The sequence below is a fragment of the Hippopotamus amphibius genome, chromosome 4 (genome assembly GCF_030028045.1).
Source record: "Hippopotamus amphibius kiboko isolate mHipAmp2 chromosome 4, mHipAmp2.hap2, whole genome shotgun sequence".
Taxonomy (NCBI): Eukaryota; Metazoa; Chordata; class Mammalia; order Artiodactyla; family Hippopotamidae; genus Hippopotamus; species Hippopotamus amphibius.
Window position 1 is genome coordinate 51,869,517 of NC_080189.1, and position 243,793 is coordinate 52,113,309.

Sequence of the window (243,793 nt, forward strand, 5' to 3'; positions counted from 1 at the left end):
CTGCCCAAATACACAAAGGCAGCAATTAAATGAATAAATATCTTCATTTGACCCTTTACCCATCTTTAGCCACTCCCCTATCTCCTTCCCATCTCAGAGTCTTTGGAGGCTTAAAGTCATTGGGCCAAACACTGAACCCCTTGTTTATCTCTATGCTGGCAAACTAACAACCCCCCCACTCCTCCCCAGATCACAGCTTCCTTCTATTTCATGATCTTGTTTGGTGGCTTCTCCGTCACCCAAGTCACCCACGCCAGATCCTATATATAATCGTAGACATCTTCTGACATCTAGGTGGTCACCAATTTCCATCAATTTTACCCCCTTGATATCTTTCAAATCTGTTCCTTTTCCCTGCCATCCCCCCACCGCCATCCCCACTGCCACTGTGGAGTCAGGCCTCCTCAGTCTTGCCTGGACCATTGAAATAGCCTCCACTCCGCTCTCACTCCACCGTCTATCTGTCCACACAGCTGTCCAGGTGCAGGTTTACCTCCCTACACCCTGCATTCAAAGATTTCAGTGTTTTCCTGATTGTGGTTTACACAGCTTTTCTTTTCCTTTTTTAAACTGAAGTATTACATATGCACAATGTTATATAAGTTACAGGTATACAACACAGTGATTCACAACCTTTAAAGGCTCCACTCCATTCACAGCCATCACAAAACACTGGCTATACTGCCTGTGCTGCACAGTACATCCCACAGCTTATTTTACATACAATAGTTTGTACCCCTTAATTCCCTACTGCCATACTACCCTGTGCCCCTTCCCTCTCCCCACTGGCAACCACTAGTCTGTTCTCTATATGCACAGCTTTTCTTGATCTGGTCCTTGCCAACCTTGAATTCTCATCATTTTCTACCTCCATAAGAAGTGATATTTATCAAAAGCTTCCCTCATGCTAGAAGATGTGGTACTTAGTGTTTTGTTAGTTATTTCATTTAATGTTCACAAAAATCCTTTGGTGGAGGTGTTATTTTTTTATCCACCCCTTCACAGGTAATAAAAGTGAAGCAAAGAGAGATTAAGAATTTTGTTCCACTTTACAGATTATAAGTGGCAGAGCTGGGACTTGAATCCAGGTGTCCTGGGGTCAGAGTCTGCTCTTGGCCGCAAGCCCTGATATCACGTCTCCCCCAGCCCCCAGCCTGGACATATACTCACCAGCAAACCTGAATGGCCAGTGTTTGCACACACACAGAATACTGTTTCATGATTTGCTTGTGTTGTTTTCTCTCTTGGAATACATTTCTTCCTCTTATTTGCCTGAACTTTATTTAGCCTTCAAAACCATACTTTATTATCAATTCCTTTATGAAGATTTGCTGTCTTCTTCCTCCATAGACCATTCTCCATTTTGTTATTATTTGGTTCCTTACACAGATATATATATATATATATATATATATATATATATATATATATATATATATATGACGTGATGCTGAAACTATTTACTTTCCTGTCTCACCATTTTGTTAGGACCTGTTAACAGTCTTATTTACTGTTATTCTTCAGCAACTGGCATAATTTATGTAGAAAATATGGAAATTGATTTCAAATGGTATTAGTGCTGAAAGTTTTACCTTTTTTTTTTTTTTTTTTTTAATTTTTATTTTTTGGCACACGGGCTTTAGTTGCTCCGTGGCATGTGGGATCTTCCTGGAGCTAGGATCGAACCCGTGACCTCTGCATTGGCAGGCGGATTCTTAACCACTGCGCCACCTAGGAAGCCCAGTTTTACCTTTTTTGATTAAAACAATGAAGGGCAAAAGGCCTGAAATATGATATGCTCAAGGGCTTCTTCATCACATAGATAAATCAGCTTTTGGTATTCTCTTATTTCGAAGGACACTTTAATAATTAGAAAAAAGGAGACACCAGTTATTTAAAACATGACTTGCGCAGTCATTCCCACAGAGAACCAGCTGAACACCAGCAGACGGCCTCGGACACCAGAAAGGGCTGCGGGGAGCCTGACATAGCCGACTGAATATTCGTCTACTCCAATACTTGGACATTAGCCTGAGGCTTGGACAGTCTTCTATAAACACCTCTATCACCAGGACAAGCAACCCCAAAAGCTTGGACAACCATGAGGAAACAAAGAAACACCATGCAGGCAAAGGAGCAGGAAAAAAACCCACAAGACCAAATAAATGAGGAGGAAATAGGAAAAATGCCTGAAAAAGAATTTAGAGTAATGATAGTAAAAATGATACAAAATCTCGATAACAAAATAGAGAAAGTACAAGAAACAGTTCATAAGAACTCAGAAAAACAAACAGCAATGGATAACAAAATAACTGAAATTAAAAATACTCTAGATGCTCTAACCAACAGAATAACTGAGGCAGAAGAACGAATAAGTGAGTTGGAAGATAGAATGGGAGAAATAAACGCCACAGAGCAGGAAAAAGATAAAAAAATAAAAAGAATAGAAGACAGCCTCAGAGACCTCAGTGATAACCTTAAACGTACCAACATTCGAATTATAGGCATCCCAGAAGAAGAAGAAAACAAGAAAGGGTCTGAGAAAATATTTGAAGAGGTTCTAGTGGAAAACTTCCCCAACATGGGAAAGGAAATAATTCACCAAGTCCAAGAAGCACAGAGAGTCCCATACAGAATAAACCCAAGGAGAAATACACCAAGACACATATTAATCAAACTAATGACAATTAAACACAAAGAAAAAATATTAAAAGCAGCAAGAGAAAAGCAACAAACAACATATAAGGGAAAACCCATCAGGATAACAGCTGACCTTTCTACAGAAACTCTGCAGGCCAGAAGGGAATGGCAGGATATACTGAAAGTCCTGAAAGAGAGAAACCTACAGCCAAGAATACTCTACCCAGCAAGAATCTCATTCAGATTTGAGGGAGAAATCAAAAGCTTTCCAGACAAGCAAAAGTTAAGAGAATTCAGCACCACCAAACCAGCCTTACAACAAGTGCTAAAGGAACTTCTCTAAGTAGGAAACACAAGAAAAGGAAAACACCTACAAATACAAACCCAAAACAATTAAGAAAATGGTAATTGGAACACACATGTCAATAATCACTTTAAATGTAAATGGACTAAATGCTCCAACCAAAAGACACAGACTGGCTGAATGGATACAAAAGCAAGACCCTTCTATATGCTGCCTACAAGAAACCCACTTCAGACCAAGGGATACATATAGACTGAAAGTGAAGGGATGGAAAAAGATATTCCATGCAAATGGAAGTCAAAAGAAAGCTGGAGTAGCAATACTCATATCAGACAAATTAGACTTGAAAGTAAAGACTATTAAAAGAGACAAGGAAGGGCACTACATAATGATCAAGGGATCCATCCAAGAAGAACATATCACAATGGTAAATATCTATGCCCCCAATATAGGAGCACCTCAATACATAAGGCAAATACTAACAGCTATAAAAGGGGACATCGACAGTAACACAATTATAGTGGGAGACTTGAACACCCCACTTACATCAATGGACAGATCATCCAAACAGAAAATAAATAAAGACACACAAGCTTTAAGTGACACATTAGACCATCTCGACTTAATTGATATTTATAGGACATTCCATCCAAAAACGACAGACTACACGTTCTTCTCAAGTGCACACGGAACATTTTCCAGGATAGATCACATCTTGGGTCACAAATCAAACCTCAGCAAATTCAAGAAAATTGAAATCATATCAAGCATCTTCTCAGACCACAACGCCATGAGACTAGATATCAATTACAGGAAAAAAACTGCAAAAAATACAAACACATGGAGGCTAAACAATTCACTCTTAAACAACCAAGGAATCACTACAGAAATCAAAGAGGAAATCAAAAAATATCTAGAAACAAATGACAACAAAAACACAACAACCCAAAACCTATGGGACGCAGCAAAAGCAGTTCGAAGAGGGAAGTTTATAGCAATACAGTCCTACCTTAAGAAACAAGAAAATGATCGAATAAACAACCTAACCTTACACCTAAAACAACTAGAGAAAGAAGAACAAAGAAACCCCAAAGGGAGCAGAAGGAAAGAAATCATAAAGATCAGAGCAGAAATAAATGAAAAAGAAAGGAAGGAAACCATAAGAAAAATAAATAAAACTAAAAGCTGGTTCTTTGAGAAGATTAACAAAATTGATAAACCATTAGCCAGACTCATCAAGAAAAAAAGGGAGAAGATGCAAATCAACAGAATTAGAAATGAAAAAGAAGTCACAACAGACACCTCAGAAATACAAAACATCATGAGAGACTACTACAAGCAACTATATGCCAATCAATTGGATAACCTGGAAGAAATGGATACATTCTTAGAAAAATACAATCTTCCAAGACTGAACCAGGAAGAAATAGAAACCATGAACAGAGCAATCACAAGTACAGAAATTGAGGCAGTGATTAAAAATCTCCCAACACACAAAAGCCCAGGACCAGATGGATTCACTGGCGAATTCTATCAAACATTTCGAGAAGAGTTAACACCTATCCTTCTCAAACTCTTCCAAAATATTGCAGAAGGCGGAGCACTCCCAAACTCATTCTACGAGGCTACCATCACCCTGATACCAAAACCAGGCAAAGATGTCACAAAAAAAGAAAACTACAGACCAATATCACTGATGAATATAGATGCAAAAATCCTCAACAAAATACTAGCTAACAGACTGCAACAGCACATTAAAAAAATCATACACCACGATCAAGTGGGGTTTATCCCTGGGATGCAAGGATTCTTCAATATACGCAAATCAATCAACGTGATACATCATATCAACAAATTGAAGGATAAAAACCATATGATCATTTCAATAGATGCAGAAAAAGCTTTTGACAAAGTTCAACATCCATTTATGATAAAAGCTCTCCAGAAAATGGGCATAGAAGGAAATTACCTCAACATCATAAAAGCCATATATGACAAACCAAAAGCCAACATCATTCTCAATGGAGAAAAACTGGAAGAATTCCCTCTAAGAACAGGAACAAGACAAGGGTGTCCACTCTCACCACTGTTATTCAACATAGTTTTGGAAGTGTTAGCCACAGCAATCAGAGAAGAAAAAGAAATAAAAGGAATCCAAATTGGAAAAGAAGAAGTAAAATTATCACTCTTTGCAGATGACATGATACTATATATAGAAAACCCTAAAGACTCTACCAGAAAACTGCTAGCACTCATTGATGAGTTTAGTAAAGTAGCAGGATACAAAATTAATGCACAGAAATCTCTTGCATTCCTATACACTAACAACGGAAGAGCAGAAAGAGAAATTAAGGAAACTCTCCCATTCACCATTGCAACCAAAAGAATAAAATACCTAGGAATAAACCTGCCTAAGGAGGCAAAAGATCTGTATGCAGAAAACTTTAAGACATTGATGAAAGAAATCAAAGATGACACAAACAGATGGAGGGACATACCATGTTCCTGGATTGGAAGAATCAACATTGTGAAAATGACTGTACTACCCAAAGCAATTTACAGATTCAATGCAATCCCGATCAAATTACCAATGGCATTTTTCACAGAACTAGAGCAAGAAATCTTACGATTTGTATGGAAACGCAAAAGACCCCGAATAGCCAAAGCAATCTTGAGAAGGAAAAATGGAGTAGGTGGAATCAGGCTTCCTGACTTGAAACTATACTACAAGGCCATAGTGATCAAGACAGTATGGTACTGGCACAAAAATAGAAAGGAAGATCAATGGAATAGAATAGAGAACTCAGAAGTAAGCCCAAACACATATGGGCACCTTATCTTTGACAAAGGAGGCACGAGTATACAATGGAAAAAAGACAGCCTCTTCAATAAGTGGTGCTGGGAAAATTGGACAGCAACATGTAAAAGAATGAAATTAGAACACTTCCTAACACCATACACAAAAATCAACTCCAAATGGATTAAAGACCTACATGTAAGGCCAGACACTATAAAACTCCTAGAGGAAAACATAGGCAGAACACTCTTTGACATACATCAAAGCAAGATCCTTTTTGACCCACCTCCTAGAATCATGGAAATAAAATCAAGAATAAATGAATGGGACCTCATGAAACTTAAAAGCTTTTGCACAGCAAAAGAAACCATAAACAAGACTAAAAGGCAACCCTCAGAATGGGAAAAAATAATTGCCTATGAAACAACGGACAAAGGATTAACCTCCAGAATATACAAGCAGCTCAGGCAGCTTCATACCAAAAAGCAAATAACCCAATCCACAAATGGGCAGAAGACCTAAATAGACATTTCTCCAAAGAAGACATACAGATGGCCAACAAACACATGAAAAGATGCTCAACATCACTCATCATCAGAGAAATGCAAGTCAAAGCCACAATGAGGTATCACCTCACACCAATCAGAATGGCCATCATCACAAAGTCTGGAAACAACAAATGTTGGAGAGGGTGTGGAGAAAAGGGAACTCTCCTGCACTGTTGGTGGGACTGTAAGTTGGTACAGCCACTATGGAAAACAATTTGGAGGTTCCTTAAAAAACTACAAATAGAACTACCATATGATCCAGTCATCCCACTCCTGGGCATATACCCAAAGAAAACCATAATCCCAAAAGAAACTTGTACCATAATGTTTATTGCAGCACTCTTTACAATAGCCAGGACATGGAAGCAACCTAAATGCCCATCAACAAATGAATGGATACAGAAGATGTGGCATATATATACAATGGAATATTACTCAGCTATAAAAAGGGATGAGATGGAGCTATATGTAATGAGGTGGGTAGAACTACAATCTGTCATACAGAGTGAAGTAAGTCAGAAAGAGAAGGACAAATATTGTATGCTAACTCACATATACGGAATCTAAAAATGGTACTGATGAACTCAGTGACAAGAACAAGGAAGCAGATGCAGAGAATGGACTGGAGAACTCGAGGTATGGGAGGGGGCGGGGGGTGAAGGGGAAACTGAGAAGAAGCGAGAGAGTAGCACAGACATATATATACTACCAACTGTAAAATAGTCAGTGGGAAGGTGTTGTATAACAAAGGGAGTCCAACTCGAGGATGGAAGATGCCTTAGAGGACTGGGGCAGGGAGGGTGGGGGGGACTCGAGGGGGGGGCTTCAAGGAAGGGAGGGAATATGGGGATATGTGTATAAAAACAGTTGATTGAACCTGGTGTACCCCCAAAAAAATAAAATAAAATAATAAAAAAAAAAAAAGAGAAAAAAAAAAACAAACAAACATGACTTGCAACAATGTCAACTCTTTTCTGAGATGTGCATATGCTAAGACCCATCTCCTCCTATCTTTCTAGTACTTCCTAACTCAGCCTGGCAACTCTTTCTAAGAAAGTAAAGTAATGGGATTTGAGTAAAAGTGAACATAGTGGGGGGAAAAATAAACAAAAGAGAGTGTCATTTCCTTCCACCATCACAAGTGATCACAGATGCTCTCCTTATGGAATTGTATCCCCTCACCCAGAGGACCTGGAACATTGCATCAGATCACAGGTCCACGCTTGCAGTCACTTCCAGACCCAGTCAGGAACCAGAAGCCAGAGATGCCCCACGCATGGCCATGCAAGACCTTCCAGGGAGAGTCTTCCAAGAAACGGTCAGCTGCTCGTTCTGAGGTTTAATGCAGAATGTGAGACTGGGTCAGACTGAGCAGACTGCTAGTGGAACCGGAGCGCACCAGACTCCCCAGCATTGTGCCCCTGCGTCTTCACTGTGTGCTGTAAATATGGCAGTGCAGCAAAAACGGTGCTTCTGATCAGAGGGCAGACTCCTGCCACAGACAAGTAGAATTTAAGCACGTCAGTTAACTTGAATCACCACTTCTGTTTCTTAGCAGCTTGGTTGTGGGAATAAATTTCTATCTGTTTTCTTATAGTTATCACCGAGTGCTTATTTTCATTTCACAGCAGCCTCTGGAGAGAGAGGGAGAGAGGAAGAGAGGAAGGGAGGCAGTGGAAAACCATGCTGAATCACTACGCAGAGCACCCATCCATTTGACATATTTTTTGATGGGCCACCCAAAGATGATGATGACACAGCCCTTATCTTTAAGGACCTTCTGGTCTAGTGGGGGATTAAGACGCACAAGTATTTGTGCAAATTATAACGAGATCATAGGGATGGTAGAGAGAGCAATGAGTCAATCTACCCTGCAGACCTGGGAAATGCTTCCCAGAAGAGGTCAGGCTAGGTAATGAACGGGTACTGGAACTATACCAGTGGGGAGAAGGGATGCTTCCAAGGAACAGCGATGGCATGTGCGAATGCTTGGGTGTATGGAGGACCTTGGTTGGCCCTGGGAGTGGGACGTAGTTCTCTGTGGCTGGAGCACAGTGTGTGTGGCCTTTATCATGGGAAGGACAGGCTTGGGCTCAGGGGTCCAGGGGCTCTGAGGCCATGCCGAGGAACAGTTAGGATGGAATCTGTAATGTGTCGTGTCTTCCCATCTTCTCCATGCCTGCTGTCGTCCTCACAGGCCAGCTCCTGCCTGGTTACTTCAGAAGCCTGCTAATGGCTCTCTCCTAGTCATTCCTGCTGCCTCCAATCTTTTCTGAGGGATCACAGCTGTTCTTAAATCTCTGTTTGAATTCCAGAGCAGGTGAAACTAATCCATGGTAAAAGAGAAAGCAGAGCAGTGGTTGCCAGGGGAGGGGGACTGGCTGCCAAGGAGCACGGGAGAACTTTCCGAGTGATGGAAACACACCGTATCTTGATGGTGGTGGTGGCTGCTCATTGAACTGAATGTTTAACACGGGGGCATTTTATTGTTTTTAAGTTATACCTCAATAAAGTCGATTTCTAAAAAGACAATCTTTATTTGCCCTGGGAGGAAGACCAGTACTCTGCCGTGGCCCACCAGACCCACCACCTGCTACTTTCTCTTGTTTCCTCGCCACCTTGGCTCGGCCCCACCAGCCTCACCACCTAACCCGCCTCTCCTGGTTGCAGGACTCGCCGCACCCGTCTCCTCACTGAGAACGGTGCCCACGCGGTCCTTTCTGACCAGGTGCTCGTCCTCTGCCTGCTGCCCGCTCACCCACTTAGCCCAGCTGGCTCCTGCGCATCTTTCAAGTTACGGCTGAAATCTCAGATCCTTTGGCGGGCAGTTCCTGGCCCCTCAGGCTCTGGTGACCCTGCCTGTACTTTTGTGAAGCATTGAACATCTCGTGCATATCTGTTCCATGTCTGTCATCCCCTCTAGACAGCGAGCTTCATGAGGATGGGGCTTGTTTACTGCTACCTCCCTGCTACCTAGCCCAGTGCCTGAAGGGGTAACAAATATTTGTTGAATTAACAAACTCATTTTAGGGTTTTAAGTAGGTTTGAGAGAGATGATCATATTTTTCCCCCCTTTGGCTGCACCGTGTGGCACGTGGGATCTTAATTCCCCGACCAGGAATTAAACCTGTGCCCCCTGCAGTGGAAATTCGGCGTCTTACCCACTGGACCACCAGGGAAATCCCTGTGTGTTTTTTCTAACAGAGGTTCTCAACTACGATGTTTGAACATGTCTAGGGTCTTCTGTTTCTCACAGTGGCTGAGGGGAGCTGCGGCTACCTAGTGGCCCAAGGCCAGGCCTGCCAGATGTCCCTCAGGATGCCTCCCTTGAGAAACACTGTTTAGAAAGATCACTTATCCTGTGCCTGGGAAACATTTGTGAGGTGTGGAGGAAGAGGAAGTAGAGGTTGAAATCAGAGTGACTCGCAGGGAGACTATGACAATCATCCAAAATCTGGGCTGGCTGGGTGGCAGGGAGGAAGCCGGAACCCAGCCAGAAGGACACAGATGAGAGAGAATTCAGGAGTAGAACCAACAAGCTCGGTGATCAGTAGGATGGGACGTCACCCTTCAAGGGAGGAGAAGGAGTGTGAACAGGAAGGTAGGCAGACAAATAATAAGTTATGTTAACTTGGGGAAGTTACTTAACCTCTCTAATTTCCTCATCTGTAAAATGGGGAGAAAATACCCTTGTTAAAGGGCTGTTGTCAGGATTACATGAAGTGAATTAATTTCTGTAACGCACTAGGAGCACTGTCTGACATAGGGTAAGCACGAGATGAGTATTTGACCTTATAGCTATAGATACGTGAATATATAGATATGTAGACATATTGACAGATAAGTGGTGGGAGGGGTGGATGAATGCACAGATGGATAGATGGTAAAGAGACAGATAAATGGATATTAGATGTGGAGGATGAAGGAGAGAGCTTGGCCTCTGGAATATTTTTCCAACAACAGTCACAGATTGGAGCAAATCTACCTACACTCTCTCTTCTTTCTTTATGTCCAGTGATCAGGGTACCAAGTGGTCTTTGGTTTATGGGACAGAGCCATGACTACTGACCCACATGGGGCCACTGGAAGCATGCAGTAGGCAAAGGGCTGGGGTGACAGGAGTGTGCCACACAGGCATCCCCCGAAGTGGGCTGTGAGGCACATGGGGCAGTGAAGTCAGATACAGCTCCTGCTGCTGGGGCTCGGGGTGCTCACAGAGGTACCCACCCTTCTTAACTCTCTTATCTTTCCTGACCTCTGCACATTTTGTCACTCACCTACTTTCTAAATTCTGTTGTTTGTAAGATTCACCATCACAGGGTAATTTAGGGGTCCATGTCTACTACCTGGAAGGTCACTGGCCTGGGAGTTAGGAGACCTGTGTTCCAGCGTGGGTGGTGAAGTTAGTGCTTGGTCTTGAGCCGGTCATTTCATTTCTCTGGCTTCAGTTTTTGGATGGGTAAAATAAATGGAGTACACTAGATCATTCCTGAAGCTTCTCACAGCTCTCACACACCTGCACCTGCACCCTGACCAGCCTCTGTTCTCATTGTTCTTGTCCCTAAACTCAACTCTCCACCCCTGCTGTCTCATCTTCTATACCTTTGCCAGTTCCTTGGTGTAGAATGCACCTCCTTGTCCTTCTGCTCACCTCCCATACATAGTTTTCAAGTTACGGTGCTACTTTCCTTATAAATCATTCCTTGGCACCCTCAAGTTTAGGCACCCACTCCAGATGCACCTGGTGTACTCTCTACGTAGCTGAATCATAGCATCATCCTCAGTGCCTTGTTTATATGCCTATATTCCCAAAAGGTTATAGTGCCTTTAATGCAGAAATTACATTTGTATCAGTCAGGACCCAGTTTCAGAAAACAGAATCCAATCTAACCAGTTAAAGCAGGAAATGATTTATTACAGATATTAAATGGTGTATTAAGTCATTGGGAGAGGAAAAGAAAGACTCAAGATTAGGCTTTCAGGAGCCACTCACAAAGCCACACTGCAGAACTGGGCCACCGAGAGAGCTGCTATCTCTTTTGGTAGCAGGAAGTCTCCAGCTCCACAATAGTACCACCCTCAGAACAATCAGGAACTAAATTCTCTCCATGTAGATATCACAGTCAAATTCTCAAAAAGAGCAAGAGTCTGTTGAGCCATCACCATCCCTGTTTGGACAATGTTTCTCTCACCAGGACACCCCCTAAACTTCTGACTAGTCTGGACACTGACTGCACTGGGGTCAGGTGCTATGGGTGGTCTAAAGAGCTGCTGCCAAAGGAAGTTAAGTTCACGTGGCACAAACATGGTGAAGGGGCTGCTATGGATGAGGGTGTGGCCAACATGTTTTCTCTTTCCTTTCGCTGAGGAGAGCAATTTTCCCCCTACTAATAGCATTCTTTACGGGTGATCAATGGCAAGTCAGTCTCCTGGCTGGATGTTAATTATATTTAAATCTGCTCTTAACCCTACCAATTTCTTCAGCTCATGCCTCCCACAAAATACAAACGGCTTTAACAAAATAGGGCAGGATCAGAAAATCTTGGGAACAGGAAGACATTCAGGGATCATAAAGTCCAGTGGTTACCAAATACCACTTTGCAGTAAAAGGAGAAAAATAGTACCGTGTAAATAGCTTTATTTTATCTAAGTGTATTCAAGTTAAAATCTTGGCCTAAGATTTTTTTTGTCCTCCTATTTCTTTAGTGATAGTTGGTATTTGTAGTTCATAGCTTTTTTCTGTTTAGGTTTTTCTTAACAAAATAACAATTAGGTTGTCCTTTGTTGTCCTCCTTTTGAGTTGCCTGTTTTTCACTCTATTCTGATCATGCCCCTAAAGGTCGATACCACAGTTTCACTATGACACTTTTGTTACTGTTTCATCCTTCATTTCCTATCGTCTATCAGGGTCGCAAGACACTGAACATGTGTTAGGACTTCAAGATAAGGAAGATACTTTTCTGTGTGTGTGGTGTTCATTTTACTTTATTTTAATTTTTTATTGAGTAATATTTTATTTACAATATTATGTTAGTTTCAGGTGTACAACGATTCAAAATTTTTATAGATTATACTCCATTTATAGTTATAAAATATTGGCCATATTCCCTGTACTGTACATTTCACCCTTGTATCTTATTTATTTTCTTCCTAGTATTAATAGTTTGTACCTCTTAATTCCCTAAGATAAATGGTATACTTTCTATGATTCTTTGTCCCTGCCCCCATCCCATAATCCCATGTCATAGTATAAGGAATTATTTTGACACTCTACTCTTACAAATAAGGCTCAGCTCATTTGTGAGAAAATAAGCTGTAATGTGTAGTTTGTCTTGGCATGCTTTCTCTACTTCAGCTAGGGTTATTTCCCTCTCTTTTATCATTTACATATGTGTGGTCTATTTTTATTTTTCCTAATGCTCGCTTTTATTCTATCTATATTTCAGTTACAGTTCCCAGGACTTCTCTTCCTGGAATGCTTCTGATGATCTCATTTCTCTTAAATCCAAACTTACTCTTTATAATTGGGTAGAAGCATCTATGACATCGTCTGCCATTTGCAAGCATTTGGTACCTATTATTTCACTCTAGGTTGCTTTCTTGGGCCTGCGTGTGAGCCCTCAGATGCACCTCCTGCCCTCCCTGGGTTCTGCTCTGCCACACGGGGTGGGCAGACCTGCAGGCTGAGCTTCTCAGGCTCCTGTGTCAGCGCATTTCCTGCTAGGTTTGTCCAGTGGGAGGTGGGACAGAGAGACTGGAGGCAGAAGGAGAGGGAAGTTCATGCCCCAGCAGCTGAGGTCCCACTGCTGCAACAGGTCCATCGAAGTCCTGCTTCTGTTAGGTGACCCTAGCCCACGGCCTGATAACACCACCTCTCACCTAGGTCCCTTCGACCTTAAGGGGCTGGAGAGGCTCCTTGATGATGCTGAGCTCTGGGGAGCCCCTGCCATAAATACTTCGAGGGGTTTCTCTTTTCCAGGTTAGACCCCAACTAATAGAGGGATAAATTCTCAGAAGTAGAATTACTGGGTCAAAATCTGTAGGATGTTTAAACTGAAGTTGAAAGACATTTCTTCCTGCTGTCCTCTCTTGTAAGCCCTTTCCTCCACCTGTAGTTCTCGGTAAAAAGGGCCTCTCTCCTTCTGCCACCCCATCTTTGGGCTAGCCCAGAGCCCAAAAGCCCCATGTCTCAGCTTTTGGGCACTGGGCTAGCCCTCTGGTCACGTTACACTCTTAAAAAATGATAAAACAAAGAGGTAAGGGGAAAGCCACTACTTTGTGGTGATAATTGATATGTAAGCGTTCAGAACATGCCCAGGCAAGTGAAAAGAATTAAGCAGTTATCTGGGTAGTTCAAGCAAACATTGACTCCCCTTTGTCCATTATGAGTGAGTGGTGGAAGGGAGAGAGAACTGGAATTAATTATTAACATCTTCAAAATTGCCGGAATGAGGCAGAGTTTACTGAACTCAACACTTCATTTTCTGTCAGGTGTCTGGTGCTTGGCCATATCAACTGTCAGATTTTTAATTTTGGTGGGAGTCAGTCCAGGAGCAAAGTGGCCTTTGTCATGTGTGGGATTGAACCACTTGGTGACCTTGACTGCACACGGCTGGTAGGGAGACTCCAGGCACTGCCTCCCTGGACAGGGGCCATGGCTTGTTGTATATCAGAGTCTCTGAGTCTTCTCATTGCCTCAGGCTCGGCTCTAATTAGAAACAAGGTGATCATCCAAATGGGTAAATGTCTGGCTTCCTGTTGTCACTTACCAAATTAAAACTATCTGTTTTTTACAGGCTGCTGATGTATCTCTAGCTTTCCCTGAATGTGTGGCCCTTAAAAGACTCTGCTTATTTAGCAACGTAACGTAGTCACGAAAAATAATTTTTATGGCAAGCCATTCTTTGAATATAAAGATAGAGGGGCAGTTGCAGTGGGGAGAACCCTCATGTTGGAGTCAAGAGTTCTGAGTTTGAGTACTGGCCTTGCCATTAATTAGCCAAATAATTCAATAAGCCATTTACCCATGGTGAGTTTCTTATTAAAATTAAGTGCTCTGCAAGTGAAGAAGTTAAGATGAAAGAGTAATATACAAGTGCATGCTAGTACTGTATTAGTATTCATTTTTTCAATTTTATTTTTCCCATACTGGTTGTGGATTGGTACTGCCTCTCCAGCTACCTGCATCCTTTCATTAGCACATTGTTAAAAGTGACAGATTAAACACACGTGTTAGGGTAACTAGTTAGGAGCCACATTGACATTGGTGCGTGTGTTGGGGTGGGGGCAGAATCTGAAAGCCATAAGCAAAGTGACCCTCTGTTTGATAACAGGGTTTCAAAACAATACACTGAAAGTGCCTAGAGAGGCGTGGATTAGAATACGTCCCATTTCCCCTGCCTCCTTCCTCACCTGGTCCTTCCTGATGGTTTTTGGACATCCCAAGTCAGTCTCCAGCAGCTTTCCTCCTGTACAGTTATAGGGACAGCGTACCCTCAGCAAGCCAGACCCTGTCTCAGCTGGGGAAAGGGAACATGATAAAAGCGAACAACCTTACAGAGCAGACCCAGAAAATAGCATTAACCCAAGAACAAAGTAGATGTCATTTGTGATTTAACATGTGGCACCACAGGAATAAAAGCATTTTTACTGTCACTGAAGCTTTGTTCTCCCAGGCCAGAAACACTAATTAAGAGAGAACAACTAGAAATGAATTTACCAGATTTCAGTTCCGTTCTTATAAATGCTGGGCTAGAGCCTGCTGCTTCAACGTCCTACCTCCCTTTAGTGCATTGAGCAAGCAGCAGACATCCCTCTTCCCGGCATGATAATCGGCCCAAGTTCCACAGATAGCCTTCAGACACGATTTTCATCCTTAATCCAGCAGGGTTTTTCTGAGCTTTTCTAGAATTGCTTCGTGCACTTGCAGACCATGAAAATAGCATGGAAGTCAGAAACAGGTCAGGGTTTAATGGATTGATTAATTAAATGAGTATTTGTTGAGTGCCTTCTATATGTCAAATACAGTTCTGCTCAGTGCACTGAAAATACAGCAGTGAACAAGAGAGTTGATCCCAACCCTTCAGGAGCTTATATTCTGGTGAAGGGGGGAGAGGGGGGTGGGAAGATAGAGAAACAAGTATACAAATAAATATGTAACATAAATTCAGGTAGTGATAAGTTATTAAAAATAATAATAGCTCTTTCTGACATGTGAGGATAGAGGCTGAGGACAGGGGCCAGGTTTTATCAATCCAAGAAAAAAAGATGAGAATGAAACAGGGAGCATTGGAGAGAGGAAGGGAGACAAAGCAAATGTGTCTAATTCATTTTAAATAAAATAATGTATTGTCAGTGTACAGAACCTACATCAAACTAAAAAACTTCCACGCAGTGAAGGAAATGATCAACAAAATGAAACGACAACATATGGAATGGAAAAAAACATTTTCAAATCATATGTCTGATAAAAGGTTGACATCCAAAATATGTAATGAGGTGGATAGACCTACAGTCTGTCATACAGAGTGAAGTAAGTCAGAAAGAGAAAGACAAGTATTGTATGCTAACTCACATATACGGAATCTAAAAATGGTACTGATGAACTCAGTGACAAGAACAAGGACGCAGGTGCAGAGAATGGACTGGAGAACTTGAGGTTTGGGAGGGGGCGGGGGGTGAAGGGGAAGCTGAGATGAAGCAAGAGAGTAGCACAGACATATATATACTACCAACTGTAAAGTAGATAGCCAGTGGGAAGTTGTTGTATAACAAAGGGAGTTCAACTCGAGGATGGAAGATGCCTTAGAGGACTGGGACGGGGAGTGTGGGGGGGACTCGCGGGAGGGTGGGGGGGGAGTCAAGGGAGGGAGGGAATACGGGGATATGTGTATAAAAACAGATGATTGAACTTGGTGTACCCCCCAAAAAAATAATAAATAAATAAATAAAATTAAAAAAAACAAAACAAAAAAACAAACAAAAAAATAATTCATATACCCCAATAGCAAAAATATATAGTAATAATAATGATAATCTAATTAAACACGGACAAAGAAACTGAATAGGCAGTTTTCCAAAGAAGATACATAAATGGTCAACAGCTACATGAAAAGGTGCTCAAGATCATTTATCATCAGGGAAATGCAAATTAAAACCACATTGAAGACTTCCCTGGTGGCACAGTGGTTAAGAATCCACCCACCAATGCAGGAGACACCAGTTCGATCCCTGGTCTGGGAAGATCCCACATGCCCTGGAGCAACTAAGCCCCTGCGCCACAACTACTGAGCCTGCGCTCTAGAGCCTGAGAGCCACGACTTCTGAAGCCCGCATGCTTAGAGCCCGTACTTCACAACAGGAGAAGCCACCACAATGAGAAGCCGGAGCACGGCAACAAAGCTAGGAGCAACTAGAAGAGGACCGCACGCAGGAACAAAGACCCAATGCAGCCATCAATCAATCAATCAATCAATCAATCAATCAATCTACACAATGAAATATCATCTCACGCCTGTTAGAATGGCTACTATCAAAGAGACAAGAGATAACAAATGCTGGTGAGGATGTGGAGAAAAGGCAACCCTTATACACTGTTGGTGAAAATGTAAATTGCTGTAGCCACTATGGAAAACATTATGGAGGTTCTTCAAAAAGTTAAAAATAAAACTACCATATGATCCAGCAATCCCACTTCTGAGTATATATCTGCAAGAAATGAAATCACTAACTTGAAGAGATACCTATATCCCATGTTCGCTGTAGCATCATTTACAATAGTGAAGACACGGAAACAAACTGTCTATTGACAGATGAATGGATAAAGAAAATGTGAGAGATATATAAATACTACGTATATACATATTATGCAGCCATAAAAAGAAGGAAATTCTGACATTTGCAACAACGTGGATAGACATGGAAGGCATTACTCTGAGTGAAACAAGTCAGACAGAGAAAGAGAAATACAGTATGATCTCACTCACATGTGGAATCTGAAAAAAACCGAACTCATAGAAACAGAGAATACATTGGTGGTTACCAGAGGCGAGGGTGGGTGAAGATAGTCAAAAGGTACAAACTCCCAGTTATAAGATAAATGAGTACTAGGGATGCAATGTACATCGTGGTGACTGTAGTTAACACTGCCATATGGTGTACTTAAAAGTTGCTAAGAGAGTAGATCCTAAAAGTTCTCATCACAAGGAAAACAAATTTTTCCTTTTTTTTTTTTTTTGGTATCTGTTTAGAGATGATGGCTGTTAACTAAATTTGTTGTGGTAATCATTTCACAATTTACATATATGTAAGTCAAGTCATTATGCTGTACACCTTAACCTTATACGGTGCTATATGTAAGTTATATTTCAACAAAACTGAAAAAAAAAATAAAGCAGAGAAAGGTTAGAGAGTGTTTATCTTAGATGAGGTTGTCAGGGTAGGTATCTCTGAGTGCCATTTGAATTGAGACCTGGATGAGATGAGGGAGTGGCCTTTGAGCCTGTTCTGCGCAGGGCAAACAGAGCCCACTAGGATGGGGGTGAGCTTGGTGTGTTTGTGGAATAGCAGTGTGGCCAGCGTGACTGAGCAGAGGGTGTGAGGAAAAGAGCACGAGAAGACAGGCTTGCACCCCAGCTCCTACCACTAAATAGCCACAGAAATGTTCTCAATTCATTTAATCTCCAGGAACCACAGATTCCTTGCACTTAATAAGGTTTTTGGTCACAAGTAATAGTACCCAACTTTGAGCTGGTCTAACTAAAAAAGAGAATTTATAATAAGTATACAAGAATGTCTCCCAGAAAGCAAGGTCAGGAAAGAAGCTGGGCTGCTGGAAAGAACTAGAACCAGGACCTGGGAATAACCACCACCAAAACAAGGCTCTTACTCTGTCTCTCACCTTTATTTCTCTCTTCATGCCAGCATACAGAGAGAACTCTGTATGACCCAACTTATCTGCTGGTTCTCCACATGGACCTCCCACAGCCTCTGCGAGCACTCACTTAGCCCAAGAACCAGCCGTCCTACATCCAGCACTGTTCCTGTCCCACACCAGTGCTGACACAGGGCTCAGCACCGCTCCAGAAACAGCCTGCCCCCTGAAAATGTGGGAGACTCACCCCATTTCACTGAGGAGGTCAAAGGAAGGCCAGAGCAGGGGGTTGCCCCGCACACTGCCCAGCATGGTTTCCAAATCCCTCCTCTGCTCCCAAAGCTTCCCCACAGTCCGCTAATCAAGGGTTCTGCTCTTCTGCCCCACCTCAAACCCATGATCCAGTTTGCTCCAGAGTTTTCCTTTCCCCACCCCACCCCAGCCCCAGCAGAATTCTCCCTCTCTCGGCCTTTTTCTATGCTGGGGCATTAACTTTCTCCCAGTTTCTGCAGCTGAATGTGAATTTTCATACCACCCATCCCAAAGATTCTCCAGACACTAGGATCCACTCTCAGAGAACAATAATTGTTTGCCCAGTTCCAGTTCCAGCCATCCCTCTCTCTGAGTCCCAATTCCAAACTTGTGTGAGAGAATATCTGATTGGCCTGCCTCATACCATATGCTCACACCTCTGCCGCAATCAGTGGTGGCCAGAGAAGGAGCTACCTTTGTAGATGGGGGAACTTGACGTGACAATTCCTAGAGAACGCAGCACTCCTTAGGAGATGGACAGATATACCAAAGGTGCCTTTTCCATGCCTCATGTGTAAAATGGAGACAATAATACAACCCTTTCAGGGTGGCTGTGCTGGCTAAACAACATAACATGTGAAAGGGGCATCTTGCGGTATCTTGTGCTCAATAAATGTGACTTTCCTCCTCTTCTCAAGAAACAAACCAACAAACTGCAAAAAACCCTCTCTCTTGATTTTCCAAAATAATCCCAGCTTCGCTATGCTTCCCAGTTCTAGATTGTTAGATATAAATTGTTCACCTGAAAAATATAGTCACTGTAGGTATATTTAATAAGTATAAAAATTTATTAAGCAAAAGTATTTGGATCTTGTCCCATCCCTCATGCCTTCCTCCCTCCTGCTAGGTTGTCTGATAGGTTTGTTCTCTTCCACTTCTGCCCCTACTCCAGGGTGTTGTCTGATAGGATTGTTCTCTTCCACTTCTGCCCCTACTCCAGGGTCCTGAACTATGGATTGAAGGTTATCCATTGGGAAGATCAAAGAATCAAGGTTGGGAATTGGCTTTGACAAGGGAGCGACTAGAGTGAGCTATAGGGAGAGAGGCTTTCATGCAGATTTCTGAGAAGAGCATTGGAGAAATGTTATCATAGGCTATGTGTCGGATCCTCTCTAATGATATCTGAGAGATGCCAGCAAGATTCTAATTACTCAGATTCTAATTACTCTCAATTGCTAGAATCAGTCTGCAACTCCCTGATGAGACAGAGCCAGGTGGGTGCCTGGGTTTTATTTTGTCTACATATAGATAAAAGAAACCTTTTCTCCAGGAAATTACCATATTTGAGGGATGCAAGGCTTAAATACTTAAACTAAGAAGACATGAAATGATTGGAACATAAGATGATGTACAGAAATGTATGGAACTGACTGTAATCAAAGATTTAAGCTCTATCTAGGATGACAGAGGCAATTATGAGTCACAAAATCTCCAACCTACTGCTGTTTCCCGGGCATGAAGGATATTTACAAAAATTAGGAAGAGTCATTGGCATTTAGACAAACAATCCATTCTGTGTGAAAAGCAGGTTACCTCAAGGGAGTGTCTAAATAATAATTTTGCTTTTTCACTGTGCAAATAGGAGTCTTTTTTGATGTAGCATTCAGTATAAGAATGCCTTCCAGATCAGCAAAGCACCCTTTCACAAACCATCTTTGATGAAAAATTAAACAGAGACTAAAGACTTCCTGCTTCATAGCTAATAAGCAGACAGGAACACATTTAGGAAATGTGAATCAAATTGGAAATGTGCATCTAAACGCCTTTAAAATAAAATAATATGCACTTTTCAAAATTTTGATTATAAAAGTGATGTGTATTATGGAACACTATGTAGAAAATAATTAGGTAGGTCTAGGCATGTTGTCATGCTAATATACTTATTATTTGGTGTTTTGATTCTTTTTAAAAGCACTTTACACAGCAATATATTAAAAGATCCAGGGTGACAAAGACAAAAATCTAGGGAGGCCACGCAGGTGTCAAAAATCTTAAGGGCCAGGCAGTGTATGACATAGGTACCAAGCTGTTTCTGTTGCAGAAAATCATAACTTGTGTAACTATGCAACATTTTAAATCATCGTGTGGGTCAAAAAAGACACTCAACTGGGAGCATCCAGCTCCCCGTCTGTTTGTAAGCAATCATTGAAAAAATCTCTCTATATGTGTTTTTCCTTACATATGTATGCCTGCTTGTAAATGCAGATTCAAAGACCTGGAAATTTACACACATAAACTTATACTAGTGCTTATCTTTGAGAAACCAAGCTTGGGGAAGGGGGATTGGTGACAGAATACGTTAAAGGATCATTTTTATGTTTTTCTCTGATTTCTCTATTGTTTGACATTTACAATGGGGATGTGGTCACGTATCAATGAGTAATTATGCTTTATAAAAATTAAAAAGTAATTCATAAAGTTTGCAAAAAAAATGGGGAAAGAATGAATAGATAACAAAAAGCACCCATAATCTCATAAACTCAGATATAACTATTGATTGTTGTCTCAGTCGGCTTCCACTGCTGTAGCAAAATAGCATAGACTTGTTACTGAATCAGGTTCATTTGCCGTATGCACAGCAAGCCAAATGCGGAGACACGGAGGTTTACAGCCCAGAAAGAGTTTATTCACAAGGCAGACAAGTGAGGAGACGGGAGAATAAGTCTCAGATCTGCCTCCCTGAAGGCAAATAGATTGGGATTTGTAGGAATAAGCAGGTGGTCTTAGGCTGGGGCAAGGGGACTGGAGGCAGGGAAAACGGTGCGGTAGCCCGCGTTCTGCGCAGGCGCATCGGGTCACATGCTTCTGCATATTCAAAATGGAGGCGCTTAGCGTGATCCGAGAGTGGAGTTGTCCAGCCCTCTGACGTCAAAAGGCCATTCACTGGACATCTGCACAGGCCCAAGTTTAGGGTCGGTGGTCCCAACTAGCCCCCAGTCAGCCTGCACTGAGCAGGAGCAGACTCCAAGTTCCTGTGAAACCACTGGGTTGTGTGAAGGTGGGAAGGTATGCAATTAAAGAGAGGAAAAGAAAGGGAGGGAGGGAGGAAGGAAAAAGAAAACTAAAGTGAACTTAATAAGGCAGTTTATAAGCAAAGGGGCTTTAAGAAGCTGTTCCCTTATCTGTTTGTGTAAGACAAGCTCAAGAATTTCTGTTAGTTATCAGCTACTGTTAACTCTATGGGGCATAGTTTCCGACTGGGTGGCTTTAGCAACACACATTTATTTTACATAGTCCTGGAGGCTAAGAAATCCAAGATCAGCGTGCCAGCGTGGTCCAGTTCTGGTGAGGTGTCCTTCGTGGCTTGTCAGTGGCCACCTTCTTACCGTATCCTCACATGGTAGAGAGAGAGAGAGAGAACTCGCATCTCTCTTCCCCTTCCTATAAGGGCACTGATCTCAGGATGAGAGTCGTCGCCCCCGCCCCCACTGTGAGCTCTTCTGAACCTAATGACCTCCCAAAGGCCATCTCCAAATACCATCAAACTGGGCTTTAGGACTTTGATAGGAATTGCAGTGGGGTGGGGGGAGAGGGTGAAAGGGGGTGGGCACAAACATTCGGCCCATAAGAGTCATATTTTGGCATATTGCCTTTCAGTCTTTTTATCTAAACATATTTAAAATAGCTGGGATTGTATTGTATGTACATAGCTTTAGACATAGTTTTGTATACTGCCATAAATGTTTTTCCTTCTCATTTTTTGGAGTGAATTATTACCTTAAGATAGATTCGTGTAGGTGGAATTAATGGATCGAAGAGCATGGACTATTAAGTATTTTTATGCATATTGCTAATTTGCTTTCCAGGAAGGTGAATCAATGTACAGTTCTGCCAACAGTATATGAAAGCATCTGTTTTACTGTACTCTTGCCAACACTGAGCATTATGCACTAGAAATCATTTAAAAAGGGCATCTGATTAATATTTTTAAGATTTTATTGATGCATAAAGATACACACAGGAAAGTGTCTGATTATTCCAGACCAAACACACCTGAGTCAGCACTCATAAGAAAGGGAACAAATTCGCCATCCACAGGGTCCCCTCACCCTCCTTGCAGTCATTATTGCCGCTACAATCACTGCCATTTGGACTTCTAAGAGCAATAGACTAGCCCTGTTTGATTTTCTCATTTTGGTATAGTGTTCCATTTTATTATATTTTTTCATTTTTATTTTTTTATAAATTTATTTTTATTTATTTATTGGCTGCATCGGGTCTTCACTGCTGCAGCACGGGCTTTCTCTAGTTGCGGAGAGTGGGGGCTACTCTTCGTCGCAGTGCACAGGCTTCTCACTGCGATGGCTTCTCTTGTGGAGCACAGGCTCTAGGTGGGCGGGCTTCAGTAGTTATGGCACGTGGGCTCATTAGTTGTGGCTTGTGGGCTCTGGAGCACAGGCTCAGTAGTTGTGGTGCATGGGCTTGGTTGCTCCGTGGCATGTGGGATAATCTCAGACCAGGGCTTGAACCCGTGTCCCCTGCATTGGCAGGCAGATTCTTAACCACTGCGCCACCAGGAAAGTCCCCATTTTATAAATACCGCATACCACAGTGTACTTGTTCATTGTGCTGTTAATGGACATTTGGATAGCTTTCATTTGTGGATTATAGGCATTTCTGTACGTTTCTTTTGGTGACAGTGTTTATGCATTTTTGATGGCATGCACCTTAGAAGTGGAATTGCTGGGCCATAGGCTATGCTTGCATTCAGCTTCAATACTGCCAGACAGTAATTTCCAGAATGGTTATATCAATTTAGACTCCTACCAGGAGTGTCTAAGAGGTTTAGTTTCTCCAAATTTCAGTTAACACTTGATAATGTCAGTCTTTCTTTTTTTTTTTAAATTCTATTTTATTGGCTGCGTTGGGGCTGCATTGGGTCTTCATTGCGGCGGTGCAGGCATTCTCTAATTGCAAAGAGCGGGGGCTAGTCTTCATTGCAGTGCACAGGTTTCTCGTTGTGGTGGCTTCTCTTCTTGCTGAGCATGGGCTCTGGGCGCACAGGCTTCAGTAGTTGTGGCACGTGGGCTCATTAGTTTTGGCTTGTGGGCTCTAGAGTGCAGGCACAGTAGTTGTGGTGCACAGGCTTAATTGCTCCGAGGCATGTGGGATCTTCCCAGACCAGGGATGGAACCCCTGTCCCCTGCATTAGCAGGCAGATTTTTAACCACTGTGCCACCAGGGAAGCCCCAATAATGTCAGTCTTTTTCATTTTAACGAGTTGGCTGGGCTTTGTATTGATATATCATTGTTGCCTGCATTTGCATTTCTTGGTGATTAACGAGGTTGAACAATTTTTCAAATGTTTACTGGCCATTTGGAGATACCCTATCTGTAATTAAACTGTTCGTGTATTTTGTCCATTTTCAAATTCAGTTGTCTGTCTCTTATTGAATTGTATAAGAATTTTTTATATTCTAGATCTGAATCTTTTGTCAGGTATCAAATATCATCTTCTACTCTTTGAGTTGCTTTCTAATTCTTTAGTGGTGTTTTGATGAACAAAAGATACAGACTCCACTTTATCCATTATTTCCCTTTATGGTTAATGCTTGTTGTGTCCTTTTAAAGAAAATTTGTCTACACCAAGGTCCTGAACATAATCTCCTCTTGTTAAATTTGCATTCTTTGATTCTCAGTGAGATTAAATTTTCTTCTAAGAAAAGTTTCTTTTGGTGCTTTTAATTGTCAGCCTTTGTCTTTTATACATTGTTTTATAAACATATTTGTTTTTCTTATTGATTTCTATAAAATATTTATATATTAAGAAAAAATTTGCATTTTTGATTCTAGATGTTTTCATAACTTTGTTAGCCTTGTAATTATTTTTAATAGATTTTAAGATGGTAGAATCATATTCTCTTATAATTTTTCCCATTTATTTTAAGTGCAAAAAATCTTTAATCTCTTAGGAAAAATATATCTTCTAATTTTTGTGGTGCTTTGTTGTTATTTTGTTTTGTTTACATTTAGCCCTTTGATTCACATAGGGTTTATTTGAATAATATTGTGAGGTGAGAATCTAAACAGATGTTTCTCCCTGATACCTAAGTCAATTTTCCTTTCATTAACTGAATGATTCTTCTCTTTCTAATTGTCTCATAATGCTGCTTTATAATAAGCTGAGTTAGTTTATGTACTTTAATTTGCTTTTTAGTTACTCTGAGCCATTGATTTGTATGTCAGTTCTAGTGCCATGATACAAATTTTGTGTATGTGTATGTGTGTCTGTGTGTGTGTATGTCTGGTTTGGTTTCATTTGGTTTGGTTAGAAATGTTCTCCATCATTTTTCATCTTTTCCAAACATTATTTTAACTATACTAGTCTGTTTACTTTTCTGGATGAACTTTAGAATCTCGCTCTCTCTCTTTTTTTTTTTTTTGATTTCAAAGAAGTCCTTTGAGAGTCTAGATTAGAATGCTTTAAACCTATAAGTTAACTTAAGGAGAACTCTTTCTTTTTTCCTTCAATGTTTAGTCTTTGATACCAGAATGTATTTTTATACCTCTTTATTATTTATGCAGAGCTTACTCTACCTGAAGATACATATGTTATGTATAATATGTATTAGATATAGTTATATATTATATTTATATATAGTTATATATTATATATATATATATCATCTTGTGTATTATCTATATACCTATACCTATATAAAACAGACTCCACCATGATGAAAGTTTGGATAGTTTGATTGATGATTGGTTCCTGACCCATCCCGTTGTCAGACGCCAGCAAACTGACAGTTTACGTTAAGAAGAGGACTCAAGGGACTTCCCTGGTGGCGCAATGGTTAAGAATCTGCCTGCCAATGCAGGGGACACAGGTTCGATCCCTGGTCCGGGAAGATCTCACAAGACCAACCATATGATTAGACGGCTGGGGCTTTGTGCCCTGACAGCTCTGATTTCAAGCCTGTCTTTGCTTCTTATCAGGCAAGCTTGGGCCTGTTCACTGATGAAACGTCCTTATCATCAGAATGAGAGTAATGTCAGAAATGGGTCCTAGCACAAACCAATGACACACTTAAAATGGGTACTTTGAGAAGAGTTTAGTAAAATTTAATAAGGGGACCATTTACAAAGTTGTGGACAAGGTGTAAGGAAGTCACAGGGATAGTGCAGTGTCTCAAGGCTAGAAACAGTGACGGTCACTTCCACCCCAGACCTGAAGATGAGAGGGACAGGGTCAGTTGCCAGAACTCAGAAATGAGTCACTTCGAGAGGCCAACCCAACAGGAGCAGCACTTTCTGTGGATCCTGATGTGACTGTGCAGGTGGGAAGCTGGGGAAACAAGCAACCTGGGCTCACACACCTCTTCCCTCTCACTTGCTGCAGGGGCTTCCCCGTTGATGAACCCAACCTGAATCCCGAGGGCGAGAGAGCCCTTTTAATGAGGTCCAGTGATTCTGGGACTTGGGCCTGCATCAGAATCCCCTGCAAGTCTTGTTGAAATGCATACTTCTGATTCAATGGTGGTGGAGGGGGCTTGGATTTTGCACTTCTAACATGTTCTCAGGTGATGCTGATCCATCTGGTCCTGGGACTACACCTGGAGAACCACTGATACACACAAAGGGAGGTGGAGAATGGTGGGGAGTGGCTCTGAAAAGGCAAGCGGAAGATACCGGGTCCAGTTTTCTTAGTTGTTAGAGGATTCAGTGGATATATGTTTAAATGCTTGTCATATTATAGGTTATCGGTACATGTCCCCTTTCCTTGACTTCAGGCCTCAAAGTGCTCTTTGAGCCCTCTGTACCTTTTTGGCTTCTACCAACTGCCCTGTTCAGATCTCCAAGACCTGCAAGCATGCCCCCCTAAATCCTGACTCTGAACTTGGTCTCACCATCTGTTTTCTGCAGCGTCTCTCAAGCTCAGAGGACTCCTGTGTCAGCCTCAAGCTGCCCGAATTCTGACCCTGGGACATTTTCTTCCCTGCAAGGGTGTAGCTTTGAGCCTGAGGTGCTGACCCTCTGTTTGGTTTTTGAGCTTTTATTTATTTATTTATTTATTTATTTATTTAGTCAGGATTTATGACCCAAGTACTGTAGAAGTTTGTCTTTTGAAAGAAGTGACTCTCAACATGGATGTTTTCTTTTGTTTGTTTGTTTGAACTCCAAATGGCTAAACAAATACCTACTAAATGACTTCTTTGGGGATGTACAAAAAAATTTTTCATCTCAATGGAAAATATGCATCATTTACAGCATATCCTTTCACCTTTCAAGTTATCAGATTCTAGCCCTATTCATTGTCTTTGAGCTGTTTTGCAATTCTCTCTAAATTGTATGGAACTGACGTGTAAATTTCATCTTGTCAAGTGGTGATTTTAATTGATTTCCTTTCCTCTGTGGAAAAACTAGTTTTGTCTCTGCAATTACGTGAGACAATAGATGTTCATTATTGTGTAAATTGGGCTTTCCATTCCTTGCAGCCAAGACCCTCCCGAATGACAGATCCCTTATAAGTTGGGGTTAGTGATACTTCCTGCCTGCCCCACAGGGTTGCCCTCTGAAAGCACTTTAAAAGGTGTTTGAGGATGTATGACCTAGAGTACGTGAGAGGTATGATGCATAGGCCCTTAGGTGGCTGCAGGCTTCATAGCCTCTTCTTTGAGTCCAAGAATTGGAAAGGAGATTAGTTCACATACAATCCCTCTAGGCTTTAACATAGCTGCAGTTTTTGCTTTTTTTTTTTTTAAGAACTTTTATTGAGATACAATTGACATACAATAAACTTCATATATTTAAAGTGTACAATTTCACATTTTTTTCTTATTAGTAATGTATATTTCTTATTAGTAATGTATATATGGCAATCCCAATCTCCCAATTCATTCCCTCCAACCTCCCCCCCTCCCCGCCCAGCTTTCCCCACTTGGTGTCCTTATGTTTGTTCTCCACAACTGTGTCTCTGTTTCTGCCTTGTAAATCGGTTGGTTTGTGCCATTTTTCTATATATGTGTTAATATACGATATTTGTTTTTCTCCTTCTGACTCACTTCACTCTGTATGACAGTCTAGGTCCATTCACGTCTCTGCAAATGTCCCAATTTCGTTCCTTTTTACAGCCGAGTAATATTCTATTGTATATATGTACCACATCTTATTTATCATTCATCTGTGGATGGACATTTAGATTGGTTCCATGTCCTGGCTATTGTAAATAGTGCTGCAATGAACATTGGAATGCATGTGTCTTTTTGAATTATGGTGTTCTCTGGGTATATGCCCAGGAGTTTTTGCTTTTGATACTGTTACTGAACCGTGTCAGTTTGCCTGACACACAGCAAGCCAAATGCTGAGACACCAAGGTTTCCAGCCCAGAAGGAATTTATTTACAAGACAGCCAAGCGAGGAGACAGGAGAACAAGTCTCAGATCTGCCTCCCCACAGGTGAGAAGGTTGGGGCACTTATGGGATAAGCAGGTGGTCCTAAGCTGGGGAAAGGAGATTGGAGGCAGGGAAAAGTGAGGAAACCCGTGTTCTGCGCAGGTGCATCTGGGTCACATGTTTCTGCATATTCAAAATGGAGGTGCTTAGCATGACCTGAGAGTGGAGTTTTCGGGCTCTCTGACATCAAAAAGCCATTCATTGGACATCTGCACAGGCCCAAGTTTAGGGTCGGTGGTCCCAACCAATCCCTACCTGGCCCACACTGGGCAGGAACAGACTGCAAGTTTCTGTAAAACAACTGGACTATGTAAAGCTGGGAAGGTATGCAATTAAAGAGAGAGAAAACAAAAAACAAAAAAAAAAACAAAAAAAACTAAACTTAATGAATGAAGATATTTTTACAAGCAAAAGGGTTTAACAAGCTGTTCCCTTATCTGTTGTTCTGTAACACAAATTCAAGAACTTCTATTAGTTATCAGCTTCTGTTAACTGTGGGGCATGGTTTCAATACTAAACTGCAAAATGCAGTCCTACTCACATATTTGCAGTAAACTGGAAAATGGCTATTGGAATTGAGGGAAAATGGTCAAGTAGAAAGGCCTTTAGTGAACGCAATTTTAAAACCACAGTGATCAATACTGCAAGGTTTAATTAACTGCTGTTGCATTTGTAAAGAAAAAAAAATATTGCCTGCCATTCCAATTCTACAAGGATCAAGCTATCACCTGCTGCAGTTGCCCCTGACAATACACTCAGAGGGAAATTCAGGATGGAGAAATACAGCAAACGTTCTGTGCTTTGGATATACTGGCCCTTAGGTAGTTAAGATGAATATCTAAGGAAAAATTTCAAGTGACCCCAGATGGTTGCATCTTCCCATACATAGAAAAGTGCTAAAATCATTAACTTGAGATATATGGGTTTTTTTGTGATTAGCAATACTCTTTTGATGCTTGACTACATGTTTTATCCCAACAAAAATGTTCATATATATCCTGGCTCCTCGCTTTACCTCTTGGAGTTCCTCTGAGCTATTTGAGAGGCTGTCTCTCAGGCTATAGTCCTCAGTAGAGTCCCCAAATAAAACTTAACTCACAATTTTTACATTGCGTGATTTTTTTTCAGTCAACACATTTCATTACCAGTATGTCACTTGTCATTACCAGTATATTATTTGTCTCAGTCCTTTGGGTAGTTGAGTTTTCTAGCTCATTGTAGAACTGAGTGCTGATTTCCGGCAAAATATCTAAGGCCCCCTCTGTCATCTCTAAGGGATGTTAGTTTGGACAAACTCTTAGCACATAAACAAGTGATCTTTTATTAAATCCTCTTTGACGATTACAGTTACTATAGAGCCCCTCTTCACTGACCCCTCCCTCCAAAAAAATTACTGGCACTTGGAAATTAGAGTCTAATTTTTTTTTTTTTTTTGTCTAAGCACGTTTGAATATTGGGCTTGAGGTAGGCTTTATTAACACTTGGTCTTCGAGCTGTGAAACCTTTCACCTCAAGCATCCTCACTCTTCTAACAGCTTCCATTAAATGCACAGAGAGGAGGAGACACATTCCTAAAAAACAATCTTCTTCAAGGTTTGAAATCTTGTGACCAAAGTCATAGTTATATAAGTAAGAAGGGGCCAGGTTTCGGTGAGCTCATCTTTGTTATGGTTTAAATTTAATGGGTTTTGTTTGTTTTGTTTTGCCATCCCACAAGGTATGTTTTATTTTCATTAGTCATACAAATATTCCAGGGCAAACCGGAGAATTCGGCAGTCTGATAGGAGCCCCTCAGAGACTCACGGGCTGGTGGCATTGGCTAGGAGGGCCCGGGGTCACAGTGCAGCTTGTCGCTCATGTCCATTTTGCAGGTGGCTCTTCCTCCACATCACAACTAGGGTCTCCAAGATGATGGGTGTGGAGGATCCTCCAGGTTCTTAGGAAATTTCACTTTGCTTGCTTCTCCTGCTCAAGGGTCTCTTGGGTCAGCAGGGTGTTCTTCTCTTGCACCTCTGTCTTCTTCAGCTTGGCCTTATCTAAGCTGGCAATTTCCCCCATGTCCAACGTATCTGACATTCTCTTAATCCAAGAGTTCTGTTCCAAGCCCACAGTCCCAGTGCTCCTACTCATGTTGCTGCAGCAAGAGAGTAGAATTTAATGTTAAATCATTTAAAAAAGCTGTTGTAGATTTCTTATATCTTCTATTCCTGAGCCCAAACAAGCTCTAACCAACCAACCAACGTGTCTATGGATCTATTGTGTTTTAAGTTTTTGTGTGGGTGTATTTTTAAGATCTGTTTTTTTTTTTAAGCTCTTTATTGGAATATAATTGCTTTACACTCTTGTACCAGTTAAGATCTGTTTTTTAAAAGGTAAATATGTATTCAGTCTTGTTCTGATTTTTAGATAACATAGGTATGTTTGCTATTGATAAGAGGTTCTCATTTCCTCTTCCTCTTCTATTATGCATTTTAAAGTCAGCTGTTGCTGACTCTGATTCAGAATCAGTAACATAATCAAAATATAATGACTATAAAATTTCAATTTTTTTTTTTTTTTTTTTTTTTTTTGGCACACGGGCTTAGTTGCTCCGCGGCATGTGGGATCTTCCTAGAGCAGGGATCGAACCCGTGACCTCTGCATTGGCAGGCGGATTCTTAACCACTGCGCCACCTAGGAAGCCATGACTATAAAATTATTAACAATATATTTCTTTTTCTTCACACTCACTGTCTTTAAAATCCAGCATGTATTTTATACTTAAAGCACATCTTAACGCAGACCAGCCACATTTCAAGTGTTCAATACCTCCATGTATCTATTGTAACCGTATCAGACAGCACAGATCTAGACCTAAGACTTCAAATGATTTTAAGAAAATGAAGATGTAGGTGAGCAGTAAAAGTGTGCAGAGTAGCATCTTGTCCTCAGGGTCGGGTAAGCAGCAAAGTACACATCCTGACAAAAATGTTAATTAGGCAAGGCAAATACCATGCATAAGTTCTAAACATTGGAGAGACAAAAAAGTAGAACCAATCAAATAAAAAGCAGGAAGTGAAAAGAAAATGAAAGAAAATAAACAGGAAATCATGGCTGATAGTTTAAAGGTTGCAGTTGGTCCAAACTTTGGAATACTGTGATAAAATTTAAAAGAATAAGGTAGGCAATGATATCTGCTAACATTGATGCCTTTGCATAATGCCTTTCTGAGTGTGGCTGGGCTTATTGACTCTCTCCTAATGAACAGAATACAGCAGAACTGATGAGATGTCACTTCCAAGACTAGGTTATAAAAAGGATTTGGTTTCTGTCTTGGGCACACTCTCGCTCATTCTCTTTTAGATCACTCACCCTGGAGAAAGCCAGCTGCCATGTCCTGAGGCAACCTTGCAGAGACGTCCATGTGGCAAAGGACTGAAGCCTGCCAACAACCACATAATGAGCTTGGAAGAAGATTCCCACCTCACTCCCTGTCAGGCATTCAGATGAGACCACAGCCTCAGCCAACAGCTCGACGCAGCCTTGTGAGAGACTTTGAGCCAGAGTTGCCCTAGGTAAGTTGCATCTGAAACTCATCCACAGAAACTGTGAGATAACAAACGTTTGTTGCTTTAAGTTTGGGGATAATACACAACGCAGCAATAGATAACAAACACAGTAGCTATATGTTAACTTAAGTATTAAAAACTCCAATTACTGTTTAGTACATGTAGAATGAACCTGTATATAAAAAAGTGCAAAAATTAAAATGTGTAAGAGGTAGACAGAATAAGAGTTATTAATATGTGATTATTCCTATCTTTCCTTTCTCCTTTATTCTCCTTATACACACTAAAGTGAGTCTTTTCCTTCCCTTACCCTTCTCTTAGATGCTGAATTGGAAGAGTGTAAAGAGATCTGCCTGAAAGTAGGAAAGATTTAGTAAAAAAATCAAGCTAGTGTACAAAATAAAGAACTGGAGATTAAAGAGAAGAGAAAGGAGAAAAAAATATGCACAAACTGGGGTTTGACAAAGTTTTGTGAATTAGCATATCAGCGATCCCAGCTTGAAAAATGTAGTATGGGTGTGAACTGGGGCACGTTTAAGATTTTCAAGAGATGGGTAGAAGGACTGGAAGTGCTTCTTAATTACTATCTTGTGGATGAACTACTTTCTTTGAATCTAATATTCAGAGACTGGACTATGTGGAAATAGAATTTATTAGGGTTATATATGTATATAGGTAAATGTTGGCACGTAAAATATAAGGAAGCAGTGAAGGGCTTTCATTTTTCATTCTTTGTTCTTCTGCATTTGAAATTTTATTAGCAAGCTATATTGATAAAAATCTGAAGGAGAAGCTGTTTCACTAAAACATATGTGAGATGTTGCCAGTGCAAGACAGATGTGACAAATTTCTTACCAACAGCTTTGACACAGGTAGGAAAGGGTACTGGTGGTCCCAGTGGTGACATGAGACAGAGAAAGAGAGAAGAAAATGGTGGCAACATGGGTAACTAAGAAGCTTTGCAATGAATCCATTCAGAAAACCCCAGAATTTGTTAGGAGGAACTTTGAGAGTGTGGAAGAGGCAGCAATTGTGGACTGTGGGAGAGTCAGAGAAATCCTGTTTCTTGACTGACCCGTGACCCAGTGTTAACCCTGGGATGGTGAAACCTGGGGAAAAAAATATGAAACGTCCATAAAATTGTTAACAACTGTAATCATTCCCTAAACAATATCATGCAAAAGAAAGTCAGGTCAGCTACTGGGTGCAGAAAAATGGGCACGCTCAAATACTGCTTGTGAGCATTTACAAAGGCAAAACCAACAAGTCTGTAGAGGGTAGTTTGGCTTTTTTTTTTTTTTTTTTTTCATGAGTAAATTTGGTGTATTTTGCTCCAGTACTCATCAAGCAGAAGGAAGAGTTGGTCTCAGCATACCTTAAGATGATCATTAATTTTTTTTTTTTGAACCTTTTTTTAAATTATTTTTTGGGGGTACACCAAGTTCAATCATCTGTTTTTATACACATATCCCCGTATTCCCTCCCTCCCTTGACTCCCCCCCTCGAGTCCCCCCCTCGAGTCCCCCCCACCCTCCCCGCCCCAGTCCTCTAAGGCATCTTCCATCCTCGAGTTGGACTCCCTTTGTTATACAACAACTTCCCACTGACTATTTTACAGTTGGTAGTATATATATGTCTGTGCTACTCTCTCGCTTCTTCTCAGTTTCCCCTTCACCCCCCGCCCCCTCCCATACCTCGAGTTCTCCAGTCCATTCTCTGTATCTGCGTCCTTGTTCTTGTCACTGAGTTCATAAGTACCATTTTTAGATTCCGTATATGTGAGTTAGCATACAATATTTGTCCTTCTCTTTCTGACTTACTTCACTCTGTATGACAGATTGTAGTTCTATCCACCTCATTACATATAGCTCCATCTCATCCCTTTTTATAGCTGAGTAATATTCCATTGTATATATATGCCACATCTTCTTGATCCATTCATTTGTTGATGGGCATTTAGGTTGCTTCCATGTCCTGGCTATTGTAAATAGTGCTGCAATAAACATTATGGTACACGTTTCTTTTGGGATTATGGTTTTCTTTGGGTATATGCCCAGCAGTGGGATTACTGGATCATATGGTAGTTCTATTTGTAGTTTTTTAAGGAACCTCCAAATTGTTTTCCATAATGGCTGTACCAACTTACAGTCCCACCAACAGTGCAGGAGAGTTCCCTTTTCTCCACACCCTCTCCAACATTTGTGGTTTCCAGACTTTGTGATGATGGCCATTCTGACTGGTGTGAGGTGATACCTCATTGTGGCTTTAACTTGCATTTCTCTGATGATGAGTGATGTTGAGCATCTTTTCACGTGTTTGTTGGCCATCTGTATGTCTTCTTTGGAGAAATGTCTATTTAGGTCTTCTGCCCATTTGTGGATTGGGTTATTTGCTTTTTTAGTATTAAGCTTCATGAGCTGCTTGTATATTTTGGAGGTTAATCCTTTGTCCGTTGTTTCATAGGCAATTATTTTTTCCCATTCTGAGGGTTGCCTTTTAGTCTTGTTTATGGTTTCTTTCACTGTGCAAAAGCTTTTAAGTTTCATGAGGTCCCATTTGTTTATTCTTGATTTTATTTCCCTGATTCTAGGAGGTGGGTCAAAAAGGATCTTGCTTTGATGGATGTCATAGAGTGTTCTGCCTATGTTTTCCTCTAGGAGTTTTATAGTGTCTGGCCTTCCATGTAGGTCTTGAATCCATTTGGAGTTGATTTTTGTGTATGGTGTTAGGAAGTGTTCTAATTTCATTCTTTTACATGTTGCTGTTCAATTTTCCCAGCACCACTTATGGAAGAAGCTGTCTTTTTTCCATTGTATACTCGTGCCTCCTTTGTCAAAGATAAGGTGCCCATATGTGTTTGGGCTTACTTCTGAGTTCTCTATTCTATTCCATTGATCTTCCTTTCTATTTTTGTGCCAGTACCTCACTATGGCCTTGTAGTATAGTTTGAAGTCAGGAAGCCTGATTCCACCAACTCCATTTTTCCTTCTCAAGATTGCATTGGCTATTGGGGGTCTTTTGCGTTTCCATACAAATCGTAAGATTTCTTGCTCTAGTTCTGTGAAAAATGCCATTGGTAATTTGATCGGGATTGCATTGAATCTGTAAATTGCTTTGGGTAGTACAGTCATTTTCACGATGTTGATTCTTCCAATCCAGGAACATGGTATGTCCCTCCATCTGTTTGTGTTGTCTTTGATTTCTTTCATCAATGTCTTAAAGTTTTCTGCATACAGATCTTTTGCCTCCTTAGGCAGGTTTATTCCTAGGTATTTTATTCTTTGTGTTGCAATGGTGAATGGGAGAGTTTCCTTAATTTCTCTTTCTGCTCTTCTGTTGTTAGTGTATAGGAATGCAGGAGATTTCTGTGCATTAATTTTGTATCCTGCTACTTTACTAAACTCATCAATTAGTGCTAGCAGTTTTCTGGTAGAGTCTTTAGGGTTTTCTATATATAATATCATGTCATCTGCAAAGAGTGACAATTTTACTTCTTCTTTTCCAATTTGGATTCCTTTGATTTCTTTTTCTTCTCTGATTGCCGTGGCTAAAACTTCCAAAACTATGTTGAATAATAATGGTGAGAGTGGACACCCTTGTCTTGTTCCTGTTCTTAGAGGGAATTCTTCCAGTTTTTCCCCATTGAGAATGATGTTGGCTTTTGGTTTCTCATATATGGCTTTTATTATGTTGAGGTAATTTCCTTCTGTGCCCATTTTCTGGAGAGCTTTTATCATAAATGGATGTTGAACTTTGTCAAAAGCTTTTTCTGCATCTATTGAAATGATCATATGGTTTTTATCCTTCAAGTTGTTGATATGATGTATCACGTTGATTGATTTGCGTATATTGAAGAATCCTTGCATCCCAGGGATAAACCCCACTTGATCATGGTGTATGATTTTTTTAATGTGCTGTTGGAGTCTGTTAGCTAGTATTTTGTTGAGGATTTTTGCATCTATATTCATCAGTGATATTGGTCTGTAGTTTTCTTTTTTTGTGACCTCTTTGCCTGGTTTTGGTATCAGGGTGATGGTAGCCTCGTAGAATGAGTTTGGAAGTGTTCCGCCTTCTGCAATATTTTGGAAGAGTTTGAGAAGGATAGGTGTTAGCTCTTCTCTAAATGTTTGATAGAATTCGCCCGTGAACCCATCTGGTCCTGGGCTTTTGTGTGTTGGGAGATTTTTAATCACTGCCTCAATTTCCGTACTTGTGATTGCTCTGTTCATGGTTTCTATTTCTTCCTGGTTCAGTCTTGGAAGATTGTATTTTTCTAAGAATGTATCCATTTCTTCCAGGTTATCCAATTTATTGGCATATAGCTGCTTGTAGTAGTCTCTCATGATCTTTTGTATTTCTGAGGTGTCTGTTGTTACTTCTCCTTTTTCATTTCTAATTCTGTTGATTTGCATCTTCTCCCTTTTTTTCTTGATGAGTCTGGCTAATGGTGTATCAATTTTGTTAATCTTCTCAAAGAACCAGCTTTTAGTTTTATTTATTTTTCTTATGGTTTCCTTCCTTTCTTTTTCATTTATTTCTGCTCTGATCTTTATGATTTCTTTCCTTCTGCTCCCTTTGGGGTTTCTTTGTTCTTCTTTCTCTAGTTGTTTTAGGTGTAAGGTTAGGTTGTTTATTCGATCATTTTCTTGTTTCTTAAGGTAGGACTGTATTGCTATAAACTTCCCTCTTAGAACTGCTTTTGCTGCGTCCCATAGGTTTTGGGTTGTTGTGTTTTTGTTGTCATTTGTTTCTAGATATTTTTTGATTTCCTCTTTGATTTCTTTAGTGATTCCTTGGTTGTTTAAGAGTGAATTGTTTAGCCTCCATGTGTTTGTATTTTTTGCAGTTTTTTTCCTGTAATTGATATCTAGTCTCATGGCGTTGTGGTCTGAGAAGATGCTTGATATGATTTCAGTTTTCTTGAATTTGCTGAGGTTTGATTTGTGACCCAAGATGTGATCTATCCTGGAAAATGTTCCGTGTGCACTTGAGAAGAAAGTGTATTCTGTTGTTTTTGGATGGAATGTCCTGTAAATATCAATTAAGTCGAGATGGTCTAATGTGTCATTTAAAGCTTGTGTGTCTTTATTTATTTTCTGTTTGGATAATCTGTCCATTGATGTAAGTGGGGTGTTCAAGTCTCCCACTATTATTGTGTTACTGTCGATGTCCCCTTTTATGTCTGTTAGCATTTGACTTATGTATTGAGGTGCTCCTATATTGGGGGCATAGATATTTACCATTGTGATATGTTCTTCTTGAATGGATCCCTTGATCATTATGTAGTGTCCTTCCTTGTCTCTTTTAATAGTCTTTACTTTCAAGTCTAATTTGTCTGATATGAGTATTGCTACTCCAGCTTTCTTTTGACTTCCATTTTCATGGAATATCTTTTGCCATCCCTTTACTTTCAGTCTACATGTATCCCTTGGTCTGAAGTGGGTTTCTTGTAGGCAGCATATAGAAGGGTCTTGTTTTTGTATCCATTCAGCCAGTCTGTGTCTTTTGGTTGGAGCATTTAATCCATTGACATTTAAAGTGATTATTGACATGTGTGTTCCAATGACCATTTTCTGAATTGTTTTGGGTTTGTATTTGTAGGTGTTTTCCTTTTCTTGTGTTTCCTACTTAGAGAAGTTCCTTTAGCACTTGTTGTAAGGCTGGTTTGGTGGTGCTGAATTCTTTTAACTTTTGCTTGTCTGGAAAGGTTTTGATTTCTCCCTCAAATCTGAATGAGATTCTTGCTGGGTAGAGTATTCTTGGCTGTAGGTTTCTCTCTTTCAGGACTTTCAGTATATCCTGCCATTCCCTTCTGGCCTGCAGAGTTTCTGTAGAAAGGTCAGCTGTTATCCTGATGGGTTTTCCCTTATATGTTGTTTGTTGCTTTTCTCTTGCTGCTTTTAATATTTTTTCTTTGTGTTTAATTGTCGTTAGTTTGATTAATATGTGTCTTGGTGTATTTCTCCTTGGGTTTATTCTGTATGGGACTCTCTGTGCTTCTTGGACTTGGTGAATTATTTCCTTTCCCATGTTGGGGAAGTTTTCCACTAGAACCTCTTCAAATATTTTCTCAGACCCTTTCTTGTTTTCTTCTTCTTCTGGGATGCCTGTAATTCGAATGTTGGTACGCTTAATGTTGTCACTGAGGTCTCTGAGACTGTCTTCTATTCTTTTTATTCTTTTTTCTTTTTCCTGCTCTGTGGCAGTTATTTCCCATCTTCCAACTCACTTATTCGTTCTTCTGCCTCAGTCATTCTGCTGGTTATAGCATCTAGAGTATTTTTAATTTCAGTTATTTTGTTATCCATTGCTGTTTGTTTTTCTGAGTTCTTATGAACTGTTTCTTGTACTTTCTCTATTTTGTTATCGAGATTTTGTATCATTTTTACTATCATTACTCTAAATTCTTTTTCAGGCATTTTTCCTATTTCCTCCTCATTTATTTGATCTTGTGGGTTTTTTTCCTGCTCCTTTGCCTGCATGGTGTTTCTTTGTTTCCTCATGGTTGTCCAAACTTTTGGGGTTGCTTGTCCCTGAACCAGCTCTCCGGTTCCCACGCTCCCGCTCCCGGACCCTCCGTTCAGCCGCGGATCAACGTCTCTAGTTTGGCTTTTAAAATACCTGAAGGAAAGTGATTCTGCTTCTAAACCCCAATTCTCACATTCCCCAAATATCTCAGTCTCCCTTTGCCTGTATAAGGTACACAAACCCTTAGGAGCACTTAATTTACTCTAGTGCGGTTACTACTGCTGAATACCTTCCTCGAGTTTAGCACTGTGCCAAAGGATTCAGGCATCTTACAGGATATGCCCCTACCCACCAGCTCTTAAACTCTGGTCAAGGAGAGAAATCACCCCCAGCAAAGAGTGAGTGACAGCATTGGGTACACTGAGACTATCTACTGACTGTCGAAATATAAGACGGCATGGCAAGGGAGACAGTCCCTGCCCACAGGGGCTCACAACCTAATGCTGAGGCAGAGAAATAAACAGTTGGCACAAAAACAAAACAAAGCAAAACAAAAGACGGCATGGTACAGGAAAACGGGTAATAACCAGGTACCACAGCATGTAACATCAACCCAATGAAGATATTTTGGCATTTATAAACTTTTCTATTATAAATATTACTATGGGGGTGCGGGGAGAAAGATTAGGGACTTGCTTAAAATTAAACAGTGACCTTCCCCCCTCCCTCCCTCCCTCCCTCCCTCTTTCCTTCCTTTTTTTCCTTTCTTCCTACCTCTATCCATCTATTCATTTAATAAATGTTTATATAGCACTTACTATATGTCAAGCTCTGTACTAGGTCCTGGGGATAAAAAGGTTAGCAAAAACCTTGGCCCTTAAGTATCTTGGAGTTTGTAGGGGAGATAGATCAAATAATTATAGAAAAATATGTAATTATAATCTTGATAAAGTTACAAAGGATAACAATATAGTGCCATAAGACTATGTAATTACCCATGGGATTCAAGTCTAAATTGACTCCAAATTCTCTGCTCCTCTTACTAACCACTCTTTGCCTTTTGAAAGGTAGCCAAAATCCCATCCTAAAGATTATATTGCTTGGAATATTACTCAACTGTAAAAAGGAACGAAATTGGGACATTTGTAGAGACATGGATGGACCTAGAGACTGTCATACAGAGTGAAGTGAGTCAGAAAGAGAAAAACAAATATCGTATATTAACACATATATGCGGAATATAGAAAATGGTACAAATCAACCCGTTTGCAAGGCAGAAATAGAGACACAGATGTGGAGAACAAACATATGGATACCAAGTGGGGAAAGTGGGGTGGGGTGGGGGGGCGGTGGTTGAGGAGGTTGAGGGGAGGGATGAATTGGGAGATTGGGATTGCCATATATACATTACTATTAAGAAAAAAATATCAAATTGTACACTTTGGATATACGCAGTTTACTGTATTTCAATTGTATGTCAATAAAAGTTCTTAAAGAAAAAAACAGATTATATTGCTAATTCTGCTTCTGGAATTTCCTTTTCTTTGTTGAAGCTGCCACAGTAGTTCACTGTACTTGCATCACAGTTGTCACTGCCAGTGTACAGCAGAACGATGTCAGGCTTCAGGTTCAGAGAGCCCCAGTTCCAAACGCTTACTTTGTCACTTTCTATCTCTGTGACATTGGGCAAGTCATTAGACCTCTCTGAGCCTCAGTTTTGTCAACTATGAAATGGGAATAATAGTATATGTGAAGCACATGGGACATAATATCCATGCAATAATTGGCTGTTATTATTACTACTAACAACTGAGAATGTTATTGCCTGTAAATCTGGATCCAGGGAAATTGGGCAGTTTTTCCAGAGTTAGAGCCATAGCTGATGCCTAAATTAGAATTTTATACCTTATGTTCACAAAATCTTTCTCAGGATAAGAAATAAGCACTGTAGGGACTTCCCTGGCAGTCCAGTGGTTAAGACTCCGTGCTTCCACTGTAGGGGGCACAGGTTTGATCCCTGGTTGGGGAACTAAGACCCTGCATGCCACGTGGCCTGGCAAAAAAAAAGAAGAAGAAAAGAAAGAAACATTGTATGTTTGAAGACAGAAAAGCGATGGAAATATACCTCCACACACAAAAAAGACAGGACTTTCAGTGTTTATGTCAGTGGAGCTGTCATTTTCTGTTAAAGAAGCCCATTTGATTAAGAAGCTTCCAACCAGAGCACTTTAGCTGTATGTTTTGGCAACAGTAAGGGTGTGGTGTTGGGATTCTAAAACACCCTGTGATTCTGGAAAGCAGAATCAGGGTTTTTGTTCCTGGAAAAGTGATGTTAGGTTGTTTGTCCACTTACATCCAGTAAGGCTATTATCCACTGATTGCAGTGCATTACACCCCCCTGGAGGTATTTGGACATCAGTTCTGTTACATTCTTGGCTCCTTGCTACCACCTTTTTTTTTTTTTTTTTTTTTGACACCTCATTTGTATCCAGATGAGCAAATTGTTGCCAATGGCTTTACATTGTTCTGATCAGTCCTTAGGAAGGAGGCTATGGGAGTACAGGTGACCTGATCAAGGAAGGGCTGAAGGAACCCTACACCCCTCACACTGGAGGTTTGGTGGCCCCTTGATGTAAGGGATAGTATTTGGACTAGATCCTAATCCTGTTTAGCCACTCATTAGGTGGGAAACTTGATCTGGTCACCAACTTCTCTGAACTTCAACTTTTATATCTTGGGCACATAATAAGCACTTCTTAAGTGTTTTAGGTATTAATCCTCTGCCATAGGTTTTATTCTCCCCATTTTTTATATGGGAAGATTGAGTGAGGTTCAGCAGGGTTAAACTCAAGGCCATATATTTAGTTAATGATGCAACTAGTGTTTAAACCAGAGTTTCTCAACCTCAGCACTATTGATATTTTGGACCAAATAATTCTTTGTTGTGGGGGCTGTCCTGTGCATTGAAGGATGTTTAGCAACATCCCCGGGCTCTGCTCAGTAGATGCCAGTAGCCCTCTCCTAATCCCAGTTGTGACAACCGAAAATGTCTCTGGACATCATCCAGTATCCTCCGGAAACAAACATGGTGTCTTGCAGCAGGTGGAGAAGCACTGGTTTAAATCCAGATCTTTCTAGCTCTAAAGCCTATAGTCATTCCATGACATTATATCACTCATAAATACCATATGATTCCTGATTTTAAAAAGGAATTTAAACAATTTTTTTTAAACAATAATCACATATTTCCAGAAGTTGATTTAAGCCTAATTGTGAAATCAGTATATCTTCTCATAAGTGTCCCTCTTTTGCTGTTATTTTTTTTGTTTGTTTGTTTTGTCTTTTAATCTATTCGTAGTTCCCACTTGACTTCTAACCCCATCAGGTGCCCACTGATTTCATGGTTCCTCTTCCTCCATCACAATTTTCTTCCTACCTTTAGATGGCTTAAAGCTTTAGTTATTGAAAATTTGTTGGTGGTTGTTGTTTAGGTTTGTCTTTTGGTTTTAAAACAGAGCTCAATATTTTGTGTTAAAAGCATGGGTATCCCACCAGCAGTTCTCAATGATGGCAGTCCATTTAAATCCTGGGCAGTTTTTACATATGATTCCCCAGACCCACTACTATGGGTTCTAATTCAGTTGGGAAGGGGAAGATGGGAGTTTTTAAAACTACTCAGCAGATTCTAACAGGCTAAAGTGCTGAGAAACTCTTCAAAGGCAGCAGACTTTATTTGCTGCATTAGTAGTGCCTGTCAGTCAGAATCACCAGAATTTGTTTAAACAAACAAACAAAAAATATTTCTCAGAAGCAGAGATTAATTAAATCAGTAATTCTGGAGTTGGACCCCAAATTCTTCCTTTTAACGAGTGACTAAGGTGATTTTGATGGTGTGGTCCAGAGACCAACTTAGAGAAACACTGTCAAGAGTTTGTTTGTTTGAATCATACTGGGTTCTGCTTCAAGCAAGCCCAGTAACCGGGAAGAAGAAGTGAAACTTCTGAACTCCAGTTTCCTAATCTGGAAAATGAGGATAAAACAGAACCCACCTTTCAGAGTTTCTTTGCAATCCAATGAGACATTGCACAGGTACAGAGCCTAAAGTCTTAAGCAATTTGATTATTATTTACTAAGGTTTGTTTTGTTTGTTTTTTAAAGTTAAACCTAGCAGTATAAACTATTTATAGATTACTTTTGGGAGGAGGGCAGTGTCCTTTGGAAAACAGATGTAACGAAGTTGGTAGAGTTCTTGGGGGTGCCTGACAGCGCATTTTGTGCGCAGTGTACACGTCTGCCTCCCCTACTGGAGGGTAAGCTCCCTCGCTGCTGCTGCTTCTTTTTTTTTTAATTAATTAATTTAATTTATTGGCTATGTTGGGTCTTCATTGCTGCACACAGGCTTTCTCTAGTTGATGCGAGCGGGGGCTACTCTTTGTTGAGGTGCGCGGGCTCCTCTTTGTTGTGGTGCGCGGGCTCCTCATTGTAGTGGATGGCTTCTCTTGCTACGGAGCACAGGCTCTAGGCACATGAGCTTCAATAGTTGTGGCACATGGGCTCAATAGTTGTGGCTCACGGGCTCTAGAGCACAGGCTCCATAGTTGTGGTGCATGGGATTAGTTGCTCCACGGCATGTGGAATCTTCCCAGAGCAGGGCTTGAACCTGTGTCCCCTGCATTGGCAGGCGGATTCTTAACCACTGCGCCACCTAGGAAGTCCTCCTCCCTCACTTCTTCATCCTCACTGCACCTAATCCTCTTCTCTGCCCTGTGGGTGCTTTGGGCACCTTGTTCCATTGAACAACTGGTTCTGTTAGTTTGCTAGAACTGTTGTAACAAGTTACCACAAACAGAATGGCTTACATAACAAAAATGTATTGTCTCACAATTCTGGAGGCTAGAAGTCCAAAATCAATGTGTTGGCAGTTTGATTCCTGCTGAGTTCTGTCAGGAAGAATCTGTTCTATGTCTGTCTCTGTGCTGCTGGTGGTTTGCTAGCAATCTCTGCTGTTCCTTACCTTACAAAAGCATCACCCCAGTCTCTGCATTGATTTTTCACAGTGTTCTCTTTGTGTGTGTATATCTGTGTCCAAATTACCCCTTTTTATAAAGACACTGGTCTAATTGTATTAGGGCCCATCCTAATGACCTTACTTTAACTTTGTAAAGACTCTGTCTCCAAATAAGGTCACATTCTGAGGTGCTGGGGGTTAGGACTTCAACATAGGAACTTGAGGGGACATGATTCAACCCATAGCAATGGTCCACACAGTTGGGAACTGAATGCACCATGTATGCCCAAGAAATTACTGATTCTTCCCTGCAGAGTGAAGTACATTAGATTCTTGCCACTCCTATAGCTTGAACAACATAAATCCATCATCTCACTTGTGAAAATCAATCAGACCCACCACCACTCTGAAGAAAGTCTCCATCTGAGTGCTGGTGATCATCCTCTCCCCAAACCAAGGGTAATGCCTTCTGTGCTGACGTGTCAATATCCCCCTCAACACTGCGGGATGTCTCTACATGTTTGCTGACAATATGGAGTCTTCATTTCTCTGATACTAACATTATTTGAAAATGTGGTTTCTCCCTCTATTAGCAAAGGCAGTGATGGACTTATTTTCTTGCTTATTATTTTTTAAATTAATTAATTAATTAATTAATTAATTTATTGGCTGTGTTGGGTCTTCGTTGCTGCACACGAGTTTTGCCTAGTTGCAGCGAGCAGGAGCTGCTCTTTGTTGTAGTGTGTGGGCTCCTCATTGCCGTGGCTTCTTTTATTGTGGAGCACATGCTCTAAGCACATGGGCTTCAGTAGTTGCAGCACATGGGCTCAATAGTTGTGGCTCACAGGCTTAGTTGCTTCACGGCATGTGGGATCTTCCTGGACCAGGGCTTGAACCCGTGTCCCCTGCATGGGCAGGCAGATTTTTTACCACTGTGCCACCTAGGAAGTCCCTTGCTTATTATTAAAAAAGATTAAGTGCTTAAAAACATACAACCATTTGGGTTCACATTTCATGGTGACTAATGACACTGATGAAGGAAAAGAGAACTGACAAGATGGGTGTGAAAATAATATATGCCATTGAAGAAGAGTAAGGCTTTAAAAAGTAGTGAATACATGGATTCATTATTATTTGATTTGACCAAAATCTCAATGACATGCCGCGGGTATTCTTCAAGTAGCCCTAGAAAGATTTCCGCACTAGCTCCTCAGTCTAACTACACACATTTCCCAGCAAAACTGCTTCATTTCCCTGAACGAAGCCATGTTGGTCCTGCTATGAATACACAGCCAAGACAGTGGAGAGGTCCTTGAAGATGCACCTATTCAGACTGGTCTTGAGAAGCAAAGAATGAAGTTCATTATTTTAAGGAGGTTAGTGGGTAGACAAGACACCCTTCAAGTGTAGAGAAGATGTGCAGAAAAGAGTTAGTGTCAGGGCCAAGACTGCTATCCTTAGAAAGCCCTGCTTGCAGGGTTGACCCTTGGCTGGCCTCTGGGGACTTAGATGAAAGGAGGGTTCCCACAATTCCTTAACTGCCAAGAGCAGCTCCCTGTGTCTGTGTTGTCTGTGCAAACAATGTGGTTTACCCTGAATGCCTGCTTTCCTGCTGCAAGTCTGGAGTTTTAGTACATGCCGGGCAGAGGGTGTCAAAGGGAAAGGCCTCCAATAAAAACCCTGGACACTTAGGCCCCCCCGCCCCCCTCCCCTGCCCCCTGGTTGGCAACACTTCACATGTGTTGTCACATGTTGTCACAACAGTCTTTGCTGGAGAAACGAAGCATGTCCTGAACTGTGTGACTTCACAGGGATAGGACTCAGAAGCTTAGGCCTGGTTACCCCCAGACGTCACTCCATGGGCCTTTTCTCTTTGCTGGTTTTGCTTTGTATCCTTTTGCAGGAGTAGATCATCACCCTGAGTAGGTCTGTGTGCTGAGTCCTGTGGATCTCCTAGTGAATCCTCCAACGTGGAGGTGGGTCTTGGGGGTCCTCAACACAGAAGACAGCTGTTAGCAGAAATAAAAGAATTTTTAAGCGAAATGCTTACAAAAACTTGATGTTGATATCATTGCAACTTTTAAATTATCAATTAATTACTATAGAATATAATTTATTATATAAGAATTAATTTTCTAAATTAGAAGCCGGAAAAAGCAATCAAACAAGTGGGAGACCCTTTTTACATTTTGTAGAAGACTCTCCTAAGAAAAACCACAAGAGAGCTGGACGCAGGGACCAACCAGCTGACATTAATTAGAAAAACTTTTTTTCTCCTAAACCATGAAGTGGCATCCAATTTCAGATCATCACTTGGAAAATTCAAATTTCTTTCAAAGACTCAGACCAAGCCCTTCTTTACTGGAGCAACAGGCACTGCAGAAATACCACATACAAATGTTGTTATCTGAAGCTTGAAGACAGTCCCAGGAGAAAACTCTTAGTTGGATACCATTTTAGAGCACAACAAAAAAGCACTTTAAGAAATGGAAACAAAAATTGAGTAATGAGTATGCAGAAAGCTAAGGATGGCTGTCCTCAGGGACAGTTTTGCTGAATCAAAGATTTGCTGAATCGTTGATATCTAATAAGTGGTTCTCAGAGATTGCTTAGAAGTGAGTCTCTTATCCAGCCTAGGTGTTTCAGAAGTTGGAACTCTGTGCCAAGCTCTGGAATGTCTCAGTGCATTTCTTGACCAATTAGATCATTCTCAGGGCCCTCAGGACAGGTCTAGGAGCCAAATGGTCTGAGGTCAGCTATGCTAATGAAAAGTGCATGCTCCTCCTGTATTCCCTTGCCTATGTCAGAGCCCACCCTGCACAGAACTCGGCAGCTTCAGACATTGAGGGCGACTCTCTGTGGTCCATCTCTGGGAATGACAACCCCAGAATGTTTCTGGCTTTCGTGTGACCTATTACCTTTCACTAAAGAATAGGCAGAGAGCTGACTGCAGTTGCATTAGCTAGGAGGGCAGATCCAGTTGCGATAAATGGAAATGCATTACTGATAGCCTTTGGTGTACACAGCCTGGCCTGAGGAAGCAGGGGCCTGCAGAGATGGAGGAACCATTCTTGGTCTTCAGGCTGTGTACAATTTGAAGTGTGTACACAAGCAATTTATCCAGAAGTGTGAACTGTGTATTGAAGGACTGATTATCTAATAATCCCAACTTTCTGGAACCCAGCAACAAATTTAAATACAAAAGGTCTCTGTACAGTAAAAAAAGGATGTCACAAAGCGTTCATGCTTTCCTCGTAGCACTGCTGCTTTGGGTCCTTGTCTAGAGTACATTTATTCTTACTTTATACCAAAAAAGAATCTATCTTCAGCCTCCATTAAACTGCTCTCAGTGGACATCAATGCCTTCCTTGGGAAAATAACGTACTTTCCTTTTTGAATTGATTCTCTAGACAGCAGTTTTAAAATGTTAGCTTCTCTCTCCCTCTCCCTTGACTTTTTAAAAGTTACATAATATACTGAGGCGAAATTCATGTAACATAAAATTAACCATTTTAAAGTGAGCGATCTAGTGGCATTTAGAATAGTCCCAGTGTTGTGCCACCACCACCTCTGTCTAGTTCTGAAACTGTATACAAGCCCTTGTGTCCTTGTCTTTTGAAGTAAAATCCTTTTTATTTAGTTTCCCAGGCCTCTGCTGAGACTCAAAAGGCTGGCTCAAGAGTTAATGTTTAGGAAATGAGAACATGTAGAAACAAAGAAGAGCTGTTGGGCCAGGAAACTGGTAACAATTTAGACTGTAAGTCAGCCAGGCAGCAGCTTCACCTAACTCCCAGTTCCCTGAAAGATACAGATAACAAAATCTGACACACATTCCTAAGTTGTTTTTCAGAAACCAGATCCCCAGGGTATGAAAACATGTGACTGCAAGCACAGAGACCCCACACCGATTGAAACCAGATTGGTGATGCTCCATACTTCACCTTGATGCCAATCAATTCACATACGCAGCGGCCACCTCCCTCACACTACCTTTAAAAACCCTTCCCTGAAATCGGGGAGGGAGCTCAGGTCTTGTGAGCATGGGCTGCCGGTTCTCCTTGCTTGACTCTGCAATAAGCGCTGTAGTTTTCTTCACCAAACCAGGTGTCAGTAGGTTGGCTTTGCTGTGTCAGGTGAGTGGACCCAAGTCCAGGTTCCATAACAGTCCTAAAACATTTCCATTACTCCACAGTAAATCTCCATATTCATTAGTAAATCCCCATTCTCCCCTCCCCCAGCCCCTGACAATTACAAATCTGCATTCTGTCGCTATGAATTCATCTATTCTGGACATTTCATATAAATGGAATCATACAATATACATCTTTTGTTAATGGCTTCCTTCACTTAGCATAAGGTTTCTTCAAGGTTCATCCATGTTGTATCATATTATCAGTACATCATTCCATTTTATGGTTAAATAATATTTCTTTGTATAGATTTTTTTAATAAATTTATTTATTTAATTTATTGGCTGCATTGGATCTTCATTGCTATACACGGGCTTTCTGTAGTTGCTGTGAGCGGGGGCTGCTCTTCATTGTGGTGCACAGGCTCCTCATTGTAGTGGCTCCTCTTGTTGTGGAGCACGGGCCCTAGGTGAGAGGGCTTCAATAGTTGTGGTACATGGGCTCATTAGTTGTGGCTCACGGGCTCTAGAGCACAGGCTCAATAGTTGTAGCCCACGGGCTTAGTTGCTCCGTGGCATGTGGAATCTTCCCAGGGCAGGGCTTAAACCCATGTCCCCTGCATTGGCAGACAGATTCTTTATCACTGCGCCACCTAGGAAGTCCTGTATAGATATTTCAAATTTTGTTTATCCATTCATCAGTTGAAGGACATTTGGGGTTTTTTCCCACTTTGGGGTTATGATGAATAGTGCTTTTTAAAAATTTATTTATTTACTGGCTGCCTTGGGTCTTCGTTGCTGCTCGCAGGCTTTCTCTAGTTGTGGTGAGCAGGAGCTACTCTTCATTGCGGTGTGTGGGCTTCTCATTGTGGTGGCTTCTCTTGTTGCGGGGCACAGGCTCTAGGCACGTGAGCTTCAGTGGCTGCGGCACGTGGGCTTCAGTAGTTGAGGTACGTGGGCTATAATGTAGTTATAACTTGTGGGCTCTAGAACGCAGGCTCAGTAGTTGTGGTGCATGGGCTTAGCTGCTCTGAGGCATGTGGGATCTTCCTGGATCAGGGCTCGAACTCGTGTCCCCTGGATTGGCAGGCAGATTCTTAACCATTGCACCACCAGGGAAGCCCAGTAGTGCTGCTCTGAAAATTTGTATGTTCCCTGACTTTTGCCACCTCAGTTTCTCGTCTCTACAAATGGAGATGATAATGACCCCTACTCCATAGGACCATTAGGATTAAATGAGGATGAAGCCTTTAGAATGGTGCCTAGAACATCATCAAAGCCCGATAAATCCTTGTCATTATGCTTTTGTTATCTTTTCTTAGTACATACGTACTCAAAAACCATCGAGTCAGTTTGCGACAGGGCAGATAATTTATACATTTCAATAATGCTTGAGGTCATCATTGTATCCCGTCATTAATTACTGTAAGAAATAGTGACCCTGAATCATATGTGAAAGGTTAATAGGGAAATTATGGGCATTGTTTTCTGGGTAAGAAGGCAGGGATGAGTATGATACCATGTTGATGGATTTCCATCAAAACTTAGCATTAGGACTGGCCCTTACAGGGACCTGCAACAGAATATCTTTTTTAAAAGTAATGAGCCATGAGTTTGCAGAGGGTAAGTCAGATAATAAGGGCCTTGGAGTGATATTTCTCCAGCAGTAGAACTGTGTGATGAAAACTAAGGATGAAGAAGGGCATGCCAGCACTTCTGAGCCCAGGAGATTTGAGTGGAAGCAGGAAGATCAGAATGGACACTTGTACAGGGGTTAAGGCATTATCCTTGAGAGATGGCTGGGCTTATAAAGATGAAGCAGTGTACCTGGAGGCATCTTGTATGAAAAATTGATAGTTAGTGGGGAGGGATTGGCAAGAGAAGGGAAGATTCAGAGCAAATGCTGTGAGCTCTGGTGAAGGGAAGGGTGGTGATGCCGTGAATGCTGATTGGAGAGTTGGAAAGGGAGCTGCTCTGAGTTAAGGCAGGAGGGACTGCCTTGACACAGTGATGTCAGGTGTGTCATGTCACCTCTATGTTCATACAGATTTCACTTTCTATTTAGGAATGACAGGAGATATAGCAACACTTTTGGTTGCATTCTCAACACACATTTCCCATTTTTTTCCTTGCTGTATCAGTAGGAACGGGTTAACATATGTAACAAACAATTCCAAAATCTCTGTATTGTAACAACAAAAGTTTTTGCTTTTTTTGTTTTTTTTCCCTCATTTGTGCTAAGAGTGCATTTTAGCTCAGTGGAGTCTGTGCTCCTGTATCTTTATCATTCTCACCCTGGGACCCAGGCAGATGGAGCAGCTTCTGACTGGAATACTGCTGCTGATTATGGTAGAGGGGACGCTAGCACAGCAAAGCAAGGACTGGCCCTCGGAGCCTCAACTGACATTTTATTGGACGAAATAGGTCACATAGCCAAGGCTGACTAGAAATCCCCCACTAAGTAGAAAAGTGGATATTGCCGAAATGTAAAATAGCCTACCACATTTGCTAATTGAACTCCAGTTTTTTGTTTTGTTTCTCAGGTATGAACGTGTGGTCTACATCAGTCACGGCAGCACTTTTGCCTTGGCCAGTGACTGCTTTAAGTGTGAATGGGCATGCGCTCCAGCTCTGGTCAAAGAAACGTGAAGGTCACCTGGCTGGGGGACGTACAGGAGAGGCTTCCTTGCTGACTCCAGGAAGGGATAATCTTTTCTGTTTCCGGACAGGATAATAGTAACCGTTCCATCTGTATCACATCCAGCCTGCGGAGAAAACTCTCACAGTGAACTTGGTGGAGCAGAAAGACAGAAAGAACCTGGGTCTGTTGCTGACGTGTTTGAGCTACTGAATGAACCAACGCTGAAGTCACTGTATCTACAGCTTCTGGTTGTGTGAGATAATAGATCCCCTCTTACTTGCAACTAAAGTATCCTAGCAGACAAAAGGAATGTAATTCTACTACCCTGACAAGTGAATTGAGATCATAGTTTTGAGGAAAATATATTTACACATTTGTTCAATAAACAACTTAAGAAATGTCTTTCATGTGCAGAGCACTGTGCTGTGTGAGAGGAAGACTTTCAAGAAAAATAAGAAAAAAGAGTTTACAATTCGGAAGGGAATATAAGATGGGCACCCAACTAAATATAATACAAGGCTTCTTAACTCATTTGAAATACCTGCAACACAATGCTGGTGTTATGTGGCTCATTTTATACCAAAGTTATTTGCAGTTCATGTTATTTGGGATACAAGTTATTCCAAAGCCCCCAGCGTGGTTACTTTCATGTCTCATTCGCCGGAATTGGAACACACGCCTTTTTCATACTTAGAGCAGTCACTGGTAAAGGCAAATGTCCACCATGGTAGGTTGAGCCTCTGGGAGCAATCAGGACAGAACTTTTATTTATTTATTTTTAAATTAATTAATTTATTTTTGGCTGTGTTGGGTCTCTATTGCTGCACAGGCTTTCTCTAGTTGTGGCGAGTGGGGGCTACTCTTCATTTCAATGCACGGGCTTCTCATTGCGGTGGCTTCTCTTGTTTTGGAGCACGGACTCTAGGCACACGAGCTTCAATAGTTGTGGCATATGGGCTCAGTAGTTGTGGTGCATGGGCTTAGTTGATCCGAGGCATGTGGGATCTTCCTGGACCAGGGATCGAACCCGTGTCCCGTGCATTGGCAGGTGGATTCTTCACCACTGCGCCACCAGGGAAGCCCAAGACAGATTTTTAGAGTTAAGGTTTTATGGATCTGCTTCCCAGCCTGAGGGGAGTATAGGATCAGGGATGCCCTGGTCCCAGGCTCCTTAAAGTTACAGCTGCTTGTGCTTCAGACACACTCCAGCCTTAGCTGTTAGACACAAATGGACCATCCAGTGAAGACTGTTCAGCCTCCCGGTGCTCAGGCTCCTTCAGCATGTGGATGAGTGTGTGGACATATTGTGACTTTCAGTTTAGTCTTAGTTGGGAAGAGGTTACCCAGGTACCATCCTAATCAATGAATATGTGGTTCCACTTACAGGACAAAAAAACCAGGTTTTTTGGTTCTTATTTGTTCAGTATATAATTATTATACATTTCCCTTAGAAATGTGACTCTAATGTGGGCAGAGACGGGGTGAAGGCGACACGTTCCAACATTGCTACAGCAACGTCAACTGGCATGAGGTTTGAAAAGGCAATTTTCAGAGCCGAAGGTATGTCGCATCCTTTAATCCAGTAACTCAACTGGATTAAAGGAATTTCCCTAAAAGGGAACTAGGAGGAAGATAGATGCTTCATTGCAACATGAATAAAATAGAGATCAAATTAGATTTCTTTGGGGGAGGGAGCCTTATTCAAAGGAAAATTACTCAAAAGTAAATTTTTATAAATATCTTCCTTTCCTTGGGGACCTATCTCAGCTGACACATTATTACTTTGAATCTCTATAATAGCTGTGAGGCAGGTATTATGAACTTCACTTTAAAAATGAAGAAGCAAACATTTAGAAAGTGTAAATTACTTGCCCAAGATGAAAAAACTACTTAATGGAAAGGGCAGTATATAAATCTAGCTCTTTGTATTCATTCAAAATTCAGCTATTTCTGTTATGGTCCAAGTTTAATTGGTATCATACATATTTCTCAGGGTTTTTCATAGTTTTCACAATAATCATTTTAATGAATTCATAATATTCTATTGATAGTTATGAAACAGCAATTAGGAAAACGTGTGCTATCAAGTCAGAAATACAATTTAAATTTGTATTTACCCAAAAATTACAACTGCATGAAAAAATACTAAAAGGAATTGTTGAATAATCATAGCGTAAGCAGGGGGTGTTATTGTTTGCAGGCAGGATTACAGGCAATTTAATTCCCTTTCTTTAGCCTCTGTGGTTTTTGTTTTTGCAAGAGATAAGGATGAGGAGGAAATCCTCTCAGAATCGGACTTTCTTCCTCTCTCTCCTCCTCCATTTCAGTCCCAGCAACTCACACTCACTCAGAGGAGAAACATGGATTCTAGGTATTAATATGCTTTATTCCAAGTACGTAGTATTCAGACACGTTTACTTTCAGTTCCAGGAATTCAGTTCATTAAATTAACAGTCTGTAAGAGCCAGCACAAGACAGTTAGTTTTCCCCCTGAAGTGCTGATTTCCTCGGAGTGTGATATTCCTAGTCGCTGTGGATCAATAGAGAATTCTGTGTAAGTAACAGGGGTCACTGAACAGGGCACTGTCTTTGGTGAAAGTCACACGATACAAGTCCTAACAACATTGTGGAGAAATGAAGAGGTTAACACAAAAGTGCAAAACCCATGTTAAGAAAAGGTACAAATATTACCGCCACTGAGCATTCTTGGTTTTCATTTCTATAAGTAGGGGACGGCCTATGGGAACTGGGCTGTGGCAGGGTGGAAGCAGCCAAACTAAGCCCTCCTCTAAAGTTTCTCTTGATATGGTTTGGTGAAGATGACATGGGCATTCTGAGGAATAGGGAAACATATTGTAAGGGAGAAAAAGGTAACATAAAAATTAGTTAACCTGTGATCTTGGCAAAACGGTAACTTAAGGGGACAGCATCTTTCTGATGTCAAGTTGCTATGAGAGCATCTGTATGATCTGGGCAGTGGAGCGATCTCTGCCTCCTGGGCCTTCGATGAGTGCCCACACCCCTCACCCCATCCCACTACCATCATTAAAGTTCATTTCTTTGGGATTCCCTTTATTTATTCAACAAATATTTAAAGGCCTAAGGCTGTTAAGTATTGAGACAGGCATTGGAAGATTAAAAACATACATGGTCCTCACCTTGTGGAATCTATAATCCAGTTAAGAGACAGAAATTAATGATATGAAAAATGCTATGAACATACACAAACACACACACACACACACACACACGTCAGTTCTAACAAGAGCATAAGATAGAACGATTTGACCTAATCGTGAAAGTCAAGGAGGACTTCCCTGAGGAAGTGATGACAGAATGAGATGTAAAGGATGAGTCGGCATTAACTAAATGAAGAGAAGGGAGCAGCACATTCCAGGCAAAGTATCCTATGTCAGGAAAGAGCAAAGGCCTGGAAGCAGGTCAGTGTGGGAGAAAGGGGTGAGTGGGAGGGGTGACACGGCACAAGATGAAGTCAGGGGACACCAGATACATCGGACCTTGAAAACCATGTAAGTAGTTTTGTTTTTATCCTAAGAGTAATGATCAGATATGGGTTTTATATAATGGCTGTGGCTACAGAGTGGACAATGGCAGGAGAACACATTTCCTGGGAGCTAGTCTTAAGTCTGCTGGACTTTTCCAGGCAAGAAATGATGGCGGCTTGAACTGTAGCGGTGTTGCTGGTGGAGACTGAGATGGGAATCTAGGGGGATTGGTGAAGGATGGGGAGGTCTTCTAGGTTACCCTATAAAAACTGAAACACACCAAAGAGGATATAATATATAAAACTTTTTCCTGCCAACATGCTTTGGAGATTGGAAGGAAAAGATATGGTGAATGCTGTGACTTGGCTCACTAAGCTCCTAACCCAACCTTTCTCTATTGTGCCTTACTGCAGAGGCTGGAAAGCTGAAAATCGCATTTCCCAGGCTTCCTTGCAGCTAGATTTGCAGGTGTGGTTTGGAATGTACCAATCAGATGCATGCATGCAAGGCATGAATTTGGAAATGTGGTGATAGAGGAAAAGCAGGATTTGAGGCATACACTTTGCTGGTATGGTTTGTAGCAGGAGGGATGTGGTTCTGGCAGTTCTGCCAAGTCTTTCTGGTTTAACAGGCAGCCTCTGGATGGTGGCAGAAGTGGTAATAATCTTGGCAGCCCAGTTTGGCAGTGTCTGGCACATAAATGCTTAGTACGTGTGGGCTGCTGTCATAATACCTAGTATTTACCACAAATAATACTAGGATGTGCATGTGCTCTGGACAGTATACCTAAAAGATAATAGAGTGCTCAGCCTGACTTCTGAGATAGCTCAGTCCTGAATGAAATATTGTTTCATAGCTTAATGTATAAGATGTTGGTGTCCCTTCACCCTCGTTATGTTCCTTTTTATACAATATATACCTTATGTATATATATTACATATATATGCATAAAATACATAGCATATATATTATTCTCCCACAGTATAACATGGTAGAAACTGCTTCTGTCAATGCTTGGAAGAAAGTCAGTCTGTTGTCACTAAAGGCGAGCAATCTTCCTCTAGAACATTCCAGAAATTTTAAACATCTGATAAAAACTGACTATTAGAGTTAGAATGAACTGTGACCTTTAGTTGCACTGATGGTATCCACTTAAACTAAGCAGAGGCTGTGTCTGATCCAGGAAGCTTAATGATGTTGCAGCTTCCTCTACAAGGCTAACTTGATTGTAATAAATACTAATTTTTTATCAAAAAGTTAAAAATATCAACGAGACATGCAGGAAGTGACTCTCTGCTCCTAATTCCCAAAATAATTTCTCCCTTCTTTGAACACATTTTTTGTTACCTCTCTCAGGACATTTTCCATTTTTCAGCTTGTATCGTAGTTATTTATATCCATGTCTGGTCTGCCTAATATATGAAACTGTAAAAACATTGAGGGCAGGGACACCCACTGATTCATCTTTGGATCTCTTAAAATCCCTGCTAAGAATTGTCCCTTATACAAAAGAGGAGTCTCTATTTAACGAAGGAATTGGTGAATTCTTGTGCATTCCTCAGTCATGAGCACTAACACTTTTGAAAGAATGCTTACAAGGTGTTCCTATGCAACTAAGTACTTTGATTCATTTTCCAGATAAAAGTGAAGGAGAACAAAATGAATTAGGGGTATACAGGATGGGGAGGGTTACATCACTGCTTCAGACAAGTGTTTTCTCCACAAGTGATGGGAATGGCAAAAGAGAACACTTTAAGAGGGTAGAAGACCCAGCCTGTAATCACTCATAGGCTCTATGATTATAGTCAAGATGCTGGAACTCCCTCCCCCTCCTTCATAAAAGGGATTGATGAGGTGATGATTCCTTCTCGTCACATTTGTCTTGTAGACACCATTCAAGAAGATTGAGGCTCTAATCTTATGATGACTTAAGATCTTAATCTTAAAATGGCTTGAAGTTTATGTAGCCTCAGCATGGTAATTCAGCATCATCTTGCCCGCTGACCCTGCTCTATCAGTAGTTGCTTCCTAAAGCTTTGTGTTGAGAAGGATTCTGAGGCCTTATTTGGGCTAAGTGGAAAGGACAGCCTTGACTTCATTGTGATGTCTGGCATGAGGCAAGGAGGGGAGTGGCAGCAAATAAGCCATGTCATCTCTGATCTAGTCCAATGCCTTCACTCCACAGGAAGAAAATGAGAATAGAAGCTCATGTCTTTTAAGTTTACCATGTTCCAGGCATTATCTAAATTGCTTTTATACACACACATTCATCTAATCCTTAGCCAGTCTTAAGAAGTTAGCATTATTATGATTCCTATTTTGAAGATGTTTAGGAGAGTAATATTTGCCTGAGATTTACACTCTGGAAATCCATATCTTTAAGCTCTTCTTATATTGTTTCCTAATCTGTGGGCATTTAAAAAAAAACAAATTTATTTATTTATTGGCTGCACTGGGTCTGCATTGCTGTACATGGGCTTTCTCTAGTTGCGGCGAGCGGAGGCTACTCTTCATTGAGGTGCACGGGCATTGCGGTGGCTTCTCTTGTGGAGCACAGGCTCTAGGTGCGTGGGCTTCAGTAGTTGTGGCACACAGGCTCAATAGCTGTGGCTCACGGACTCTAGAGCGCATGCTCAATAGTTGTGGTACATGGGCTTAGTTGCTTCTCGGCATGTGGGATCTACCTGGACTAGGGCTCAAACCCGTGTCCCCTGCATTGGCAGGTGGATTCTTAACCACTGTGCCACCTAGGAAGTCCTGTGGGTGCTTTTTATGTGCTAGGTTAATGGCACTCAGCAAGGAGCAATTTTGCCCTCCAGGGGACATCTGGCAATGTCTGGAAACTTTTTGGTTGTGGGAGGAGAGGGTGTTGCTTGAATTTAGTGCGTAGAGGCCAGAAATGCTGCTAACTGCACAGGGCAACCCCACACAACAAAGAAGTATTTCGCCCCAAATGTCTATAGTGCTGAGACCGAGAACTCTGAGTTAAGCTATGTGAAAGTTGTTTTCAGACTGAGGATGAAACTCTTTTTGTAGCCCAGTAGGTACAATTACTGCCTCTGTTTTGCAGAAAAAGAAAGTTGCTCTCAGAATCAGGAGGTGGTCACCATAAGACAGAAATTCAGGTAGTCCTATTCTAGAGGCCTCCATTAAACTCCTTTATCATCACCTTCCTTTACTATCAAAACATGTCAACTCTTTCAACACCTGCTTACCTATTATGAATTTCAGAAACTAGGAACATTCAACCAAGTGTGAACAATCCCCACCGTGGTGTGTCTGTTTCCAAAGATAAAAAGTATTTGTTCAACAATTCAAAGAGGGTCTTTAGAAGCTCTTACTATAGAAGCATTGATCTCGCTGGAGTGGACATTCAGATCCTTACTTTAAAATAAAGCTCTGAGGAGAAAGCTAATTTTAGGACTTAACAAGCTTTTTCAAGAATAATTAGCTCTGTGTGGTATTCAACTTTCTTTCTTTTTCCTTTTGTTTTTAGGAGCTGGTGAGCCTCGAAGCTTATTTAGGAGTAGATGAGGAAATGAAACTATGAAAAGACACAGTAAGATTCCTCTTGGAAGCAAGGCACGATATGAATAATTCTCATCCTGTCCAATTAACTGCCTCAAGTACAATAGAAAAAAAAAACACACTTGGTTATTTGGAAGAAATTGAAGAAAAAGCAAAGAACGGGATGGTAGTTTCAATAATGAAGCCCCATGCAGAAAGCTTCCTTCCGGATTTAAGGCTTGTCTCCCGCAGAAAAAGCAATGCTGGTGAAACAGGGTGAGGGTGGGAGGTGGAGAAATGAAAAGAAATGAAGAGAAATAAAAGAGCTTGAAGGAGGAGGAGAGAGGGAAGACAGCTTCTCTTTCTGAGAGGAATTACTGAAAAAAGGAAGAAGGGTTGGGAAAACAACGGGCGTGAGCAGTGTGACTCCTCGAATTCAGAATGAATGGTCCCGGCGCCTGTCAGACGCGTTGATCCACCCGGCCTTGGTCGAGTGCAGAGGGATGATTTAAGAATCTCCAAGTCACTGGATTTTAAATCTTCTCCAATAAGGTTCCCCGAGTGCCAGCGCAGGCAGCATAACGATGGGTTTGTTCTGCAGCTTGTCGGGATCCTCCCGCCCTCGGCTCGCCTCCTGAAAGATCCAAGACACACAGTCTCAGACATTCGCGACTGCAGAAAGCGGAGAACCGAGAGCGATGAATGAAATGTGGATAGCGTGGCTCCCTGCAGAGCCTCAGAACCGTATTTGGGGTCATCTGGGAGGCTGGAAATGTGTCGAGTGCCGCACGTGTTGGGTGGCACTGGAATGCAATATTCTGGAGCCCTTACTCTGTGCCAGGCAGCGCGCCTAGAGAGCCACACTCACTGTTCAGCCCGGAGAGGTAGGTTAGAAGGATCTTCAGGGAGGTTAAACACCCTGCATTTGTCGCTCTCTCTGCCTGGAACGCTCTTTCCGAGACGGCCGTGGTAGCTCCTTTCCCCAGTTTAGGAAAGTGCGTAAAAGCCACTTCCGCTGAGAGGCCCTCAGGGGGTTTCCACAGCTCCCTATGACACCCGTCACCACCTTTGAAAGCTCTGCTTAGCAATCACCTCAGTGCACTTTCTGGTTTGTTTATATTTGCATGTGTTCTTCTTTGCTCTTGGTCTGTCTCCCAACTAAAGCGTAAGCTCTATGAGAACAGGAAGCTGGGGTGCCATGATCACAGCTGTATATGCCCACAGCTGCTCCGGGAGCACACAGTCGGCGCTCGGTAAATGTTAATTCCCTTCCCACCCCGCTCCCTGCGGCACCCGACAGATTTGCAGTGTCCAAACGGAGTCCTGATGATTAGCTGCTTGCATTCATTCTAGGATCAAAGGAGGCAGAGGAGCGACTGAGCAGTCAAGTTGGGTGGGCTTTCTCGTCTATCACGGAACTGCATTTTAATTGTAGCTGTGATACTTTCTCTCCCCTCCCCCTCGCACCTGAACTGCGTAGAATAAACAACCACACGCCCCTCAAGTCTCCTCCAGGGACCCGGCACCAATCTGCATCACTGCCTCTGGATGTCGGGGGCACAGCCTCCCGCCGGATCCCACGGGGATTCTGTCCTTCATCATCCTGTGTCTGCAATCCTCCCTTCACCACGTTTTCTCTGTTCTCCATCCCTTTGGCTCGGTCTGAATTCCTCAAGAGGTCGGATCCTCTTTGCCTTTTCGATCAGTGTGTCCCCCGAAAACATGTCCTTTCACCAGCCCCTCACGCGCCACCCTCACCTCTTCCTCTTTCCCTGGCTCGGAAACGCCACTCCACAAACATTTACTGAGCGCCGATCGCGCGCACAGAGCGCTCTGGGCCGCCGGGAACCCTTTCCCCCACCCAGATGCAGCTCTCACCTCCCTCCATCCTTCGCACGTGTCGGGAACCCGGCGGCCCAGCTGCGTCATGGAATCGGTGCTCCCTCCAGGTACATCGTCCCACCTCCTTCCCCGGGGGCGACTCCTGATTGGTGGGAGTGTGGGTCACTCTGCCGTCCCTCCCGCCCTCCACGCGTGGCCCCGCCCCAGGGCGGGCTCAGGCTGCTCCTCCTCGCTCCCTCCCCAGGCTAATCGCCGCGCGGCGCGCGCGGAGAAGTTCTGGGCAAAGTACTGGGAACTCGCTGTGCCATCGTAGCGCCCGCGAGCGCGGCGGAACTAGGGGAGCCTAGCGCCAGGCAGCCAGTGCGCGGCGCGGGCTCTGGCCCGGACGGCGGGAGGCGAGTGTCTCCTGCGGCGGGTGCGGGAACTATCAGCTGTGCGTTGCTGGGGGACCGAAGAAGCCGGGTTTGCCTCCTCCCGCGTCTGTGGACGAACCCCGGAGCCGCGCACCGGGGACCTAGGCGGCGTCCCCGGCGGCAGAGTGTGCAGGTAAGCCCCGGGACGCCCGCCAGGAGGGTGCTGGGCTGTGTGTGTGGGGGGTGGGGGGGTGGGGGGAGGCGGTGGGGCGGGCTGTGGCGCGGGATCAGAAGGGCTGCGGTTTGGGCAGGCTGGAGTCTGCCTCCTGTCGCCGGGGAAGAACCGGTTAGTGGGGCAGCCCCAGGTCGCCCTCGGTGCCGGCCTCCCAGGAGTTAGAGCCCGAGTGCTGCCCACCCCGGGGTGCTGTCCCGAGAGGCACGGTTTGGCCGGGATTGATGGCGAGAGGGCGCCTAACCTGGGTCGGAGCGCCGGAGGATGCGGCGCCAAGGGCTTGTCCTGGGCAGCCTGGAGGCGCGGCGCCGGGGCGGGAGGCACAGGAAACCAGCTTCATTGGGCCGAGTGCGAGGCTTCACCACATCCGCGGGCTAGGGCGCGCCGGGGGGATCGGGAGACGCTGACCTTGCAGGCTCCGGGCTCGCCCGCCTCCCCGCGCCCGGCCTGCTCCGCTCTCCGGGCCCCCGGCTGGGGGCTGAGGGCACTTGTGCCTCCGGCCTTCCCAGCGGTCTGGGAAGCGTTTGCAGCTTCTAGAGTCACTAATGGGCATTGTCGTAGATCGTCCAGATGTTTCTTAGGCCGGGGCGCGCCGCCCTCTTTCGGTAATGCAACTTGCCAGGTGCCTTCTGCACACTTGTACTCTCTGTCCTCCGTCTCACGAACGACCAGTTTCCTCCTTAGCCAGGACTCTGAGCTGAGGGAGCTGTGAAGCTGTCGCTTTAGATCGGTCTGGGGATTGCGCTGAGGTGCAGCTGAACGCCCCCCCCCCCCCACCACCATGTTGCTCTGACCCTCAGAGTTTTGAGTACTGGGATGAGGGCATTTAGAGAGACTTGAAGCTGCAGCTGCAAAAGAGATCCATCCACAGACAAGTAAAGGTGTAGGTTTAACTTTTCATCATCCACACTCTAAGCATCACACTAGGTGAGGTCCCCTTTCTGGCCCAAGGAGACCAACTATGCAGGCCTGGGCTGAAATGCATCCAAGCTAAATGACCATCCCCTCCACCAGCATGCTACCACACCACCCTGTTTGGGGTTCCTCATAGCACTCATCTCTCTCTGAAATTATGTCCTTGGGCTGTTACTGTCTGCTTTCCCCAACTAGAATGGAAGTTCCAGAAAGCAGAGACCTTATCTGTCTAATCCGTCACTCGACCCCCAATGTCAACATTACCTGACACACAGTAGGTACAAAAGAAATATTTATGGAATGAATGATGAAAACTTTTCTGTAAAATATGAGGAATGGTGATCTCAGCTGGTTTTGATTTTCATGTTTATTCATTTTTTTTTTCTACTGGGAAATTGAACAAATACCAATAACTGCTATTAATTGAGCACCTACTAAGAGCTGGATAGGTACTAGAAACTTTGTATAGATCACCTCATTAAATGTTACGATAGTCTTATTAGGTAGGTATTTCTAACCACATGGAAAGTTGAGGCTCCAACGGGTTAACCAATTTTCCCAAGATTATCCTGGCAGAAATAGAATCCCAGCTCATTTTCTCTCTATTGTGCTGGGCTGCTTCCAAGAAACTAAAATATGGTTTCCACCATTACAGCCAATAGACATTTAGTTTTATTTATAACAAAAGCTATTGCTTAGCCAAAAGAAGATTTGTTGTTTTATGATTACTGAGATTTAGTATCAATAGTAGCTAATAATTATGCTGTAAGCCAGATACTACCAGGCTGCCATAGGCTGTGTTCTTTGATCTTCACTGTCTTGATGGCAGTGCTGTGAGGTTATCTCCATTTCACAGATGAGGAAACTTGCAGCCTAGGTTTGGGAATCTGCCCAGGGTCAATAGTAGATTGCTGAGTTAGATTTTTAGTAATAGTCTTTCTGACTAAATTTTTAGCTTCTTCCATTAGACTGAAATGACTCCTGCTCCCACTATTTAATTAGATAACTCATTATGATAGAGTTCAATGATACAACATATTAAAGTCACCTGAGGATGAGCTACAGACTTTCCATTGCCAATAACAAGTGTCTAGTTAAACTATTTTCTGAATTGTTGAGACTGTCACTGCCATGGATTTTTGTAGTTGAGCTTATGATTTGTGGACCTGGTGGTTGAGGCACTTTTAATGTAGGAGGAAAGGAAATTCTCCTTTTATTCAGATTTAAATTCACTTTCACCTTAATCTAAAGAGAAATCTGATGGGTTTTACCTGCTGTGGTAAATAAACTTTGAACACAAGTAATGCTTTCTGCCTCTTAAGGAAACTACTGGAAAACCAGCTAGTACCTCGGTTCCTATCTGTAGAATGGAGAGTTAGAAACCACTGCTAGTTCCAGAAGCTTCTGCAACAACCTTTTAGCAAAATAACTACATTTCAACTCTTTGTTCTCTTGTAGTAAAACTGAGGGCAAGGAGAAGTTAACTAAGTATGTCATGGTTACCACCTGAAGGGCTAAAGGCAAAATAGAGGATGAGAAGGATTTAGAGATCCTCTTTTTCTTCTGCTTCATTCCAGGTTTAGGGGTAGTATAATGTTTTTCCTTGCATGAGGACCTGGATAATCCACAGTTTTGTTTATATTGTGCCTCTCGGCAGTACTATATTTTCTTAATTGTTAATTCTATTTTAAGAGTACTCCACGGAGGGTTGGAGAATCCTTCAACCCAGAACACCCACAGAAATGATGGGACTCGGGCACTGAGGAACATGAAGGCTGTTAAGTTGAAGGAGCCTTCAGAACTGAGAGTTGTTTATAGTTCCCTGTGAATTCCTTTCCTGTCTACGTCTTATTCATCAGCTTTCAGTCCCCTTCTCTGGAAATGTCCTTCTTATCTTCCCAATCACTACTGTTTAGACTGTATTTATGCTCACCGCAGCTCGTCTCTCTCCTCCGTCTTGTCTTTCACATCCATCCTTACGGTTGCCCCTGCACCATCTTGGCCCAGGGTCTTAGGGACTTCTTACTCTGTCTTAACATAGCTTACATTGCCTCCCTCAGTCCCGCTTTCATATCACAGTCAGGTACATTCTTTAGATCCTGTCATTATATTGCTGAAAATTCTTGAGTGGCTTATATAGTTAATAATAATATATTAATAACAGCAGCAGTAGCTGCTGACCTTCTTGTGCCAGGTTTTGTCATGAGTGCTGTACATGAATTAAAAATTGTGTTTAATCTTCAGAGCGACACCAAAGCAGACACTGTTATTATACCCCCAATCTCCAGATGAGACTAGGAGAAGTTAAGTTTGCAATTGCTTTACCACTAATACAAGATGGAGCTGAGACTCAAACTCCCAGTCCTTTCTCTCCCCATCTAAGGTAGCCTCCTTAGCCTAAAGTCGGGATCTGGAAGCCTGGGCTCAGCGTCTGCCTTCACCCATCATTCCCCAGCCTGAACTGTATTCAGCAGCAGGGCATTTTGCCTGTGCTCTTATACTCCTGTTGCTTAGAAAGCTCTTTCACTGCCTCTCCCTGTGAAACTCCAAGTCTTTCAAGGCTGAACTCATAAACCAGTTCTGCCAAAATCATCTCTCTGAACTCAGTCTCTCACAGCATTAAAACATACACAGGGACTTCTTTGGCGGTCCAGTGGTTAAGACTTCGTTCCCCAGTGCAGGAGGTGTGGGTCCCATCCCTGGTTGGGCAGGGAGCTAAGATCCCACATGCGTCAAGCCCAAAAAACCAAAAAACATAAAACAGAAACAATACTGTAACAAATTCAATGAAGACTTTAAAAAATGGTCCACATCAAAAAATCTTTAAAAAACAAAGACAAAAACATACACACTCTTCAGCACTTTGTTTCTTTCATACCCACCCCCCACATTCCTCCACCACAGGGCCTCCTGGCCTAGTTATTTATTCACATATATTGCCTGCCTTACTAGATTGTAAATGCCTTGAAGGGAGGACTAGTATGTATTCCTCCTGTTTCTGTCCCTCACATCACTAAGCCTGGTATCCTGTCCATAGTAGGTGCGCAATTAAAAAGAGAAGAGAAACAATTGTATTTGGTTATTATATTCTGTTAGAATATTTTGTGAAAAAAGTAATTGGAATGTGGCATTTTGTTTCCTACTTTTTGATCCACAACACTGTAATACCTTCATCAATTTATGATGAAGCAATAGAAGTGCTAATTATTTAAACCCAAAAACACCTATTCTGGTTGTTTTCACCTTGCAGATATTGCAAGGAGATCTCAAATCCATAAACAAAACAAGCATTGTCTGTAGGGTAAATATCTTGCATCTTATATACACTATTTTTTTTTTCATTATTTTTTTGGGGGGTACACCAAGTTCAATCATCTGTTTTTATACACATATCCCCATATTCCCTTCCTCCCTCAACTCCCCCCCTATTTTTTCATATATGTGGTAAAGTTATTAAAAATGTATTAAAACTTATGGAATTGAAACTAAGTTTCTGTCAGTATTTTATTGATCAATGAATATTTCTCATTTTTAAACCTGATTTACTAGATCTGCTATGAATCACTTCTGGCTCATAGCTCATCACTTGGCTCTACGTGTTCCAGTCACATTGAACTAAATTCAGCTCCACGCCTGTATCCCCAGGGCCATGAATAATATGCTCTGGCCTCCCAGTTTCTGTATGAAGTTCTGTCTTCTTTATAATGTCTTCCTCCTCACCCATGTTCACCTAGCTGGTTCCCACTCATCCATCACATTTCAGCCTGGATGTCACTTATAGGAAGCCTTCCTTAGCTGCCTCCAGGTTGCCTGTCTGTTTTGGAGGGAGCAGTTATCATACCTTTTTTTTTTTCTTTTTTTAGCTCTTTATTGGAGTATAATTGCTTTACACTATTGTGCCAGTTTCTGCTGTACAACAAAGTGAATCAGCTATGTTTATACACATATCCCCATATCCCCTCCCTCCCACAACTCCTTCCCACACTCCCTATCCCACCCCTCTAAGTCATCACCAGTCATCAAGTTGATCTCCCTGTGTTATGCAGCAGCTTCCCACTAGCTATCTATTTTACATTTGGTAGTGTATATATGTCAGTGCTACTCTCTCACTTCGTCCCAGCTTCCCCCCCACCCCGTGTCCTCAAGTCGGTTCTCTACATCTGCATCTTTATTCTTGCCCTGTCACTGGGTTCATCAGTACCATTTTTTTAGATTCCATATATATGAGTTAGCATACGGTATTTGTTTTTCTCTCTCTGGCTTACTTCGCTCTGTGTGACAGACTCTAAGTTCATCCACCTCACTACAAATAACTCAATTTCATTCCTTTTTATGGCTGAGACAGATGAATGGATAAAGAAGATGTGGCACATATTTACAATGGAATATTATCATACCGTTTTGGAACTGCTGGTCACTTGACTGAATCTTCCATGAAACTACTGACTCATTTGGCTTACGTTAGAATCACCTAGGAATCTTAAAAAATTTTTCCCTACCTAGGCCCCGCTCCCAAAGTTTCTGAATCAAGTGGCTTGGAGTGAAGAGGGTTGGTCCCTGGAAATTTTTTAGAGGTGTTTTCTCATTCTGTGCTATAGCTGGATAGTATTCCATTGTGTGAATGTAACATACTTTATCCAGTTACTTATTTTTTATAAAAGCTTTATTGAGATATAATTCACATTTCATACATTTCAGCCATTTAAAGTACACAGTTTAATGGTTGTTAGTATATTCACAGTTGTGCAACCATCACGTCATCATTAATTTTAGAACATATCATCACCCCCAAAAGAAATCCCTGCCCATTAACAGTCTCCTCTCCTTACCTCGCAACCACTGATTTAACTTTATGTCTGTATGGATTTGCCTATTCTGGACATTTCGTGAAAATGGAGTCATGCAATCTGTGGTCTTCTAAGTCTGACTTCTTTCACTTAGCATGTTGTAGTTGAGGTTCAGCCCTGTGCTAGCACGAGTCATTGCCTAATACTGCAATGCTTCACTCCTCTTTATTGCCTAATAACAACCCATTGTTTGTACAGGCCACGCTTGATTTATCGGTTGGAACTGGTATTTTGTTGAAAGCTTCCCCAAACAATCTGAGTGTGCCGGCAGGAGTTAAACCGGAAGTTCCTTTGAGTCTTGCCCATTCTTGTGTCTTGGGGCTAGACCAGTACCTGGCACGAGGTAGATGTGTGATAAACAGCTGAATGAATAAAGCATTTTACTAAAAGTGTGACTTCTCTTATGCCAATATCATCAAAAAATGTCGCCATTAAAAAGAGATCCTCAGAGTTGATTGATTCGATCCCAATTTGAACAAATCCACTGTTAAAAAAAAATTAGGAGACAATCAGGGAAATTTGAACATGGATGAAATGGTGCTATTTTTAGGATTTGCTTTAAAATTTCCCTGGGGGCCGGGGGGTGGAATATAGAGGAAACAAGGCTGTCGGTGAGTTGACTGAAGTGGGGTGATGAGTTCATAGCGTTTTTAAGGCTTTTCCCTCTCTCTGCTGTCCCCTGGGGCAGCCATTGGCTACATGTGGCTGCAGTGCCCTTGAAATGTGGCTAATCCTTAGTGAGATGTACCGTAGGTGTGAAATACACATTGAGTTTCCAAGAGTTAGTACAAAAAAAGTATATAAAATTATCTCAATTTTGTATTATTTGCTTACATGCTGAAATGATAACATTTTGGCTACATTATGATTATACATGATTAAAACTAATTTCACCTGTTTTTAGTTGGCTACTTAAAAAAATTAAAATTGCGTATATGGTTCATGTTACATTTCTCTTGGACTGTGCTGCTGTGTACTTTTGTATACGTTTGAACTTTTACATAGTAAGTTAAAAAAAATTGAAGACATCTGAATTTTTTAAAAGTCTGAAGCAAAATAGTTTTCACAAAGAATTCCTCATATGAAAAGATTGGAAATATTGATTTGTTCAAAGGTGATTCTTTGTAGAAGCTTATAACAGGCAGACTCTAGCCTTCCAATGTCATTTTGGGGCTTGCTTCATCTATGAGAAATTAAAGAATTCTTTTATAATAAATGGGATAGCGACATGAAGGAGTAGAAGAATTGCTCCTTTAGTGATTTGCCTGATTCATTTGTTTTGAAGTCGATGAAGTATTTTCTTCATCTTAGAAAAATATGGAAAATGCAGTGGTAATTTCATTGTTTTTAATCATACTGTTTATACCCGGAAGTGAAATTTTTCCTGGACTTACTTTATAATCACTCTGCCTAAATCTATTTGTTTGGGAGCCAGAATATGATTGTTTCTAGACTCCCCAAGACCCCTGGCATATGAGTGGAAAATGATTCTTTAATAATAATAATAATAATGTGTGGATTTAAAGCTAAGAAACAAATTGCTTTCATATAAAATTTCAGATGAGCATTCTGTCGCTGTCTAGGTGTCTGTGTTTACTCACAAAAGAATAGCCGAGGTAACAAACCCAGTTCTCTGAGGGGATGTAGGCTAGATGGACAACCCCAGAGGACATTATTCCTCATCTATGATTTCTGAGATTATGAGACAGTGGACCTGAATTGAAACATAGCTTGAATACAAGCAGAGCAGAATTAAATTGCAATGAGCAGCCAAACAAGAGATCATCAGAGGATCTGTGACTGCCAACATAAAATCACGTTTACTCTTATATTTACTCTCTATGGTTAAAATGTTAAAATGTTTGTTTTTTTAATTTTGTGTGGGTCAAACACTTAATATAACATTTCTCCACTTGTTTATTAAAAGATAGTACTATGAAAGATTCCCATACTTGTTTTCTATCTTGATATCAAATGCTGTAATATGAGAAATTTAAAGTTATAGTTTGTCTTATAAAACAAATAATCCTCCCGAAATCATTTGTGGTGGGCAGTGATCTGAAATGTTTAGAAGCAAAAGCTAAATCATGTATTTTTTTAATCTCACAAACATGATAAAGCTTGAAGTAAACGCCTCCCTGAAATGAAAGCATGCAGTATGACTTTCGTCCATGCGTTGTATGAGTACTCGTTAAACATGCACTGTGTGCCAGGTACCAGGCTGGGTACTGGGAATATGGTGATGAATTAGACAGATGTGGAACCTCCCTTCAAGGAGATATTAAACAGTCACAGAGAATTTGTTAATTACAAGTGAGGATCTGTGGCTCCAAGGGAATGAGTCTGGATTTTGATTGGGCCCCTGGAGAGAAAAGTTCCATTTTTCTGTAGGTCATGATTCAGGGTGCTGATGGTCTGAAGAGGAGGAGGAAAGGGAATCCTCAGAGGGGGATGAGGGGAGTGAAGTCCTGCCCTTTCTGTGTCTTTCCGCCCATTGCAGGAGGCTGGGTGGAACTGAGTAGGCGGAGGGTTTAACTCCTCTCTGGAGGCTTTGAATTGCTCTCTGTGATGATACACACAGGTGTGTTTATTCGTTATTGGGAATTGAATCCAAAGTTGAGTTTTTACCACCTTTGTAACTGAAACCAAGTGAAATCTAACAACCTGTTCTGCAGCATGGTCATGGAAGCAGCTTAAAGTAACTTGCTGGCTCCAAATGGAGTGTAGCTCTGTTGTCTAGCATCTGAGATGAAGTGGATGAGGGGCACTTGAAGGCCTCAAAGAACGTAGGGAAGACCCACTTGGGTTTCTCTTATGGATTCAGAGCTGCGTCAAGCAGATTTCTGGTGTATATAGAATTAACTGAAGTGTCCTTTGGAGCTTGCTGGGGTCTTCAGGAGTGGGGAACCATCCTGACTTTAAAGGCAGTGGCGATAACTGCAAAGAACAGTAATCCTAGCAACGGCAGCCAGTAGCCGTGGAGCACTTACTGTGTGCCAAGGTAAGTGCTGTACTTACACTACCTCATTAGATCTGCCAGTGACGTATGAGGTGGCTCTCAGCATAACAGTTTACGATGACAGAATAGAGGCTGGGGAGCAATTACTTGCTCTTTAGTTGTCCAGCATCCATTTACCCTTCCTGATTTCCATTTGAGGAATCACTTCTTGCCTTAGGGCCTAGAACAAGAGGCCCCATCCTCCTCGGCGGTGGGTGGCCCTGGGAGCCAGACCGGTCAGATGCCTCTTGCTGGAATCTGGGTCCAGTGCCAAGGGACATGGAGATTCTGCTGTTAAGGGTGTGTCCTGACCCAACACACATTCTTGTCTGCAGGGCATTGTTGTAGTCTGGCTTCAGGTCCCCTGAAGCTGTGCCAGTGCTTGCCCCTCCCCCCCCCCCACTCATTTCCTGAAACTGATATTTTCCCAGTATGCTTTTTTGTTTCTTTCAGTTGCCAGAATATTTTCTCTTGCTTCCACTCAAAGAACCCCAGACTGTCACAAGCCTAGAGGGGCTTGCGTAGTCTACCTACGTCGCAAAGGGACCACATAGCAGAGCTGGGGTGTAGTTGGGTCATTGACCAGGGGACCTCTCCGTGTGGTGCAGAGCACAGGAGTGGAAGACAGAATCAAAAGATGAATCCAGTCCCCGCAGTGCCTCTGCCTCTGTGGCCTTGAGCCGATCACTGCCTTCTTAGGCTGAACTGGATGGACAAGATGAAGTCTACACGTACGTAAAGGACACCCAGCTTGAGAGGATTTCCTCCTCCATGAGATTTTTGGACATGTGACTGTGTTCATGTTTTCAGAGTCTTGCAGTTTGAGGTTTGAGGTGTGATCTGAGGCAGTGATTTTCAATGTGTGGTTCCATGAGTTGCTGTATCAGCATCACCTGGGAACATGTTAGAACCACAAATTTTGGGGCCCCACTGAGGACCTATTGAATCAGAAACTGAGGGGAAGGGCCCAGCAGTTTGTTTTTACAAGCCCTTCGGGTAATTTTGATGCTCACTAAAGTTTAGAACCACTAGCCTTAAGGCATTTTCACTTTATTAAAAACTATTATGTATAATAATTGATTAGCCACAGCCTCTGCTCGCAAGGAAAATTCCTCTGGTTGCGGGAGACAGTTATAAAAACACAATGTGAGAGACAAGGAGGGGTGTAAGTTTTTAACACTTGCTGTAAACAAGGTGTTGAGGTGTGGTGGGAGCCCAGAGAGGCGATGAGTGACGCTTTTACAGAGAAGGGGATATCAGAGCCAAGCCTCAAAGGATGTGTAGGATTGAGACAAAGGAAGGGAATGGAGAGCTAGGTGAAAGGACACTCCAGGCAGAATGCAGATGAGCCAAGGCCTAGCTTTTTTTTTTTTTTTTTGATTGAAGTATAGTTGATTTACAGTATTGTATTAGTTTCAGGTTACAACTGAAACTATTATTACAATATAGTGATTCAGTCTTTTTATAGATTATACTCCTTTTAAAATTATTGCAAAATAATAACTCTAATTCCCTGTGTTGTACAATATAACCTTGTTGCTTTTCTATTTTATACTTAGTAGTTTGTACCTCTTAACCCCCTACCCCATCTTGCGGCTTCCTGCTTCCATCTCCCCACTGATATCCACTAGTTTGCTTTCTGTATCTTCCCCTCCCCCCCCCCCCCCCCCCACTGTGCAGCATGTGGGATCTTAGTTCCGCAACCAGGGGTTGAACCTGTGCCCCCTGCAGTGGAAGCATGGAGTCCTAACCACTGGACCACCAGGGAATTCCGTGTTCTCTGTATCTGTGAGTCTGTTTCTATTTTTCTGTATACATTTGGTTGTTTTATTCAAGGTGTAGCATTTTAAGGAATGCTGAACTCTCTAGTTTGATGAGAAAGACTGTTTTAAATGGGAAAAGTGACAGGATATGAGAATGGAGAGGTAGGGTGGGGCCCAAATGGAGTGGATCCTGAATCCCGTAGTAAGGATTTGGACTTTATCCTGTGGACAGTGGACAAGGAGGTGACGTGGTGGGAGCTCTCTTAGAGAAAGTATTTGTTCTAGTGGTGGTAGAGAAGGTCAGAGGCTGGGAGTACAAGCACGATGAGACCAGAAGTAGGGTGGTCACAGTGGGAGGAGAAAGGAAAGACAATGCAGAAATATTGGAAAGTTAGAATGACAGCCCCTAGGAACTAGGGGATTGGGGGCCAGGGTTGAGGGAGAAGGCAAGGATGATTCTATGGGAGATAAATGGTGCTGGTACAATCAGGTGAAAAATAAAGTTGGAGCCTTACATCATGCCTTACATCAAAATAAATTTCACATGGATCAAAACTTTAACATTAAAACAACTAGGAAAAAAAATAGCATACCATTTTAATAATAATGGAGATAGAAAAGCTTTTCAAGATATGACACAAAACCCAGAAGCTATAAAACAAAAGATTGATTCATTTGACTGCATATGATTTTTGCAGGGCCAAATTTTTTTTAACTGTCCAAAGATGATCAGTAAATTTAGGAAAGTAATTGCAATTCATGTCACAAAGATCTAATTCCATTAATATATAAAGAACTACAACAAATCAATAAGAGAAAGAACAGTTACTCTAGAGGCAAATAATTTGAATAGTTTACAAAAGTGCATACAAATGACTCTTAAACATGTGAAAACTTTATCCTCATTCATAAAAAGAGAAATGAGGGGCTATTTTTTCACCTATCAGATTGGCAAATGTAACAAAATATGGTAACACTGTTGGCAGAGGTTTGAGGAAACAGGTATTTATGATGGATGGAAATGTAAATTGGTCCAAGCTCTGTGTAGAGCCTTTGGCAGTATCTATCAAAATTGCAAACACATGCACCCTTTGAACCAGCCATAACAGTTCTGTGAATTTAATCCTACAGATAAGTAAATGTACACGATATATGTGCAAAGTTATTTATTGCAGCATTGTTTGAATAAAAGGATTGCAAATAACCCAATTATGCATCAGTAGGAACTGGTTAATGAATAATGGAGCAGTTAAAAAGGAGGCAGCTCTACATCTACTGATTTGTAACAATCTCTGGGTTAAGTTAAAAAAAAAAAAGCAAAATGTAGAATATATAGGTTTATGGGCTACATACCATATATACCAAGGTATGTATGGGATGCTTCCATGTGAGTAAAAATATATTTATAGCTAATATATATGTACACATACTCATAAACTGGGGAGTGGGGGTGGGCTGAAGCCAGCTATCATGGGCTTGTGAGAACCAATTGTGTATGTCTCTCCCCAACTCCTTGGTCAGTGACTTTGAGGTGGTCATTTGAAAGTGGCCAAGGTGGGAGTATTTACACCATGGCAATTGGCAAAGGAAACAAATCTGGGTTTTGGGTTTTTTTTTTGTTTTTCCAGAGAGCTGGTTGGTAAACATTTACTAGTGCTTCCTGTGTATCATAAATATAAAATATCTCTTGAAGGCTGTGCAAGAAGTGGGTTACATCAGATTCCCCTAGGAAGGGAGAATGGGAGATAAAGGGACAGTTGTGAGATTTAAATTGCATCTTTGGAATTTTGTTCCAAGTAAAGGTGTTACACATTCTGCAGTAAATATATGAAGCAAACCAAAAAGTAACTCCAGAGTTTCAGACTTATATGTGACTATTATTTTAAGGTGTCATTGACTACCATGGAAGAAAATGAATAGAAAGATAAATAGGAGTTAGGGAAAAAGGATGCTTTTGGTTTTCAATATGCTGAGCTTGAAGTGTGTGGGTGCTGTCAGTGATGCCCTGCAGATAACTCAGACGAGAGGGCAAGGCTGGGGGTCACTCCTGGGAGTCGGCATTTTGGTTGAAATTATGGCAGTTGAGGAGGTTCACAAGGGAGGCCCAACCTGTCCACCGTTTTGGGCTGGTCCCAGAGGGGAAGGGAGATGCATGTGGTACCTTGAGGAATGCCAAACAAGAGGGAGGTAGGGGGAGGGTAAGTAAGTCACAGAGGTGGGAGGACCTTTGATGATAATCATAGCAGCGTTCTTTCATGCATTGTCTATAAAAAGTGAGCATTGTCTATAAAAAGTGTCCTTTTGAGAGAACATCCTGATTTGATTCTCACAGCTGCGCTATGGGGTGGGAATTACTTCCATGATCGCTGGTGAATGGGGGAGGAGGGTAATTCCAAAGAATAAACCGGGAGAGAGCTCCTGGGAGGGATGTTAATAGAGTGGGACCTTGACATGTGGAAAGCTTTTAAAGGTCAGGCAGAGGAGAGTGATGGGCAGTTGCAGACCCACTGAAAATGTCTGAGCTAGGGGATGTGCTTTCATCGGTGTGGCTGGTAGTCACATGCAACAACCAAATGTTGTATTCTTGGAGCACTTACTGTGTGTTCACTGGTGGGGGGGGCAGGGGTGGTAGGAGGCAGGAAAAATTCCCATCAAACGTTGAGGCAGATCATGGAGGTGGCCGGTGACTACAGGTTTTTAGAGTGTCTGGCAACGGGAACTGTGATGGCTCGTGCCACTTCACTCTTTTTTAATTTATTTATTTATTTATTTATTTATTGGCTGTGTTGGGTCTTCGTTGCTGCACATGGGCTTTCTCTAGTTGCGACGAGTGGGGGCTACTCTTCGTTGTGGTGCGCAGCCTTCTCATTGCGGTGGCCTCTCTTGTTGCAGAGCACAGGCTCTAGGTGCGTGGGCTTCAGTAGTTGCGGCACATGGGCTCAATAGTTGCGGCTCACAGGCTCTAGAGCACAGGCTCAATAGTTGTGGTGCACGGGCTTAGTTGCTCCGTGGCATGTGGTATCTTCCTGGGGCAGGGATTGAACCCATGTCCCCTGCATTGGCAGGCAGATTCTTACCCACTGCGCCACCTAGGAAGTCCAGCCACTTCACTCTTAGTTGGTTTTCTGACTCAAGCTGCCTTTGTCTGTGTGGTGGCATACTGCTTATCTTTTTTCTTTTTATCTGTCAGTATAGAATGGGATAGAGGCTATATTTTCCAGATGACTGTGACTGGGGAATAAGGAAAGTGGAGGTGAGTGAAAGAATGATTATTTGTTGACATATATTTTTATGTGTACGATTTATTTATGACGTGTGGTAAGAATTAATATTCCTGTCTCATAAGAAACATGCAAATCCTCCTTCTGTTCTTTAGAAAGACACTGTGTTTGTACCAGCAGTTCTTTTACCTTGCAAAAATACACCTTGCAAAAATACATGTACAGACGGTGCAAAATTTCACCCTAATTAGGTTTCCAGCTCAGTCTTTCTCTAGCTCATTGTTGTCTTGTTTGTTGTATGTGTGTCATTAGGGATAATACCAATAATGAGGTGTCAAATAGGAAAAGGATACTAGTTGTGGCCTAAACATGGTTCAGAAAAAGGACTGCATGGACTTCCTCATGCCAGCCAGCTAATTAACCATGCTCCTGACTTTTAATTCCTGTTTTTCTAGGCTTTGATCTCATAGCCAACATAGCATTCCAATGTGTTACTTTCAGTTCTGCATCATTTGTTCCTTGATTGAGGACCAAGGAGCCTCTTTTGTTCTCTTGCATCCAAAGGTCTAATTTTCATAGATGTATGTAGATAAGTATATATGGGTGTTTATATAAGATAATCTGTCTTTTCTGACCCATAGATTAAGACACCTTTGTCTGACAAATGCCAGGAGCCAGAGGGACAGGATGTTGGAAGTTGGGTCTCAGTAAAATGTGTGGTCTCAAGAGGTGCCCGGATTTTCCTTCATCGCTAAGAACTTCACAGATGAGTTGTGCAAAATAACCATGCTCTTGGGTCTTGCTCTAGCTAGTTAACTCATGCTGAGGTTTAGCATGTCATGTACTTCCCTATATGCCTGTGGATAGTACTGTTTCCCCATCTTACCCCTTCTCCCCAAAAGAGTTGTGTGAGAATTAGCTATGTGTCAATAGATGTGAAGGGGGTTCTGGAGGAAACGAGAGCCATGATTGCTCGCTGTGCAGGAAGCCAGCTAGAGGAGTGTGGCCCATGTGAATGGGACTCACAGTTATCTGTCAGTTTCTCTAGGGTTCTAAACTTCAGCAGCACCAGAATGACCTGCAGGGCTGTTAAAACAGATTGCTTGGTCCCACCCCAAAGTTTCTGATTTAGTGGGTCTGTGATGGGATCTGAGATTCTGCATTTCGAACAAGTTGTCAGGTGATGCTGATGCTGTTGGTCTAGGGACCCCTTTGAGAATTCAAGCATTGGTGCCGCAGGCAAAGAACTCAGTCTCAGCCAGCCCTGAGTTCACATGGACTTGGGGAGGAACCAGAGAATTCTGGTTCTCATTAGGTTATCATAACCCCCATATTTTAAGTAGCATTTCCACATTTGTAAATTACTTTAATATACTTTGCTTCTCACAACAAAACAAACGTGTGAGGTGGCAGGACAGGTATTACCTTGTACATCAGACTGGGGACCTCCAGTAAGGTGAGGGACTTACCCAAAGGGCAAATGGCAGAGCTGAGCCTTGCGTCTAGATTTTCTGAGTGTAGTTTTAGTGTTCCTTTTGAGTTTCCAGTGAAAACTTAGCGATCATCTGCTCTGATAACAAAGTTTGTTTTCATCACCCCCGAACACAAAAACAGCTTTTTGTTGTAGAACAGTTTTAGATTCACAGAAAAGCTGTGAAGATAGTACAGAGAGTTCCCATGTGCCCCACACTCAGTTTCCCCTGTTATTACTATCTTACATTAATAAGGTGCATTGGTCAGTTAATAAACCCATACTAATATATTATTATTTGTTAACTAAATTCTAAACTTTATCCAGGTCTTCTTAGTTTTTACCTAATGTCCCTCTTTTATTCCAGGATCCCATCCAGGGTTGCATATTATGTGTAGTCATCATGTCTCGTTCAGCTCCTCTTGGCTGTCACAGTTTTGTAGGCTTTCCTTGTTTTTGATGACCTTGACAGTTTCAGGGCATACTGGTCAAGCATTTGTAGAATGTCCCTTGATTGGGATTTGTCTAATGTTTTTCTCATGATTAGGCTAGGGTTATGGGATTTGGGGAGGAAGACCACAGAGGTAAAGTGCCATTCATTGTGTCGTGTTGAGGGTACTTACCATCAGCGTATTTTATCACTGTTTATGTTGACCTTGATCCCCTGGCTGAGGTGGTGTTTGTTAGGTTTGTCCACTGCAGAGTTACTCTTTCCACTGCCCACTCTGTGCAGCCCACACCTAAGGATTGGGGAGTTATGTTCTACCTCCTACGTAAATTATTTGCCATTCTTCTGTATGGCAGATTTGTCTCTCCTCCCCCATTTATTGATGTATTCAGTTAATCAGTATTTATATCGGTATGAATTCATGGATACTTATTTTATACTTTGGGTTGTAATCCAACAGTACTTTATTTATCTTAGTGCTCAAATTGTTCCAGCTTTGGCCAGTAGGAGCCCTTTAAGTTGGCTCCCGTGGCCCTTTGAAATAAGCCTATCATTGTTGATTTTTTGGGGCATGTTCTTACTTTTCTGGCACTACAGGATGCTCTAGATTCATCTTGTATAATTCCCGCTCAGCCCTAGAATCAAGTTTTTAATGTTGGTCTTGATCCACTAAGTTCGTTTCAGTATCCACCTGAGTCACAACCCACAGTGGAAAAATACAGATCCATTTCCACCTGTCACTTTCAAAATAAGGAAATCAGCACCTTGAAAGGTGCCATGGCTTATCTGGGACCACAGGTAGTTGGTAGCAAAGCCGGGGCCAGAGTCCCACCAGATCCAGGTCCTCTGGACTTGTAGTCCTGTGCCTTTTCTACCATTCTGTGCTGGCACATTCTATATTCAGAACCTGAGTCAGCATACTCCCTCCCGCCTCACCCACATCCTTGGGTGTAGGCATTTAGATGTGAACTCACCTGGATGTGCTACTGTCTACTTAGGACAGAAATCAGCAAAAGGGGGACAAAGGGTACTGGCCAGATTCCTTGTGGACATGGCCTCAGCGAGTCTGTTTTCCCATCAGAATGGGGTTTTGCAATGGTGAAGAAGTAACAAACCCACAGGGTGTAAGTGCTGCCGTCAGCACTTTGCAACTGAGCTTTGACCATATGACTGGCCTCTGTTTTGTGGAAAAGTGAGGGCAGAGGGAGGCTTGTAGAATCCATACACTCTTCACTTGGATTCTCCTCCTTTCCATGGGGGAGGCAGAAAAGTGAATTCAAGCAGAAACCCCCTCAAATTTCACTTCATCCTATTAACGAACTCCTGGCATCCACAAAGAACTGAACAGACAGGTTTTTGGTATTCTGAAGGCCCAAACAACCTGGTATTAGGATCTGGTGCGGATAATCCGTTAAACCAAAAAACTTATTTTCCTTTGTGGGAAGAAATAGTTCTGTCATTGAGAGATTCCTAAGACGCAGGGAGTAATAAAGACAAACTTATGTCATACCAATTTCTCAGAATGTTCCACTTCAAAAGATATTTTTGGATTTTTTCATAATTGATGGTGGGTACTCTGGCTGAAGAATTATTCCTGTAAAGGGATTTAAAGGAATAAGGCAGTAATGATGTATTAGGGCATTTTGTTGCAAGCAACAGAAATCCATCCAGTTTAAGGACAATTTAAAAGAAAATTTATTGGCTTATGTTGCTGAAAAGTCCAAGAGTAATTCTAGCTTCAGGCATGGCTGGATCTAGGGGCCCACATCCTGTCATCAGGGCCTTGTTTTTGCCATTTCCTAGCCTGTTTTCATCTGGTTTCATTCTCAAGCCAGCTTTCTCTATGTGAGTACCTCTTAAGAGCTGACAGCTTGTTTCCTACATACTAAACAGCTCTATTCTGCAGATGCTCATTGCCTTTGACTGTCCCTGCTTTTGGTCATGCCCCTAACCCTGAATCAGTTACTGGGACCAGAGTTATCAGGGCTGTCACTGGCCAGGTGTGGGTCAGGTGTTCTCTGTGGATCCAGGGGAAGGGATGTTTCCTCTGAAGAAGAATGAGGTGCGGGTACCAGAGGGATGAGTTGGATGGACAAACAGAAATAATGGATGTCTGTCTTTTGCAGTGTTGTGAACACTCAGGGTAAATACTTGATGAATGAGTAAATGCTCAGCTCTGATGCTGTCCATAGGTTTGTTTACTTAGCCCCTTACCAAGCTACTCAGTTATTTTTTGGACTGGTGAGTTCTTATGGAGAGGCCTTCCAGTCATTCCTTGATTAGCGTACTCACGTGAATTGCCAGCCCTTGTTAGGCCCTAAGCAGATGCTCTTGCTGTCCCTGTTGCTAATCTCAAGTCTAATTTCAGGTGATGGCGAGCTGATGGTGATCTATCTTTGAACCTGTTTATCCAGGTCAGTGTTAACTTACTTTTGGTTTTGGCTGAATGGTCAGCATAGATGTCTTGAATAAATCTTCTTTGCAATATTAAGGGAAATGAGGTAACTTCTGATCTTTCTTTTTCCCTTGGTGCCATTCCTAGCTCAGGTCATTCGTGGTTAATTCTAACCCTACCTTTTATAAGGGGAGAGAATTTTTTTTTATTATCACTACATGAGCCAAGAATTATTAGTTTCAGGTTAAAAAAATTTACTTGGAAGTTTGATTAGTCAAGTCTCTTGTTTGTTTTCCTTCTTGCTACTTGCTTTCTGCAAATTTCACTGTTTATTAGCACCTTTACCTGAAGGTGGACAGGATGCTAAGATCAAGAGCTGTGATTAAAACCTTGACAGCATCCCACCTTTTCTTGTTGTTTCTTTTTGGAGGGGCTGCCTACTTGGCAGTGTTTCTGTGCAAAATCAGTTTTGTACCTTGACTAATGTGAACTACTGTGGATTATCTGTGAATTTCAGTTAATCATCTTTTTGGTATGTCCTTTTACACCAGGAGGTTGGAAAGTTGGCTGCAAAGTCACCTCTTTCTGGTGGTTGCCTTGACTTCTGATCTTTTCCCTTTGCCTTCTTCTTGAGTCCAACTGAGATCAAGTTAGAAATGAATTAGTGCCAGGTTCAGAAAAGAATAAATGTTTGGGTCTGCTCATCAGCCCCAGAGTGCCTGTTATTTTGTAGTGCCCAGCCAAATAGAAAAGCGTTTTAAAAAATCTGTCTCCATTGACACTGATAATTGAATTTATAATACATTGATTTTATTTTGTCCATGTCTGTGTTTCTTTGAAGCACTGCTCAACCAGTTCAGTGCCATCAATTTTTCTTTTCCTTTTTAAAATCTCCAAAGTATTTGTATCTGGGCTATGGTCAAGTTTCACAAAAACCATTTTGATGAGGTTTCTCATTCATTTATATACTACATAAAAAGCAGGGCATGCCTTTGTGTTGTAGGAGTATTTTTAGAAGACTAATGAGGTGGAAGGATTTGTGTTTCATTTCCCTTGGTTTCCCTCTATTCAGACACCTGCGCTTGCCATTAATTACTACTCCCATGGCGCTCTCTCTTTGTCTCTTGTGCAGTTTCAAAATAATATTGGGAGGGAAGCTGGGTTGCTGAGGCACATGTCTGCATTGGAATAAATAGTTGTTTTTTTATCTTGGTAGCTCTCAACAGAAGTCTTATTTAAGAGTAATTGTTATTTTGGTACCATTTTCAGGAGGTTTTGTTTCGTTTCATCTTTTTTCTGGAATCTTTGCTCATTCCCTATAGCTGATCTCTGGTCACTTCATTTTTTTCCTTAAGCAAACCATTCTGAATACCATTTGTGGCTCCTGCATTGTTTTAGAAATAGAAAACTGCTTTCTCTGGATCTCTTTTTGGTAGTAGGCTCTTGGGTCAAACCAGTGCCAGTCAGTTGGGTTTGCAAAAATGGCTAATAATCACCATAACATTTAAAAAACATTTATTCACGAAAGGTATTTTAAAAGGAATATATTCCCTTTTGGAGGTTTAGCCTATTGCTTTTCTTTTATTTTAGGTAAACTTTTTATTGAAATGTAACATACATGCAAAAAAGTATACAAAGCACAATTGTATCATTGAATAAGTTTTCACAGGATGAACACAAACCTGTGTAAATAACCAAGCTGAGAGTATTACCTGCTCCTTAGAAGCCTCTTCTTGTGGTCCCTAGTCCCCACTCTATAGGGGTCTCCTGATTTTTGACACCATCCGGTTACCTTCACTGGTTTTTGTATGTATGTAAATAGAATCATATAGACCCTTTAGGTCTGTGAGATTCTCTCACATTTTGGTGTGAAGTTGTAGTTTGTCCATTCCCGTTGCTGTTAAAATAATACTATAATTTATCTATTCTGCTATTGATAAATAGGTTTTTCCCATTTTATGCTATTATAATTAATGCCACTGCCAACATTCTTGTACATAGCTTTTTGCGAGCAATGTATTTTTTTTTTATCGAATATATAACTAGGAGTAGAATTTCTGGGTCACAGGGTTGCCATATGTGTGGCTTTAGTTGGTTTCCCCAAACAGTTTTCTGAAATGGTTATACCATTTTCCTCAGTTTATGAGAATTCTGGTTGATCTATAGCCACACCTGACATTTTCTGTCTTTTTCATTTTAGTCATTCTGTTGGATGTTTAACGGTATCTCATGATTTTTTTTTTAAATTTTATTTATTTATTTATTATTTTTGGGGGGATACACCAAGTTCAGTCATCTGTTTTTATACACATATCCCCGTATTCCCTCCCTTCCTTGACTCCCCCCCGCCCCGAGTCCCCGCCACCCTCCCCGCCCCAGTCCTCTAAGGCATCTTCCATCCTCGAGTTGGACTCCCTTTGTTATACAACAACTTCCCACTGACTATCTATTTTACAGTTGGTAGTATATATATGTCTGTGCTACTCTCTTGCTTCGTCTCAGCTTTCCCCTTCACCACCCGCCCCCTCCCAAACCTCGATATCTCATGATTTTTAAACTACATTTCCTTGATTAGTAAAAAGTCAACCACCTTTTCATGGGTTTACTGGACATTAGTACATTGCTTTAAAAAACACTTTGATCTTACTTATGTTTTTTAGTCATTTAAGTCATAAGCAGGATTTCAGTGTTAAAACAAAACAAACAACATTGAACAAAAAACTTAGAAGAAGGATTTATCAGCATTAAGTTGTAATATGAAGTTCTCGGTCAAAGAGCAAGTCTGCAGAGCTTCACTATATTTTATTATCCCTATCATTTACAGAGTTTTGGAAGTTTAAGGACACATACAATTATTAGAAAGTCACAGTTTTTTATTTCTAATCCAGTCTTTCACCCCACGTTAATTGAGTGAATGTGTTGGACATCATAGAGGATGCTAAGATGGAGAATTTGGTCTCAAACTTTAAGAAGCTCATGTATATTACGTGGCAGAGTGAAATGATGCTGTTATGAAGCTCTAACAATGTGCCTGGGTATCATGAAGAAGGAAGGATTAAATCCTGCGAGAGGAATACAGGAAGATTTCATAAACATTGAAATGCCTTTGAGCTTGACTGTCAAACATTTTTGTGACTAGAGGTGGAAGGACTAGGCATTTCCCAAAATGTGGTCCATTTGGAGAATAGCAGGTATTTCGGGATGACTGGATCCTAGGACACACAGAGGGATATAGAGGAAGAAAGTAAAAGAGAGTGAAATAAATTTTCTTGATATTCAAGAGAGACTATCAATAAAAAAGGACCAAAAAACTCAATAGAAAAAGCAAATTAAAACACATGGAGATGCCAGTTTTTGCTGTCCTGCTGGCTGAGATTTAACAAGGTTTGACAAGAGATTATAATGACAATTGTGTGGAGAAATAGTTTCCATTTATAGCTGGAAGGAGAATAAATTGCTGTAAACCTCTGTGAAGGACAGTGTGGCAGTCTTTTTCAAAATTGAAAATGTGTATACTTTTTGACCCAGCAATTCTCTTTTAGAAATGTACCTTACAACTATGCTTATACACGAGCAAAGACTCTAACAGTAAAAGATTGGAAATAACTTAAATGTAGGACTGTTAGATATATCATAGTCCCTCCACTCAGTGGCTCTTCATTCAGCCAGTGAAAAGAATGGAGTGCCTCCCATTTTGTTGGTATATGTATATGAAACAATCTCCAAGATACATTGTTAAACCAGAAAAAAGAATATGTAAAACAGTGAATAATGTGATAGCATTTGTATTAAAACTGGGGGAAAATCCGCATGCCTCTGAAAAATAAATATGTTGATTACATTGGTAAGAAGAGAATTTAGGTGGTTGGCAGAAAGGAATGAAAGACTTTTTACTCTGTACCTTTTTGCAGCTTTGGAATTTCGAACCATGTGAATGTATTACCTAATCAAAGTAAATAAAATTGCTCCCTTCCAAAAAAAAATTAGGAAATGAGATCATAGAGGACTTTAAATTTCAGTCTAACAGTTATATTTTTGCATAGTCCGTTAGGGTTTATAAATTCTTTCAAGTGCATTCCTTCATTTAACCTTCACAATAACCAACGGAGAAAGCATTTTGTATTTCTGTTTTACAAACGAGAAAACCGAGACTCAGGTATTTAAGCAATTTGCACAAAATCTTTTAGTGGCTGATATTAGATTTGAGAACATCAAATATATTGTTTAAGAAATAGCATCATTGGGACTTCCCTGGTAGCGCAGTGGTTAAGAATCTGCCTGCCAATGCAGGGTACATGGGTTCAAGCCCTGGTCCAGGAAGATCCCACATGGCCGTGGAGCAACTAAGCCCGTGTGCCACAACTACTGAGCCAACATGCCACAACTACTGAAGCCCGTGTGCCTAGAGCCCATGCTCCACAGCAAGAGAAGCCACCGCAGTGAGAAGCCTGCGCACCACAGCAAAGAGTAGCCCTAGCTTGCCACAACAAGCGAAAGCCCGCACACAGCAACGAAGTTCCAGCGCAGCCAAAAATTAATAAATAAATAAAATAATAAATAAACCTTAAAAAAAAAAAAGAAATAGCATCATTTACTAGAATTTTATTAAAAGGACAGAAAGCAAAATATTAGAGTATTTTTAGGCTGAATGAATGTGTACTGATTAAAAGTAGGTTAAGCTTAATGATTTGGAAAGTGTTTATTAGCAATTTTATCTAGATCTTTATCTGTGTATTGGATTAGCACTGTGATCAAATCTCAGCTGTTCAATCTAGATTAGAGCTTGTTTTCAAACTATCACTGAGTGCAAAAGGTGAAACTCATTAAGAAAGAGGTGGTTTGAAGGTTTGACAACTTTTTGCATAATGCAGCCTATGGATTTGTTTTGGTGTAGAAATGTAATCTTTTTTTATTGATAGGAAGGATTTGTGTCTCACAAACCTTACTTGGTGATGGGGAATTTTTTTCTTTTTGTGTCTCTGCCAGGATCTTGGCAAAGACCACACGAGTGCATTATGTTACTTCAGTAGCCTTTCCTTTCAGATTATTAGATTCCTGTTTTATCAGAAGCAAAAGGCCTATTCAGGTATACACACTGGAACTTTCTAGAATGGTTTGATTGATTAACAATCTTATTTGACCTTCACAGCACCAGGCAAGGCAGATAGAATATGGCTTATTACATTCATACTGAGGAGCAGTGAGAACATTCTGTTGAGTATTTAATATTAGTGGGGGTGGAGGAGGGGCAAGGCATCAATGAGGAAAGTCTGGAAATGTGAAGGTTGTGAACAGAGTTGCCCAAGATCTCATTGCTTCAATTAGTGGAGCTGACCATGGAGTTGAAAACTAGAAATTCAGTAAAACAAAGAAAACCTATTTTTAAAAGGTATTTTATCATACCAGAGGAGCTCCATGAGAAGAAAGTAATGGCTGAGAGGTGAAAGAGTTAAAAAAACAAAAAACAGTAGAGGAAAAAACCGTGTATCTTTATTGAAAACTAAAATTTGATTGTTAACATGATATTACATGAGGAGCTAAAAGACAGATGTGGAAATCATAAATGTAGAAAAAGACCAGATTCACAAAGAAGAATGCAAAAAATCCAATAGTTTTAATTCTAACAATGAGACAGAAAAACCTTCTATGAGAAATGTGTGTAGCGTGCACAAGACAGATAAAGGAGGATGCTCATTTGATAGTTAAGAGAAGATGTGAAAACAGCAATAGATATTCTGGTGCTTTACCCTTCTGTTCTTCATAACAACAAATACATGGAATGTGCAGCTGGGAAAGCCAGAGTGGGGAAAGATGATGAAGGATTTAAAACAAAAAATTAGCTTTATCTAATCTGAGTAGCTAGATACTTTAGTTGATAAAGAAATCTACCCATTGGTATCTTATGCAGAGGTAGAATAGCTCAGAAGAACAGAAAAGGGACTGGTTAATTGGGAGCCCAGTTGGTACCCTCCAGGCTGGGTCAGGGTTCACCCCGGGACAGGCTTTGTGGTATTTCAGTCACACAACAGTTTTATTAAAGCGTTTATATGACCCAGTGGGTTTTCAGATGATGGGGATCAGTGCCGAGTTCACACACAGGTGTTGGCTATGGGTCACTGCCATCCTGGAGGAGTCAGTCAGTATTTTCCATGGAGATTGATTCGAGGCATGGTAGAAGTGGACATTTTTATTAGTGGTCTGGAATAAGAAGTGGGAATCCTGCTGTTAGAGTTTGCAGATGGTACATCCAGTTGGTGAGTTGGAGGTTGGGCAACAGCCTGATCTCAAAGCTCCAAGTGCAGGTTTTTCTCTGCAGGGCCAAGAGCTAGTCTGAGCGAAGAACATCTGTGAGGTCACAGTGATGAAGCTGCACAGCAGTGGATGTGCTGAGGCAGCTTAATGATTGTTTTCAAAAGCATTCATTCTGTAGATATTTATTGAATGATCATGAATGTGCCAGGACCCTTGTGGGTCCTGGGGAGATGACAGTGAACAAAGTCTTGTTCTTATTATAATCAAGTAAATATATGTTGAATATATGCCAGGTGATATTAACTGCCATGGAGAACATGAAAGCAGGGGTAAGGGGTTAGAGAGTAGACAGGACCGGTTGCTCTTTGATATTACATAGACTAGTCAAAGGCTTCTCTGATAAGATGACATTTGAGCAAAGACCTGAAGAGACAAGAAGCACAGAGTACACAAGTGTCTGAGGAAATAGTGGTTAAGGTAGATGAAACAGGACATGCAAAGGCCCTGTTTGAGTATTTGAAGGGTGCTTGAGTATTTGAAGAATAATAAGGGGCCCAGTGTAGGTTTCTGGAACGAAGTGGGGAGAAGCAACAGAGGAGATAAAAGAGGTATGAAAAGAAACATAGAATGTTTGTATATGAGGAGGGGCCAGAGAAAGTAGATTTAGTAGGTAGAATGCACGTGAGAGATTGGATATTAGAAGATAGTGGCAGAATAATTAGATGGATGATATTTGAGTAATCATGTAATCAGGAGCAGCTTTATGGGAAGAAGTGCATACAGGGAGAGAAAAAAAGACGTCACCTGCCACGTTCAGAACAAGAGGCTGGTCCATGGAGAGAGAGTACTTGTCTGGAAGCATCCGTAAATAGAGGGGTGGGCAGGAGATCCAGGGAGCGTATGTAGCACAGGAACTGCTGGGACAGAACCGTTTAGGTGTGTGCAGAAGGAAGAGAGCCTGGTGATGGAGACTGACCCTCCCTCCAGAGTGGCAGCAAGAGGGCAAGAGTGAGGACTTTCCCATGTAGCCCAGAGGTCACCAGAGCTGTCCTGAAGCCCAGAGCCGTGAAGGCATTTGTGGAGTCCAAGGCTTGTCCGTGGCAGAGTTGAGGCTCAAGAACTATACTTGTGACTCTGAGTCAGTCCTTCTGTCAAACCAAGAAATGTGTGAGTATGAAATGGGGAAAATGCTTCTGAGAAAACCAGGATGTAAAATCATTTTTATACAGTTTGAACCCAATGACAAAAATAAATAAGATAGGTAACTAGAAAACACTTGGGGATGAAATGCAACAACAGTTTGTAATAGTTATCACTAGATGGTGACATTCCAGGTGATATCAATGTGTGTTTTTAATACTTTTCTGTGTTTTCTAAAATTTCTAAGTACAATGAACATGTATTATATTTCTTAATCAGGGAAGAGAATGGGCTTAACCTGCAGTTTAATGGGTTTTGTTTAGATAAGAATTTCTTTTATTGCAGACTTAGGTACTAGGAAATTATGGTACCCACCCACTGCCTTCTGTCCTGTTACAGTGAATCACTTGTCCCTGCCCCTGTCTGAGGGGCATCTGTTCACGGGTCTCAACCGCTCTTGCTTTGCCTATGGATTTATCTCCTCTCTCTTACGTTACTGATTTCTCCATCTCCTGGATTATCTCCATCAACCTATAAATGTACAAAATATATCCTGAGTCCAGTTGCTTTTCATCGACTCCTCTCTGGTCCAAGCCACCATCATCTCACCTTCAGTCAACACAGGTTCCCTAACTACCCTCTTGGTTTCTTTTCTCTGCCTCAGCAGCCTGTCCTCCATGTAGCAGCCAGGGAGAGTCACTAGGATGGAAGTCCTTTGCAGGCAAGAAGTCCCTATCTTGTCCACCACTGCATCTCTAGCCCCAGCAAAATTCCTAGCACATTGTAGGTGCTCATTAGATTTTCGTTGCTGGAATAAATGAGTCCCTGAATGACAGGTGGCACCCTCATTCTCATTATGGGGAAGGTTTAAGTGTTCTTTGCCTTATTAGTGGGAAACTGATTGGTAACTTAGTGTGTTACCAGCTTTAAGCAAATGCGGGAATGACTGTGTTGTAACAGTGTATTAATTCAAAAATAATTTGTTTGGAGTCTCTTACGTGCCAGATGCTGTTCAGGTACTGGGGGTGTGTACAGCAGTGAAAAAATAAAATCCCTGCTCTCCTGAAACTTCTAGTGACCAAGGGACGTCATGGGTCTTGGAAGTCATGATTATGGAGAATGTGATTACATTTTCCTTAACAGCCCAATTGCTTTATCCTTCACCCTATTCCGATCTATCCCATTGGGTGGGATAAATATCCCATCCCTTTAGTATCATTGGCAAGAACCCTTAGTCAGAGGAACCACTTATCAGACCCAGTACGATACTTCTTACACTCTCTTAAAAAACAAAAAAAAACCTGTCAAAGTGTCTTCCTTATAATTTCTAGATAACAGAGTTTGGTCACCATATTCCTGCTAAAAAAACCTTCCAGGTTTGAAATTAAAAAGAGTTGTCAGTGCTGAATGATTTTTTGTTTGTTTGCTTAGGGTCCACATTTTTAATTCTTTTAACTCTTTGGACAGAGCCTACGTTTATTTGCAGAAGTTGCCTCTTTGCACCAACCCCTTGCTCCCGCCACCCCCATTTTTTTTTCTGACCTGTGTAAGAGAATTGTCCGGGCAGTACTGGAAAATAATATGGTTGGAATGGTAAGAGTCCTGTTTGTCTAAATACTTTATTTGGGGCAGAAATGCCCAGGTTAAGTGGATCTTTCGTGAATGTGTTTATATGAATTCAAGTAGTGTAAGTGATTCTTGGCATAAGAATAACTGTAATGACATAATTATACAGAACTTTTAAAGCTATTTTGATTTGATGTCTTACCTTGTGACTGAAAAGTTTTGACATTCTTACAGAGAAAGGATTAAAAAGTAGCAATCTCACTTGGTGCAGAGAATAAATAATAACTTCATGTCTAAATATATCTTAATTTGCAAAATAAATTAATTCAAAGTGTTTGACTAGAAAGACTTTTCATAACTTAATAAAACAGCTAGATGACTCCTGGGGTTCAGGACAACGTTTTGGCTCGAGAGACTGTACATTTGGATATTATAGCTCCTTTGTTTGCTCACATGAAAACTGTAGTTCTTGGGGAAGGCCGAAGAGTGGAATACAACGAAAGAGGAAGAAAGGTCTTGGATTGGGAAAAAGCTTTTTGTTCAGCATTGATTGAGCATCTCCAGTGCCAGGTGCTGAAATAAGGAGTGGTTATAAATCTGCAGCTTCTGTAAAGTGAGCTTGCTTCCTTGGCTGTGAGCTACTTAGTAATACAATCTGACTGCCTTTTGATGTGCTTAATCTTTTTCTGTTAACCTATTTGGTTTTCATACTGAGAATAATAACAAGTGTTCAATTAATAAACACCCATTTAGAATGAAGATTGAAAATCTGGTCATAATTCAGCAGCCACACAATACTTTAATAAGAGATATTTAAAATCAAATTCTGAGCAACCTTTCCTGCAGGTATAGGAAATTAGAAACTGCTGGTATAATCTTAGTTGAAAGAAACCTCAGGGAAGAGTTGCTTGTTTTGGAAAGATATGGGCTAACTCCCTGGCAGAGCTGATGAATGGTTGTATATCAGGAATCCAGCTATAGATGGGTTGCCAGAACAATTAGAGTGATGAAGTGAAGCTACTGAAGTGAAGGTTTCCATCTTTTCATCTTTTGAGGTATCATAGTATTACATTTGAAAAACCTCAGAGTTATTTTAGGTGAGGTGGAGGAGGGGAAGGGAATTGGGTGGGGAAATGTTTTAAATCTGGGAACCCTGATGGTACTCTTGTTAATAGATTCAACTAAGGGTTTACAGATTGTAAGAGCTGGGAAATCCTGGAAGTTACCTAACCATAATCTCCCTAGGGCTGATGTAATACACAGAGTTAAGAATGTTGTAGGGTTTTATCTATGAATACACAAATGCCTGGCATGAATTACACTCAACTGTATGAAAAAATTTAGTAGCTAATATCTGTAGGTGGCTCACATGAGGCTTTCTTTAGAGCCTCATAGAGGCTTTAGGTAGAGCAACACCTAAAATTTCATCCTATTTCATGTTTTGTTTAAGGATGTGAAAAATGATTTTTCAGATATGGCAGATTAGTCCACACCTTCTGAGGTTTCTGAGGTTCAATCTGCTACAGTGCGTTGTGTTGAGCCTCAAGGCATTCTCAAGGTAGACCTGGGTAACCAGGTATGGTTAGTGGAAACATGACACTGGGCAAAAACATGAAACCCGTGGGCCTTAGTTTCCCTGTCTCTAAAATAAAAGGGAAGCTTCTGTTTTGCTTAACTACTTAAATTCTTTTCTTTAATTCTGTTTAGATTATTGATCCTAACCCAAATCAAGTATTAGTCTTGTCAAATAGGATTTTGTGTGTTATACTGGTGCCTGGGTAGTTCAAGTGCCTCTTGATTATTGCATTCTAAGACTTTACCATGTCTGAGCTCCTTTTTCAAAGCATGAAAGGCCCCTCTACATTCACTCCTGTTCTTTCTTTTAGTTATTAGGTGATATAATCCTATTAATCGTATCCCCAAGAAGTGTTGCTATCAATGGTACAAAAGCTCTCTCCAGTCTCATTCGTGCTTGAATGAAATGATTCCCTTTTATGTTTTAAAAAAATGAAACCATTGGAGGTCTCGCTGGAAGGGTTTATTCATTCAAGCTGAAAGATGTACCGTGGGTGTTATGTCTGATTTGCGAGAGCTTTTGCAGCAGGTTTGTGTCTCGAGTGTTTTGTCTGTTTATATTTGTTTAGACTGAAATTAATAAAGAGCTTTTCTTGCAAACCACGAGGATAATTAATACACGTTTCTCTCCTATGGTGCTTTTTGTCAGCCCTTCCATAGAGAAAAATGTGAAAGAATATTTTTTCTTTAAGCTCACTTTGTACATCTTTACCAGTAAACTAGGGGACTTGGGGAAAAAGAAAATGACAGAATGCTGTGTGTGTGTGTGTGTGTGTGTGTGTGTACAGTAATAAAGTTTAGATCATAGATATTAATAGTCGTCTGGCTTTTGTAAACCAAATTTCTTAGCCAGCTCTAAAAGTGTTTTGTGTTTTTTGTATCCACATTCATGGTCATGGACTCTATGTATATATTTAATATTACTGAATGACCTTTTTGGTTTGCATTTAGTTTTCATTTTTTCCCTTTTTTGACCAGAAGGGATATGAAATTAAATATGAACCCTCTATGCACAATTGAAAAAGTAGTTAGGATTTACTTTTCACTTGAGCAAAGAGTTACTTTTATTTAAAGGCATTTTTATTTTTAGGAAACTTGAAAAAGATCACCTACAGATCCACATATGTTGGGTCATTAAATTTTTTACATGAAGTTTTTATTGATGTGATTTCTTTGACAGTTATTTCTACAATGCCAGATTTCTTCATTTCTCCTCCCCACTTTTTAGTCCTTGATGCCACAATCATCAGTAATTGGTGTTAGGAGAGTCATTCTTTTGTATTTGATAACTCATAAGATTTATTCTCTTAGCAACTTCCAAATATGCAATACAGTATTATTAACTATAGTCACCATGCTGCATTGTTACATACCCATGATTTATTTATCTTATAATTGGAAGGAATTTTGTACCTTTCGAACCCCTTCACCCATTTGTCCACCCCTTTCCATCTTTGGCAACCACTAATCTATTCTTTTTTCTTTCTTTCTTTCTTTTTTTATATTCCACATAAAAATGAGATCATACAGTATTTGTCTTCCTCTGACTTATTTCACCAAGTATGATGCCCTCCAGGTCCACTCATGTTGTTGCAAATGGCAAGATTTCCATCATTTTTATGGTGGACAATACTGCATTGTATACATCCACCACATTTTCTTTATCCGTTCGTCCATTGATGGACACTTAAATTGTTCCCATTGTTGGCTATTGTAATTAATAGGGGTGCATATATCTTTTTGAATTAGCATTTTTATTTTTTCTGGAAAAGTACCCAGAAATGGAATTGCTGGATCATATGATAGTTCTATTTTTAATTTTTTGAGGACCCTCTATAGTTTTCCATAGTGGTTGCACCAATTTGCATTGTCACCAGCAATGCACGAGGGTCCCCTTTTCTCCACATCCTCACCAACACTTGTTATTTCTCATCTTTTTTATAATAGCCATTCTGACAGGTGTGAGGCGATATCTCCTTGTGGTTTTCATTTGTGTTTTCCTGATGATTAGTGATGCTGAGCATCTTTCGATATACATGTTGGCCACCTGTATGTCTTCTTTGGAAAAATATCTATTCAGTGCCCCTGCCCATTTGTAATTGCAGTGTTTGTTTTTTTGCTATTGAGTTGTATGAGTTCTTTATATATTTTGGATATTAACTCTTTATGAGATATGTGATTTGCAAATATTCAGGGAGTCTTTTTATTGAGGGGTGGTGGTGGTTGATTTAAATATTAAAAGAACGAATATTAATTGTGGGGCTTTGTTACAATTTCATGTAAATGCAACTTTGATCTATTAATTAAGGTGTAAGGCTTAGCTTTATGTAAATAAGAAACAGTTTTTTTTTTCAACTCAAGTTTTATCTCTGATGATTTTGCAGCTTGACTTTTAGCTGTTGGGCATTGGCTTTAAACCATCCTTTGTGTTGATCTAAGTTCCAAATTACATAACCATTTTAATTCTGAGCAAACTTGTTCTGAATGGCCCTCTTTCCCTCCTTTTACCCTTATCCTTGGCCAAGAAGTTTTACATACTTTGCATGTTGAATTCAGTTGTTTCTACTTTAACCTTTGAGCACTTTGGCGAGCTTAAGGTTTTGTTGTTGTTGTTTTTGGTCTAGCTTGATATCAAGGCTAGTTATAAGGACTTGAATATCTGTGCTGGCATTTTGATTCTTGAGGGATGTCCTTTTACCAGTATGTGTGTCTGTGTGTGTTTGCGTGTGTCTTTGTGTATATGTGTTGATATGGATGAATATTTGTTCCCAGAGCCTTGATTGCATTACTAAATATTTTCTTTGGTAAAGAAATGAGTGTGGTCAAGTTATGTATTGTCTTAGGAACTTTTATGCTGGTGCTAAGTGCTTTTATAGACTAAATACTCTTAATGGCTTGGCTTGGGAACGTAACCATTTCTAATAGTGTTTCTGTGGGAAAAACTAATTGCAGGTACCAAGCAGTTAATTTACAAACATACTTTGGGAGCCAAAGAACTGGAAAATTGGGGGGCTATTTAAATAGTTCAAGAAGACCGGGCCCTGCAGTTGGGGCTGTATCTCTATGATGAGGACTTGTCAAGTGAGTTTATTAATGTGCTTATCGTGATTCTTAAGCAGAACACCCAGCAGCTAGCTATGGCATCTCTCAGTGGTCCTCTCTTCTTCTTTGTCCCATTTGAAAGATCTGGTCCTATATTTACGATAAAGTTTAGCAACTTAGTCTTATAACACCAGAGCTTGTTGGTGTGATAGATCACTGAGCTTCAGGAAAAAGGGGCAGTTTGCTCCTCTAGGTTGAAGAGGTTACCCTCACTGTGATGTATAAAAGGAGGAGACCCCTGGAGTCTTTCTTAAAAAAAAAATAGTTTATTAAAATGGACAAAGACTATTAAATCCCAAATAAAGCATAAAGAGGATTAAATGAGACATCTAAATCTCTAGAATAAAATGTTAATTTACGTTAATAATGGCTATTTTGAATTGAAACATTAAAATTTTAATTGTGCTTCTCTTATTTTGTGACTTATTCAGATCTATATTATATAACAATAAATCCTGTACATGGTAAATGTGACATTTCCTAATTAGCCAGAATATTTTAATGAATAAATTAGCCCATTATCCAATAAGAATAATGGTTTTATTTAAAAATTTTTTCTTTTTTTAAAAATTGAGATATAGTTGTTTTACAATGTTGTGTTAGTTTCTACTGTACAGCAAAGTGAAGTAGAGTTCCCTGTACTATACAGCGGGTTCTTATTAGCTATCTATTTTATACATATTAGTGTATATATGTCAATCCCAGTCTCCCAATTCATCCCACCCCCACCCCCCGCTTTCCCCCCTTGGTGTTCATACATTTGTTCTCTACATCTGTGTCTCTGTTTCTGCTTTGCAAACCGGTTCATCTGTACCATTTTTCTAGATTCCACATATATGCTTTAATATACAATATTTGTTCCCCTAGAGTCTTAGAATGTGGAATCTGGAAAGGATTTTAGTTCCATGTTCTCTTTTTGCAGATAGAGAAACAGCGGCCTAGAAATAACCTAAATGATCACTACATTAGTTTGGGTTCCCCTGAAAGCATAGCCTGAAGCAAGGAGTTGAGTGCAGTTGTTTATCTGGGAAGGATCCCAGGAAGCAGGAGTGAGGGAGCAGGGAGAAAGGCAGGGATCAAAGAAAAGCCCATATAAGAGTGTGTTATGAAGATTGGTACCATAGGCATTTGGGGCTTGATTCTGCTCCCAGATTTCTCCTTTGGAAAGATAGAAGGCGAGAGCATGGATACAGCCACCCCTGAAGCTACCTGGTTGAGATTATAATCTTGGCCATTGATGCTCCCACACTTCTGGGCTGCCGTTGCCTTCAGACCAAGTTGGTGTTCAGCTTCAGAGAAGGCCCTGGAGAACAAAGGAGACGCCTGTGTTGTCTGTGGTGGGAGCTGGCAGCCTGAGTCCACCCTACTTGGAACTCCCCACCGGGGCTAAGCCTGAAACCAGGGCTGGGCTGAGGGAGTATGTCAGGGGGCGTCAGGAGTGTCTGCTGCCAATACCAAAAGTGGATTGATTACATAAAGTACAGGCGACTGTATCACTGAATCAGAGACTTAATTGTAAGATCCACAAAGAAAGAAAATGTACCACTAAGGAAGAAAAACATGCTGCCAAGTAAACTATGATGGCCATTAAATGTGAGACACCTAATATCAGAGATGTCAAAATGTAGGAAAAAGCATTTCCTAGAATAGATGAAACACAGTATATAATGAATACTATGAAGCCATGCTGTAGGTGTTATCATGGAAAGATACCCAGAATGTGTTTTAAGTGAAAACTGCAGAATACATTACTTGCAACAATATGTGGACTGTTCCATTAATATGTAAATAAACAGATCAATACACTCCAGGTGGATGCACACCACACTGATAACATTTATTCTCCCTAGTGTGGTGAGATTACTAATGATATTTTCATGGTGAGAATGTACCTGGTACCATGAAACTGACAAAAAAGAAAGAAATAATGGCCCAGAGAAATCATGACTTGGTAAGTCATTGACAGATCATGAAAGTTTTAGGTCTATAGCCTCCTTCTGAATATTACTCAGTTAATAACTGTTTCTGCTGACTGGGGAGCAGCATTGCCACTAGGGACAGCTGGTCTCCTTTGCTGCATCATATGCAACCGTACACTTTGTATGCATCTTAGAAAAGCTTTTTCCCAGAGAGTCCCCCATAGGCCCTCCCAGTTAAGATGTTTCTGATCCCTTCCCCACCCTTGATGACAGGGACTCATTGAGACTAGCTAGCTTCAATATTGGCCTAGGCAGACAAAGATCCAGATAAAGATGTAGAATTGAGGATCTCAAGACTTAATAGATGATTTGGGGATAATCTACTCAAAGAAGGAGACTTCCTCTTCCACAAAATGGGTAATAAAGTCTTAGAGTTGGAATAAGGGATCTTAAATATCATCCAATCCAGTACATCATCATATCCTGTAATATACACAACTTTGTCGACAGACATCGTTTAGGTCTGAAAGGTTCTTTAGTGATAGGGAATTCAGTACCATTTTGTGAAACCCATTCCAGCTATGAGCTGTCAAATTGTTAGAAGGGTCTTTTTTTTTTTTTTTTTTTTTTTTAAATGATAAGGTAAATCTGCTTGTTTTAACTTCTACCCATACATAAGCTTTGAGTCTACCTTCTGAAGTAGAATGAGTTTGATGTCTTTGGTGCAACAATACTTCAAATATTTGGAAACAGCTACCTTGTCTTCTCTGAAGACTTTTTTTTTTAGGTGACATTTCCAGACTTGAAACCACTTGATAGTTTTCTGTTTCTCTGTGTCTCTGGTAGCTATTGGAGACTGTGATTCTCTGTAACCTGTCCTTGTTTGCTCGCTCTGGCTCAAGGGATTTCTCTATCGGTCTGTGAGTTCGCTGTTTGTCATTTGATAGATTTTCTTATTTCCAGTAAAAGATTTAGAAGTGAGTGACAATTGGATTTTTTAAAAATTCCTTGTTGTTCTTAAAGTTTAATCTGTGATACAGTCTCTTGCATCTTTGATGCATCATGAGTGGATGGAGTTCTTCGGGGGCCGTTATAGTGTCTGCCTGTCCACTGTCAGATCACCAGCACCTGTCACAGAACCTAGTTATTACTTGTGTTCAGGTTATGGTTTAGTTGATAGCTTATTTTAAATGTTCGAATTGTGGTTTAAAATATCCTTTGCTTCACATGAGGAAATATCCTGCTATCTACTCAGAAATAGTGACTCCTAGATGTATTAGGCAATATTTTACCTCCTCCCTCCACATATAAGTTGTTGGTACATTTAGGGATAAAACCTAATTCTAAAATGTGACTTTGAGATTCATTCCTTGATAGTAACTGATGAAAGGTATTTTCTGTGAAATCAGAGTATGTTAACGTTCAGGAGTAGCCATGGGGGAGTGAAAACAGCAGGTGGTTTCTGATAAAGCCAGGCTGCATATATCCTGTGGGTGGATTCCTTCTGTGGACCATTGCATTACACCTGAAGGGTTTTATTCAGTTTCCTAGGTGTCTTTTTCTCTATTTTAATACATTTTTGGAAGGAGGATGGTGCCGAGACCAGCTCCGAGACTCTCGGGGTGAGTGACAGGTGCCACAAGCTTAAAGAAACACAGACACAGATTTAAGAGAAAGATAGGACGGGGGGGGGGGGCACTCAAGACCTCTAGGATCAAGAGCCTTGCTGATTGATCTCAAGTTGCTTTTATTGAGCTCTCAGCATAGCCTAAGGGTCTGACACTCCCAGTTTCATCCCACAATACTTATCTTTGTAAATAGTGCTGCAATAAACATTATGGTACATGTTTCTTTTGGGATTATGGTTTGGGATTATGGCTATTTACAATAGCCAGGACATGGAAGCAACTTCAATGCCCATCAACAAACGAATGGATAAAGAAGATGTGGCATATATATACAATGGAATATTACTCAGCTATAAAAAGGGATGAGACGGAGCTATATGTAATGAGGTGGATAGACCTACAGTCTGTCATACAGAGTGAAGTAAGTCAGAAAGAGAAAGACAAATATTGTATGCTAACTCACATATACGGAATCTAAAAATGGTACTGATGAACTCAGTGACAAGAACAAGGACGCAGATGCAGAGAATGGACTGGAGAACTCGAGGTTTGGGAGGGGGCGGGGGGTGAAGGGGAAGCTGAGACGAAGTGAGAGAGTAGCACAGACATATATATACTACCAACTGTAAAATAGATAGCCAGTGGGAAGTTGTTGTATAACAAAGGGAGTTCAACTCGAGGATGGAAGATGCCTTAGAGGACTGGGACGGGGAGGGTGGGGGGGACTCGAGGGAAGGTGGGGGGAGAGTTGAGGGAGGGAGGGAATACGGGGATATGTGTATAAAAACAGATGATTGAACTTGGTGTACCCCCCCAAAATAATAAATAAATAAAATTTAAAAAAAAACTTATCTTTGAAGTAAACAAACAAAGGCCTCACATGACTGGGGGCAGTGATCTTTGTTTGCCTCCTGGGTCCGATTTGAGCTGGGTATGGAAAGCAAAGCAGCCCTGGGGGCAGGAGACCTCTCTCAGAAGGAGTAAGGGTCTGTGCCCCACCCCTGTTGGCCCCTCTGTGACTGTGCCTGTCTTAGGTTGTTCCTCTCCTGAGGAATCTTACCCGTCTCTGGCTAACCAGCCATCCTCCGGGGCCAAACAGGGTGATATGAGGTGTGCAAGTGAGGAAGGGGCTGTGCCCCCAGAGAGGGTCAATTTTCTGTTTCCCTGGTAGCCTCTGCCCCCATGGTCTCCACGCCCAGCGCACCCTTAGTTCCTCCGCTGCTCAAGAGGACATCCTGCATCCAGTTGCTCTGCCCACATACTTTTAGTAACATTTTCAAGGTTTCAGAAAGACTTCTGAATGTTTTCCCACAGGATGGTGAATGGTTAACATTTCACCCATATATGAGTTCAGTTTTGCTTTTATTTTATGTCACGTTATTGAATTATGGAAGTCTTACTTGGAAGGGACCTTAGAAATCTTCAAGTCCAGCCTCTGTCTGATGGCTTAATCGTCTCAAAACACCTTGACTTGACCATCATCAGGGATGGGGACCTCCTGCCTTTGTTTTTGGACACCTCTAAGTCTCCCTAGAACTCAGTGGTTCAGCTTCCTGTGATATAGCTTATCTTTTTTGTTTTAGTGATTTAAAGGTATGAATGGGGCAAGAATAATGAACAGTATGGCTCATTTTACTTTGAGCACAAGCCAAGCAAGAAACCTTTCTTGGGTCCCTGCTGGGTTCAGTGGGGGAAGAGAAAGAATTAAGGCAGTTCTTACCCTCACAAAGCTAATGATATAGATGGAGTCACTCTCCCTCTCTCACATTGCCCCTCCCCCAACCTGCTACTGCAACTCACCAATCCAAGTGATGTGAGCTGTGACCAGTGAAGTGAGCAGAGCAGCAGAGGGAGAAATCACTGCCACCTGGAGTAGGTAAGGAGGCCCCGGAGCCTGCCCTTAAGAAATGGGCAGGACTCCTGTGCTTGTGTGACCTTTTGTTACTTAAGAGTCCAAAAGTCCAAAAGCTGTTATGTGACTCTCTTGTTAAGCTAATCAGTTAGTTAAGCTTAGCTTATTTAACAACAGAAGAGATTTGGCTTGAACAAAGTAACAGATAATATTTCCCTGGGAAAGACTCTTATTTAGAATGTAGCAGTCTACCTATCCACCTTTTAAAAATAATTGAAACTTATCCCTTTGAGAACTGAGGCGGTTTTGAAAAAATGGCTAGAAATCTCACAGGGATAGGTGGGTGTCTGTGTACCCCCCTCTTGAAGATGAGTTGGCTTGTGACTGCTTCAACCAATAGATTATGGCAGAAATGACACTCTATGACTTCCAATACTAGGTCATAAAAGACACGCAACTTCTCCCTGCTTCTCTTAGAATATTAGTTCTGGGAAAGCCAGCTGTTGTACAGAAATGTGACTGCTCTGAGATTTCCATGCTGGAGAAGCCATGCATAGGCGCTGCAGTCAACGACCCCAGCCAAGCTCCCAGCTGACACCCAGCACCAACTGCCAGGCTTATGAGGGAGCTGTGTTGACACCCATTCAGGTGGGTCTTCAGATGGCTCCAGCCCCACCTGGCATCTGATTGCAGGCAGTTGAGAGACCCTGAACCTGAAGCTCCCAGCGAAACCTTTCCTAAGTTCTTGACACCCCAAAATATGAGCCAAATAAAATAGTTGTTTAAAGTTGCTACTGTGGGGACTTCCCTGGCAGTCCAGTGGTTTAGACTTCAGGCTTCCACCACAGAAGTGCAGGTTCAATCCCTGGTCGGGAAACTAAGGTCCCACCTGCCATGCAGTGTGACCAAAATGTAAAACAAACAAAACTGTCCCAAAGTTGCTACTGTGATTTGTTACATAGCAGTAGTACTTGCAACAAGCACTAAGACATAAAATATAAATCAACTGTGTCTTGCCTCTCTCTAAAATCTATTATCTACATTTTTTAAGAGAGTGTAGACATAATTTGAACAACTTCAGGACAGCGAACACCTATATCTTACATTGTGATTAATGTAGTTATGTCCTTTAGCTACACAGTGAGTTGCAGAGAAGCTGCTCAGCTTTTGAAGTCTCATGCATACTTTTAGTTTTTCCTTTTCCTTTGTTGCCAGTGATTATTTCACCGCATCTGAGTGTGCCACATTCAACCCCTTAAATCATATTTGGAATCATTGTGTTCAAATTCAGGTACTGCATTTCATGAGAGATGTTTTCAACAGATATTTAGCAAGTGCTTAATTTGTGTTGGGCCTTGTCCTAGGTGCTAAGCTTCAAGAGACAGTGACTTTGTCAGTGACGTATCCCCAGTTCCTAGAATCATAGCTGGTGCTCACTAAGCCTTTGTTGAGTGAATAGATATAGGGCACTATGTTGGGTGGTCAGAGCACGTACTCACAATGGAGGCTGTCCTTAGAGGAGTGACCAGGGTAGGGAAGGGGCAGGAAACCATGTTGTGAGAGAGTGAGTGAATTGATGGGAGATGTTTGGCCTGGGCCTGGAAAAAAGAATTGCTTGAAGGAAGGAAGGATTATCATGTGGAAGAGAAATGGTGCTAGATTTGAAATAAAGTGGATTTTCTTTTGTCTGTTATCAAGGAGTGCCTAGATGAGGTTTATCAGATAACTCCGGCAGTGGATGGTTTGGCTTAAGGATGCTGCTTGTTCAAATACAAAAAAGAAGCTAATCATGGAATTTATCAGGGAAAAAAAATCAGACATTGACTTGTCATGCCAGAATCATTGCTTCATGTTTTATGGTTTCTAAAATATTTTTGACAACGTTGTAGATGCAGGTTGTTCATTCATTTGAAATGTCACTATTAGAGAGAATAAGAAGGGCCACATGGAGGAGTTAGGTACCTTGCCAGGTGAACACAAAAGTATGAACACAAATCCCATTTTGTGGGACAAACCTTCAGATAGGAGGATACAGAGGAGCTCTTGGCATTCCTTTTCTTTTGGGAGGGAGAACATTCACTTTACTGACATTTTAATTCTTTAACATTGTCATAACAGTTTAAACACCTAAAGTTTTTCTCTCAGTATCACCATGGTAGTCTCAGTTATTGAGTCAGATTAAGCTTAATGCGAATAAGAAAACACAAGCTCTTGCTCCAAGTTTCATAGTAAATTTGGGAGATGTTACAGCCACTTTTGTAACCAGAGTGTCATATTTTAGAATATAAAGAATCCAATCATCCCTCCTCTCCATGCTGGGAAGACTGATTGAGTAAAGAATTCTTAATTTAACTATTATTATCTCTTCTAGTTGATGTTTAGCTTGGAACACAAGATGAACTCCATAAATTGGCTTCCCTGAAGTACAATGATAAATGTCCAGGAACATTCAGAATGGACCAACCAAAGTCACATATGTTTATGATATTTATTCTGGGTAATGACATTTTCAATAGTCCATCCCAATTTAGTTATGTCATAGTGAAGCTGTTGGCAACATTGGGGAATGTGAAAGCTTTTCATAGAGTCAAATTTCCATTTTATTAAATTCTACTTGCCTGGTTTCTTTCAAAATTGAATCTTTCTTAGCATGGCTCTAATATTAGATGGGTTTCCTTGGAGATATGCATGAATATAGAGCTATAGTGTTAACTCTGATCTTATCTAGCTTAATGGAATTCTTAGAAAAGTATGTTCTTATTTAGGTAATTAGAAGATTCCACAAAAGCAAATATAGAAGCTATGGAAATAAGATTTGAGGTGATAAATTTCTGGTTGTGAATTCCTGCTTTGCTACAGGGGTAATTTTGAAGGTTGCAGGTGAGGACTAGGGGAAATAATGGCATTTGTCTTCCAAAAGGAAGAGATCATGTGAATCAGTGTACCTGGTAAATCCCAGTCCCCATCCCAGCAATTTAAGGAATTCATGACTGTTGAAAGACAGTGAGCATATAACTGACATTTTCTATTTATTGATAAGAGAAAAAGGATTCAGCTTTCTCAACTATACAACTCAGAAGACTTTAGGGAAGTCTAGAGGGAGCCTGGGAGCAATTTGTGACATCTTGCTTGGAGAAGAATTGAGCTTGGTTTCTGTTTTTGTTTTTTTAATATTGGGCTATGTTTCCTCCAAACTAAGCCAAATACAGGTGTGCCTTGTTATGCTGAAACCTAATCAGTGGAAATGCAAACTGACATCTTAATGGGACAGATCTGACATAAACACTTGATGACTATTTTTACCACCTTCAGGCTATTTTCTTTAGTTGTGTATTTCAAAAAATGTGTCTTCAGACTACTTAATTTACATCTCTGGGTATGTACATGTCCCATTTTTTTTTCTTCTGGCTCATTTTTGCTCACTTTTATTTATTTATTTTTTTAAAGTTGATGGTGATGAACTTCCTTTTTACTAAACACCAGCTCCCAGAGGGTCAAGAAACTGGGTCCCAGAAACGTCCTGAGTGGGCCTCTTCTGCTTCAGAATCTTTGGGCAGAGAAGGCCCAATTTAGAAACTAGAAACCATTTGTGTTACTTGTGTTTTGGAATGAAATGACCGAATGAACAGACTGAAATGTATCCTGTCTTTTCCTTTAAACCTGTGTAAGGTTAATAAGCAGATATGGAAAGGTGCCTCTAGTTCATGAGCATTCGTGTATCCCTCACTGTGCTGTGATTTGCTGTGGTTGGACCCAGAGCATTGGAACCAGAGGGTCAGATTCCTCAGCATGGATATCGCCATAGAACACAGGGCACGGGCCGCGTGAGCGCAGCTGTGGACGTGGCCTAGGTTGGTTAAATCATGTCACCCCGGGCTGCCGTACGGTGCACGGCTATACTGCCATGCCTGCGATAGACTATGGTGAGGAATTAGTAGCGCTTCAAATAACCAGTAAATTGAAGAAGTAAAGTTAGGAGGGAAAACTTTCTGAGGTTACATTTCACCCGGAAGTTCATTCTAGCCTGTGAGCCACAAAGAGAATAGCCTTTCTAGGCAGGCATTGCCATTGTATCTTATCTTTGCAGAAGGAGCAGTAGCGGTGGTCACCTCCTTAAGTGCCAGCATTGCACAGTTGTTTGTAATTTGGTCTCTTACCACAATGATGAAATCTGAATAGCAACAGGGTTTTGTTTTGTTTTTTTTTCCTTCGTCGCTCATTTAATGGCTAAGTCTGACCCAAACTGACATGAAGCTATTTATGGTCTTTATTCAAGTCAATAGGAATGTTCATACATTTTGTTAGAAAAATATTGATGTGGTTAACTATGAAATGCTGCTGCAGGTCCTCTTAGAGCTGTTATTAAATGATGTATGTACCATATTATCTTTCTAAAATTAAAAACAACAAAAAACTAATTCTAAATATTTCTGGCCTCCAAGGTTTCAGAAAAGGAACTTAAGACTTTCACCTAATAGGAAGGAAAAAGGCCATCAACATAGGAACGCAGAAACGTTTGTACTTTGCATTTGTCCTGCTTTCGCATTTCACGGACTCTGAATTCTCTCTTGTTAAGTAGATGAGACCTGAGATTGGGATGTTCCTGTTCCGATGACTCTCAGGGTGGAATGTGTGGATTGTAATGTCCTCTTCTCTGTCCCGTTATAAATTATAAATCCAGGAAATGAAAGGAGCAAAGTGTCTGGATAGGGCTGGACAGTCATGGATCTGGTCGTTCTCAGCTTCAAGTGTACTTAATGCTGTGGTCAGGATCGGTGCCTCTTAGCTTTATTTAGAACTATGTATTCATTACATTAGTTGTATGCAAGAATGTCTATACTTAGATGGACTATTTAGCAAATGTGGTATTGTTTTCCATGTTGTGTGATTTCTGTTCTTTTCAAATAACTCATTATTTTCTTTATAAAGTTCCATCAAGGAACGCCTTGAGATTTTTAAGGGAAGTTTCCTCGGGTCAGATGGACTCGTCGTATGTTTCTGGTGGGGTCCAGAGTACACACAGATAAGCAATGGGTCTGTGGAGGAAATCTTATTCCTTCTTATTGCATATGTGTTACGTAGAGAAACATGTGCAAGATACAGCTGCGTGTCCCTAGAGAGATGGATGTGGATACAAATAACTGTGAAGACAGTCCAGCTTGCTTTCCAACTGTGATAAGTGGAGTAAAGTGTGAGAGAGAACATTGGAAAGGAAGGTTAGGTCAGAACTGGGGAGGGCCTTGAATGCCACTACTACAGAGTTGGATTTTATTTTGTGTATCATTTGTTTACAAGTTTTTTAAAAAAGATTTATTTATTTATTTATTTATTTAATTTTTGGCTGCGTTGAGTCTTCATTGCTGCGCATGGGCTTTCCCTTGTTGGGAGAGTGGGGTCTACTCTTTGTTGCGGTGCAAGAGTTTCTAATTGTTATGGCATCTCTTGTTGAGGAGCACGGGCTCTAGGCGTGCGGGCTTCAGTAGTTGTGGCACGTGGGCTAAGTAGTTGTGGCTTTCTGGCTTAGTTGCTCCATGGCATGTGGGATCTTCCCTGACCAGGGCTCAAACCTGTGTCCCCTGCGTTGGCAGGTGGATTCTTAACCACTGCGCCACCAGGGAAGCCCCTGTTTACAAGTTTTGCATGTAGAAGAATTCTATGTGATGATGTGTGTTACACTTCAAATAACAATATATTATTTTATGTTAGGTTAGATATGTCTTCTACTAGATGCTGTTATGGACAAGTGAGAGTTGATGCCAAAAGTTATGAAAATGTACAGGGACAGAAACTTAAAATGGAGAAAAGTATCTATTTCATCTATGTTTTTTTCTTTCTGCAATTTGAGAACAGATTGCATCATTTGATTTTTGTGGTGGGAAGACCTTGACCCATCTCGTGGGATGTAGGGGCTGTAAGAGCTGGACTTGAAAGCCTGTGCTCTGGGCGATGATGAGTCACTGCAGATCTTTGCAGAGAGGAGTGACGTGATCAGAGAGATGTTCCAGGAGGATTATTTTGGAAACTGTATGGATGGCTTCAGCAGGGAGAGCCCACTGGTTGGTAAGCTGGGCGGGAGGTATTGTAGTCATCTAGGCGAGAAGCAATAATTGCTACCTGAACTTGGCAGGTCATGGTAGGAAGAGAAAAAAAGGGAAATGCTGGAAGCAGAAACTTTAAGAAATATCTTAAATGCAATTTATTTGTCTCCACTCTTACTTTATTCTTCAAGGGCACTAGGAAATTCATAAAAAGGAAGACCCAATTAGAAGGAGTTGTCTGATGATAGACTGGGTTTTCTAGGATTTCCTCAGCGTTTGGGGCCACATTTTGAATACATATGTAGGAGGTTATCTGCTTGAAACCATTGCCTATGCTAGCAGAGTTCTCCTTCTTAAGGAATCTTTGGATTCCATAAGGGTTCGTTTCCATAAGAGACACTGACAAGAGTGGTTCAGTTGGGAGGCATCAGTTCTCAGTTTGTAGCTGACTCCTTTGAGCTCCTGGCCTGTGTGGTGCCCATTTTGGGGACCAATCTGACGTCCTCATTCACTGCCCCTCATCTCCTTGCTTTCAGTGACCTTCCCTTCTATAACACCTCAGCAACCCACTCAGTGCCCACACCCTCCTTCTCTCCTGAGATGGTTATCTCTGACACATCCTTCCCTCGGTCAGAGCCCCTTCTCTCCTGTCTGCTTGCTCTCACTAAACCTGTTCTTCTGACTCTGAATTTATTCCCTTGATTCCCATCCTGTTTTCTGTCTGACCGTTCCTCCCCCCACTCACTTCACTTCTTCCCTGATGTACCTGGAACCATTGTGATTATCTGTCACTGGTACCAGTCACCTCCTCATCCCTTTGATCTTCTTAGAGAAGTACTTATCTCTTTCTCCAACTCTGAATCAACACTGTAGTCCCTCCATAATGCTATGTGATTACCGACTCCCTTATGAATGTGTGATTTTAAGGATAACAGAACCCCTGATGTTACTTAGAGATCTGTTTGTCTATAACCTTTCCCATTTCCTTGAACAGCTATTCCAAACCTTTATTAGTCTCTTCAAGAATACAGCTTTCTTTCACAACCCCATTCTCAGCATTTGAACTTGTCCTTCTTTTATCTAGCAACTGAGGTCACTAGGAAGAAATCCTCCCAACTTTACATACAGCCAGCCCCCAGAGTTTTTGATGTTTCCCCTACTCAGTGCTGGAACGATGTCATTCCATTCTAAATCCTAACTGTTTCTCAGGGCCTCCGCATGACCTCCTGGCCTATCTACGACTTTTGATACTATTGACTGTTTTAATAACAGAAAACCCAAGTTGAAGCGACTTAAATAAAGGCTATATGAAAGAAGTGTGGAAGTAAGACAGTTCCAGAGTGGCTTAATTCATGGCTTGACAGCATCATGAAGGGCCCAGTTTCTTTAGTCTTGCCTCCCTGCTATTCACAGCATGTTAACTTTATTTTCTCTCCAAACATCCTGGGGTCCCACTGGCCAGGATCACATCACATGCCCTTGCCTCATCCAGGCAATGGCAGGGGAATGGGATTATCTGATAGGTTTAGAATTGTCAAGGTTTGCAGCCTGGGGTTGGGGAGATCCCAGGCTCCCCTCAAGTATATAACTTCTCTGTAGCTGAACAAAACTGGAATGAAGCAATGAAGTGCAGGGAGAATAGCTACTGGGGAGACAACTACTAGTGGCTTCTACAACCGCCTCCTCAGTGCTGAAAGGCTTTGCTTCCTTGAATTATGAGCACTGATTTTCTTCCTTCTCTGAATATTCTCTACATCTTGGTTTCCTTTATTGATTTTTTCCTCTTTCTTCCTCTTAAATCTCAGCCTTCCTGGTGTAGTCACCTCACCATCTCTTCTTGATCAGTGGTGTTTCCTGGGGCTTAGTTGTTCCTTTGATTTAATCTGGTACTTGTATGCTGACCATTCTTAAATCTACATCTATACTGACCTCTATCATATCATTTACTACGGCAAAGAACGTTGCCTCCCATTGTATATTTTTCCCTTAGTAACAGAATCCCCCCCACCCCCATCCCTGCCCCACGGGCACTTTATCTCAAAAAAACAAACACAAAGACAACAGTAAGAAAACCTCATTATCGAGTCTTCCTTGCAGCTAGGTATGACCATATGACTAAAATCTGGCCAGTGAGAGTTACTTAGCAGTATTGTGTGAGACTTCCAGGGAAGGCATATCTCTGTCAGCTGGGAGGTATGCCCTTTTTGCCATATCTCTTTTCTTCTTCTGGCCTTCAAATCTGAATGATGTCTAGAGTTTCAGAAGCCATCTTGGACCCTGCAGTGATGAAGATGGAATCTAGGACAAAAAGATGCTGGGTTCTTTATAACCATAGAGCTGCCAAATCAGCTTTGGAATGCCTTCTTCTGGATTTTTACATGGCAAGTAAGCCCTAGTTTATTTAAACCACCATTTGTGTGTGTGGGTGTGGGTGTGTGTGGGGGGTGTCTCTCTGTTAATTGTAGCTTAATGTAGTTTTTAACAGTTCCTAACAGATACTTCTATTCTTGTTACCTAAGCAGCACACTCTGTAGTTTTCCTCCCTTTCCCTTTCTACCCACATCCTAATTCATAGATTATACTTTGGAAATAGCTCTAGATCCTGGAAACATAATATAAAACCAGGACAAGAATACTCATTCTACACTCATAGGTTTGTTTCAAGTAAACAATTTGACTATGCCAGCTGTGGGCAAAGACATGTCGGATGGAAACTCATTTTGTTGATGCGGAATATCATTTGGAACAACCAAGAGAATAATTTGGCAAGAAGTATGATAGTTAGGTTTAAGATGTTCAAACCTTGTAACTTCATCAACCAGTGGTTCTACTTCCAGATATATAAAAGTCTCCTACATGTGTACTGGGAAGTATATATGCTCTGTTCAGTGCTCTGTTTGTTAGAGCAAAAATTTGGCAGTGAAGGGAAATCCCTGGCAGTCCAGTGGTTAAGAATCCGGGCTTTCACTGCTGAGGGCCAGGGTTCAATCCCTGGTAGGGGAACTAAGATCCTGTGAGCCATGTGGTACAGCCAAAAAAGAAAGAAAAAATTGGAAGTGACTTCAATGTCCATGAACAAGATATGGATTGTGTATTCAATCAACTATATTCTATAGAGCTATTAAAATGAAAGAACTAGAAATACATGTGTCATTATGTGTAAATCTAAAGAATAGTGTTGAACAAAAAGTTGTGGGTTATATAAAGCATGATGCCATTTATTTAGTTTAAAAAAATACAATTAAAAATTTAATTAGTATTCTTTTCTATTACAGCTGCTGCTGCTGCCCCTATTCAGGGCCTTATTATTTTTTCACCTGGTGTATACTGTTAAGAGCTCAATAATTTATTTTCCATTCTCTCCATTCCAGCTCATCTTCAACACTGCCACCAATCTAATTCTCTGCTTAAAAAACTTTGGTTTTCCTACTGTGTATGCAATAATGCAGTCCAAACTTTTAGCATGGTGTTCAAGATTGTTTCTAGAATCATCTCCTTTCATTTCTTCCCTGTCCTGTGCATACTTGTTCTCCAGCAGATCCTCAAATTTCCTGTGCTCGCAGGCAGTCTCTCTGGTTGAAATGACTCAACTCTTTCCCCTTTTTCACTTGGCAGAAGCTCAAATACAGGCTTTCAAGGACCAGATCCAGGGTCAGTCTTTGTCCAGAATCCTTCTACCTTCCTGCTTCTAGGCAGAATTGGTTATTGACTCCTTCATGTACTCCCAAGACTCTATGCTCACTGGTGGTATAAGGATGTGGCTTGGTGTATTGTAATTTTGACCTTGTTAAGAGCAGGATCTTTGTCTTGTGCATCTCGAGGACCTTGGAACCCTTTTACATAATTTTAGTGCAGGGTCTGTGGTCATTAAAGTTTGTATTAAAAGAATTTTTTTTTTTGTATATTGTGAGAGGAAAAGTTAGCCCTAAATACAGTTTTGTACTCATGTCTCAGCTTCCTTTGAAAAATTTACACATATTCTTGTTGCTGTTTTTTGACAACAGTTTTCATTTCACTTTTATTACTGACAATGTTGTCTTTGATCCAAGGAACTAGGTTATTTGTCATTAAAGCTTCTAACTCAGATACATGGAAAGATTATAGTGAAAACATTATTGCTTCTCATATCCAGCAGAGAAGACTTACACTTGTCAGTAAGATTGGTGATGAGTATGCTGTGTTTATTTGTGTAATATTTGAATAAAAATTTGTTGAGGTAATTGATATTGGTGCTTTTCGAATGAGGCCTGCATTGAAATGATGAGATTGAACTTTTTACACATAAAACACTGCTCTCACATGATCTTATTTTCTCCCACACTTACTTTTGATTCCAGCTGAGAAAAATTGACTTTCTCTCAGATTCTCCTTTTAGAGCAATTACGCATATGGTCTGCCTTTTCTATCAGCCCATTGCATTCTGTCCTTTCCTTCTTTTAAACTTTGCTTTTCTTATTTTATCCATGGAGCTATTTACAGACTAAACCTATGTAATGCCAACAAACCTTAGAGTTTATCGTTTTACTCTTTCTATTTATGCCATTTGTAATTCTCATATATATATATATGAATTTATATAGGTATCTTTGGCTGAAATTTCAAATTTTGATAGCAAAAGCAGATAGTTATTAACGTTATAAATTACCCATCTGTTTCTTTTCTCTTCTCATAACTAATTATGTAAACATTGGCCTTGGATAAGAACTGGGAGCATTTGCAAATGCTTGCCTAAACTGGAATTTAAAATAAATGAATTATGGAAAAGTAAATTATCTTTCTTTTGCATAACATCCTTAAAATTTTGCTCAACTATTAGTTTTCTTTGGAAACAAAAGTATAATCAGCAATGTCATTGATGACGTTAGTGTTCTGTATTGTGGGGTAAACCTAGCTTGGGTTTTTAGACTGGCCTACACTTGTCAGTGTCTTTATCATTTTCTGGGTGTTTTTCTTCTCCTTTACATGTTCTGCTTCTTTTAAACTATTCATAAACTTCAGGCTGTTTTGCCCATGAAAATTTTCAGTAAATTTTGGGAGTAAATCAGAGTCCATTGAGAGAGAGAATGTTCTAAAGGGCTGTGTCTGCATGGTTGCTTTTAACCTTCACGGGTCTGTTGCTTTTGAACTCTGGGCCAGTGTTAGTAACTTGTCAAGTGGAATCGCCACATATTTGACTCCCTTTTCAGGAGTTTGCAGGTGGCATTAATGAGCTTTCCCTCCTTGAACACATGTGATGAATGTCCTCTTTATTCTCCATTTTAACCTTGAGCTGTGAAACCCCCTCTCAGCTGGGCCCAGGTCTGCAGGCGGCTGCCTGCCTGGCTTGTTATTCCTCCATGAATCATTGCTGGCCTTATGAAACTATTTTGGGCGGCAGCCTTTCCATTCTCCTCCCATGAACTGTGAAGACTGGAGTTGCTGTGGCAGCATGGTCCCAGTGTGGAATCGCAATGTGAGGGAAGGAGGGGTCACTGGTTTGCAATACAGCATCCTGCCTTACAGAACAGTGGCATGTCTGCCCATTGAGGCCACTTAGTGTCTTGACATTTTTCTTTTGTGTTAAAAAGTGAACCCAGAACTTCCTAGGTAGCGCAGTGGTAAAGAATCCGCCTGCCAGTGCAGGGGACACGGGTTCGAGCCCTGTCCTGGGAAGATTCCACATGCCACGGAGCAACTAAGCCCGTGAGCCACAACTATTGAGCCTGTGCTCTAGAGCCCGTGAGCCACAACTGCTGAGCCCATGTGCCTCAACTATTGAAGCCCATGTGCCTAGGGCCCGTGCTCCACAACAAGAGAAGCCACTACAGTGAGAAGCCTGCGCACCACAACGAAGAGTAGCCCCTGCTTGCAACAGCTAGAGAAAGCCCGTGTGCAGCAACGAAGACCCAACACAGCCAATAAATAAATTAAATAAGTAAATAAAAATAAATTAAAAAAAAAAGTGAACCCAGAAAATGTATTCTTGAATTTCTAGCATTTAAAAATGCTTGACTGTAAGGCAGTTTGGTCTCCCTACCCTCCATCCCCCGTTTCTTTCACCTTCTCCAGCATGTCCATGAACCTGGTTTGGGTGGTGGTCTTTTCTTGCTCTTGTATTCTAAGCTGTCTCAGATCCATAGACCCACAGTGCGAACCTTGACCAGGCAAGGCAGCACAGCATGGTGGATAAGGAGGAGACCGCAGTCAGACAAGTCTGCATTCGAATCTCGGTGATGGTGGGCAAATGACATAACCTCTTTTAGGTTGAAATAGGGAAAGTGTGGCCAGCCTCACAGGCTGGTATAGGGATGAAGATAAGACATATAAGAACTAGTTAATGGGGAAACTGATCACTGGTTAGGACTAATCAGTAGAGGGAGTCCTCTGGCCTGTGTTAAGGAGACATTATAATTTGTGTAGTCTGTTTCCTTTTAAAGATCAGTCATCAGACCCCAAGGAGGTTGTGCTTGCCTGATGGATGGCACATAGCTGTACACGGACGAGCAAGGGTGAGAATTCAGCTCTTCTAACTCCGAGTCCAGTGTGCTTCCATCGTACCACATAACTTCTTATTGATGGAGGTATTTGTCACTCTTCAGAAGATATTTTTCTGTGTACTGCTGTTTTGTACTTTCCTTCATTTCCTAACCCATTAAAAAAAAAAAGCGGACAACCGCGGGCAATGTATGAGTTTCCTACTGCTACTGTTACAACCAAAATTGTTTTAAGACACACGTTTAGTGGCTTAGAACAATGCAGACTCGTTCCCTTACAGTTCTGGAGGTCAGAAGTCTGAAATCAAAGTGTCAGCAGGGCTGTACTCCTGGAGGCTCGTGTGGAAAACCTACTTCTTGCTTTCTCTACCTTCTTGAGGCTACCTGCATTCCTTGGCTCAGGGTCCCACATCACATCTCCTTTTCCATCATCACGTCTCATTGCACTGCATTCTACTAACTCTAGTCTCCTGCTTCTCTCTATGAGGACCCTGTGATGACACTGGCCCCGTGTGGGTAATCCTGGATAATCCATCTCCAGGGCTCTAACTTAATATCTCTGCAAAGTCCTTTTTGCCATATGAGGTAGCATTCACTGGTTGCATGGATTAGGATGTGGGTCTATTTGGGGGCCATTATTCTACCTACCACAGGCAGGCACCTGCCTTACAGCCCAGACTGTCCTTTTTCACCTCTGGTTCTGAATATTTCCAAAGTAAGTCACACGTATCAGTCTGCTCGCATACTTTTTGCTGGCCATTTGCTCTCCTCTCCCTGTGCCCCATAAGGATTTCTCCTTTTAGACCAGACCTGTTCTAGAAATGGGAGGCTCTGACACCACCCACTCAGGTGACTGCTCCTCCGTCTCAGCAGTGGTTGGGCATGGATTTCTGGGAGCATTTCCACAGCTCACTTTGTACCTCTGAACATTGCTTCCTGTGAGACTGTTAAATGATTTTTGGAATTTCCAAAAGTCATGCTCATAGTCTACCAGGTGTGTATTTGGGCTTTGGATTAGGAGAGACTTGTCAGCCTCTGTTTGGATATAGGTCATATTTGAATTATTGTTAGCAAAAATCTCACTGGTGAATTTATTTCATCAGGGGTCCTTCTAAACCTAGGGTCCCTAAACCCTAAAGGCTCCATGGAAGGCCTTCATGGAGCTAGACCTCTTGAGGCTGTGCAAAGCCATATGATGTTTTTCTGGAAAGACTGGACCATATCTCTCTTCAGATTTGTAAAGAAGTTAGTGACCCAGGAAAGGTTTATGGCCAACTGAATTGATGGTGGGTGAATTCCTTTCCATTTCCCCAATAGGTAAAAGGCCCTTGGAAGGACACTGTATATTTTTCATATGTAATGTGATCTTTTTTAAGCTGCGACTCAACTTTCCCCATTCATATTGAAATAGACCTCCCACTGAAGCCCATGTCTTTTCTACTGTCAGCAGTAAAAGGTTTATTCTATTTCTGCTGGCATATTCTGAGATGTCTTTGGAACAAGATATAGGAAACCTTTGTTAAGTGTAATCTGTATCTTGGGTAGGCAATATGTAATTTGTTTGTTTAGACGGGAATCGAAGATAGAAAGTGGTGTTCTCCCCACCACAGCCCCGCTCCAACCTCTCTGAACACCAGCTGTTTTATTTGCAGTTTTTTTTTATGCACATAATTCTTTGGAACTGAAAACTAATTTACTTTAATGTCTTGCCGTGCATTCCCTTTCACCTTTGATCACCATTTACCCTGTCTTCTGACTCCTTAAGTTTCCTCATAAAGAATGTATGGAATTTTCCTGCCTTTATCATTAACTTTGCCTTCACCTTTACCTTATCCTTACCTTGCCTTATAGGAACCCAAAGGATGAGGACTAACTTGGAATTTGCTTGGCTTCCACACATTGCTAGATATGTGAGGCTTAACAATAGTAGAGAAATACTGAATATGCATAAGGCAAAATAGCAAATGAAACCCTATGATTTGCTGTTTGATTCACTCCATACAATTTAAAGCTTAGTGAGCAAAACATAAATGACCAAAGGTGATTATTTATGCTTTCTGAACCATAAAGGTTTTTTTGGGGGGGTGGGGTGGGGTGGTGTTATTTATTTATTTATTTATTTATTTATTTATTTATGGCTGTGTTGGGTCTTTGTTGCTGTGCGCGGGCTTTCTCTAGTTGTGGGGGGGGGGGCTACTCTTCTTTGTGGCGTGCAGGCTTCTCAGTGCAGTGGTTTCTCTTGCTGTGGACCACGAGCTCTAGACATGTCGGCTCAGAGCTCAGTAGTTGTGGCGCACAGGTTTAGTTGCTCTGCAGCATGTGGGATCTTCCCAGACCAGGGATTGAACCCATGTCCCCTGCATTGGTAGGTGGATTCTCAGCTACTGCGCCACCAGCGAAGTCCCTGAATCATAAAGGTTTTTAAAAAACAGGTACAATTTGGAATTAAGCTCAGATGACTGTGAAAAGGGAATGTGTTAGGGTTCACTGATTTGGCAGAGAGGCTTTGAAGTACCAGGCAGAAGAGGGAGCCTTATGGTAAATAAAATCTTCTTTCTTGATGAGTTCTTCCTTTTTTTGTTTGTTTGTTTGTTAATGTGTGGTGTTTTGAGAGAATGATTCCTTTGGCATTAAACAGGATATGTACAAAATCTCTTTGAAAACTTTGGGACATTATACAAAAATAATGCTTAACTATTATGAACGGAATATGTTGCTTTCGACAAAACTCATTTATATTCATTTTTGTTTAGAGCAAGAATATGTCTCATTTGGCCTGACTTAACCATTTTATAGCTAGGAAAAAATTGAGGTCAGGATAGGTGGTCTTTATAGCATTATGCAACCATTTAGTGACAAAGTGACAAAATACAAGAGTCCAGAAACGGACCCAGTGATCTTTTATTACGTCATGTTGCCTGTGTTCTGTAGAAAGAAGAAACGGCTGAAAGTTGAAGGACATAGATTTTATCCTGTGTAAATGAAACCACAGTGAGGTAAACCTGCATACCCGCCAGCATGGCTGAAACTTACCATGTGCTGGCTTGGATGTGGAGCAAGCTGCAGCTGTCAGGCATGGCTGGTGGGGTGGCTGGTGGGCGTGTAAAAAGGCACAGCCACACGGAGAACAATTTGGCCATTTCTGACATTAAACACGCTTCCCTTTGGCCTAACAGTTCTGTTTCTATGCACTTACCCAAGAAAGGCCTATATACAACCGTTCATAGCAGCTTTGTTATAACCACTGAAAGCTGGAAACAGCCCATACATTCATCAACTGGTAAAGAGACAAATTGTGGTATATTTGTTTATTGTGTGGAATACTACTCAGCAGTGAAAAGGAAGGGACCACTGATATAAGCAATGTGGTGGCTGAAACTCAGAAACATTGTTGAGAGAAAGAAGCAGGAACAAAAAGAGCATATTCTGCATGATTCCATTTATATGAAGTCCTGAAACAGATAAGATTAATCCTAGTGATAGAAATGAGAGGTGGGGTGTGGGAGTTGACTGCAAAAGGGCATGAGGGTACTTTCTGGGTGAGGGAAATGTTCTACATGTAGCTTGAAGTTACGATTATACAGACATAAACATTTGTCAAAAGTCATCAAAGTGTACACTTAAAAGGGGGCATTTTATTGTATGTAAATTATACCTCAATAAAGTGATTTGTCTTTTAAAGAGGCAGGATAATGAGAAGGTGCTGAACCGCAAAGCACAGATGGTGTAAAGCATAAAATATTTTTACCATGCCATTGAATTTTCTCTGGTCCCATTTTCTCTCTCAAAATTGTGGTCCTTCTGTTCCTGTCCCCTTGCCGCTTGTCTGAGAACACGTGTAACTACAAGCCAGCATACCATTGTGGAAAAAACTGAACACCTGCATGTACACATTTCCATGAGCAAGTTTCTTCTGTGCTTGAGGAAATTTTGTCACCTTAAGCAGCAATCATGGGAATCATTTAGAGCTTCCATTATTAATTCTTCTTTACCAAAGTTTTACCAGCATAACTAACTACACATGCAAATAAAATAATACCCGGAGAAATGCCACGTGTTTTTCTGTTCTCTAGGAGGAAGTTTAGAGGATTTGTAGACTGAGTAGGTTGAATTTATAGCCATATTCTCTGCTAGAAAAAACTAAAAATAAAAACGTTGGCATCCCAGTTGGTGTTCTGAGTCATATTTTAAATCCTGTAAGCCTGTAGCTTTGCAAAATGCTATTCAGAAAACTCAAAACTGCACATACAGTATATCTTCATCTTGCCAACTCCCCTGCCAGCTTCCTTCAGAGTTCTTCCAGCAATATCTAAGGCTAGAATTGAAGTCGTGTGGGTCCCCTTGAAATGAGTTCTAGACATAAGATGAAAGCAGCATTGCTTCTAACTGAATTAAAGATTCCCAAGGGCTTTCTCTTTTAGTGTACTTGAGGATTATTAAGTAACTTTTAGAACCCAAGGCGCACAATGGAGAATCTAATTGAGTGAAAATTAGTGATTATATTCATTCAAGTTTTCTTTTGCTCAGCTAAAACAAGATAGTGTCATCAGTATTCTTTGTTACACTTTTGGCTACATTGCTGTCACATGGTACATTTATTAGGTAGTTCACTGGAAATTTATTAAGTGCCTATCATATGACAGGTATTTTGTGAGGCTGCAGGATATAAAGATGAAAAAGAACAGTGTCTTCCCTCCAGAAGCTTACAATTCAGTAAGGAGACAGACATGCAAACAAAATTTTTCGTTGTATGAAATACAGTTGCTAGAATAAAGTATGTGCAAGGGGAGCCTGGTGTGTGCCTGCCTGGGAATGGTAAATCCATTTGATCTAATGTGTCATTTAAAGCCAGTGTTTCCTGATTGATTTTCTGTCTAGATGATTTATCCATTAATGTAGTGGGGTATTAAAGTCTCCTACTGTTATTGTATTACTGTCTCTTTTTCCCTTTAGATCTGTTAATACTTGCTTTATATATTTAGGTGCTCCTATGCTGGGTGCATAAATATTTATAAATATCATCTTGTTGGACTGACCCCTTTTTCATTCCATAATGATTTTCTTTGTCTCTTATTACAGCATTTGTCTTAAAGTCTGTTTTGTTGGATGTAAGTATTGCTACCCCAGCTTTCTCTTGGTTTCCGTTTGCAGAGTAATGATGGGTCTTGTTTTTTTAATTCATTGCGCCATGCCACTCTGTCTTTTGATTGGATAATTTATTCCATTTGCATTCAGAATAATTATTGACAGGTATGTACTTATTGCCATTTTGTTCATTGTTTTCTGGCTGTTCTGTAATTCCTTTGTTCCTTTTTTCTTCTCTTGCTCCCTTCCTTTGTGATTTGATGATCTTCTGTAGTGGTATGCTGAGATTCCTTTCTCTTTTTCTTTTGTGTATCTGGGAATGTTAGAGAGGTGTGGATAGAAAACGTCATTGGAGCCACAACCTTGAGGGTGTCTACTCTGCCATGTGTACATTGGGGGTGGGTGGCTGCTGCAGAGGCTCAGGGATGGTTTGTGGGGAACTGCAGGTGCATTGGTTGCGGGAAGGGGAAACGTGAGGTGGATAGTTATGGGAATCAAGGCTCGTGGGTAGCACAAAAGACTTGAGACTTCCTCTCGTAAGTCAGTAGTTCTCAACCTGGTGCATTTTAGTCACCTGGAAGGCTTTTTAAGAAGTGTTCGTACCTAGATCCCAGGACGGTTGAATTACCATCTTCAGGATGAGGACGTAAGTGCATTTTTCTTTAAAATGTCCAGGGATGGGAGGTCCCTGGTTGCCTAGTGGTTAGGATTCTGGGCTTTCATTGCTGTGGCCCAGGTTCGGTCCCTGGTCAGGGAAATGAGATCCCATGAGCCTTGCGGCATGGCCAAAAGAAAAGAAAAGAAAATGTCCATGGGTGATTCCGATTTGCAGCAAGATCGTCTATTATTTGTAGGTAATGAGTGACTACTGAAAAAATTTGAACAGGGACGTGACATGAACTGACTTGTTCAAACCACAAACTGGAGAGCTTTTTATGAACTGTTGTCCATCACCAGTAAACACTGCTTCTGTAGCCACAAATAGATTGCTATCGTATTCCTCAGTTCAGAACACCTGGAGGATAATTGTTCTAGACATAAAGAAATGATAGGTTCTAGTTACCAGTGCATACCAAGCCCTGTTATAGGAGCCCACCTAGTAATTGTGTCTGCCTCATCATCACACCAGTGCAAAACTGAGGGCTGATAAGGTTTCACCCAAGAGCTATTTAAGGATCATTTAAGAAACAGAATAAGCTTTTTATCTTCCAGTAACTCCAGGTGTGCTATTCTGTCTTAGAAGTGATCCACGAAGACCCAATGCAGCCAATAAATAAATTTATGGGAAAAGAAAAAAGAGAGGGGAAAACCCCCTTTAATTTGCCATCCAAATGTAGCCCCTATTATCTCTTTGAACATTTCCTATGATTTTTATTTTCAATATGCATTTTAATTTTTTTAAATAAATTTATTTATTTATTTATTGGCTGCATTGGGTCTTCGTTGCTGCATATGGGCTTTCTCTAGTTGCGGCGAGCGGGGGCCACTCTTCATTGTGGTGCACGGGCTCCTCATTGCAGTGGCTTCTCTTGTTCTGGAGCATGGACTGTAGGCTTGTGGGCTTCAGTAGTTGCAGCACATGGGATCAATAGCTGTGGCTCACGAGCTCTAGAGCGCAGGCTCAATAGATGTGGCACACAGGCTTAGTTGCTCCACAGCATGTGGGATCTTCCTGGACCAGAGCTTGAACCCATGTCCCCTGCATTGGCAGGTGGATTCTTAATCACCACGCCACTAGGAAGTCCCCAGTATACATTTTTATATAGTTCTGTGCACTTCTATATTTAGTATTTTTCTTTGAACACGAATAATTTACGTTATATTCTTCAAAAATATCTTTAGAAACAATATTATTCATTGTATAAAATATATTCTAGTCTTGATTTGCTTAACTTTTCCACTACTGTTGGTCATTAAGGTGGTTCCCACTTTTCCCCTATTATGAATCTCGAGTCAAAGGGTAAGACTATTTTACAGCATTTTGATAACAATCATTAAATAGGTTCCCAAACATTTTTATTTATACCGCTATCAACATGTGTCAAAATTTGCCAATCCCTCCTCTCATTGGGTTTTGTTATTCAGAATTACTTTCCTAATTTCATATGTTGAAAATGGAATCTGAAACTGGATGAGGAAAGGGGGAATGTTATTGGACTGACGCAGGGGTAGCTCACAGAGCCCGTGGGCAGGATGCTGGAGGCACAGCTGGAACCTGGCAGGGCCTCAGTCGCGGCAGAGATCCATCTGTCCTCCATTCACCCCACCAGGTTGCCCACCCCCATGGGCCCCTCCATCTGATTTGTCTCTCTTTGAGCATCTGTTACTTTGCTTCTGGCACTGTTTTATTGCATGTATGTGTTGTCTGTCTTCCTGTGTGTCTCACTCTGCCTTTCTCTGTGTCTGTGGTCTGCCTGTCTCTCCTCATCTGTCTGTCAGTGCCTCTCTCTGTCTGCTGGCCCTGCTTTTCCCCTCTCATCTCTGCTTTCCGAGCTCCTGGTGAAAAATAGCACCTCCCCCCAGCCTCCCTCCAACCCCCAACCCCTGCCCCCAGCAGTCCTACTTCTAAGTTCAGTGACCATCAGAGGCTGCATCCCTGTGTCTACTTACAAATTCTGGACAAAGAGAATCTGGTTGCCTCAGCTTGGTCAGTGTGGTGGCTGCCCTTGGTTTGGTCATCCCAGGGGCTGGGGAGGGGCAGGGCACGGGGAGAGGCTAGTTCTCGGAGAGAAGGGTGCTGAGGAGAGGAGCCCTGTTGTTAAGTGCCTGTAGTAAGGCTGTGTATAATCCTGACCCCCCAGACATGATGAGCTGCCCTCTGCAAGTGTGCCCTGTGTGCTTCTGTGGGGCTATTAAAGGAAGAAGTGAGATTAGTGAAGCCCCTCTTGATAGATAATCTATCACAGTTGATGGGCACTCTCTTCTAGGAATGAATTTGCTGTCCCTAAAGTGAAGAAGAATTGGTTTAATTGGTCCCTGACTGATCCTGTGTGTGTGGAGGAGGGGGAGCAATAGTGCAGAGTATCTCTGATGGTCACACTTAGATGTTTTCTTTTTCTTTTTCTTTTTTTCTTGTCCTAAAACTGTCACTCAACCTTTCCTCCCCTACCCCACCCCCTTCTGTACTGACCCTAAGGTAATAGGCAGACTTCGAATGTAGAATTAACCCTGTGCTTTTCTGTAAGGAGGATAATCCATCACTTCCACCCAAGAAGCTCTGGGTCAGTGAGAGTGTGGCTGGTTGTAGGGGGCGTTGGATGGAGGAACAGAGATCCTTGACCTGAAATTCTGAAGCAGGACAGGGGAATGAGGCACAAATAGCAGGGTTGACAGCAAGGCTGTGAATCGGAACCAGGTGGTCAGGCTAGAATGAGGTCAGACTGAGGGGGGGGCTGAGCCCAGAGCAGCTCAGGGTAAGTCTGAGGAGGCCGGGAGAGGGACAAGGAGATGGTGGGAGAGGGGCTCGGGAGGGCATCCTGAGTTGTTACACATTCCCTGCTCTCATTTGGGGTTTATTGTAGTGATGAATCACGTGATGCATTCTATTTCTTTGCTTGTTTAATGAGTGATATGTGTTTGTGAAACCAAGGTATCCACTGAAAATTTAATTTCCTTCCCACTTCGGTCACTCAGCCACACAATTCCCTGGGTGCGAATGATTCCCTGGTTGAGGAAATTGAGGCACAAAGAGGCAAGGTGCTTAAGGTCACTATCACAGTGTATGTGAGTTATTCTAAGGTATTTTAAAAATAAATTACATCCACAATACTAATGATATTAAAGGTACAGAGATCCCACACATGTCCTTGAGGTGCCCTCTATGTACAGCCTCTGTGCTGGGTGTAGGACACAAGGGTGATGAAAAACAGAATTTGTATTGATCACAAGAGACATTGAGAAGTTGCTGAAAGTCACTACTTTTCATGTATCTTCCCTATGAAATATATTTTTAAAAAATCCAGCACTTTGACTTTCTGTATGAAGTATTTCAACCAAAAAAATCTTTAAAAAAATTCTGTAAGGAGAACTCTTGTTTGTTTCACTTCTGGATAAGCAGACACTTCCTGAAATTAAAACTCTGGGAGAGCAGCAAAAAGCCACAGGCCCTGGCAGCCGTAGAAATTCCCCATGAAGGATTCATATGTCGGAATGAAGTGGCGTGGGTTTCCCACTGCGGCCCAGGGCCTGTGTGTTCACCCGTTTAGGATATGTGGGGAGGGACAGGACCAGAGAGTGTGCACCCTGCTTCCCCATGCTGCAGCCAGCATTGAGCTACGTTCTGGAGTTGAACTTGGAAGACATTTTCCCTCTCTAGGAAGTTCCATCAACTCTCTGCTTCACATGCATGGCATTGGTCTCCCTGGTCTCACCTGGGTATTTGACCACACGCTAACAGATTTCTATGAGAAAATATGTTTTGAGTTTCAAACAGATGATTTATAACTATCTTTTGGGAATATAACCTCTCAAAAGTGGGAATTATCGGTGCTTGCTCCATTTATCTTGCTCTTTTGACTGCAGACAATGAATGTCAGGCTTTTCATTAGCTTGGGTGGTTCTTTTGACTTCTGACTGGTTTGTGTGGATATGTGTGTATACGTGTATTATCTATTTTAATCTACATGGTGGTATTTCTGAGAATTAGAGATGTAGTAACTTTTTTTTCTTCTTTTTTTAAAAAATGTGGACCAGAGTTATTGCTAAATGGAAAGCACGCATACAGATCAAAGATCAGCCAGCTGTTTTGGAGGTCATTTTAACTTCACATCCAGATTTGGCTTTTAGTTATTCTGTAAGGGTTTTCATTAGACCTCTGATTGCTTGTAAGCAGGCCCTCAGTGACCTATGCCAGTACTGCCTACTACAATAGAAGAAAGTCTTTGAGGTCTTGGAGGACCCATGTTTCATTTCTGGATATGATTGTCAACAACCTCTCAAATGAGGAGTTTCCATGATCTATTTGTGAGTTCTAGGATGACTAATGTGGCAGGCAGGGTTGACAAGTCATGATATAATTCGTATTGCTGTTTCCATGTGTTGAAGTTCACTTTGACCTTTGACTTTTGCTATTTCATTCTTTCCTTTCTTGTGAGGTCACTAGAGCATATAGATTCAGAAGGCTTTATGGAGCCCGACCTGAAGTTATGGGCTCCCATGTTGATACTGTTTTGTTCAGTTGTTTTCAGTTGAGTATGCTGTTGTAAAGTGGTCATGGTGGAGTTCTCAAAACTTTCCTATGGAAGTTTGTTCATCTTCAGTGCACAGAATAGTTTTTTCTTTTTTGAATCTTAGGATTAGATCCCAGTGTTACATATCTGATTCAGCACAAGTAGATTCACTTCAGTGCCAGTGGTTTTTGTGGGTGAAGATGGATAACTGCAGATCTGATTCTTTTTGATTCAAAGATTATTTCTAGGAGAGTAAGATATTTTTTATTGATGTATTATTCACATACCACAAAATTCACTCTTTTAGAGCATGTAAGTTTATCATACTAAGTGAAGTAAGCCAGACAGAGAAAGACAAATATCATATGACATCACTTATATGTAGAATCTAGAGTATATAAGTCAGTGATATATTTTTTAGTACATTTACAAAATTGTGCAACCATAACAACTATCACAACATCTCCATCATCCCCCAAAGAAATCCCAAGCCCTGGCAAACACTTATCTACTTTCTGTCTTTATAGATTTGCTTATTCTGGGCATTTCATGTAAATGGAGTCATACAGTATGTGGACTTTTTTATCTGGCTTCCTTCACTTAGCATAATGTTTCCGTTTCCTCCCTCCCTCTCTCCCTTGCTTTCTTTCTTTCTTCACAGCGTGTGAGATCTTAGTTCCCCAACCAAAGATTGAACCCACGCCCCCTGCATTGGAAGCTCGGAGTCTTAACTGCTGGACTGCCAAGGAAGTCCCTAGCATAATGTTTTCAAGGTTTACCCACATTGTAGCATGACTTGATATTTCATTCCTTTTTATAGCTGAATAATATTTCATTGTATGGTATCTTAGTCTAAACTACTATAACAAATTATCATAGATTAGATGGCTTAAACAACAAACATTTATTTCTTGCAGTTCTAGAGGCTGGGAAGTCCAAGGACCAGGTGCCTACAGATTCGCTGTCTGGTAAGCACCCCCTTCCTGGTTTGTAGGTGGCTATCTTGTCGTATACTCACATGGCTGAGAGCAGATACAGGAGGCAAGCCTAAGGCCACTAATCCCATTCATGAGGGCTCCACCCTCATGACTTAATTACCTCCCAGTGGTCCCATGTCCAAAGACCATCACATTGGGGGTTAGGCTTCAATATATTAATTTTGGGACTACACAATCGATCAGTCCATAGCATATAGATATTTTATTTTCGTTTATCCATTTATCAGTTGATAGACATCTGGGTTTTTCTGCCTTTTAACTATTATGAATTATGCTGCTATGAATAATCTTGTGCAAGTTTTTGTGTGGACACACATCACAGTTCTTGGGTATATGCCTTGGAGTGGTATTGCTGCTGCCTCATTTGGTAACTATGTTTAACGTTTTGAGGAACCGCCAGACTGTTTTCCAAAATATACATAGCCACCAAAGAGCATGAGAGTTTCAACTTCTCAACATCCTTGCTAACCCTTGTTATTGTCTGCCTTTTTGTTTGCTTCCTTTTTTTTTTTTTTTAAATTGTTGTAACCATCCTAGGGAGTATGAAGTTGGTTTTTGTTGCTGTTGTTGTTGTTTTGTTTTGTAGTTTTGGTTTGCATTTCTTTCATGGTTAATGATGTTAAGCGTGTTTTTTCGTATGCGTATTGATCACCTGTGTGTCTTCCTTGGAGAAATGTCTGTTCAATTTCTTTGCCCACTTAACAAATTGGGTTATTTTTTCATTGTTGGGTTGTAAGAATTATTTCTATATTCTAAATAATAGACCCATATCAACTATATGATTTGCAAGTATTTTCTCCCATTCTTGGCTTATCTTTTCATTCTCTTGATTTTATCCTTTGAAGCATAAAAGTTTTAATTTTGATGAAGTCCAACTTACTGGTTTTTTTTGTTTTTTCTTTATTGTTTTTGCTTTAGTTGTCATATCTAAGAGACAATGACCTAATTCAAGATGAGGAAAATTTACCCATGTGTTTTCTTTTACAGGTTTTATAGTCTTAGCTCTTACATGTAAGACTTTGGTCCATTTGGGGTGAATTTTTGTATGTGGTATGAAGTAAGGCTCAAGCTTCATCCTTTTGCATGTGAATGTGTCCTTTTACCAGCACAATTTGTTGAAAAGACTATTCTTTGCCCCCACTGAATTTTCTGGGTACCTTTATCAAAATGAATTGACCATAAATGTGAGAGTTTGATTTCTGTATTCTTAATTCTACTCCATTTATCTATATGTTGATCTTTCTGCCAGTACACACTGTCTTGATTCCTATAGCTTTGTAGTTAGTTTTAAAATTGGGAGGTGTGAGTCCAACAAATTTGTGAAGATAATTTTTTGATGTGATGTTACTATTCACTCTTCTACCTCATATACTTTGAGATATCTTTTCTCTGCCATCATAAAGTCACGTTAGAAATGTAACTTTGAAGTAGTCATGAATTCAGTTTCAGGTCTAACCTTGCTATTCTTGTATAAAAGGTTTGGATTTGGAATCAGGCCTATTACAAAAGTTTTACCACTAGCTCTGCTTCATTTTTCTAACTGTAATATAAAGCTTAGGACCTAAGTCAAAGGAGAATTTAAAAATGTAACATTTGTAAAAGTATCTAGTATTATGCCTGAGAAATGATAGATAGAAAATCAATATCTGTTGCCTTTCCCATGTCTTCACGGGTGCAAAAACTTTCCTTGTACCTTGTAAGATGGTTCTTAATTCTTAAAGTCAGCCTTCTTCTGTTTTCCCCAAAGTCATCGTGTGGGTTGGTATTACTGAATTTGCTAGTCTGTTCTGTGGTGTTGTTTCTAGTATAGTGTTTTAGACTTTCTTCATTGCTTTCTCTCCAATTCCTAGAATTGCGCCTGACTGATAGTAAGTGATCAATAAACATTTGTTAAGTGAATACTAAATGTTGATCCCATTTCTTGTGTACTTGGTAAGTATAGTGCACATTGCTTGGAGATATGTGTTCAGATAGTCCTGCATAACAGTTGCTGAGTATTTAATTTCTGAGATATTGTCCACAAGACTCCTTTGAGCACTTTGTCCAGTTAACTGAGAGTGTTACTCTCTAGGCTGGTACTTCTTTCCTCCAAATGATGTTGAACTTCCTATTCAGATGTTTTCTCTTCAGGGTAATTTCAGACTGAAATGGGAAGGATGGAGTCTGAGTAGTAAACTGTAGAAAGCAAGGAGGAAGGGGAGTGTGGAAGCTGGGTTTGGGGGAAGGTAAGTGACAATGAGAGACCAGGGAGGGACTTTTTGGGGAAGATTTGGTCAAGTAGGGAAGCATATTCCCAGTCTCTGAACATTGCTTACGGTTTTTATGTGACAGTTTTGGTTTCTTATGATTCTCTAGACCTTTCAAGTCTAGACTTGAAACTTGAAAGCAAAGAAACTCTAAGCAAAGAGTATCCAGGTGTTAGTACTGGCTGTTTTGAGCCTGATTCATAACCCAGAAATGGTGCCTGTGCATGTTAGGCTATTATCTACGTGGCAGACAAACCAGCCTTTAAAGGTAAGAGTTGCGCTCATGTCATATTCACAGGATGATTGAGCTTTAAAGCTAGACTGGATCTTCAGGCTGAAGGAATGCTGAAGTAGTACGTCAAAGAACAGATTCCATGGTCAGAAAGGTTTGCAGTGGGTTGAACAGGTGAACAGATTTGGCTTTTGTTGTTGTTTGCTTGTGTTAACTGCAGGACCTCCCAGAATGTTTAATGTGCCAAAACGTATTACACTGTGTCTTCAAGAGGGAGTATGAGAGCAGTATTTCCAAAGGTGACTGGTTTGTGAGGACTTACATTTCCCCCACAGACAGCCCTGGGAAAACTGTTATTTGGTAGACCACATTTTGAATAATTATGACCCAGGATAACACCTTTATTTTTCAGTCATGAAAATTGATTTCTTAGTCTTTTTGAGCTGCTCTTTCTAGGAGGGGTCATGACTGCTGGTATATTACACAGAAGCTGACTGTGTCTGTTGTCTCACTTGTCTGAAAAGTGAGAGCTTAAATTAGAAGTTAAAATCAAACACCTGAAACATTGCATATATGTATAGGTAACTTATAAAATACCCTACATTCCAGGATCTGATTTTTAAAAATATGTTACTTGTTTAGGTTGGTCTGTGTGGTGCCTGATAGTCTGTGATCTAATGAACAGGTAAAATTTGATTTCTGCAGCTTTTGTTCTGGTACACCTTTTAAAAGATATGAGGACAGGAAGAGGCAGGAGGAGTAAGATCCATACCAAACAAGACCACTGACTTTTGCTATGGAATAAAACCAAAACGTGAGCAGCTGCCTTGTTCTGAGTTGTCAGATAAGCTTTCATGCCTTGGAGTTCTTTGCTAGAGCAGTCTGTATCCAATCACAAATGCGGATGCAGCTACCTATACTCCTAATGGCTCTTCCATCTTCCCTCCTTCAACCCAAATACCCACCTTTTTCCTTCCTCCAAGTCATAGGGTTTGTTTATTTGACTTTCCTTTAAGGGGGGGTGAGGAGAGGGGAAGGAGGGGGAGTGAGAGAGAGAGAGGGAGTGTGAGAGTAATGGAGAGAGAAAGAGAAATGGGAGGAAGGGATAGATAGGCAGATAGATAGACAGACAGACAGATAGATAAGATAGGTAGGTAGGTAGACAGATAAGATAGAGAGAGAGATGGTAGAAAGAATCTATGTAGGTATGGGAAAAGGTCTTAGTGGTATAACTACCTTTACTTCCAGTAAATCTAGTTTGTGTGTGTTGGTGTGTCACCCCTGATGTGTCACAACAGCACAGATGGGATTCCCAGTGTCGGTAGTTTCCATTCACACCTCCAGTTAAAAGACCCAAGCCCTGCTGTTTTTTCTTATCTACATTTTCCACATTTTGGGGAGACCTGAACCTTTCTTGATGACTGTGGGGAGGTGTGACGTAGGAAAGTTCTCTCATGTTGATGCATAATGTTTCTCCAAAAACTGAGGCACAACCAGAGAATGAAGAGCACTAGTGAGCATATTGAGTCAGAATCTGAGATTGGTGAGTGCTGGGGAAAGAACAGAAGCATGGATCAGGTGCTCATTTTAGGAAAATGAACCATACAAATCAGAAAAATAATTACTGTTTTATATTTACTTCAGTGATATGTGTTATTTTTAAAAATCAAGTAAAACAAAAAAAGGTCAAAGGAGAAGTTAAAATATTACCCCAAAATCTCAACCAGAAAATAACCAATGTTAACATTAATTTCAGGCTTGGCTGGTACACACTCTGACAGAGATGCACAGAAGGAGAGAGAGATAAATGAGGGACAGAAATAATTGTGTAAGACCGAGCTCAAGCTACACAGTTTTAAAAGTAAAATATTCTATTTGATCTTACTTAAATTTAACAAAAGGAGAAGAAATTGGCCAGTCTGCTGAAAAGTAATTTTTCATCCGAAAAGGATTAGTTCCCTTAATTCAGAAGAGAGATGAAAACCTCTTAGAGTGGGAGTGGGGGTGGGGGGTGGGGGGGGGTGGGTTGACCAGCTGTAACAATGTAATAAACAATCTAACTCTTCCGCCCCAGATGTCAGATGTTTGTCCTTTGTTTTATTTTCATTTTGTTAGGATTTACACTTTTAACACTTAGTAGTTCTACCTCTACTGGCTATTTGCCCACTTAACTAACCCCAGTCGATGCACTGGTAACCATTGGTCTTTTTTCCATGGTTTTGTCATTCTTGATAACTTAACATTTGGTGGGGTTCGTCATCATTAAGGTGTTTTTTGTTGTTGTTGTTGTTGTTGTTTCTGGTATTGTTTTGTTTTTTGTTTTCCCAAAAGGCTTTTGGAAGCCGTAATTCCTGAGTTGTTTCATCTTTGGAATTTGTTGCTTATTGCCTTTTTTTTTGAAAGACAGCTTTTCTATCGCCAAATTGTCTCCTAAAGAGGCTGTACCAATTCCATTAGGATTTATGAGAATGCCTGTTTTGAAATGGGAACTTTTAAGAATATTTCTTTGCCTGAAATAGTGGAATTATGTTGGGCGATCAGTTTAAGTTGGTAATCGAATCTTAGACTGTGGAAACATTTGAATGTTGGGAGATTGGATGTTTTCTTAGTGAATTTCTCATTTCCTTGCCAAAGTAACAGCTTTCCTGCAGGCCAAAAGATTACTACTGGGCAGCTTTGTGAAGTCATTTCTAGGACTTCGCAAATTATGCAGGAACACCCTTAAAAGGCTTCACCCCTCCCTCCCCACTCTCTGTGAAAAGGCACCTGGTTGGCTGAGGATGGAGGGGTTTTTTTTGCCATCTGAAGACAGTAGAAAGTGGTAAATGTTCATCTATCAAAAAAAATTGGCATCTGATAATTGGCTGAATTGACAACATTTTTTGTTTGTTTTGAAATGATCTTTTGCCTTATGTCACAGACTCTTGTCTTTAAACTGAACAGCCATTATAAACTATTCCTAAATGACACATGACCTTCACACGCCTTTTTGTAACATTCCTAGTGGTCTCCTGTTGAAGGTGTGTGAGTTGGAGGAGCTAATCTGTGTACCGACACAGTTTGAAGTCCTGGAAAGTTTCAGTTGGGCTTATTACTAAAACTCCTAGTGACCTCATGTGGAAATATCCTCTTTCATTCTTTAATTCACTGTCTCCAAACAATGGAAGGAGTGGGGAGGAAAATTTCCCAGGTGGCTTAACACATTTAAGTTTTGGTCACCATACCTATGATGACTCAGCTGTCTACCAACCATTGAATTTTTCAGAGTTGGTAGGAGTGAGAATGCACCTGGAAGATTTCAAGAGGCAGAAATATCCCAGGGTGTTCTCACTTTGTGCTAAGGAAAAGGAGGGAGAAAATAAGTGGTTTAGAATGGTATGGTCTAAAGCTGAGCTGTCTGATATGGTAGCTCCCAGCCCCATGTGGCTGTGAAAATTTAAATTATTTAGAATTAATTTAGATTTAAAATTCAGTTTCTTAGTTGCACTGGCTACATTTCAAATGCTCAGTAACCACATGGGACTAGAGGCTGCAGTGTCAGACAGCACCCAAAGTTCTGTTGGCCAGCTCTGGTTCAGATGCTGTGCTTTTATTTCGTGATCATTCAGGGTTCACTACAGCCTTAATGAGCGCTCTCCTGTCTTTTCTCCCTCCCTCTCACTGCTTTCAGTCATTCTTCTGCTCTAACATAAATGATGAAGCCCTGCTCTCCATTTTGCTGTGCTGGCATCCTCTGGGCACAGATGGTCCTGGGGAATCCTGCGTGTGGTCGAAACCAGACCTGTGCACTGCAGGATCAACCAGACACCTCTGGCCAAGACCCAAGACTTAGTCAGTGTTCTTTCTAAAGGATTGATGATGCTGGGGATTTTGATTCTTTAATCATAAAACTGCTCTTTAGAAAGATTTAAATGTACCCACTTAGGACTTTTACTTCATTTCCCTCTTCTTCTGGATGGATGTTCTTGATGGAGAGTACACTCCTGGGTTCTGTCCTACTTGTACCCCCACTGACTTGACCCTATGACCTTACTAAGATAATTTCTCTGTGGCTCAATTACCAGTTGAAAACTCACTCCCAACCCCTGCTTAAGCAGTGGTTGAAGAGAAATACCAAGAGAAGTTGAAGAGAAATGCCAAGTGGTAAGTGAGGATTTTGAGGTCTGTACTAAAAGGTGTATTTAAAGGGTTCTTAAGGAGTTTGTGTCCACTTGTAGATTTCCAGTGTTCCATTTGGGGTGTGTCCTTCACTATCAGACACACACCTGCCTTGAATTGCTGATTGGTCCGTAGACTCTACTGCATGCTTTGTGTAAATGACTTTTTGAGGGAGGTCTGGGATGCTGACCAAGGAGCCCTCTTCCAAGTCTGACCTACATGACAGGAGTGGGATGCTCTGGCAGAAGGAGCCTGCTGGTTCTAGGGTCAGTACTGCTGACTGAACTGGGTCTTTTTGACCCCACGTTCTCATGCTTCCCACCTGACTAGCCTGGTGGTGGACCAAGAGTTCCTGCCTTGTGGCCAGTTACCTAATGCTGTGTAACAAACAACCCTAAAACTTGGTGGGCTAAGACAGTGATATTTACTTAGCCCTTGAATCTGCAATTATGGCAGGACTCTTCTCCACTCAGTGTCCACTGGGACTGCACAGAGACCTGGGGCGGGGACGCTGAAGGCTTGCTCACTCACATGCCTGGGAGTTGATGCCTGCTATTAGCTGGGGGGGTGGGGGTGGGGTCTCGGTTCTTTTCCAGATGGGCCCCTCCATGTATTCTCTCCACATTGCCATACTCCCATCATGATGCCTAAGTTGAAGGGTGAGCATCCTGATAGAGAGAGAGAGAGCATCAAGTGAAAGCTGTATCACCATTTCTAACAGAGCCTTGGAATTCACACAGCATCGCTGCAGCCATGGTCACAAGCCCACTCGGGTTCAAGAGAAGGAAACATAGACCCCCCCACCAATCTGTGGAGAAGTGTCAGTGTTACTTTGTAAGACGAGCTTTGGGATGAGATGTATTTTGGCGGTGTTGTCTTTGAAAAACACATCTTCCACACCCAGTAATGATGATCCAGAATTGGCATCAGCTCCTGTTAAGCCATTAATAAGCCTTGAGGTCTGACTTGGGTCTGGAAACTGGGGCGCTTCTTATTTTCAGGAGATATGATTGTCATTGCTCTGCACTGGGGCTGCTCTGCCTTTGGGTGTGAGGTGGGGGAGTTGCCATTTGCAAAGTGTGGGGACTTCTTCGATGACAGATGCTGTCTAAATACAAAATGGTGTGTTGAAACACCCTCAATGTGCTAATCCCCCCAGTTCAACTGATATCTACGACGAATGCACAACATAAGGGAATTGAGTGAAGAGCAGAGTCCTGGTTACTGAAAATTATTTCAAAAATTAACCTCATGGAATCCAGCTAGAATTTTGATACTTTACACTTTTGACTTAGATGTTCTTAATTGCAATTTCTATAACTTATTACTCTTTTGTAACATTTTTATTAGATGCAAACTCCTAAACAATTAGGATCCATCTTTCTACAAAATTTTTTCAGTCTGATGAATGGATGCTTTAGAATATTTCTTTTCCTATTTCTGAGATTAAATCTAGAAGCTAGTGTAAGGGGAATGGGACATAGGCCATCAATTTGTTTTTGTTTTTATTTGTTTATTTAAGTATAGTTGATATAAAATATTATGTTTCAGGTGTACAACATAGTAATTCACAATTTTTTAAAATAAATTTATTTATTTATTGGCTGCATTGGGTCTTCATTGCTGCACACGGGCTTTCTCTAGTTGTGGCGAGTGGGGACTACTCTTCATTGTGGTGTGTGGACTCCTCATTGTGGTGGCTTCTCTTGTTGCAGAGCATGGGCTCTAGGTGTGAGGGCGTCAGTAGTTGTGGCACATGGGCTCAATAGCTGTGGCTCATGGGCTCTGGAACGCAGGCTCAATGGTTGTGATGCATGGGCTTAGTTGCTCTGCAGCATGTGGGATCTTCCCGGACCGGGGCTGGAACCCATGTCCCCTGCATTGGCAGGCAGATTCTTAACCACTGTACCATCTAGGAAGTGGTTCACAATATTTAAAGGCTATACTCCATTTATAATTATTATAAAATATTGTCTATATTCCCTGTGTTGTACAGAATGTCCTTGTAGCTTGTTTATTTTATATATAGTAGTTTATACCTCTTACTACCCTACTCCTATCTTGCCCCTCCCTCTTCCGTCTACCTACTGGTAACCACTAGTTCTCTATATCTCTGAGTCTGTTTCTTTGTTATATTCACTGGTTTTATTTTTTAGATTTTACAGATGAGTGATATCATACAGTATTTATCTTTGTCTGTCTGACTGGTTTCATTTAGCATAATACACTCCAAGCCCATCTAGGTTGTTGCAAATGGCGAAATTTCATTTTTTTTTCTTTTTTTTTTTATGGCTGAGTAGTATTCCATTGTGTGTGTGTGTGTTTATACCTCTTCTTTATTGATTCATTTGTTGATATAGACCCAGGAATGGAATTGCTGGGTCATATGATAGTTCTGTTTTTAGTTTTTTGAGAAACCTTCATCTTGTTTTCCACAATGGCTGCACCAATTTACGTTCCCACCAACATTGCACCAAGGTTTCCTTTCTCCACATCCTTGTTATTTGTATTTCTTTTGATGATAGCCATTCTGATAGGTGTGAGGTGATGCCTCACTGTAGTTTTGATTTGCATTTCTTTGATAATTAATGATGTTGAGCATCTTTTCATGTGCCTTTTGGCTATCTGCATGACTTCTTTAGAAAAACGTCTGTTCAGGTCTTCTGGCCATTCTTTAATTGGTTTGTTTTGCGTTTTTTTTGATGTTGAGCATCAATTTGAGAAACAAATAACCTGTCACATGCAAGGTTCTGTGCTAGTTGTGGGAAATTGAAATTGAAAAACAAAAACAAAGAAGAGTTAGACAAAGTCTTCACATTGCTTCTGATCTACATGCTGTACTGGAGGGAAAAAACAGTCATGCATGGTTAGCATTAGTGGTAGAGGTGCTTTTACCTTTTTAGTTTTAGTCTACCAATAACCACCTCGGTTTTTTTTAAACCTGTTTTCTCTGCTTTTTCATTCTGTTTCTCCTTATAACTGTTTTTCAGTTTGTACTGGTTTAAAAGTGTCTCATGCTCATTTTCTTGCAGTAGTCCATCTCCTAGAAGAGGAGGACTCCCTGTATCTTTTTTTCCTCCCCACTACATTAGCTAAATTAGTGACTCGTTGCTTTCTTTTGGGCCTCTTACAAGGGACTGTTTACTATTGCCCTGGCAATCCTGGAAGGATACTCCCCAAATACACACACACACACACACACACACACACACACACACACACACCCCTTGGGAAATTCCTTTTATAGAATTTGTTTGAAGCTTAGCATCTCAGTCCTAGGGTTATTTTTAGTTTGGGGGACAAACCACTTGAAGTCTGTACATGTGATACCTTCAGCACAACCACTAGGTATTTTGTTTCTTGTTATTTGAGAGCGTTCAGGAAGCGCTGATGGAGCATTATTCATTGTTAGCTTAATGTTTACATTGCTGAAAAGACTTTAGTAGATTTTTATGGGAGATAGAGAAGTTTTAAAAATTCACATTCACATTTTATAGTGACTCAGTTGATAGTCTTTTTTAGATCAGGAATGAAATGCCGTCTGTGGTTGCCAATTGTTAAAATCTACCCTGCTTCCGCCAGCAGTTGTCAGTTAAGGGAGGATCGCAACACCCACTGATAAAAGTCAAACCACAAGATGTTATTTTAGGTTCTTGGGTGGCGCGCTCTCTTCTTACCCTTTTAACTGCTAAGTCACATCCTGCTCTGCATTTTAATTTGGTACAAATTAGATGCAGTAGACGTAGGTCTGGCATTAGATACTAAAATGAAGTTAAATGCTAAAACAAAAGAAGGCAGTTCGGTGGAGTAAATCTTTCTATCATTTCTGGATATAAGATTTAGGGCAGTGGTTCTCAACCTGCACATCTCATCACAGTCACCTGGGGAGCTTGCCTGGGCCTCATCCCAGCGTGTCTGGATGAATTGGTATGAGGGACCCGACTGTGGTATTTTGTAGACGCTCCTTAGGGCAATCCTGTCACATAGACAGGCTTGGGAAATATTGTGTGAAGTGTCCTCCCTGCCCTCCACATTCCTCTCTACCTAGTCAAGTCCTGTCCACGTCTTTAGGACTCCCCTCAGGCTGCCTCTTACAAAGCTCACAACTTCAGCCCCACTGAACTCTTCCCTGTGACAATCCACAAAGCCTGCTAGGTAGCCCACCCTGAACCGTGTTGACTCGCTTTATCTGCACACATTTTTATCTCCTTCATCAGAGTGGGTTCTTCCTTGGATTAAGCTTCTGTCACTTGTTTCCATCATTTAGGGTTAGCACAACTGTGGACACTTAGCAGGGACTTAATAGATATTGAGTTGAACTGTCATCAGCGTGGTTATTCTCCTTCAGCTTCTTGTCTTGCACTATAGCTTCCTTTATTAGCTCACCTTTTTCCATCAGTGTTTCTTCCTCTAGAGCCGTGGAAAGGCAAGTCAGGGTGGCTAAACTGCAGAAGGAGGAGGAAACTCAGCCCATTTCTGACTTTACCATTCAAGAGTGGAGGGATGGTCATATCCCAGTGGCCTTATCCCTCTTCACCCAGAACATTCAGTCCTCATGTTCTGGAGTGGCTCTTGGGACCATGTGGGTGACACATACAACATGCAGGTGCCTGTCCTGCTGGAGAAGGTGAAATGATTTGAGGATGGATCTCTACCGTAAGGTCTACTGAAGAATGTGGGGTTGTTTTAGGAGAAGATAATACACTCTGAGAACTTGGAAACAGTAGCCTTCTTTGCTTTGTCAACCAGTGAGGATTCTTGCTGTCAGTGTTTCAAGGGTTCCTGTTTCTGGGCCCAGGAAGCTGACCATCGAAGAGATGGTTGGCAACTTCCTGTTGAGGGGTACAGAGGTGACCCAAGATTCTTGATTGTAAGACATGCTACCTTCTTAGGGGCTGCATTATTTGTATTAAACCTCTGTAACTGAGAGACCCCCAAGTTAAGTGGCTATAACAAAATTGAAGTTTCTTTCTTTCTTGCGTAACTGTCCAGATATGGTTATTCCTGGGCTTGTACAGTGACACTGACATCTTCAACCAATAGCTTTTATTTCTGAGTCTAGTTGTCACCATCTCTCAGCCCTCAGGAATGGGGAAAGGTCAAGGAACATGCATATCTCTTTTTAGCACAGCTTCTACTCACATCTCATTGGTCTCAGCCAAGCTGCAGAGAAGGCAAGGAAGAGTAACCTCTAATTGGATGAGCTTGTGCCCAACTAAACTTGAGAATTCTATGATTAAAGGAAGGAAAATGGGTATTGGTGAACAACAAGCCAAGGCATGCATGATAACCTGCCAGAATATCAGCTCTACGACCATCACCCTGTTCATTGGTTTGGATAAAAATACACTAAACTGTCAAAAAAACCCACAAGTGTATCCCTGGTGCTATGAAGTCATGGTAGGAAACTGAATGTCTCCCGGGGGAAGTATAGTGTTTCTACCTTTCAGGGGAAGGTAGACCATGAGCTGGAAGAGGATGCAGAAAGTGTACAAATAACTGTCGCACAGATACTGTTGACAAACAGTTTGGTGTGGGGGGAAGGCTCTTGGCATTTCTGAGGACAGGTGTGTTGGGTAAGAGATTTGCTAACCTGATCAAGAGAGTTCAACTGAAATTCGATGGGAAGTAAAAACCATTGAAACTTGATTGGATAGAGAACAATAGACATAGCAAAGAGAAGACCCGTAGCCAAGGAGGAGAACTTCAGTATTTCATTAAAAAACACCTGGGAAGCAGGGAGCTTATAGTAATACCTGTAGCTGTTTGCCATCGTGCAGCTTATGAGGACTAAGCAAAGGAAACATTAAAAGTTGAGCACAGATTTGATCATCTGATTTGTCTCACCAAGAAGGTTAGAATGGTTCTCATGATGAAAATATGATTCTAGAAGGGAATATTTTGCTTTATAGAAGCAGGCCTGTGGAAATCCAGGCCCTAAAGGTAAATGTATAGGTAAAGGGGGTGGGGAGAGAGAAAACCCACAGAAACCACAGAAAGTATGTTATAGTAGGGTCAATATTATGGATTGCCAGACTGGTTACAGATGATGCTTTCTTCCCAGAGACTGTAACTCTAGAAGGGATGCCAAATGTGCTGGAGAACCCACTGGAAGTTTTATTCTGCTAACTTCTCATAAACTCTTGACTTGTTTTGCTGATCATTTAATTTTTAAGACTGAGAAAATAATGCAAGGAAGGATATCTCTGGATTTCTTTATGACCCAACAAAAAGCATTAGCCAGTGATGTAAAGTGACAGGAACCAGGAGAGGAAATCCCTAAAGAAGCATGCTTTGGGCATAGCTATGTACGCTAGAAACATTTCAAACAGTTCAGAGAAAAGGAAAAAATGATCTCTCTTGTGGCCAAGGAGAATGGTAAGGAAACTTCAAATGGAAGGGATGGCTAAAATGTTCTGAAATACATATGCAGTCCTAAATAATTCCAGTGAAGAGGGAAGGAGGACCGCTCCCTGGAAATAGATTAATGGGTTTACATAGAGGACTTTCCCCTGTTAACTCAGATTAATGAAAGATATTCAGTCTGGCTCAGCAGTCATTGCTGCTAATCTTTAAGTTGCTTTCCCACAGGATGTAAGGATGAGTAAGCTGTAGACCCTAGGCATGATGTAGACCTCACATCTAGTGGCCAGGTTGCAAAAAGTAACCTCAAATATGGGCAACCTCTGACATACTTTGAGGCACTAAGGAAAAGTGGGAGTTCAAAAGAGAAACAAAACCTGGAGTGGGGGTGGCTTTGGAAAAGCTTTCACGGAGCAGATGATGCTTGCAGTGCTCTTTGGAGGGTCGAGGGAATTTCCACAGATGGAGGAGAGGCATCGGGTTAGAAGGCTGCTTTGCAGAGAAGAATTAGCAAGAACCAAGGCAAAGTGGCGTAACTGCAGGAGAATGTACAATATAAGGTATGTATGTGTGAGTTGGTAGAGTTGAGGTTTGAGGAATAATAGCTAAAATATAATTGAGTGATGTCTGCCAAGTACGCACTGAGTACGTGACAAATTATTTCAGTCATTCTTCAAATAACTCAGTACTATTATTTGATCCTCTTTTCAGATGAGAAAACAACTCAGAAGTTTAGTAACACACAGTAAGTGGTAGATAGAACCAGAGTCCAAAGCCACTTAAATTTAACTGCATTGTGAAGGGCTTAGGATTTTTAACCAAGGTCAGTGACCAGTGGGAATTTGGAGTAGAGGAAAGACTGGAATCTTTTTGGAAACTGGGCTAGGAAATGTAGGTTAGATTGAAGTGATGAGAAAGAAAAAGTGGAGACCCACCCTAATGGGAGTCTAAAATGGATTGGTGGTTGTAGGCATGGAAGAATGGAAAGCAGGTTTTAGGGTGAGGAGGTGAGTGTCAAGGCAGAGCTAGAACCTGCAGAATTGGGGAATCTGGGAGAGAAAGTTGGGGTGGACCAGGAGAGGGGTGGTCGTCTTAGAGTCAGAGAAGGCAGCACAGGTATCAGCACGAGGGAGAGATGAGTTTGCTCTTGAAGTAAGCAGTAGGCTTCCTGTTCCAATAATAAATCCAGGGGCTGTCCACCAGGCTGTGGGCTGGAGGAGGGTGAGGACAGCAGAGTGGGTAGACAGCTGCCTTACTAGGAGGCATGGGCGTGGGTAAGATGATCAAGAGCTAAGGCTCATAGAGAGAAGTGGATGGATGGAAAAACACTGGTAAATGCCTGTGTAATTGGGAGGGAAAAAGAGGAGCCGCTAAGCCAGACTTGAAAGTTAGGAGGAACCAGTTAAGAGTATTAAGTGTTACACAAACATGCTAGAAGAAAGTCTGCAGAACTAACATCAGGAATGGGTTGAGGCTTGCAGAAAGTGGTTAAAAACTATAAAACAGCTTTGCAGATGTGTATCCAAAACCAGATGAATAAATAAAGATAATCTGGGTGTGGAAATTTTCTCTGCTCAAAACACCAGGAGTCACAATAATTGTTTCAATTCCACTTGCTTGCCATCTTTTTGTTTTTTTTCTAAAGGAGAAGTACCAACTGAAAAGAACTGAATACACACAGAGGAGAGGGAATTGGAACCCAAGACAGGTGAAGGGGTGAGAACTGTGTCCCTGTCTCTGCTGGGTTCTAGGTACCAGTTCACACCAGATTGCACCAAGGGACTGAATTACTTCAGTCTGCACAGGACCTCTGAGAGTAAACTGTGCCGGATGAAAGAGACTGAGCTGAGTATCAGAAGCCCAGGAACAGTAGATGCTGTCAGGATTATTAGAAGGAGAAAGGAAATTTCTGAAAACTCTAGACTAGTGATTCTCAACCCTGGTTGTACATTGAAATCCACTGGGGAGTGTGTACACAAACACGGCTGCCAGATCCTACCGCTAAAGTTCATGATAACAGTGGTATAAGGACATATGCCACCACTTAGGATGTTCTGACAAGCAGCCAAGGCTAAGACTCACACTCCATGTAGGTGAATTCTGTCCATCCACTGCAGAATTCTCGAATGTACTGTCACTAAAGAGGTGGACAGGTCACATTTAGAAAAGGAGCCAGTTTGGGTTCACTTAAAACAAGACGTGCTGAATTTCCCGAGTTTCCCCTTGTGTTTAGGTTACTGGATCATAAAAATACCACAGACACAGTAGGTCTTATTTCTACTAGTTGACACCCGAGGATTGGGGGAGGGTCATCCCCAGCTTGGAAACTTACCTGAGGAAGGCTGGGGTGGAAGAATAGATGAGTTCTTCAACATGGGGAACCACCAATGGGATACAGAATGTTTGGTGAGAATATGGTAGCTGGTGAGGAGAACACAGCCTGATGAAGTCGAGCCAGCAGCAAAAGCCACGATCCTGAGGGACGTCTGCAATTCGGGGTGTGGGAGTAAGTGCCCAAAGTGGAGCCCATGTGACCAAGAGTAGGGGCTCAGCTTTGGAGCCAAGCCCTGGGCACCAAGGCAGCCAGCCAGTATTTCCAGACGAGAGTGTTTATGCATGGCGAGCTCTCCCCATTTGTTAAGGATGTCAGACTTCTGCAAAGTCTATTCGAAGTATTTGATAAGGTGTCTGTCTTGTGATATCCTTGTGAACAAGGTGGAAAATTAAGGTCTAATTCAGTGTCTTCTCTTCTGTTGAAGCATAGGATTTGTTTAGGTGTGTGACATGGAATTTTCATAATAATCATTTGGAAATCACCTGTACCTCCTTCTCCACATCTGCCTCCAAGTGCTCTCTTCTAGAAATCCATGAGCTCTGAATTGTCCGTCTGTAAACTTCTGAAAGGCTAAGCACCTTGGGGGTCTCTCCCAATCTTCCATTTCCTTTCTTCACTGACCTACTACTTTCCGATTCTGTGTGCTGGGGTTAGTATTTGTGTCTGTCCCTCCCTCCCTTCTCACTTGTTCTAAGGATGTTTCAGGCATTTGGAACTGTCAGGCTGAGGCTAGAGCTCACCCAAGGAGATAGAATGGAAGGTAGCCTAGAGTAGGAAGCTAAGTAGAAAACTGTCTGGGACTCCCCTGGTAGCGCAGTGGTTAAGAATCCACCTGCTAATGCAAGGGATACGGGTTCGATCCCTGGTCTGGGAAGATCCCACATGCCACAGAGCAACTGAGCCTGTGCGCCACAACTACTAAGCCTGTGCTCTAGAATCCGTGAGCCACAGCTGCGGAGCCTGCGCTCCACAACTACTAGATCCCGTGCTCTGCAACCAGAGAAGCCATCACATTGAGAAGCCCGCGCACTGCAATGAAAAGTAGCACCCACTCACCGCAACTAGAGAAAAAGCCTGTGCGCAGCAATGGAGACCCAACCCATCCAAAAAAAAAAAAAATTAAGTAACCCAATTTAAAAGAAAAAGAAAAACTATCTGCTGTAAGAACATCTTGCCAACAGCCCAGCAGCAGCTTGTATTACCTTCTAGCTTAAAAAAAAAAAAGATAATTCATTTAAACATCATCTTATTTCACCAAGTCTTTGAAGTGGTTTCCAAGAATACACACGCTACACAGGAAATAGTGGGTAGTTGAGAGAATTGGAGCGCAGGGACAATCAAGGGAAACCAAGCACACAGAAGGGCTCAACTTCTGCCACTGAGGTTTACCAGCAGTGCCACCATGAACCTGACTCCTCCATCCTACTGCCCCAAAGAGGGATAGTTCTCATGTACAAATTCTCTGTCTAGAAGCCAGGAACAAGTCAGTCACTCAGGAGAGGCACTCTCGTACTGAGACCTGAATATTTTCTTATAAAGGTCCTTTAGAGAAACCTTTGTCTTGTATGATTGGTGTGGCCATTTGGAGGAGCAATTTGGAATATCTCGTAAAACTAAAACTAGTTCTACCTCATGATACGGCAGTTCCACTTATTTTAGAAAATCAGGCCACAACCTCACAAGCAGCAGATCCTGCAGCACTGTTTTTAAGTGCAAAGAATCAGAAACAACCTAGAGGAAGAATATGTTAAACAAGGCAGAGTCATTCCATGGAACTATGTGGTAGGAATGAACTAGTGTGTGTGTGTGTGTGTGTGTGTGTGTGTGTGTGTGTGTGATAATTTGGAGTGAAAATAAGCCAGTTGCAGAAAGAAATGTATGGTATGATACTATTTATTATGCAAAATTTTTCAAAAGTCAGAAAATGATAGATATATATGTTTCTATAAATAAGGATGGAGACCTATTACTTTGGGGTGGTAGGAATATGGATATTTGTATATGTCCTTTTTATTTTTCTGATTAAAAGAGAAAAGCAGTGACTGAGATGTCCCAACAGTGACCGCTACATCCTACACTAACTCATGGGGAGATGAGTGCCCTGGCACCTTCTCTGTGCTTTTATATGGATTAGCTCATCGAATCACCCCAACAACCCCTTTGGGGCGATCCTTTAATAATTTCCATCTGTCAAGTGAAACATTCAGGATTAGGGAGGCTGAAAACTGGCCTAAAGCCACCTAAAAAGTCTGACTTTGAATCCAGGTAGTTTGAATCCAGAGCTTGTAGTCTTAATTATTATGCTACTCTGCACATTTCCCAGTATCCTCAGGTAGGTTGGTGGGTTGCTTATTTACTTTTATATATATAATCTCTTTCATTGTAGGTGCAAGGGCATACGTCCAGAGGACAGTGCAGGGAAAGTTCTCCAGAGATCAGAAGAGTGCAGTTCCATCAGCTTGTCCATCTGATGATCTGACTTGGGCTAGATGTTCATATGATCTTACATTTCTAGATCATTTCCTGGTGGTTCTCAACCGTGCTTTCATGTTCAGAATCACCTATGGAGGTTTTGGGACTATCAAAGCCTGACCCGACCACAGGTTCCGGTGTGATAGATCTGGGCCTGGTCATCAGCATTTTAGAAGTTTCCCCCACATAATTCTACAGTGTAGTCCGAGTTGAGATCCATTGCACTATAAAGTCTAGAAAGTACAATGTTCCAGGTTATAATGTTTGGCAAGAGCTTGGAGGGTGGATGCTTTGTCAAGGATCCAGTGTAGATCCATAGGTGGTGACTCTTGTGACCAGACCACAGTGAATGTCTTGTGAAATTCAGACTCCTGATCAAGATGAGGGGATGCACAGACCTCTGCCCACCCCACCGCTCCCACGTGGACCGTAGCAGGATAGGATCCATCCAGCCAGCTGTCTCTAGTTTTCTGGAGAAAACTTGCTACCATGATGAAGCGTGGGAGTGGGAACAGGAAACACACGTACCTGGCTTAAAGGAGAGGCTAAGAAATGGGACAGAATCTTCCTCAGAAAAGAGTTCAGGGCCTATTCCAATCTCCTGATGAAAGTACACCAGATGTCTTAAGGTTCTATGCCGCAGATAAAGATGCACCTGTGGCAGTGGTCCTTAAACCCGTGCATCAAAATCACTTGGAGAATTTGCTAAAAGTGGATTCCTGGGCCCCACCCTCAGTTCTGGACTCTGCAGGTCTGTGGTGGGATCTGAGAATTTGCATTTCTAGCAAGCTCCCAGGCGATGTTGATGCGGCTGGTCTGAGGACCACTTTTTGAAAACCACAGGCTCAGGATAATAAAAGAAGGTTTTGGAGCTTCCAAAATCTGCTTTTTAAACAAGGATCCATGAAACCTTGAAGAAGGTGGATCTAGACACCTTGAGAAATGAGACATGACTGTACAGTTAGGGGGATTTGGAATTGGTTGGCAAATTTGGTCCCAGAAGTGCTAATTCATGAACAAATTAGCATCAAGCTATGCAGAAAACCTCAGTGTCCCTTGACACTCTTCTTAGTAAATTTCCCAGGATGACTTGGGTGAAGACAGAAGTCACATGCCTATGCAATATCAATGTCACAACAGAGGAAAAGTCGGACAAACGCACAGAATGACAGTCACTCCCCAGAAATACCTTGACAGGCTGGAATCATGGGTCAAAACTAATATGACGTAATTCAGTAATAATAAAGAACCATCAAGCCCTGAATTTCAGCTAAAGGAAGTAAAGGAGTCCTGCTCAGGAAGAAGGAAGCCCAGCTTCTCCATAATTCCTACCACATCAGAGTCCTAGAGAATTGTAAGGCCATTGAGTGCTAGGAAGAGGTATGGGTGTCCCCAGAGCTAGGACAGACTGAGGCAGTGTTAACAGTTGCAGTGTGTATAAGGAAGGGGAGGGGGTTGCTTCCTTCTTTCCTGCTCTCACCAGACCACGCCTGGAGCTTGTGTTTAGATCTGGGCATCATTTTCAGGGAAGCACAGACAAATTGAAGTGTACTTAGAGTTGGATGTCTGTGATTATGACGATCAAATAAGAAATGGCTGATGAAAATGTGACTGTTTGGTCTGGAGAAGAAAAGATTTGCTGGGTGGGAGATGGGAGTGATGTTAGTTCCAATGCAGATAATGGTGAAAGAAGTGGTTCATCTTGTTCTTTGTAGTGACAGAGGGCAGATCTAGGATCCATGTGTCCTAGTGAGACAAAGTTCAACCCTAAGTGAAAAACCATCTTTAACAAAAAAATGACATGGGGTGTTTCTGTCATGGGAAATGGTCGAGCAGGGATGACCTAGCAATGTTATCAAAGGAATTCTTGCTTTGGATGAGACATTGGGCTAGAATTCACTCTTAGAGTCTATGACACTGTGCAATGACTATTAGGATTTGGGGGCTTTTCATTCTGTTTACTTGGTGGTGGCAAAGAAATGGTTTGAGCAAAACTTGCAGTCTGGTGTCACTGTCAAGTTTTTTTGTCTCACGGAAGCTGCCACACTACAGATCTGCGTTCCCGTACATTTCTGTTGCTGGATTGAGCTCTGAGCAAGAACTTGTTCTGCTCTGAAGAAGCGGATTGCAAACTGCACAGAACACTCTTTGCATGGATTGCGAGGGGGTAGAAATGGATATTCTGGTTCAGTGTGACAAAGTAAGCATTTGAATCTTTAGGCCTCTTGACCCCTGTCTTCCCAGAGCAGAGAGAATACAACAACAGATGGTTTGCAGAGAGGCTGTTTGCCCTTAGGGGAGAGGGGGTGGGGACTCCTTTGCCTCTGAGCCTCAGTACTCATCCCCCAGGAACAGTCAGATGTCAGCGTCCCTGGATCAGGCCAGCCATTCAGATGGTTCACGCAGGTTGGCTCGCATTTCACACAGAAGGCCAGGGCCAGCTGTCCAAGGGCATCGTGGTTGGAGCCAGCTTCCAGAAAGCTCTGATCATTTTGGAGCTTATAGTCTAATAACCAAAGACCTACTTTTGATTATGTACCATTTTGGAAATCAAGGTGTTTCAGGGGGTATCATTTCCAAAAAGATGTATATCTAGGATTTGAATAATTTTCTTTTACCGAGGAGGACCAGAAGACCAGAAATGGATATTCCATTATACATATGTCGGTGTTCATTCAGTAGGTAATTCATATATTTGTCGTGAAATAAAAACATACAACATGGAAGCTGTGAGTTCCAGTTTTATTTGGGGGCTTACTGAGGCCTGTAGCCGGGGAGACAGCCTCTCAAATAGCTCTGAGGAGCTGCTTGGAAGAGGTAGGCGACAGGTCGGTAGGTATGTGATTCTGGAGAAGGGGCACATGTAGTCCAGCACACATCCTGGTAGAAGGTTTATGCCAGTTATGGGGACCATATGTCTTAGTTAATGGTTTTAGTACTTTTCTAAGTATGGGAAGATGCAAGAAACTGGGTGCATACAGTTTCTCCTGAAAATGTCTAACTATCTGAAGGCCTGTTCTGCCAGTTTTCCCAGAGCACAGAGTGCCTCATTCCTGATTCCATCCTGAAATCCTTTCAGGGTATGTTGAAGCTCAGTAACTGTGGCGGCTAATCCGTGAACTGGGTGGCAAGAGGCCTTCTTTAGTTGGCATGTGTCACTGGGAAATTTTAAATTAACTGGAGCTGTATGCCATCTGGTCTTCATGTGAGTTGTTTCCAAGGCTGGAAGCAAAACCTGTTTTTCAAGCAAAACATGACCAAGTGTGTGAGTGCAGACCCCCAGGCCCAACAGATCAGTAAATAGCTGTGTTATATGCTGCTGTTTCAAACCTATCAGTCAATATTAAGCTTCTTTTTCGGACAGCCAGTGGTGATGATTATGTGGCTTTAATCTTTCTGCATTTATGTCTTGTCCCAAAGTAAGCTTGCTACTTTGACAATTAAAAAATCTGTTTGCACTTGTGTTATGGATTTGGGGAAATGTTAACATATTGAAAGACAAAAATATTTCAGAATTCTGTGGAGTGCTTATTTGTTTTTGGTTGCAAGAGGAGTATAGGATCTTATCTTTGGTACAAATGCCACTTTGAGGAAGCTGGGAGAAGAGGAAATGGAACTAACATCTGTTGAGTGTCTATTCTATTCAAGGCAGGACTTTTAACTTCATTTTCCCATTTAATCCTCATCATTCCCCATTTCCTACATAAAAAACCCCTGAAGATCAGAGAGGTTAATGCATTGATCAAGGTGCACAGAGTTTGTAATAAGGGAGCACCAGTGCAAACCTAAGTCTTGCTCCTTCCAAGGCACATAGGTCTTTTTAAAAATCTTAAAAAATTGAAGTATAGTTGATTTACAATGTTGTGTTAATTTCTGCTGTATAGCAAAGTGACTCAGTTATATACATATATACATTATTTTTATATTCTTTTCCATTATGGTTTTTCCCAGGATACTGAATATAGTTCCCTGTGCTATACAGTAGGACCTTGTTGTCCATCCATTCTATATATAATAGTTTGCATCTACTAACCATCAACTCCTAGTCCATCCCTCCCCCACCCCCTTGGCAACTACAAGTCTGTTCTCTGTCTGTGCGTCTGTTTCTGTTTCACAGATAGGTTCGTCTGTGCCATAGTTTAGATTCCACATATAAGTGATATCATAATGATATTTGTCTTTCTCTTTCTGACTTCACTTAGTATGATAATCTCTAGTTGCATCCATGTTGCTGCAAATGGCATTATTTGATTCTTTTTGTTGGCCGAGTAATATTCCATTGTGTATATGTACCACATCTTCTTTATCCATTCCTCTGTTGATGGACGTTTAGGTTGTTTCCATGTCTTGGCTGCTGTGAATAGTGCTGCTATGAAAATAGGGATGCATGTATCTTTTTGAATTATAGTTTTGTCTGGATATATGCCCAGGAGTGGGATTGCTGGGTCATATGGTAATTCTATTTTTAGATTTCTGAGGAACCTCCATATTGTTTTCCATAGTGGCTGCACCAACTTACATTCCCACCAACAGTGTAGGAGGGTTCCCTTTTCTCCACACCCTCTCCAGCATTTGTTATTTGTAGACTTTTTAACAATGGCCATTCTGACTGGTGTGAGATGATACATCATTTTAGTTTTGATTTATGTTTCTCTAATAATTAGCATTGTTGAGCGTCTTTTCCTGAAGGCACATAGGTCTTGATGTGTATATCTTCTTTGCATCTTTTCCCAAACTGTGTATTCTTTTCTTAGTGAAAATTTCTAAAATAGGTCTTAAAATAGCCTGTGTTGCCAGATGCTTGGCAGTGCCTTGGTCTTTTATTCTTCCGCATTCTTGGTAGAAATAGAAGTTCTCTCTTCCCTAATTGAGCCTCAGGATGGGATACATTTACACATCTTATGCCCATTGGACTTGTAACTAGAGCCCTATTTTCACCTGGGCCCGACCCTGCAGCTTCTCCAGGTGGATGGCAGTGGTGAGAAAGGACCCAGCTCATCTCAGAGGCCCAAGAAGAACGTTTTTGAATTGACCTAAATGCCTTGAGCTTCTTATCCCTGTTGGATTTGGCTGCCAGGTGGTTTGTTGAAATGAGAGCAGGTCTCAGAGTGAGTTCTGTCATACAACAAACACTTGAATTAGGCAGAAGGCACAAGAGCAGTCATACTTCCTGTTCCTGCAGCCTCAGGGAGGTCTCAGCTCTCTGTCCCTGGGGCACGAGGACAGGTACTTGCAGGAGCAGGAGGACCAGCTCCCCACCAGGCAGATCAATGGCCAGGGACAACCTTCTGGGAAGGCTGCAGATGCTCTATTTCTTGATCCAGGTAGTGGTTATGTCAGTATTTGCAAATGTAAAATGTAGAATTTCATAGAGTTGTCTGTACACTTAAGATTTGTTCACTTTACTATATGTAAGTTATGCCTCAGTGGAAAATAAGGGGGGAAATAAATTTTGTCCTTAGGTTGTTTACAGTCTATGAGCAGGGAAACTGTTATATTTTGTTTGAACCAGTAATCCTCTCTAGTTAGAGATTGTCCATGGACGGGTCACTGGGAGGGGTGAAAGCACCAAGGGTCTTTCATATGTACCCTCCTCATTGTCTCCTACACCCCTGGATCCATGGCCTGGCCCCTGGCCAGTGTCTATCTCCCTGCAGGGCTTTCTCTTTGCCATTTTACTTAATCAGCTGGTTGGACTGGACAGCACCAGACTTCCATGTGACTCCCCTTTGTCAAGGTCCTCTGTCTGAGGACTCCCATCAAGGTCTTTCCTCTGGTGACTCACCTCCCAGGCCAGCCTACAGGGTCTCCTAGGTTGGACACAGCAGCTGCCTCATTCCACAAGACTGCCTTACTCCTCCGGTACCTTAGTCTTGGGCTACTGCTGCCTTCATTCTTTATTCTGCCTTGTTTTAATCATATCCTTTCCCCAGAATTTGACTTCTTTTGCCCTTTAAGCTGCCGCTGGTATTTTTGACTGAATTTCTGATGAGGCTAGGCAGGAAGGTTCTGGGAGATGAAACAAATATATTTCCTTAGGCATAATCTCACACTCACCTGGGGATGGATGTGGGTGGGGGCTGTGGATTCCCACCATTTCTTTTCTCCAGAAGAAGAGGCAGGGGTGGGGGACACAGCAGGTGGTATCTTCAGAGGCCTTAACTCAGAATACCAATTTAAACGAGTGTGGGATTTTGTCAACTCATAGCCCTGGCCTTAGTAGCCGTTGCCTGAGAAGTGAGATTTGGCAGCGTTAAAAAATAAAGATGACTCTTTTAATCAAATGCCTCTAGGACAGATTTATGGTGTTTCTGATTTGGCTTAGTTTCAGAATTCCCGTGACTCTTATTTTATGGCCCAAGTGCTCTTTTCTGCACATGTCACACACCACTTCTCGTCCCATGCTTTCATTGTCAGAATCTCAGCCTTGAAACAAAACAAAACAAAAGAACTTCCACACACACGCAGAATCTCTTTGCTGGTCATCTTCATGCATTGTGGAACTGGTTGTCATAGCAATGGCTGCCCCCACAGACATTTCATCCTTTGGGGTTCCCATCAGGGTCTTTTTTTTCTCTTTCTTAAACAGCAGCAGCCAACACTGCTATTAAACAAACTATTAATATATCTTAACTGCCTCGCTTGGCAGTGTTTAACTAGACTGCATTTGCTTCTAACTTCAGGTACAATTAGTCACGCCCCATAAGTAAAGCTAACTTTATGGAGAAGCTGGTGTTGATTTGCTTTTAGTCTTATTTATTGTTGGAGTCAGTACATAATGAATACAGAGGTTTGTAGGGGGGTTTCTATGAAAGCAACATGGCAATTGAGTTCTATGGCTTACAGTTAGCTTAATTTTATTTTCTGAGATTTTGATATTTCTCTTAATTATCTTGGTTTTAGTTTATGGCCTTAGCATACTCACTATTTAAGAAGTGTTAGTGAAAGGCATAGGAGACTTGAGTACTTAATAATTAACCCAAAAGTTTGATATAATATTTAGCTGGTTCCTGGACAACTGTATAACATCCTTCTTTTAAAATTAGACTGTGTATACACTAAGAACCAAATGAATATAATTTTTTTTTTTCTTGTTAACATGCTTGGGAAAGCTGTAGAATTTATGTGAACTTAGTGTGTCAAATAAAAGTCTGAAGGCAAAACCCAAACATATTAGTCACTCTTGACTCAGGGCTGTGGGTAAAGGCAGTGTGGTTCACCCCTGTAGAGCTGCAGGGGTCACAGGTGGCAACCCAGCCAACTACTTGTAAATGTAACCAGATGAGGCTGGTACCAAGTTCAGTTGCTTGCTGCTCAAAAGGCCAATACTCAAGAGACAAGTGTTGGTGGAAATGGAAAAGTTGCTTTATTCAGGAGGCCAGCAACCTGGGAAGAGGGTGGACTAATGTCCTAAGACCACCTCCAAGTTGTCAGGAGACAAAGGTCTTAAAGGCAGTGTGAGTGAGGGGGCTGCAGGGTGCGTGACCAGCTCCTGCACAGTCCTCAGATTGGTTGGCCTCAAGGTGAAGTTTCGAGCATCACCAGTCTTCTCGTTTCAACTGGTCTGGGGTCTCCGTGCTTGTGGTCAGCAGTTCTCACCTGGTAGGGGTCTGCTTCCTGTAAGAACAACTTGGGAATGTGTGTCAGACCTTTATATCTTTCAGGGAATTGGGAGTTCAGTGACTCTGCTGGTTTATGGTCTAAATTGTTAGCAGTTTCCTGGCCCAACAGCTATTCTTTGTTTCTACGTCTTCACATTTCCTAATAATTAGCTCTTGAGCGCCAGCCTTTTGAGACAATGGGGAGGCCTGGGCGATGAAAGCTTTTCTATACAAACAAGTGGCAGATGGAGGACCTGGGAAGGAGGCTCTGACCTGGGAAGGAGGCTCTGACCTGGGAAGGCTCCACAGGCCCCTGCTCTGGTACTTTGGTGCTCTTCACTCCTGAGGAGGAACAGCTGTGAAACAAGAAAAGGAATAAAGTTTTGGATAGAGAGGTTAATCATAAAGTCAGCAGAGGAACTCAGTTTTAGGGGACTTGGTTTCATAAAGGGGTCTCTGCCAATGCCCTGGTCAGTCCCCTTCCCCACCAGAGATACTTGCCACCTTGGAGATGGGTACTGTGCTGTGGAAAGTGTGGGGTGTTGCCCTTTCAAAGCTGCTTATGTGTGCTCCGTCGTGAGTCTTCCTAGTTCAGCTCCTCAGTTCTCGTAGGTCCCAGAGATGGGGCAGTAGCTGTTATCACCAGACCTGGCCATCAAGGCATGCCAGTTCTCAGCACCAAGGTTAAAGGCCTGGGACCTAGCCTGGATTCAGTCTCTTGCCAGCTGCACGATTGGGCAACTGACCTAACTTCTCGGAAACCTGGCTTTTTCAAACTCTGTAAAATAAAGATGATACCCATCCCATCAGACTTTGATTAAATGAGACACTGCATGTGGGAAACTCATATTATAGTGCTTGGCAGTAAGTAGTATGGACTCAACAAATGATCATTGTTTTAATTACTAATATGCTAATAGATGATACGGAAGATTCTGCTTTCCCCCGTAGTTTTTGTTGCACCGTGTTATAGTTTTTTTTAAGATGTCTGCAGAAACCTTTGGTAGAACAAATTCCACATCCCCACCCCCCAAAAAACAAGAAAGGGATTTTTTTATATTGTAGTAAAATACATAACATAACATAAAATTCACTTTTTAACCACTTTCAAGTGTGCAATTCAGTGACAGTACAGTCACAGTGTTGTACAACCATCACCATTATCTAGTTCCAGAACATTTTAATCACCATTAAAGGAAACCCCGTAGCTAGACTCACTCCTCAAACCCCTCAGCTCCTGGCAACCACTAATTGGTCTCTATGGATTTGCCCGCTCCAGATATTTCATATAAACAGAAATGTACACTATGTGGTTTTTTGTGTCTGACTCCTTTCATTTAGCATAATGTTTTCCAGGTTCATTTATGTTACAGCATGTATCAGTATTTCATTCCTTTTAATTTCTGAATAATAATCCACTGTGTGAATGTGCTGTTTTAGTCTGTTTGGGCTGCTATAACAAAACATCACAGACTGGGTGTTATAAGCAACAGAAGTTTATTCCTCACAGGACTGGAGGCTGAGAGTCCAAGATGGGGATGCCAGCATAGTCAGAGGGCCCTCTTCCGGTGGCAAGCTTATCACAGTAGCCTCCCATGGTGGAAGGGACCAGGGACCTCTGGGGTCTCTTTCATAAGGGCAATAATTCCATTCATGAGGGCTCTGCCCTCAGGACATTACACCTCTCAAAGGCCCTACCTCCTAATACAATCTCATATGGCATTAGGATTTCAATATATAGATTTGGACGTGGTGGTGGGGGGGTTTGGCACAGACATCCAGACCATAGCATATACCATATGTAGTTTATCCATTCATCAGTTGATGGGCATTTGGGTTGTTTCTACCTTTGACTATTGTGAATAAATTGCAGTGCTGTGAACATAGTTGTACAAGTTCTTGTTAAAATACTTGTTTTCAGTTCTTTCGGATATATACCTGGGAGTAGAATTGCTGAATCGTGATAATTCTACGTTTAACTTTTTAAAAACTGCCAAACTGTTTTCAGCTGCAGCTACACCATTTCGCATTCCTAGCGGCAATGCCTGAAGGTTCCAGTTTCTTCCAACACTTGTTATTTTCCAGTTTTTAAAAATTATATGTATCATGGTGCATATGAAGTGGTATCTCGTGGTTTGGGATGGTTTTTATAGTACAGATTTTGTATGTGTCTGGACTCAGATTTTCTTACTCATGTTCTTAAGCCTGTTATATTGCAAAATTACATGAAAAACCTCCTATACATAATTTCCAATAAGAGATAGGTATAAAGCACCTTTTCCTTCATAGCTCCTGATATGAGTAGTCATCGTGGCTCTGTAATGTGTAGTGTAGATAAACCACTTGTAGACAATCAGTGCTAATTATAGATGGTGTCTGATGCCTTGGACCTCCTCTCTAATTCTTTTCTTTTGGTTTTAGGGATTTCCTCTGGGTCATCCAAAATGCTTTTAAAACATGTTGGATAAAAGCTGAGCCACCTGCCTGTGTGGGACTTCCATACTCTGCTCCACTGTCTTCTGATGGCATTTTGACTACATCGAGGCCAAGGACCTGCTGTTCATGATGAGTGATGAGAAGAGCCTTGGTGTGTCCCAAAAATTGGTCTCACCTTCAAGGAGCACAAGTAGCTGCTCTTCCAAGCAGGGAAGTCGACAGGTAAAGTTTAATGCAAATTTTAAGTTGCAAATTTAAATCAAGAAGTTTGCAGATTAAAATGTGTACAAAAAAATTATCCGGGAACTCCTACTTCTCAGTTGAGGAGCATTTGCTTTCAGTCATATCTTAATTACCAGAGAAAATTAAATTTTAGATAATTTGAATAATGCAGCTTGAGAGCCTACTGGATGGGAAGAAATGGCTTTGGCTCTTGGCATTATTTTATTCAATCATTGCAACTGTCCTTGAACACAGATATTGATATTCCTGTTTTCTCCGTGAGAAGCTGTCAGACCAGCTGAGTTATCTGCCTGAGGACACACAGCTAGCCTATTAAGTGGCAGAAACAAGAAACCAAAGCTCATTCTGTGTGACTCCAGAGCCCACACTTTCCTTTATACCCTACTAACCAAAACAAAAAACCAAACAATTGCTTTTCCAGTAATTATAATATCCTCCCGCCCTCCTCTTCCTTCACTTTACCAAACCTTTTATGACAGCTTCCAACCACAGAATGCCCAGTTATAACTTTGAGTCTCACCTGCTTTACTTCTCTAACGGGCAAGGGAAGCAAGTCAACAGAGAAGTGGTCAAAAGGAATTAAGAAGGAAGAAGAAAGAAGTGAAACAAAGGGCCAAATAATTAATGCCTAAATAACTGTCAGCTAATTATATGTTGTTCCTTGATTTCCTTTCTAAAATATCTGTTAGCAGAATTTGCTGGTTTTAGATCCATGGCAGTAAATGCACATTAATTATTATAATTCTTTCACCTCCAGTTAAGTGAAAAGAGGGTGGGCTGTCCGAAAGCTGTGGATTTACAACTGATGTAGTCTCGGATCCTTTTCAGGGTCTGCTGGCTGTGTTGGCATTGCCTTTCCTCCATGGGACGCACTGGCCTAAATTGGCTCTGAGTCCTTGCTTCCAAATTTGGAAGCAAAAATCAAGCAACCTCCCACCTCAGGCACGTCCACACGTTTATAACACATCACCACAGGTCTTTCCCTTCTGTCATTGCTTGTGACAGGGAACTTGCCACCTCTCAATACTGCTTCATGGCATTAGAATCTATAATTCAAGACAAATTAGAGTTTGCCATAGGGGCATTTGGGGAGCTCTCCAAGATCTCCCCTGAGGGGTTAGGAAGAATAATTTTTTCATCACTGTCAACACTTCCTTCTGGGATTAAAACAGATGACTAAAATTACCCCCTGGCTAATGTATCACGGCTCTGTGGGAGTTCTAGTTTCATGAGGGGAGCTCATCTCACCCTCTTTGTCAGCTCTCCGTGGGGGTGTTTCTCTCCCTAAACCAAAAATCTGGTTGGGATTAGAGCCGTATGGGGTCTTCCCCCAGCCCTTTGTTACTTAGTAGCATCTCTTGCCCTGTCCTCCTTGGATAAAGGGAAAGCGCATGATTCATTCAAACAGCCAGTGCTTAGGGCACCATAGCAGTTGGAACTGGGCAATGAACTTCTAGGGCCGAATACGAAACTCTTTTTTGATGTGTTATTTGTAATTGATTGATTTAGTACTCACAGAGCTTTAATTTTTGAGGTGCCATCATAAAAAGTAAGAGGAGTGTGCTTGCTGCCTCACCTTTTTTCTGATTCAGAATGTGTCATTCAGCCATTCATTCATCAAGTGGTCGTCTTTCATATTTAGGATCTCTCACTTTAATTTGCATGTAATGTTTCTTTATATGCACAAACACTTATTTTCCCTCTGTGCCAGAGAAGAATGAGTTCATTCCAACGTTAGCCTGAATCTAGTTATAAAGCCATGTTTAATTTTCAGGGACCATTTTCTTATTCTGTCCGCTTTTCCATCCTTCTGTCACAGAAAGGTGTTCTGCTGCAGGATTGGCCCAGCTTTTCCCTTTGTGTTGTCCACCTTGGCAGTCCATGTCCGTTCCACCATCACACACCATCCCAAGATTGTCTTTTAGTCTCTGAAGGTGCCAAGGAGGTGCAGGGACTCTGAAAGTTCTTACTCCATGGTTGTTAGGGAACACAGCCGTATCCAGGCGTCTCTCAGATGCTGAATGTAGTGATCACACTGTGTTTCCAGTCACTTTACTGAAAAGGACAAGTTCAACATTTAAAACTTCAAGATTTATATGATAAGAAATTTAATTTGAGCAATGATAAAATATAACCAATGAAGGTAGTCTGTGCAACAACCTACTTGTTTTTAAAGCTCCAGATTAGTCATTTTTAGGTTGTTCTGTTCATTCCATCTGGAGAAGATAAGTCTGATGTTAAGTTTATTGGCCGTCTTCCTTAATGCTAGTTTTACTCATGTACTTTGGAATTATAGTTTAGGGCGTCATCTTGAACTTACTTTCCTTGTGTCCTTTCTCTGCCCTCACCCTGCCCTATCTAGGGATGTCCTATTACTACCTACTACCTACCTCTCATGACCCCAGCCCAGAGCCAAGTCTGATATTTGCAGCTGGGGCCTCTGTTCCAGGTCAGCCACGAGTATGTAAGAGCTACCACCAGGCCAACATACAGGATGGCCAGGTCCTGGTTGTGAGGCTGTGACTGCTTCCTGCCATCTCCCTGAGTAGGCAGATTTTTAAAGCCTCCTTTCATCATGGTGTGGGGCTTCCCCACTGCACATGCTCTGATTTCCAACAGTAAGCTAGCTTAGGGTCCAGCCTTTTCCTGGGGATATTTTTAGCTTCGTTAACCCACGGAAGTAGGACTCCTGGATGCCTCTGTCTGCAGTATCCCTTGCATTTCTGTTTTGTGTCTTATCCATGAGATATTTAATCTTTTTTTTAAATCACACAGACATACCAAAAAAACCCCCTTTGTATATTTTTGCTGTTTGGAGCTGGTGTGGTGACAGAGAAGGGGCACTAAATGCATAACCTTACAGCACAACATAGGCTGAAAGACTTGGTCTTCTAAAGTAATTTTTAATTAAATTCTCATCCACTATCGCCAGGTGACATTGAGTCTCTGTACTCCAGCCACACTGGCTTTCTTTCAGTTCCCCCCACTGAATTTGCCCTTGTCCTTGTTTCTTGAACTGAATTTGAACTTGTTTTTCCTATCACAGAGCCTCCTCATGTAAAATCTCAAGGAGCCCTCATTTATGTGTGGATACTCCCCTTTCTAAATATCTATGTTAGAAGAGCTTGCTTCCTTAAAGGACAAAATGATGAGACCTGAGTGTTAAGTGTGATCTGTGTTTTTCACTTGTACAAATTGAACCTAAGACAAAGTTTACAATTTACAGCCTTGAAAACCCAAGGAGAAGCATTCTGTTATCTTTTAACTTAAATACTAGGGCTTTTGAAATTTTAAATGTAGTATGCCTCATTTTGTCAGTGTGGAAATGGCCTTTAAATATAATTTTATCAAGATAATTTTAGGAGGAAGCTACACCTAGTGATTAGAACTTGAACTCTCCAACTGAGTTTCACTCAATAATTGGTTCTGTAATCTTAAACTCTCTAAGCCTCAGCTTTCTCATCAGTAAAATTGGAATAATAATAGTTCTTTTCTCATAGGATTATTGTGAGGATTAGAAATAAAGCATTTAATCTAGGGTCAGACTCATAGTAGGTGCTGAGTTAATATTAACATTTATTTTTTATTATTATAGTTAACATTAATTTGAACTTCATTCCTATTTGTGGAAAACCTAAATTTTCATAGTGAATAGCTCTACTTTTTGCCCCCAGAAACTTTTGCAGGCATCATTCATGTACCCACCCATACATTAGTATTGTACAAAGGTCCATAAAAGTATACTCTGTGTATATGAATGTATACTTTAAAATAAAAAGTATTTTATTTTATACACATTAACAAAGTACTTTTAGGGAAGAATGGATACATTCTACATTGGATATCTTGAACATCTGGCATAATCTGTGCCTAAAGCAAGTGGGAAAAGGCGTTAAATTCTTACCCCCTTCTATTCTGTTGGGCCTTGCGTGGGTGTCCTTGCATGTCCTTTCGCCACATCATCACCTGTCTATTGGTAGTAGCTGCTTAGAGCGTTGTGTTGAGGATTCTGCAGTTGAGTCGGGGTTCAGTGGGAAAGAGTGCCGTGTTTTCAGCAGTGGCAGGTGGGCATAAGCAGGGTGAGTGGCAGCATGGGTGCCACATTTGTGACCTCTTAGTGATATTAGAGGGCTGAAATCAAGAGAAATCTGCTGCAGTCTTTATATTCTGCCATTGGAGAAACTTGCAGCAAGGGAAGTTCACCTCAGTTCTCCATCTATAAAATGGAGACAAAACTCAGCATCCTTTTGCAGGGATGTTGTGAGAGAAACTTTAGTATTTTCACTGGCTTAAAGCCATTGAAGCTCATTGCAGAAAGGTCCTCTGTAAATTTAAGAAACAATTACTGATGAGCTCCCTTTACTTTGGCCAATTCTGGAGCCAGAAGTTAGATGGCCTTGTTTAATGAACCCTGATACTCTGCACAAGAAGTAGATGTCTTTGAAATAGACCATCCTTTAGATATAGCACCTTTACTGGATAGGAATCTGTTCTTCTTGCAGGAAATCTCCAACTAAATCTCCAGCTTATGCAAAGAGTAGGTTGCTGGTCCCCTCTGACTGTCTTCATCATACACCATTCCTTGTAGCGTTCTAAGTCGGTCTTTCCTTCACTGTTCTTTCCAATCCCGGACTTTGGCTCAGCTATCCCCCTTAGCTAGACTGAATATGTGAAACTTCCGGCGTTGTGAATTTTGCAGTTTTCTTGAAAAGAATCTTCATTTTTTGCTTTCGCCCTTTAAAAATAATTTTTGTAAAAAATTATGTATGCTCACTGTAGATCATTTCCAACATACATGCAATCTATGTGAATTGCAATACTTTAGTTTTAAGTGGCTGCTTGATAGGTCAAATAAAGTGAAGCTGAGAATGACCGTTGATTGTGGAGGTCGTTGGTGACATTGCCGAGTGTTTTCCTTGGAGTGGTGGCATGAAAATCTGGTTCAAGTTGGTTCATGAGAAAATAGAAACAGAGGAAGAGGGTACTCCAGTTCAGCCAAGCCTCCAGATGAGAGTTGAAAAAGGCCTTCACAAATGTTCTGTTTGGGAACCTTCAGAACCCTGTTTGGGAACAGGGCTTAACACAGCCCTGTTCTCTCTTCTCTTTTGATTAACACGTTGGTTTGAAAGCGTGTGTGGTTCTTTGGGTCCTTGGGTCCTGTCTGTACATCTTGTGAGCTCTCACGGCACTGGCATGGGGCTTTGCACACGGCACATGCAAATTATTGGACTGAATTGACTGAACACCAGCAGCAAGCATCCCTCTGTTGAGGGCAGGTTGGGATGCATGGCCAGATACACGTGAGGAATGGGAGCAAAAAGCCACGAGTTCCCCAGCTCCCTCACTCTGGTGACAAACATATGATGGGGATTTCAAAAAATGAACAGAGACCTCTCCTTTAAGTTTTTCCTGGCAAATGACGAAATCCCTAAATACTTTCTATACCTGGGATCTCCGAACAAACTGCTCTATTGAAAAGCGTGGAACGGAAGTAAAGACTGTCTTTATTGAAAGCAACCTGTCTTCACACTGGCTCTGCTTTTTGCTAGCTGGTTGACCTTGCGGTGTTATAGAAAACCTCTGAGTCTTGGTTTTTCAGCTGTGAAATGTAGATAATTTTGCTTCCTTTCGAGAACTCAATGAAATAATAAATACAAAGTACCTAAGCTCCACGTGGTAGATATTCGGTAAGCATGGATTAAACAAATGGACGGATAAGCAGGTGGTTGCTGGGTAGGAAGACTGCGATTCACGGAGCTCTATACATGTATTAAGTAGGTTAAGGGATGTCTAAGTGGGAGGGTGAATTGCTCTTCCAAAACCTGTAAAACATGAGTAATTTCCTCTTGTCTTTTTCCCCTGCCCCCTTAACATTTCCTTCCTAGAATTTTCAAAGTAACACATTTCAGAAGCCAAATTGTGCTAGAGATGAATGAATAGGTTTTGTCTTTTTTGAAAGAGTTCTATATGCCCTAATTTGTATTTCTTCAACCAACATCCATTGAGAACCTATTATTAAAAGACCATGAGCAGGGAGATGTGAAGTTACTAAGGACAGGACAGATGAACAGACCATCACAAATAAGAAATCGACTCTGATTGGGAAGACTGTAGATTGTAAACAGAGCACTGCTTCCGTTCTTTTTAAAAATGTGTTGTGACATTTGCTGTATGTTGGAAATCAGGAAATGAATCCTTCTAAAATAATTAACAAGTGCTTCACTCATTATTGCAGAGGATTTGAAATGGAGAGAGCTATTGCTGTGTAACTCTCCATATAATTATGCAATTTATTCTTGTCACCCTCTTGTCCCTGGGGTAATGTAAGGTGGCCTTTGAGCTCTCCCAGGGTCACCTGATGAAAATTTATTTATGCCGGCTCTTAGATTATGCTGTACTCCAGGGTGCTCAGGTTGGCTGGGCTTGGTGCCAGAACCCACATGACATAGGAGTTGAATGGGAGAGAATTTGCCAAGAAGAGTGAATTAAAGCTATAATGTTCAGGTGTTTATAATTTCATCTGTCTGGGTATTGAAAATATGTAGTCCCATTTATTTTTTTAGTTCATCGTGTCTTTAGACACTGAGATTTACCAGCTGCCTTTTGTAGGTATGGGCTGCATAAACACCACAAGGAAGACCCGTCAAGGAAGAGTGGCTTGGGAATGGCATGACTGTGTCACATTGTTCTATGATGCTCACAGAAAGTAAAAGGCAAAGAGCATGAAGTTGCTTGAGAGCCAGACAGCCTGAGTTTAAATCATGGGCTGTTCATAAGCTGTTTGACCTTGGGCAAGGTCTTTAACCCCTCTGTGCCTTGATTTCTTATAAGGTTGTGCCAATTGCTTAAGTTGGAAGAGAGCCTGCATGTAGTAAGTGCTGTGTAACTGTCTGGCACATAAACCATTCACCTTCCCGAAGCAGGAATCCGAGGAGCCGTCAGGCAGAACCATGCAGTGACTGCCTCCCTGTTTCATCCTTTCAGCTGCAAGGCTGGTGGTACGATGCAGAGGCAGACGGCTTGGCTTCTGTCTAGGCTGCTCTGAAAAGAGTCAGCAAGGGACTCTGAGAGTTGACAAGCATCTGATAGCATCTTTACAGCTCATAACATCCGTTCCTACTCTCCTTTGGAGTCTCAAAACAATCCAACGAGGTCTGTATTTTTTCTACATGTTAGAAAGAAAACAGGGCGCAATTAACTGCCGGTTTAGAGTCACACAGCTAATAAGTGGTAGAGGGTCAGGCAACCATCTATTTGAAGAACACTGGGTTTCTTTAGATGCTAGAAAGCTTTTTTAGAAGTTAAGTGTGCCCTATGGACAAATGATTATTGTTTAAACAAACCTCCAGAAGCCAACACGTCTATGAATGCAGAGGCAAAAATCACACGGACGAGGGAAGCAGCTGTAAGGATCCCCCAGGTCTGTTTGTCTGGAGCTGTTATTTTTCTGGTGGTTCCAAGAGACGAAAAATAATGAACTATAGAGTTCCATCTTAGTTTTTTGGATCTCCCCTTTCTGAGCCTTTTACTTACCCTTACTGCCTACCTTTTGGTCACATCTACTGTTGTGGCATTCTGTGCTGAAAGTAGGAAGGGCAAAGATCCAAGACTCAATTCTCAATATATTTCTATTCTGAGTAAGTCTTGTAAAGAATAAACAAACAAAACAAAACAAAAAAAAAGAAAAAGCAAACATCTGATAGAGGAAGAAATGAAAACTACAGCTAAGATGATGTGTTTGAACTGTCAGGGTTTCCTTGTCACGTTGCATGTCTGCAAATGACAGCTGTCTTCCACACTCCAAAGAGCATGAGAAACTGAACTCTTAAGACACATCTGGAAGTTACTGAATCATCCAAACTGCTCTGCAATTCCAGAAAACCATGCACAGCAAATATATTTTGGTGGGTTTTAGAAACACTAGTTTGGTAGAAACTATATGGGGTACCTTAAGAGAATCAGTGTATTTATTTACAGTTGGCATTCCAGCAGGATACAGGAAGGCAGAACCCTGATTCAGATGCTTTTGTTGAGAGCACAACTTACTAGCTTTGCAGTTACTAGAACTTTCTCTAGGAGCTATAGATGCAAATGTGAACCAAACTAACTCAACAGTTCTTTCCCAGGGAGGGGGAAGTCTGAGTCTACTTCAGTGATATGATGCTATTAAAATATTGATACTAAAGGCTCAGAAGTGACAGTGTAAATAGGGCCATGGCAAAATAGGAGACTTCCTTGGAATAACCTGACATCTCTTTAAGGTCCTCCATGCCTTGGCCCTACCATTGCGTCTCCCTCTGTGCCTCTACACAAGCTCCCACCACAACTAAAATCACCTCCTCTCCTCTCTCCTCCTCTCACTCCATATGAGTCACTTTCCTAGTAATCTCTGGTCTAGTGGTCCCTCCTTCCCTGTGTAGTAGGCTGAATGGTACTCCCCCCAAAAGATATATCTACATCCTAGTCCTTGGAACCTGTGAATGTTGCCTTATTTGATAAAAGATGTAATTAATTAAGAATCTTGAGATGAGCATCCTGGACTACCCAGATCAGCCCCAAAGTCAGTGACCAGTGCCATAGGAAACACACAGAGAGAAGACACACATGGAAGAGGTGATGTGACGATGGAGGCAGAGATTAGAATGATGGGGCTACAAGCCAAGGAACACCAAGGCCACCGGAGACTGGAAGAGGCAGGGAACACTGTTGTAGACTGAATGTTTCTGTGCCCGCCCCCTCCCACCCCCATTCATGTGTTGAAGCCCTGACCCTCAATGTGATGACATTGAAAGGTGGGGCCTTTGGGAGGTAGTTAGGTTAGATGAGGTCATGAGGGTGGTTCCCTCATGCTGGAATTAATGCCCTTATGCGAAGAGGAAAGACAACAGAGCGTCTCGCTCTCAGGCAAGGAGGAAAGGCCAGGTGAACAGGACAGCAAGAAGGCGGCTATCTACAGGCCAGGGAACAGGTTCTCACCAGGAGCCAAATCTACCAGTGCCTTGATCTTGGACTATCCTCCCGGTCTGTGATATTCTGTTACAGGAGCCCAAGTTAAGACAAACACACTCTCCCTTAGAGTCTCTGGAGGGAGCACAGCCCTGCTAACGCCTTAATTTTGGACTTCTGGCCTCCAGAACTGTTAGAGGATATATTTCTGTTGCTTTAAGACACCAAGGTTGTGGTAATTTGTCAGGACAGCCTCAGAAACCCTGCTTCTCACTCTGTGCCGGTTTTTCTTCACATCCCAGCTCAAGTCATTTTGCTGAGGTGGATCTAGCACTACGTGAGATTGTGCCTACCTGGGAATAGGAGTCTGTGGCAGCTTTATGTGGGTCTCCCACTTGGCATTTACAAGTTTTCAACCTTGTGGTGTTTCTATTTTTAATGTACGATAACGTTTTGAAGGCCAGCCTTTGGTTTCACATCTTTGCATTTCCATTACCTAGTACTAAGCCTTAGACCTTAGAGTTAGAGAGTATCCTGTTAAATACAAGCTCAGTTATAACTAGAATATAACCTGCTTAGCACAAAAGCCATTCCTTCTCTGATTCACAAGGCTCTCTGGGATCTTAACCTGTTGCTAGGTTCTCATGATGAGAACTAGTTATTCTTATGTAGAGCAGTGAAAGAAAGTCACTGATGATTTGGATCAGGGATAAATAAGTTTAGTGCTAAACTTCTGCCACCTTCTCCTATGATTTTTTAAAAAGATTTATTATTTATTTTATTTATTTTTGTTATCTTAGTTGCGGTACACGGGATCTTCCTTGGGGCTTGTAGGATCTTTCATTGTGGTGCGCGGGCTTCTCTCTAGTTGTGGCGTGTGGGTCCCAGGTTGCATGGACTCTGTAGTTGTGGCTCACAGGCTCCAGAGCATGTAGGCTCTATAGTTTGGAGCATGCAGGCTCACTAGTTGTGGCACGCAGGCTTAGTTGCCCCGTGGCACGTGGGATCTTAGTTCCCTTACCAGGGGTTGAACCCGCATGGCCTGCATTGTAAGGCAGATTCTTTACCACTAGACCACCAGGGAAGTCTCTCTTTTTCTTTTTCTTTTTTTTTTTTTGATTTTTAAATCATACATGCATTAATGAGCCAGCAGGTACCTACCTCTTCTTTGATTGTAAATTTCAATTAGCTCTGGAAAAAATAGGTTTGATTGCACTGCAAGAGAGAATAGTGTTATCAGCTAGCGAGCGTCATCCAGCAATGGAGTGGGTTTTCTTGAGGAGCCGTGGTCATCCTGTACTTGGAGTGCAGAAGCGTTCTATCTGAATACAGAGAGTCCATGATTCTCTCCAGGACTCAGACACCAAAGGGCAGTGCTCTATGATACGCCAAAAAAAAGTATGATTCTTTTAAAATTTAAAGGTAATAAAGATAAAACATCGAACAGTGCTAGAAGGTATAAAACCAAGCAGAAGTCTCCCCACCTTCGTGCCTCTGGTCCAGTCCCACTCACATAAGAGTCTGTATTAGAGATTTTCCCTGTTAGCACTTGGCACGTGTCCATGTGGTGAGTTAGCCCAGCATCACCTACACAGGGCCATCTGCTACTATGGAAACAAGGTAATTCTTAGAAAGGGGTAGTGGAAAGGTACTGAGCTGGAGTCAAAAGGGTGGGTTCTGGTCCTCAGAAGTCCTTCACTCATTTTTGTACCCTACGAAGATCATTTATCTCAGATTCCTTATCTCTAAAATGAGAGCTGCGTAGATAACGTCCACATTTCTCTTTCAAGAAATATTTCAAAGAAATATTTCACAACTCTATGGGGTAAAAGAAATATTTCACAACTCTATGGGGTAAAACAAATCATTACTCTATTCCCTGAAGAAAAACTCAGACGCGACTCTTAAGTCCCTTGGGTGCAGAGAATTGTCCCGTCATCATGGGCTCACACACGTGCATGCTGTGCACTGGAACGTGCTGTCAGAGACAGACTCTGCTTGGGGAGAAGTTAGGGCTAGGGTGAGGGGAGTGAGTAGCCTTGGATGGACTCTCATACACTTGTAGATCATCTTATCCAGCGTGGACATTAAGCAGAGAGGTTCTGTGTGTGGTCTCCAGACCACAGATGGGGTCCACCACCTAATAGCTTGTGATCCTGGGCAAACTACTTTGGAGCTTCATTTTCCTCATCTGTAAAATGCGGATAATCATACCTTCATTCTAGAATCATTGTGAGGCACGTAGAAGTTATTCACTGAATAGTAGTTGTTACTAGTATCACTATCATTGCTACCAAAATAGCAACTGTGAAAACATTGCCACCACGCTGGTGGGCTTCATGGCTAGAGCAGAATGGCATCTGTGGGGTCAGGTGTCTCCATCTTTAACAGTAGCTACAGCTCTTAAGAGGCCCTTATTTACAGAGAGAAAAGTGCATAAAAGATACAGTCCATAGTCTTGAAGGTCTTATATACACCTGGGGGATATTTAACAAATATTAATAACCCACAGATTTTATTTGAGGATCTTAAAAGGTACCAATGTAATTATACCCATAAATGCTAAGTGAGTGATAAACAGGATAGAAATCATCATTATATGTGCATCAAAGTTTTTTGTTAATACTATTTTAATTATAACTCCATCTGTGGTCAACACAATTGGAAAGCACTTTTCTCTTATTTGGTCCCCAAGATAGGAATGGCCTCAGGTGGAATCACTGACAGAGCCGATAACTCACGTGCTTGTTCTCCCCTTTGTCAATATCTACTGCTGCCAATGACTCTTTTCTTATCCTCACCTCTAGTGCTTTCTCAAGGATTTACCCCAAAGACCAAGTGCATATTCTCTATTATCTAAGTCATTGAGGCTCCAGGGTTTTGGTCTGGGACTATCCAAGTGATTAAGACTTCAGACATTTGGGGACCCCAGTCACCTGAGTGTTTGCCTTCCCACCCCGGTGTGGGTTGTGAACTACACCTCTGTGTGTGGAGGGAGAGGAAGGACATGGCTGTTGGCAGGACATGTGCTGCTCCCCGTGGAGCCTTCAGAATCTGAGCGGACTTTTCACGGCTCAGTCCCCCTTTCTTCCTCAATCTTCTCACTTAGATCCTAAGGTCAGGGATTGAACCTGAAGTTACTAGACTGAAATTAATACTACTCATTTTTAATTTGTTTTTTGGAAGACTTTATCAGGCAATATTTTATTTTATTTCATTTTACTTATTTTTATTATGATAACACTTAACGAGATCTATTATCTTAATTTTTTAAGTGCACAATACAATAGTATTAACTATTGTCACAATGTTGTAAGAAAATCTCTAGAACTTATTTACCATGCATAAATGAGACTTTGTACCCATTTAATAGACATGAGGTTATGATATAAGATTTAGAAGGGATCTCACAGCTCATTTATCCTGACCTCCTTTCTAGTGTGGAAATCCCCCTGCAGCATGTATGCCAGCCTCTGACGGAGCTCCCCAGTGACTAGGGAACTTACTCTTTCATAGCCCTTGTCATTTCTATTATTTTTCACAGCACTAATTATCTCATAGCACTAATCAGACAATCATTCTTTATGCAGAGCTGGAATCCAGGGCCTTTAATTCTTACCTGTTGTTCCTGGTTTCACGCTCAGAGCTTATCAAGTCAAATCCTAATTCTTCAAGCCAGTCTGGTCTCCTAGAGTGTGGCTGCTTAGAGTGGGCTCATGGTCCAGCAGCAGTGGCCTCACCTTGGCAGGTGCAGAAGCTCAGTCCTCACCCCAGCCCCACGAACATGAACTCTGCATTTTAACAAGATCATCAGTGATTGGTATGCACGTTGCAGTTGAGAAGCACTGTGTTAGATCACATACCCAACCCCCCAACCCCAACTCTGTGCTTTTAATTACTCTTTCTATCAGGCCTGTTGGTGTTCAAAAAAATCTTAGTTGAGGAAGAAACAATTGACCAGAAGCAACAACTCCAAGTCTCAGTGATTGAAATATAAGTCCAGAATTGGTCTGACATCAGTTAAAGCTACCATTATATTAACGGGAAATCTATTGACATGTATTTCCGTGTGTTCCTAGTACAGTCATAAAAGATGATAGTGGTGATCCTGGAGCTTTGGAAGATTACACATGCCTTTAAAGTCATTAAAGTCATGTTAAATTATACTCCATGTGATTTAATGCGGGGGATTGCCTTGTGATTTTTACAAACCTGATAAACAGACTAAATAAATAATCAGAACAACCCACTTTCCGGTCATGGCAGATAGAGGCAACCACAAAACTTCCTTCCACAGCACTCTTCAGCTGCAAGAAGAATGAAAGTTTTAAATCATGTTCTATTTCTGACATTGCTGCAAGGGCAATGACTGAGAACCCAGCATTTGAAAGGTGCAGAGGAGATGTACACTGTGGAAACAGCTGTGCTGGAGGGAAGTGCTTTCAATTCGTGCACTCAGCAATATGGAAATGAACTCTGCCAGCTCATGAGCATGAATAAGTGCTTGGCTGCCTTTCCCACCACAAAGCAGCTTTCTATATTTGGCACTTTTAGACGTTCAGTAAAACAGACTGAATTTAATGCCAGATGACAGTGCCAGACTGTCTTCAGTTAAACTCAAGCAAAGACCTTAAGAAGCCACTTCCCCCACCCTGTCATGTTTCTCTCTCCACCTGATAGTCACGCACACCTGACATCAGCCCAGCCCTGTTGGGCTAAGTCACCAGGGCCTTGAACCCCCTGGGGGGCCCGGGTCCTCCTGCACCGTGTATCTCAGGGTGCTCAGCTCAAGGTGCATGTCCTCCTGCGTCACTGGGTATGTGAAGCACAGTAAAAGCCACTTCCTGCCACGCGGTGCCTTTAGCCGAGAGAAGACAGCATCTCTGCTTTTTTCCATCCTGAGTTTCAATTCACTCCAGTCCAGCACATATTATTAAAGTCCCTGACCCCAAGGGCTCTGTGGGGCCCTTTTTATAGCCCCTTGTTCCTCAGATTCATTCGTTCAGCAAATATTTATTTAGGGCTGCTATGTCACAGGTAGTGAGATGATAAGAAATAAGCCCCAGGCTCTGTCCTCATGGTACCCACGTTCTAGCTAGGGAGACAGAGCGTGCACGTGAGGTCTGTGTAAGTGCTGAGGAGGGAACGAATTTCATCCCCAAGGAGGAAGTGGTGTGGGGCTAAGTGAGAATTCACCAGGCTGAGAAGTAGGTGGGGCAGATATTCCAGATGTAAGAAAGGGATTGAGCAAAGACTTGGCTTTAAAACTCACAGGCTGATTTCCCGCCCCAGTTCAGGGCGGTGCAGGATGGGAGACGCGGCAGCTCTGCTAAGGATCCCAGCCTTGCTCTCTCTATCTGTAGGGCAGGGCTTCTTAACTCCTTCCGATGGCTTCGTATCTTGGATTTACCAACCACTGCCCCCTGCCCTGTGGCATTTATTTTTTGTTCATCAGCAGAATGTACATGTTTAAAGTACAGTAGAATATACAGTGTGCTATAATACGTAGCAGAATGATTAAAAACATAGATTTTATAGTCAGGTGATTTATTGCTTTGGGAAAGTTACCTAATTCTCTCTTCCTTGGTTTCCACATTCAAAAAATACTGGATTCCAGGGAAGACTAAGAGAGAGGGGATGAAAGTTAAGGGAGGAGTATTTTTAGGGAAGTGAAACTATTTTGTATGTTATTGTAATTGTGGATGTATGACATTATACATTTGGCAAAACTCACAGAACTGTGTACCGCAAAGAGTGAATCCCCACCCTGCCCAGTGCACTTTAGTTAATAACGGACTTTAGTTAATAATGGTGTATCATATTGGTTCATCTGTTTAAAAGAAATGTGCCACATCAATGCAAGATGTCAATAACAGAGAAACCTGTCTGTGTAGAGAGAGGAAGTGTATGGAACTTTTTGTAATTTCAATTTTCCTATAAACCTAAAATTGCTCTAAAAATAAAGTCCATTAATTTTTAAAATGTAAAAAAAAAGGTGCAATAAAGACATTCTAAAAAAGATACTAATAAATCCAACGTTGCAAGGTTGTGCAAAGATTAAGCACAATAATGTACATATGGTGTTTAGAACACTTCCTGACAGATAGTAAGTAATAACGTTATTAATAATGTTAGCTATTGTAATTGCTTCATTAGTTTGGTCAACATATTTTTTCATATCTACCACAGACCATTTTTTTCCTCCAGTTGTATTGAGATATAATTGACATGCAGCACTGTGTAAGTGTAAGGTCTACAGCATGATGATTTGACTTGTATACGTCGTGGAATGATCATCACAATAAGTTTAGTGAACATCCATCATCTCATATAGATTCAAAATTAAAGAAATAGAAAAAAAATTTTCCTTGGGATGAGAACTCTTAGGATTTACTCTCTTAATCCCTTTCATATACTATGCACTATTAAGTAGTGAACAAGACAGAAAAGGTTCCTGCTTTCATGGGGCTAGAAAGTGTTCAATCATTTTATCGTATTGTTGTTTATATGTTGGTAATTATACAGTGTTTCAGTCTACCCCACTGGATAGTATTTCCTGAGGCACTGTCCTTTTGTGTTTTGAATGGCAGGCTGTTTAGAAGTGTGGATACAGTTTAATATCTCCTTGTTGACCAATACCCAGTGCCATTTACTTGGTTTGAGAACTTAATCTATTCCTGGTTTGAGACCCCAACAATTAATAAACCCAGGAGAATTCTTTTGTTTCCTACTGTATACTTTGTTCTTTGCTAGGTGTCTAAACAACTTGAAAAGATGGTCCCTACAACTGTTTGGGGACAAGGAGCAAAACACTGGGGATAAAAATGAAAAACAAAAAACAAAAAACAAAAGGCTTCAGTTAACCAAATACTAAATTACCTGATAATGGACAGTAATACTGATGTAACTTACAGGAATACATGATTGATGTAGTTTGGGTAATTTAGGAATTTTATGGAAAGATAAAACTGAACTAAAATCTTGAAGCATTTGTATGGATGGAAAAGAACAAGAGAAGGATCTGGGAGGCTGCAACAATATAAGTAAACCACAGAAGTGGAAATGAAGACAAGTATTACATTGTATTCATTTTTACATTGCATGCAGAGTAGGACCTAATGGGGTCCCATAAATGATCACAGAAGTGGGGATGGGCAATCAGGTTTGATGAAAGTGGCCAGTGATGGTGGGGAAACAGAAGGGAAGGGACATGGAAGATATACAGATATACAAAAGGTACATTTTGAAGATGAAACCAACAGGACTGACTTATAAAGAAATAATCAAACCCTTACAGTTTCAAAGTCATTTCACTGCCCTGTGCCCCGGCCTGGCATTCCTTTCCACAGAATTGGTGTCAGGATCAGCAGTGGCTCTTAACCCCATCATACCAATGTCCTCTTTTTGGGATCAATATTTCAATGAACTCTTTACCCTCCTCAAATGAAATTCACTATTAATTTAATATTTTGCACACATAATTTTGAAAATATCAATATCATGCTTTGCTGTAAATAAAGGAAACTTGAGAGAAAGTGGTTAAAGTATACATTATAATGTGTAAAAGCCCAGACATGACTATACCAGATGACATAATGAGGTGGTTGGATACACCTGTATGTGAGGTGTTGGCTGTTAACGCAGACGCATAGAGATGTGTCGGTAACTCACATACCACAAGTGGCACGGCCTTCAGTGACACGGTTCTGCAAAATGGTTGGTGACTCTTGGTAAAGTCCCAAACAGGAGGAAGTACAGTCTTAGATATCTCAGTTATTCAGCACTTGCATTGCCAAGAATTCAGAGTGTAATAAAAACTATGCAAAAATACTTTGGTAAGTACATGAAGCAGAGTTAAGTTCTGTGCTTGAATAAGTATTAACAGGTTTCACCTACGAAAATGTCTCTTGGCACTTTGGAAAATCTTGCACTTACGGAACAAGGACTGAGGCATTTCAGGACATCTAACATCCCTGGTCCCCAGCCATTAGATGCCCCCAGCCCATCACTGTGACAACTACAAGTGCCCCTGAGGTTTCACAGCCTGAGAGCATAGTACCGGCCCCACTGAGAACAACTGGCTGGATGCTGGCTCTCAGGTTTCAGCCTCATGACTCAAGGACGGTGACAGATAAGGAAGTTGGGAGGGGGAGGATTTGGATGTTGAGCCAGAAAAGGAGTTGGCTGCAGTGCTTTCTTCAGTTAAGAAGAGCCTTCACTTTCTTAAATTCTTCAAATCTGGCTCTTCCAACCTGGTAAGAGTTTGAAGTTCTGAGCTCAGGTAGAAGATAAAGTGAGGAAAAAAAGATATTTTGTGGTAATTAATGAAACCCTGTTTGCCTTATTTCCCTTAAGAGCCAAGAAACCCAGTCTAAGCCCCTGCCCTCCACATTGGCTTATTGGCGGGCATGTACTGTCTCAGGAGTTCAGGAGAAATCTAGTTCTAACATGAATCCTTGAAACATTTTTGAAATTTAAGCCTTGTTATCCTTTAAACTACAGGTGTGATCTCATTCCATTTTTTTTCCCAGTTTTTTTAAGGTATGCAATAACATCGAATCCCTCTTGGCATTTGCATTTTGCGCAGTTGAATGTCTTGAGCAAATGTGTGTGATGGTCTAGTATTAGCACTCTGCCTGTTGCCTTCTGCTTGGGAGTCTTACTTAAATCAAACAAATCAAAAGGGCTTGACTTCCTTAGAGTGCTTTTCAGAAGATTTTGAGCCTTAGATTTTCATTTAACAGTGATAACACGTATACACCTTCTTTCACAAGTGTGAATGTGTTGTATTTGATTTGTAAATAGTCATTTGGCCCAAAGATATTGGGCATACTTCAAATGCAATCCAGTGAATGATATTCCAAGAACATAAATCTGTTAGCAGCTTTACTCCAGGACCAAGTTTATCCATTTGTCAATCAGATGCAGACTATTCACAGGACAGCAGGTTAGGCACATGACAGAATCAGAAGTGAACCAGACACATCACACCCTCAAGGAGTCTGTTATCCAGTCCAGGGATGATAAAACCTCACATATACTATCTTAAGTAAGTGGAAGGTGTGACAAAATACTGATGGAGTCTCTAGGGATGAAATAGTACTTTCCTCTGAAGGAGGTGAAATTTTTAACTTGATTTTAAAGATTCATTAAATCTTGACAAGCAAGACACTTTGAGGACTGGTTTTTTGAGCTGAAATAAATGTGAGCAGAATTTGTGTGTGTGTGTGTGTGTGTGTGTGACTTCCCATCACTTAATATTATGCCTTCTCCATTTATTTGTTTGGATGTAATTAAGTGACTTTAAATAATTGGTAATAATTGCTACAAAGAATCTCGTTTGACATTGCTACCTTTTTGAAAAAGTCCTCTAATTTAATAGCTGGATCTAAGCTTTGTTTTTTCCATGGAAGAATTCAGTTTTTACAGTTCCAGATTCTGGGATACCAATGCTATATTTCAAAACTCTGGGAAGTACTTTAAGCCTTATTCAGAGAAAGGTGCAATCAGATATAAGACAGATCTGTCAGGATGGTTATACAAAGAGTTCAGCTGCTAAAGTAGGAAAGTGTTCTTGCTACCAGGTGTTTTCCATGTACTGAATTTGAAGACAGCACAGAAACCGAGGCAGAGCACCCGGGACTTGCTATGGTTCCATGCCCTCCTCGTTAGACCGTCTGTTTCCTGGGATTTGGGTCTAATTGCTTCTGTTCCCCGGTCATTAAGGTCCATCTCCCAGCCCCTCTGTCTTCTGCCTGTACCACTTACCGAAGGCTGGAGGTTTTTTTCTTTTTCTTTTTTGGCTGCATCGGGTCTTAGTTGCGGCATGCAGGCTCTAGAGTGCCCAGGCTTAGCTGCCCTGTGGCATGCGGGATCTTAGTTCCCTGACCGGGGATCGAACCCACATCCCCTGCCTTGGAAGGCGGATTCTTAACCACTGGACCACCAAGTCCCAGGCTGGAGATCTAAGAGCAAGTTATTCAACATGAAATTTGGCCCAGATGACATGTTTGTCTCTAGAAGAGATATCTACACCCCAGTTTTCATTGCAGCATTATTTGCAATAGCCACAACATGGAAACAATCCAAGTGCGCATTGGATAGATAAATGGATAAAGAAAATATGAGCTGTATATGTATCTCCTGGAAATGTAAGATTCCATATAGTCCATATATATACATATACACAATGGAATATTACTCAGCCATAAAAAAAATCCTGCCTTTTGTGGCAACATGGATGGATCTCGAGGGCATTAGGCTAAGTGAAATCAGACAAAGAAAGACAAATACTGTATATTCTCACTTATATTCAGAACCTAAAGAAGCCAAACTCGTAGGAGGAGAGAGTAGAATGGTGGCTGCCAGGAGCAGAGGGTGGGGAAAATGGGGAGATGTTGGTCGAATGGTACAAATTCCCGGCTATAAGATGAATAAGCTCTGGAGATCTAATGTATAGCATGGTGACTGTAATTAACAATATTATATACTTGAAAGCTGGTAAGAGAGTAGATCTTAAATGCTTTCACCATACACACAAAAACTAGTAATTATGTGAGGGAATAGAGGTGTATCAAATCATCACATTGTACATCTTAAACTTACATATGTTATATGCCAGTAATATCTCAGTAAAACTGAGAGGAGCAGGGAGATATGTTTGTCAAAACTTAATTACCCTGTGTTGGAAATGTTTTCTCTCTGATCTGGATGGTAGGTAAAGGTATAGAAATTCTTGAAGTTATAGTCTTAAGATTTGTGCATTTCATGTGTGTTATATCCCAACAAAAAATATAAAAATAATAATAACAATAAAAATCACTGGAGTGTTTCCAGTTTTGGTCTATCTTGGGGTAATTTCGCAATGGTATGTGCATTTTCAAGCATTTAAAAATAAACTTTTAGACTTTTTAATGTTTTTCTTTAGTATTCCTTTTAAAATAATTTTTCCAGATAATTAGTTGAATAACCTAAATAACTAACAGTGGAAGATTTATTGTAATAACTTTTTGTACCTTAAAATCACAAAGAGCTTAATAGAGCATTAATTGCACCCTTCCCCCAAAAAGTTTTGAAACAAAAGAAAGAAGCAGAAAACAAAATTTCTGGGGAAAGAGGATGAAAATACTTGTTGCAGAACCACCTTTTGATGCTTCAAGATTTCCAACATTTAAATACGTAGAATTTGGAAAAAGTGTGACCAAATCATTATTTCAACCAACATGTCATATTTACCACCTTGCTTGCAATCTCACACTTTTCAGCCGGTTTTCCTAGCCACCCCCAGCCCTGCTGCCCAGTTTCCATCCTGATGTCTGTAGCTTTGGGTTAAAATTCAGCCTGAAGTCTATTGGTGAGTGAAAATAACTGATGATGTCAAAGGGAACAAAAACAGAACTCACAGTAGAGTCTTTAACTGTGGTTGTCAAGGTCCAAGCACCAAAAAAGAGAGAAACATTCCCTTCTGAGAGAGCTTTTGAAAAACAACAACAAAAGATTTGATGCCATTAAATTATAGCATTAAATCTATGAAGTCCAAGAACTGTACATAAAGTAAATTTGAATTTCTTCTCCCCAACACACCCAGCCAATCTCATCATCTTGGGTGGATTTATTGATGGGATTGAGTGCTTCTTAAGGTTACTGTTTTTCTTTTAAACAGCCATTGAGCCTGAACTCTTTTGTTGAAACAGGACAGCTGGGAAGTGGTGGAAGGACTGAGGGGAGAGATGAATTACACCCAAGAGCCACCAATTCAGAAAGGATTTTTGCTGAAAAAAAGGAAATGGCCCTTGAAAGGCTGGCACAAGGTAAGAACTGGCCTGGGACTCCCCTTTGTTTGCACCCACACTCCCCATTCAGGACCCGGTTCTTAGCCACTTATATTTAATTTGAAGTTGAGCATGGAGACCAAGAGAAGGACGTTTAAATGGGATGTCTTAATGAATTCTATGTTATTCCCCACAGAGATTCTTCTCTCTGGACAAAGGAATCTTGAAATATGCCAAGAACCAAACTGATGTAAGTCATCTTGCTACACCCGTATGCTATTGAAGAATTCTGGAGGGCTAGTGGTTGTCAGCTCATGGATGAGACTGTGCACGTTTGGGATTGCATTTCCCTAAACTGGAGACCATGGAGGGGTGGTGGTGCCTGCTCCCCGCTGTCCCCGCTCTGGGTTCTGGGTGGCCTCAGGTCACCCACCAGGAGGTGCAGGGGCCCCTACCAACACCATGTTGGGCATCCAGGTGTGGGTTCTGGTCTTAGGGTTGTGCTGTGGGGCTCTCTGGGTGGGGGAGACCTCTTCATAGCGAGGTAACAGGAACGAAACACAGGGATGTGTCCCTCCCACTATTACAGGGACTGAAGGGTTTGGTGGAGAAGGCCCTTGGTGAAGGTGATGGGAGGTTCCCTGTGTGTGGACACCAGGCAGAGGGCCCACGAGGACTCAGAATGACTACTAGTCCTGCCCTCGTAGGGGCCCCCTCTTCGCCTCTCGTGGTGCCTGCCCTGTAGGGGCACGTGCAGAAACATGCCATAGTACCTGACCCACGGCAGCCTGCGTGAGCTTCCTTACTCTTTTTATTTTTATTTTTTAATTTTTTTTTGGTTTCTTCAGCTTTTAAAAAGTTTTAAATTAATTTTTATTGTAGTATAGTTGATTTATTTTGTCATGTTTCTGCTGTACAGCAAAGTAAATGAGTTATACATATACATATATCCACCCTTTTTTAGATTCTTTTCCCATGTAGGTCATCACAGAGTATTGAGCAGAGTTCCCTGTGCGATATAGTAGGTCCTTATTAGTTGTCTATTCTATATACAGTAATGTGTCTCTGTCAATCCCAATCTCCCAATTTATCCCTCCCCCTCACCTTTCCCCCTTGGTAACCATATTACTCAGCCACAAAAAGGAACAAAATAATGCCATTTGCAGCAACACGGTTGGACCCAGAGATTGTCATGCTGAGTGAAGTCAGTCAGACAAAGACAAATATTATATGATACTCCTTGTATGTGGAATCTAAAAAATGGTAAAAATGAACCTATTTACAAGACAGAAATAGAGTCACAGATGTAGAAAACAAACTTACTCCACTTTTTAAATTACTTGCAAATGAATTCAGACACCGGAAACTGATTGTGCGGGAGACGGTGCCGTTGACAGGTGAATTCACTCCCGTGGGAGTCAGTCCACAGGGCTAACTTGCTAGTTTCCTCACTTTCTTGCTTCCTCACTTGGCTGTGTGAACTGCTTGTTACTTAACCCTCTGTAATTCAGTCTCCGGCCTGTAGTAGGGGAGATGTCTCCTCCCTCACAGGTTAAATAGGGTGATGCGTATACAGGCACTCAGCTCGGTGCTGGAGGAGTGTAGATATGCTGTTTGCTGTTAGTGGATGTGGGAGGGGAGGGAGAGGGAAGGAGCATCCAGGACGTTCCGGCAGTTTTTTAACACGTGGTTCTCAAGGGGCCCCCTCCGTGCCTCTGCAGATAGAGAGAGAGAAGCTGCATGGCTGCATTGATGTCGGGCTCTCCGTGATGTCTGTGAAGAAGTCATCAAAGTGCATAGACCTGGACACTGAGGAGCACATTTACCATCTGAAGGTGAGACCGCTGGCCAGGTGCTGTCTCCCGTTGCACAGAGTTCCTTTATGTTGTGAAGGGATAGTCAGTTATAGGACTGTTGGGGATGCTTTTTGAATTTCAAAACATTCAGCCAACATATGGAAGATCTTCATTATGAAAGTGTGTCTAAGGGTGCTATTGATATCTGGATGGGGCAGTTCTTCATTGGGTAGGACTGTCTCCTACACTGCTGAACGTTTCGCATCCTTGTCTCTTATCCCGTAAACCGCCCCCCCCCCCCCCGTGTGATTGTGACATCAGTAACAACAACCACCAAAAAACTTCATATTTCCAAATACAAACCCCCTCTACCCCCAGGCAATACCATCTTTAGTAAAGAACCATTTACCATGGGTTAAAATGTGTCACTGAAATACAATATGATCTCTAGTCTGCGAAGCCCCATCTTACAACTTGACTAATTTTATAGGGATTCCATTAAAATTCTCATACCACAATGATGTCAAAAAAATTTTCCCCCAAAGGGTGGGTCTCCAGATAGTATCTCTGAAAGCTGCCTAACTACCCTCTTCTGCCCCTTCTCCTTCAGGTAATACAGATAGTTACAAGCATGAAGCGAGAGCTTTGGAGATACAGTTCTGATTCAGATCTTGACCGCCTGGCTACTTAACTAGCTTTCAGCCTTTGACAAGTTGTTTGATCTCTGAAAGTCTCAGTTTTCTCACCCGCCCAGCCCCCATAACGGGGAGTTATAATGCTCACCTTGTAGGGCTGCATGGAGAAAGCTTGGTGTGATGCCTGACCCACGATAAGCTCAATAGGTTTATTTATTATATATAATTATTAGGTGGTACCTGAGTGTTAGAAATTGAGAAAATATTGAGTCCTTTTTACTTAGACAGATTACTCGGAACATTAGGAATGGGGGCTGAGCTTTGGGAAAATAAAAGCATGAGATTATGAGCTCCATGTCCTAATGTGTCCCTGTCCTCCCCATAGCATATCTGTGGTGTGTGGGCAAATACTTGCTTAACCGTACGTGGGGTTGATTGACTGCCCAGGACAGTCAAATCCATACTGTTTTCTAAGCCTAAGCCCCTGTGCCTGTGGGTGTAGTTAATTGCATAAAGCAGGGTTTCTCGCCCTCGGCACATCAACAGGATGGGCTGGAGACATCTTTGCTGAGGGGGCCCGTCTCGTGCGTTATAGAATGTTGGATGGCACCCCGGCCTCCACCCACTAGATGTTGGTAACAACCCTCCCCCAGTTATGACAACCACAAAATGTCTGCAGATGTTGTCAGATATTCCCTGGGGGTGGTCAAAACACCCCTGGTTGAGAACAAGTAGTGTGAATTAAAGGAGGGAGAGACCTATAATCTTAAAAAAAAGGATTTAAGAAAGCACCCCTGCTTCAATGGTCAATCTCCTCTCGAATAGTTTATTTCTCTGTGTACTTAGTTCTGTGTATTGACAACGGTCAGGAAATAATAGGTTCTTGTGTATCCACTATTCTAGTTAACAGAGTAAAAGCAAGGATTAATTCCTACTTTTTAAGGAACTGGAATGCCTAGAAATACATCGAATACTAATATCGTGATAAGCACAGGTTAATATTTCTCTGTGTTGATTCACTTTTAGTTCTGTTTGGGTTTCTTGTTCATTCAGACCACCAGCTATGACTGTGAGTGCAGGTGTGTGGAGTTATCTGCGGTCCTTGTTGATGGCCTCAGAGTCGGGCAGTTTTTAATGTGGGCCATTCAGTCCCAGCCTCTTTCTTTATCATAGAGGGGGGTCTGGGCAGCAGAGAGTTGTTTCTGCCCACCCACAGTCCTGTAACCACCTGAGGGGCTAGAAGAGAACCCTGGTCAGTTAAGTGCTTTTTTCCTTCTGCCTCGTTTAACCAGTAAAAAAATGGGTCAAGATGAATGCTCTGGGCACTGATTTTTAATGGCCTCTGTTAATAGATCAGTACAAAGGGTAATGCAAGATTCCTGTAAAATGCCCATTAACAGCATCTGGGAAATGAAGTACATTTTAAGAACGTAATTTAAGGGAGACAAATAGATGTGAGTCTGTTTGTGTTGCTTCTCTCTGTAAATGACACATCTCAGCAGAACCTGGAAGGGTTTTAAGTCTTGTGTGTACACACAAGACACAACAAACATAAACGCCAACTGAACACTTCCTAAATGTAGGATGTTGCTGATATTTATTTCCACATCCTTGCTTTCAGCAGCAGCATTAGTAAAGATTTTAACTGGATTGACCTGGATTTTTCTTCTTGGGAGTTAACCTACCATGCATCCTTTTGGGGTCTTTTAAATTGCCACTTCATGAGTCTGTGTGTTCTCATATATAAATATCTATCATTTTTCATTTTGAAAGTATTAATACAGCATCATACACAGAAATATTGACTATTAAAAAATATCTACTGTGCATAGGTGCTTCTTATATTCTTTTTTAGTACTTTTATGCACATTTGAAATATTTTATAATAAAAGTTACTAGATACAAACATTTCTCTTCATAGAAATTATATATAGATAGTCACTCGGAAAGAATGGCTAAAAGTTTATGTATGTGAGTTTGAAAAATCCTGGAAATCACTGATAATACTGCATCAGATTTTTGTTTTCTAAGAGTGAGAGAAATGTTCTTTTAAATAATCTTCAGGGCTTCCTAGGTGGTGCAGTGGTTAAGAATCCGCCTGCTAATGCAGAGGTCACAGGTTCAATCCCAGCTCCAGGAAGATCCCACATGCCGCGGAGCAACTAAGCCCGTGTGCCCAAAAAAAAAAAAAAGGTAGAAAATAATCTTCACATTCATTAACATATTTTCCAGCAACATATTCTTTACCAGAGAAAATGAACAAGTTTAAATATTTTAGGAAGAATTTACTAATTCATTCCAGTTCAGAGAAGATTGAGCTGAAAAGTCTGAATTATAAAAGTTTTTTTAAAAAAATGGTGCTAATATTTTCAGTAGGGATAGGCAAAACTGGGACAAGAGAACTTGGAACTGCTTTGAGATGGATAAATATAAGTTTCAGCTTATTTTTTCTTTACTATTTCTTAATAATAACATAACAATTGGACTCTTTCATAGAATGCCCAAATATAGAGTTTATGAAGACCATTTTTGCTCTCCATCGCCTCCTCCAACTTGTTCCATAGACTACATAAATGTAAACTAAGTTAATAAACTGGTAATTTCACATTTCTACACCTACCAGCGTGAAGAGGTGCTAGGTGTGACCTCAGTGTGATGACTAATTGTTCCTTAGAGTGAGTGACATTTTTGTCTCCTTTCAACCTAACACAATTAGGTAAAGTCAGAGGAAATCTTTGATGAGTGGGTATCCAAACTCCGCCACCACAGAATGTATCGTCAGAACGAAATCGCCATGTTTCCACACGAAGTTAATCACTTTTTCCCAGGATCTGCAGTCACAGACTCTGGTTCTGGGGTCTTGGACACCATTTCAAGTCGGAAGGTAAGAATTTGCTGACGATGAATCTAAAGGTAGGGGGTGGCTTTGTGTGGGGGAGTCTGCTCTCGGGCTGTCTGAGGAAGGAAAGCTTTGCGAGAAGGAGCAGGGGAAGCTTGAGCTGGGATTTCATTCGTCTTTGGGTCCGCTCAGCCAGAACCAGGGTCAGAGGAGCATCCAGCAATGCTGAGACCATAACTGAAGAACCGTATGTATGGAAAGATTTAATATCCCTGAACGCTCCAGCTTTCTCTTGACCAGTTTGACTTCAGTTTGCTTTCTGGTTGTAAAATGCAGGAGGTCCATTTATAGTCATACAGAATTGCAAGATCTTTCCGAACGTTTGTGTCATTATTTCAGTGTGGTTATCATCGGACAGGAGGAGAAATCAGGGGCCCATAACATGGTATGGCCATGCAGGTGACAGCCAGAGGTCTCAGGGGCTCTGGTGGAGTGCTTGGCTGGAAGCTTCTTTGTCATTATGGGCAGATGGCGTCCATCAGCAACAAACCCACTTTATTATCCTTTATGCTAAAGTGTTCCCACCAGGCTCTGTTTTCATTTACGTTGTGCTTTTGTCATCTGTGGAACAGCGAAGCAGCATATCAAAGCAGAATTCGTTTCAAACCGGAAGCAATTTATCCTTGTCTTGTGGTGGTGAGACTCGAGTTCCATTATGGTTACAGTCTTCAGAGGACATGGAAAAATGCTCTAAAGGTAGAGTGGCTCGAAAACTCTGCTTCTGTCAAAACCTCTGCTCTTAGATTACACTGGTTTGGTATTCAGACCCCAGATGAATTTGGATCTTCCCCCTTCACTGCTCTACATTCCCTGTCATAGTTTGCGTATGAAGTCTGCACTCGTGATCAACAAGAGGCACTTTCCTTTGGAGTTTTATGTCTTCCCCGGGTGTGTGTGCAGACAGGTTTCCCTTTCTGTTCTTTAAGCACTGATGCCTGGTTTCCACATGGCCTGCTAAATCACAGAATCGGGGTGGCGTCTGCACAGTTCATGACACTTTTTTAAATGCCAGCAATGCTTCTGATGCACATCCAAGAATTTAAATCATTGTTCCAGAGGTGAGTGGCTGAACCAAATGGAGATCCCCACCAAACAGGTGTTCCCTACCCCGGCCGCACATTAGAATCGCCAAGAGAGCTTTTAAAATGCCAGGATACCCATGCCCAGACCCCTGTCCCAAAGAATCTTTCTGAATTAGTGTGGGATGGGGCCCTGGCAGCATTAGTTTTCCACAGTTCCTCAAGTGATTCTGAAAAGGAGCCAGGGTTGAGAACGCTTGCCATATGGAAGCTCTGTGTTCTCAAACTTAATTAGCTAAGAATCACCCAGGGAACTAAAAAAAGTCACCAGTGGGATTGGGGGTGTTCTGATTTGATTGTCTGGGGGTGGGACTTGGATATGGGTGATTTAAAAAATTTCACCAGTTGAAACTGTAGCCACGATTGAGAACCACTATCAGAGAAAGATGCCTGAAAATTGCATTTTCTCCTGCTGAATGCAGATATTATCACACCTGGGGCCATATAAATGTTGCCCTCCCAATAAATATGAACTTCATTGAGTGACATTTTGGGACAGTACTCGCTGAAGTGTTGTCCCTGGACCAGCAGCATTGGCCTGGCCTGGGAACCTGTCAGAAATACGAATTCTCAGCCTCAACCCAGATGGACTGAATCAGAAACTGGGGGGTGGAGCCCAGCATTCTGTGGTTTAACAAGTTCTCCAGGTGATTCTGATGATACCAAAGTTTGAGAGCCACTGTCTTTAAGCTTTTGGACCGTGATTTCTCAGAAGAAACAGTTACTGTCATCCAGTGAACAGCAAATTGAGGACTAGCTTTTGAGTTAGTGACCCAGGAACTGGACTGAGGATGCTCGTAGATCCTCTCAGGGCAAACTGTAGAGGATCATCATGGTCCTCATGTGGGTCCGTGGTTGACAACACTTGTCCTTAGAGACCAATACGCTCTTCATTTTAATTTCATTCATTTAACTTATGTTGGATCCTTACAGTTGGATAGTGACAGGCTGTTCCTGCAAGATTAGAAATTACAATGATGGTGGTGGTGATGATGATGAAGGCTGATTTATTTAGTGCTTAACATATGCTAGGCACTCTAAGATATTACTCTGCGTTTATCAACTCATTTAACTCAACTATCCTGTGAGATAGGTATATAATTACCCCCATTTTCCAGGCGGGGAAACTGAGACACAGAGAAGTTATATGATTTGCTCAAGATTCACAGTTCGTTAAGTGCATTCAAACTGAGGCAACCTGGTTCTCCAGTTCTATGCCCTTAATCACAGTGGTCTACCACCTCTCCTGTAAAAAGGGAAGTCAAGTTTCCTATCCCCACAGATGTGAAAGCAAATAGATATAAATGAGAAAAGTAGCTGGCACTGACATAGTGAAGTGTGAATGCAAGACGAGTGCATCTGACTCCCCCTCTTGCTGTTCCCCCGCAGACCTGGCACACTGCCATGCCTACCTGATGGAGATGAGCCAGCTGCTGCAAAGCATGGACGTCCTGCATCGGACATACTCGGCTCCAGCTATCAATGCCATTCAGGTTAGCCCCATCCCGCTTCTGTTTACGTTCTGCCACTCTTCTGCCCCCCTGTCTCCTCCCAGCCTTTCACTAACGTGGAATTTGTCTGGTTGGTTGCTTCAGCCAAATTCAAGGGGATGGAGGGAGTCACTTTGGTGTGTGTCATTCCCTATTGGTTTGGTGGACCTTACTGTCTGTGCTCTCTTTCCTGTTTTGAAACAAAGGGTGGAGCTTTTGAAAGTCCCAAAAAGGAAAAAAGATCACACAGGAGGTGGCGGTCCAGAGCTATTGGCAAAGACACTAAAGGAATGCTGCAGGTAACCCTACAGGCTGGTTTCCTTATGGACACGTGCTGGGGGCCCCTTGGACTCAAACAGAATAGACAAGTGACTGCTGTAGTTATTCTCACAAATACCATGTGCAGAGAGAGGAATTCAACCACTTAGATTTTCTGAATACTAGAATCAGCATGTAATGAATATTGGGTAAAGGAAAAATGGCATGAGGTTGGAGGAACGGCAGCCATTTCTAGGATTTTGGTGTCCTCTTTAACGCTTAGCCTGCCTGTTCTCTTCCCTGCTTGGGGGTGCACCTTGTTTTGTGACTGCTGTGGTTGTGTGCTCTGATGCATCTCTTCTGCAGCTCAGTGGATTCACCATCCGTCTGAAGCCCCTGGCCGGAGTCCCTGGGACCAAGACATTGTACAGACTCTCTTTAGCCTCTTGTCTCCAACTTTCCAATCCCCCATCAAAAGTTCACTGCACATAACGCTAGCTGCTGATTTTCCCAATGCACAGCTAAGCCAGAAGCCACCATTTGCTGCTCAGCCATTGCATATTAAATGGCAGCATATTAGGGTGACAGTAAATCAGAAACTTACAGAAACTGCTATACTCTTATATAACTCTAGTTCAAAGCACTTTATGGGTTGAACTTAAATATTTTTAAAGCAAAGAGTAATTTGTGTACAAATGTGTGAAGGAGGTTTGTTTTGTAGAAGTACCAGGTGCAAATAAAACATTTTTAAACCTACCCCATTAACTATTAGCAACTTAGATCCTGAATGATTATTGCCAGGAGGAAATTCAATATAAATAAGAAAGAGCCTGGCTGCTTTAGCTGTCATTTTCAACCTATAGCTTTAATGCTGTGATCACCTCCAAAGGGAAATGTGATTTCTCACCCATTTTTATTTTGCAAGAAGCCAGCGAAAGTTGCTGTGATAAGTGTTTTCCCGAGTTTTCATATGTTATCACTCAATAGAAAGACTTTTCTGTAGAACGTTCTTCTTTTACTACTTTCCAATCTTAGAAACAAGTTAATATTCTAAGCAATTTGCATCTAAAAAGAAATATCTCCCTCTGGTGTCACTTCAGGTTCCTAAACCTTTTTCTGGCCCAGTAAGACTGCATTCCTCCAATCCTAATTTGTCAACGCTAGATTTTGGAGAAGAGAAAAATTATTCTGATGGCTCTGAAACCTCATCAGAGTTTTCTAAAATGCAAGAAGATCTGTGTCATGTTGCCCATAAAGGTAAATGAGTTTTCTTTCTTCCTAATGTGTTTGATGACAATGTTAAATGCTTGTGTGAATGTGGGATGTCCTTGGAGAGGGGACTCTTGGTTGGTTCCTTTTCTGCTCTATTAGGATTTCGGGCAATCTAATTTTTATTTTATTTTATTTCCCTGGTAGTAGGGAGTATATTGGCAAGAAGTTTCTCTTTAACTCTGTAGGGGAGAAGATGAGAACCTTAGGTATACGTTAAAGGCAGAGCAATTTATATGCTGCTGATGAGCATGTAAATTGGTACTATTCTGGAGGGCAATGGGACATCATGTTTCAACTTTTAAAAAAATCTGCCTATCCAGGAATTCCACTTTGAAGCATTCATTCATAGGAATTAATTTTAAAATTATCCAAACAAAGATATCCATTGTAGCATTGTTTATCATATCAGAAATTAGAAATAGATTTCAACATCATTAGGAAAATGCAAATCAACACCATGATAAGATATCACCATGCAACTATTAGAATAGCTAAAATTCAAAAAAAAAAAAAAGTGATAGCTGGTGAGGATACAGAGAAACTGGATCTCTCATACATTGCTGGTGGCAATGCAAGATGGTACACTCACTCTGGACAATAGTTTGGCAGTTTTATATAAAACCAAACATGTACTTACTATACAACCCAACATTCACATCCCTGGGCATTTATCTCAGAGAAATGTAGACTGAAGTGCACATAAAATCCTATACACAAATGTTCAGAGCAGGCTTATTTGTATCAGCCGAAGACTGGAACAACCCAAAAGTCCTTCAACAGTTGAATGGTTAAACAAAAGGTGGTACGTCCATACAGTGTATTCCAGCAATATCACTCAGCAATAAAAAGGAATGAACTGTGGACACAGACCACAATGAAGGGGATCTCAAAGGCATCATGCTGACCTAAAATAGCCAATCCCAAAAGGTATCATAGTGTGTGATTGAACTTATTAACACTTTTGACACAAATATGGAGATGGAAAAGTGATTAGAGGCTTCTAGGGGTCAGGGACAGGAGGAGGGAAAGAGGGAAAGTGTGGTTATAAAGGGGTAGTAAGAGGAATCTCGGTGGTGATGGAAAGCTCTATATCCTGATTCTAGTGGTGGGTCCACGAATCAACACATACAATAAAATTGCATTGACCAATACGTATACGCATAGTCACAGGTGAGAGCCTGTCAGACTGGTGCGATCTAAATAAAAGCTGTAGGTTATACCAATGTTAGTTTTCTGGGTTTGATGTTGTACCAAAATTACGTAAGATGTTACCACCGTGGGAAACTGGATGTAGGGCACCCAGGGCTTCTCTGTACTATTCTTGCAACTTCCTGTGAATCTGTAACAATTTCACAATAGAAAATTTTTTAAAAAATTAGAAATAACCTAAATGCCTGACAATAGAGGGATTGGGTTTTTAAAATGCAATGTAATCATATACTAAAATACTCAACAGCTACAATAATAATAACATCTACCTTATATCGAACACAGTGTCATGCCAGGTGTTTGCTAATAAGCATTTAACATGCAGTGTTTCACTGAATTCTAGCAGCAACCCACAGAGTACGTATGACTGTAACCTCTTATCTGTGTACACTTAGAGAAGCCAAAGAACTTTGTGAGGGTCACATGGTAGAAAGTAGCCAACCTGAGACTTGAATCCTAATCTGCCTTGACCCCAGCGTCTCTGCTCCTCACCTGGTGTCTCACTGCCCTTACGGATGGGGTAGCCAGGGTTATTTTTATAGGTATTGGAAGATTTACACAACATATTGAGCAAAAAATATAATGTGTGATGCCATGTTTTTTTTGAAAAAATAAACTATGTAAATCTGGCATATATATGCATATTAAAAAGTCTGGAAGGATATATACCAGCATTTTAGTGGTGAAGACTGGGAGTACTTATTATCTTCTTTCTGCTTTAAAAAAAGTTTCTTAGATTTACCATTTTTTAAAAGAGAAAATGGGTTAAAAAATTTTAAACGAGAGGGCAGTGCTTGAAGTGGAAGGAGAGAAGACGTTTCCTATTTTGTTTTCCTCTGGTTGCCCTGTGTTTTTCTCCCTTTACATCACTGTTTCCTTTGCCTCTTTTCCCTTATCCTGCAAACCTAAAATAAAACACGTTGGTTATGAGGAAACCATTTTATGCTCTTCACAAATTCCCACCTCAGACTCTTGTCCAAGTGGCCGTTAGAACTTTGTCCATGTTCTGCAGTGCAGTCGTACAATTTATCTGTAAAATGGGAAGAATTACCTGCCCCACCCCTTTAAAGATCTTCACACACACCATTGTGGTTCTCTAGTATTAAAGGGCCACTTGTAATTACGTTGTTTCATTTTAGGTTTTGTAGGAGGAAATTCCTATACAATGCCATCACTTTTTAATAATATGAACTGCTTTTTTAAAGATGAGAAGATAGTGCCTCCCTGCAGAAGGAGACTATCCTGATTTAACCTGCCTTGAGGAAGCTGCTTCCTAAGCGGGACCAAGTTTGCTATATTGAGTCCATCCCCTAATCCCGTCCTCCTGCAGAGGGCCCGACCTTGTGCAAGGTTTATAATGGGCCTCAGCCCGCTGTTCTGTCTTTGGGGCTTTGTGAAAACCAGCTGGCAGCAGGGCTGCCACATAACTAGGCTAGGTCAAGATCTGTGCTCCAAGAAAAGTCCAGGAACACCTATTCAAATACATCCTGCGCCCCACAGGCTTGCAGACAGTGAATTCCACAAGGAGCCCAGCAAGCTTTGTTTCATTCCTGGGGTTTTAAAGTGGACTCGCAGAGACCGAAAGATCTTGGGGAGTCCCTTTTCCAGAGGCGATAACTCAGAGGCCTCATGAAATGAAGACAGTTCTCAGGTTCACCCTGCGTCCTGTGACCTTGCCTGCTTTCCCACTTCCATTCAAACTTTTGAAGCATCTTGACCTTTCTTCCTACCTAAGCCTGATTTTGTTACTGACAGTGTTTTGTTTTGTTTTTTCCTGACAGTTTTTATTGTGCTTTCTTAGCTGCATCACTAATCTATTGGCCATGGCTTCAGAGCAGCTGAGCTCAGGGCAAGAATTCCACTGTTGTTGTAAATAGTCTTGTAATACCTACTATTACCTCCTTTTTCTTCAGCTTGTTAAATGCACCTGAACTCTCCTTGTCTCACAAGTTGGATCAAATGGTAGGCAACTAATATACACCCATCCTAGGAAGTCTTTGGTGTATGTTGTAGACGATACGTTTGATTTTTATGGTGTGTCATGGAACTGATTCTCATTGGTTCATGCGTCTGGCTTTGTGTCTATGTTGACACACATATAAGCAAACAGAGAACAACATATACTAAAATCTAAAAGTTGTAAGTAATTTGCCTTACATGTATTTGCTTTTACCTATCCCAAAATGTATTTCGTGGAACGCTTTGCCCGTAAAACACTTTAACAAACGGAAGAATTCCATGATTTCACATGTTTGGAAAAACACTGCTGACTATAGTCTGCTTGGCATTTACACCAGAAACAGTAAATATTAAAGGCCCTGAGAAATCGTGCAGCAGAGAAGCCTGTTAGCTTTGTTTAACTTAATGACTTTCAAATTTTCAGTTATTAAGAAAATTCCCCTCCCTCTTCCCCAAACTGCTGGCAGCTGTTATCACTCTGGAACCAAACTTCCTGAGAAACATAGGTCAGCAAACATTGTAACTAATAAGCCTTTTTGGAGCTAACCCTCTGTACCAGCTAAGTCAGGAAACTTGCATTCAAGTAGGCCACCTCTGTTAGTGACTAGCTGTGGGACTTTGACCTCACTGGTTAACCTCTCTGGGCCTCAGTTACCTCATCTGTTAAATGTCCTGAAGTCGTTGTCCTGACTCTTCGGGCTCTCAAATTCTGTAATTATCTTCTGTGATTAATAGTTTTCCACTGAATAGAAATCATGCTGCTCTTCTTGCTACAAGGAGATTTTGTGAGAGAGTGTTCTATGAGCAATAGAAGCAGAAATTAGCATATTTGGTGAGCAGATTTAGGGTGGGAAAGCAAGGACTAGTATAGGACTGGGGTCAGGGTGCTCCAGATAGAAGTGGATATTCACATTCTGCCTTGGAAGGGGAAAAAAATGAGATTTTACAAATACATCTTCTATAACCTGTGGAAGATATTTGCAGTGAGAGAAATCTTCATTTACAAATGTAAAGGTTAAAAATAGAATAAAATTAAACTCTGTTAAATTATTTGCTGTTCTTTTGTTCCTGGATTCTTTTCCTATGTTAAGTTTTCATTGAGTAGTCATTTTTTGAATTGTTTTGAGCTTATGGAAACATTGAATAGAAAGCCAAGCATGTCACAATGGCATCATTTTTATAGATTAAAAGCTAAAAAATATACATGATTTAAAGAAAAACCAGATCATTTGTCAAACATAATTTAGAATTCAGCATTAAAATCTACCAATCAATTGTAGTCACATAAATTATCAGTAAATAAGTAGGACCATTAATCAAATTGCCTAATGTATCTTAAATGAAAGAACTATCTGGGTAGAATATGGGCTTGGAAGTTTTAAAACCATGGACATCCTGTGAAGTTTGAGAATTAGAGGATGCAGATTACAGATCACCTTAGGTTTTTTAGATGTTAATATTTTAAAGAAAATTCACCAAAATGTAGTTTTCATTCAAAAGAAGGAAAAAGACTCCTGCTGTGGGTGGGATGCTGTGTAATAGCGTGTTTTCTCACTTTCCTAAAGCACTCTTGAGAGCTGGGCATTAGCCACACATACAGATGTGGAAACCAAGGATTTTCTAAAATCTAAACAGCAGCTAAGTCTAGAGGTAGGATTTAAGTTCACCTTTCCTTTATTATACAGTGTCTTTCCCTTGTACCACACTGTCTCTGTAGAGCTGGTATTCATAACTGTCTTCCTCAAGATCTTATTCTTTTCTGGTGTAGAGAAAATGTTAGAGAGGGAGCATATTAAACAGCAGACTGCAGGCAGGTTAGGAGTATAGGTATCCTTCAGTACCACCTTTCACCATCCAAACATGCTAGCTGTACACTCACCATCTGAGTCAGTAAGAGAGCGTCATGGAAGCCTGTGGAAACGGGAAAGATTGCGACCGTCAAGTCACTTATATGATGCTTATGGCCTTCCATCTGTCCAAAGCTCAGCCTGTGTCCCATGCTCTTTAGTAGAGAGAGGGGGTCTGAGAAATGGCTAAAGACAGTCTGAAAGAGAGATGCCATAATTGCCTTTCGATATTTAGACACTCCATGGAAAAAGAAGTAGTCCTGTTTGCCAAAGAGACACTGAGGTGAATGAACATCAACTGAGGAACAGGAAGGACTTTCTAAATCCTGGAAGAGTCTCAAGACAGAGTGGATGGCTTTAGGAGACAGTGAATGCCCCGAGAAGTGTGGGCCCGAAGGCTGTTTGACAAGAAGGTTTAGAGATGAGAGGAGTTGGTCGTTCTATGCGGCAGGTGGCCTTAGTGATCTTTGAGGTTCTTTGTAGCTCTGAGCATCTAAGACTTTCTTTATGGCTTTATGATCAGATATCCATGGATGTGGTACACTCATTCAGATCTTCCTATTTTTTTAAGCTTTTAATTTTCCTCTAGTATCATGTTAGACATTAAAAAAAACACTCCTGCCACAGAGAATATGCCTGACCTCTGGGATCCTGTGTCCTTAATGATTTTTTTTTTGAATTAGCTGTATTTATACATATATCCCCATATCCCCTCCCTGCCATGACTCTCTCCCACCCTCCCTGTCCTGGCCCTCTAGGCCATCACCCGTCATCGAGTTGATCTCCCTGTGTTATGCACCAACTTCCCACGAGCTATCTGTTTTACATTTGGTAGTGTGTATATGTCAATGCTACTTTCTCACTTTGTCCCAGCTTAATGATTAATATAAATATGGTCTCCCATGAGCAGCCTCTAACTATTGCTCTGTGTGTGCTGGATCCTCAGGCCACTGTAAATGACTATTTTATTGTCTTCTGAGTGGGTCTAAACAGTCGTGTAAGAAATTCAGTGCGTGGGGATCTGGTCCTCTGAGCTGCTTTGTCAGGTAGTTTAGAAAGCACTTAAGACCTTAAAATTAAATATAGTGACTGTGTGAGTTATTTTCTGCTTATTTTCTTCGCACAACAGTCTTGTCAGCTGTACATTTTAAGGCAAATAGTGTATATTCTGCTGATTTAGAAGTTTTAATAGTAATCTTCTAGTTTGGTTGACTGCCTTGCTTTACTGCAGGCCATATGAAAGCCAGGCGAATTGCTTTGGTAAAGTGGCAGCCAGCCTAGTGCCACATTTATTTGATTTAGAGCAATAAACATGACAGTGAAAACAATTTTTTGTACCTATGTAAAGTGATGAATGTTAACTAGAGTTATTGTGGTGGTCATTTCAAATTGTATACAAATATTGAATCATTATGTTGTATACCTGAAACCAATATAACATTGTATGTCAGTTACACCTCAAGAAAGAAAAGAATTGTAGTAATTAAGGAAACTTACCAAAAAAAAAAAATGACAGTGAAGAGATGTTTTCCCAGGGACCCGCTCAGATGGGCGTGGGCATCCTGTGGAGTTGCAATGGGTGGAGGTGCCCATCTAATAGGACCTAAACTGCAGTGAGTGGGTTAACTGCTGGGTTCATTGTTCTCCAGCTGAGAGCTTCCACTGCTTCTACTGTTCATTAGATTCTGGTCAATCTCTCATTCATAGAACTTCTATCCTGTGTACTTTTGTTTATAAATGATGTCCCAGCGAGAGACTCAAGTATCCTACAACTGCTGCCCATATTTCAAAAGACTGCAGTCAGTTCTTTCATCACCATCACTATTATTATTGCAGTAGCATTTGTTATTTATGATATGCAATGCACTGGGTTAAGTGCTTAAGATACATTATCTTATTTAATCCCCATTACAATCTTTTGAAGGAAATACTACTATTATCCCTATTTACAAGTGAGGAAGCTGGGGTCCAGTTGCATCATGTGTTGATTCTTGTCCGGAGTCCTGCAGTGAGTAAATGATGGCGCTGGGGAGAACCCAGGGCTGCTGCTGGAGCCCATGCTATTGGCGGCTCTGCTGTGCTGCCTGTTATTTTGCTCAATTGAATTGTTTAAATTAAAGAGCTAAGCGTGTTCCATAGACACTGTTAGAAAATTCAGTACTATTGACGCTCAACCCCGTCTTCTGTCAACAGAAGCCCTGTAATTTGTGTGTGCGTTGAAACAAATTGCTTATTTATCCTGTGGTTTTGTGAAGATGCTCTAAGTCTATCACTAACACCACAACCTCAGACAAGTTCAGGGACAGCCTACTAAGAGAGGTTGAGTTGTCTGTGTGGCTGTGGAGTGAAGGGAGTAGGTCAGTCGTGCAAATTTAGTTTCTGTGATACTGAATTAGCCACTCCTGAATAGCAATACCTCTGAAAATGCAGCCCCGAGGAATTCAGTAATATGCCAGGCCATTGGAAAAGAAGTATATCTCAGCCTCTTCCTTCTTCTTGCTTTTCGAAAATAGAATAGAATAAAGGAGATTGGAAAGATAATATTCAAATATGATCTCCGTGATCAATAATTCAGATGACAATTGCCTTATCCCTAGGAGGCAACTTGTACATTATGTGATCAAAACTTGGTGATTTTTTTGCTGTACCTGATAACGGTTTTTAAAATTTCAGTTCAGGCATCTGAGTGCCTAATAACACTGAGCTCTCATTATACCTGAACACTCACTAAAGTGAACCAAGTGCTAAATGCCAAGTTGAAAGGTGGGGAATTCTGAGTCAGGCAGCTGGAAGAACTAATAAGGAAGAGGGTAGGTAACACCTTTTTGGAAATAATTTCAAACTTATAGACAAGTTGCAAGAATAATACAAAGAACTCCCATACGTCTTTTACCCAAATTCACCATTTTTAATATTGTGCCACATTTATCTCTTTCTTTCTACACACACACACACACACACACACACACACACACAGAGGCATATATACACATGCAGATGTGTGTACGTTTATTTTTCTGATCCATGGGAGAATAGGAATCATACATCATGTCTTTTTTTATGCCTTTAAACTATAGTGTATATTTCCTAAGAATAGGGATATTCTGTTACTTAACCATAGTTTAGTTATGAAATTCAGGAAATTTAGCATTAAAATAGTACTTTTACCTATTCTGCCTTCCACATTCAATTGTTGTCAGTTATCCCAATAACATCTCTTAATAGCTCTTTTCCCCTTCGGTATAGGATCTAGTCCGTGGTCATAGATTGCATTTAATTATCATGCCTCTTTAGTCTTCTTTAATTGGAAACAGTTCCTGAGTCGTTCTCTGCTAAAATTGACACTTTTGAAGAATACGGGCCAATTAAAAAAAATAGGATGGTCCTCATTTTGGGGTTGTCTGATGTTTCCTCCTGATCAGATTCAGATGGCCTATCCCTGGCTAGTGTACAACAAAAACAATGGTGTGTCTTTTTCAGGGTATCGCACAAAGTCCCAAGATACACAAAGTGCATCTGACTCTCACTAGTGTTTAACTTTGGACACTTAGTTAGGATACTGTATAGTGTCTCCTGTGTACTATTACCATTTTCCTTCTGACAACCGATAAGATCTGTTTTCAAACGTTTCCAGTCTTTGGAGACACAAACAAAATTACATCTTAATGATTGAGAAGTAGAATCCTTTCAAGTGTCAAAATGTCTTGATGACAGTCATAAAAGCATAGAATTTCATAGTGGATAGAGACTTGGGAATTGACAAAAGTGTGTGATTTTCAAGTTTTTAATAGACCTTATTTTTTAGAGTAGTTTTAGGTTCACAGCCAATTGAGCAAGAAGTATATAGCGTTCCCATACCCACTCCCCCAGACACACATGCATAACCGTCCCCGCTATCAGCATCTCACCAGAGTGGTCCATTTGTTAACCGTCAAGAAACCTACACTGAAACATCACTATCACCCTGAGTCCAGGGTTTATATTAGGGTTCACTCCTGGTGTTGTACGTTTCGGATGTGTTTTTTAAAATCATTATAAGTGTACATTTGCTGGACGCAAAATATTCGTGGCTGTTACTTTTCTAAGTTCTTTTATAAGAAGTATCTTGTTTTTAATGATGCCTCTTCCTTTATTCCTTTTTATAATGATTATATCTTTATAGTCTACTTCACTTTAAGGTCAGCTTTTAATACCATATCAACGGAGAGAGAGAAGCTGAAGCAGCTGATGGAGCAGGATGTGTCCGCCTCCCCCTCTGCCCAGGTCCTTGGTCTGAAGCACGCCCTGTCATCCGTAAGTTACATGTCTGTGTCACAGAAATGCCTGACAGTATGTCCAGGCTCATGAACTTTTTATATTTTCCATTGCCATGCTGTGTTGAAAATTCATGATTTCCGTGGTTGTGTTGAAAATTCATGAGAAAACCAAACACATTATCCAAATTATATTCTAACTTTTCATCAGACCTGCTTGTTCTAAACACCAAAGCTGAGCCTACCCCAAATCTTAGTAGCTAGTATTTCACTGAGCATTAGGTACTCTGGCTTCCTCCTATTTATCTTGAGTTTTTCGTTTCTGTAAAGCTTTTGTTATGTGTTTGTCTTACAGACGTTTGTTCATGCTTACAAAGTCTGACAGTTGGCAGATTTCCGTATCTAAGACTTCACAGGCTCAGGCTGACTTTGCAAATTGATGGGTACAGGCAGCAGAGTAAGATTTTGAATTCACACTCTTCTCTGCTGCCCAACATTGATCCTATTCACCTGTTTACAGCACGTCTCTTTCAAAGACAGGAAAGTGATTTGATTTGATAGTACAAACATTTAGTTCCCACCTGCTCCCCCCATGGGCACAAAGAGATGAGTCATAAGGAGTGTCAGGCAATCATCGTGCCTTCGTAACAGCAGAAAAATCACTGCCAAGCCTCGCATGTTTTTCAGTAAGCCATCCTGTCATTCACTCTCTCTCCTTTTTTTCATCGATTCCAGTTTATTCCTGAGAAGAGCTGGGCTCCACTGAAGTGCAATGTCCTAGAACTCTATTTTGAAGAGCTGACAGTGTCTGGTTGTTCACTCTGTATCTGTCAAAAAGCTGGAGAAGTTTTAAAAGACCATACTTATTTGCTCCTACTCTTTACTTGTATTTGGAATCCTTATTGTGAAAAGAGAGAGTATGCACACATGTTATCATCTGAAGCAGTACTGAACTTTCTACGTAGGGTCAGGTAGGGGAGCTGAGTCTTGTTTTCAGAAGTCAGTTCAGGCAGTGAGAGAACTAGAAAATACCCACCCGTGTTTTCTACTGATCATGTTACTGAGAAAAGTAAAGCAATGCTTTTGTTATAACATTAATGCTAAATACATTACCAGCAGTACATACTGTCGTTGTAAGATACTTAAGGAGTATTCACTCAGTTGGATATTTCTAGTATGTGACCTTTGAAAGAAATAAAAAATCACATGGATTTACTCCATGTTTAGAGTCTTAATGTTGTCGACCCAGAGGTAGAAACACCCGCTTTTGGATTGTAATGGACAGCCAGCCACACACCGGGTGCTACTTTGGTTTGAGAGAAGCAGGGTCGTTCTTTTCTTTTTCTTTAAGTTTATTTTTTAGTGGTAAAAAGCATTTCTTATTGTTCCCAGTAGGTTGGCCTTTAGTGCATTTAGAAGATACCTCTAATGGGCTCCCCAAAGTTCCTTTCACTGTGGTCTTCCTCTCCCCTGCCCTCCTCCTGTGGAGGTCTGGCCTCATTTTGTTCATCTGCTGGTCCGGGAGAGGCCATGAGACCCACCTGGCCATGGCATCCTAGGCCAACGTCATTACCTTCCCTAAGGAATTCTCTCTTACCCATGATAAGGATTTTGCAAGCTTAAGATAGAATGGAATGATCCTTTACTTCCTTTTTGTCTTGGATTCCTGAGTAGATTCAAGACCTTTTTTTTTAAAGTAAAAATTTTAGAGTTATCTTGGAGATATCTGAATGGATATGTTTGTGCTGTATGTGCAGTCTTTGTGTTTTTCTTTCTTCTCCCTGTGGCTTACAAAGGAAAGAGAAGCTACTAAAATAACACATTTTTCAGGCCGTATGGAGATCCTAGCCACTGGTATAGATGCTAGCCACTTATACTAAGATACCAGCGACATATTTGCTAAAGTGGGTGCTCTGTACAGGTTATTAGATGTAGCTGTGTGATTTGACACATTTACTCAGTGTTTCCTACATGACCCTCGAGAATTCCCAAATGACCCATTCCATCTGTGGGTACTAAAAAGTAAAAGCAAAATTTTTGTTTGAGATCCAGGCCGTGGGTTACATATAAACATCCTGTGTTCTCAGCAGGTAGACGCTGTGAGCCCTGATGGATGGGAAAGGCTCTGAGCGTCTGGGAAGAGAGTCAGGAAGACAGACAGACAGGATGGATCTGTATACAAGCACCTGGGGAGCTGATTGTGGGAGTGTGTGGGGGACAGTCAGGTGAAGTTGTCCTTTTCCAAAAACAGATCCTTTGGAGAACAGCTGGTCATGAAGCACAGGGGATCCCAATATGAAAGAAACACCTTCCTTTACCTTCCTAGTTGGGAGGAAAGGCTAAGGAATCAGATTTGCCCAGGGAGAAAGAAAAGAGGTCTGGGTGGGCTGACATGAGGTCACATCTCACAACCCCCTTCCCAGGGCCCTGGTCCTTAGCCCTTACCCAGGTAAGTAAGCTCTTTTTAAATTTTTTATTTTTTTTAATAAACTTAGTCATGAAGAATGACTATAAAACAATCAATACCTGTATTGTAAAACAGTAAAATTAATTTTCCACGAGATCTTCTCGGCACACTTCCTAAGATCCAATTCAACCAGTGTGATAATTAAATAACATTAAAATATGTCCAATCGTAAGGGGTGAGAGCAGCATTTTTGTTGAAGATGAGCGAGTGAAGCTTGGAATCTTTAGACGGAGCTGGGCAAAGAGTCTAAAGGCAGCTGGGAAGGAGGCGGGGCCGAGAAACCTCCAGTAATGAGAGCTGCAGGTGTTTGTGATTTCCTTCTCCACTGAAAGGAAAGCCTTAGGAGCCCCTCCTTTCATCCCTGGAGATGAGATTCGGGAAGGGCCTCCATTTCCAGTGTGTAATGTCTTGTATCTGTCAGGCATCTCAGAACCAGTATCCTGTTGGATAACGTTCAAGAAAATAAGTCCAGGAAGTGCCTTCCGAGGGCTCCGCCACACGGGCCCCTCCGCTGTGCTTTTCTGAAACGTCCATTTATTAACGGAGCCCACTATTTTTAACGTGTTCCAGGCCCTAGCACAAAACACAGATCTTAAAGAACGCTTACGCAGAATCCATGCTGAGTCTCTGCTCCTCGACCTCCCAGCTGCTGCCACGTTGGGTGACGGTCTGGCAGAGGTGGGTAAGGCTCTCGTCCGGTGTTGTTGCCGCGCCCCACCCCCACACGACGCCCTCTGTCCCCACAGGATGCCCTGCGTCCCCACAGGCCTCCCTGCTGCCCCTGGAAGTGGTGCTTCCCTCCCCACGGGCGGCTGTGGATTCCCAAGGCTTCCTTGAACGTACGCTGCTAGCTGCATTTCTAAACTGCTTTTCCCCCAGCACTCCTCTTCCCTTTGTATTTCTTTACCCCGTTTCCTCCTAAGCATCACCCTTTTCTCTTGATATTACCGGAGTGGAGACTCTAGAGAGACAGATTTTTGTCCTATTACTTCTGAAAAAAACCTCACTTTCTCCAACTTATAGCATCCCAGTTCCCAGCCAGCTTCTTTTGCTCCCTCTCTGAGAACCAGTCTCCTCTTTGTTTGTGACTGTTTCCTTCTCCCTTTCCTGTGGTTTTTTTTTTTTTTTTTTAAACACAGCTATACTCTCTGAGGGGGGACATGTTACAATTGAAGTCTCTTGGTCAGCTCATAGTATGTTAAAAATGTCTTTTCTCAAGACTCGGCATGTTTATCCAAAATATTCTTTGAATATGTTTAAAATGAGAACGTTCAGAAGACTACAAATGGATTACTTGAAAAAAATCAGTACAAAAGGGTAATGAAGGTCAAAATTGTTTTTAGTGATCTCTTCTATGTATATGCCTGCCTCACGTGTGCTAAATTTTTTCATTAAATGTGTTAGATTGAGTGCATTAAAAAAAAAAGGAAGGTCAGATACAAGGAGGCGTTGTCAATTTTTTGAAGGCGTTTCTAATGTTTAATCCTAATTCATCTCCCTCCTTTTTCAGTCCTCAAAGATAACAAAACCCTGACACCATTTCTTTACTCCTTGGAAAGCTGTTATGTCAGGCAATGGGAAGATTAGATGCTGGAATCCAGCAGACTGAGAGGCCCAGGCACCCACCTCCATGTGAAGCACGGGCTGTGCTCCGCGCTGATGGGACCCTCTTCTGATGAGGGCGGGACCCTCTCTCCACAGGGCTGGTGGGCGTCTTATTACTTCTGAGACACCTGTCAGTGGTTGACCGTGAGTTTCCTCTACATCTTCACTGCCCCCAAGAGATCTTTTCAGTCACCTTAGCCCAGACCTAAACTGAGTCCCCTGAAGGGCTGAGCACCTAAACGTTACCTCTGGGGGCCTTCATTTCAGGCCTGGGCAAAGAAACATGCTCGCCAGGCGGGTTCTCTTATGAATCTGCAGGTGTGCTGAAGCAGGGCTCAGTCACCTTGGCCAGCCAGCGCTGAAGGTGGTTTGCTGCCAAACCCTGCGGCAATTTGTGGGGTTTGGTGCCTGTTTCCAGGCAGCACTTACCTTTGAAATTATCACCTAATTACCATAATTTATTTAACAAGCTGTTAAATAGATAAATGGCAAATTGACCCTTCGTTTATGGTTTCATCAACTTATATTCAGTGTTTACACTTGGGGGTATTTGCGTTTGGGAAAGGAAACCAAAGTCACACGTCTTAAAATGCATGTTTTTAAATTGATCTCGCGAGTAATGTACCTGAAGGCTTATGGGCTGTACGTTGTCTTCCAGGAGGAGGGATAACAACCCTCAAGATGACCTTCTGGAGTCTTGAATCGATGATGTAGTTGTCTCAATGAGCTAGTTCTTCTTTCAGTGATTTTTTTCTTGTTTTCCATGTTTTATCCTGCTTTTGTACAGAGTGTGAAAAGGAAAGGCTGACTTTCCCAGGAAGGGAAAAGCCATTGTTGCCTTCAGGAAATGAGAGTGAGTGGAAATGGCTGCCCCAGAACCTGAAAGCCCGACTCCAGTGTCCTTTTCTTGAGTAGCCCACAGGCTCCTCAGCCTCTGTGGGAATGACAGTCCCCACACTGGGGTCAGCCCAGGCTGCTCTGATTTTAGGCCCCCTTACTTTCTTTGCTTCCCTTCTGTTACTTTTTTTTTTTTTTGAGCCTTCTGTTACCTTTTAGCTGTACAAATTACCCATCTTTGGTGTCCTAAAACCTACTTGGATTCTAAAATCTCCTCTCCTATCAGAAGGTGCTCTCATATCCTATCAAGTGCTTCTATTTTAAATTTCTGAATGTGAACATTTACTATTATCAGGTTATGAGTTCTTAGATTACTTTTATATTAAATTCCAAATGAAAGGCCAAGTGACTTTGGGGATAATATGCTACTAAATCTAAAGTCCATTTAAGAGACCAAATAAGTACGAACTTGAAAGAAAAGGCTAAAACAAGACTTTTGATTCTTTTAATTGCCTGTTTGCTGTATTCCATGTGCACTTGAATGCATTGTCTCACAAAAACCTAACCACAACTTTATGCCATGGGTGATGGTAGTTTCGTTTTAGACACAAGGAAACGAAAGCCCAGAGAGGTTAAATAACTTCCTCTAGGGCACACAGCGAGTAAGGGATAGAGCTGGGATTTAAGTCCAGCTCTAATGAGTCCCAAGCACTTGTCTTCTCCACAGCATCGTACTGCTGTGTGGAGAGGAAAGACAGGCCAAGCGAGAAAATAAAACACATTTGGAAGCTCCAGTCGTGAACATATAGCAGTGATGGGCTAAGAATGAGACAGAATAACTATCTCAGGCATAGCACCATTTTATATATAAAAGAGTGAAATAAATGTATGATCAAGAGGCTCAAAAGTCAGTGGGAAAGAGATGAATTTTTCAATAAGTTCGGCTGGCACAGCTCAAAAGCAATTTGGAAAGCAGTTTAAATCTTTCCACTGCACACGAAAATGAATCACTAGTGAATTAAGAGTTAAATTCAAACTGAAAAATATTGATTTAAATGTTTATCAAATGGCTAGAGTAGGGAGGACTTGCTAAATGTGGAAGCAGTATAAAAAATTACACAAGAAATGTTGCCTAGATGTGGATTTTTTTTTTTAAGGAAAAAATGATATGTGTGAACAAATAAGAAGGCAAATCACAGACTAGGAAAAAATATTTTCAGTGAAAAATGACAGGCTTAGATGATGCTAAATAGGTGGTAATATCTTTAATATGTAAATACTAAGCAAGAGCAGGCAACTTATGTCCTCAGGAAATAAATGGGAAAAAAAGACACAATTCACAAAAAAATACCAAATACAAATTTTGTTTTTTAACTTTTTATTTTGTGATATTTATCAATTCACAGGAAGGTGCAAGGAAATGCAGAGAGAGGTCCCAGGCATCCTGACCTAGCCTCCCCCATCTCTGCAACTAGTTTTGTTTTGTTTTTAATTTTTTAAAATTGACGTATAGTTGATTTACAATATTGTGTTAGTTTCAGGTGCACAGCACAGTGATTCATTTATACATACAGAGCTAGTTTTTTAAAAAAGGAAAAAGTTCAACCTAATTCTTAAGAAATGCAGATTAAAACAGAGTAAAAAATTTTTCTAAATTATACTATTTGGTGGCAGTAAAGATATAGAGAAAACAGAGCTTCTCTTACTTGATGTAATTAGGTAATATACACCTTGCCTTAAACATTTTTAATACTTCTACTTCTGAGAACTGATTATAAAAAATAATGACATATGCGCAAAGACACTTTTGCAAATGTGATCACTATCTTTACAAATTTGGAAATACCCTTAATTTCCAAGGAATGAAATGGTTACTCTGTGACACACATGTATAGTAAATCTATCAAGTAAAGTTCATTGTGTCAAAGAACTTTTAGCAGCTTGGGGAGAAGTTCACATTATAATGTTAAGTGGAAGTGGCGGACTAAATAAAGACTGTGTACAGTGTGATCCCAGTTTTTCAAACTAAAAAAAATCTATACACAAATATTTTAATACAAAATACACTGACAGGTTAATAGGGGCCACATCTGGGTGTTGGATTTTAAGTGATATTTATTTACATTTTTCTGTATTTTCTATTTTGAACACATACTACCTTTATCCTCAGAACAAGTGTTAGTTTTAAAAAGTTATGGTGCAGTGTTGTTTGCAGGGAGTTTATAAAATTAGATAGATGGATGACAATTATTTCAAAATAAAGCAAAGCTATATGTATAAAAAGGATTGGAGAGAAATGTCTCAAAATGCCTGTAGTGGTTGATTTAGTGTGATGGGATTACGTGTGTTTCCCTTCCCTCCTTTTTCTCTGTTTCGCTTTTTGTAATGTGAAAAACAGATAAACAAGCACTTATGCCTTACAAACTTGAGGGGATATGATTGAATTGAACTGACTAGATTAATATTTTAATATGTGAGGTCCTGGGTTGTGCAGGACACTGGGCTGGGGGCTCCTGCAGTCCTGTTGAGTTTTTGGTGGGTATCAACAGGAAGTTGCTGGAGTAATGGAACTGCAGAAATGGCTGGGACAGGTGTGCTATGTTCATTGTTGATCCGTAAAGAAATCCTTCTGACCCATCAGCCTAGGAAGAAGATACAGAAAGAGCTGGAGTGGCTGTTAATAAATTAATGAGGAGACCAAGTAAATAAATCATTAGAGTCTTATGTGGCAGTGACACAGCAAAGGCGCAGGCCAGTTCTGTTGTTGCAGTGAGCATTAAGGGAGCTCAGTTTTTCATTATCATGTCTCCTCATTTGAGGAGAGAGACCTTTCCTTTAAAGGTGACAGCCGTGATGCTTATTTATAGATCCTAAAGTGATCTATCTGTTTGTTCGATTGGAGAAGAAGCCTGCTTCTCAGAAGATTGTAGGGATATTAAAATGGGTAGGATCTTTCTCAAATGCCTTGGCTAGAAGGGAAAGGGATGCACATTTAAATGTGTTCCTGAAGTAAACATTCCATAAAGAGACCGCTCGACCTTTATGAATTATGAACCTCTGCTGGGCCCTCCTGTTATAGCATCCCCATCTTAGGAGACTAAGGAGTGTGTCCTGCACTCATGAAACTTCTGGGAAAGGCATAATACACGTTAATTGTTGTTCCCCAAATTATTCTGGCACTCATTGATCAGACACAGAAGTATATAGAAGCAGCTCCTATCAGCCCAGTGAGAAATGTGAGCTGTCAGGAAGTTCAGGCAACAATCTTCTCTGATTCAAAGGAATCAAATCATCTCGTCCTCAGTCTGTTCTTGTCGCTCAAGGTCTAGTCAGGCATCTCCTCTTCTGTGAAGCCCTCCCCAGTCAAAGCCCCCTAGGAGAATCAGTCTCTCCTTCCTGTCTGCTTCTGTAGCACTTTCTGTTCCACAGTCTTGGGCTCATGTGCATTGGGTACGTCTTTTGCACCGCTTACTCAGGCCAGAAACCTTGTCTTACCCGCCATCATATCCCACCACGACCAGCACAACCCAGTTGCTCAGTTTCTTGAGTTGAATTGAATTTTCACTTGCAAACAGCACAGAAAACACATTCCCAAAGTTTTTAGGTCCTTCCCAGAGGAAAAGTCCAGACTCAGTGACTCAAGGGATGGAGGGCCGGTAAGAGGAGAAAATCCGCATATTCTATTGTGTTGTTTGTGGAGAGGCTTATGAAGGGGACTGGGGACTTCCTTCCCCTGCAGAGTCTGTGTTTTGCAGAGAGACGGACAAAGAGAATTTATCTCATCCATCCATGAATAATGAATGATCTGTCACCAGGGGCACTTCTGGACCGATACAGTTTATTTGTCAAGGGATGCCTCAGAGGCAGCACGCTGGCCTCTGTGAGAGAATAGAGGCAGAAGAAAGCTGTGGTTGATCTGCATCAGCCATGCAAGGCCATGCATTCAGTACAATTCAGAGGAAATTTTAGGATGAAAAGAAACATCCTGCAGTGGTAGAGAATAAGAGGATATGATTCAGAGAACATTGGAATTTTTCCCCTCTTAAGTGGAGTAAAAACTGACCTGCACAGTCTCTTTTTGCTTAGCAGTGTGTTGTGTGTGTCTGAGCCGTGATAGTGCCTGTAAGCAAGGTGCCCATTTGGGGGAGATCTTTGCTTTCCACCGTGTTTTGTGTGAGGTTTGCTTCTCCTCAATTTTGGACCTGCCCTCTGCTTTGAGCTGCTTGTTTGCCTGGGCCTGTGACCTTGTGTATTGTGCAGCAAAATCACTTGTTTATTTTTCTTCTCTTGAGACTGTTTCTAAATATATGCATTTTTGGTTTTGTGTTTCAAATAGGAAAACTCCAGAGATGACAATCGAGCTCTGGTCCATCAGCTTTCCAACGAAAGCCGGCTCTCCATCACTGACTCCCTTTCAGAGTTTTTTGATGCACAGGAAGTTCTGTTGTCTCCAAGCTCTTCAGAAAATGAGGTTTGAGCACTGTTTTTAGTTAGGTGCCTCCAAAATTTCTTTTGCTGCTATACCTGTTCTGTAAATACCCATATTTAGAAACACTAAACTCAATGTCTCCTTTTTATCATAACATTCTGAGGATCTTCTTATAACTCATACCTCAAAAAGCCTAAAAAGATACAAGATCTTAGGGGAAAAAAGGTTGTGAAAGTAGGTGTTGGGCACATGCTGGTTTCTGTTACTTGATTTGTTAAACCTCTTTTCAATTGTAGGTTAATGATTTTGACTATTAGCTGTTTGATAATGTATTACTTCCACTACAGGGTCAGAAGTTAGCACCTTGTATATTTTCTCATCATTGAATTTGCTCTGTACTAATTTATAATATAATTATGGTTATTATAATATGGTTGTTATAATTAATTTATAATTATATTCTGAGTGTGTGTACTGATCATTTTACCCCTTCAGTATAGAAGTACTAATATTGTTTATTAATTTCCATAGAAGATACTTTTATGCACAAATAGTTAAAAGACAAATTGTAACTTATTCTACTCAAATGTAACAAATTCTCAAAAAGCAGTCTGAATTAAGAAGAATTTGGATAATAACTAAACCTGGGGTTGACTTGTATTTTCCTTGTGAGGATGAACCAAGAATGTATAAGAATTTTAATAACATGTCTTCTGTGAACACCTAGGCAGACTGGTGTATGAGTCTTTATGAAAACAGCATCCACAATTATTTCTCTATATATAATGTTTATAATGTGGGGTTTAAAATATTTGATCATTTGAAGTAAAGGTTTTATGAAATCTGGCTTGTTTAATGTATGTTATTTCTTCTTTCCCATAGATTTCTGAAGATGATTCATATGTCAGTGACATAAGTGACAACCTTTCCTTAGACAATCTCAGTAATGATTTAGATAATGAGAGACAGACTTTGGGTAAGATTTAAATTATTTGATCTCTGAGTGTCTGGATCTTTCTGGAATACTAGTAAGCATATATAGAGTACCTGCTGCAAACAGAGAACTTAGCAAGTTCTGTATCAGAAACTTGAGACATGGTCTCCACCCTCGAAGTTTTATAATCCAGGTGGGAACATGGCACTCACATGTGAAAAATGTATTCATTCAAATAAATTTGTCTGCTCATGCAAATTTCTATATTATAAAGTAAGGGTATAACAATTATATAAATATCAAAAATTAGTATTACACATGTTCCTTATTTGGTTTAAACATTTTCTCTGCAAACATATTAGAATATAGCTTTTTGCCTTTAGGTGTCTAGTGGTTTTCATAGTTTAGGAATTCTGTAGCACTTATACTGTAAAAGGTCTGGTCTATGTGGTTATTTAGCTTCAGATTGTTGAAGATAACACATTTGGTGGGGGTAGGGCTTAACATACCCTAAGATGTTCCCTTATTACTGGTTGATCCCAAGAGAGAAAATAATGTCCAGGAAATGTTAGTTGGAGCCGTGGGGTACCTGGAGTGTCTGCTCTCTCCAACCAGCTCTGATTTAGGAGTTCAGTGAGCAGACTGAAGCCTGTTTAGGAAGGTGACCTATCCTTAAAAGAATCTGCCCGTTGGACTGGTCTCTATATGAGTCCTATAGCATCAAATACTCCCAGTTTTGGTACTCAGTGTGCTTGGGGTCTCTAGGATTTGTCTATACCAGAACACTACCTATTTTCATATCTACATGGAGGACGAAGACCATGTCAGGACATTTTTGATGCTTCAGTGCTTCCCGGCTCAGTATGTATGTGTGAAATACGATGATGAGAAGTTATCTAAAGGCCAAAGAGCCTACTCTTTGGGGGACTACAAAAAAGGCAGGTAGTTTTACTGTCCTCTGGAAGAACATCCTTTACCTGCCAGAAGTCAGAAGCTCATTATGCTTTGTATCTTTCTTGAATTATTTCTGGAGAGATTAACCCTTTGGTGGAAAAGTCTGAGAGCCAGTGATTCAAAGGCAAAGGCCAATAATATTGGAGCAAGTTCATGTGCTACTTGCTTTTGTAGAAAAGCAAGGAGGCAAATTGATAGAGAAATGAGGAGGCATCACTGATTCCCTTGGCAAACAACACACACAGTAAATGGGAACTCTCATTGTGGATGAAGATGGACAAATGCTGAAGTCCTCCTTCTGTTTGAGGCCTTAGGGAGGGGGCAGAGGGGAACAGAGGGATAGAGGGCTCAGAGGTCAAAGTTGGGAACAGAGGACTTGCCCCTGAACTTAAGACCACAGCTGTGCTGAGTTGACTCCAGCCAGGAAAAGCATATCAGAGGTGAAGGCTGGTTCTATCTTATTCCACAGTCATTTTGCTAGATTACTGACCAACATTGCCTTAGCTTGAACAAACACTGGGCCAAACCCAGCTTTCTTCCTTTGCGATATTTGGAAGATAAGATTTCTACACATCAGTACTCTACTGAAAAGATTGTGTGTAGAAATAACCTTTGCATCTTAGGACACAGTATTGCATACAGAAGGAAATAGGATTGGATCCAGGTCTTGATAAATTACCCCACTAGAATTTCTCTGAGCCCTCAGTAAATGCTAGGTAGTTAGAGTGCTTCCTATTAATTTCTCCCCTGCCTAATCAGTAGGCACATGTTAGGATCTGTCACTGTGATGGGTGCGGTGTGGAGGTTCAGTGGTTAGGAATATAGATTCAGGGACCAGATTTCCTTGGTTAACCCCAGCTCTGCCACTCACTGGTTATGTGTTCTAGGGCAAGTTGCTTAATTTCTCTGTGCCTCAGTTTTTTCATCTGTAAAATGGGGATAGTAATACTGTTTTATCTCAAGAGGTTGTTGCAAAGAATCAGTGAGATAATATATGTAAAATGCTTGAAAGACTGGCACAGAGTAAAAGCTAGGTATGTATTAGTCATTAGTAGTAGTTATAGTATAGTGTTCTTTCAGAATTTAGTGTAATCAAAGAAAGTATTTTGAGATTACATGGAATGCTATTTTAAAAGACTGTCATCATTTGTAGCTTTTTACTTGTTAAATCCGATATTTGCCCATGTTGAGCAATTAAATTCAGAATTTAATTGGATGCTTACATTAACATGACACTTCAAAGTATGACCCCACTTTCATATTCCCTGTTCATCAAAGCAGCTTTGTTATTCAAAGTGATTGGCTTTATAATAAAACACCACTTTCTCATATATTGGTGTAATGCAAAAGACTTCATGTGAAAATAGGCTATGTTGGGGTGGGAGAAGAATTTCAAAGCATGAGGTAATAGAAGTTGTCACAAAGGAAAAGATTGATAGGTGTAAATACCTTAGATGTAAATGTTTCATTCATTAAAAAACTGCGTAGATCAAATGTAAAGATAAATGTCAGATGGGGATTAAATTTTAAAACAAGTATAAAAACAGAAGAATATCTTAATATATAAATAGGAAAGCAGACAATTCAGAAAAGAAGAAATATGTATGAAAGCATTCCAAACCACACTAGGAATTTTTTTTAATATAAGTTAAAACAAGGAGATAGCGCTGTCCACCTAAGGATTTGACAAGAATTCAAAACGAATGCTGACACGCCTGGAATGGCCTCAGAACGTGGACACTGGTGTGTGCTGGTGGTAAATGGGAAATTGATACAGACTTTTTGAAGAGCAGTATGATCATATGAATCAAAAGTCTAAAAATGTTTGAGGTCTTTGGCGTAGCAATCCCACTTCTCTATATCCCAAGAAAATAATATATAATCAAACATCTAAGAATATGAATATTCACTACGTTTTTTTGCATTGTAGCAAAACATTGGAGCAAATCTAAAAATCCAACAGCAGATGAATGATTCAATAAATGATGGCTTATCCATAGCATGAAATTGTTTTGCAGTCATTAAAAGTGATGTTTAGAAGAATTTTGAATTGCATGGAAAAATGTTTACGTTAACTGATTAAGCAAAGCATTAAACAATACAAGCATTGTGAGCCGTATGGAGAAAACACTAAGTGAAAATACTTTAAAATATAAGTGGCTACTATTTCTGGGTAGTGGGATAATAGATGACTCTTATTTCCTTTATAATTTTCCTGTAATAAACACAATTGTTATATCAGAATTTGAAACAATTTAAAAAAAAAAGACTTTAAAAGTTTTTATCAGAACTTCGGAGTGCTTTTAAACAGAGTTTAAAGACTTTAAAAGCAAACTGCTCTGGGCATAGCAATCCAGTTTTCAGTTTTATCCTAAGTGCATATAAGCTACGAGGGACTAGCTTTTGAGTAGGACTGTGAAGACCTCGCTGTGAATAAAGTCCATGAATTTCATTAGAACTCATTGTAATTGTAATTTTTGGTACTTCGTTTAGCTGCTCAGATTTCTTTTTATTTTCTGACTTCCCTCATAATCTGGATAACTGAGATTAATAGTGGTGTCATTGCGTACGTGCTCGGTAAGGTGGATTTTTTTTCCTTTTTAATAGTAAAATAAAATGAAAATCCTTATAAGGCAGCCAGGCTTATTTCCCTTTCAGGGCCTGTTCTTGAAAGTGGGGGGGAAGCCAAGTCCAAAAGAAGAACGTGCTTGCCGGCGCCGTGCCCCAAGTCCAGTAACATCAGCTTGTGGAACATCCTGAGAAATAACATCGGGAAGGATCTGTCTAAGGTGGCCATGCCGGTGGAGCTCAATGAGCCCCTCAACACGCTGCAGAGGCTCTGTGAGGAGCTGGAGTACAGCGAGCTCCTGGACAAGGCCGCCCAGGTGCCCAGTGCCCTGGAGAGGATGGTGAGCACGCAACCTGCCATCTGACCATGCGGCCTCAGCACCTGGGCCATGAGGCCACTCGCAGGGCCCAGCAGAGCCAAGATGGGCACAGCCAGGGCTCCTGGCCCTCTGGTTTCCATTTGGACTGCCCGTGAGATAGGTTCACTTCCCAGTGACCTCTGCTTCCCCTCTGCCTGGCTGTTTTCCGTCACCTGGTCAGGAATCGCCACTGGGGGGCAGCTTCTCTGTGGCAGCTGCTGCCCGGGGGTGGTTCTGCTCTGTGGTTTTGGGCTTCCTCTTTCTCCAGAACCTTCCATGTGATTGTTCTGATATTGCTTGGCTGGAAAACATCTTGAGGGCTGAGTGTTTATTTTTACTACCCCAAGTGGATAGGATTTAATTTTTTGAGCTAGTTTTTTTTTGTTTTGTTTTGTCTTGTTTTCTTTCATCCAGAGTAAATTTCCCCTGAGAATGTTTTTGTTTATTTTTGGAATTGTCCTATCAGCCCCTAAATTTTTAGAAAATATCATTCATCCACAGAAGAGGTTTTCACATCAGAAAGGTTCTTCCTCCCCCATTTCTTTTTTTAAATTAAGTTTTAATGGAGTATAGTTGATTCCCACCTCTTCTTATTTTATAGAATAAGTTAAAAAAAAACTCATCCTAGAAAAATTAACCTCTGTTCTCTACTCAATATCAGTTCTAATCAAGTGATAGGGTTTCCAGTGAAGGGGCCTCCAAGTATTTCTCATTCTTCCCCTGTCTTATGGGGATGGGGAATAAGGGTACCTTGGTGGCAACACTGTGGCCAAATCAGCCCTTTCTGTGACTGTGGCTATTTGTTTTTCAAAACTGAGTGTCTCTTCCTCTTCTTTGCTTCCTGGTATGTTACCTGCTCACCAGAAAGGTCATTGTTTGTGTGTGATGCTGGGACATCAGTATCTTCCCCCAAATGCAGCATCTCTGTCCTGGGCATTTGCTGATTGGCTAAGTGGGACAGCACGCCCCCAGCCTCAGGGACCCAGCCACACATCACCCTCTCACTCATGGAGGATGCCATTGTTTTCTACAATTTTCAGAACTGTACACATTCTGCAGTTTAAACCCTCATTAAAACTTCAGTTTCTTTAATGATTTGAGGATTAAGGAGAAATCTTAACTACTGGTTGAAAGAAACATCCCATCTCATCCCCATACTGTCTCCTGGGACTTCTCTCATCAAAGAGATTTTCTTTCTTGATACTAAGAGTAGGAGAGAAAAACAAATTGTTTATTTTTTGTCTTCTTTGTTACTCTTCCCCAGAGAATTTCTGTGAATAAAGGGAGGCAAATAGTTTCCCAGGCAAGTGTTAAAAGTTATCATTTGTGGACAGTGCTTTTCTTTAATGAAAACGATTGGCTTTGAAGATGAAAGCATTCTTAAAGGTGTTTCATTCTTGTAGCAATTTAGAGACCCTTAGGATGTCAGCTGATTGATTGGTGTCATTGACCTTGAGAAGAAGTTTGAGGAAAGGCACTAATACATTAGGAAGGGAAAGTTCAGGAAAGCATTGAGGAGGAACATAGCCCACGGATTGTGTTTACTGCTCTGAGTATAAGGGTCAGCTCTACCTGTGCAGAGATTCTCTCTCATGTTGCCAGTCCACAAGGAGGATGCTTCATTTTGCCTACTCCCTCCCTCCCTCCTCCCGCTGCATCATGAATGATACCAGGTTCTTTTATAAATGTGTTCTATTTTAAATTGTGAAGGTGATTCAAGGTTGATTCAGCATTCCACCTAGATGTGTGACCTTGCTGTTTATCAGGTAACAGACATCTGAGGAAGCAGAGAGAGGAACAGATACCCAGGTTTCGAGAACAGACTAAATTAAGTACAGAGAATTGATTTTTATAAGCTCTCCAGCTGCTCTAGAGTGTTCCGTACAATCGTGTGAGGTGGTGAGGTGGTCCATTTTGCAAAAGGCTTTTGAAAGTTGTGTGACTAGTGAACATTTTTGAAAGGCACAGAGCTTTTTTCCCACTATAAGAAACTTCATGAAATGAGCTGAGAAGAGGAAACATTGAGATTATTACTCTGTATTAGAAAGGAAAATTTGCTGTTGCTACTTAGGTTTAATTTTCCCCCCCTACTCCCTCAAAAGACCAAAAAGAATACAGGCACACCTCAGAGATATTGTGAATTTGGTTCCAGCCTGCTGCAATAAAGCAGATATCACAGTGAAGTGAGTGACATGAATGTTTTGGTTTCCCAGTGCCTGTAAAAGTTATGTTTACACTCTACTGTAGACTATTACGTGTACAATAGCATTATATCTAAAAAACAAGGTATACACCTTAACTTAAAAAATACTTTATTGCTAAAAAATGCCAACCATCAGTGTATCAGAGCCTTCAGTGAGTGGGAGTAGTAACATCAAAGATGACTGATCACAGCTCACCATAACAAATATAATAATAATGAAAAAGCTTGAAATAATGTGAGAAGTACCAAAATGTGACACAGAGATATGACGTGAGCAAATGCTATTGGAAAAATGGCGCCAGTAGACTTACTTGATGCAGTGTTGCCACAAACCTTCAATTTATAAAAACAGTTTCTGCAAAGCACAGTGAAGTCAAGCACAATAAAACGAGGTGTGCCTGTACTGTGGCTCTTTGGTGTCCTGAAAGGGGCACTGTGAAAATGCTGAGACCCTCACAGCCAGGGCCATTAAAGGATTTTGCTCATTTCATGTTCACCTATAGTTTTCCTTTCTTTTCCTTTTTGAATTTTCATTTTTCCTCCCAGAAAAGCAGAACTTCTTAAAAGGCACTGTGCTCTGTCCTATGGCTCCACTGCCCAGGCTCAGGAAATGACTCCCACAGATCTTCTTTGGTCAAAATGAGATTTTTGGTGTCTACAATACCAAATTGTGAATGGTTAAACTGAGGGTGCTTATTCCTGAATTTTTTTTATGTTGGAGTATAGTTGATTCACAGTGTTGTGTTAGTTCAGCGTACAGCAAAGTGATTCCGTCATACGTATAATACATGGATCAATTCTTTTTCAAGTTCTTTCCCCATTTAGGTTATTACAGAGTATGGAGCAGAGCTCCCTGTGCCTTATTCCTGAATTTTGAGGGAAGATTGGTTTTTGAAATGCTCTTTATCCCTCTCCTCCTCAAAAGCCTTAGCATGACATTAGGATTCTCAGGTAGTGGCAGGTTTAGAGGGACTGATTCACCATCTTGAAAGCCTCTGCCCACTTGCAGTCATCAAACCGAATGGACAGTCTGAAAAGGTCTGGTTCATTTGCCTCTGGGCCAAAATGAACACTATTTAAACCTACAACTTGAAATCAAAGTCAGTTTATGTGTCTTTAAACCAAGGACAGATCTTTGGCTTTTCGAGATAAATTGGAAAGAGAGAAGGAGAGGTTTTATTTTGTTCACATCTTTCTTTGTGAAAATAAATTTCTTGGTGATAGAGAAATAACCCGGTTCTTTTCCCCCTGTCCCCAGGTGTACGTGGCAGCCTTCGCCGTGTCTGCCTACGCATCTAGCTACTTCCGTGCCGGGAGCAAGCCCTTTAATCCGGTTCTTGGAGAAACATATGAGTGTATGCGTGAGGACAAGGGCTTCTGTTTTTTTTCAGAACAGGTGGGTATACACTCTTTTTGTTTGTTGGGAGAAGTTGCCTCCCATTAAATGTGCTTTTGAAGTATTTATTTTCCACCTTTCATTGACTTCAAAGCAACTGAGATAATTACAGTGCTTTTACACATAAAGAGAGGGATCCGTTTCCTTCCACTGAAACCTCACCACCACCCACGGGCATAAAGGTGCTAGCCAGGCTGAGGCTCACTTGGCCATATGCATCACCAGAGCCCTTTCTGTTTAAATCAAAGTCGTAGTGGAGAGAAATTTTTAAAGCACAGAGCCTTTGCCCGCCTGCAAGTTGGAGATTTAAAGGGTGCACCCTAGCTCGTTGATATCATCATTCTAGAGCAGGAGCACCCCCATCAGAAAGGGCAGCGCCAAATAAACACATTATTCTTGATTTTGATTTAAGAGGACTCATTCATTCGTGTCTTTATTCATTCCATCCATTAATGTTTCTCAAGACTCTACCACATGCCTGGCATTGTTCCAGATGCTGGGATACTGCAGTGGGTGGGGGGCTGGGGGCAGACAAGAACGCCTGTCCCTCATCTAATGGATGGACATGCCTTGTGCTTACACAGCCTGAGGTTCCATGAGACCCTTCCCACCTGAGTCAGCGGAGAATAACATCCAAGAACAGTGTCTCTGGAGTCAGCCAGCCTAGATTCAAAGCTCAGCTCTCCCTCTCACTAGGTTTGTAACCCAGTTGCTTAACCCAAGTTACTTAACCTCTCTGTGCTTCAGTTTCCTCTTGAAAGTGGAGATGAGGATAATGGTGCAGGACTCAGACAGCTTTGCGATGATCAAATGAGAGAGTCCCTACAAAGCACTTAAAGCACTTACACTTGAAATATGAAGTGTTACATGAAGATTTGCTGTCGTTATTGACATGCTGTCGTATGACAGCATGGTTGCAATAGTGGAATGTTGAGGACATCCAAAGTATCTGTCGATAAGGAATTGTTTAGCTAAAATAGAGTGCATCCTGGCTGAAAGTAAAGACTGTTTCTCTCCCATCTGGTTAAGGCAGCACCTAAACGTGTCTGCCCTCTGTATATCCCTAAAAGGCAGTCTGGGAACATTAAACATCATTGATACATTTCTCTCCCCCCAATTCTTAGAAAACTGAGGAAAAAGAGATGGGTTGCTAAAACATTATTTTCCTCCTGTTATCTTGCTGCCATCTTTATCAGTGGCCTGGTATTATGGGAGTAGGAAGGGAAGGATGTTGTGACTGAGAGACTTATGAAGATGGTGGTGTCTTAACTGTGAATTATGAGCGGCGTTCTCTGAAACTCAGAGGAAAATGATTACAGAGTAATCCCAAAGCATATTTTCAATCGCTTTCCAGTTAGCAGCTAAAACAAATTAAACACTGGTATTGGGATGGTAGGGGGTTAAATCAGTAGTTAAAGGGTAAGATAATCTGATTCATATTCAGCTGCGGGTTATTTAAATGCTAAACCTGAAATGGAATGCGAATAAATGAAAGTATAATTTGGTTACCATGGTATTATATGCACTCATGTGAAGAAACAAAGGCCAAAAATAGCTCCAAACTACAGCAGACAATCAGGACGGGATGAATAGACAGAAGAAAAGAGTAGTAGCGTGAGCTTGTGTAAAGCTGAGTTTCAATCCCAGGAGCCCCTGATGGGGCAGGGCCGATTCAGGATCTGCTTGCTCGTGGCTCTGCGGTGGCGGCGTGGAGAGAGAAAGCAGAGCTCCTGGGTGCGTGTGCACAGAGACAGAAAGAACGCTGCATAACTTAGTCTTCAGTTCCATGAAATGGATCCCAAAGAAATAAGCAAGAAAGATATCTGGTCATTGTTATAGCATAGGGCGTGCTGGGTGTAACATGGACCTGCTTTAAACCCTAACCCCACCACTTTGTGTGTGGCCTTGCATGAGCTGCTTAAACTTTCTGAACCTCAGTTGTTTCTTTATCTGTAAAATAGGAATGGTCATGCTTGGCTCATAGGTTGCAGGAAGGCTAAGTAAATAACGTGTTGATATATAAAGTACCTGCAGTGCCTGGTTATTGCTCTTATATTTAGAGGCAACTTTTAAAATGCTCTTTAATACAGTGTTAAGAACAGTTAGAGGAGTGTTGAAGTAAGATATCCTATAGCCGCTCTACTGATTCAGGTGGTTTGAAGGTGGTATAATGCCACGGGTGAGTCTCTGACAGAAAGCTGGCCATGAGGCAGCCAGGAGTCCTCACAGTTGGCTTTACCATGGTAATACCACCCATCCTGATCACGAGGGAGCCACTTCGTCTGTCTTGAATTTAGCCTTATGGCCTAGATAGTTGATCCTTTTTAATATACCCGAGACTGGATGAGTGTCTCAGGGACAGAATCACACTAGCTAAGGTTATAGGAGACTGATATATAAACCAGAATGCTACTCTATTCCTTTAGCATGAAAAATAGACCTGCCCTGGGGACCAGACGACTTTGGTCAGCCTGAGCAGGGATGCTTTCCCCATAGACAGGTTACTTAGGAAGGCAAAACTGTAGTCATCAGGTGAGTGCACAGTGAGAAGGAGAGGTGGCTGTTTAATTCAGTGTGCCAGGCGGTCCACTGCCCCAGAAGTGGAAGGGGTTTTGAGCAGGGCTCTCCTTTCCCGGCCAGCAGGAGACACATCAATTCAGCCTCCCCCACTCCTTCTCTCTCCCTTGTTGGTTGTTCTGACCAGCCGATCCATTGTGCACGAAGGCTTTCTAATTTAACATATCTAAAGAGAGTGCCAGAGCATTTATTCTGTTTCGTGCTGCTACCTGCCAGTCTGGCTCCTTCTGCTTCTGGCCCAGGAGACATTCTGTTACGGAGACAGCAAGACTCTACCCTTGATCATTATGTGTAGGTGATTGACTGCAGCTTTCAGGGTTTGGGGGCTTCTTTGCTTTCTTGTACCTCTCGACAATGAGTAGAGGTTGCTGAATGACTAATAAACTGAACAGGACTCCTGAATTACTATTTTGGGGTGGAATTTTATTCTAAGGAGGACATTGATGGAAATCATATCCCCAAGTGAAAGGACCTGAAAAGAAGCAAAGATAACAGCTTTTCTACTGAGTTTTCTAGACAACAGAGTCAAGTGATTTGGAAAGTGATGCCTATCTCTTTCCTCCAAGCCCTTGGATTTTGTTGCATGTGGTTTTGGTGGGTATGGGGATGTTCGCAGTCGTCAGTGGCTAAGGAAGTGGAAGTAAGTGCTACTTCACAGAGTTCAGCTACATGGAAGTTTGCCCCCCTTTATATCGTTTCTCACCTAAAAGACCCCAAAAAGCAGTATCAAAATGACTCATGCAGTCAGAAACACGAGAAAGTATTTGCTGTTCAAGTTTTCCTCCTAAAAGTTAACTAGTACTATGCTTGCAGAGTGCTTTATGCTTTTCAAACCTGTGCGGTATCTTATTTGATCTTCACAATACCCCTGTGTGGCAGGTGAGGCGAGGATCAGTTACAGGTGAGGCAACTGAGACCTACGCCCATCAGCACCTTCCAGTGGCCCTCAGCTGACACCCTTTGTTTCTATTCCAGCATCCTCTCTCCCTCACCTCTTTCTGGTGTCTCTTGTGTAGGTTTAGTTACTGTGCTCTGAGCTGGTGGAGTCATCAGCTGCCCATGTGAAAACAGCCTTTTGTATACTGTTCAGACTGTGGGGTTTTGCCTGTCATTGTCACGTAAACCTTTCATCCTCCAAACTCACATAGGACTTTGTTCTCAACTCCCATTGTGTGCTGGGCAGTGGCCTTTGTGAACAAGGAACATTCAGGAATCAATCATAAACATTCCCGTCATATGCAGTAAACTCTGACTGTTCCACCTTCTCAGGGGAGGAGTTTCCTTTGTGCCAAGAAATCTGATTCAGCCTTGGTTTTCTAAGCCCAGAAAAGGGGGAGTCCAGAAGGAAAGGACTTCCTTTCCCTTCTCAGGGACGAAGGATCCTGCTGGCAGGTTCTTCTTCATTGGTTCTTGGGAGGCCTGGGTGGAGCTTCATCAGGGACTGGATGGGTCAGAAAACTCATTTCAGTTCGCTTTGCTTCTCTTTTTGTACTTTTGGGAAAGGTTTGGTGTCTATGAAGGATATGCAGTTAAGCTATTGTCTAAAAGTGGCTTTTCCTGGTTACCTGGAACTTCAGTTGTCAGATCACTCACTGTTCAAGTCATTTTCACCATTTACCCACTTAGCCACTATTGTTGAGTTTCCCACGGAAGAGCTGAGCAGAGTTATTGAAAGTTAGTAAAATGTAAGAGATTCAAATGAAGTCTTTTTTTTCCTTTGCTTCATGGGCTCAGCCCTTCTTCCTTTTCTGTTACTTATCAGAACTGTGAACAAACATTCTTGGCTAGACTTAAAATACCATACCTATCACTTCCCCCTGTGCACACCCACATCACCCATCTGAATAGTTCTTTTATCCACCGGCAGGCAGGGTTATTTACTTCTGATTAAAGTGGCAGCTTATTTAAAGACATTATCAGGGGAAATTCAAACTATTCAGATAAAACAGGCAATAAACGAACTGTGAGGTGACTAAACCAGTGCTTCTGCATTTCTAGGTCAAGTTATTACTTAATGTATTTTTTGTTTTTTTAAGAAACCATGTGTTTATCAAATCAGTGTTTAACTCTGAACTTAGGGGAAGAGAAAATAATTGGCACGTGGATTCTTCCCCAAATCAGGCCAGTGTGCTTGGCATCCTCCCTAATAGCTTTCTCTTATAATCTGCATCCTGTTAAAATTCCAGGGTCTTCCTTCCAAAGCCAGCCGTTTTCACTGCCACCCCACTGGTGTTGGCCACCTAGCCCAAGCCGTCGGCATCGATGACCGGGCTTGCTGCAATAGACTCATTAATTGGTCCCTTGTGTCCACAGCCGATTCTGCTCTCAGCTGCCACAGTGATTGCTCTAACGACTTCCCCAGTCACTTGGAATCAAATCCCAAGTCCTGGCTATGGCCCACAAAGCCCTCCAAGATGCACCCGCAGATATCATGCCTCCTCTTACTTTGACTCATTCACCTTTAGCCACGCTGGCCTTTTTACTTCTCCTAAAACATAGCGAGCGTTTGTCAGCCCTGGGCAGTGGCTGTGTCCTCTGACCTGGACACACTTCCCCCAGCTGTCTGTGTGGTTACCTGCCTTATTTCTCTTAGCCTTAGAGGCTGTCCATCACAGAGTCCTGCCCCTACCACCCTGTCTAGGACGGCACTTCCCCTCACCGCCCCTCATCTTCATCCTTGTGTTATTCTCCTTCACGTGTTACTGCTGACAAATTATGTGCTGATTTGTTTATAGTCTGTCTCACCCACTTCTGCACTAACATGCAAACTCCAGGAGGGTAAAGATTTTTATTCCTTTTGTTCCTCATTGTATCCGCAGTGACTAAGACAGTGCCTGACCCATCACAGGCCATCAGGACATGTTTGATGAAGGCCTTGGTCCCCTCCCTGGGTGGTTTTTGACCTGCCACTTGTTCTCTTTTCCACAAGCAGCCCTTCGTGGTTGGAGACACATCCAGAACTAGGAGGTCTCTATAGTTATGTCTCCGGACAGCTGGAGAACTGATGTATGTAAGGGTTTATCTTTCTAAATCTGAAGAAGAAAAACCTACAAAATACACAAATATTGAAATACACTCTTGACTCATGTTCTTGTCCCCTTACCACCCACCTCTTATATAAAGTGCATTCTCAAAGCGTAAATCAAAAATGATTAGGTCAAGGTGAAGAAAGACCTCAGATATACAAATAAATTACAAGAATTCTTAACTACGAGGGGAACTCATTGACTTTGGGATTGTAGAAAGAAAGATGTATAAATACTTGCACAATAAAAACCATGTATGCTAATTTCCTGAATGTTTGAGAATCCTTACCAATCAGAAATTTCTCTTATTTGATTGGGATGAAGAGGAAGTGATGGAGAGGGCTACTGAAAAACCAGCCTGAAGTGGATTTAGCCAGCAGGCTAACAGACAGTGTCTGCTGCGGGGCTGAATCAGTTCAGACTCAAACTCAAAATCTAATGCCTTTTTATGCCTAGGTTAAGATGTAACAAGAAGAGAAGCTCAAGCAAATCCCGTACTAGCAAAGACAGGTTAGATTGTACCCATTATTCTCTACTTCAGGAGATTTTAGAGAGATTACCATCGACAAAGATTAAATGATTAACTGTGAATTACCCCTTTCCGTGGGTATTAAAAGCAATCAAAGCCTTAATAGAGCCTTTTCCAGTTGGCTGGCATCCTCTGCCGCCTCTGATGCTGGGATTCAGAGAAAACAGATGTTAGAACGATAGCATCTTGAAGCCAGAGGGATTCCAGACCTCACTTTATAAACAAATAAATGAGACTCGGGGAGGTTGTAAAGGTCAGAGTCAGAAGATTCCTTTTCTAAATATCCATGAGATGGGACCTTAATGGTATGCCAAGGCTCTGGGGAGGGACCAGAGCCTAAATATGAAAGCAGCCATCGAGAAGCAGCTGGGGCATCTCAGGAAACAGCGTTGGATCTGAAGTCAAAGGACCTGGATTTAAAGCACTGCCTTCGTCACTGATGAACTGTATAGCACTGGACAGGTTCTTTCCAGTAAAGAACTGGTTCTTTTCCAGTTCTTTACTGGAAAAAACCTCTGTTTCCTAATTTATAAAATTAAGGGTAATGAAGACAAGGTTACCCTGAGACCTAAGTGGAAATACCACTCATGACAAAAAGTTAAAATTTAATCTCTGCTTCCTCCATACCAGCACATGATCCCGGCACTTGCCATGGGTTATCTTTCTTTAGTTTGCAAAGTCAGTGGTACTAGCCCCGTCTTACACATGAGGTAATTGGGGCCCAGAGGGTTTAAAAACACACTCAAGGTCATACAGCCATTACATGATTTGCACAGCTAGGTTCTAGATCTGCGGGACGCCAGCTCTCCCTCACTCCCCGACACTCAAGCCGTACGTGGCAGAGGCTTCAGAAATGTTTCATGAATAAATACCTGGTGTATGGAAATATATCAAAGAAAAATAAGACATCAATTTAATTTCCCTGGAAAGCTTTATAGACTTCTTAAAAGCCATGTGCACCAAATAAATCATTCCCAAAGGCCTTTTTAAGCCAGAAAGAAATAAGCCAAATCATTGATATTTCAGTGTTGAGACTTATGCATTCAGAAGACATCCCTTCGACCCCATCTACAGGCACTTTGCTAAGCATTGATTCATTAATCTGACACAATCGTTTTAAAAGGTCAAATTTGCATTTTTATGGGACGTATACTTTATGGTATGATAGGGTTTCTTTTATAATTCATGTGGACAGTATATTTGTCCTTGTTTTATAGGATTTTAAATTATTACAGAAGAGATTATAGTTTTTATGTATTGTATTTTACTTTTTTTAAAATTAATTTATTTTATTGGCTATGTTGGGTCTTTTTTACTGTGCGCGGGCTTTCTTTAGTTGTGGTGAGTGGGGGGCTACTCTTCGTTGTGCTGCGCGGGCTCCTCATTGCTGTGGCTTCTCCTGTTGTGGAGCACGGGCTCTAGGTGCATGGGCTTCAGTAGTTGCAGCACATGGGCTCAATAGTTGTGGCTCACGGGCTTAGTTGCTCCTTGGCATGTGGGATCTTCCTGGGGCAGGGATCGAACCCGTGTCCCCTGCATTGGCAGGCAGATTCATAACCACTGAACCACCTAGGAAGCCCTGTATTTTACTTTGATGTTTATATTTGGCCAGACTTATAAAATGCCAAATTCTTGATCAAGTCTGTGATGTTTACATTTTTTACTACATTATCTCTGTGAGAATGAGTATGATCTACTTTATGATAATCTACTTTAAAATATCCCTACATTATGGGACAGGGGAACATTCCATGGCTCTTCTCCCCTCCACTGGGGAGGTGGATAGGGCAGGTGCGGTGAGGAAGGGAGGGCTTGGTGTTGTCTTGCCCTAGTTTAGTTTTATATGATCCTGAGGTTTAAAAGTTACCTCCACTGTTTTCATTGAGAGCTAGTGGAGAAAGAAGGGAAAACAGGGATGTAGTGGTTTGCGATAGAAAATTTCTTCCAGGGGTTGGATTGAATAAGAAGACGTTGAAGGAGAGCAAAGAGCTGCATTTTAGGAATGAGGTTTCTCAGTGTTTGAGATGAGAAGCCCGTGGGCACGGGAGAGGCTCACATTCTCAAGGGGCCTGTGAGAATTACAACCATCCAAGGGACAGTGAATGGGCACCTCCTGCCTCATATTGGATCTGGGGTTTATATTCATCGAGACCTGGAAAATGTCTGCACTGTTGCCGTCTTTGTCCCTGCTTTTCCCTGAGCCCAGCTGATAGCATTGCACTCCCATCGGTTGAACGTGTGTGTGGCGTGACTCACGATGACCCTGTCCCTGCCGTTCTCCACCTGGAGGGGGGCCACAGAGGTGGTTCTCAGACCGTGCCCCTCACTGCGTTCCAGAGTCCCGAGCGAGGCGAGGCGTTGTGGATTGGTCAGCCCCACTTCCTGCCGCACCTGTTCACCTCCAGCAGCGCTCTGAATATTTCCAGCTCTTGATAAGATATGTTTGAAAACAGGGTGTGGCTGCTTAAGGATTTTTTTTTTTTGAAACTTTTTGAAAACCATCTGTAAACCAAAAATGCTGGGTTTTACCTCTACCTCTTCTCTATCAGTGTGTTTAGGAAAGGTTACTTACTGTTCCTTAGTCTTTCTGGGTTCAGTCTGCTCATATGTAATATGATGGCTTTGGCCCAAATACCCTTAATGTAAGATACCTTTGCTAAGAACCAGCTAAGTCAGAGAGGTTTGTGGAAACACCAGGAGCAGCATTATTCTGGTTTTACTGGTACTGGATTATGCTAACAGCACATATACTGCGCTCGTGCCTTGAGTGTTTCTGAGACAAGGAGGAAATCTGGGGAGTCATTTTCTCTTTTGCTTCTTCATTAGTGAATGAAACCGAAGTAATGGCCCCAGTGACAAAGAGCGAGGAAATGAGCCCGCCTCTGTTACATGGGGCGCTCCTTTCTAGAACGTAATTGCGTATTTACTCAAGACATTTTTAGGAACAAAAAGTGGACAAAAATGAACAAATACTTTTTTTCAGCAGTCGACTAACATTTCTTCAATAATTGTTTAGCTCTTTTTTTTAAAAAATAAAAACATTATTTAAAAAAAAAACTATCTTGGATTGGTCTTCTCATCAGTGATTTAAAAAGTGGCTGGACTTTGTGATGCAGAGTTTTCAAAAGAGTAAAGTCTGCTGAGTCAAAGAGCATCTTTGTGGCGCTTAGAAATATTTACTTAACATTTAAAAGGATTTCCTATTTGACATATTAATGAAAACATTTACGGGTACTTTCAGAATAGCATTGATTTTGACCTTGGTAGCTAATGTCAGATTAGATGATTCATAAGTGGGCAGCCCTTGCATCTCTGCTTTGGTTTTCACTCTTTCATAACACATCTCTACCATCATCACTCACCACTTGGCTGCTTTTTCCCCAGGCTGCCAGAGGCTTCCATTCACAGGCTTTTTCCTGATGAATTTGGGCAAGACAGAGCTGACTGTGTCAGGAGCACCCTCTTGAGGACAGACTTGTTGAAGGGAAACTAAACAAGTTTCCATTCAGTTAGGTGCTGCAGTTGTGTTACATATCAGTGCAGGGGCCAAAGAATGGATTTCATGAGACACGAAAGTTAATTTTTTGTTTTTTTTCGCTTTTTTTTCTATCAGGTCAGCCACCATCCACCTATCTCTGCATGTCACGCTGAGTCTGGAAATTTTGTTTTCTGGCAAGGTAATGTGCTAATACATTTGACTTCTGTCATTTTATGTAATGTTATAATTTATTTTATTCAGGAACTACTGCAAATGCTTAAGATCAAAAGTGGGCCCTGGACTTGGGCCTTGTTGGAAGAAACTGTACCACTCGATGTTCTTGCCTCTCATCTCTGAACAATAACTGCCATTTGTCGACGTCATAATTCAAGATCCTGGAGGATAATTTAGTTGTTCCCTTCCTTAAAGATGGTGGTGGCCCAGACTCGGTCTTTGTCTGGGCCACCACCACTGTTTATTCCTGTAATTTTTCTTTTATCGCATTCCACAGCCATTTGAAATGCCTCATTGTATTTCAAGAGAGATTAAATATTTACAGTTATTTATCAGGCTCTAGACAGCAGAGGGTTCTTTTACTTTTGAAAGCTTTAAGTTTTATTTCTGGAATTTTACATTGCTGACTTTTTTTCAGTTTGGGGGTTGTTCTTATACTCAGTTTATTATATTTTGAATTTGGGAAGGGATGGGTTGCTCTCAAGAATAAATAAGGCTGCAGATATTTCCTAAATGGATTAAGTAATTTTGTTAACTTATTTATTCTAAAGTCAGGGTGCTGTAGAAAGAAAAGCTGAGCATCTCAGGTTTTTGAACAATGAGCACTCATCAGTTATTTTTTTTTTAATTAATTAATTTATTTATTATTTTTTCGGTGGTACACCAAGTTCAATCAACTGTGTTTATACACATATCCCCGTATTCCCTCCCTTCCTTGACTCCCCCTCCCCGAGTCCCCGCCACCCTCCCTGCCCCAGTCCTCTAAGGCATCTTCCATCCTCGAGTTGGACTCCCTTTGTTATACAACAACTTCCCACTGACTATCTGTTGTACAGTTGGTAGTATATATATGTCTGTGCTACTGTCTCGCTTCGTCTCAGCTTCCCCTTCACCCCCCGCCCCCTCCCAAACCTCGAGTTCTCCAGTCCATTCTCTGTATCTGCTTCCTTGTTCTTGTCACTGAGTTCATCAGTACCCTTTTTAGATTCCGTATATGTGAGTTAGCATACAATATTTGTCTTTCTCTTTCTGACTTACTTCACTCTGTATGACAGACTGTAGTTCTATCCACCTCATGACATATAGCTCCATCTCATCCCTTTTTATAGCTGAGTAATAATCCATTGTATATATATGCCACATCTTCTTTATCCATTCATTTGTTGATGGGCATTTAGGTTGCTTCCATGTCCTGGCTATTGTAAATAGTGCTGCAATAAACATTATGGTACAAGATTCTTTTGGGATTGTGGTTTTCTTTGGGTATATGCCCAGGAGTGGGATTACTGGGTCATATGGTAGTTCTATTTGTAGTTTCTTAAGGAACCTCCAAATTGTTTTCCATAGTGGCTGTACCAACTTACATTCCCACCAACAGTGCAAGAGAGTTCCCTTTTCTCCACACCCTCTCCAACATTTGTTGTTTCCAGATTTTGTGAACTCATCAGTTATTTAAAAGATGTTTCTCTGCTAACTGGTTAACACCTGATTTGCCACATTGCATTTTTCAAATGCATCTATAAAATTTAAAAGATAAGAAAGAGTATTTTGTGAAAAATTTCTCTCCCCCATCCCAGTTCACGGCCATCCAATGTCTCACTCTGGAGGCAATATTACCAGTTTAGGTTACAAGTACTGTGGTTTCCTTTCTGAATATTTGCTACTAAAGTTTAGAATTGAAGCTTGATTGGAGACTTCTCTTTCACCAAAATCTTTTGGAAATAACTCCCATAAGATCTCTAACCTCCTAATTGCTGTGTCATTGACCTTGTAAGTACTTTATTATTATTGTTATATATTATGTAATGGGAGGGGTCTCTTTCAAGTACTTCCTGTGTGCTCCTTACATCAATAGCAGTTTTTTCTTCAGCTCCCTTCTCTACTTCCTCATCAGCCTTTTCCTGGGCAATCCCACCTCTCCATAAGCCCATGACTGCCAAATCTTGCTTTTTTTTTTAAATCCAATTTGACATTTTTTTTGCCTTTTAATTAGGTTGTTTAGATCATTTACATTTATTGTGATTATCGACAGAGTTGGTTTAAATCTGGCCTCTTATTATCTATTTTCTGTTTGTTGCATCTGTTCTTTGTTCCCCTTTTCCTCTTTTTTTTACCTTGTTTTGGATTAATTATTTTCTATGATTCCATTGTATATCTTTTGCTGCCTTGTTAGCTATAACTCTTTTTCCATTTTTTAGTTGTTACTTTAGGGTTCATATTATGTGTCTTTAACATATCACAGTCTCTTTTCAGGTGATATTATGCCACTTAACATAAAGCAAAAGAAACCTACAAAAGTGTACTTCTATTTCCCCTTCCCCAAACTTTGCTATTTTGGACAAACATTTTACTTATGTATGTTATAAATCCTGTCATACGTTATTACTGATTTGCTTTAAACAACCAGTTATCTTTATTTTGGAGTAACAACTTATTGAGATATAATTTATGTGCTATACAACTCACCTAATTAAAAGGTACAAGTCAGTGGTTTTTAATATATTCACAGAGTTGTACAATCACTACAATTAATTTTAGGACATCTTCATTACTCCAAAAAGAAACCTCTTTCCCCACCTTTTAATGGCTCCCTGCCACCTTCCAATTTCCACCAACCTCTTCCATCCTTAGGCAACCACTGATCTTTTTGTCCCTATAGATTTGCCTATTCTAGACATGTCATGTAAATAGAATCATGTAATATGTGCCCAGGAGCTTCTTGGTCCCAGTCCACCTCTCTCCTGGGCCATGGCCATGACCCCCTACTGGCATCCCTGTGTTCACCTTTGCTCCCCTATGGTGTGTGTATTGTCACCCAGCAGCCAGAGGAATCGTCTGCCTCTGCCCTTCTCTTCCTGTTCCCTGTCTGTCTCTCGGATGGCACCACCATTTGTGCAAGTTGGAAAAATCTGAAATCATCCACAGATTCTCCCCGTTTTTCACAATCTGCATCTAATTTGCCTCCCGGTTCTATTTCTGCTTCTTTAATGGTTCTAGGATCATTCCCTTCTCCTCCATCCCTACCACCACTGTCTTGGTTCACTTCATCCTCGTTTATCCCTTGACCATACAGGTCACCTACTTCTCATCTCTCCTGCTCCTGTTCCATTCTCCATACTGCTGCTAATTATCTTGGCAAAGTCTGTATCTAATCACATCAATTCTCTGTCTAAACAAACATCTTATTTCCCCTCGTGGACCCAAATCAGACTTCTTAGCCAAGCTTGTAGAACCCGCTGCTTTTTGTACTCAAGCTGTCTTTCTATTTTTCTATCTAACAATCTGAGATCCGTAGGATAGAATCACAGCCACTTCTCTCACATCTCTCATGTCTTCTGCCTTAAACTGCTTTTTCTCTGCCTGGTGAACCCCTGCTTATTCTTCCAAGCGCAGCTTAAGTGGCCCCTTCAGACAAGCCTCTTCTGATGCCTTCCCCAAGCATGTTGGTCATTCCTTTTTCTCTGGTTCCATTTCACCTTACAGCATACTCAGTTATGGCCCGTGGCTCTCTGGGGTGCCTTACTTGTTTTCACTTCTGTATGCCTTTCTCACTGTGAGTTCTTCCAAGGGAGAGACTTTATAATTTTAATTTCTCTGATTCTGTTCCAGATACTCAATTGCTACTATTGAATAATAATGAATTTTATTATGAAGAGATTGTCCTATATTGTGATTGATCATTTATCCAGCCAAAGAACTCGTTAATCTACTTAGCTCTCCTGATAAATATGTAATATCTGGTATTATTTCATTTCAGATGTGAGATGGAAAAACAAATTCTGGGGCAAATCCATGGAAATTGTTCCCATTGGCACAACCCATGTGACTCTGCCAGCGTAAGTTCTCCTTCTATGGTTAGGAACTTTATAGAATTTAGGGCGAAGGTTTAGGAACAGGATGCCCACTGTCCCGTGTGGTGCCGAGTGTATATTTTTTCTTTTAATATGTTTGACACTAGCTTAAAATAGTCTTCATTTTGACAATCTCACGTTTTCATTTTCTCTAATGGAAATGATTCCTGGATACCAACGTTCTCTGAATAGAGGCTTTAAAAAAAATTCAGGGATTATTAATACTTACTCATAAAGCAAGATGGTAATGATTATGGCCTCTGGAACTGGGCTACCGGGACTCGTGCTCACGTGGCTACTTACTAGTTGCAAATCCTTGGGCAGGTTACTTAACCTTTCTGATCACCAGTTCCCCCATCTATGAAACAGGGATAGTAAACCATCTACTTCCTAAGAATGTTGTGAAGATTAAGCAGATATGGAAAGCACTTAAAATAGTACTTGGCGGATAGTATGTGCCATTTAAGTGTTTGGGCTTTTTACCATTATCCTCATAATTATTATTTAACTCTGTAAGTCGTATCTCAATACTTTCTCATTATAAAAGATTTAAGATATATGTATCTTAAGATTTATCTGTAAAATACATATGTATGTGTGTGTATATACAGGCACACCTCGGAGATACTGAGGGTTTGGTTCCCACTGCAATAAAGCAAATATTACAATATAGTGAGTCACATGAATTTTGTGGTTTCCCATTGCTTATGAAAGTTGTGTTTTATGTACTGCATAGACGTGAAGTGAGCAAATGCTGTTGGAAAAATGCTGCCAATAGACTTGCTCTACACAGGGTTGCCACAAACCTTCAACTTGTAAAAAACGCAATAAAACGAAGTCTGCCTGTATACCTGTGTGCTTACTTATGCACATCTACACGTGTATATAGATAACTGTTGTGTGCATGTGTGTGCCTGTATGTACATATGTGTGTGTGTGCATATATGTGTACGTGTGTAGAGAGCACACTGTGGGAAACCCCCCCACCCTCCCTTTGCCACTCTCCTTTTGTAGTCTGGTGACTTTAGACACGTCTTCTTGGCTTAGTTTCCTCCTCTGTCAACGGACGGAGTGGGTTGTTCCAGCTTCAGGCGGAGCCTCTGGCAGCCTCCAGGGTCTGACCTTCACCCCTGCCTCCTGGGAGGATGAAAGCTCGTCGATCGCCCAGCACGGCTTGATCGGTGTTGGTTCCACAAGTGAAGGACGAGTAGTGCATCACGGGCCTCGTGTTTTACGTAGCCGTGTGTGTCTGCATTTGCTGCTGGCTCCTCTGGAAGTTGTTACTTTCACTTTTTTCTCCTATAGTTTCGGAGATCATTTCGAGTGGAACAAAGTGACCTCTTGCATCCATAACATCTTAAGCGGGCAGAGGTGGATCGAGCACTATGGAGAGATTGTCATCAAGAACCTGAACAACGATTCCTGCCACTGCAAAGTGAACTTTATAAAGGTAACCTGGGCGGCCTGTGAGCTCTGGCCCTGGACAGGCCTTGGCGGAGCTGGGCCTCAGGGCACAGGGTGACTTGGGGAATTTTTCACCTTCACTTTTGTGCCAGTAGACAAGCAGTGCCAGGGGCCCCCTGGTCGCAGCCCCACCTCCCTCACCTGGACCAGGGCCATGGCCCTCCTGGCCTCCTTCCTTCCCGCTTTACTCCCCTATGGTCTGTCCTCAGTGTGGCAGCCAGAGGGACCCTGCTGAAACGTAAGTCATCGTGTTACACTGTGGATGAGCCGTGAACACATGATGCTAAGTGAAATAATCCAGACACAAAGGACAGATATGATTCCATTTCTATGGAGCAGCCAAGTTCACAGCCACAAGAAGTAGAATGGTGGTTGCCAAGGGCTGGGGACAGGAGGGACTGGGGAGTCATTATTGAATGGGTACAGAGCCTCAGTTGGGGAAGATGAAAAGTTCTGGAGATATATAAGGCAGTGGCTACACAACACTGTGAATGTACTTAATGCCACTCAATTGTACACTTAGAAATGGTTAAAATAGTGAACATTGTGTTATATATGTTTTACCACAATTTTTAAAAATGCAAGTCAAGCCATATTTGACCAAAATCCTCTGACAGCTTCTGTCTTTCTCAGGGTAAAAGCCTGCATCCTTCCAGTGGCCCATGAGACCGTACGGAATCTGCACTACCTGCCCCCCAGCCAACGCACACCCCCCCCACCCTCATTCCTCTTCAGCCTCAACTCCTGCCGCCCCTAGTCCCCTTCCTTCCTCACTGTCCTTGAGCTGCACTGTCCTTCTTTCTCTCTCTCCATTTCCTTCTGCTGGGGCCCCTCTCCCCAGGTCCTTCCATCTGCCTTGTTAGTCCCCCTCTTTCATACCCCGTTTTCTTCCAAGTGTTCATTACTGTCTGCAGTTAGCTTGCTCGCTGCTGCTTTACTTGCTTATTTTCTGTTCCTCACACCCTCCTTGCCATTCCTGACTCCAGAAAGGCAGAAGCCTGGTCTGCCTTGCCCGCTGCTGTGGCCAGTGCATGGCAGTAGTGCCCGGCACACAGCAGAGTCTCGTGAACATTCACAGGATAAATGAACAGATCCTGGAATGGTCCACTTACTGTTCCAACTTTCCACCTGCCTTGATTTGAGCCCTTCTCCCCAACTTCTCTTCCTCCTGAAATTTCCTTTTGCCCTTATAAATCTCACATATACAAAATGGCCTTAAAGTGTTTCCCTCATCAAAGAATATTTGCATTTAATTAAGATCAAAATCATAAGCCAAGAGGTTAGGTTCTAATTCTGAAATTTCACGCGGTATCTCTCCGCACCATCTGTAGCAGGTGGGAGACATTATGGAGAGGTTGGGGGGGTCTTTATTATATTATGTAAGTCAAACGGGTTGTAGATGGACATAAAGCTGGTAGTGATTTGGCATAAAATAAAAGTGACCCTGCCTTGAAAGCTTCATCTAAGCTCTCTACAAAAAGAAGCAGAGGTAGCCTGGAGCAGGGATATATATCTGGGAGATAGGTAGGTAGGTAGGCAGGCAGGCAGGCAGGCAGGCAGGCAGGCAGGCAGGCAGGCAGGCAGGCAGGCAGGCAGGCAGGCAGACAGACCGACCGACCCAGGTGAAAGCCACCTTCTTCTCAGAATTTCCCCCAAGGAAATGTGTTCCGCTCCAATTTCTAGCATCCACTTGGTGTTTATCCACTGAGGACCAGGGAACAGATTTTTATAGCTATGAGAGATGAAAGGAATTAGAACACTGGATGTGCCTCAGGTGTTGAAGGAGAACCTGAAAGCAGGTGCAGGCATTACCTGTGGACCATGACTGCCTCCCTCTGTGGCTCCCCATCATTGGGCTTGTTGGCACATGTCTCTAAAGGGGAAATCTGACTCCTGTTTTAGAATAAACTTACAAGCCTGGACAGTAATGGTTTCCCTTTTCACCCATCTTTACGTGACTAGAGAACTCACTTGTGTATTCCTGATTCCGCTCTGAGATACGGCTGTACTCTGCCCTTCCGCCCATGTTTACCACAGATTTGGAGTGGGGAAGCCAGTCCACCAGATATAGCCTGGAAATGTCACTCAACTTTATTGGTTTCCATATATGGATTCTGTTTTGGCTGAAAATAGTAGTAAGATTTTTTTTTTTTTTAAATTTATGGAATAATGCCTTCTGGTCTTTTGCAGAGATTTCTTAGAGCAGCCAGGGAATTGGGAGAATCGAAAAAAAATCAACTTTAGGGAGTTAGAGCTCCCTCTGCTGGCTGCAGTATGCTACTGTATATGTAAAACCCAGAAGGCTGAGCCAAGCTGAGCTGGTCGAAGACCAGGACCAGCTCATAGTGGGAACATAGGTTGCATAAGGTTCCTGTAAGTTAGGTGAACAGATCTGGTTTGGAGGGAAAACTAATAGGAAAAGCTGAAAATTGACTGGTTTACGAACTTGGTTAAAAAAATACGTTGGTTTACAAAGGATTTTCTAGTTCCTTCAGAGAAAAAATAATGAGTTACAGTTCTTCTAAATTGCAATAGTCAGAGCTCCAGTGATAGCCAGGAAACAGCTGTTCCAGAGGGGGCTTAAGGGCCAGCCCCTACTTGGTGGATGTGTGAGATCTGAGCTTTTCCTTTCTACTTTTGCATATAGTGAAAGTAAAACAAAAACTGTGTCTTACACAAATGTTGGTGGTTAAGTTACGAACTATAAAATGATGGCTTTTTAATTTTCATTAAATAATTAAAAGTATGATTAAAAAAAACAGAACCAGCAAACCATAAGCAGCAAAGAAACATTCTCATGGTACTTTTTCTTTCTCCTTTTTTGTTTTCCCTTAATATCTGTAATAAATTGACCCCAAAACACTAAACAGATGACTCTCATTTGACTCCTAGGCAAAATACTGGAGCACTAACGCTCATGAGATTGAAGGTACGGTATTTGACAAGAGTGGAAAAGCAGTGCATCGACTATTTGGGAAATGGCATGAAAGCATCTACTGCGGTGGCTCCTCCTCATCTGCCTGTATCTGGAGAGCGAGTTAGTATCTGGGTTCATCAGCCCCAAGCAAAGGGAGGCGGGGCATGGCCAGAGGAACCGCATGTGGGTGGGCGTCTGTGTCCATTCGGTGTGTCCAGCCTCTACCTGCTTTGAACTAAGTTGGAGCTACTGGCCCTTCTTGCTTTTCTTTTTTTTTTCCTACACTTTATTTATTTATTTATTTTAAAGAAGTTTTATTGAGATACAGTTAACATACAATAAACTGCATATATTTAGTGTACAATTTGGTATCCAATCTCCCAATTCATTCCCCCCCCCAACCCTCCCCGCTTTCCCCACTTGGTGTGCATATGTTTGTTCTCTACATCTGTGTCTCTGTTTCTGCCTTGCAAACTGGTTGATCTGTACCATTTTTCTATAGTCCACATATATGTGTTAATATACAATATTTGTTTTTCTCTTTCTGACTCACATCACTCTGTATGACAGTCTCTAGGTCCATCCGTGTCTCTACAAATGTCCCAGTTTCATTGCTTTTTACAGCTGAGTCATATTCCATTGTATATATGTACCACATCTTTTTTATCCATTCATCTGTTGATGGACATTTAGGTTGCTTCCATGTCCTGGCTATTGTAAATAGTGCTGCAATAAACATTGGAGTGCATGTGTCTTTTTGAATGATGGTGTTCTCTGGGTATATGCCCAGCAGTGGGATTGCTGGGTCATATGGTAGTTCTATTTCTAGTTTTGCAAGGAACCTCCATACTGTTCTCCATAGTGGCTGTATCAATTTACATTCCCACCAACCGTGCAAGAGGGTTCCCTTTTCTCCATACCCTCTCCAGCATTTACTGTTTGTAGATTTTCTGATGATGCCCATTCTAAATGGTGTGAGGTGATACCTCATTGTAGTTTTGATTTGCATTTCTCTAATAATGAGTGATGTTGAGCAGCTTTTCATGTGCCTCTTGGCCATCCGTATGTCTTCTTTGAAGAAACGCCTATTTAGGTCTTCTGCCCATTTTTTGATTGGGTTGTTTGTTTTTTTGATATTGAGCTGGATAAACTGATTATATATTTTGGAGATTAATCCTATTTCTGTTCATTGGTTTGCGAATACTTTCTCCCATTCTGAGGGTTGTCTTTTCGTTTTCCTTATAGCTTCCTTTGCTGTGCAAAAGCTTTGAAGTTTCATTAGGTCCCACTTATTTATTTTTGTTTTTATTTCCATTACTCTAGGGGGTGGATCAAAAAAGATCTTGCTGTGATTTATATTGAAGAGAGTTCTTCCTATGTTTTCCTCTAGGAGTTTTATAGTGTCTGGCCTTACCTTTAGGTCTTTAATCCATTTTGAGTTTATTTTTGTGTATGTGTTAAAGAGTGTTCTAATTTCATTCTTTTACATGTAGCTGACCAATTTTCCCAGCACCACTTATTGAAGAGGCTGCCTTTTCTCCACTGCATATCCTTGCCTCCTTTGTCATAGATTAGTTGACCGTAGTTTATCTCTGGGCTTTCTATCCTGTTCCATTGATCTATATTTCTGTTTTTGTGCCGGTACCATACTGTCTTGATCACTGTAGCCTTGTAGTATAGCCTGAAGTCAGGAAGCCTGATTCCACCAACTCCATCTTTTCTTCTCAAGATTGCTTTGGCTATTCGGGATCTTTTGCATTTCCATACAAATCGTAAAATTTCTTGTTCTAATTCTGTGAAAAATGCCATTGGTAATTTGATAGGGATTGCATTGAATCTGTAAATTGCTTTGGGTGGTATAGTCATTTTCACAATGTTGATTCTTCCAATCCAAGAACATGGTATGTCCCTCCATCTGTTTGTGTCGTCTTTGATTTCTTTCATTAGTGTCTTATAGTTTTCTGAGTACAGGTCTCTTACCTCCTTGGTGAGATTTATTCCTAGGTATTTTATTCTTTTGTTGCAATGGTGAATGGGATTGTTTCCTTAATTTCTCTTTCTGATCTTTCATTGTTGGTGTATAGAAATGCAAGAGATTTCTTTACCGAATTCATTGATTAGCTCAAGTAGTTTTTTGGTGGCATCTTTAGGATTTTCTATGTATAGTATCATGTCATCTGCCAACAGTGACAGTTTTATTTCTTCTTTTCCAATTTGGATTCCTTTTATTTCTTTTTCTCCTCTGATTGCTGCGGCAAGGACTTCCAAAACTGTGTTGGATAGTAGTGGTGAGAGTGGACATTCTTGTCTTGTTCCTGATCTTAGAGGGAATGCTTTCAGTTTTTCACCATTGAGAATGATGTTTGCTGTGGGTTTGTCATGTATGGCCTTTATTATGTTGAGGTAGGTTCCCTCTATGCCCACCTTCTGGAGAGTTTTTATCATAAATGGGTGTTGAATTTTGTCAAAAGCTTTTTCTGCAACTATTGAGATGATCATGTGGTTTTTATCCTTCATTTTGTTAATATGGTGTGTCACATTGATTGATTTGCATATATTGAAGAATCCTTGCATTCCAGGGATAAACCCCACTTGATCATGATGTGTGATCCTTTTAATGTGCTGTTGGATTCTGTTGGCTAGTATTTTGTTGAGGATTTTTGCATCTAAATTCATCAGTGATATTGGTCTGTGGTTTTCTTTTTTTGTAGTATCTTTGTCTGGTTTTGGTATCAGGGTGATGGTGACCTCATAGAATGAGTTTGGCAGTGTTCCTCCCTCTGCAATTTTTTGGAAGAGCTTGAGAGGATGGGTGTTAGCTCTTCCCTAAATGTTTGATAAAATTCACTTGTGAATCCATCTGGTCCTGGACTTTTGTTTATTGGGAGATTTTAAATCACAGTTTCAATTTCTTTACTTGTGATTGGTCTGTTCATATTTTCTATGTCTTCCTGATTCAGTCTTGGAAGGTTATACCTTTCTAAGAATCTGTCCATTTCATCCAGGTTGTCCATTTTATTGGCATATAGTTGCTTGTAGTAATCTCTTATGGTGCTTTTTATTTCTGCGGTGTCCGTTGTAACTTCTTCTGTTTCATTTCTAATTTTACTGATTTGAGTCCTCTCCCTCTTTTTCTTGATGAGTCTTGCTAGAGGTTTATCAATTTTATTTATCTTCTCAAAGAACCAGCTTTTAGTTTTATTGATTTTTACTATTGTTTTCTTTGTCTCTATTTCATTTTTTTCTGCTCTGACCTTTATGATTTCTCTCCATCTACTCACTTTGGGTTTTGTTTGCTCTTCTTTCTCTAGTTTCTTCAGATGTAAGGTTAGATTGTTTATTTGGGATTTTTCTTGTTTCTTGAGGTAGGATTGTATCGCTGTAAACTCCCTCTTAGAACTGCCTTTGCTGCATCCCATAGGTTTTGGATCATTGTGTTTTCATTGTCATTTGTTTCTAGGTATTTTTTGATTTCCTCTTTGATTTCTTCAGTGATCTGTTGGTTATTTCGTAGTGTATTGTTTAGCCTCCATGTGTTTGTGTTTTTTACAGTTTTTTTCCTGTAATTGATTTCTAATCTCATAGTGTTGTGGTCAGAAAAGATTCCTGATACAATTTCAATTTTCTTGAATTTACCAAGGCTTGATTTATGACCCAAAATGTGATCTATCCTGGAGAGTGTTCCATGTGCACTTGAGAAGAATGTGTAATCTGCTGTTTTTGGATGTAATGTCCTATAGATATCTATTAAATCCAGCTGATTTATTGTGTCATTTAAAGCTAGTGTTTCCTTACTAATTTTCTGTCTGGATGATTTGTCCATTGGTGTAAGTGGGGTGTTAACGTCCCGCACTATGACTGTGCTACTGTCGATGTCCTCTTTCATAGTTGTTAGCATTTGCCTTATGTATTGAGGTGCTCCTATATTGGGTGCATAGATATTTATAATTGTTACCTCTTCTTCTTGGATTGATCCCTCAATTTTTATGTAGTGTCCTTTCTTGTCTCTTATAACATTTTTTATTTTAAAGTCTGTTTTATCAGATATGAGTATCACTACTCCAGCTTTCTTTTGATTTTCATTTGCATGGAATATCTTTTTCCATCCCCTCACTTTCAGTCTGCATGTGTCCCTAGGTCTGAAGTGAGTCTCTTGTAGACAGCTTATATGTGGGTCTTGTTTTTGTATCCATTCAGCCAGCCTGTGTCTTTTGGTTGGGGCATTTAGTCCATTTACATTCAAGGTAATTATTGATATGTATGTTCCCATTACCATTTTCTTAATTGTTTTGTTTTTGTTTCTGTAGGTCCTTGTCTTCTCTTCTGTTTCCCACTTAGAGAAGTTCCTTTAGCATTTGTTGTAAGGCTGGCTTAGTGGTGCTGAATTCTCTTAGCTGTTGCTTGTCTGTAAAGCTTTTGATTTCTCCATCGAATCTGAATGAGATCCTTGCTGGGTAGAGTATTCTTGGTTGTAGGTTCTTCCCTTTCATCACTTGAAATATATCATGCCACTCCCTTCTGGCTTGTAGAGTTTCTGCTGAGAAATCAGCTGTTAACCTGATGGGGGTTCTCTTGTGTGTTATTTGTCGTTTTTCCCTTGTTGCTTTTAATAACTTTTCTCTGTCTTTAATTTTTGTCAATTTGACTACTATATGTCTTGGCGTGTTTTCTCCTTGGGTTTATCCTGCCTGGGACTCTCTGTGCTTCCTGGACTTGGGTAGCTATTTCCTTTCCCATGTTAGGGAAGTTTTCAACTATAATCTCTTCCAATATTTTCTCGGGTCCTTTCTCTCTCTCTTCTCCTTCTGGGACCCCTATAATGCGCATGTTGGTGCATTTAACATTGTCCCAGCGGTCTCTTAGGCTGTCTTCAGTTCTTTTCATTCTTTTTTCTTTATTCTTTTCCACATCAGTGATTATCACCATTCTGCCTTCCAGCTCACTTACTCGCCCTTCTGCCTCAGTTAATCTACTATTGGTTCCTTCTAGTATATTTTTCATTTTAGTTATTGTGTTGCATATCTCTGTTTTCTAATTCTTCTAGGTCTTTGGTAAACTTTTCTTGCAACTTTTCGATCTTTGCATCCAGTCTTTTTTCAAAGTCCTGGATCATCTTCACCATCATTATTCGGAATTCTTTTTCTGGAAGGGTGCCTATCTCCTCTTCATTTAGTTGTTTTTCTGGCGTTTTATGTTGTCCCTTCGTCTGGTACAAAGTCTTTTGCCTTTTCATTTTCTCTGTCTTTCTGTGGCTGTGATTTTCAGTTCCACAAGATGAAATACTGCTGATAGTGCTTGATTCTGCTGTCTGCCCTCTTGTGGAGGAAGCTATCTGGGAGGTTCATGGGTGCTTCCTGATGGGAGGGACCCATGGTGGGTTGGGCTGGGTGGGTGGAGCTCAGTAAAACTTTAATCCGATTTGGTGGGTGGAGCTCAGTGAAACTTTAATCTGCTTGCCTGCCAGTGGGTGGGGCTGTGTTCCCACCTTGCTGGTTGTTTTGCCTGAGGCTACCCAGCACTGGAGTTTACAGGCTCTTTGGTGGGGCTAATGGTGGACTCTGGGAGGGTTCACGCCAGTGAGCACTCCCCAGAACCTCTGCTGCTAGTGCCCCTGTCTCCTCGGTGAGCCACAGCTGCCCCCCACCTCTGCAGGCAACCCTCCATCACCAGCAGGTAGGTCTGGTTCAGTCTCCTATGGGGTCACTGCTCCTTCCCTCTGGGTCCTGGTGAGCACACTTTTTTGTGTGCCCTCCAAGAGTGGAGTCTCTGTTTTCCCCAGTCCTGTGGAGGTCCTGCAATCAAATCCTGCTGGCTTTCAAAGTCTGATTCTCTGGGGATTTCTCCTCCTGTTGGTGGACCCCCAGGTTAGGAAGCCTGACATGGGGCTCAGAACCCTCACTTTAGTGGGTGGACTAATGCAGTATAACTGTTCTCCAGCTTGTGAGTCACCCACCCAGCATTTATGGAATTTGATTTTAACGCGATTGCGCCCCTCCTACCGTCTCATTGCGGCTTCTCCTTTGTCTCTTGATGTGGGGTGTTTTGTTTTTTTTTTTTGGTGAGTTCCAGTGTCTTTCTGTCAATGATTGTTCAGCAGTTAGCTGTAATTCTGGTGCTTTTGCAGGAGGGAGCGCATGTCTTCCTGCTCTGCCATCTTGATTCTACCCTCTGCTGGCCCGTCTTTCGTTCACCTCGTTACATCTCAGACTTCTCCTCATGCTCATCAACATTACCTCTGTTGGGCTGATAGGTCCTGGGTTCTTAATCCCAGAACAAAGCCATTTCTAATCCGTGGTCACTCTGTCTTCCAGTCAACACACATCATTCCTTTGCCTATCCTGGGCACTAAGAATGACTATCAGTGAAGTACAAGAAGTCATTCTAGAGTAAAGATAAAGGGAAAACTGTTACTGGAAGACAGAGTGCCCTACAAGAGTTAGGGGTCTCCTAGATTCTCCCAATACCGTAAGCTACTCCAGTCTCCCCTGTAATTCTAGAAGGATGCTAAGTGCTTGAAGCAGCTGGGGGGAAAGGGGGTAAGGAAGCCAAACCTTCATAACATGTCTCCGCAGCAAATATTTTAAGACTTTAGTCCATCTTCCAATCTGATATCTTTCCAAGTCATGGTCATACTATAAAACCATTGTTCTGAGAGAACACCATTATGATGCTTTAGGCTGATCAAAATAAAACAGAAAAACAACAACAACAAAGCAAAATCATTCTAATAGTGGATTAAAGCATTAGGATGTGTGCTATTACTTAACAAGAAGGGTGGTGGGGGTGCGGTGCCCACAGGGTTGTTACACAGGCAGCTTCCCTGTGTCAAGAACACAGGTCACTGAGGGCCCATCTTTCACTCCCAGTATGGTGGTGATGTTTCTTCCCATGCAAAATGGTTGTCTCCATTCAGTATCATATCCCTGTGTGACAGCTCACTAAGCAGGGGAGAAGGGGGCACCGAAGAGCTTTCTTCTGTGGTAACTCTCTTTTCTCAGGAATGAGATATTCCCGAGGATCCCCCAGCACATGTGTCTTCATATCTTGTCAACCCAAAGTGGGTCCAAACCCATCCTGTAACTGATCCTGGGCAACTGGGTCGGCAGGAGAGATTCAGATGAGTTTAGATTCATCCCCTAGGGAGGGCATGGTGACACCTGAACAGATAAGTTTGCCATTAGAAGTAAGAAAGGGGGGTGACTGTAGAGTAGGCAAGCAACAATGTCTCTTTCAACGGGGAGCAGCCGCGTCTTCCACCGATGCAGAGGTTGCCACGGAGCTGGAATGAACTGGCACCGTGGCCGCCTTCCTAGCTTCAGAAGTTCAGAGGTGCGCATGACATTTTGTGAGTGACACATTCGCTCTCCTTTGCTTAAAGAGAATGTATCACAGACGAGAGCTACCATCTGCTCTGGGTGTTGAAGTAATACCTTGGCAGAAGAACACTGTGTAAGCGGTTGTTCTTGTTGTAGTTATTGTTATTCATTGACTTTACGTCTCTGCCTTGGCTGTGAGCATCCCTGGCCTTTCTGCGAGGAAAACCACTGTCTCCACTCTGGTGAATGGGATGGATTTTTGAAGTCACAGTAGGAAGCTTTGCTATTGTTTTTATGTTTAGGATCTACAGAGAACTACAATTAGACAAAATGGACTTCTGAAGCTTCAAAAAATGGGTCTACAGAAAAGTTCATGGAAAGCATTTGTATTTGTATATGTGGACCACTAGAGCTAAGGCTATTAGTGGCTTGTATTAGTCTCTGTTTCATTTATACAATGCATAAATTTGGGTATTTTTTAGCTTGATTTTTAGCTGGAATTAAAGTTAGGGCAGTATTCCTGCATTAATCTGCTTGGGCTGCTATAACAAAATACTACAGACTGGGCGGCTTAAATAGCAGGAATTCATTTTCTCACAGTTCTGGAGGCTGGGTCTGGCAAATTCGAGTTCTGGTGGGAGTCTTCTTCCTGTCTTGGCTGCTAGACCAGGGCCCACTCTTCTGACCTCATTTAGCCTTCATTACTTCCTTAGAGGTCTCATCTCCAAATACAGCCACTCTGGAGGTGGAGCTTCAACGTATGAATTTTGAGAGAACATAAACATACAGTCCATAACATTCTGCCCCTGTCCCCCCAAATCATGTCTTGCTTACATGCAAAATGTATGTATTCCACCCCAACAGCCCCCAAAGGCTTAAGTCATTCTAGCATAAACTCTGAAGTCCAAGGTCTCATCTAAGTAATCGTCTAAATCACGTAGGGGTGAGATTTGAAGTATGGTTCACCCTCTCCAGCTGTGAACCTGTAAAACCAAAACGTCTTTCCAAAATGCGGTGGTGGGATGGGCATGGGATAGACATTCCCATTCCCAAGGGAGAAAGAGGAAAGAAGAAATAAGCAAGTCCAAGACCTAGCACAACAAATACCATTAGATCTAAAAACTGGAGAGCATCCTCTTTGGCTCGATGCCCCAGCTCCCGGGCCCAGTTCCCACATCCCCCAAGGCTCTGGGTGCTGGCCGCCAGGGCATGCTGAAGCTGAACAGCAGCCTGCCCTCGGAGAGGCGGAGGCAGCCTTGCCCCCTGGGCCTGTGTGGTCTGGGCCTGTGGTGGGAGTGGCCGCTGATGATCTCTCAATCACCTTCGGAGTCATTCCTCCCTTTTCTTGACGGACAGTGCCTGCGTGCAGCTGGGTAGCTCTCTGATTCCATCTATAACATAACAATATTCCAACAGCCTTGCTTCATTCAGTCCTGTTTTCTCTGTCCCCTTTGGTTCCAGCTGGCAGTGTTTCTGCCGGTATACTCCCATCTCCATTCCTGGCTTCTGCTGAAATGGCTTAAAATTAAAATATGTAAGATTTGGAGGGGCCAAGGATTAGCGAAAAGAAGAGCAAGAATGGAAGTAAAAAAGAACATTTACTGACCTGTTGCTGTGGATCCAACAGTATTCTAGGTACTAGACAGTTTCAGGAGAATTTAACATCTCTTAAATGAAAAGTGGATTCTCTAGAGTGAGAGTCTTGTTGGTCAGGAAAAATGGACCTAGAATGCTTTTTAACATGTTTATTTTAGTAACAAATTATTTTTATAGTTTAGTTTTTATAGAAACTTATTGGTATTTAGTAAACTTGCTATAGAACCACACAAAGAAGGCCTTATCCTTGTAGGTAGAAAGAAGCTTATAGAGAAGGAAATTTATAGAGGAAAAATTCAGCACCTCTTTGTGAACCAGAATATTTTAATAGAAATGGAAGAGTTTAGAGCTGAGAGAGAAAAATTGTAGCTGGTCTCAGATGAAAAAGGTGAAAGAATTACGATGCGATGTGAATGTAGTACAAGTTAGAGATGAGTCATTTCTTCTTCTTTTAGATCCCATGCCAAAAGGCTACGAGCAATATTACGGCTTCACACAGTTTGCACTAGAATTAAATGAAATGGACCCATTGTTAAAGTCTTTATTACCACCTACTGACACTCGATTCAGGCCAGACCAAAGGTAAGGATTTTTTTTTTCAGCTCTTTATCTCCAGAGATGCGAAACTCTTTATAAAAACTCTTAGTAACATCTCCCAGGCCACCAGCGGAGCCTAAGAGAGAGATTCTGTCATCAAGAGCAGAGGTCTAGGGGGACTTTAAGCCATCTTGTGGAAGGAATGGAGCCCCACTTAGATCTAGGTGTGGCATGACCTTTATTCATCAGTAGAACCCCGTTTCTATTGAAATACAAAAAAAGAAAAAGTTTTTTATAAAGAGTTTTACTGCATACAGCAGGAGAAAAAAGCTTACTCTGTGCTGGATAGAGTAAAAGCATCCAGCTCCGCACCCCTTGAATTTAAATTATTTTGGTGCACTGAAATCTAACTTCTCATCCTAGGTTTGCTGCTGACAAGTTGTGTGACACATGCTAAGTCTTTTCACCTTTCTCAGCCTCAGTTTCCACCTCTGTAAAATGAAAAAATAATCTTTCCCCTAAGGCCTTTCAAATTAAGTCTCAAAACCAAGAAGGCAAAAAATTAAACTAAAATGAAATAGATAAAAATTGACTTTATTTTTAAAAACCCAGCACCCTTCTTTGTGGTAAAGTAAATAAAATGTATACCCAGAGTCAAAAGATGAATGACTAACTGAGAAATCTATATTTGCAGCCCACTTCATGAATTGGTTCTAGAAATCAAGATCAATCCATTAAAAAAAATAGACATAGGGAAATGAACAGTTCACAAAATAGGAAATGCAGATATTCCTCCAACATGAAGACGCTCAGTCTTACTTAAAAAAACACAAATTTTTGAAACCATGCTGTCAAAACCATTTCTCTACCCATCAGATGGCAAAGACTCAAAAGTTTGATGCACTCTGAGGCTACGGGGAAGAAGTGCTCCAGTAACATTGCTGGTGGGAATGTAAATTGCTGTAATCCCCATTAAGGGCAGTTTGGTAATAGACATATTACAGACTCTTTAACCCAGCAATTCCACTTCTAGAACTCTCTCCTTACAGATATACTAGCACACGTGCAAAGTGACAGATACAGTCCTTCATTGCAGCATTAACTGTAACACTAAAAAATTAAGAACATCCCAAATGTCTATCAATAGGGAATTGTTTAAATAAATTAAGGTATATCCACACAATTGAATATTATATATCTATTAAAAAAATGAAGGGATCTCTGTACTACCAAGAAGGATCTCCAAGATATAGTGTTAAGTAAAAAGTAAAACAAAACAAAATACCAAAGTATAGACAGTATTTATGGCCGCCTTCCAGTTAAGTTTTAAAAGGGAAGGAGGGGTAAGAATATATATTAATTTTTTTTTTATATACAAATAAGGAATCTCTAGAAGGATGCACAAGAAACCAATAACAGTGGTTACCTGTGACGGGGGGTGAGGGTGGATAGGATGGAGAGGAAACAGGTAGAATTGGAGATGGGAATGAGAAGGAGATTTTGCCCCAAATTCCTTTTGATAAATACAGTTTTTTGAACCATGTCTGTATCACCAATTCAAAACACAATATCGTCTCTCACTACTTCCAAATAATGTTTTAAGGTTTGAGGAGGGGGCTTACGTATAGGAGAGTATTCTGAATATTGTCTTGCACGTGTGCAACTCTAATAGTAGTGATTGTTACATTTCCTTGGCATTCATATTGCTTTATCTTTTTCCTCAATGCCTCAGGTTTCTAGAAGAAGGTAACTTAGAAGAAGCTGAAATACAAAAGCAGAGGATTGAACAGCTGCAGCGAGAAAGGAGGCGGGTCTTGGAAGAAAATAAGGTGGAACACCAGCCACGGTTTTTCAGGTGTGTGCGCGGGTGGGGTCGTGTGGGTCATGGTTGGCAGATACTGGTGACACCTGATGCTCCTGGTGTGTAGAGAACAGGCAGGCATGTCCCCTCCCCAAGTTAGAGTGTTCTCAGCGCTTTTCCTGCTTCAGAGTGGTAACATCGTTCCTCTGCAAAGGCCTGACTTTGTGTGGACACTGCCCCTAGTCTGTTCCCCCTCAGTCCTCCTCCTTTTTTGACACTCAGAGGAGACTGCAGCCTGCCTCAGGGCCCACTCCCCTCCCAGAACCTCTGTCTCCCTAGAAGATCTCTGCCCTCTCTCTTCTCTAATAAATAACAGAAAAACTCTACTGCAAAGCCATGTATGTGCCCTTCTCAGGCTAGAAGCCAAAGTATACATTATCTTTTAAAAAAGATAGCCTTGGGCTTCCTAGGTGGCGCAGTGGTTAAGAATCCGCCTGCCAATGCAGAGGTCACGGGTTCGATCCCAGCTCCAGGAAGATCCCACATGCCGCGGAGCAACTAAGCCCGTGTGCCAAAAAAAAAAAAAGATAGCCTTGGTCCCCCAGCTGCCTCCCAGTGCCCCTCCCAGGACTGTGCAGAGAGGTGCTCCGTAAGTGCTTGTGGGAGAAGCAACGAGACCAACCAAACCCAGCTTCCAATACCAGGCCAGCTTATTCAAGCCCTGTCTAAGGTTGGTCCCCCACATGGGTATATTCCACACAATGATGGAGATAATTAAGTATCACCCCACACTTCACCAAGTAATCTGATTCTTGAATTGCAGAAGTTCCAATATACTGGGGCTTAGATTTAGAACATTTACTATTATTTTTAAAATAACATGTTAGGAGGGTCTTGTTAAAAACAGACTTAAAAATTTAGAAGGGGCATCAGAGATCATCTGCCCTTCACCCTCTCTTTTAACTGGAAAGAAGCAGAGGCCCTGGGGACATAGGTGATCTGTGGAAGGACCTGGTGGAATGTCCCAGACTTGGTCAAGCCTGACTCTCTTGACTACAGGCTGGGGCTCCGTCGATATGGTTTTAGGGTTTTTTGGTTTGTTCATTTTTAAAAAATCAGCATGAAAACAAGCACATGTGGAAAAGCAGCCAGCTCCTGCCCTACCTGTTCCCCCCAGTCTCGTTTTCAGGATTCTGTTGTTGTTTGCAGGGATTGTTTGGTTGTTATTATTTTATAATGGGCAAAAGAAACACTTTTAGGAGGACTTAGCAACTAATCTATCCGCTGCAGCAATAGAATCATATATTTCCAAAACAGCAAAAGAGCAACACGTTATATTTTATCCCCAAAGTGTAATGCCCTTTCCCCTAACGTTGATGTGGACTTGGATCGTTTCCACAAACTCAGGATGTGAGTGACTGAAGATCAGTAGGCCAGAGTTTTATCCTGGAATATTCATAGCTTTGTTTAAACATTTAACAAATAAGACACCTGAAATTATTTTTTTTAATAAAGGCAAGGGATAGGTAAATGGATAGACTAATAGACTGATCAATTGGTTTTGCTAATATTTGTGAAAGAGATTCATTATAGTATTTTTAGGATCATTAAAAATTGTGGATAACCATACTTTATCTAGAACTGGATGAGGAGATTTATCAACTTGATCTAATGTAAACATCTCAAAAATGACTTCACAAAGTCTGTGGAGCTCTATGGGAAACGAACGAACATGTAAATGCAAAATAGAAAATGTTATCTGGGCTGTCACTGCAGTCATGTAAGAATGACGTCTGGAATGGAGATGGACTGAACACAGCTGCAGTTCTCTTTCCTTTTGATTGTCTATAAAATTATCAGAGTATTGGATGTAGCAAGTAAAAATGTGAGAAAAGGCAGGAATTGTTCAGCAGTAGGAGTCCCGGAACTCTTCCAGTTAGAAGGCAGCAGAGATGACGGAGAGGAGCATGGGGACTTGGATGTTTCCGTTGACACTCTCTGAGGAGCCAGGAAAACATCACTGGAAATTCCAAGTGGAAACTACAGCTCTGGCAGTGTTAGTTGTCTTTGTTTCATAGTCAAGTATCTGATATGCAGATTGACTTATTTTAAACACATCCTTTTATTGGACTAGAAAAACAATTGTGATAAAAATCTGTGTTCCTGAGATTGTGGAAAAATAGGCACTCCTCACTTTTGTTTTTAAAACAGGTAACGGCATCAGTCAACATTACAAGTGCACATATATATTCTTTGACTCAGAAGTTCAATTTATAGGAATTTTTAATATAACTAATCTCATGCACACACAAAATAACATATGTTTTGTTTATAATAGCTAGAGGTCGACAACGACATCCTCAGTGCCCACCGGTAGAGTACCTGTTAAATCGTGGTCCATCCCCACAACGGACTGTCATGCAGCTGTTTAAAAAGAAAACAAGGAATCCCTTTTTGCCAGAGTCACCAAACTTTTCCTGCAAAGGGCAAATAGTGAATACTGTTAGCTTTGCAGGCCATGAGGTCTCAGTAGTAATGACTCAGCCCCGCTGTGCAACGTGAAAGTAGCCATAGACAATACTTAAATGAACAGGCATGATGTGTCCCAATAGAATGGCATAACAGAGAGGGGCTGAAGGCTGGATTTAGCGCTCAGGCTGTAGTTTGCTGACCTTATTGTGACAATGGAAAAGCATCTCCAATATACACGTTATGCCAAAAACTCCAGGGAAAGGAGACCACCCAGGGCTACCATTGTATGAAAAATGGGAGCGGAGTGGAGTGTGTGTACACCTGTGCACGTTCACACACGTGGAATTTCTCTGAGCGGAATTGCTGAGATCATCGTCTCTGAGGAGAGCTGGGAGGCTCAGAGTAGGAAGAACACTTTCAGCTCTCCACTCTTCTACCTTTTGAATTTGGATCTACGTAATGTATTATCTGCTCATAGAATAGTGAACCAAGGCTGTTCACTCCAGACTGTGATTCCAGTTCCTTCCAATTCCTCTCCTTTTTACTGTTAATTTATCCCTTGATTGGAACAACCTGATTGATTTGTAGCTTTTATATGGTCGTACCCAAGGTGGTGGCTGTCATCCCAGCCGTGTTTTCTGTACGACAGACTCTTCCCTCACGCACTTCTCTCAGAAGCACCATTTCTCATAGCCTCTGAGTTGGAGAAGTCAAAGTCAGAAGTAGCAAAATGGAGACAGAGACTGTAACAGTCTTGTCAAGAACCTTCAACAAATTCTTTCACTTTCACAGGAAATCCAATGATGACTCTTGGGTGAGCAACGGCACGTATTTGGAACTTAGGAAAGATCTTGGTTTTTCCAAACTGGACCATCCTGTCTTGTGGTGAAAGAGGAAAGAACGACACATCGTTGTACTTCTCCAGCGTTTGCTTTCTGAAGCCACAAACCTGTGTCTATATATTTAAACAATATTATCTAGAATGATCACTTGTGCTTCTTAGCTTAGCATTGTAAGTATTTAAGTATATATTTTCTTCAGAAGGTTTCTTTACAATTTCAAATGTTATGATTGTTTATATGAATGTAGAACACCTTGATATTTCTTTTTATATGTAAACTATTTAATAAAAATGAAAGATTGAATGTTAATGCGTAGGTTTAAAAAGAAGCTTTAACACTAATTTTCCAAAGGTTAGGAAAGTTCTAATTAAATTTATGCCTTATAAAATTGTGTTGGGAAAAAAAAAAATCCATCTCTCCCAGGTGCGTTAAGAAATAGAATAGCCAGGGTTGCTCACCCGTGCGCAAGCTACCCAGGTTTAATTTGGTAGCTCAGATATCTTTTTGCCTCAGACAACTTTTGAATTGCTCACACGGAACAGTTCTGCTGGTGCTGGAATCTGAAGAATATTTGCATTTAGGTTTAGTGGTTGGCAGAACGGTGTAAGATTAGTGGGATGTATGTTTTTATATAAGATGGACATGGCAGCTTCTTGAAGAGGAAGCATTCGAACTCATCCCTCCCTGTAGTTTCATTGCCTTATGTGCAAAATTGTACCCTGCCACTCAGAGAAACTGTTGATAATCTGAGAACCCCCTGTTAATTAAATGTCATATGAAATCTCAGGTGGACAGTAGGAAATTTCTCCTTGGTGAGAGCTGAGTCCATTACAAGTTAAGAAACTGTTTTCTGCTTCCCATCCCACCCCTAGCCTCCCCCGCTGTTTTGACCACATCTCTGTTGAGTGTGGAATGTCCCAGTTTAGTGTAAAACGTACAGTGCATTCCACATGGCATTTTGACTTTCCAAAAGTTTAGCAAAGTTACTGACTGTTTTAAATAATTCAACATGTTTTTCTTAAATACTGTTTTAGTATTTTCTACCTCTTAATAAACACCATATTTTAGATCTTGTATAAAAAGTTTGACCATCTGCCTTATAGACAAATGTAGAGACTTGATGTTCTTCCTTTGTGTTGTGTTCTGGTAAAACTTTGTCTTCTTAATCCCTTTCCTATACTTTCTTCTTACATCACTCTTTTGTGAGTTTTGCAGCAGTCTTGAATAATACAGATTATAACTACCGAAAGGAGAAACTTTGCCTTTTTAAATGTGTTATTTCCAACTACAGTAATAGAAGTTACGCAGTAGTTGAATTGTGTGATCAAAGCAATTCCAGCTTCTGCCCAGATTACTTTAAAACCAAAGCCTAAGTTTTAAGCCTTTTCCTCTAAAGTCCATAACAATTTTATGGAATATCAAGTAAAATGGTGTGGTAAAAAGATTTCTCCAGAAAACATTTTTAGGTATTTAAATAATTCCAGAGAATGCTATGAGTGAAAAGTAGAATAAATAATGGAAGAAGAAAAAAATAATGGAAGAAAAGAATGCATGATTTTTCAGTGTCACACCAAATAACTAGTTGGAGGGTAATGCATTTTCAAAACGGAGAGTTATTCAAAGTGGGTCAGTAGCCTTTTGGAATCTTCAAGTGACTAGCATTTTAAAACAATACATGACTCATTAAATATTGCTTTCATCCATTCCATTTTATCAAGACGTCAAGATGAACACAGTTCAAATATCATTTCCATTTCTAAGCAGTTAACTGACACAATCATATTCTTTCATATGTGCTTTGTTCTTTTCTTTTCAAGCATGTATCTAAATTCTGCTCACAGACAGGAATAAGCAGGCTGTAGATTTTAAGGGTACTCTAGGGGAAAACAAATCTAGTTTTCACAGTGTGAAAGTAAGTGTAGAACTTGAGAAATACTGTTAAATAGGCCTGCTCCAGAGGCTGGCTTAAAACAACAACAAAAACAAAGCAAGCAGCCTGAATGGATGTAGCTTTGTCATGCAGTCTTTGGAAAGTCTTTAATTGTCCCAATGCTGTTATTTCCATTGATCTTATATTTCATTTTGTTATCACAAGGATCAAGGGACCAAATATCACCTTGGTAGTCACCTTATTTGAGATGACTACTTCTTGAGAGTGGGGCTGAATTTGAATATGGATGCCAATTTTAAAATCTATTAGTACCAACATCTATAAAGGGCTTTTCTGAAATGTAACCAGCTTGGTAATATATCCTATTATAATCTTCAAACTCCTGTGGGGGGAAGCGGCTTCCTTTTTTTCCTTCAGTCTCTATTCTCAAAAGCACCCTCTCGCCTAATTTGTATCTCAAGGACATTTTATATTCTTAAGATGAAGAGAACAGAAACGTGGCATTGTTTGGGAAGAACTGAGGTAGAACTGACTTTTCTGGATTTTGACTCTCCCGGTTACATAAGGCCAGTCACTGCATCACTTGAGGCACGCGTTGTAGCCTCCACTTAATCCCTCATCATCCCATCCCAAATATGTGGTGAGCCACACAGCTCTTCCTAGAAATGGGACCTTGTACGCCAGCCACATTACACTTGAGTTGTTCCTGTTGCCCCTCCTGGCTACCCCAAGCTTCAGGAGATGCTTCAGGAAGGAGCCACGGTCTCCCAGGTAGCCTGGCAGTAGGTGCCTCCCTCCCCAGGTCCCAAAGCCTAGGCTGGTATTTCCTGGAGTCAAATGTAATAAAGTCTCAGTGCAGCTTCTCCATGCTGTTCACCTCCTGGAAGCCAGGCTGGTTCTGGTACTAATTAACCAGATGGAGTTCACTTTAGGACAACCATCCGTTATCTATCAAGTCCCCACAGGATGCCCAGAAAGCCCCCACGGCCTCATGCACTTCCTGTGGGGCTCTCTGGGAGAGAAAAATAGGCAAGCCAACTTAAGAAAAAAATTTCATTTGGGTTGCTGCTTTTCTCACGTTCTACTTTTAATTACTTCCAGTAAATCATTGGCTTGGGCTTTGAACACTGTCCATCTGTATTTTCCAGATTTATGATGAGTGGTCTTATCCTACAATTAACAATGTCAACCCTAAAAGAAAAATGATAAAGTGTAAAGTTTTTATTTGGCTGTTGAAACTTGTTGTAGGTCTGATACATATTCTGTAAGTTGCATTATGCATTTCATCTACCATAGAATTTCCTCAGACCTTTTAGTTATGAGTAGCAGCAATAAGCAGTTTTCTTATGATCTTAGGCATAATAGTTCCAGTGTATTGGCATAATTTATTTGAATGTCTTTAATTTTGATATTAACATTGGCATAACTCTATTTTTGCTACCAAACGATAGCTATTTTCACATGCTCAATTTTCCCTACATTGTATTAATCTGTTGCTTAGTGTTTGTCTTTATTTTTTCTGTGTTGGAAATATATGTATATCACATACGTAGCTGCAAATTGCGGCAGTGTGAAATGCAAACCATTTTCAGAGACTTTGGTTTTGAGGAATGCGATGATCAGGAGTTGTTCCCTTATTTTATTCGTGATGATTTTATCTTCCTTTCTTACCCTCAGAGGATACTCTTTTTTTTTTAATGGATATTCATAAATCTTTCACCTAACCGTTTATGAGATTATTTTCTGTTTAAAATCCAAGCCTTCCTCCATTCCCTTTTGCCTCCCCCCAAAGCTCTGACTAATTTGTTTTCCCTCTCATGAACCTAGTTGACTGTGAATAAATAACATGGAAAAAGGCCTTCCCTGTCGTTGTGTTTCCAGGTTAATGGGCATATGTGCCTGCTGAATGGACAGAGCAAGACTCTAGCTGAGGCTTTTCTAGGGGAGAAACACGCAAGATTAACTAACGTTTTGGGGTTGGAAATAAATAATACCCCAGGACATAAAGAAGCCTGGAAACGATGGTAAAATTTGCCATACTTTTGGTCTGGACATTTCCAAGGTGTTCTGCAAATGTAGGTCCCCCAGCTGTTGGGACAGGGGACCTGATGCCTCAAAGGCTATCTGGGGCAGCTGGAGCCCCAGACAGCCTTTGAGAAGCCCCCTCTGTGCAACCCAACGTGCTATGGAAATATCATAATTTTCTGTGTGTCCTAACATGAAAAAAGGAGAATGCTGATATTACTCACACTAATTTAGGCCTTTATGAATGACTGACTCATCTCCTTCCACACCCAAGTTGTGTCTTTTGCAATGCCCCAAACACTTAACCTTCCGTAAAGCTCCATTCAAGTCAGTTCCTATATTTATGGTGTTACATACACGCTGGATCGCAGAGTTGCACACATAAAGTCACATCTCTGCCTACCCCAAAGTGCTGAAGAGACCACCAAAAGCAATTCATGAATCTTGATTGTATCCTGGATTAAAAGAGAAGAAAAGCAAGCTATAAAAGACATTTTCAGGACAAATATATTTGCATATAAACATTGTGAAATTGTTGCTAATTTCCATATATGTATATGATCTGTATCAAATCAGCCATCAAAGAAGGATCAACATTATTCCAAATAATATGAACGCTAAAGCAAATCTTAAGAGGCAGCCTCAAACTATTTTAACATGTCGGCCATTATTGGAATAAGTATCAAAGCGTCCTAAGGTGTCAACTTTGAGAAGGCAAAGAAATTTGAAGGTACATGTTTTCGGCCTTTAGTTTATGAACTCAGTCGTATTTTTTTCTAGTCATACCGATAGAATACCTGTATTCACATAATTAATGCCTATCAGTGGCCAGCAAATCAGTACATCACGGTCCTAGTTGACACCAGTCAGGAGTTTCTTATTAAGGACTAATTAGTTGGAGTCCCTGCAGGAAAGCGAATCCAGCTCCATAGCTCAGGAGATTTAAATGAAGGGGCTACTTGCAGGGCTATTAGCAGGATTAAGGCATATTAGCAACAGCGGGACGCTGTAACCGCCCCTGCAGTAGTGGCTGGAGCCCGAGGAGGGAAGGGCGGTCAGGAGCTGTCGTGGAGGGACGTCAGGCCTCTGCCAGAAACTCTAGACCAGAGTCAGGAAGAGCTGTGCCAGCTCCGTGTCCTCTGGCCGCCGTTCTCCCTGGTGGCTGAAGCCAGGTGGGCACGGGCCTGCTGTGCAGGAGGAGGCCCCGGGCCAGCAGAGGAACAAGTACCCGGGCCGTATATTCGCTGGCATCTTCACGCCTGAGCTTTCAGGGGAATTTGCAGTAAGTAAATAGGCTTCAGAGCCATTTTTTTTAGAGAGGATAGAATTTATTTTGGCTCCCAGTTGTTTTACCAAGAATGAATTATGATTAACTGTGCTTTTTAAAAACGGGTTCTCCATGATATTATTGTTGTTGTAACACTTTTAATGAGTTAAGGGCAGCCTCCCTTTATGAAATGCCATAGTTTAAACAGATATCAGACTGGGAGAGACGTGTCGGCTTAAGCAGTGATTCTCAAATGTGGCTAATGTCCTGGGGTGATTTCCTTGCCCTCCTTGGGCACCTGAGTGCTGACACACACACACACACACACGGGCACCTGAGCGCTGACACACACACACACACACACACACACACACAGACTTGGGCACCTGAGCGCTTACACACACACACACACACACACTTGGGCACCTGAGCGCTGACACACACACACACTTGGGCACCTGAGTGCTTACACACACACACACACACACACACACACACACACACACACACACACACTTGGGCACCTGAGCGCTGACACACACACACACATACACACCCACCCACCCACCCACCCGAGTGGTTCAGACAGCCTCGCACAGTCCGGTGACCCGCGTTAGAGCAGGAACGCCACTTTCTAACTTCATGATTGTTCTACGACTTAGAAAATGGCATGTTGGTAAGAACTATGTGTTTCTTTTCATGACATTTCACTCATCGCTTTTGTACTTTCTTTGAGATATAAAGGTAGGGGCCTTGACACC

The 243,793-nt window shown here is 41.4% G+C and overlaps 2 protein-coding genes across 12 annotated transcripts; one reads left to right on the forward strand and one right to left on the reverse strand.

Annotated features, from left to right (window-relative positions):
* Positions 1–29,816: 29,816 nt before the first annotated feature.
* Positions 29,817–29,945, reverse strand: LOC130852328 (thymosin beta-10-like). The gene has a single exon (XM_057733261.1). The coding sequence runs from the start codon at positions 29,943–29,945 to the stop codon at positions 29,817–29,819; it is 129 nt and encodes a 42-aa protein (XP_057589244.1).
* A 28,845-nt stretch (positions 29,946–58,790) lies between these two features.
* OSBPL3 (oxysterol binding protein like 3) lies at positions 58,791–241,593 on the forward strand. Of its 11 annotated transcripts, XM_057731336.1 has the most exons (27): positions 58,791–59,064; positions 72,817–72,879; positions 73,489–73,576; positions 77,135–77,180; positions 119,877–119,927; positions 147,786–148,022; positions 168,683–168,799; positions 168,957–169,010; positions 170,482–170,595; positions 173,908–174,075; positions 174,663–174,786; positions 176,559–176,662; positions 176,866–176,958; positions 178,018–178,174; positions 187,367–187,497; positions 190,495–190,602; positions 196,703–196,837; positions 197,678–197,771; positions 201,342–201,592; positions 205,072–205,209; positions 214,955–215,018; positions 218,811–218,889; positions 220,210–220,354; positions 223,261–223,405; positions 232,653–232,779; positions 234,467–234,589; positions 237,800–241,593. In XM_057731336.1, the coding sequence occupies exons 6-27, from the start codon at positions 147,927–147,929 to the stop codon at positions 237,894–237,896; spliced, it is 2,664 nt and encodes an 887-aa protein (XP_057587319.1). In that variant the 5' UTR covers positions 58,791–59,064; positions 72,817–72,879; positions 73,489–73,576; positions 77,135–77,180; positions 119,877–119,927; positions 147,786–147,926; the 3' UTR covers positions 237,897–241,593. The 11 variants fall into 11 exon arrangements, with proteins under 11 accessions (XP_057587319.1, XP_057587321.1, XP_057587317.1 ...); XM_057731338.1 differs by lacking the exon at positions 119,877–119,927; XM_057731334.1 differs by lacking the exons at positions 72,817–72,879; positions 73,489–73,576.
* Positions 241,594–243,793: the final 2,200 nt, after the last annotated feature.

Bases quoted from the DNA above. Each gene is read 5' to 3' on its own strand.
- LOC130852328 (XM_057733261.1), bottom strand. From the start codon at position 29,945: ATGTCAGATACGTTGGACATGGGGGAAATTGCCAGCTTAGATAAGGCC.
- OSBPL3 (XM_057731336.1), top strand. From the start codon at position 147,927: ATGATGAGTGATGAGAAGAGCCTTGGTGTGTCCCAAAAATTGGTCTCA. The intron at 168,800-168,956 runs GTAAGAACTGGC...TATTCCCCACAG, and splicing joins CCTTGAAAGGCTGGCACAAG to AGATTCTTCTCTCTGGACAA. The intron at 190,603-196,702 runs GTGGGTAAGGCT...TGTTTCAAATAG, and splicing joins TGGGTGACGGTCTGGCAGAG to GAAAACTCCAGAGATGACAA.